General features: G+C 37.2%; 3 protein-coding genes and 1 non-coding gene across 6 annotated transcripts; 1 reads left to right on the forward strand and 3 right to left on the reverse strand.

Moving 5' to 3' along the window:
* Positions 1–26,858: 26,858 nt before the first annotated feature.
* On the reverse strand, positions 26,859–26,965 carry LOC129406202 (U6 spliceosomal RNA). The gene has a single exon (XR_008630865.1). It is a non-coding gene; the product is annotated as a U6 spliceosomal RNA (small nuclear RNA).
* Positions 26,966–55,828: 28,863 nt separating this feature from the next.
* On the reverse strand, positions 55,829–57,877 carry FANCF (FA complementation group F). Its single transcript, XM_004607958.2, has one exon. It carries the CDS (start codon positions 57,833–57,835, stop codon positions 56,738–56,740), a length of 1,098 nt encoding a protein of 365 aa, XP_004608015.2. The 5' UTR covers positions 57,836–57,877; the 3' UTR covers positions 55,829–56,737.
* A 27,061-nt stretch (positions 57,878–84,938) lies between these two features.
* Positions 84,939–216,713, forward strand: GAS2 (growth arrest specific 2). 3 transcript variants are annotated; one of them, XM_055143910.1, is made up of 9 exons: positions 86,519–86,707; positions 89,278–89,464; positions 95,015–95,179; positions 108,905–109,026; positions 137,667–137,808; positions 149,042–149,105; positions 160,826–160,967; positions 168,456–168,563; positions 214,409–216,713. In XM_055143910.1, the coding sequence occupies exons 3-9, from the start codon at positions 95,035–95,037 to the stop codon at positions 214,625–214,627; spliced, it is 942 nt and encodes a 313-aa protein (XP_054999885.1). In that variant the 5' UTR covers positions 86,519–86,707; positions 89,278–89,464; positions 95,015–95,034; the 3' UTR covers positions 214,628–216,713. The 3 variants fall into 3 exon arrangements, with proteins under 3 accessions (XP_004607911.1, XP_054999885.1, XP_054999886.1); XM_004607854.2 differs by lacking the exons at positions 86,519–86,707; positions 89,278–89,464 and adding an exon at positions 84,939–85,185 and having other exon boundaries at positions 214,409–216,711; XM_055143911.1 differs by lacking the exon at positions 89,278–89,464.
* Positions 216,714–220,713: 4,000 nt separating this feature from the next.
* SVIP (small VCP interacting protein) lies at positions 220,714–233,135 on the reverse strand. Its single transcript, XM_055142167.1, has 4 exons — positions 232,932–233,135; positions 230,899–230,949; positions 230,153–230,266; positions 220,714–227,104 (listed from the first exon to the last, which is right to left on the reverse strand). Exons 1-4 carry the CDS (start codon positions 232,983–232,985, stop codon positions 227,090–227,092), a joined length of 234 nt encoding a protein of 77 aa, XP_054998142.1. The 5' UTR covers positions 232,986–233,135; the 3' UTR covers positions 220,714–227,089.
* Positions 233,136–288,218: the final 55,083 nt, after the last annotated feature.

Raw genomic sequence — 288,218 nt, forward strand, 5'->3', positions numbered from 1 at the left:
TTTCATTTTCTTCTCATCACCAAAATCATTTTATTGCAATAGCTCTCCATGGCTTACTCTCCTATAGCCTTGAATAAACATAAGCACATTGGAGATACAACTATCCTAGACCATGGATTTAAAGATTGCATTTGAAACCCATATTAAATGTATTTTTGTCAAGGAAAGGTAAATATAATGTTTATTAGAAAAATTAAATTTTGCCAATAATTGAATGTATTATGTAAAAGTTGATCTATAATGATTGCAATAGAAAATATAGCTTTAGCAAAATATATTTCTCTTGCTATTAAAGGAATTAATCCCATATTTTATTATTTTTTTTCTTTTTTTGGTCACACCCGGTGATGTACAGGGGTTACTCCTGGCTCTTGCACTCAGGAATTACTCCTGGCGGTGCTTGGGGGACCATATGGGATTCTGGGATTAGAACCCGGGTCGTCCGCATGCAAGGCAAACGCCCTACCTGCTGTGCTAGTGCTCCAGCGCCAATTCCATATTTTAGTAGAACATAATGTAAATAAAAAATTTGAAAATGTGAGTACCAATGGCTGAAAGAAAAAGTATTAAATCTCATTTTGCTCATATTTAAAATTCTGCAACCCTACACTTCGCCTTAATTTTCTCCTATTCCTCCTTTTCAAATGGTGCCTTGGATATGTCTTTTACACTTCATATCCAAAGTAATTTATGGTTATCTTGATAAACCATGCTTCTTACTTTGATGAGCCAGACATCACTATTTTCTGCCATAAGTACAGAGTGGTCATGTTTATGTTGCTGCTTGTTTGGAAGGCAGCACAGAAAGTAGTAAAGCTTCAGAAAATGTATCATGTGTAAAAACATTATTGCTTTTGTCAAAATTATAAATTTTGGAGGGTTGGACCATACCTGACAGTGCTCAGGTCTTAATCATAGCTTTGAACTCAAGGATCTCACCTTGCAGGGCTTAATGGGTGTCAGGACTGAACCTAGGTCAGCCACATGCATTGCTAAGGCAAGCACCCCACCCACTCTATCACTCAGGCCCTAAATGCTATTTTAAAAAAGTATATTTACATTATAAATCTTAAAAGATCATTATTAAAGAACTTATAAACAAAATCTCGGTAGCTTGCCATGTTCTCCTACAGGGAGCTACTGAGAGTTTCCTGCCCACATGAGAGAGCCTGGCAAGCTCCCCATGGTGTATTAATATGCCAAAACCAGTAACAATGCGGGGTCTCATTTCCCTGACCCTGAAAGAGCCTCCAATGAGGCACCATTGGAAAGGACGAGTAAAGAGAGGCTTCTAAAATCTCAGGGCTAGGACGAATGGAGACATTACTGAGATAGCTAGAGAAATTCGAGGATCAACAGGATGATGATGATGATAATGATGATGATGATGATGATGATGATGATGATGATGATGATGATAAACAAAATGGATTACATATACATTAATATCCTATACATAAAATATTTAAACATTAATTTAAATACAAAGTTTCAGTGTTCAAGGGGTTTGCAGACTTACATACTTGTTGATGGTATAATTCTGAAGGGTAGTTTTTTCCATAACAGAAACAAGATACACAACGTAGAAGATGTTTGGACTAAAATCAATATAAGTTCAATTCTCAGATCTGTTCCCAGAAACATGTGCTTTAAATTCTCTTGTTTCAACCTCTTTATCTGAGATATGAAGATACTGTAGTAATGATGATAATAAATTTCTCTAATTCCTGTATATTCTTGACATATGACTGGTATTTAATTTATATAACATGGTGAATATAATACTGCAAGGTATTTAGTGAATATTATAGTCACAGTGTGAATAAGTGACAAGGTTTGATTAATATTTAAATATGCAACAAAGCCTAGATCACTTACATTTTAACAACTGTGAATTGGACTTAGATTTCCAAACTTTACTCATATGGATAGTGACCAATAATATTAATGATGAATTAATTTTTAATGTTGTTAGGAGGAGATGGAAAATGGGGGAGGGAAGCCAGTCTCCTGTCACTCTATTGATTCTCAACTTACATTTATCCCCTTCTACAGCTCTCTTACACACATACTCATGGTTGTGATATATGATTAAAAGACTAGAGCACATGTCATGGCAAGTGACTTATTGGTCTTAAAAAGGATAATATTTTCCTTGATCACTGGGAATTTGCATTCCGACTCTATGTTTTTAAGACAGAAGCAACCCCATGGAAAGGATAGCAAGAACAGAAAGTGAGGCCTCTAGGACTAACAGTCAACTAGTCAACTAGGACTAACAAGGGTGGAGGGAGAGCATTGTTGATAAGGGGCTGACCTGGGTTTGATTTGCTACACCACTGAGCCCCCTAACTTATAAACACAATCTTATAAACTTGAGCACAGAGAGAAGAGTAATTCTTGAACATCTATGAATGTGATCCAAAAATAAACCTGAAAAATTCAAACAGAACTAACCTGAAGGCTCTAAATAACCCACATGGGAAATTGACATTTCAATTCTCAAATCTTCAGATTCTGTGGCCCAGATGATATCTCTGCATATAATCTCATTGCAGAGTCTGAGACAGAGCTGACCATCTGTGCTGGTTCTAATTATGACATCCATAGATTTTAGCACTGCGGCACTGTCGTCCTGTTTTCAGCGATTTGCTCGAGCGGGCACCAGTAACGTCTCCATTGTGAGGCTTGTTGTTACTATTTTTGGCATATTGAATACACTACAGGTAGCTTGCCAGGCTCTGCCATGCAGGCGAGATCCTCTCAGTAGCTTGCCGGGCTTTCCGAGAGGGACGGAAGAATTGAACCTAGGTCGGCTGCATGCAAGGCAAACGCCCTACCCACTGTGCTATTGCTCCAGCATTTTATAAGATCAATAAATGTTTATTATTGCACAAAGGCACTTAATGGGGTGATGTGTTATGCCATCATAGAAAACCCAGAAAGACAAGTGATAGTAATCCTAGAGATTAATTCTGTATAGGTCTTCCTTGGCATTTTTCTGAGAAAAAATTTCTCTTTCCTGATGGAATTTTTGCTCATCAAAATTCCTCAGGTATCTTACAATATTTTCTTTTTTGTGCTTTTTTTTTAGCCTTTTGTGACACACCCAGCAATGCTCAGGCGTTAGTCCTGGCTCTGTACTCAGGAATTACTTCTGGCAGTACTTGAGGAACCATATGGGATGTGGGGGATCAAACCCTGGTCAGCTACATGCAAGGAAAGCACTCTATCCACTCTACTATCACTCAATTTCCTCTTACAATGTTTTTAAGTAACACAATCACCAGGTGTTTACTAAATCATGCTATTGGTAACATTTAAGTTACCTTTATACTTGGCTCTGTTCTTTGTTTTAATACCAGTTTCTATAGATAAATTTATTATATATTCTGTTCATAGTCCTTGTACTGCCAGAATTTCTTGAGCCATGTTTGCTTAGGACAAATATCTTGCCAACTAGTCATAATAATAGTTTGTTTTGATTAATGGGCAATAACTGGCAGTGCCCAGGGCTTAATCCTGGTTCTGTGTTCATGAATCATTCCTGGATGGCTCAGGATGACCATATAGAGTTCCTGGAATTGGACTTAAGTTGACTGTATGTAAGTTAAGCTCATTATCCACTAAACTATCTCACCAAGACCTCATAATTACTGTTATAAGTGTATTAAAGTAGACCAAAAAATGTAGTAGATATAATACTCCAAGAATAACTTTCATGTGTTTTATTTGTTTACCTAAATGATTATTCTTCCTTTCTTGCGGTCAGGATTTCTCAAGCATGAGCCAGGAAAACCACTGTGGTTATTAGATTCAATTATTTATTTATTTTTGCTTCATATCATAAAAATAATCTTAGGGCCAGAAAGATAGTACACGTAGAAAGAGGCTTGCGTAAGTAGTGACTGCAGTAGCCTCAACCAGGATTCAAATCCCTGCCACCCTAAATGGTCCTCCGAGCTCTGCTATGGGTCATTCCTGAGCACAGAGCCAGGAATAAGCCCTGAGCACCACCTAATGTAGACTATCTCCCCCACTCCAAAAAAAAATTAATGATATTTTTAAATTGGATTGCACAGATGTTTCCCACATACGCCTTACATGAATAGGATGTTTGAGGGCTGGTAGAGCCTGGAAAGGCCAATTAAGATACCTTGAAAGTAATTTTAATCACTAAGTTTTACTGATTGATTTTAAGTAGTCACTATGGTATGGGAGAAATTATTAAAGTGACTCTCTGCAAGTTGTTTAATGATTCTCAGTTTCAAGTCCTAATCAGTAAAATACTGCCTACCATGCAAGTTTGAAATGAGAATAAGATTTAACTCAACCGAAAATATTCTACAACTGGCAATAATTGTTAAGGAATTTTTCTCCATAAGTCAAACTAGTACACTTTTCCTCTCAATTGCTCTTTTATTTTTTATTTTTTATTTATTTTTTTTTTTTTTATTGAATCACCAAGTGGAGGGTTACAAAGTTCTCAGGATTATGTCAGTTATACAATATTCAAATACCCCTTCCTTCACCAGTGCCCATCTTACATTCCCAACCCCCCCAGTCTATCTGCCGCCCCCTCCCACCTCCCTAGTCCCCACCCTTATACGTGATAGGTTTCACTTCATTTGCGCTTATCTCGATTACATTCCATGTTTCAACACACAACTCACTACCGTTGCTGGGGTTTCCCCCCAAAAAGAAAAAGACAGTCCTATTGCCAATGAGGCATTTGATAATTCTCCATTACTAAGCATATAGAGATATTAAGTCCTGCTGTTTGTTACATAACTTTTCTTTTTCCCCCTTGCCCCGCGCCACCGAGTTCACGCCTGTTTAGTAATCGCCACGCTGTCTGACAAAGGGAAAAAAAAACTGAAGAGGATGGTTATTTCCCGTCATCAGCCGGCGTGGGGCTCTGGCTTAGTTGATAGTCTAGTAGAGTGTCTGGAAGCAGTTTCTGGAACCAAAGCTCTTGCGCTGATATCGGCTCCGGCTCGAGATACCACCAGCGTCCCACTGGTCCATGTACCTAATTTTTCCCCTTATTTCCCATTCCCACGCCACCAGGTCTGTTTGCTTAATGGACATCACACTATGTTTGACACCACGCCACGTTTCTTCCCGAGAAAGAAGGATATTTCTTCTCAGCCAGCGTGGGGATATAGCTTAGTTCAGTCTAGAGAGATGGCTACCATTTTGATTGCCTTCAATATTTCAACAAAATACTTACTATTCTTGTTAGGATCACCCACAAAAGTCCGACCCATTAAGAAGGAACCATTACATACTGCTGATACTAAGATGACATTAAGTCGCGCGGCAGCGGCCGCGCGGTTTTGGGTTTCTGTCTAAAGTCCAGGGAGAAAGTTGAAGGAGAGAGAGAGAGAGATTTCCGCACAGGGGACCTGGCGGAAACTCTCAAGTCACATACTGCAGGTTGCTGGTGGGCTGCCGGTGTCCCAAGCAGCTCCGTCCTCTTCGTCAGTCATTCTGGGGGTGCGGGCGCGGAGAAATGGGAAAGCCCACGTGGCTGCACTCTCTTTAAGTGTCCGATGTGGGCGGAGACCGGTACTTCCCCGCCCTCGATCCCCCGCCAGCCGCGCCGCGCACTTGGGTGCGTCTCTCCATTTTGTGCTCAGAAGTGGGATAGATGCTGTGCTGTGCCCAGAGGTTGAGGGGAAGAGAGATAGATTAAAGAAAAAAAAAAAAAAGAGAAACGCCAGGCCCCCGCTCGGGGGACCTGGCGGAAACTCTCAAGTCACATACTGCAGGTTGCTGGTGGGCTGCCGGTGTCCCAAGCAGCTCCTTCCTCTTCGTCAGTCATTCTGGGGGTGCGGGCGCGGAGAAATGGGGCTCAATTGCTCTTTTAAATACTTTTTATTTTTTAAGAGTAATCCAGGATTTTTTTTAAAGAATATGAAGATGATTGTTTCATACAAATGGTTAAGAATTCCATATAAGGTATTGTTTGTGGTCTCAACTTGAGGTTTATATAAATCACTAAAACTAATTTACAAGTTATTAAACACCTCAAAGGGTCCATAAAACGTTGTAATATAGTCTTCAGCTAAATACTCTCCATTTGTTAAAACCAGTATAGATTTCTAGTTAAGAGCATGTGTTATGGCGTTTGACTTCCAAGTTTCAGTTTACTACTAAGAACCTCATTCCAGGTTATTTAACCTTTCTGAACCTCAGCTACATGAGGAAGGGAGGGAATGACGCTACATGGTGTATGTATGTGTGTGTGTGTGTGTGTGTGTGTGTGTCTAATGCAGGTAATAGCACTTGCTTTGCCAGATGTATTAAAGGAATTAATTATGGCAACGAATAATCAAATACTCAGCATGATTTTTATTTAACTAATAAAGTTTTAAGAAATTTATTTTTAATGAGAAGACAATAGGATCTTGGTATTCCTTTAGCAATTATCTGACTCACTTTTTTCATAACTAAAAAACTATACTGACTTTTTCTTTTCTTGTTAAATACTTCCCAAACAGAACTTGACACACAATGAGAGAGTTTGAGGTTATTTTTATGGTATAATTTAAGAAATGATATTGAGTCTAGTTATAGCTATTAATGAACTAGTTTTAGCTTATGCTGAGCTGTATCTCAAGCCAAAGAAACTTATCACCCTGGTGGACTATTCTTGTAAAGAAACTAACATTACATTAGCTATAATTAACTATGATTTAAGTTCTTTGGAATTTCTTCCCTATTTAAAGATGCGTTCCTATCAAATGTTTTTAAAGAATATAATCACAATGTTTGACATTGTCCTATGGAAATTTCACCTGTCTAGTTGATCCTTGGAGTTTATAATATTTTATAAATTAATAAATGTATTTCAAATCTTCCAGCAATTTTTCCTTTATCAAATTAGTGAGCATTGGAAACTGTCCCTGGATAGTTTATTAAGAGTAGTCACTGTCAGCACAATTTGTTAAACAAACTTTCCTTGCTCCACTTCACAGTTCTTGCTCCCTTATCAAAGATTAGATGATCGAATATCTGGGGGGGGGGGGGTGGAGGTCAGAGTATTTAACCGTGTTCCACTGGACTGCAGCTCTGCCTTTGTTCCAGTGCCACGCTGTTTTAATGACTACCGCTTTGTAGAGTTGGAAGTTGGGGAGGTTGATTCCTCTCATTTTCTTTTTCCCAAGAATTGCTTTAGCTATTTGTGGGGGCTTATTATTCCATATGAATTTCAGGAGCGCTTGCTCCATTTCTTTGAAGAATGTCAAGGGTATCCTTATAGGGATCGCATTGAATTTGCACAATGCTTTGGGGAGTATTGCCAATTTGACAACATTAATTTTTCCAACCCATGAGCAGGGGATGTCTTTCCATTTCCTCGTGTCCTCTTTTATTTCCTGAAGTAGTGTTTTGTTGTTTTCATTATACAAGTCCTTTACCTCCTTAGTTAAACTGATTCTGAGGTACTTGATTTTTTGAGGTACAATTGTGAGTGGGATTGATTTTATCATGTCGCTTTCTTCTCTCTCATTATTTGCGTATAGGAAAGCCATCAGGGTGGAGCGATAGCACAGAGGTTGGGCATTCGCCTTTCACGCGGCCTACCCGAGTTTGATTCTTCCGCCCCTCTCGGAGAGCCTGGCAAGCTACCGAGAGTATCTAGCCTGCGCAACAGAGCCTGGCAAGCTACCCGTGCATATTGGATATGCCAAAAATAGTAACAATAAGTCTCTCAATGAGAGACGTTACTGGTGCCCGCTCAAACAAATCGATGAGCAACATTGGAAAGCTATGGACTTTTGGGTATTGATTTTATAGCCTGCAACTTTACTGTATGAGTCTATTGTTTCTAGGAGTTTCTTGGTAGAGGTTTTAGGGTTCTCTAAGTATATTATCATATCATCTGTGAATAGTGAGAGCTTTATTTCTTCTTTTCCTACCTGAATGCCCTTAATATCTTTTTCTTGCCTAATCGCTATTGCAAGTACTTCCAGTACTATATTGAACAGAAGTGGAGAGAGTAGGCATCCTTGTCGCATCCCTGTTTTTAGAGGGAAGTCTCTTAGTTTTTCCCCATTGAGGATGATGCTTGCCTTAGGCTTGTGATAAATGGCTTTAACTATATTGAGGAAGATCCCTTCCATACCCATTTTGGCGAGAGTTTTCATCATAAACGGGTGCTGGATCTTGTCAAATGCTTTCTCTGCATCTATTGATATGATTATATGACTTTTATCTTTTCTTTTTTTGATATGATGGATTATGTTGATTGATTTCCAGATGTTAAACCATCCTTGCATCCCCGGGATGAATCCCACTTGGTCATGGTGTATGATCTTTTTGATGAGTTGTTGAATTCTATTTGCTAATATTTTGTTGAGAATCTTCACATCTTTGTTCATCAAGAATATTGGCCTGTAGTTTTCTTAGATCTCCACCTATCACCATGTACAAAAGTCAGATAAAAATGGATTAAAGACCTCAACATCAGACCAGAATCCCTAAGGTACATTGAAGACAAGGCAGGCAAAACCCTCCAACACATTGAAGCCAACGGTATCTTCAAAGATAATACGCCACTGGCCAAGCAAGTGAAAACAGAGATAAATAAATGGGACTGTCTCAAACTAAGAAGCTTCTGCACCTCAAAAAAAACAGTGACCAAAATGCAAAGGCAATCTACAGAATGGGAAAGGATATTTATGCAGTACCCATCCGATAAAGGGTTGATATCAAGGATATACAATGCACTGGCTGAACTCCACAAGAAGAAAACTGCCAACCCGATCAAAAAATGGGATGATGAAATGAACAGAAACTTTCCCGAAGAAGAAATCCGAATGGCTGAGAGGCACATGAGAAAATGTGTTCAACATCACTAATCATCAGGGAGATGCAGATCAAAACAAGAATGAGATATCATCTCACACCACAGAGACTGGCCCACATCCCAAAAAACAAAACCAACCGGTGTTGGGGTGGATGTGGAGAGAAAGGGACTCTCCTTCACTGCTGGTGGGAATGCCAACTGGTTCAGCCCTTTTGGAAAACAATATGAACGATTCTCAAAAAATTAGAAATTGAGCTTCCATTTGACTCAGCAATACCACTTCTGGGAATATATCCTGGAGAGGCAAAAAGGTATAGTAGAAATGACATCTGCATTTCTATGTTCATTGCAGCACTGTTTACAATAGCCACAATCTGGAAAAAACCAGAGTGCCCCCAAACAGATGACTGGTTAAAGAAATTCTGGTACATCTACACAATGGAATATTATGCAGCTGTCAGAAAAGATAAAGTCATGAAATTTGCATATAAATGGATCAACCTGGAAAATATCATGTTGAGTGAAATGAGTCAGAAAGAAAGAGACAGACATAGAAAGATTGCATTCATATGTGGAATATAAAGTAGCAGAGAGGTACAAGCTTACAATGATGCAATTTCTGGCAGAAATTTCTCTGGACTTAGTTACTAAAATACAGAAATCCAAAACCGTGCAGTCTCTAGTATGGCCGCTAGACCTCATATCTCTTCATTCTCAGCAATGAAAAACAAATTATCAAATGCTTCCTTTTCAGCAGGTCCGACTTTGGGAGGGAGAAACTCCAAACAATAATAGTGAGTTTTTTATTGAAATATTGAATGTAATCAAAGTAAAGTGAAAGTAAAGTGAAATTTATCAGTTACACAAGCGGGGTGGGGGGCTGAGAAGATGGGGCGTGGGGGGAGGTATACTGTGAATCTTGGTGGTGGAATATGTGCACTGGTGAAGGGATGGGTGTTCGAGCATTGTATAACTGAGACTTAAACTTTAAAGCTTTGTAACTTTCCACATGGTGATTCAATAAAAGAATTTTAAAAAAAAGTAGTCACTGTCACTGAGCCAAATTCCATCAGAGAAGCTTCGGCATGTTCATGCTCAGAATATCCCAAGGTTCATTAGGTGCCCTACATTAAATGCTATTTTTAACACTCACCAGTTCTCTCCTGAAGAATTACAACTTAACTGGCATCTGCAAATTCATGGAAATTAACAGTTGATTATGGCTGTCATGAGTGAACTTGTGATTCCATGATTAACATTGTTTATCTTCAATTTCATAAAGCAAACTTTGTTAAACCAATGAAAAACTGGAGATAGATAATAGGAAAAAATGCTTAATACCTTTAAATACAAAACTTATGATGGGCTCTTATCTGAGACTAGAAGTAATGAGATAAAGAAGAATCACTTTAATAAGATTAATCTATTTTTTCTAATTAAAATTTATTTTATTACCCTGTCACTGTCATTGTCATCCCATTGCTTATCAATTTGCTTGAGCAGGCACCCGTAACGTCTCCATTGTGAGACTTGTTGTTACTGGATTGGCATATTAATACACTATGGGGCCCTTGCTAGGCTCTCCCATGTGTGCAGGAAACTCCCGGTAGTTTGCCAGGTTCTCCCAGAGGAGAAGTAGGCTATAGAATATCGGCCTCGCACTTCCGGGAGCTTACTTTTAAGTCTCTGAATGCTGGCCGTGGATGGGATAGCACGGCGCTGGGGGCAGTCCCTGGGTGTGACCACCTAGCTACTGGGAAATGGAAATCTGGGTGAAGGAGGCCCAGTTTCAATCCAAGCAGGCTTGGAGTTCTCAGCCCTGGGTCCCGCACACCTGGGTTCCTCTGCCGGTACCTTCATGCATGAGGCTCATCCGAATGTGTGGAGAGGGTCCTTGAGCATGGCTGTGGCTAGGCTCCAGAGGTGTTGGGCCTACGGGAGCTCTGCTTGGGGTGGGGAGGGAAGCTGGAGCCCATCCCCTCCGAGGGGCCCTGGGGAAGACAGCCAGGTGCGCAGGCAAGAGACTCTCTGCCTTATTACCCTAGAAATATTAAAAACAAAGAACTCCAGGAGTCTCACTATACACAAAATTCCACAATCCCTGTTGAGATTTATACAATTTTAAAAATATATGCATATCCCATAGCCATGCCACCGGACTCCATGCCAGGCTGTTTTCACTTGGGGCGTCCCAGAGTGGGGATGGGTGAGATCCCTCCCCATCCCAAGAGACCCAGCCCTGGCAGCCAACCTCCACTACCCAACCGTCGCCATCTTCCAGGCCACTTTCCACATGCTCACACATGAGTGAAGTCCCACGGAACCCAGGTAATACAAAACTTTATGACCTTGCATTCTGGGCTCAACGGGACCAGGAAGCAGAGATCCTCTGCTGCTTTCCCCAGTCTCTGGCAACCCAGGGGTCATGCCCGTAAGCCACCTCCTGCCGGCACCAGATAATCTCCTTATGGGCCACCCTCCAGAACTCACGGCTACTTCTCCCAAAAGGGACCGTAAAATGAGGCTCCCATAACCATGCCACCGGACTCCACACCAGGCTGTTTTCACTCAGGGCGCCCCAGAGGGAGGCAGGTGAGAGCCCTCCCCACTCCAAGAGACCCAACTCTGGAGCCGACCTCCACTACCCAACCACCGCCACACGCCAGGCCACTTTTCACAGGCTCAGGCCAAACCTCACACATGAGTGAACATATTCTTGGACCGTACAGCCGCAAAAGCATTAAAAGACACATCATAGGACAGTCCATATCCAATTTCCATAATTACCAGACTATATTTGATGAGGTTCAAACAGTAGGCAACAAACCATAGAGGGATATATATATGTATATATATATACATATATATATATATATATATAGAGAGAGAGAGAGAGAGAGAGAGGCTGCTAAAATCTCAGGGCTGGGACGAATGGAGAAATAACTGGAGCCCGCTCGAGTAAATCAATGAACAATGGCAATAAACAATGGGATGACAGTGATACAGTGATATAGTGACGCATGTCGCTTAGAATTTCTAAGGATATGAATGTATAAATAGCATGTATGTATACAGTCATAATATTCATAATATATACTTTCAGACTATATATGCGCACACATATAATACACACATACATATTCTGATACACATATGTATTATAGTTTCATACATATTTATTTATTTAGGTTTTGGTGCCACATCCAGCTATGCTCAGGGCTTACTCCTGGCTTTGAACAATATCATTTCTTAATTTATACCATAAAAATAACTTCTCCTGGATGTGGCCAGGGAGCTATATGAGGTGCTAGGAATTGAGCTGGGCTTGGGAACACACAAGGCAAGTGCCTTATATGCTGTACTATCTCACCAGTTCTATTTTTTAACATATACGTTTTAAACACATATAAACTCCAAGGGCACTTATTATGTTTGTTTATTTATTTATTCATTCATTCATTTATTTGTTTGTTTGTTTGTTTATTTCTTTATTTATTTTTGCTATAAAGTTTTGTATTACCTGGGTTCCGTGGGACTTCACTCACTTTCTTTGGGTCACACCCAGCAATGCACAGGAGTTACTCCTGGCTTAGCACCACATATCATGTTTAATATGCATGAATTGATTTTATTTTTTAAATTCCAATCAGAAAACCAAGGAGATAAGTGGTAGAGCACACACTTAACATGTGCAAGACTCTGAGTTGAATATTGGTTACTTCATGGCTTCCCCAAAACAGCAAGTTATAGCCCTGTTGGCTCTGAGCATTGGACTACCAGGTTCAAACTTCTGATTGAACATCATTGGAAGTGGCCCAAGGAACTCTGAATATTTTGGTGGCAATTCTCATTTCAAAAAAAATAAATTAAATGGCAAGAGCGAGAAAGAGAGAGAGAGTATAGGAGTTTAATCATATACTTTGAATGAAGCTGACATCAGTTTGATCTCTGGCACCATACAGTCCACCAAGAATTCCTGGGTGTGACCCATGTGGTCCTCAAACACTGCCTGGATGATCTGAGTGATCAATAACTTGGCGTCAAACAGCTCCACATCTTCAAGTCATCACAGAGAATCATTCCTTTGATTAGTGGAGAATCACTTCGAGGAGCACCACATTTGGAAGATTCTTCCCCAAAATTTTAATTTAAATTTAAAACCATTGTGTTCTTTTATTTTAATAATGCTGGTTTGGTGCGTGGTGGGATTGTAGTTTTTGCTTTACATTTTCTAATCAAGGGAGTTTAAAGTGAGCCTAAGAGATTTTTCTGATTCATTTGGTGACTTTTTTTCCTATTCCCATCTACTCATATTTTGAACAAAGTTTATATTCTTTTTATGCTTCTGTCCTACAAATGCAGGCCCTCCATCTCTGAAAATAATACTATTAACACTCATAAATTTTAATATATCTTTACAGAAAAATTAAACATATTTCAGAGAATTTATTTGGAAAGAATCATGTTCTATGTAACATTATATAATTTTACCCCTACTAAATCTTGATGGGGATTTTCCATCACAGCACAGATTAAACTCACTCTATCTTAATGTCATTTGTTTGCTATTTTGTGTAATTCTAAGGCAGTATCAAGGTATATGAAGATACACATTTTTCTTGTTTCATTATTTTAAATAAAAAGCAATGCACTCCAAATTATTTTTTGTATAATTTTAGCTGCTAACCTCATTTGAAAAATCATTAAAAATATAGCAGCTATAAGACAGGATGATTTTTTTTTTTTTGCTTTTTGGGTTACACCTGGCAATGCACAGGGGTCACTCCTGGCTCTGCACTCAGGAATTTCCCCTGGCGGTCTCAGGGGACCATATGGGATGCTGGGAATCGAACCCGGGTCAGCCACGTGCAAGGCAAACGCCCTACCTGCTGTGATATTGCTCCAGCCCCCAGGATGACTTTTAAATGGTTATTATCTACTTACCTGCATCATTACTCTTCTATTCTATTCTAGATAAATATACATGCACCAGTAACATTATCAATGTGCAAGAAAAACACCCCTATCCTAGAAGTTATGTTAAACTTTAGTCCACAAAAATATATTTTTTTCAGTCCAAACATTTAGTTCCTTCAAATATGACTTTATATGGTAATAAAATAATTCTAAATGAAATTTTGGATGTTAGGGTGTATTTTCATTAGTTGTAGGGAGGAGGGCCCACATTTCACTATTATTATTATTACCCTTATTAAAAATATAAATTTGGATAGAAAAATAGAATGGGGTGGGAGAGAGAGAGAGAACCATGTGAATATGGAGCAGAGATTAAAATGATATTTTCATAAGGCAAGGAAGCCCAAATAAACCACCACAGGCTACAGAGAGGCATGAAAGAATTTTTCCTCACAGTTCTGAGAAGGCTGCTGCCTGGATCTAGGACGTTTCATCTTCAGAGTTGAGATTTAATGGGTACGTTTGTTAACAGACACCCTAGAAAACAAAAATGCCAGATAGCACTTTCTAAACCAACAGCCTGTTTTTTCCATTTTCCACCACCCAGAAAATATCCTGCTTTTTAACTTTCTTAATGTCCAAGTAGCTTACACATTTTGAAGGAATCTTGGACACTTTGGCGGTGGTGAATGTACAGTAACTTTGTATACTGAAACTATAAATTTAGTTTACCACTATCTAACCCTGTTATTTAAACTATGATAAAAATTATTTTTAAGAAAATATTTTACTTCCTGTTTTCAGTGGAGAGCATAAATGTAGCCCCTACTGCCTTCAATTGTGCAGTTGTTTCTAACATTTCAGGAAATGATAGGGGTCAGCATATCCTAGTGCAATGAATGTATCGAATCTAAGAACATCACCTTTGTCATCATGCTCTTACCCCGATCAGGGAAGCCTTCAACAACTGGTATATCCTATGGATTTTAAGCATGTTTATCATGCTGCAAGTCAGGCTTAAATGTAAAAGAACAAACAAACCAACAGAAACGGCTTTAGATCTCTCATTTTTCCTTCATTCCTTCACAATAAATTCATTCCTTCACACTAATTTTATCTTTTTCTAATGGTGCTTACCTTCCCATTTAAATATACTATATTATACTATTACTTACTGTTTTCTAAATTTTACCTATCATTATTTTTCATTGACGTACAACTGCTTTATCAAATACATGGTACTGACTTTCCTCATGAATTCAAACATATTAGACAATCTATCTATTTGACTTGGTTTTAAACATTATTCTTTTTAGGCCACTGACTTCCTGATCCAATATAAGTTGGGCAATTCAGAAACAAAACTTCTCTTGCCAATGCAAACATGCTAGGTTGTTCTTTGCCTACCACTTTATCATTATTTATTTATTTCATCTATGAAGTACATCCTCAAATACCATCTTCACTGAAGGCATACAGGGAAAATAAATGTCTTTTAAAAAATTATTATTATTATTATTATTTGCTTTTTGGGTCACACTCGGCGATGCACAAGGATTACTCCTGGCTCTACACTCAGGAATTACTCCTGGCAGTGCTCAGGGGACCATTGGGATGCTGGGAATTGAACCCGGGTCAGCCGCGTGCAAGGCAAATGCCCTACCTTCTGTGCTATCACTCCAGCCCCGAAAATAAATGTCTTGGGTTATCAGGTAAATATTTTGAATATCACTGTAATACCATTGCTCATGGTTATTAACATGGTTGAAGATATTGTAATATTAACAATTGTTGATATTGTAATATTAACAATTCTAAAAATATAATGCTTAAAACAAATCCTTTTTGCCACATGATTTTGTAGGTTAGTAAGCTGAACTGGCATCAGTTGTGTAGTTCTGATCTTAGCCGAAATCTCAGGTACCTTTGGTCAGCTGACTCGTCAGCCAAAGTTTAGCTGGTGGCTAGATGATCTAGATGCCTTTACTCACATTACACAGGTCTTGCTAGGACAGTTGGTACTATTGTTACTTCTCCCATGTGTTTTCTCATTGTCATTCCACAGACTTATTCATGTGATGAGCAGATTCAACCATATCTTCTCTTCTTGTATTACAGTGACTAGCTTTCATTTGGTTCGAGCAAATTTCTAAGCAGAACCTAGAATCAATGTAGAAGTGCCCACAAAGTTGTTTGGCAAAGGAACATGAATTAAAAGAGAAAAATAATATTTATGGTCATTTTCCAAATCATCACATTACTTAGTCATCTACAATGCCTATATTTCTCATTCTTATCTCATTAAAAATCACAATATCCTCCCATTAGGATAATTTAGCTCAAAGTTCAATATTTTATGATCCATATAACATCTAATTTAGTTCCACAGATGGAGTTCTCTTAATGCACAAATCCATAAACTAAATGGATAATTTATCTGATCCCCACTGACTTATGGTGAAGAGGGAAAAAGAAGTTCTCCTTCCTAAAGGAGGCACATGACTGCACTGTTTGATGACAAGTCTGGCATCCTGTAGTACATTGGTTGACAGATTCCCGGGAAAGGGAATAATCCTTGAGTTAGACTCTCATTGAGTGGCTTCCCAGCCCATTGTTGCTTCCAGATTCCTCACAATGGTTCTCTAGCCCTATTTTCCCTTCATACCTCTTCATTCCACACTCTGAACTCTTTCCTTTGGTCATCTTTGAAGTACTTTCTGTTCCACAAGAGATTACATCTTTTTAACCTTCCTCCTGAAACTTGACATTTGAGGGCCCGAAGAACTTTTCTCAATTTAAGCAACTCAGTTTTTTAAATCTAGGATAATGACCATACATCTCTTTCTAAAATGGTATAGTTCTCTGTTTGTGACTATGTGATTGAAGTATGCTCTAAAAGACATATCCATGCTCACTCCTGTAACATGATCTTCATGCTTTGGGCCTGTGAGGAGACCAAAAGACACAATTCTTCAAATAGTCAGAAGTCCTGTCATCTGCATAATGGTAATTGAATATTACTTTAGATGCTTTAGCTATATTGAAAATGTCCTTATAATTACACTCTGCTTTAACTTTGGTTTAATTCCTCATTTCAGTCTGAAAATATTTCGAGTTTGGAATATTGGAAATGAGAAAAAAATTTTCCATCTATCAATTCAATCTTCTCTGAATTCTCTCTTTATTCTAATTAAAAGCTTATTTCAGCTTCCTCTTAAACTTAATGACAAACAGCAAAAATAATCATCTGATATTTCTGAAACTCTGCTTTGGCCAAATCAAAAACATATTAGACACATTTGATGCCTTCAAAAACATCATGGGTATCATAGTTTCAGTCTTTTGTAGCAGATTGTTGCAATAATATCCTCATACATTTCTAGTTCCACTGACAGTTTCATCACTATTTTTCCACAGTAAAATAGTGATGGTATTGTACTTTTGGCTGGTATTGTACTTTTAGTCCTCATTCACTTCCTTATTAAACTAAACTTATCTCAAAGTCATATCTTTACCCTTTTCCATAATAGTATGTTACTTCCACTATCATTTCTGTAACATTTAGATTATTGTGAAATGGACTTCCCCAAAATTAAGTAGTATTAGAAATAAGTATTTCTCAGCCCTAAATTTCATAATTCTGCTATAAAACTCTGGTAACTGAATTATTTGCAGATCTCTACTATATTTTATATGCATATGGATTATTTTTAGCTACTTTTAGATAGGAGTTATGCTTTATATCACTTAAGCTAGTTGAGGCAACATGGAAGATTGCCATAAGAAATAAAATGAGCTGTCTCTTGTGATTGAAGAAATACCTTGAGACCAAAGTCTGCATCTTTGTAATTACCAACTTCTTCATGAAGAGAATATTCTGAAAACAAATTCCAACTAGTAGTTGAAATATGTACAGAAAATAGAACCCTAACCTAATAGCACTTTCACTTTAAGTTCTTCCAAATATTAACACACGTATCTCTTTAATATATAATGAATGCTAATGAGACATTCACAGTATGAATAAGCCCGTAGTTCATATTATCATATGTAGTTTTAGCACCACTCAAACCATACTATTCATCCCTATGTAGTTATCCTCCTTAATTAACTCTCTATTTTTTACATCCCCACCTTAAGACCTAGCCAATGTTACTGTCCCTTGAAAAATATTGCACTCACTCCTCAAGTGTTTGCTTTACTTAAATAAATTTTTCTGGGACAGTAAAGAGATAGTACAGAGAGCCATACTCTTGTCTTGCTAGCAGCTGACCCAGATTCCATCCCCAACACAACATATGGTCTCACCAGTCTCTCCACAAGTTACCTTTGACCAGAAAGCCAGGAATAAAACTGAACACCACTGAGTGTTACCTGAAAACAAAACAAAACAAAACAAAGTAAAAATTCCTCTGCTTTTACCTATATGCAGTATTTTATTAAAATTATTCCTCACTTCGGGACCCTCTGCTCCTAAAGACTATGATCCCAGAGGTCTTCTAACCCATTTTGGCACCCAGACTGGCTTCTTACAGAAATGCATCTAGACTGTGAGCTGTGCTACAATTCCGTGCCACCCGGGGATGGATTTTTCCTCTCCACCCTGTTTTTCTGTGCAAAAAATGGTGGTGGCAGCAATATCCACGTGGCGAGAGCCACCTTCTAAGACTTCCAACCCAGAGGTTTGATTTTTGCAATTTTGTGGCTCATAGGCGATCATGGGAAGCGGGTGTTACCAGCACACTCTCGGCCCAGATAAGATCTGGAGCTGCTGAGCATGAAACAGACCCTCTGCTCCTAAAGACTACGATCCCAGAGGTCTTCTAACCCATTTTGGCACCCAGAGCAGATTCTTACAGAAATGCATCTAGACTGTGAACTGAGTTAAAATATCAGAAATCCAAAACCACGCGGCTGCTGTAGCAGCCGCGCAAGTTCATAGAGTCTTCATTCTCATCAGTGAAAAGAAATTATTAAATGATGCCTTTTCAGCAGGCCTGATTGTTGGGGGAAAATTCCAAACAATAATAGTGAGTTCTCTATTGAAATATTGAATGTATTCAAAGTATAGAGAGAATAAAGTGAATATCATTAGCTACTTAGGTGGGGGCTGGGTGGGAGGGGGGTATTTTGGGGTTCTTGGTGGTGGAACATGTGCTGAAGGGATGGGGGTTCAATCATTATATGACTGAGACTTAAACCTGAAAGCTTTGTAATTTTTTTCACATTGATTCAATAAAATAAAAACTTAAAAAATAAAAAATTAAGTAAATAAAAGTATTCCTCACTTCTAAGACAAAAACCCAACACTAGTGTGGAAGCCATGCTCATATCTCTTTCTCAACCCAAGTTAAATCTTCCCATATAAATTCCACAGTGATCTTGAGACTCAATATAGCAGGAGTTAAGACCCAAATAGCGCAACCAAAATGGACCTAGGTTTGGCCTGAGTGAGGTTATTGCCCACACTGATTTAGAATTCAATCAATTCTCTTGTAAATGGTACCTCTTACACCTAACTTTTCTTGCAGTGTTCTCTTGAACTTCGCATACTGAGAAGTAATGATTTTCTGGGAACAATCATGCAGTAATAGTAGCTGCTTCCTTATTAGCTTGTGCAGGATATAGTTGCAAGAGGTGCAGAGGTACTATGAGGTTTAATGATGAACAGATTCTCCAACTTCCTTAGGGCAGTAGACACAGCAGTACCTTGGTAAATTAGTTTGTAATTTATTCTGGGAATCTCCCAGAGGACCAAGGCTAGAATTTGCTTCCCTAGTCCTTCTAGTGACTTTATTAGCATTTAAAAGTGAATCAGATCTTTCTTTCAGAGAAAAAAAGTAGGGAGAAAATTTTGGTTTGTACTAAAACTAAAGGGAGAGGTTATTATTATTATTATTATTATTTTGCTTTTTGGGTCACACCTGGCGATGCACAAGGGTTACTCCTGGCTCTGCACACAAGAATCACCCCTGGCGGTGCTCAGGGGACCATATGGGATACTGGGAATCGAACCCGGGTCGGCCGCATGCAAGGCAAATGCCCTACCCGCTGTGCTATTGCTCCAGCCCCAGGGAGAGGTTATTTTAAAGTGTATTACCACAAATGAAAACTTATTGTTCCAGAACTCTTTCTCTTTTATTTCTTTCACTTTGTTTACTTATTTACTTTTAAATTTTTTTTTTTTTATTTTGGGGTCATATTCCATGATGTTCATGGCATACTCCTGAATCTGTCCTCAGAAATCACACCTGTTAGGGCACAGGAGACCCTATGGGTGCTGGGGAATCAAACGTGGGTTAACTGACTGCAAGACAAATATCTTATTAACTGTGCAAATATCTTATTAACTGTGCTATCTCTTCAAAAAAAATAAAATAAAATAAATTTTTAAAAAACTGTGCTATCTCTTCAAACCCTATTTTTAAGATATGTTTACTTTTACTATAGATTAAATGACATTGCTGCAACACTGTTGATATGTAAGGGTTTGATATTCAAAGTTACTGCACCTTTACTATCATCACAGTACACAATCCCTCCACCACAGTTCATATGTCACTTTATGCATCTCGTCCTCCTCCCAACCAGACCTCTAGACCTTTTCTCTCCACTGTTTGGTAAAATATAAGGAATTCTTCACAAATATATATCATTCTTTCCCTGGGGCTATGCTAGCTTTATCTGTATTACTCAACATTTAGCGTTTATGCTGGCAAAGTGAATTCTGGAGTATTTAAAAATGGAGACACATTTTATCCTTAAATTATGTTTATGTAAACTGTCATTGTATCACTGTCATCCCGTTGCTCATGGATTTGCTCGAGCCGGCACTGGTAACGTCTCCATTGTGAGACTTGTTGTTACTGTTTTGGGCATATCGGATACACCACTGGTGGCTTGCCAGGCTCTGCCATGCAGGCGAGATACTCTCAGCAGCTTGCCAGGCTCTCCAAGAGGGGGGAGGAATCAAACCCGGGTTGGCCGCATGCAAGGCAAATGCCCTTCCCGCTGTGCTATCACTCCAGCCCAATTTATTTAATAACATAAAATAATAAACATTTTATTAATAACATTATTTTTATTAATAAAACATTTTCTTAAAATGTTTTTATTTAGTAGTGGGAAATAGTACATAAAACTCATGGTTAGCTTCTTTTTTGTATAGATAGAGCAAACACTTTAGATTGAAATGTCCAAATTTCTACTTGGAAAGTGAGGTATAGTTTAGTATAGGAAGTTCATCATTCTCCCGCCTTGCTAGAAAAACTCACTACTCTTCTTTGAAAGAAATCTGGATTAAAGAGCTTGCTCTATTTACTAATTTCAGGCTTGTTTATATGATGCTGTTAAACAGTAAATTGAGTTTTATTTCTTCGGAGCAGATTCAGCTTTCTAGCTCTGCTTCCCATTTATTCTCTACTTACCGCAGTACCGAAATATCTTCTAACTCAGGGGGCTGGAGCAATAGCACAGCGGGTAGGGTGTTTGTTTGCCTTGCACTCGGTCAACCGGTTTGAATCCCAGCATCCCATATGGTCCCCTAGCACCGCCAGGAGTAATTCCTGAGTGCAAAGCCAGAAGTAACCCCTGTGCATCTCCGGGTGTGACCCAAAAATAAAATAAAATAAAATATCTTCTAACTCAAAGACTAACTAGGGCTAAGTTTTAAACTGGACTAAGATGACACTGGAAGCTCTATTTAGATCTCAAATCAGAATTGATTCCTCCTACAAAGCTTTAGCACTATATTATGTGAAATAGCAGGCACTTGACAAGGTTAAAAAAGCAAGATCTATTTTTCTATAATTTTATGAGGAGTTTATTGTGGAACTTTTAATGTCGCAGACAAGGCAATCATCAGTTACTCTTGGCTTCTTGGTGCACATATTCAAAATTATATTTTAAGCCCATACTTAAAAATAGTGAATACTCCTTTAATTATTCTCATAGAAATTCATCAGTTCTATGGACATCTGCTAACCTAGATTTGAACTATAAAATAGAAATAAATATTATTATTGTAACCCTGATAAATATTCACAGTTAACAAGATAATATTTGCATAAATCCTTGACCTACTTTGAGTAAAGATAATTTTTCATGTGTCAGGTATTCTATTTAACCACAAGAGTTAGGAAAAAGCAATTATTGAAATAAGTAGCACTCCACATTTTTTATTATTATTTTTAAATGAATCACCATGAGGTACAGTTACAGACACTGTAACTGTAAAACAGTTATAAAAACTTTTGTGGTTATGTTTCAATAATACAATGACCAAGTACCTACCCTTCCACCAGTGTCCATTCTCTACCACCAATGATCCCAGTATCCTTCCACCACCCCTACTCTTCCCCCCACCCCACTTCAGTGGCAGGGCATTCCCTTTTGCTCTCTCTCTCTCTCTCTCTCTTCTTTTTGGTGTTATTGTTTGCAATATAGATATTGAGTGGCCATTATGTTTGGTCTGTAGTCTACTTTCAACTCACATCTCCTATCTGGAGCGGGCCCACCAAGTACCCTTTACTTGGCGGTTCCTTCTCTATCTGAGATGCCTTTTCCACCAACATGTGAGACCAGCTTCCAAGCCATAGAGCAATCCTCCTGGTACTCATCTCTACTATTCTTAGGTGTAAGTCTCCCATTCTGTTACTTTATATTCCACAAATGAGTGTAATCTTTCTGTCTGTCCCTCTCTTTCTGACTCATTTGACTTAATATGTTACTTTCCATGTTGATCAACTTATACACAAATTTCATGGCATTATCTTTTCTAACAGCTGCATAGCATTCCATTGTGTAGATGTACCAAAGTTTCTTTAACCAGTCATCTGTTCTCAAGCACTCAGGTTTTATCCAGATTCTGGCTATTGTAAACAGTGCTGCAATGAACATACAAGTGCAGATGTCATTTCTACCTCGCGTTTTTGTACCTCTGGGATATATTCCCAGAACTGGTATTGCTAGGTCAAATGAGAGCTCAATTTCTAATTTTTTGAGAAGCGTCCATACTGTTTTCCAAAAGGGCTGAACCAGTTGGCATTTCCACCGGCAGTGAAAGAGAGTCCCTTTCTCCTCACATTCTCACTAACACTGATTCTTTTTGTCCTTTTGGATATGTGCCAGTCTCTGTGGTGTGAGATGATATCTCATTGTTGTTTTGATCTGCATCTCCCTGATGATTAGTGATCAAGAGTATTTTTTCATATGCCTTTCGGCTATTCGAATTTCTTCTATGAGAAACTTTCTGTTCATTTCTAGCACTCTCCTTTTTGAATAAAAAAATTATGTTCTGATAAATACTTATAATTTGTTTTTGCTTTTTGGGTCACACCCAGCGATTCTCAGGGGTTACTCCTGGCTTTGCACTCAGGAATTACTCCTGGCAGTGCTTGGGGGACCATATGGGGTGCCGGGGATCGAACCCAGGTCGGCCGCATGCAAGGCAAACGCCCTACCCGCTGTGCTATCGCTCTGGCCCCAATACTTATAATTTTAAATACTATTCTTTATTTAAAATATACACCAGGGGTTGGAGCGATAGCACAGTGGAGAGGGCATTTGCCTTGCACGCGGCCAACCCGGGATCAATTCCCAGCATCCCATATTGTCCCCTGAGTGCAGAGCCAGGACTAACCCCTGTGCAACGCTGGGTGTGATCAAAAAGGCAAAAAAATAAAATAAAATAAAATAAATAAATAAAAATATACACAAGGTTTTCATTGTAGGTGACAAAATTGATTTTAAAACAAGATCCTCTCCTTTCCCTGATTTGTACATTCCTGATAACTAAACACATTTTATCAATTCTGGAAAATGCTGAAATCCTTTAAAACACCAACCATTTTCATCTGATTCAATGTCATATTATATTCAGTAATTTTTTTGAGCTGGTCATCACATGTGGTTTCCCAGACACTGCCAGGAGTGAGCCCTGAGCACAGGACAAAGCCAGAAGTAAGCCCTGAGAACCACCAGGTGTAGGAAAGTAAGGAAAAGAGAATGGGAGGAAGAGAAGGATGTAGGGAGGGACAGGATAAGGAGGAAAGGGAGAAGGAGGCATAAAAATAATAGATAAATGATAGAAGGTAAGCTAAACTTTAAGTTCATTTTACCAATTTTAATTCCTAAAGCATTTGTAAAATTAGTAGCAAATTCTGGAAATTCAGGACTATGAGGTAGATCTAATCAAGAAAACAATGATGAAAATCAGACTAGACTTTTATTTAGTACAGTTCTCTCAGTGCATGATTATCTCCATGGCATATAATGGTTTGTACACTGATAATCAGCTGTAAACCTTAAATTATTTCAATTATTAACTTTATAGATAAAAACTTAGTTATGTGTGCCTTCAAAGTGAGGATCAGTGCTACCATTTTCATCAACATAAAGCTTGCCCATACCATAATTTCTGTGAAAAAGTAATAAATAAATTAACTATGTGTCAAACTGATTTCCATATGTGGTAAGGAAATCGAGAGTTCAAGCTAAATATTCCTAAATGTTAATACAATTACTTAAAGATTTTGTTAAATGATGCTGTTAAAAATTTAATGTTTAAAACTTTTTAAAAGTTTTAAAAGTTAAATATTTTTGTTAACAGGTGTTGATTCAGGAGTTCTTGGATGGAGATCAAGATTTTGCCCTTTAAACTAGACCCCAAATATTTAATATATAGGGACTGGAGTGATAGCACAGCGGGTAGGGCGTTAGCCTTGCACTCGGCCGACCCAGGTTTGAATCCCAGCATCCCATATGGTCCCCTGAGCACCGACAGGGTTAATTCCTGAGTGCATGAGCCAGGAATGACCCCTGTGCATTGTTGGGTGTGACCCAAAAAGCAAAAAAAAAAAAAAAAAAAATTTAATATACTCTTCCTTGGACCAAGAATTCAGAAACATAGATCTAAATCACTCCTACGTTTCTTTGAAGAATGCCATGGGTATCCCCATAGGGATCGCGTTAAATCTGTATAATGCTTTGGGGAGTATTGCCATTTTGACAATGTTTATTCTCCCTATCCATGAGCAGGGGATATTTTTCCATTTCCTCATGTCCTCTTTTATTTCATGAAGTAGCGTTTTATAGTTTTCTTTGTAGAGGTCCTTTACTTCTTTAGTTAAGCTGATTCCAAGGTATTTGATTTTCTGGGGCACAATTGTGAATGGGATTGCTTTTTTCATGTCCCTTTCCTCTGTCTCGTTGTTTGCATATAGGAAGGCCATGGATTTTTGGGTATTGATTTTATAGCCTGCGACTTTACTGTATAGGTCAATTGTTTCTAAGAGTTTCTTACTAGAGCTTTTAGGTTTCTCTAGGTATAGTATCATATCGTCTGCGAATAGTGAGAGCTTGATTTCTTCCTTTCCAATCTGAATCCCCTTAATATCTTTTTCTTGCCTGATGGCTATTGCTAATACTTCCAGTACTATATTAAAGAGAAGTGGTGAGAGTGGACATCCTTGTCTTGTCCCCGATCTCAGAGGAAAAGCCCTTAGTTTTTCTCCATTGATGATAATGCTCGCCATAGGTTCATGGTAGATGGCTTTGACTATCTTGAGAAAAGTTCCTCCAAAACCCATTTTGGTGAGAGTTTTTATCATGAATGGGTGTTGGATCTTGTCAAATGCTTTTTCTGCATCTATGGATATGATCATATGGTTTTTATCTTTACTTTTGTTGATGTGATGGATTATGTTGATTGATTTCCGAATGTTAAACCAACCTTGCATCCCTGGGATGAATCCCACTTGGTCATGGTGTATGATCTTTTTGATGAGTTGTTGGATTCTATTTGCTAGTATTTTGTTGAGAATCTTCGCATCGGTATTCATCAAGGATATTGGTCTATAGTTTTCTTTGTTAGTGGTGTCTTTGTTTGCTTTTGGTATTAGGGAGATATGTGCCTCATAGAAACTGTTCGGAAGGGTTCCTGTCTTTTCAATTTCCTGAAAAAGCTTAAGGAGAACTGGCAACAAGTCTTCTTTGAATGTTTGGAAGAATTCGCCAGTGAATCCGTCTGGACCTGGGCTTTTGTTTTGGGGGAGACTTTTGATTACCGTTTCGATTTCCTTGATATTTATGGGCCTATTCAGGTATTTCACGTCTTCTTGGCTCAGTCTTGGGAGGTTGTAGGAGTCAAGGAATTCATCCATTTCTTTTAGGTTCTCTTGTTTTGTGGCATACAGACTTTCAAAGTAGTCTCTGATGATCCTTTGAATCTCCTTGGTTTCTCTGTAAGGGAGAAACATGAGCACAAAAATGTATAAATCTGTAACTGTACCCTCACGTTGACTCACTAATTAAAAATAAACTATAAAAAAAAAAAAAAATAAATAAATCACTCCTACGTGTTTTTACCTTGAAAAGTTACCACTGTAGTTAAAACCATGAGTTAAAATCAGAGAAATATGAATTTAAATACTTCTTGAGTAAATATAACAAAATACTTGTCCTCTTTGCATATCAATTTCTTTATTATAAAATTTGATGAGTATGAAATTTAAGTTGTCATATTCAACTATATTAGGTATTTTACAGGTGATCTGTCATATGGCATATACCAATTAGTAATTGGTAGCTGTTTATTTTCTGGATTTTCTACCTGCCTATACTTGAAATTTTATATCACTGTTTGGCATCCAATTGAAGTAGAAATCTCAAACCTAATCTTTCCCTGTCTGATTCCTCCAACACCCTACAGAAATTGATGTAGGTTTCAGTAGGTAAGTAAAACTAATGAAAAATAAAGAGCCATTTAGAGATAACTGAAAGCAATATGGGGTAAATTACTGAAAAAGAAGAGCTTTGATAGTAAGATTTTTTTTAAAATCATACAGAAACCAATCTTCTAGAGAAAACATAAACACACACAAAATATATCCAAAAAAGTTTTTAAATGCATTTACTCTAGTCAGGAACAGGTTTACCACAAGAAAATTCCCAAGAGAAGGATGCCTTGGAATTGTTTAAGAAGAGATACTCTTCAGGAAAACTAGTGAAGAGTATGAGAAGCTGACAAGTAAGAGAAAAACTAAGCAAAGGTGGAGAGAAAGAAGGGTTAATTACAGAGGCAGGCTTGGAGGGGGCTGGAGAAGAGCGGAGGAGAGGAGCAGAGAGTTAGCAGGAGGGAAATTTTGTGGACATATTAATGATCCTTGCGCAGGGGCCATGCTAATCTTCTCTGTATCGTTCCAATTTTAGTATATGTGCTGCCGAAGCGAGCACTTGTGGACATATTAGTGGTGGGAAATGAACACTGGTGAAGGACCTTTTTGTGGAACATTGTATGATTGAAAGTCAGTCATGATCGAGTTTTTAACTGAATATTTCATGGTGAGTCCATAGAAAAATAAATAATTTTTTTCAAAATATAAAGGTTGTAAACCAATTTTTACACTGTACTAGAAAAAAAAAAGTTGGGTTGGCTCTCTGTATTTTTTTCACAGAAGAAAACTATGCTGACCTTCAGGGGCTCCCAGCAGTAAATTCACTTAAAAATTGTTCTCATTGGATAAGATGGAATAGAATTTTTATTTTTTGGTTTCAGGCTACTCTAAAGAAATGGGAAGCAGAGGGCAAAGAATTCCTCACCAGCAAAGTACTGGCAAAGCAGAATAGTGGCTAAGCAAATCTCAGTGCCTGCAAATAAACACTCTTCCAGTAAAGAGCTGCAAATCACAGAAATTTGAGCACACCATGAAGAATAAAAGGAGGAGGCACAAACGTGATAATTACTAGATGCCAGATGACAAAGGATTAACAGGGAAACCTTATTGTTCATATCTTTCCTTGAAATGTATAAACAATGAAAATTATGAATTGTGAGATTGTTTTTTCTAAAGAAGAACTTAGAGCTTCTTAAGTATTTTTTAAAAATGCCATTGCTTCTTACCAGTAAGGATGCTATTACATGATTTCCCTTTGTTTGTTTGCTTGGTTGTTTGTTTTGGAGCCTCAACTGGCTATGCTCTGGACTTAAGTCCTGACTCTACGCTCCTGATGGTATTTTGAGGAGCCACATATAGTGCCATGGATCAAGCCCAAGTTTGGTCAGTCAAGAGCAAGGCAAGTGCCTTACTGTACTGTTTCTCTGGCCCATTTCATTTTTGTTAAACTCACATTTTAGCAAAATAATCAGTGAGAGTAATCAAGAGGATGGAAATGTTAATAGGCACTAGCATGGAGATTGAAAGAGAGAGACACAGAGGCACAGAGAGATACATTTATATCTGTAAGATAAGTTGTCTTGCGGTGCTGGAGCAATAGCACAGCGGGTAGGGCGTTTGCCTTGCACGCGACCAACCCAGTTTCGATTCCCAGCATCCCATATGTTCCCCTGACCACCGCCAGGAGTAATTCCTGAGTGCAGAGCCAGGAGTAAACCCTGCGCATCACCAGATGTGACCCAAAAAGCCAAACAAAGAAAAAAAGATAAGTTGTCTTGCATTATTTTTTGCTAGTAACTTCCTAGTAATCTTGCTATTTTCTATATATATCTATCTTTCTAGTTATCTATCTACACACATATATGTATAAATTATGTAATGGTTAAGTCAGCTGTAGTCAATTTGTTTAAAGTTTAGTGTTGTACTCAAAGAGCAAACTGCCCCCAAATTATATTCTGTAATGAAGCAAATTGTCAGCGTGCAGATCATCACAACATGCCAGTCGACCAAATATTGCATTTGGTAGACTGGGAGCACCTGTAAGGGCAATTAGAGGCCGCCCCAAAAGTCTCCATCCCTCTCGGAGGGCCCAGCAAGCTACCGAGGACATCCCGCCCATATGGCAGAGCCTGGCAAGCTACCCATGGTGTATTCGATATGCCAAAGACAGTAACAATAATGGTCCTCATTGCCCTGACCCTGAAAGAGTCCCAAATATGGCAGCATTGTGAAGGACGAGTAAGGAGAGGCTGATAAAATCTCAGGGTCAAGCTAGACTGCCAAAACAAAGAAGGATTAAAATGACTGTCTGTACTTTCAACGTACGTACTCTGGCAACAGAAGCATCCATTGCAAAACTGATGGTGCGAGCACAGAAGATCAAGTATGACTTTGCTTCATTGGAGTGACCAAGATGAGAAGCATTGATCACATCATGCCATTTCTGACACTGGAGAAGAACTGTTCCTGGGAAAATGCAACAGTAGAGGCATTGGTGGTGTCGGTGTTCTCGTCAACATAAACTTGGCCATAAGCATCAATTTGTTCGAATTCCTAACAACCTGAATCGGACGTTTACATTTGAGTAGATGTGGCAGTTTCAATCTTCGTCATCTACACACCAACATCCAATTACGATGAAGAAGAAATTGAGAAGTTCTACATGGAGCTGGAGAAGTTTTATAAAGAAGATCACATCTTCTTCTTTTTAAAAAAAATTATTGAATCACCGTACCACCCTGAGATAGTTACAGGCTTTCATGTTTGTGTTACAATCTCACAATGATCAAACACCCATCCCTTCACCAGTGCACACTCCCCAACACCAATATCCCGGTATTACCCGCCCCCTTCCCACCCTCCCCTGCCTTCATGGCAGATAATATGCATCATACTGTCTCTCTTCTTTGGGGCATTATGGCTTGCAACACAGACACTAAGAGGTCATCATGTTTGGTCCATTATCTACTTTTGGCAAGAATCTCCCATCCCAAATGGTTCCTCCAGTCAACATTTTCTTTTTTTTTCCTTCAAAAAGTACTTTTATTAACATACAAATCACGAATACATATGAATAGTTTTTTTTTAAGTTTTATTGAATCACCATGTGGAGGGTTACATAGTTCTCAGGATTATGTCAGTTATACAATACTCAACCACCCTTCCCTTCACCAGTGCCCATATTCCATCACCAACCCCCCCCAGTATACCTCCTGCCCCCTCCCGCCCCCCCCCCAGTCCCCGCCCTTGTAACTGATAAGTTTCACTTCATTTACGCTTTATTTTGATTACATTCCATGTTTCAACACATAATTCACTATTGTTGCAGGGGTTTCCCCCAAAAAAGAAAAAGACAGTCCTATTGCCAAGGAAGCATTTGATAGTTCTCCATTGCTGAGAATGTAGAGATATTAAGTCCCACTGTTTGTTGCATAACTTTTCTTTTTTTTCCCCCCTCGTCCCACGCCACCGAGTTCACGCCTGTTTAGTAATCGCCACGCTGCCTGACAAAGGGAAAAAAACCAAAAAAGATGGTTATTTCCTGTCATCAGCCGGTGTGGGGCTCTGGCTTAGTTGATAGTCTAGTAGAATGTCTGCAAGCATTTTCTGGAGCCAAAAGTAGTGCGCTGTTATCGGCTCCAGCTCGAGATTCCACCAGCGTCCCGCTGTTCCATGTACATAATTTTTTCCTTTATATCCCATTCCCATGCCACCAGGTCTGTGTTTGCTTAATGGACATCATACTATGGTTAACGCCACGCCGAGTTTCTTCCCGAGAAAGAAGGATATTTCTTCTCAGCCGGCGTGGGGATATGGCTTAGTTCCGTCTAGAGAGATGGCTACCACTTTGATTGCCTTCAATATTTCAGTAAAAGACTTACTATTCTTGTTAGGATCTCCCCCCAAAGTCCGACCCATTAAAAAGGAACCATTACATATTGCTGATGCTTAGATGACATTAGGTCGTGCGGCCGCAGCAGCGGCCGCGCAGTTTTGGGTTTCTGTATAAAGTCCAGGGAAAGTACAACCAGAAATAACATCACTACAAACTATTACCCTTTTATGGTGCTCATAAGATGGAGGAACCTAGAGAGAGCTGGCTCGGGGTCTCCATTTTGTGCTCAGAAAGCGGTAAATCTGTGCTGTGCTCAGGAGGAAGGGGTTGAGAGAGAGAGGTTAAAAAAATTGGGGAATGCCCGACTTCCACTGTCGCAGCCCGGCGTAGGGTCTCCGTTCCCATGCTGGAATTATTTCAGTGGGCTGCTGGAGTCCAAGGGCACTCTTTTGGGCTCTTCTATCATGCTCGATCGGCAGCCGCGCCAAAAGGGATGCACACGTGGGGCAAGTGGGTTTAAGTATCCACGGTGGGCGGTGGGCGGAGGTCACCGCCCCCCCGCCCCCCTGATGTCTCCTGCGCGTCCTGTTTCAGCTGCCAGCCAACATTTTCTTAGTGATCCCTTCTCTATTCCATCTGCCTTCTCCCCTCCGCTCATGAAGCAGACATCCAGCTATGGGGCAGTTCTCCTAGCCCATGTATCTACTGTCCTTGGGTGTCAGCCTCATGTGATGCTATTCTATACTCCACAAATGAATGCAGACCTTCTATGTCTGTCCCTCTCTTTCTGACTCATTTCACTTAGCATGATGCTCTCCATGTCTATCCATTTAAAAGCAAATTTCATGATTTCATCCCTCCTAACAGCTGAATAGTATTCCATTGTGTGGATGTACCAACGTTTCTTTAACCAGTCATCTCTTTTAGGGTACTTGGGTTGTTTCCAGATTTTGGCTATTGTGAACAGTGCTGCAATGAATATATAGGTACAGATGTCATTTCTACTGTGCTCTTTTGCATCCTCGGGATATATCCACAGTAGTGGTATTGCGGGGTCATATGGAAGCTCAATTTCTAGTTTTTGAAGAACTGTCTATACTATTTTTCAGAAAGGCTGGACCAGTTGGCATTCCCACCAACAGTGAGGGAGCGTCCCTTTTTCCCCACATCCATGCCAGCACTGCTTTCTTTTGTTTTTTTGAATGTGTGCCAGTCTCTGTGGTGTTAGATGATATCTCATTGTTGTTTTGATTTGCATGTCCCTGATGACTAGCGATGTGGAACATTTTTTCATGTGCCTTCTGACCATTTGTATTTCTTTTTGAGGAAATTTCTCTTCATTTATTCTCTCCGTTTTTTGATGGGGTTAGAGGGTTTTTTCTTATACAATTCTACTAGTGTCTTGTATATCCTGGATATTAATCCCTTATCAGATGGGTATTGGGCAAATATTCTTTCCCATAGTCTCTCACTGTGTTTGTTCCATTCTTGGCTGTGGGTCATAGAGTTCTTTGGGTGATCTTGTTGGTCCTATCTTGGCATTAAAATCACAAACAATGCCCTTGTAGAAGGTGTGGTCTTCTAAAAGAAATTTGGAGAGAAAATATTTGGAACATTGATCACATAAAATACCGGTGTCTTGAAGCTGGAGAGATTGTACAGCAGGTTGGGCATTTGCCCTGTACAGAGTCAATCAGGGTTCAATCTCTGGCACCCTGGCCCCACAGATATGCTCCCTGAACACAAAGTTAGGAATAATATTTGAGCATCACCAGCTATGGCCCAGCCCCACTCCCCACCCCACCCCCCAAAAAATCGCAAAAATAAAAAATAAAAACTAACATCTTCAATACATAAGAAGATTTAAAATCTTTAATATGAAAACAAGTGTAAAGGATTTTTTTTGCTTTTTTTTTTTTTGGTCACACCTGGCTCTGCACAGGGGTTACTCCTGGCTCTGCACTCAGGAATTATCCCTGGCGGTGCTCAGGGGACCATGTGGGATGCTGGGAATTGAACCCGGGTCGGCCGCCTGCAAGGCAAACGCCCTACCCGCTGTGCTATCGCTCCAGCCCCGTGTAAAGGATTTTAAAAAAAGAATTTCACTTAAGAGGAAAGAGCATTGATCAAGTACCCTAAATGAAATTTTCTTTCTAATGTCACTGATAGATAAGCAGGAAAATTTTTTTGTAAATAAGAATGTAAGAGTTACTCATACAAAAATTAGTAGGGAAAATAATGTTTTCTGATAGGTAATATGCTTACATGGACCAAAATAAACAAAGTAAAATCATATAATATACAGGATTATAAAAATAAAATTCATGGAATTATGGAAAAGACATCTTTCCATTCAATTTCCTGTCAGTAGTTTGTCTTTTGTAGACAATTAACTTGACTTACATTTTTATGCAGTGCAAAAAGACATGTTATGTATTTATAAGCAAATAGACAATGCTTTTCATTCTAATTTTCACACAGATATTTCTCATCTTTTAGTATTAATTATTTCTTGAACATTTGTAATATAATGTGATACATCATCATTGAGTACAATGTTATAATTAAAATATTATGTATAAAACACAGCACATAAGTGTGACAAGAATTAAGTTGTATTGCTGAATATGATTTAAGATATCTAGTATATATTATTCATTTTATATCTACTATGTCATGTAATAATTGCAAATAATTTATATATCATAGGCAATAAAATATGTATAAATTATGTAATTATGTAAATTTATGTGATACAAATGTAATATGTATAAAAGCACTAATAAAGCATATTGCATTATATATTGCAGATATAGCTTCAGGATAAATTTTTAGGAGTATATTTACTTAACTGATGTTTGTATATTTGTAAATATATATTGTCTTTTGAGGAGGCTATTTGCAGTACCTTTAAAACAAATTATTAAACAGTTATGTCTTGAAACCTAAAAATTACAAAAATACTTAATGTTCATAAAAGAAAACTTTCTGTTTAAACAGAATGCATATTGAAGTATTCTAATATCAAAACTACCAAATACCTAAATGCTCCTATCAAGAGAGAATTATATATATACATATATATAAGTACATACTATCTACATTGTAGACTCATACATATGCAGCTATTATAGGGAAATATCTTCCAAACATATACATACACATATGTATCTAAGTAAAAAATGTGACTGGCAAATGAATGTTTTATAATTTGTTTTTGAAGGAACTCTTTCCCATCTAAAAGAGCATACACCACAATTTTAGAAGTTATTCTCCCTGTAACTTGAGGAGTGATTAAGTACAATTGACAGGACCAGTGTAAAGAGGGATTTCACTACCTTTGCTATATATACGGATTTACATTATATCAGAAAAACAAGTATCAAGTGTACCACCTGCATTGTGAAAGGCAGGTGTTCTTGCTATGAGAAAGGTGAATCTGTGAAATTCCTTGCATGGCTGTACTCTGGGTAGTTAAGGTGAGGACTTCATATTACAGCAGATGAAACTCATGTGTCAACAGGGATGAGAATCAGTCACAGCCAGCACAAGCAGGAAGATTGTCTCTACTGCTATGTATGGAATTCTCATTATAAAAGCGCCTTTTCAGTAGAAGTATTAAACTTCATTTTGAACTGAAAGAGAAAGCAGAGTCACAATCTTTGCATTTTTAGACAATAAAATGTGATGATTTTGGCAAAATACATAAAACATATTTTATATATAACGGAAAATGTGGAACTAATATAAGTAAATCATTTTCATAAGATATTTGCAATCGACTGCTTCATATGGATTTACCATATGAACCACACTTACACCTTATAAACATGAAAAATAACCAAGTCAGCAGGAGGGATTTCTGTCCCTCAATAAAAGAACCATATGCCAGGTAAAACGTGAAGTGAAGTAATCACATGGAACAAAGTTGTTTTGGAAGCTCTGTCTCTGCTCAGTAACAGGCTGTATTACTTACCACATGATCACTTTTCCATAACGATACATAGTAAACCTTGCTCCTGATGTGAATCAGTAAGGCAATTAAACAGAGAAACTTTTCTTTAACTTCATCTGACAGCCTAAATGCAGATATATTCTCAGTGAAAAATTAAGTGCTGCATACTAAAATAAATAAGCCAGTGGCGTACATGCCTCAATTCCCTCATCCAGTGTGGTCAGCATAATCAGAGACCCCAAGTAATCTCAGAGTCTTAAATTCAATAGAGTTGTCTATCAATCAAATACGATTATCACTACTTACTCCAGGTGAAACTCAAAAATCTTCAGTCTCCAAAAGTGTGTGTATGTATATATATGTGTGTGTATATATATATGTATATATATATATATATATATATATATAATGCTCCACACAGCAGAGCCTGGCAAACTACCTGTGGCATATTCGATATCCCAAAATCAGTAACAAGTCTCACAATGGAGACGTTACTGGTGCTCGCTCTAGCAAATTGATGAGCAACGGGATGCCAGTGCTACAGTGCTACATAATAATGCTCATAACTGATGGAGATAGTTGGTTCTGTTGTTGGTTGGACTTTTTTCTCTTTGAGACATTTTATATACATATTTCTTTCAAAATAGTTACTCATTAAATGCTGCTAGTCTGTTTATTTTAAAGTCTCATATTTCCGAGTGAATAAAATTGCTTTTTGTAATTTTTATCAGAAGAGACTCTTTTTGTAGTTTTATCACAAGATACTCTTAAACCATTATGTGTATTTTTTGCTGAGTTTGACTTAATTTAGGTGTAACTTAGGTGCAAGCATAACTTTACCAAATAAATAGGTCATACAATGAAACTATTTATCTTGTGGATTTTCTAATTTCTTAGAAAATTAGGATACTGTAGTTTATGAGGGTCCAGATACAGTATCAGGGATTGAACTAGGTTTGGCTGCATGCAAGGAAAGCACCTTACATCTGTGCTTTCTCTCTGGTCACATATTAGGAATTTTGAATGAAGCGTTGAGTTGAACCAATGAATATTAAGTGCATAAATGACAAATAAAGACGATTTTTTTATATAAATAGATGCTTTGACAGTAGGGCATTTGCATGTGGCTGACAAGCATTCAATTTCTGGCATCCTGTATGGTCCTGGAGCCTGCCAGGAGTGATCACTGAGCACTGCAGAGTGTGGCCTCCCCAAAAAACCCAGATGTTATATACTAATATGGCTATTTATAGTAATTTAGTTTGAAAAATGATTAAGTACATAATTAAATACAGCACTGATTTATAAATTATTTTGTGTATTTATTACAAATGTTTATAATAGTCATGTCTCTTTTTTTTTCTGTGACCAACAGAAATGCTCAGTAGTTAGAAAATTTTAACTGTTTTTTTAATGATAAGGGCGGAGCAATAGCACAGAGGGTAGGGCATTTGCCTTGCACGCTGCCTACCCAGGTTCGATTCCTCTGTCCCTCTCAGAGAGCCCGGCAAGCTACTGAGAGTATCCCACCCAAATGGTAAAGCCTGGAAAGCTACCTGTGGTGTATTCGATATGCCAAAAACAGTAACAAGTCTAGAAATAGAAATGTTACTGGTGCCCACTCGAGCAAATCGGGAAGACAATGCTACAGTGCTACATTAGTGATAAATGTAAGTCATAAAGGTAGTTATAAAAATTATAGTATGTACTAAGTGCATTTCCTTGGTTTGAAATCACATCTTTGATAAATTTAAGGCAGTGGTGAATCTTTCAAAATGGCTTCATGTAATTCAGGAATTAGAATAGTTGTAGAAACTGTCTCTAATATGTAGTACCTCATGCACTCTTTTTAGTCATCTCTTTATTCTAGAAATATGAAGATATAGCCAGAATTACATATAAACAACACTTACACTCAACATTGAATCACAGTGATTAATGACCCGCATGGACTCACCAAAGAGCTGTTAAAATATGAAGACATTTGACAAATAACATACATCACTAGAAATTTGGGACTAAAAGTTTCTTGAATTTTAAGCTCTGTATTACTCATATAGACTCAAATATATTACCTCTCACATAATCATTTTTCTTTTTTGAAAAAAGACAAATTGGCCAGAAAACTGACTCAAACAAAATAGGCATAGAATCAAAAACCAAGTCTTGTTTATTATATCTTTAAAAATCAGATGTCATCCCAATGAGCAATTATTTTGGATATATTTTAATATATTTTTGCATTACTAAAATGGATTTATAATTTTTTCAAATTAACAGGCACATTGAAAATTCACTGCCAATATTTAATAAAATGCTGTGAAAGAAAAATTAAATAAATATCAATTTACAAAAAGGACTCTTATAATATGAAAATTAATATTAAATATTCCATATTTCATTAATAAATATATTAAGGGAATGGCAAATGTGTTATAAAGTTTTTTGTGAATTACCTTCTGGAAATATTATTTTATTTAAATATAATTTAATAATGTATTCATTATAAAGTTTACTGTGTAACATAAATATCAACATATTCCAATAAAATAGTAAAAAAAGTATTATTGTAATTTACTAATGAGTTTAGCAAAATTAGATTATGACAAAAACTAAAAAAAAATACTTTGTCAAAATTCTGAGTTTCTTTACCACAATCATTTCATAAGACCATAAAATAACAAAGTAACCAGATGTAAATCATTGTCTCATGAAAAATGAAATTTTATTTGTTAGTTATCAGTTACCAAATTTAAGTATATTCACCAGCATAGAAACACAGGAGGAAATTCATAATGAAATATGTTCTTAATGATTCTATTCTAAGAAATGCTCTGAGAAAAACTGTCATATTAAGCACAGTGTTTTCAGGACAGAAAGACAATACTTTAGATAAGGCACTTGCCTTTCATGTAGTCAACCAATATTAAATATCTGGCACAACATGGTCCCCCAAGAAATGCTGAGTGTCCCAAGTAATCCCCTACTGTTCAGAGTCCAATTTGCATCAAATTTCAGGATGTCTTCCTGCTTCCCAGAACGATATTTGGGATTCCTTTTGCACCAAAGTAAAAAGCAAATGAGAGAAAGTATTGTGTACTCATGTGATATGAGTAACATCTACATGATAATATATAAGTATTATATACAACTCCCTTTATAATTAATATATCCACACTATGGACTAAAAGATATTCTTTTCACTTGACTATTTGCCTGGGATGGAGGATGAGGGTGGTTGTGGGCCACACGAGGCTATGCTCAGGACTTACTCATGACCCTGTACTGTGCTCAGGACTCACTCCTAGTGGTACACTTGGGGACCATACGCAATGCTAACTATTGATCCAAGGCTGGCCACATGCAAGGCAAGTGCTTTATTCCTGTACTATCTCTCTGGTCCCTTGACAACTTGTATTTATTTACATTTAGTCACAGACTCAATCTTATATACTTGAGATAAAGCATTCTAAATAAATTATTTTGTTATTATAAGTTTATAGCGAAGTTCCACCGCTGAGATGTGATCCTGGGGGCCGCACGCATGTGCGGCCTCTCTGCAGCTGCACGAGTGTGAATCCAGACCCAGCAAAACCTCTTTCGGCATGGGCAACTCCTCTCAGAATGTCTCCAGCTTGAGAACTAAGCCTCGGCCCCGTGCCCGCCCAGGAGGGGAAAGGTATTTCTCTCTCTCTCTCTCTCTCTCTCTCTCTCTCTCTCTCTCTCTCTCTCTCTCTCTCTCTCTCTCTCTCTCTCTCTCTCTCTCTCTCTCTCTCTCTCTCTCTCTCTTTCTCTCTCTCCTCTTTCTCTCCGGGGATGAAGGGCGCGGTGTCCGCCATATTAAGACGACCACAGATGGGATTTATGACAAAAACTGCAGCAAAAGGACACAAGGGTTGTCTTGGGAAGGTGGGAGGCACCGGCCCCTCCCACCGCCGAGAGGTGATCCTGGGGGGCCGCACACATGTGCAGCCTCTCCGCAGCTGCACGAGTGTGAATCCAGACCCAGCAAAACGTCTTTTGGCATGGGCAACTCCTCACAGAATGTCTCCAGCCTGAGAACTAAGCCTCGGCCCCGTGCCCGTCGAGGAGGGGAAAGGTATTTCTCTCTCTCTCTCTCTCTCTCTCTCTCTCTCTCTCTCTCTCTCTCTCTCTCTCTCTCTCTCTCTCTCTCTCTCTCTCACCTCTTTCTCTCCGGGGATGAAGGGCGCGGTGTCCGCCATATTATGACGACCACAGATTGGATTTTCAAGCCTGCAATAATCCAATATCTGGAAGAAATCTCCCTGGACTTAGTTGTTAAAGTTTGGAAATTCAAAACCGTGCGGTCGCTAGACCTCATTTGTCTTCAGTGTAGGTCTGAATCTAGTGGGGTACTCCTAACAACAATAGTGAGATTTGTGTTGAAATATTGAATTTAACCAAAGTAAACAGAAAGTAAAATGAAACTTATCAGTTACAAGGTGGGGGGTGGGGGGGCGGGATGGGAGGTGTACTGTGTGTGTGTGTTTTTTTTTTTTTTTTGGTGGTGGTATATGGGTGCTGGTGAAGGGATGGTTGTTTCAGCATTGTATAACTGAGACCTAAGCCTGAAAGCATTGTAATCTTCCACATGGTGATTTAGTAAAATAAAATTTTTATTTAAAAAATATAAATAAGTTTATAACAAGGTATATAAGGTTATAACAATAATATGCTCTTATATGTTTGTTATTATAACCTACACTTATAATAGCAACAAATATACTTATCTGTACTGATTTAAGTACAAGGAACAACTGACTTGATTATGAAGCAAAATAAATATTGCTTCAATGTTTCATCAGATTCTATTCCATGTAGATATGTCAGTCAAGTTACTAAAGCCTCAAAGATAGAAATAAAAGTACAGATTAAATAAAATTAAAATTTTGGTGGGTTTTTGGACCACATCCCGCAGTTCCAACACTTCGTCCTGGCTCTGTGCTCAGGGGACCACATGCAGTGTTAATGATCAAAACCAAGTCAGCCACACACACGACAATCTCCCTACTGATTGTACTGTCTCTCTGGCAGCAAATTCAAATGCACAAAAATTATCTTTATATCTAAGAAATAATAACAGTTATTTGACTTGCATTAAACATAATAAAGGGACCTAATACGTTTTGTATATGAAGATAAGATACTCTTATCTGCATAATGAATCTCATAAGAAATTATAACTTAGATCCTATCTTGTCTTATTACTCTGAAAATAGTCACTATCACTGTCTCTGTCATCCCATTGCTCATCGATTTGCTCGAGCGAGCACCAGTAACGTCTCCATTTTGAGACTTGTTACTGTTTTGGGCATATCAAATACACCACGGGGAGCTTGCCAGGCTCTGCCATGCGAGCGAGATACTCTCGGTAGCTTGCCAGGCTCTCTGAGAGGAGCAGAGGAATTGAACCTGGGCCAGCCACGTGCAAGGCAAATGCCCTGCCGCTGTGCTATCACTCCATCCCACTCTGAAAATGGTATAATGAACTATTTAAATATTCTCTGCAGATAAAAGTTTCAGCAAATATAAATTCTTCTCTGCTCATATTTTACAGACATAACATAATTCATATACAATTAGTTTATATACAATTAATTTGAACAGGGGTCTATATTTCTGTTCTCTACCAAATATCTTATCAGGATGTGACCATTGAAATTAATCCTTTATTTTTCTGTGCTTTTTGTTATTGTTTTGGTTTGGATCTGGACACCTCCCAAAGTTCCCAGTGTGGCTGGCTGTATACTCAAGCATCACTCCTATCGGTTCTCTGCAAAACTATGAGGTGCTGGGGATTGAGCCTTTGTCAGTCATGTGCAAGGTAATTTTCCTACCCACAGTACTATCCTTCTGATCCTCTATCTACTTATTTTTAATACTTTAAATTTTAAATTTTAAAGCTTATACCCTCTTCCTCATTCCAGTGGATACTTTCAGAATCAAGAAAATCTCAAATGTTATAGCTGCATGGTTTAGTGTATTATCAAGATTTAAAAATATGAATATTCTCTTAATTCCACTTCTCCTAGCTTCCTGATAATTTGCAATGAAATTATTTCCTAAGAATAAACCTCACAATACATATGTATATCCTAGAGCTGTGTCATTAAGTACAGTAATCACTATCTACATCTTAACATTTGAATTTAATTAAAATAATTTTTAGTACAATTAAATTTTAGTGCTGCAGTCACACTGGCATATTTGAACTAGTCAAACAGGCACATATGGCTTCCACATTAGACAGCACAAAATATGAGTGTTAAAATGTTCTTAATCATTATAGGCTGTTTCATCATCAAAGTTTTGTGACTCAGCTTTCATCTAAACAGTTATGAAATGAAATCAGGGACAGTGGTGAAGTGGTGGTGTATAATATACATGATGTAATAGTAACTTTATATATCAATCATTACCACAAACTTTAACACTACTATAACCATGTTACATAAACTATAGCACTATAGACACTGTCCTCCATTGTCATAGATTTGCATCTCCATTGTGAGACTTGTTACTGTTTTTGGCATATCCAATACACCAAGGGTAGCTTGCCAAGCTCTGCACTGCGGGTGGGAAGTATCTACTCTCAGTAGCTTGCCGGGCTTTCTGAGAGGGAGGGAAGAATCGAACCCGGGTCGGCGACATGCAAGGCAATTGCCCTACCCATTGTGCTATCACTCCAGTCCATAAAAATTCTTAGTTATATAGAAATGGGATACAGCCAATAGACTAATTTGTTTACCCAAACTTAGTGTCAAAGAATGAAGCACATTGGAGCAAAACAGAAGAATTTAAAAATTTTGATTCTTACCCAAAGCAGATATTTAGAGGTAGTAGAGTATACTGATGAAGAGTTTGGTTTTGAGCAAAAGTCACACTACATTAATAACAATTTTTTTTGTCATCCCATTGCTCATTGATTTGCTTGAGCAGGCATGAGTAACATCTCCATTGTGAAACTTGTTACTGTTTTTGGCATATGGCTCTCCGAGAGGGGCAGAGGAATCGAACCCGGGTCGGCCGTATGCAAGACAAACGCCCTACCCGTTGTACTATCACTCCAGCCCATTAATAATAATAAAATATTTGAAAGAAATACCAAAAAAATCACTTGGAAGAAGTAGGTTTTTATTTTCTGAAGTCATGTATAAATAACATAAGATTTTCCCATTTAATCTCCTCAATATCTCAATGACAGAGATAGCTAACAGATGATGAGATTTTCTTGCATCTTTCTGTCAGATGTGCCTTGGTTGTAATTATTTTTTGTTTCTTTTGGGCACATCATACTTTCGATTCACTGTTGCGAATTCAATTTTCTATGGCTGAAAGCCTCATTTTCTCAAATTGCTTGCTATAAAGTAATTAACTTTGATCATTACTTGGTAGAAGTTTACCTACCTACACCCATGATAGTCTTCTATTTTGTGAGTTATCTCTTTCCAGATGAATCCTCATAGGGTTATTTCATAACCAGAATAACCCTAACAAAGATATTTCATATGTTCTTTCTTATACCCCTACCTTCTTCACTTACATGAGTAACCTGCATTTTTTAGCTGAAATTCAGAGTCTATAAATTATCTAGTTCTTTTACTTCCAGACCTTTTGTCTGTAAGTCTATTCTCAACCTTCCCTGATATTATAATTTTATATGAAAGTGAACCCTTTTTCCCAAAATATCTTTTATTTCCTTTGAATTCTAATTGCTCTTGTTTTTTTGCCTAAGATCTTAGATCTCTAACTTCTTTATGTGGGACATGATTACATACAAACTGAGGGGATTGTCTCTGGCCAACTTAAAGAAGAGAAAATTTATTGGAAGCATATACATTCTTCACAGTCTTATAAGAATAGTTTTTCCTGTTAGAAAAAAAAAAGCCAGAAAATACAGGAAAGGGCTAGATAGAAGGAGGCTTAAAGTATCCAGACAATGAATGTCAAGTCTGTGAGGATACCAGCATTAAAGTGAACAGATGCCAAAGGATTCCATCCTGCATGTGACTGATTTAATGACAGTAGGGTCTGGAGAAAATGTATTGTAATATTTCTAGCCATGATAAAATTTCCAACCTAGCCAGTTGTTTCTATTCAGTTTTCTATGTTTTTGTTGCATTGAGATACTCTTTCTTCTAAAAAATCTTGTATTCCTCATAAATCCTGAGAAAATACTAATTTCCAGTTTATCAAAAACATGCTTTCTTTTTATCAAAAACATTCTTTTTGCAAAATACAAAGCACTTTCCCTTCCTCTTGACCTTCTATTTCCAGATGACACCAGGGACTGTTCTCCTCTTGAAATACTCCTTTTGATTGTCATGACATCATTCTTTAATCCTTGTCTCATCTTCCCGAATTTCATCTGCAGTTAAGATCTTTCTTCCACCTTTTGTATCATCTCTCCAAGTGCTTTCTTCAGCATATAAGTATTGAAGGCAGAAAAACAAATTTAAGAATAAATCTTCATATTAACATTAACATTTTTAGTCTTGTAATTAGTATTTTTCATCTATACTACATCTATGTACATATCATCTATGTACATAATATACATATTGTATGTATAATATCTCTTTCAACCTATCTCTTTACTGTCTCATTTTACATTTGCAAGTATTAGCCTCTTAAATTTATGCAAATTTGTGTCTTAATTGACTGTCCTTTAAGCATCTCTTTTGCTCTGCTAGAGACTTGAAAACACGAAATCCTGTCAACTACTTAAATTGTTTTTTTTCTGGACCATCAGCTTTGCCTTTAAAAATATGAAATAAAGTTTGCAAAGTCAAATGAATCTTATATTTTCAACAATAACTCTGATTTCCAGGGCTGAATAAGTCTAAACAACAAATTCTGTCCACTTGGCCAACTTCCTTAAAAAATTCTTATTTTGGAGTGTTTAAAGTATTTAGAGTGTTTAACACCCAGATATGCCTTTTAAAATCATCAACACCCACGTACAAACTCATTAAGCTTCATAACTTTCAATCCCTACTAAGAAACTTCCCTATTAGATAGAAGTTATAGATATATAAACATGACTTAACTATTTGACCTTCTATTCCTGTTTTCTTATTTGTAAACTGAGAGATAAACAAAGCCTTATTTTACTTTGCATTGGGGGGAGGGGGAAGACAAAAGAAACTAAATGAGCAGGGAATATCAAATAGTGATAACTGATAATATGAAAAAGAAGTGACATATGCAATAGACCAAAAAGAATGTACAGGGAGTGCTGGAGGAAGGGCTACCTCCCTCATACATTCAGCAAAACCAACCAATAGTCACCAGCTCTTTCCTCTATCTGGTCCATAAAGATAAACATTTAATCAAGAATCTTGTCCAGGGGCTGGAGTGATAGCACAGTGGTAGGGTGTTTGCCTTGTACGCTGCCGACCCGGGATAGATTCCCAGCATCCCATATGGTCCCCTGAGCACCGCCAGGGGTAATTCCTGAGTGCAGATCCAGGAGTGACCCCTGTGCAACGCTGGGTATGACACAAAAAAGCAAAAAAAAAAAAAAGAGAGAATCTTGTCCAAATCAGGATGAATTTTTCCAATGGCATTCCTGAGATTAATTTGATATATTTCAGATAAATAAAATAATGTTTGTTTTCGTGGCTTCTTGGTGAATCTTTGCTGACTTCTATGAATTACTTAGTGCTTTGGTAAGTTCACTTTAAGTCATCTGTTCAATGATGGGTTAGTAAGCTTCTTATATTTATTCTTCTACCTATGTTTATGTCATAGAAAATTCTAGAAAATAACTTATTTTCTATCGAAAGTGAGAAAATAAATTTAGCATTTATATCTAATAACATAAAACATAAATAACTTATTTAAGTTTTATTTATAATGCAATAGTAACACAATTAAAGAACAAAATATTCTTATTTTTCTTAAAATGATTAACAATTCATTTAAGATAAAAACAAAAAGAGTATTGCAATATAGGGGGAGAATTTACAATGGGTTTATTGTACTTAGTTCCAAGTACACTGAAAACAGTAAATTATAGCCAACTAGCAGAGTGAGCAGTGAGTAGATTGGAAGCTAGTGCCAACGCACGACTTTAAACTGGCCCTACATGATTCTGGCTAAAGGCTTGTCCAGAACTTAGATAGCAAAATGGACAAATAATTTTTATCTGATATAAAGAGTAGAATGACTTAACAGAATTCTTTGCTAAAACTAGGCTGAGAAACCAGATACAGGACTGGGCAGGGGTCGTGACTGAGTCTTGGTTGCAAAAAAAGCCTTGGTTTCAAAACCTCAGACTCAAGTTAGGTGTAGGAAAGTATTGACTTGATGCCACCCATTTCACTTGCTCATTTCTCTCTGATATGGTGTTAGTTTGGAAATAAGAGCAAACAAATACACAGTAGAAGAAAATTTGTGGAAATTGTTATCTCAGTATGGGGTCATTAATTGTCTGAGGGTTTACTAAGTTGTTTGTGACCAGCTTAACCTTCCATGTTATTGTTTTTGTTTACTGAGCTTGGTTGGCCTCTATGTCACTTTCCCATCTATTTTGTGTGCCCCTAATGGGAGGTCAGAACTGTGGAATTTGGAGATGTTGCACCATCACACCAGGAACTCCAGAATCTGTAGAACTGGACTGATGAGCTTACATGGCAGCAGTTCATATAGCTCATTTTCAATTAACAGATATAATTCCATACTATGTATGCTTTTTCTCATAAACTTTTAAAAACAGAAAATAACTTCTATCAAAATAAATTGATAAACAAAAGTCAAGACATTTGGTTGTTTATAAAATACATTTTGTTTTCTCATTAGTTAATTGTCTCTTTTCTGGAGCTTCTCTCATCATTTTGTTTTGTGTTATGTTATACAGTGGTAGTCCAAGAAGAAATAAAATACACCATTGCTGCACAATTGCTGTCATAGAAGACTTAATGCAGATCCATAAGATCTTATGCAGTTCAATAATTTTTTAAATTTTAGTTATGATAGCTCATGGTGCCTCATGCATGTGCTTTACTATTTGAATAGCATGCTCCAGATGTCAGATCTACATTCTAAATTAATCAGATCAATACCTTTCTTATGGTTATATAAGTTAATATATTTTTGCAGTGTGTGCCAAATAAATTTAATGGTAACATAAATACAATCTGCAACTAAATTTATAGTTTTCTAGATGTTATGTTCATGTTATTAGATATAAATAATAACATTTATAACTTTTTCCCTTATTATTATGTTTCTATGTTATTAGAGATAAATGCTAAATTTATTTTCTCACTTTCGATAGAAAATTTTAGTGTGTCCCATAAAAAATATTTCTCAGAATCAGAATAGAAAATCATACACCAACAACCATATTACATAAATACTAAAATCTTTTGGCAAGATTTTGGGGAAATATTAGTGTTCCCCCTATATTTACTGTACTTATAAACTTTATTTTATATTGTTGTATATGAAACTCTACATGTTTGTTTAACAAAGCACAACAGTAAAAGTGGAAATAAGACTATTTTATTCTAATATATATACTCAAAAATCCCTTGTTACTCTGTTTATATAACTCTATCTGCCTATCGCATTACAGTATATTTCATATGCAATACATATTTTGATAACCAGTATTCCTACAGTCTCATTTCCTGTCCTTACAATGAATAAAAACCATATATTTCCTTGGGGAAACAAAAGGTAGAATTTAATAATATTAAATGAATCTAAATCTTTTTTTCAACTCTTCACTGTAGCTGTTTCTTTTTTAATTCAGTAAATAAAGCTCTGAATGTCTAAATAAAGCATGCATGTCTGAAGGACTTTGAGACTATAATTAAACAATGTATTACACAAAAAAAGAAAGTTTTAGTCATGATACCACTCTTTTCATATGAAAAAGATAAAAATTATTTTTCTAGAACAAGTATAGGAGTTTGGAGAAGATTTAAATGTCACTGTGCCTGTCTCTAATTTTTTCTCCCCTTTCAGTTTAAAACCTTAAAGAAATCATAGGAATTCCTCCACAAAATTGTCTGGATGAAAAGAGAAGGAACTGAAGAATTTTTACCCGATTTTGCACCTGGAATTCTGGAGAGAATTGCAAAAGTCAAGTTGAATTTACCTATGCTAGTACCTATAATAGGACTCAGAAGACTAAGAGCTTCAGATTTCTCATCTCTTCCTGCATCTTCCTTAACTTCCACTGGGCATTGACAAGGTTTGAAAAATATATATATATATGTATATATATATGTGTGTGTGTGTTTTGTATATATATACATATATGCATACGTATATTATATATATATGTATATGTATGTATATGTATATATATATACACACACATACGGACTGGATTGATAGCACAGCGGGTAGGGCGTTTGCCTTGCATGTGGCAGGCCTGGGTTTGATTCCTTCATCCCTCCCGGAGAGCCTGGCAAGCTACTCGTGGTGTATTTGATATGCCAAAAATAGTAACAACAAGTCTCACAATGGAGACATTACTGGTGCCCGCTTGGGCAAATTGATGAGCAACGGGATGACAGTGATACAGTGATATATACATACATATAAATATATGTATATAGCTGAGAACTGATTGCCTACAGATGGACTAAAGAATTGGTTTGAAATAGGGAACTAGTATCATCTTCAAGCTGAATAGCCCAACCTTCATTCTGGATAGAGGTATGATTCATAGCAATGCTGTCAGTGGCAATCTATGTACAAACCTATTCATGGAAGAATGATCATGAGGCTGTTCACCCACGCCTATGAAACAGACATGTGATGTGGTTGAGATTTAAGCCACATCCCCTCCAATTTTTTTTATCCTAAACTGACAAAATCAAATTTTCTGTGATCAACAGAAATTAAGGTTTGAAAACCAAGTTAAATTTAGTAATGAAGTCAATTATAATTCTAGACATGTGCAGCTGTAAACAGAAATGTCAAAATGGCTGTACTATCAGGAAGCACTGTAGCACTATCATCCCATTGTACATCAATTTGCTCGAGTGGGCACCAGTAACATCTCCATTGGGAGACTTGTTGTTACTGTTTTTGGCATATCAAATACGCCACAGGTAGCTTGCCGGGCTCTGCCATGCGGGCGGGATACTCTCAGTAGCTTGCCGGGCTCTCCGAGAGGGGGCAGAGGAATCGAATCCGGGTCTGCTGCATGCAAAGCAGATGCCTTACCTGCTGTGCTATCACTCCAGTTCCAATATCAGGAAACTTAAGAAAATTTCCTAATTTATTACTTGAAGATTGGAAAATTTTTATACTAGCTCTCCTCAGAGAAGTGTAAATAACAACTGACTACCTTCATATTGAAAAAAGCCCACAAAAAACCCTAAATAAGTACTAGTTAATTTTCTATAAATAACTGGTTCTGTAGGGTGGTTACTTTATGACAGCAAATTAATTAATACACAGGTAATGCACAAAGAATCATGAGCCACCACAATTTTTGTTATTGTTTTATGTATTTGCAAAATTGATAAACATGATCTGACTCATAATCCAGATGATGTAGATATCATATTTTGTACATAATTTCAGTTGCATAAAAATACATCAGGTTCATTACTTGAGCCTCTAAAGGCTGGTGGACCCTAAGCTAAAAAATTCCTAATTTAACAATAATGTTTTTTAAGTCACTTAAACCTTAAGAATCTAGGTTTATTTTCTCACTTTTGAAAGAAAGCATTAATTTGTTCATAAAAACTTTTTTTGGGAATGAAAAAATACCATGTTATCAATACACTAATTACATGAATATTGGAATAACATGGCAAGAATTTGGGGGGAAGGGGAACACTCAGCATTTCTGGAGACTAATGATGTAAATCCACCAAGACTTGGGCAGAGAGATGTAATGTTAGGTATATACGTGGGGGCCTCATATATGGAAAGCATATGGTTCACCACTTAGTTCACACCCCTGGCCCTGACAAGGATGCAAATGTAGTAAGTTATAAATAATTCAGTGATTAATTATTAACACAACTGAAAATATATTTACAGTCTCATTATGTCACTTATATAAAAACATCACGGAGAAACAATGAAAATTTTAGAACTTAAAACTACTATAACAGTACCTCAAGATGATTCACTAATAAAAATTTTTAAAAATTTAAAAAAAAATTTAATTAAAAAAATACAATAGCAAAATAAAACTTCATGGAAAGACACAACAGAATGGAAAAGACAGATGAAAGAGTCAGAGGAAAGAAATCAAAGCAATAGCATTTTTTCAATATGAACAAAAATCTGGGGGAAATACAAATAGAAACTCAGTAAGGTCATGTGCTAAACCAAACTTTTAAATTTTTAGTGAATCACTGTGGGCTGGAGTGATAGCACAGCAGGTAGGGCATTTGCCTTGCACACAGCCAACCCAGGTTCAATTCCTCCATCCCTCTGAGAGAGTCTGGGATTACTGGTGCCCGCTCAAGCAAATCAATGAGCAACAGGACAAAAGTTCAGTGCTATATTGAATCGCTGTGAGATACATTTACGAGCTTTAATGCTTGAGTTACAATCATACAACGATCAAACACCCATCTCTCCACCAGTGCACACCACCAATGTCCCTACCAATGTCTCCACCACCAATGTCCCCAGTATACCACATCTTTCCCACCCTCTCCCTGCTTCCACGACAGGCAATTTTCCCCATACTCTCTCTACTTTTGGGCATTGTGGTTTGCAATACAGATACTGAGAGCTAAACCAAATATTTAATATCAAACTGCATTTTGAGAAAGAGAAAGTATGGCTGAAAAATATTCTAAAATAAAATGGTTTAAATGTTTCCAAATTTAGCAAAAGACATTTTTTCCCACAGATTCAAGGAACTATGAATTTCCAAATGGGATAAACTCAATGAAATTCACATCAAGATAAATTATAATCAAACATCTGAAAAGCGTTAAGAAAGAAACCAATATTTAAGCAGAAAAAGAGAAATGTCATTTTATTGCCAGCAGAACTATTTAAATGAGGCATTTGACTCCATAAATTGTGGTTACCAGAAGAAAGTGGCACATTTTTAAACAATGAAAAAATAAGATATGTCAGCCTCAAATTCTGTACCTATCCAAATTATTTTTCAAAAAAAAAAGAGAATGAAGGCTTTCTCAGATGGAGAAAACTATGAAAATATGTCAACCAAAGACTTGTTCTAAAAGCATGATTAAGAATTCTTAAGTATTCAGGCTTTTAATTGTGTTGGTGAAGGAAGATGCTGCTAAGATTTTCCAAATAATATTGAGAACGTGAAAGTTTAGAGCAATAAAATAATTTATCCAAGGTTGTCCAGAGGTCATGTTATATAATAAAAACTTGTCGTAAATGAGAATTATTGAAAAAGGTTTTTAACATTTTTTCCTTTTTGTCTCCTTCTTAATACTTTCACTCCCCTACAATTAATTTAAAATCTAAAAATTTTCTTTTACTCACCTATGGAACCATAGATGCCTTTTAATTATAACATTGTAGTAGATAGTAAAACATTTCACTCACAGAAATAGACCATAAAAATGGTACAATACCTTTAACAAACTGAGGAAACCATATTCTTTAAATATCATCCCTTAGCCAACATTTATAATGACAGTGAAATCACTTTGAATCTACTGGGGCCAATTTACTGGTGCAATACACAAGGTCCAGTGCTTCCAGCTATAATTAGAAAATGGTACCAGCTCTCGATTAGTCTTAGTTACTAGCTCAATTCCATATGCACCCTGTGCCTGCTACTGACTAGTGAACTAGAACGCGTGTCTTCTGTAAATTGCTCTTGTTAGTCACTTGCAATTTATTTTATGCTTCCAACAACAATTTCAAACTAGCAGTGTCAGGAACACATGTTTTTGCAATTATTGGAAAAACAGACCAGGGAATAGGCACTTTCCAGCCTCATTCCTAAACTTGGGTATTCATATTTATGTAAATACTGAAGACTATCAAAGTTTCAACTTTTTTAAATATAAAAGAGAAACTGTATTCCTTTATGAAAAATATTATAAAATCTTTATTTCTGGAAGAGATTATAACATAGAGATGTATAATTTGCTGCTAAAATGCATTTAATCAATTTTTGATACATTATTTGATCTTAAAAATAGTACACTAAATTTAGTTAGCATTTTTTAATGAATTTTAGGCACTGTGATTTATAATCCAGTTAATGATAGAATTTCATGAATACAGTATTACACCACACCTTCACCAGAGTGTTTTCCACCCCCCACATCCCTGCCAATTCCCTCTCACTTGTTCTTTTTATTCACATTTTACTGATGCTAAATTAATTACTTAGCACTTTTTAAAGTACTTAACATGTCTGAGATTCACTGTGTTACCGTCACTCTCATCCTGTTGATTGTTGATTTGCTTGAGCAGGCCCAGTAATGACTCCATTCATCCTAGCCCTTCTATTTTAGCAGCCTCTCCTTACTTGTCCTTCCCAGTGGTGCCGAATTAGAGGCTCTTTCAGACCCAGGGGAATGACACCCATTTTTGTTACTGTATCAGGCATATGAGTATACCAGGGGGAGCTTGCCAGGCTCTCCCATATGGGCAGGAAAACTCTCGGTAGCTTGCCAGGTTCTTTGAGAGGGGAGAACTAGGCTATAAAATGGCACTTTCAGGAGGTTGGTTTTATAGTCTCTGGATGTTGGCCATTGATGGGATTACACAGCACTGGGGGAAGTTTGTGGGTGTGACTGCCTAGCTACTGGAAAATGGGGGATCTGGGCATAAGAGGCCCAGTCCCAATCCAAGCAGACTTGGAGATCTCAGCCCGGGGTCTCGCACACCTGGGTTCCTCTGCCGGTTCCTTCATTCATGATGCTCATCAAGCATGTGGAGAGTTTCTGAGATTAGCAACAAACAAATATACATTTGTTTCCATAGAAGCATCTATAGTCAATGAAAGTAGTGAACCTGAAATTTTTCCTATTTAATTCTGGCATATTGTCAATATTCATAAATGTATGCATAAGTCTCAATCAAAATACTTTACAAAATAACTACTATAATATGTGATGGCTTTGCTATGGTAAATATTTCAACAACTATTCAATGCACTTTGAACAACTGTGAAGGCAAAACGTGGAATATGGGTTTATACATATATGCATACTTTATATATTGCTTTCCATACATAGTTTGGAAAGGGGCTGGAGCAATAGCACATCGGGTAGGGCGTTTGCCTTGCATTTGGCCGACTCGGGTTCCATTCCCAGCATCCCATACGGTCCCCCGAGCACCGCCAGAAGTAATTTCAGAGTGCATGAGCCAGAAGTAGCCCCTGTGTATCACAGGGTGTGACCCAAAAAGGGAAAAAAAAAGTAAACTAAATAAATTGATTTGAAGAAGATGGACAGAAAATGCAATGTGCAGAGTGCTTCACACAGCTTTTTAATCCCTGGCACCCTATCTAGTACCCCAAGGATCAGGAATGATCCCTGAGCTCAGGAGTAAGTCCTGAGCATGGCCAGATGTGACCCCAAACAAACAAACAAACAAAAATAATAAATAAATAAAACAAACATAAAATTGCAAGTGTATATATAAACCAAGGAGATTTTGCTTTTACTTTAGATACTGTGTTCAAAGTCCATATTTTAAATATAAGTTTCAAATAGATCCCCATTAAAATGAGATTAATGTAAACTTTACTCAGAATGTGATACTACTAAAGTGTTATACATGATATTTAAATTGATAAATCTATAAACTGGTTATACCTCCATGCTTATGCTTCTAAATTAAGGCATAAAGACAATTTTAATCTTTAACTCTTGGTAATTCATGAAATTAAAGAATTAGATTTACAATGGGGTTTTAAAGTGTTAAAAATTCTTCTGAACTCAAACCTTTATTCCAATATTATGAATAATTAACTTCAAAACGTAGTAATATGCAAATTATTGTGTTTATTCAAGCTACTTTCCCGTAGGGTCACTTTATTTTCAAGTCAAAGGTATTCATTGCCCACTAAGACAATTAGCATCTGGTAAATGATGGTTCTGTCACATTTCTAAGACAGTGATTGATCATTTTCAAATGATCCTTAGAGAAATCAATGGTTCCTCCCTGAAGCACTACATTAGCTAACATATGTTAATTTGAATGCCCTATAGGCACAATTTGCTAGGGAAAATGGGTTATTCTCCTTATAACTGGTTACTATTTTAGAACATCAATGTACTTGACATTTTCATTTTTTTAAATTTCTTTTTAATTGAATCACAGTGAAATACACATTTACAAAGTTGTTTACATTGGGTTTCAGTCATATAAATTTCTAACACCAACATCCCCAGTTTCACTCCCACTCCCCAGTACTTGGCTCTCTTGAGCCCTCAAAATTATAAAAGAACTGAATGGACCAAGTAAAACTCAGCAGTCTTATCACAGCAACTAAACTGTGATATAATGAGTATTAATCCAAATCAAATTCAACAAAGAATGTTTGGATGTTTTTAAATTTTGGGGGTATAGGTTTGAAATACTATCCTATTAGGAAATCCTTTTTATCAGTTTGAATTCAGAACTCCCCATTGCCATTACTACATAGTTTATATTTCTTCTAGACAAACCCAAAAGTCTATTATATGTTTATTCCTATTTCTATTTTATATTGTTTATTCCATCTGTATGTTTGTGGACCTTGGCCTTCCAAGCAAACCCTAACCAATCTTGCCCTTATTGTATTTAAAATGCTGGTGAAATAGATATATAGCATTAACATAACAATACTCAATAGGAAAATGGGTAGTGTGACTAAAAATAACAGGATACGATATTTAGATAGAAGCCTTTGGGTGAAATTCAGGATGAAATTTAGCTGAAATATGAAAGACCCGGATGAGGACATTTTTGGCTAAAGGAATAATGTAACAAAGTTTCTTTAAAAGGAAAAGCTCAACCTATTCCAGGAACTAAAATAATTCCCATGCATCTGTGGTATACAATAAAGAAAATGACAAGTGATGAGCCTAATAAAGTAAGTGGATTATGTACTTGAACTTGAAAGGCAAGGGTAAAAACTAACCTTTATTAAAGAGAAATAGAAATCAACTTGAGTATTTAAAGTAGTGGTATTATAGGGGCCGGAGCGATAGCACAGCGGGTAGGGCGTTTGCCTTGCACGCGGCCGACCCGGGTTCGATCCCCGGCATCCCATATGGTCCCCCAAGCACTGCCAGGAGTAATTCCTGAGTGCAAAGCCAGGAGTAACCCCTGAGCATCGCTGGGTGTGACCCAAAAAGCAAAAAAAAAAAAAAAAAAAGTAGTGGTATTATAAAATTGCCTTCATTTATTCATGTATTCATCTAAGCTTTTGGACCATTCACTTTATGTTAAGAACTGGTATCTACTCTTGGGATATATTGTCAAAATAATGAACCCTTTCTTAGAGTTGATTTCCTATAGAAGGGAGGCAAAGAATTAAAGAATAAGTTATTTGGTGCTTGCGATGAAAATCTACATGGAAAATGAAAGAATTAGAATTGTGCAAAAAAGATTATAAATGGGCATACTGGAACAGGGTGATTAAAATATTGCCTTACTAAAGAAGATACTTAGAGTGTTAAAGAAGTATGAGTTAAGCAAATATTTGAAATAAAGGGTTTAACTATGCAGATGGTAGAGAAAAGACTTTATAGAAATAAAGAGCAGTCACAGATAGGTTCAGGCCTAGCATCTTCTAAGGACAGCCCAGTAGGCAATGTGTCTAAGGCAGTGAATGAGTGAATAAAGCAGGATGAAATACGGGTAACTGATGGTTAAGGTGGAGATTCTGTTCATGTAAAAACAAAAAAAAACAAAAAAACTGGAGATCATTTGAAAGATCTCTAAGAATGAGAAGCCAGTTCATAATTTTAAGATCAATGATACAAAGTCTTATATGATTAAAAGACAAACTATGTCTTTTGTGCAATGTGAAATGAAACTAGAATACTGACATTTTAAAATCACTCTAACTGGTAATAAATAGTAGGAGGACTAAGGTAAAGTTAAGACTTGATTAAAAGACTATTGCAGGTATTAAAGGAAAGGATGACAGCAATGGTGTATAGAAAACAAGTGGGCACATCCTGGATATTGTTGGAATATTGAACAATGTCTATCAGTTTTCATATACAGAAAAAGATAAAGAGAGGAATGGATTTTTGACCATGGTACCTAAAATTAGCTGCCCGGAGATATGAAATGTGGCAGATCACGTAGATGTTGTACATGATGAGCTTGAGGATCCGAAAGTGATACTTATTATGTGTTGAATATACAAAACTGGAGTTTAAGAACAGTGACTGAGAAATAAGAGGCAATTGTAGCTAATACTAAAGGCATGGATAATATGAAACATAAACACAAAACTTTATGTAGATAGAAAAATAAAGTGGAACCAGACAGATACTACAGTCGGTAAGGTGTTTGCCTTGCACATGGCTCACCTGGTTTCAATACCTGAATCTCCATATGGTCCTCTAGCTTGCCAGAAATAATCCCTGAGTGCAGAGTCAGGAGTCAGCCCTGAGAACTGCCAATCGTGGCCCCCAATCCAATAAATAAATAGTAAGCTTGGGATATTTTAATGTTAAGAGTTTAAGAGAAAAAAAATGGATATTAAAAGGGACCAGTTTGAGGAAAGGCACACGACTTTATCTTGGAAGCCACATGGAAACACTCTGGAAGAAAGGAATCATAAATTATATCAAATTCAGCTGATGGACTAAGCAAAAACATGACTTGAGGCATTAGCTGACCTTGAGAAAGCATTTTGGATAAGATAGCAAGATCAGTGGCAAAATCCTATTTGGAAGTTTTCAGAGTAAATGGTAGGCTTTCAAAACCCTAAAGTTTACTGGGAAAATAGCACATAGATGAAGAAAGTATTTGTTATGTGAAATGGAGACACAATTTTTTTTGTCTAAGATAGAAGTAGCAGCATTTATGTATTCCGGGGATGTTGCTGAACCAATGATCTGAGTAAGAAGATACGTTAACCCAGGACCATTTGGAAGTGTACTTGCTAGTGGAACCAAAGTTGACTAAGTGGTACTGCAGAATGAAAAATTCTAAAAGGATATACCTTTCCCCCCTAGTTGCACTAGAATTTAAAGTTCTGAATATCAACATGTTCTGAAGAATTTTACTACTGAGTATGGACAAATATATACTGATGTCTGCAAAGTTATATAGTTCTCTAATAAAAATGAATAAATGATTTTTAAATTTTTTTTTTAATTTGGTGGTTGGGAATCATTTTACCAATTGTGGATCACTCTGGTAACTCACAAAATTCAGGTTCCTATGGGCCAGCAACAAAGGGGAAATATGAGGATTTTAGTTCTTTTCATCTAAATACTTGGTTAAAGGGCTGGAGCGATAGCACAGAGGGTAAGGCGTTTGCCTTGCACTCGGCCGACCCGTGTTCGATTCCTCTGCCCCTCTCAGAGAGCCCGGCAAGCTACCCATGGCATATTCGGTAAGCCAAAAACAGTAACAATTCTCACAATGGAGATGTTACCGGTGCCCACTCGCGCAAATCAATAAGCAAGGGATGACAGTGATGCAATGATACTCCTTTAAAAGATGAGTAAAGAACACAAACCAAAAAGTTGTGATTTATTAACTTAAATAATGGCAGACGCAGCAGTCAAATGACTTCTATTGGGCCTGGACAGTACAGCAGGTAAGAGTTTGCCTTGCATGTGGACCCAGGTTCCATACTTTAGAATAGAGTCAGGAGTAAGCCCTCACCACTGCAGGTGTGAGCCCATTCCTACCTCAAAGAAAGAAATAAAATATCTTCGATTTCATAAGTATACTTTGATTAATTTATGATCAACAGCTAAATTAATATCCAAATACATTTTTTACTATGCTTTATGTAAACAATTATTTTCTTGTGCTGAATTTAATGCTAAAAAAATGTTTTTTGGACCTGGAGCATTTGCAGAAATGAGAAACAAACTTTCTGAATAACAGAATTTATGCTAGGCCTGGTTAACTGCTTAGAACACCAGGTTAGCAAGGCCAGGGTTTAAATTCTAAACATGCCAGTTGGCCTTTCAGCCGGCGTTTCTGGCAAAACTTGGTGCTCCTTGAAACTTCACTACTTGGGATACGGGGAAGGAAGAAGCAACAAAACTAAACTATGAGAGAAGAGGGGGTGTCTTGTTACTTGAAAGCTTTGCCATGGAAAAGTGGCTCTTGGGCAGTCTTTGAACTTTGAACTTGGGCAGTATTTTAACTTCTTTAAAAAAAATCCTATCGCTAATTTCAGCATTTTCAGTAGATGACCTACTGTTACCTCCTCTGCAAGCTAGTCACTTTACATTTCTAACTATACAATAATCCACTCACTTATAGCATGAAAAAAAAATTGTATTTTGGATACATGGAAGGGTTTGGTGAGAACACTGTTATTTTATAATTGTAAACACGGTCACAGATGGCTCATAGCAAAGGGGGTGGTGACCCGAGACCCAACACTTGTCTTTTTCTTAAACGCCCGTGTGTGAGGAGCCCCTCCGGAGGGCTGCCAACAGGTCAGTCCAGACGCTGAGCCCAGGAACTTCAAAGTCTCCCTCCTGGGCCTTGCAAGCTTCCAAGGTGGCCTGAACTTCCCGCTGGAGAGAAGGCGACTCCTGCCAGAGACTGTGAAACCGGCCCCGCAGCTCCCCCCAGGACCCCGCGCTGGCCTCGGCTCCCCGCCACGCGCCTTCCCGGAGGTTGTAGTGCAGCTGTCCACCCCACTCGGTCAGCAGAGCCAAGTAGGCCCGGCAGAAGGCGGGGTGGCCACCTGCCACCGAGGCCAACAGTCCGGCTGGCAGCTGGCGGCAAAAGGCGGTCAGGGCATCCGACTCGCCCAGAAGCCACGGGAGGAGCTCTGCCCCCCAGTTCCCGGGGCAGCTGGGGGTGTCGGACTCCTCCGACTCCTCTTGCGGGGGGTCGGGGTGCTGCAGCAGCAGCAGCGCGGTGGCCAGCACCTTCAGGAAGTTGTCCCGGGACACGCGCTCCCACAGGCTGCAGAGCAACGCGCGGGGTCCCTGGGGGCCAGCCTGGCCCACGTCCTGCAGGCGTCCCAGCAGCAGCTGGGCCTGTGTCTTCAGCAGCGGGTCGTCCGGGAGGGCCGGACTCCCTAGCCGGGAGCCGTCCAGGAGCAGCAAGTGGACAGCGGCCCGGCGACGGGCCAGGAGGGCCAAATGGCCTTGCAGAGAGTCCTCGGCCTCGGCCAGGGGGCCGGGGCCCGGGAAGAGCTGCTGGAGCAGGAAGCGATGGGCGGCATCCCCGAGGGACCGGTTCTCCAGCAGGTTCAGCGCTAGAAGGAGCTCGCAGCGCCCCAAGGCCTGGAAGTTCGGTAACCCCGAGCGTGGGGCGGGCCCCGGGTCACCCTCCCGCTTCCACCTGCTTTGCAGACGCTGCTCCAGGGCCTGGCGAATGGCGGCGTGGCGGCCGAAGCGCTCGTGGACTTGGCGCAGGTAGCGCGCCCACTGCAGCGCTCTGCGCACGGTGCCCGCGTCCCAGGTGCTGACGTGACTCGTGCGGGAAACCTGCAGGACCTCGGAGAAGCGGTCCAGATGCTGCAGCAGCGACTCCATAGGCGCGCACGCGGAGCTTTTCACTTCCGCGTTCACCTTGGAAACCAGCGCCGTCTGCGCGTCGATTGGAAGGTTCGCGGTACGACACGCCTCCCCACAACGCTATTGGACAGGCTCTCTGTCAATCTGACTGAGGCTTTCTTCCGGTTACCGGGACTCTGGGGCTTACAGACTGAATGAAACGCCCGGGGTTTTGCTTTGAACCCTGAAGCTAGGGCAGGGCGAATAAAAAGTACTTTATCTTAAAATATCCACAGCGGCATTCCCGATGCTAATAGTCGCGAAAGCCTCCTCGATTCCTTTGGTATCGAAAATAACACCCAGTAGAAATTTTCATTTCCTTTAGTCCCCACTGAATCTGTTTGTGTTTATCATAATTGAATAAAATTGAATAATGCCAGAGACAGACTGTTAGGTATCTATTGAAACTTCAGATTCTCACTTTGGTAAAAAATGTATGGAGCTAAAGTTAATTAGTGCCAGACACTTAGCTAAATCCTAGGCCTTTATAGTTTTGTTTTTTTCTTTTTAATTATTATTGGTGGAAACCCAGACTCAATAAAACAAGAACTTCAACATTAGCTATATATATATATATATGTATGTATATATATATATACATATATATGTACATATATATATACTTAATTTAAGGATTTAATTTATTTTAAATTTCTTTTAGGTTTCACCGATAATTTTGTTTTTGTAATCTTCCTGGAAGAAGGTTGACCTTTATGTCACACAAATAAACAGCTAAATGAGCAAAATAGCATTTTAAGGCATATGAAACATTAATGTTTAAAAATTGTCAGAAGAGAGAGGAAAGAGGAAAAGGTTTCCAATTCTGGATGGCATTTGGGTTATTTACTCATCTCTGTGTTCAACAAATATTTATTTTCCAACTGCTGGAAATGATGTTGTCCAGAACCTCATGGCAATTTCTAACTTGCTGAAGTTGGTGACATAATAATAACTCATTTGGGGGATAACTTATTTGAGCAATCATCAAAGTTGATAAAATAAACAGGTAGAAATGATGTTTTAACAAAATAGTGAAGAAAATAAATTTAAGCAAGAAATGTAATTTTTCACTTACTAAAGTAATTTGGACTGGAGCGATAGCACAGCGGGTAGGGCATTTGCCTTGCACGCGGCCAACCCGGGTTCAGTTCCTCTGTCCCTCTCGGGGAGCCGGGCAAGCTACTGAGAGTATCTAACCCGCACTGCAGAGACTGGCAAGCTCCTGTGGTGTATTCAATATGCCAAAAACAGTAACAACAAGTCTCACAATGGAGACATTATGGTGCCCGCTCGAGCAAATTGATGAGCAACGGGATGACAGTGACAGTGACAGTAACAAAGTAATTCTTAAACTGGTAGATGAGCTTCATCATAATTGGGAAACCTGGGTTTGATCCCTGACATTCATGCCCCCCCCCCAGTACTGCATGGAATAGCCTCTCAAACCAAGTGTGGCCCCCAAAACCAAATAAGTAAAGCATTGGTGCTGATGCTGTTCAGAGATTTTATTATTTACTTTTTCCTTTTTAATTAGTAATCCCAAATTTTTACTTGCCCCTGCAGTATTTAAATTTGATTTTATTCTAAGAATAACATGTACCTTAAATTTTATTATCTCTGATACTACAAATGTGAGAATTTGAGAAACATAAAACCTACCTTTAGCAAATGTACAGTTTTCAAATATCCATTTCCTTATTGTATTACACATTATTTCACATAGTATAAGATACTAGGGGCTCAGTGATTAATAATACATTCAGCCTCTGTCAAGTGGAAGAGTTTACCTCCTAGCATTTAAGAGAGACAACTTTTTTTTTTCTTTTTGGGTCGAACCTGACGATGCACAGGGATTACTCCTGGCTGTGCACTCAGGAACCACCCCTGGAGGTGCTCAGGGGACCATATGGGATCCTGGGATTCAAACCCAGGTCAGCCAAGTGCTAGGCAAACGCCCTACCTGCTGTGCTATCACTCCAGCCCCTAAGAGAGACAACTTTTAAATGTGACAGGAGTATATAATAGAGACACATAAATAGAGCTTCGATGATAGGGAAATACCAAGAAGCTTCCTTTGGGTGGTAGGGAGATAATCAGAGTGCAGAGAGATTGAAGTTCCAGTCCTACAACCATGTGGCAGCCATGGAAGCCACCAAGCACCTCTCAATATCACACTGATAGCACCCAACAGCCTGGGTTTGGGAACACAGACCCAGTGGCCCAAGATAGGGCTTTCTGACACAGATGGTTGAGTATCACTGAGCGTGGCTCCAAGCCCCTGAATACTGCTTAGAGGCATAGCTGTCCCTCCCACCCCCCGCCCCCATCTCCACAGGTGGAGTTTACTTTTCAGGTGACAACTCGAAGGTACAATTCTAAAAATGTATGTATATTCTGAGAATTACAGCTTCGTGAAAAATTTTATTAAAAGTTTTCTTGGGAGTCAAAAATTACCCACATAGTTATTAGACATTTAACATCCTGTGTATATAAGGAAAAACTTCTTTTAGATATAATCTCATTTTTTATAAATGTTGAATGGCTACAAAAATGGGTTTACTTGTTTTGACATTTCTAATACTGATCTTTTTTTTTTTCCAGGATACCCGGCTTTGCTCTGGGTTTACTTTTGGCTCTACAATTAGGAATCACGCCTGGTGGGCTCAGAGGATCATGGGCAGAAGTAGGGGCAGACTCTCATTTGTGGAACCTTGGTCGGCCACATGTAAAGTAGATGCCCTACCTTATGGCTCTGGCCTAAGTGGTGACTTTTTACTTATTTATTTATTTATTTATTTTGCTTTTGGCCCACACCCAGCAATGTTCAAGACTTATTCCTGACTCTGCATTCAGGAATCCCTCCTGGCAGTGCTCAGGGGACCATATGTGATACCGGGACCAAACCCAGGTCGGCTGCATGCCAGGCATGTACCCTTCTGACTGTACTATGTGGTTCCAGGCCCTGAATGGTGGTTCTTAAAAATATAAGAGAATTTTGTTAAGGTCTTGGTCAGAAATCGACTGTTTCAAACCTACATAGAAATCAGTGATAAGCAGTTGGGGAGTCATCAAGTGCTCATGAAAAAACAAACAAACAAATAAACAAAAACAACCAAGCAACATTTGTACCCCATATATTTGTACCCTAAGCACTGGTAGTGTGACACTGGAGGCCCACAAGCACAGCCTACATAGTTATAGTGGTCCCAGACATCACAAGGTCAGAGCAGCTACACATTCTGGCACTCATGTTGAACTGCTTGTTCCATGTGGCTGAATATTGCCTAGAGTAGCCCCTAGGGTCCTTGAGTACTTCTAGAAGTCCCCTACAAACTTAAAAAGTCTATGGAGTGATAGCACAGTGGTAGGGCATTCGGCTTGCACGTGGCTGACCCAGGTTCAATTCCTCCACCCCTCTTGGAGAGCCCGGCAAGCTACCGAGAGTATCATGCCCGTGCGGCAGAGCCTGGCAAGCTACCCGAGGCATATTCGATATGCCAAAAGACAATAACAAGTCTCACAATGAGATGTAACTGGTGCCTGCTTGAGCAAATTGATGAGCAATGAGATGACAGTGACAGTGACAGTGATGCTGAAAATAATCATAGAAGCTTAGACCTCCTTTAAAAGTTCAAGATTTAAAAGCGAGGAATAGTACAGTGGTTGTCCCTAGTGGGCTTAATATCATTCACTGTGTGGCACTGTGGGGTGTAGCCCTGAGGGAATGCCCTAGAATCCAAACAGTGGCCATGATGTTCCCAGTACCACCAGTAGCACTTAGTCCTCCTGTCCTAGCATTAAACCTCTGGTCCCTGGACACTCAGGCCCCCAGAGCATTGCTTTGTAGGCCTTCCTAAGCCCCCTCCACAAAAACCTCTGAGTTTTATTATTGAAAAGTTCATAGAAATTAACAAGTGAGATCATCTGTATACATCTGTCATACTAAAAGAATGTTTTGTTTTTACCAAGTCTTGCGTAGGCCTCCTGAATTCTCAGGTTAAATATCATGTTCCATAATGTGAAAAACTTTAGAAAGCAGCACTGTAACTTAGGATTCTATTGGTATTAGCTAGAAACAAATGGAAGAATACTGAGCTTCAAATCAGTCTTTCTACAAATAGTAATAAGAGAAAGTTAGTTATCTAGTTATATTCCATTTGTTCTTTCCAATCTCTCATCATTTTTCTTTCTTCATTCCAAAACTTTGCCCAAAGGACTGGCCCTGGCCCATCCTGGCTATGCTAACCTCTTCGCTACGCACTCTAGGTCTTGACCCAAGAATGAACAAGCAATCAAAGTGTGGAGAGAGAGAGAGAGAGAGAGAGAGAGAGAGAGAGAGAGAGAGAGAGAGAGAGAGAGAGAGAGAGAGAGAGAGAGAGAGACAGAACAAGATCCCTTGTTCTCTGCTATGGTATCAGAATCCTGTTTCCTTCTTTTAAAAGTTCCCTAAGGCCTCCCTGAGATTCTAATGGCATCTATTACTCCCTGCAGATGACTGCTGTTACTAATTTCCGGATCCCCTGACATACCTATCTGATTCCCTCTACCCTGCCCATACCTCTGTAAATAATGCTCCAAAAAGATAATTTTAGAATCATCTTTAAAATTCTGCTGACTGTGTCAATTTTCCAGCCAAGAATTTGAGTTGTCTGGGTTCTCAGCCATTCTTATAATTATGTCTGTGATTCAGCGGCATGATTGATAGTTGTTTAGGGAGGAAGTTTCTAATGTAGTAATCTGCAGTACATGTCATTGTCATATATTGCTATCAATCAATGAAGGAACTATCTCCATTACAATGATACGTGGAAAACTATGACAAAACAATGTGCTCTCATAAGTGTGATAAATTTAAGGGAGGAAAAAGTACATTTCTTTATAAGACACTGGTGGTATTAAATGGTAATTTGTGGGATTTTTATTAGTAAAGTTTAAAACTATTTTCAATTTCATATGTGATACCTTCTTTATAACACATAGTCTCTGAGTTAGGTTGATATGCAGATGTTACTGGAACATTTAGAGCACAAGAAAAACATCATGATAAACATAATTTGTTATTCATTTGTATCAGATATAAAGATAATACTGTTAATTGAACTCTTGCTTTGCATGCTGCCAATATGTTTTTTGGGGGGTATTTTGTTGTTGTTGTTGTTCTTTGGGTCACATCCACCGATGCATAGGGGTTACTCCTGGCTCACGCACTCAGGAATTACTCCTAGAGGTGCTTGGAGGACCATATGGGATGCTGGGAATCGAACCCGATTCAGCCTCGTGCAAGACAAATGCCCTACCCTCTGTGCTATGACTCCAGCCAATATGGTTTTTTTTTTTATTTTTTTTTTTTATTTTTTATTTTTAATTAGAGAATCACCGTTGAGGGTACAGTTACAGATTTATACACTTTTGTGCTTATACTTCCCTCATACAAAGTTTGGGAACCCATCCCTTCACCAGTGCCCATTCTCCACCACCCGTAAACCCAGTGTCCCTCCCACCCTCCCCAATCCCATCTCCCCCCCACCCCACCCTGCCACTGTGGCAAGGCATTCCTTTCTGTTTTCTCTCTCTAATTAGCTGTTGTGGTTTGCAATAAAGGTGTTGAGTGGCCGCTGTGCTCAGTCTCTAGCCCTCATTCAGCTGCAACTCCCTTCCCCCACATGGCCTTCGACTGCAATGTAGTTGGTGATCGCTTCTCTGAGTTGACCTTTCCCCGGAACGTGAGGCCAGCCTCGAAGCCATGGGGTCAACCTCCTGGTACTTATTTCTACAGTTCTTGGGTGTTAGTCTCCCACTCTGTTATTCTATATACCATAGATGAGTGCAATCTTTCTATGTCTGTCTCTCTCTTTCTGACTCATTTCACTCAGCATGAAACTTTTCATGCCCATCCACTTAACTACAAAATTCTTGACCTCCTTTTTTCTAACAGCTGCATAGTATTCCATTGTATAGATGTACCAAAGTTTCCTCAACCAGTCATCCGTTCTGGGGCATTCGGGTTTTTTCCAGATTCTGGCTATTGTAAACAGTGCTGCGATGAACATACATGTGCAGATGTTGTTTCGATTGTACTTTTTTGCCTCTCTGGGGTATATTCCCAGCAGTGGTATTGCTGGGTCAAATGGGAATTCAATATCTAATTTTTTGAGAGTCGTCCAAATTGTTTTCCAGAAGGGCTGAACCAGTCGGCATTCCCACCAGCAGTGAAGAAGGGTCCCTTTCTCCCCACATCCTCTCCAACAGCGGTTGCTTTTGTTCTTTTGGATGTGTGCTAGTCTCTGTGGTGTGAGGTGGTATCTCATGGTTGTTTTGATCTGCATCTCTCTGATGATTAGTGATGTAGAGCACTTTTTCATGTGCCTTTTCAGCCAATATGGTTTTGACCTCCTTCACTGCATATGGTCCCCCACATCTGCCAGAAGTGATCCCTTAGTGTAGAGCAAGGAGTGAGCCTTGAGCACAGATGAATATGGTTCAACATACATACAAAAGGGAAGGAAGAGGAAGGCAGGAGGAAGGGAGGGAGAAGAGGAGGGATGATGAAGAAAGAAGGAGGGAAATTGTAAGCAATTGAGATACATGGCTGGAGAAGGGCAAGGAGCATCCACTAGAAAAATATTTCAATAGTGGGGAGCACAGAATGACAGTCTCTCTAAGGAAGTTGCCAACATTCCATTAAGGGGAGATAGGGAGAAGGTGGTACTCAGATTTGAAGATTCTTTCTGAAGAAAAGTCAAATAATTTTAATAAAGGGAAAATTTAAATTTCTCTGCATATTCTGGTTTAAATGTTTGGTGAACCCTAGGTTTCAAATGGAATGCATAGATTGGAATTCATTTTGATTAAGGACAGTAATTTGGAAAGTGGGGAGACCAGCACATTCTATAGTATAAGAAAAATCTTATAAAAATTTTAAAATCAAACACAGGACATTGTAATTGCTTACACTGCTTAGGTACTTCTGGATCAGCACAAGTAGAATAGATAGTGAAATCCAGAAGGCATCTTGATTGTGTCTAATTATAGTCATGGATTTTATTATGTGACAGAATTTAAATAAATATTTCTACCCTTTCATCAATAATATCTAGTACAATCCCAGAACTTGAGCATTTAATGTTAATGACTAATATTAAAGAACAACTTAAATTCTTGAATTAATACCACTGAAAAAGGGTATTTTGACTTTTATTTTTTCATTAATACCATTAGTAAAGCAATTACTCCTGGTGAAAAATAATCTGTTAAAGAACACTGGTAAAATTTTTATTAAGATAAATCGATGTTATGAACACTATATTCAGTTTACACATTTTATTTGTATATGTGCATATATATGTCTATATAAGTAGATGAGAGGAGATTCCTAAAATTATGAACTAAAATCTGAACTAAACTTATTTTTAACATTTTAATTTTTTTAACAATTGTTAAGCTTTATATAATGTCCAAACCAGATAGGAAAATATATAAATCAGCCTCTTTGCTTACCTTTGAATTAGAAATTTTATTTTTATGGAGGAGAGCTCTGTAATAATATCTGAATGCCTTTATTTTTATCCCACAGTTATCAGTATATTGCTATATAAGTATTTGCCAGGAAGGGCTTTTTTTCCTGGTTCAATAACTTTTTAAGTGTCTGTTGTTCCCATTTTCAAGTCTCAAGAAACTTTTATGTGAATTCTTTCTGCACATTTTTTTCATTATTTCCAAACCCTCCTTTTTCTCTGGATGGCTGAAGTTTCCAGACATACAACCTGAAATGTCCTAGGAGAATTAATATGTATATAAAAAAATGAAGCTAAGAAAACGGAATGCAAAGAAAAACCCTATGTATGCATCATGCATGCAAATAGATTTGTAACCTAATTTTAAATTATTATAGAAAGGTAAAGATGTATCTATTTTTATTAGTGCTCTCTCATTGAGTAGCAAATATGGTAAAAAAGTTATCAGGGAACTTTCTTGTTTTTAATAACTTCCAGACCTAATTTTAGTTCGTCGATTGGTCTGGTCTGTTAATATCATTAATGTCAAGGAGTGTTTTCCCAAAAGATTCCTAACATTTCAAAATAAACTAGTTGAAATGAATCAAATAAGTGATTAAAATAAAATTCACAATATCATAGGCTTTTATTGGATATGTAAAAAAATCTTTCTGCTAATATTTCAATCAGTTAGTTACTACATTTTAAGTATAAAATGAGGTTTTAAAGGTAATATTCCATCAAATTTGAAAGAAACACTTCAAGGAGAGGGGATTGTTTGTAGCAAAAGTGCCATGGCTAATATTTCTTCATTTTCAACTATTTTAAATATAATAATGAATGCTGTAATTTTCCTAACAGTTTTCATACACTTACTAGATCTATTGGTGAAGTCCCATTTCCTATTATTTTAGAAGACAGTGTATCTTTTCTTATCCCCTTACACAAAGAACTACAGTATCCATTTGTTGTATTGATGATTGACATAGCAGAGGAGATAGACAAGCAAGAAATGTCTCTTTTGCCAGGATTTGAGTAATACCTGTATTAATTTGAATATAGTACAGTATTGGCGTAGCAAATGCAGAGGTCAGAAAATGTCAAGAGTGTAGGACATGACAAAACTACTCAGGGAATTGTAAGGTACAAGGAAAAAAAGTAGTGGTAATAATAAAAACATGATGTTGATTTGAGGGTTGTGTTCAGTGATTTGACTCCATTGGCAAGGAAAATAAAGGTAAGAATAAGCAAATAGTGCTAGCATGAGCTAAAAAACTTTTGCACTACTAAAAAGGTGGGGGCATCATACTAACACCATTTATCTGTCAAAAAGCTAGTATCTAAAATATATAATAAAAAGCAAGTACTCACAAAGCTCAATAAAGAAATAAACTCAAATGGCCTCAACAAAAGATGAAGATGAGAGGTGAATGAACAGTATCTCAAAAGAAGACAAATAGAAAACCAACATTAGCATGAAAAAATTATTCATTCTCACTGATTATCAGAGAATCAGCATGTCAAAAGGACAATGACAAATCACCTCACACCAGTTAGATTGGCCTATACCAAAAAGATGAGATCTCAAAATAAAATGCATTAATTTTTATTTTATTTTGTACTTGTGTCCAGTTATGGCAAAAATCCTGTCTACTATGGTGATTTAATAAACATAAATTTTAAAAAAGAACCCCTCTACCCGAAGGAATTTAAAAAGATGGGAAACAAGTGCTAACAGGGACATGGGGAACAAGAAGTTCTTATTCAGTATTTTTGAGCATTCTGTCTAGTTCAACCTTCATGAAAACCAGTATGGAGGTTTCTCAAAAAATTAAAAATAGAACTTTAGGGCTGAAGCGATAGCACAGCGGGTAGGGGTTTGCCTTGCATGCAGCCGACCTGGGTTCAAGTCCCAGCAATCCATATGGTCCCCTGAGCACCGCAGGAGTAATTCCTGAGTGCAGAGCCAGCAATCAGGAATGTACCTTGTGCCTCACCGGGTGTGACCCAGAAATTAAAAAAAAAATAGAACTTCCATGTGCTCCTAAAATTCTCCTGCTATGTATCTATCCCAAGAAGATTAAAACATTTAAAATCTTGGGGCTGGAGTGATAGCACAGCGGGTAGGGCGTTTGCCTTGCACGCGGCCGACCCAGGTTTGAATCCCAGCATCCCATATGGTCCCCTAGCACCGCCAGGGGTAATTCCTGAGTGCCTGAGCCAGGAATGACCCCTGTGCATTGCCGGGTGTGACCCAAAAAGCAAAAAAATTAAAAAAATAAAACATTTAAAATCAAAACAATTCAAAAATATATAGGACTACTTATGTTTACTGCAGCACTATTTTATGCTTACATAAACATTTATTTATAGCAGCTTTTCTTTGAATTAAAATATTTTTATTATAGTTTCAGTAACATGCTTACAATAATGATGATATTTAGGATTTGGATATCCAATGCAATACCCCTTCACTACCAATCAAGGGCCTGAGACTCTCCACAGCTGTCCCTGTGTCACTTTAAATCACTTTTTCTAAATTTTCAATTACTATTTTTAACATACGTAACATCATGCTACTGTAAACTTTCATGGTTTTCTTGAGATAAGTTAAGGCTCCTTCACCACCACCAAATGCCTCAGACCATCCACCTCTGTCCTTATTCCATCTCTCTTTTCCTTACTTCCCCTGCTCAGTCAAAAGCCTTTTGACTATTTCAGTCAAAAGACAAGGGTTTGTCCTCTTTTGTCTTTGTGTTTTCTTTGTATCCTACAGATGAGTAAGATCATATGGAATTTGTTCTTCTTCTAATTTGTTTTACTTAGTATAATGCTATTGAAGTTGCAGCAAATTGCAAGATTTTGTAGAACTTTGATTGCAGCTGCATAATATTCCATTATGCAAATATATATATACCACAATTCTTTTAAAAAATTTTTTTATTAGTGAATCACCGTGAGTTACAGTTACAGACTTACAAACTTTCATGTTTTAGTTTCAGTCATACAATAATCGAGTACCCATCCCTCCACCAGTGCCCATTTTCCACCATCTATGATCCCAGTATCCCTACCACCCTCTCCCACCCCTCTCCCCCACCCCATTCCCTTCCTATACCCCTCCCCGCCTCTTCAACATACCTTATGGATTGTGGTCTGATGTTGAGGCCTTTAATCCATTTTGATCTGACTTTTGTGCTCATCAATTTGCTTGAGCAGGTACCAGGGCTGGAGTGAGTGATAGCACAGCGGGTAGGGCATTTGCCTTGCACGTGGCCGACCGAGGTTTGATTCCTCTGTCCCTCTCTGAGAGCCCGGCAAGCTACCGAGAGTATCCCGCTCACACGGTAGAGCCTGGCAAGCTACCCATGGCGTATTCGATATGCCAAAAACAGTAACAAGTCTCACAATGAAGACATTACTGGTTAAAAACATATAAAAAATTAATTTGAGTATAATGACACATGCTGAGAAAATTTTCAGACATATATTTCTCTAAAAAGGCCATTAAAGTATTATAAAGTTAGTATTGCAACAAGTATAATTGTAAGCAAATTGTGTCACATTCTATAGTAAAATGTTTAGCTAAAATTATACTTTTTAAATATGCAATCTTTTAAATTTATGTAGTCCAAAAAAATGCCTTCTGTTCCTGTTTGTAAAAACAATGTTCATTTTATTTTATCCATATAATAATGAGGCAATTTGGAGTTTTTATCATATGTCCAAAGAAGAGAATATCATTTAAATCTTCAATTTTGTGAAATGAGAAATTTTTTAGGTGAACACTGTTCTTTCCAAACTCTCCAGTGTGATGATTTTAATTGCTTTGTTTACAGATTTTAGTAAAAAAGGGGGGAAAAGCTGAATTTAATTTTTAATAGGATGACTGAATATCTCTACAGTGTGCTTTAATATCCATTTACCTTTCATTGCAGTCAAGTTACCAAACTCCCCTGGTTCTTTTCTAGGTTTTAGAGCCTACAATACACTCAATCTGGACTCAAGTTCTGTCAGTCCAAATATCACTTAAAATTGTTTTTTGGTTTGTTCACATTAGTATTAAGGGGCTACTCTCAGCTCAGTGCTTTTGGGGATAAAAAAAAAAACAACTGGATTCCTGCATGAAGAGGATGATTTCTTTCTCAGTTCTGGTCCAAATATTTCCAATCTGTCCAGGTGTTCTTAGATTTTATAATCTCATTAGGTATAGGGAAGAGGAATATAAACTATGTTCATTATGCTCATACCCAGATGATAAGAAATTGGAAGTTCTATACAATGTTCAAAGAAATATGCAATTCAGCAGTAAAAACCTTTGTTATATGTACGAAGTTAATACATTATTAAGTGTGGGGTTATTTCGATATAGTAAGTCATAATATGTTAAATGAAAATTTTGATGTAGTTTTTTAGAAGATAAGCTAGAAAACAAAAACCTAATTTATGCACTGTCATGGTAAGTGGCTAGATACATAGTACATACACTGCCAACTTTGCTCTCTAACTTCTTTCTTTCCATCTTTTAGGTTTCTATTCCTCCAGAGTGACTCATTTCTTTCTATATGTGTTCAGAATGACTCACTAACTGTGAAGAATGCAAATATTCATGCATTTAAGCACTCAGAACTAGGAGGCTAATATTATTTTGTGGGCTATAGGAATTCAAATTAAGTCTGAAATATGCAGGCCTTATCTTGTTTTCTAAGATGCATGAAACTTGCCTCTATTTTTTATTTTTAGACTCATTTATATCCCAGAAAATCTTGTTCTTTCCTTTCTCCCCTGCTTCGTGCCTGATGTCTTTTGCACCTGGAAGCCCTGTCTTCCCTTTGGCTCTAAAATGAAATTCTCCCCCATCCATGCAACAGCACCCAGATCAAATCCGACCACTTTTATAAATCTTTCTTGACAACCTCATCTGAAACTAATCTCTTTCACTTCCAGATTCCTACAACACTTGTGGCTGGGCTGTTAATTTGTCACTTACTACTTACTGCCTTTTACTACAAGTTAGGTTCTTTTTATGATTCTAATATTTAATGATATGAACCTACTGGGTCCATCACGAAGCTAGGCATATTTCTACCACATTTAAGGAGCAGAGTTCCTCCTTTCCATAAAGAGCAAGAATCTACAGGCTAATTGCACTTTGAAGTGAAAGTGTATGTTATAATTCAAAGGACTATACACATGTTCTACATGCAATAGTATTGAATTCAACCCTGTCCTGTATGAGCAATCAAGCACCACTGAGTTTGATCCCAGAAAACGATACTAGAAATTTCCCCTATGAACCACCAGAAGCAGTTCAAAAGTAACAAAACAATTGCTATCCTCCCAGAAGTGTTTTCAGCTTCACTCCTGTATACTCTGATATTTGGAGAAAGAACAGCACTTTTTCAAATGATGACTGCCATTTGAAACTGAATGGAAATTGAATGTGATGGAAACTCAATGTGCATATAGCCTGTCTCATCATCAGTATATCAGACCTCTGTGATAAATATTTCTGTCTCACATATGCGGAAAGAAATATTTTCTATGTATGCAAATAGGTATATATGAATAAATATGAACGACAGGAAATAAATTGTTGAATGTGATGTTTGAATATAAATGAAGAGTATACAGAAATTTTAAATATTGCAACCTTGTTAGAATAGTACAAAACATGTCATTACTATGCCAACCTTTGGGCCACGTACTTTGTTGAATCACTTATTTATACACTATTTTATCTATGTATTATGTAATTATTTGAGTACAGAATTATTTCTGAACAGTGGTAATTTTAGTTTTACCTTGGTGCCATATTGTTATTTTTTTTAATTATCACATTGAATATTATTTTTATGATACTGTTTTACAGTTGTATTTTATCAGTTTGATGATGATTCATCTTTCAAAATTTCTATGTTTACATCTTAAGTGGATATTAAGTTTGTTGAAGGCTCTTTTTTACATATAATCATGTGAACATACTATCTGAGATAAATTATATGAACGGATACTTCACATTACTATGCTTGGATTCACTTTTTCTTGATTTATATACAGATTGAATTAGCTTGTTTTGTTTTTGTTTTTGGTTATTTGGGGTTTCTTTTGGATCATACCCAGAAAGGCTCAGGGGTATAGCTCTGCACTCAGGAATTACTCCTGGCAGTACTGGGGAATCATATAAGATACTGGGGTCGAATCCAGGTCAGCCATGTGCAAGGCAAACACCCTATATGCTGTACTATCACGCTGCCTACTTAATTCGTTTTTGTAAGTTTTTTTTAATAATTCAATTCATAGGATGTAATTTTTCCTTGTGTTGTCTGTGATTGGAGGTAGTGGAGGTCGACCAATAAGGTATTTATCTGGCACGGGTAGGGTGGGTTATCTGGGTTGATCCCTGGGCACCAGAGATTGAAGGAGGCAGACAGAGGATCTTGTTTCCAGAGGATCTTGTTTCCAGGTCTCGTTGAGCCTGGAGTCCAAGGTTGCAAAGTTCTGCTTTACCTGGTTCGGTGGGGCTTCACTCATAAGTGAAGTTCGGCCCAAGTGTCTGGAAAGCGGCCTGGAGCATGCGGTGGCTGGGTAGTGGAGGTAATGGAGGTCAGCCAATGAGTTATTTTTCTACCCAGCCACTACCCAGCCATCACCACGCTCCAGGCCGCTATCTGGAAAACTCAGCCAAACCTCACACATGAGTGAAGCCCCACAGAACCAGGTAAAGTAGGACTTTGTGACCTTGGATTCCAGGCTCCAGGAGACCTGGAAATAAGATCCTTTGTCAGCCTCCTCCAAACTCTGGTGTCCCAAGGATCAAACCCAGATGACCCACCCTACCTGTGCCAGATAAATACCTCATGAGCCGAACTCCACTACCTCCACTACCCAGTCACTGCCACGATCCAGGCCACATTCCGGACACGCCATAAGACAATTCCCATTTTCCATAATTTCCTGCACCATATTTGATGGAGTTCGGAAACTCTTGAGCTCATTCACCAACGTGGTTTGGCACGAGCCTCAGGCAATGACAAGCTAATGTCCAAACTCAAAGCTGTGCAGAGAAGTGATAAAGTAAGACCTCAAAGAGAGAAGAGCAACAGTGTTGGTCGCTGCGGCAGAAGCCAGGAGATGTATTCGCAATGCCTGCCTGTCCTTCAACAACTACAAGACCAAAATGCCTATCCTCTGACGTCCTGATGGGTCTATCACATCTTCCAGAAGGGCAATGGAGAGGATTATTCACGACTTCTACAAGGATCTCTTTGACAGCCACGTCCACCTGCCCACATACCAAATTCCGCAGGATGGATATGCCATTCTTAACGTCCTCCCTTCCAAAATTCGACATGACATTTCATCAGTAAAGATGCATACAGCACCTGGTCCAGACAAGGTCAGTCCCAAACACCTGAAGAGTCTGTACCAGTACTCGTCAATACACTGGCTCAGCTCTTAACACGCTACCTGTCCAAATGCAAGGTTCCATCCCAATGGAAAACCAACAGGACTGTTCTGTTGTACAAGATGAGAGACATCCACGACATTGGCAACTATCGGCCAACTGCCTATTGTCCGTTGTCTACAAGTTGTTCACTTGAGTCATTCTGAATAGAATAGGCAGAACACTAGAGGAAGGAGAACCATGTGAGCAAGTCGGGTTCCAAAAAGGATTCAGCATGATCAACCATATCCACACAGTGACAAGCTCATTGAAGTTTTGCAAGAGTTCAAGATGCCGCTCTGTCTAACATTCATCGATTTAAAGAAGGCATTTGATTCTGTTGAGACTGAAGCAGTCATTGAAGCCCTAGTCAAACAGGGCGTTCATACTCAGTACATCAAGATTCTCCTCGAGCTGTATTACGGATTCACCACCAGGATCTCACCATTCTACAAATAAGTGATCATTGACATAAAGAGAGAGGTTCGGCAGGGTGACACCATTTCACTGAAACTCTTTAGTGCCACCTTTGAGAACGTCATGCTATGACTAGAATGGGAAGGAATGGGAGTGAAGATAGATGGTTGGCAACTACACCACCTCTGCTTCGCTGATGATATGGTTTTAATAACACTAAACATTAGCCAAGCGGCTCAAATGCTGGCCAACTTCGACCTCGAGTGTGGAAAGGTTGGACTGCAGCTGAATCTCATCAAAACAATGTTCATGAAAAATGAACTAGTCCCTGACATTCCATTTGCTCTCAATGGAATGAACATCTCCGAATCAGCAGCTATGTGTACCTGGGTCAAGAATTCAACATGAGGAATGACTTGGCACCAGAACTGCGCAGGAGGAAGAGAGTAGCGTGGAATGCCTTCAACGCTCTTGAAGAAGTGTTTAAGAGGACAAAGAACCTCTGACTCTGGGCACATCTCTTTGACTCCACCATTCTTCCTGCACTAACATACGCCTCAGAGACCTGGGCCTTATGAAAACAGGATGAGAATGCTATTAGGGTATCCCAAAGAGGAATCAAAAGAGCTATGCTTGGAATATCACGTTTCACTCATGTGAGAAGGAATCTGGAGTTCCAACCTCCTGTCGACAATCAAGAATCAGGGATGCTGTCTCATTTGCCAAGGCGTCAAAAGTCAGATGGGCTGGACACGAAATGCAATTCAGAGATGACTGCGGGACTAGAGTTGTTACTGACTGGATTCCACGGGACATCAAAAGACCGAGTGGCTGCCCACCTACGAGATGGTCAGACTTCTTTGTCAAAACCCTGAAGGTTGGCTGGAGTGATAACACAGCGGGTAGGGCGTTTGCCTTGCAGGTGGCCAACCCAGGTTCAATTCCCAGCATCCCATATGGTCCCCTGAGCAACGCCAGGAGTAGGTCCTGAGTGCAGAGCCAGGAGTAACCTCTGTGCAATGCCAGGTGTGACCCAAAAAGCAAGAAAAAAAAAAAAACCCTGAACGAACGGCTTGAGGCTCTTCGTGTTCCTGGAGCGAGCAGATACCGTTGGGACAAATGGAGAAATTACTGGCGCCTGCTTGAGAAAATTGAAGATCAACGGCATGACAAGTGACAAGTTGTCTGTGATTTTTTTTTAACTTATTGATTCTATCTTTCTATATTGCTATCAAAACTAGTTAAAAATATCAAAGGTGGGGCTGGAGCAATAGCACAGCGGGTAGGGCTTTTGCCTTGCACGCGGCTGACCCGGGTTCGATTCCCAGCATCCCATATGGTCCCCCAAGCACCGCCAGGAGTAATTCCTGAGTGCATGAGCCAGGAGTAACCCCTGTGTATCGCCAGCTATGACCCAAAAAGCAAAAAAAAAAAAAAAGAAAAATAAAAAGAAAAATCAAAAGGAAAAGAAAAAAGTGCATCTTAGCTCCAACTTAATCTTTGTTAATGCTACTAGTCTGTTTAAATAGTAATTTTAATGCAAACAAAGGTTTCACAAAGACAGGCATAGTACCCTCATTTCCATCCACAAAGAGATGGAGTGGAATGTATATGAACTTTCTACATGACTTTACCTACATTTCTCCATTAGACTTTGACTAAAAGGAGAGTGAAATCATCACAATGTTGATTATTAGCAAGATCACTGATACATAACTAACGTTTAGTCATTTGCTGCTCAACAAACTTGAGATTCATAAAACCTGGGTTAATAAACCTGAATAAATCAGTAAATACTAATTTACTTCAGTTTAACTTTGTTTTCTGAGTCTGTTACCTCATCCATATAGAATAGATAAAAATTTTGTCATAAATTTGGTGTGACAAAGCCTTAGTAAAATTAGGCTTATAAGGTTCCTAACATAGCTATCGGAATATTATAAAGAGATGGCTAATATTAGAGCTATTGTCCTTGTTTTCATTAAGAGAAATTGGTAGACAAAGGAAAGGAAAGTATATTCTAGCTATGAGAACTGAGATGGGTTTGGGAATTAGTCAATCAATTCTTTTTAATCAGTATATCTGTTTTCCTGTGGGTGGGGGTGACCTTCTAAGTATTGCCCCCCACAGGCCTAGGAGCCACTCCCAGCAATTCTGGGCCAGCAGGTGAGAGGATTGGATATGGGGACTACAAGATGAGGTGCTAATCAGATCTGGTAGTGCCACAGATCACCTGGGCCACATCTGGGTACGCTTTTGTGTTTCCTAGGCTCCCTCAAGCAGAGCTAAATGTGGGGCTCATGTAATAGAGATAGAAGTGGGCTCAGGCACACATGTGCCATAATTACACTATCACCTCCACGTCCCCAAACCAATACTTTAAAAATATATGTAATATTGGGGGCTTGGGGACGTCGCCCAAGCTCAGCTTTCTTATCCTTTCAGAGTCATCCCAGTGGGCCCCCAGCTAGAATACCTAGAAACATGCTGATCTCATGAATTTTTCCCTGCTATAGACCAACAATCTACATTGAGCTCTTATTTAGATCTGCATTAGGCTAATTCCTCATATGTTCATTTTCTCCACCAATGGAAAAGTATTTGCGGGAAATATGTGCATGATTTATTTTTGTGTGTACCCAAAGTCTTCATAATAGTATTTAATAAAGATTTTAAAATGTCAATAAAGGAACTAATGTAAGACACTGAAGTAAGTTAGTGATATAGCAAGATGCAGTCCCAAAGCATTAGCAGTTTCCATTTATTCTTTAATCACTAAATTTGGTTGAAGTACTTGTCACTGTCACTGTCATCCTGTTGCTCATCGATTTGCTCGAATGGGCACCAGTAACATCTCCATTGTGAGACTTGTTACAATTTTTGGCATATCGAATATGCCACGGGTAGCTTGCCAGGCTCTGCTGTGTGGGCAAGATACCCTCAAACGCCTTACCCACTGTGCTATCGCTCCAGCCCTGAAGTACTTAAAAAAAAATAAAAATAAAATATTACCAGAATTTGTAAGAATAAATGAAAAGTGATGGAAATTATCAATTTGGTTTGGAAAATATTTACTGTTTTTCTTCATGAAAACATTGGCATAATTTATAATTTGGTTCCAGTTATAAATTACTCAATTTTTAAAAGACATTTTGCAGGTCTCATAAATATTTCTTCAGCTTGTTCTGTAAAAAATTTGTAATAAGTTGTAAGATGTAAATTATATTCTTTCTTATTTATATAAGAAGTATACATATTTATATTTATATACTTGAACCATGGGCTGGAGTGATAACCTAGTGGCTAGGGCCTTTGCCTTGCATGCGGCCGACCTGGGTTCAAGTTCTCCGCCCCTCTCGGAGAGCCCGGCAAGCTACCTAGAGTATCTTGCCCTTATGGCAGAGACTGGCAAGCTACACATAGTGTATTCGATATGCCAAAAACAGTAACAACAGGTCTCACAATAGAGACATTACTGATGCCTGCTCGAGCAAATCTGTGAGCAATGGGATGACCGTGAGAGTGACAGTGATGGTACTGAGTCTAGCTTTATTTTCTCGCCTTTTCTGTGCCTAGAAAAATTACTAAAATAGAATATAATAGTATTATATTATACTATTATATAATAGTATATTACAGTATATTATATAATAGTAATATGCTATTATATTACTATTATATTTTGTTAATTAAATAAAATTAACAAAATTAGTGCTGTATTTACGGCTGAGTATGTAAAACTAAATAAGTGATTTAATAATTTAAAGGAAGAGTTAAATAAATATTCTCCATAATATATTTATAGTTTGTGTTCTTAAAACATATTTTTCCTGCTATTTCATAGAAATTATCTTATTTACTAAAAAAATTTTAATAGTGTCATACAAAATTAAACTGCAGATATAAGTTGTTCATGAATATGAAGCCAAACATGTCAAAATCAAATGAAAAAATTTTAATTACATCTATAATTTCTTCAAACTGTAAATCCAGAGCAAAGACTCCTTGTTGATGTCTGTTCTCAATCTTAGCTTAAACTTTAATGTCTTAAGCTCGGTTATCTTTTCTGAATCCTGAAGTGTTTTAGTGTCCTTATTAGCTGCAGCAACATATGTCACTAATAAAGGAGTTAGGCAATCTCTCTTGCTATTGTTCTTAAGTCAACAAATGACAGATCCTAGCCCCAATTAGAAAGATCTGCCCATGGCAGAGAACACTGAAAATACAGACATCTGAAGCAAAGAGATGTCTTTGTAATTAAAAGCAAAAATAGAACAGACTTGTGTAAAAGATAATTTGAGTCGATGTAAAAAGAATACTTACATTGGTGAAAAAAAGAACGTTATTTAATCCAGGCAAACTGTAAAGAATTCACAGACTATAAAAGAATCTATAAGCAAACAATATAATCTTATAAATACATTATTAAGTGGTAAAATAGCATTAACAAATGAAAATAACTCCATATTTTAATCTTAAACCATAAGCTGTAAGAGATAGAGAAAAAAATCCTGATGGAAATACTCAGACAGTTCAAGTCACAGTTGGCTATCACAGACTCTAGTTTCTATTTTCCCACTGACAGTGTTTGTCATAACTTTTGTGTGTGAGTGTCTTTGTGTATTTGTGTAAATTATAGTACATAGATGTTATTATGGGATGGAGCAATAGCACAGCGGTAGGGCGTTTGCCTTGCAAGCGGCCGACCTGGATTCGATTCCTCCGCCCCTCTTGGAGAGCCTGGCAAGCTACCAAGAGTATCTCGCCTGTGCGGCAGAGCCTGCAAGCTACCCATTGCGTATTTGATATGCCAAAAAGTGTAACAAAAACATCTCACAATAGATGACATGACATGACAGTGACAGATGTTATTATATTCTATGCTAGACATTTTCTTTAATTCTGCAATAAAGTTTTATTTATCTTTTATTTGGGGGGCCACACCTGATGATGCTCAGGGGTAACTCCTGGTTCTGTGCTGAGAAATTACTCCTGGCATTGCTCAGGGTTTCACAGGGATACCAGGGATTAAACCCAGGTCAGCCAAATGCAAGACAAATACCCTACCCACTGGACTATCCCTCCAATAACATTTTAACAGTTCTAGCAATCTATTTTAATTTTTAAAAATTTTACATAGTATTTTGAAACAGATTATTATATCATAGAAATTCATGATTCCTGGAAACGATAATCACTATAATTATAAAGATAGAAGATAGTGGGAAGCAAGGAAATGCAGGAGGATTCTTCTAATCATAGGATTCTAGAATGAAAGAAGGGAAGTAGGATAACAGCAAAGTTCTTCCTTCCTTCAAAGTATTTTTTTTTTTTTTGTGGCTATGTAAGTGAAATGGACTGGAGTGATAGCACAGCCGGTAGGGCATTTGTCTTTCACGCTGTCTACCTGGGTTCAATTCTTCCCTCCCTCTCGGAGAGCCCGACAAGCTACGGAGAGTATTGCGCCTGCAGAGCAGAGCCTGGCAAGCTGCCTGTGGCATATTCGATATGACAAAAACAGTAACAAGTCTCACAATGGAGACGTTACTGGTACCCACTTGAGCAAATCGATGAACAATAGGAAGACAGTGCTAAAAGTGCGACAAATGAAAATATACCAAGATTTTGGGTGAAGACAGCCAGAAATCTTTAAATTAGAAATGAGAGAAGACAAACAAACAAACAAAAGCAATGCAAAAGGTTCTCTATCAGAACTTGGAGTATAGGGTCGGCTTTTGAATACAAAGCAAACTGTGTATATTAGCTGGTTTTCTAGAGCTCCTTAGGGATAAAAATTTTCATTTGAGTAACCTTTGGGTCATCATAATATTAGGGTTCTCATTAGTAGTCTCATATTTGGCTTTAAGACATTAGTGCAGATGGTTGCTGATGCGTTTGTGGCTTGGGGTGTGAGAACTTCATTGCTCTATCAGAAGAACTCACCAGATTCTCACCAGAGCCTCAGATCTAGAGCAAGATATGAAGTAAATTGATCACATTTAAAGATAAATTTATATTCATACCATTTCAAAGATGAAAAATAATGGTATAAATACTCATTTCGCTCTAAAGAAAGTAAAATCAAGGAGGGGGGAAGGAGGGAGGGAGGAAGGAGGGAGGGAGAAAAGGAAGGAGGAAGGAGGAAGGAAGGAAGGAAGGAAGGAAGGAAGGAAGGAAGGAAGGAAGGAAGGAAGGAAGGAAGGAAGGAAGGAAGGAAGGAAGGAAGGGGAGAAAGGGAGAAAGGGAGAAAGGGAGAAAGGAAGGGGAGAAAGGGAGGAAAGAAGGGGAGAAAGGGAGGAAAGGGAGGGAGAAAATGGGAGTGAGCTAAGGGAGACAATGGACTTTTTTGTCTCCAGTATTTAGTGAATCACCAATTCATTCAATTGTTCTGCAACCTGAACCCTTAGATTTTATACTATTCTAAGGATTAATACACAGAGACAGATAACTTAAACCTTGTTCTCTAGGGACCAACAGTTAAAGTATGGGAGATGAATACATAAGAAAATAACTGTGACATCGTTTGAAAGGAGGTTCAAAAAGTAAAACCATTCTCAGAGCACTGAACACAGAGATAGAATATTTCTGCTCTGCCCTGGAGATCAAGGGAATCACACATTTCTTCTTTAGACTGGTCTTAAAACATTGGATCAAGTTTATTCAAAAGAGGGAAGTACAAAGGTAAAAAAAGATATTCTAGAAAGAATGAGCAAAGGGATGGAGGTGAGGGGTGTGTTATGTTTGGTATACTGAGATTTTATTTCCTGTCAAATCTATCAGACACAATATGTACAAACATTTTGTATCTTACCTCATTATAGATTGATTTTCTTTTTGTTTTGTTAGTTTTTTTTCCAGACCATGGGATATGAAGTAAATTTAACAATTTTTCAACAATATTGCTTTTCAGTTGAGTTATGTAGAAAACAATAGAATAAAATCAAATTGAAGCATACCAAAGTGCACTGGCTTAGAAAGGTAAGTACCGTTTTGTAATGCATGTTTAAATTAAGGGTGTTTGGGTATTTTCTATGTGCCTGCTCTACTATAAATATTTCTTATTGTGGGTCATATTAAAAATTTTTTAAACCATCAAAGTACTAATTTTTTTATCACTTTTCATTGCCCTCACATTATATTGGTTATGTTTAAACCTTGAGTCCAAATCAACCTTGGTTTTTAATGAAGTGACAAGTGACACAGGCTGACCTTATTTAGAAGTCTGGCACAGAGGCAAGAGTCTGTTTTACTAAACTCTCATTAAATTTACCAGATGAAATGATTCTAGTTTGGAAATGAAACCATCATTTATAATGTTATTTTAACATTATTTTTATATTTTCAGTTCCAAACTACTAAATTAAGGGCAATATATAAAAAATACAACCAATTAGTAGTAAGTTTCCTGAAATATTGGCTTCTTCCATAATCGTCACTCATTCAATAAGTATTTATTGAGTGCCTAAAATATGCCCAATGATGTTCTATATGCTGGAGTTTACAGTGGTGGAAATAAAAGTCAAGTTATGGTTAGAAATATTTATAAAGTTATTTATATTTAATACTCATTGAATTTCTTGCAATTAGATGGCAAAGATATTTATGAGATTTACTAAAAAAATGCAGAATATTTAATAAGGGAAAACTAAAATACTCAGTTTCAACTTAGACAAGGAAAATCACACATCTCTTTAACTGTATATAGAAAGTGTGAGTTTATATATAGAAGTGTTTGTGTGTGTGTTTGTGTGTGTGTTCACAGGGCATTTAAGACTATGTTATCCATGATTTAGTTTATGAAATGATTTACTTTGTAACTATCTTATGTGTAAAAATTTAGATATGTGCTTATATATAACACATTAAAAATTTTTTGACTCACGATAGAGAAAAATCTTCTTCTAAGTTGTACTTCAAGAATAAAGCAATAAAGTTTTGAAGTCTCATTTCAGAGTAAACATGACTTTTTCACAAGAAACTTCTCTTATTTTTATTGTTTTGTATGTGAGTGGTGATGAAAGTAATAACACTTGTTTTTCATTAATAGCATTTGCAATTACCATGCTGGGACTTTATTTTTTATTTAATTTTAAAAAATGGAATCGCTGCAGATACACAGTTACAAAGTTGTTCATGGTTAGGTTTCAGTCATAGTGTTCCAACATCTTTCCCTTTGCCAGTGTTCATTTCCTACTGGACTTTTAAAAATCCATATTTTTTGTCTTATAACATTTAAATAATTTTGTCTCAACATATATCAATTAAAGGCCTATACTATTGGTCAAGATGCTAGATAAAGAAAGAGAACTGTTTTACATATTGGTAAACTATTTTAAGAAAATACAAAGAAGTTTATTTTCTGCATGACATTGCTACATACTACATATATTTCTCTAGCAACATTGCTTGTCTTCATCTTACGTACGTCCTGTGCCATTATTTCCACCGCGACATTATTCTCACAATAGCTCACAATGCTATCTGTAACTACTCTTTTTGAAACTACTTACAAATATAAGAATGTCTTGGCCACCTTTGAAAATTTTTTAAAAATTTCAACTCATTTTCTATTTGCTTCTTCTGTAGCACAGTAGCACTGTTGTCCCGTTGTTCATCGATTTGCTTGAGTGGGCACCAGTAATGTCTCCATTGTGAGACTTCTTGTTACTGTTTTTGGCATATCAAATACATCACGGGTAGCTTGCCAGGCCCTGTCGTGTAGGCGGGATATTCTTGGTAGCTTGTGGGGCTTGTTGGGCTCTCTGAGAGTTATGGAAGAATCAAATCCGGGTGGGGGGGCTTGCAAGATAAACGCCCTACCCGCTGTGCTATTGTTCCAATCCAAAATGTCTTCGAATCTACATAATCTATTACAGATTTGCCCCTCTTTTCAGACTGAGTATATATCATTACTCTTAGGGAGGGAGCAATATATGAGGGAGCAAGAAGAGAGAGGGGGAGGGAGAGCAGAGCAGAGAGAGAGGGGGAGAAAAGAATACTTTAATTGTTCTTAAATCGCTACATTTTTGAGGAAAGACAGTTGATTTTGGAGACAACATTAAATATTTAGAAGGATGAACACATAGTAACCTATAAACTTTCATGTATTCTCTTACCTTAGAAAGAAGAACTACACCTAAAAAAAAAAACTCTCCTAACCTTTCTTATGCTGTCAAGTTTTACAATATAGCTAGGCATTTTCTCCACCCAGTTATGCAAAGCATTGGCTCCTTTTACCTTCATATCAGAAAGTTCAGACCATTGCATCATGATCTCAGAGGATGTACATATACTTAGATTGAAAGCCAAGAGAGACCATGCTTATCGGATCAAAGTATAAATGACTAATTGGAATTCATAAGTAGAAATTTATGAATAAAACAAAATAAAAATTTGATAAGAATTGTTACAAGGGGCTGAAGCGATAGCTCAGCAGGTAAGTAGGTAGGGCATTTGCCTTGCATGCTGCCGACCCAGGTTCGATTCCCAGCATCCCATATGGTCCCCTGAGCACCGCCAGGAGTAATTTCTGAGAGCAGAGTCAGGAGTAACTCCTGTGTATAGCCAGGTGTGACCCCAAAAGCAAAATAAATAAATAAGTAATAAAAATTGTTAGAAATGCTTCAAAAAATTAAATAAAACTGCACTTTGATACCTCTACAAAAATGATTGCTTCTCTTGGGTCACCAAAGGAATAATCAGTACAACTTTTAAATAAAAAAGAGAAAAAGTATATTTATTTTAGTATTTCCCTCTGGCGCTTACTAAAAGTAACAAAGGACACAACGTAATATATAATTTAAGACTAAAAGTGTCTAACAACAAAAAAGGGGGGCTTGGGAGATGAGAGGGAGCAATTTGGAATATTATACTTCCCTGATATCTCTGAAAAGCTGGTTTTCCCAAATAGGGTTAATCTTTGCTCCAAATCAACATTTTGCCTGCTATTTTGCTTTTTTTAAATTAATATGGAACAATATGATGACAGTAGTTGTATCTTAAGGGGAGTAAGATATAACATTTTCAAAATCCAAGATTTTAAGTTTTCTGAGCTTTTATTGTATACCATGAGTGTGCTTAAATTAACATGTTTTGGCTTTAGATGTTTTGGTCATTAAAATTTATCAGATATATTTGACATTTAACTAAATTGTATAGACTTAGAAACTTAAAATTCTTTGGGGAATTCTAGGAATGCTCAAATCTGTTTGAATTTGAGAAATTTTTGCTATTACATTTCTTATCAAATTCTAGACTCAAGGGGGATGAAGCGATAGCACAGCTGGTAGGGCGTTTGCCTTGCACGCGGCCAACCCGGGTTCTAATCCCAGCATCCCATATGGTCCCCTGAGCACCGCCAGGGGTAATTCCTGAGTGAAGAGCCAGGAGTAACCCCTGTGCATTTCCGGGTGTGACCCAAAAACCAAAAAAAAAAAAAAAATTCTAGACTCAAATTCATCAGTAACTTGCTCTGTATGCTGTAGTATTGTCTACACCTACACAAGCAATAATATTGACTTTTTATCATGCTGTTTCTCTTAAAAATGCAGAATGGCTTTCACCCCTCCTAGAGCATCAAGGATGATTGTGGAGCTGACAGCTACAACACCAAATTAAACTGTAATAAAGGTCTTGAAATTTAATGTTGCCAAAATTTCCATCTGTTTTCTCCCCTTTTTTCATGCTTGTGCAGCTACTACAAGCAACTCGTGCACTTTCTAGATGTTCTAAAGCACATAACCACTTCCAGATGGAAGCAAAAATAAATGCAAAAGGCAAATTTTCAATTATATCTAAACTTACCAGGTCTTTGCTGTTGCATTTTATGTGTGGGTTTTTATTGTGTGTATGTGGTGTGTGTGTGTGTGTGTGTGTGTGTGTGTGTGTGTGTGTGTGTGTGTAGGGGAGAGAAATCAAGAACTAACTCACCATTAAAAAAAGATAGCAATACCCGGGACACTGATTCATAGACATTAGAGAAAGATGTACTTAAAACTGATGAACACAAAACCCAAACCAAAGCAACAGTTAAATCAGCATCTACACTCCATGGAAGTGGTAACTCTTGGTGATTGGTACACTCAGCAAGAGGTCCCATGTTTATCGGAGGTTTTAGCAGACAACTGAACATCTGTCCACTTCATGGGAAGACTTTTCATCTCGGCATACTTGAACTAATAAACAACAGTTGGAGAAAATTGTCTATGACATTCAACATGATGCCTTGAGCTAAGGCTGAGAGAAGGAAGGGGTGGGACTTTTTGTTTCCTTCCCTAAAGTGAAAACAGGGCTGAGTGCAGTCTCCTCTAAAACCTGATATTTAGAGAGAATTTTAAGTAATAAAACTGTTCAATTTGGACCGAAGAGTGGTCGAAGTTACTGGAAAGCTCTTGTCTCTGAGTCTGCAGAAATCACTGGCCAGGAAAGCAAACTTTTCCAACACCCAGTTTTAATATTGTGCTAAAGCCATCGACTCTGTTAAAAAATCCTGGAGTTAAATATGATCCCCCCTCCCCACCCCCAGCCCTTTCTTTCTTAAGTTAGTGTTTGGGGGACACGGAGGGGGCTGGAGCTTGGCCCCAAACTCGGAACTGCTGCCAAGGGCTTGTAATCCAATCTCTCCCCGTTTGAAGGGTAAATCAGTGTCAATTGCGTTTGCTGTCCACCAGAAAAAGTAAGCATTTTACTTCCGCTCGGTCTATGTGGACTGATGAAATGTAGGAAATCTGTTTCTGGCAGGGGGGGAAAAAATCGTTTTCCCAAACAGCACCGAGAGGAGCCATCAGAGAAGTATGAAGAGGGGCAGTGCGGCTGGAGCAGCTGCTGCCGCTGCCGCCGGGCTGGTGGGGTGCGGAGAGAGGCTGCCGCAGGACCTGCGCGGGAAGGGGGCCAGTCCCGAGGCGCTGCGGGAGCCCAGCCGGGAGCCCCGGAGCCCCTGAAAGCCGCCAGCAGCCCAGCTCCGGACGCAGGGGGTGAGCAAGGCCGCCGGGCCCCCGCCGCCAGCCCGCGCCGCCGCCGCCGCGGGGTGCTGCGCTCTGCAGCCCGAGGCTGCCGATTGCCCCAGGCGGATGCTGCCGGGTGGCGGCGGGGGAGGGGGAGGACATGCAAAATAACCTTGGGGACTTGGCTGGGAAAGGGGGGTGGTGCGGGAAGAGCCGCGGGCTGTCGGACCGGCAGGCTCTGGCGCTGAGTGGGTGGTCACTGGCGTGGGTGATTCCCTGGTACCTTGGCAACGATCCTGTGCTCGTCGTCTCTATTGTGGAACAGTCCAAATGACCGTCGCACGTAAAGCCCCGCAGGGGCGGCGCAGCCAACCAGGGAACGAAGTGAGGATTCCTTAGGAGCCCATCCATTGCAAAGGAATGCCCCTGCATTCGTGCCTAGGGGTCTCTACAGGGCGCTCTGGAGGGTCTGGAGGGTCTGTTATCTAGGAGACGGGACTTGGATGGAGGGGGGGGTTGGTCTTCACTGGTCATTTTTCTGGAGGCTCGCGTAGGAGGGGATGGGTACACAGAATGGTTTCTCGTGCGTGTTTTTCTTTGAAGCTAGGATTGGGTGGGTAGAGTGAGTCACACCTGGGGTTTGGGGTGCTGTTGTTTTGCCCGGATGTGAATAAACAAGGGCCAACCTAGGAATCTTATCCCTCTGGGAAAGGTTTTCTTTCTTTCTTTCTTTTTTTTTGCAAGGTATTGTTCTTTAGGTCCCAGGAGCAAGGGTTTGGGGGGCTGAAATTGAGGAGATTGATTATCTGGCAAATTTAACTCTACCAGACAAGTAAAATAAATTGCTCTCAAACGAATGCAAACATTAGAAGTTTCTGTTGTTTTGAATGACAGTCCTGCAAAAGTCATGGTTCACAAGTACTGTTTTTTTTTTTTTTTACATTCCAGTATAATTGGGGGTGGGGTGACCCGTTCAGGATCCAGCCCCCGCCACCTAAACTGGGAATTAAAGCCTCTGTCCTCTCCCACCTTCTTCATTAAAAAAAAAAAAAAAAAGACAAAACCACAACCTCCTCCATCTTTTGCTTCTTAATGACTACTGTTTGCCCACCTTTACTGTCCCACTTACAAACCCTCTCCTTCCTGAGATCTCTCTCACACAAAACGAAATCATTTGTGTTGGAGACCTTAAACTTAAGAAATAAGATCTGCATGTCCACAGGAACACCCATTTGGCCTCCTGGTATTAAAATAAAGGCTCAGACAGGTCGGATGTGCTGGTCTGGCAGAGGAAGTCCACTTTTCCTCCCAACCTATCCCTTGAGATTCACAGCGGTGAAGCTCAGAACAAGCCCTTGTGCTCGTGGCTTTATCCCTCCAACCTCCCAGCCGTGTGGACACTGATTAACTGCAGCTGGGATCTAGTTTATCCAACCTGGCTTTGGAACTGACCAATGAGTTCTTTCTCAAGGAATGCGCCCCGCTAACGGCAGAGGAGGAGGTGGTGGTCCTTTGCAACATGGGTGTCCTGGTTCTGACTGCCTAGGAGAAGGTAAGGGAGAGACGGCTGAGGCTTGGGACAGACTTCCTTTGCAGTGCAACTTAGAACCTTCACTCATGATCTTTGAGTGACTTCTTAGACTGAAATGTAGCTTGGACTGCACCCTACATGGTACTGAGTTTTGGGCCTATTTCTTCACTTTACAACCATACTTTTGTGATGTTGATTGAATGTTATCAGGATATAAATTGACATGAAATTTGTTTAGCCTAGTCCAGAAAAAGATCATGTGATCTCGTTACTGAGTTTGGTAGTAACTTGGTAAGGAAACAATGTGAAGTTAAATTTGTAGGTAGGGTGGAATGTCAGATTCTTATATGGATCCTCAGTAAGTTCTGTGTAGTGTTCGGTTTTTGATTCAAGTCTCTGAGTCAGCCTGAACCTTTTACCTTGGTTGAAATCAAATAATGAAGTTCTAACAGTTTGTTTGCAGAGAGTTTTTGTAAAAACTGCTGCCGAGGGAATTCTATTTTGGCATCTTTGTGGTTTTGATATGGAAGTACAAATAGGATCCTGCTGTTTCTTTTCATTTTTTGCTAAGCAATGATTGAGGTTTTTCCACTGAATATTTTCTGACTAGAGAAAAGAACTGTGAGAAGGTGGAAAGTACTCTTGTCAGATGAGTAGGATGTTTGTGGAACTTTCTGTCCTAAGTATTTTTAAGGTCAAGTTCAATTGATGGTTTTATCTTTTCACCATACATATTATATGTAAGTATATAATGTATATCTCTGTATAACAGAATATTAGACAGCTTTTAATTACTTTATAGTTAAGTAAAACATACGTTGTGATACACACACCACAAATAAAAAATACTTTGTCATGAGCTGTCGTTTATACTCTTAACCTAGGTAAAACTGGGTAAAAATTGTAGTCATTATAATTGGTTCATGACTTGATTCAGATGGCCTTAAGTTAATTTGCTAGGAGTTCAAGTCATGTGCTATATTATTCAGAATAGTTTAATTGAACTAAGATATAACTTGTGAAAATAATCTATAATGCGTTGAAAATGAAGAAATCAGTTCCTACTCAGTTTTGTACTTTGATCATAATTTGAGAAGAAAGGTTGATTAGATTTATACCATTTTTTGGTTCAACATAGTTTGTCACGTGGCTGAAAGATGAGTGCTCAAGAGGAGACTATCGAGAAGGATCAGGAACCTGGAGGTCAAGGGGATCATTTTAATGGCTTTGTGACTAGATAGCTTTGTCATTTTGGGCAAAACATCTTGTTAGGCCTCCAATCCTCTTTGGCAATTGGCAATTGGTAAATTTATGGCACTTTTAAGTTTAAAGGAAATTGGTAAATCTATTTAAGGATTCATTTAAGTTTAAAGATTTTGTTGCACAACTGAAAAAGCAAATAATGAGTTTGTCTTTATTCTATTGCTTTTTAATTTATGAGTAAACTACTCCCATGAGCCAAAAGTGGAGATATGTTTAGAAGATCTGGATATACCTTTCTGATTAAGTTTTGGACTTTTACTTTCTAATTAGACTGAGGTTAATGCTCTTCATCTATGACATTGGTTGGAATATACAGCTTACAAAACAATCAAACAAATTATTTTATTGCTTAGCCAAAATAAATCAGACCAACAGGAATATAGTGCAAAGGAAGCATGGTGTAAAAGAAGAATGGTAAAAGAGGCCTCAAGAACCATCCTTGGTTAGTTTAAAGATGACACATTTTTACTTCTGCATTTTGGAAAGGTATTCAGTTGGTATGTAGCTTAGTTTAGCTTTATTAAAAAAAAATAGTGTTGAGGGTCCCTATCTTTGTTACTTTAGTGAACATAAAAAGAAAACTGCATAGGGAGATGAGGGCAAGGATTGCTCTGGGATTGGGACCTTTGACTGAAATTTCATTAGGTTTTTTTATGTGAGTGTGAAGATGTATGAGTGATATCTACTCACAAGGTACGATATACTTCTGTCTAAATTATATGAGTTTTCAGCTGGCATCAAAATAAGTATTTGTACTTAGTTGTTTTTAATTTTGGTTTAATTTGTTACAGAATTCTGGTTTTTATCTGGTTTTGTTATTTGTTTTATTTTGGGGGTCATATCCAGTGGTGACTGGGGCTGACTCCTGGCTTTGCACTTAAGGATTACTCCTGGTATTGCAGTGCAGGGAATAGAACTGTGGGGATGACCAAATGCAAGGCAAGTACCTTAATGCTTGTCCTATCTTTGTCCCCTGCAATTGTTTTTAAAAGCTAATTGTTAGTTCTCATTTTATTTTTTATTTATTTATTTTTAAAATTTTATTATTTTTAAAATTTTTTGTTTGTAAATGAATCACTGTGAGGTAGAGTTACAGACTTACAAACTTTCGTGCTTACGTTTCAGTCATACAATGATTGAGTACCCATCCCTCCACCAGTGCCCATTATCCACCACCAGTGATCCCAGTATCCCTCCCGCCATGGCCACCTCGTCCCCCACCACCCCATCCCCCCCGACCCCGCCTCTGTGGCAGGGCATTCCCTGTTTCTCTCTCTCTCTCTCTCTCTCTCTCTCTCTTGTTTTGGGTGTTGTGGTTTGCATTATAGGTATTGAGTGGCCTTCACGTTCAGTCTGCAGTCTACTTTGAGCTCGCATCTCCCATCCCGAGCGGGCCTTCCAAGCACCCTTTACTTGGTGGTCCCTTTCCTATCTGAGTTGACGTTTCCCCCGTCATGTGAGGCCGGCTTCCAAGCCACGGAGCAATCCTGGTACACATCTGTACTATTTTTGGGTGTAAGTCTCCCTTTCTGTTACTTTATATTCCACAAATGAGTGCAATCTTTTATGTCTGTCCCTCTCTTTCTGACTCATTTCACTTAGCACGATACTCTCCATGTTGACCCACTTATATGGAAATTTCATGGTTAGTTCTTATTTTAAAACTCAATATTTTGGGGCTGAAGCAATAGCACAGCGGGTAGAGTGTTTGCCTTGTACGCGGCTGACCCGGGTTCGATTCCCAGCACCCCATATGGTCCCCTGAGCACCGCCAGGGGTAATTCCTGAGTGCAGAGCCAGGAGTAACTCCTGAGCATCTCCGGGTGTGACCCAAAAAGAAAAAAAGAACTCAATATTTTTTAATTACCACTGGGGTTACATTTTAATTAGTATGAAGAAAATTTTGCATTTCCTATCACTTATGATATTATTTCATCAATGCTTTGTTTTATTTCTCTTGATTTTCTTGTTCTTTTTTTTTAGTTTTTTAAAGTTTTATATTCATTTTTGTTACAGGATTTTTTTCTTTCTTTATTGGTGACTGGGGAATTAGGCCACATCCATCAGTGCTCAGGGTTTGCTCCTGGCTCTGAGACTCTGGGTCACTCCTGACAGTGCGTAGGGAACTGGGATCAATGCTGATTTGGCTGTGTACAAGGAAAGTTCCTTAACCTCTGTAGTGTCTCTCTAGCTCAGTTTTGCTCTTCTTTTAAAATTTGTTAATACAAATTTTATTTTGACACATTTCCTAGAGTAATGATATAGATTTAGCTAGTTTTTCTTTAAATAGATATATATGTCAAACTCTAGAACAAATGTTTAATATCCACAATTACTTTTGCAGTGTTAGCTTTCATTGTCCTTACTGGAGTACTCAAGTACAAAAATTGATTCATATAACTGGAACAGTTACTAAATTGTTAAATAGTGGTTTAAGTACCTGTCCCTAAGACTTTTGCTTCTAATTCTCTTTGTTTGTTTGTTTTTTTTGGGTCACACCCGGCGATGCACAGGGGTTTTTCCTGGCTCATGCACTCAGGAATTACTCCTGGCAGTGCTCAGGAGACCATATGGGATGCTGGGAATCGAACCCGGATTGGCTGAGTGCAAGGCAAATGCCCTACCCGCTGTGCTATCGCTCCAGCCCCAATTGCTTCTAATTCTTATGTTCTACTTGTTAACCAGACTTCTTAATGAAATATCATAGGAGACAGTGGCAGTATTTTTATCATTGGTTCCTATTGTTCTATCCGTCTAATTTATTTTCTGTGGGCTATTGTAGTACTTTTCTTAATGATGTCTCAGCAATGTCTGAAAATAGAGTGGAAACCATCTTAATCATAATTAAAGCATACTTCTAGTTGATGTCAAGAAGACTTTCTTTTCATAGTCATGCTTACAATGTCTTCAGCTGGAATTCTGGAGCAACAGACTAAACAAAATCTTTAGACATGTGATATTTTACTTATGGAGTCATTAATTTTTTCTTCATCCCTTGGGTTACTTCGCGTCTCATCATATTCATAATGGTTATTCCAGAATCACTCGGACTAGGGCAAGAAACACACTTATATCTTCTTTGAAGAATTCTGTGTTACATTTCACATGGTTTTCCCTTTAAGTTGTGTTTTTCTGAATTTCAAGTATTTAAGATTATTGCCCATTTGTTGTTATTATTTTGTCTTTTTGGCCACACCCAGTGATTCTCTGACTTTGCACTCAGAAATCACTTCTGGTGGTGCTCATGGGACCATATGGGATGCTGGGAACTGAATCCAGGTCAGCTGCATGCATGGCAAGTGCCTTACTGAGGTACTATCTCTCTGGCCCCCATTTTTGAATAGAATCTTAAAGCTTCTAGAGGTCACTGAAGCATTTGAGTCTTTACTCCTCCATACAAAGTGAGGAGAGTTGCTAAGTGCCTACCAAAGTTAATTTTAAAGGTTTGTAAATATTTTAATTATTTCTACTTTAATGATAATGTCTTTCAGTGCATTATGCAAAAAGTTTCTCCCAGTCAGAATTTTTGTTGTAAATCCAGTGACTCATTATTTTATTTTTTATTTGTTACTGCAATTTTTTTTTGGAAGTGGGTGGTGGGTCACCCCTGCTGTACTTGGAGGTCTGGGTAGTGCTTGAGATTGAGCCCAGGGGTTCTTTATGCAAAACATGGACTCCACCCCTTTGAGCCATTGTTTTCTATTTTTCAATGCTACCTCTTGGTGTCTAATCCGGTTTTGAAGAAACTTCAGATGAAATTGATGTATCAGATATTAGTTGTTGGTTATAATTAATTCTTTGTGATCTAATACAACACTCAAGTTGATTAACTATTTGTTGAAAATTTGTAAAAAGGTTGTAGGCTTCTAGTGATTTTTAAAATCTGGTTAATGTAAATTTATTTTATCTTTTCCACCTCAACCTTAGGGGTTTAATTAGAAACTGCTTTGTCATGTTTTTTTTTTCAAATTTCAAAATTTTGATTTTGCCAACCGAATTAATTTTTCTTTTCTATCCATACATCTGTGACATTTACATCTTGGATCTCAGGCTAAATCACAGAGTCATGTTAAGTTTAATGGCTATCTAAAATATGGGAAAAAAAGACCAGGAGAAATTCGGTTAAAATACTATGCCTAACAGAGTAGTCCTCATCTATGACAATGACTTTTGCTATCTATTTATTATGCCCATGTTTAATTTTTTTAAATTCTGTAGTATGCCAATGACCCATTAATCTTATATCCCCCATTTTTGCTTCCTGGCAAAATATGAAATAAAATGTATTATTGTTTATTTTTACCATGTTTAAAATTTGCATTTTAGAATTGCTTCATTAGGCATTGTTTTCATTTAATGATCATCTTTAAATATTAGAAGTCAGTTTGAGTTCCATTTGTGGTAGGACTGACTGCGTAAGAAATAAATGTGCTACTGTCAAGGAAAATAAAAACTTTACTGTTTAAAAGTATTGAGGGGAAGGATTGAGTCCCTCTAGTCATTGAAACTGTTACATGCCATTAGGCTTACTGTAAACTATCCCTTGATGAATTCTTTGCAGGACAATGAGCTTAAGAATCTGAGGTGTCTTCTTGCTTTAACAGAGCAAAATAGGGCTCTGATGCTTAAATGGATGTTGCAGAGCACATAATAGGATGTAGGTAAAGTTACTGAACTACCACATCTCACTTTCAGGAAAGTAGTGGGAGAGATTGTGTCTTGAGAAGAAGGACATTTTAGAGGTAAACCTTTGAAGATTTCAGTTAGTTATTTAAATATATCAATGATGTGCTTAAATGTCTTGTTACTTAAATGTTTCTGAGACAAGTAAGTCTATAGGAATACTAACCAGTACACAGGAACGATCTCATTTTCCTGGGATTCTACTTAGTTTTAAAAGAACTGGACAAGACTATTTCAATGTTCCCAGGGGTCAGAGAAATAAACTATTCATTTAACATTTTAGATGAATTATGGAATGATTAATTTTGATTACAAAAGATGACAGTAATATTCTGGTTTCTGTAATGACAGACAATAACAGATGGCTAAGTGCATTAAAATGTTCCACATTACGGGGTCAAAGAGATAGTGTAGTGGGTAGGGCGTTTGCCTTGCATGCTGCCAACAGGTTCAATCCCTAGCACCCATTATGATTCCCTGAACCCACCAGAAATGACCGTGGAATGCAATGCTAGGAGTAAGCCCAGAGCACCTCTGGGTGTGACCCCAAACCAAAGCAAAACAAAAACAAAAACGTCACCTTGGACTGGGTATGTAGCTTAGCAGCAGTGAACTTGCCTCCCATATGTGAGGTCCTGAGTTCAGTTCTTAACACCACACACACAGTGAGAAATAGTTTGCAGTTGCAGTGACTCACTTTAGGTAACCAAATCTATTGTATAGAGATATACAAAAGGGAGGGTTTTTTTTTTCTGACTTTGTATTTTGTTCTGTTTTGGGCCACATTTAATGGTTTTTTAAAACTTATTATAGGCTCTGTGCTCAGGAATCAATTCTAGTGGTGCTCAGGAGACATATATGTGCCCTAAATGCCATACTGTCTCTCTGGCCCATAAACAAAAAAGTGTTTTCAAAGAAATATACACACGTATATTTATTTGCAAAATTTTCCTTCAGAGCATACTTGCTTTGAAAATGAAATTATCTGTATGTATTTAAACTACATGTGCCTAATGCAGTTAGTAGTTTGTCTATGTTCCCAGATATTTTTGAATACCAAAAAAAAATTGAGAATTGGTTGTATTTTGTATTTTTCTAAACAGTGACTTATTATTTTGCAAACATAATCATTAAGAGGTAAAAATTATTCTATGTTAGAAGAACTATAATTTGAGACTAGCTGGAAAAGAATTTTATGTAAAACTTCAAAGAATAAAATGAACAGAAGCATATACCATTGATCTTTAAAACTTGTCTTTAAATACAGTTAATCAATATTAAAAAAACTTAAAAGTTTTAAAGATAGAATTTCATGATAGCATATAAGCTTTTTTTGCTAGTTTTCACTTTGTCGTAATATATGAGTTTATTTCATACATACTACTAGTTTGCAAAATGGAGCTCCATACATTGATAAACATCAGGTTTTTTTTTGCTTTGGTACTTTAATGTTATTTCTTTGGGCTTAGATTCCATAAATATACATAGTTTGAACATCTTTTCTACATTCATATAGGGGAACCATCTGTATCTAGCTAATAAAATCATCTCATTTTGATATTATATTTCTTTTCCTCTAAACAGTTCTAAACATTAGCTAAATCTGTAAAGTGGGAAGATATAAAATAAGAGAGAAAAAAAATCTTATGATTAAGGACTGTATTTAATACAATTAAGATATCATATTTGGACAGTAAAATGGATTCATCATGAATCTATTTTGTAAAGTGTGCCATTCTGGAAATTGTAATGGCCTTAAAGTATGAAGACCAGCTCAAACCCTACTCTCCCATGAGCTAGTTTGGTTAAATCACTTAAACTCTCTGATTTTTGCTCTTATAATCTCTAATGTGAGAAAAATAGTTTACTCTGTCTTCTATCTAATTCTCTAAATTGTGTGTCCATGAATGTTTTAACCATGTGTAATTTTAATAATAATAATGATCATACAATTAATTGTATGAATACTGTCGTCAACATTTAGTACTGAAATTCCATGGGACTCAGTTGCTTCAAGAATTAACCCAAAGGATGGAAGTTTATAATTTGGATCAGCCAAAATAAACTAAAATATTCAGCAGCCACTTCTTACTGCTTTTAATAAAGTGGAACTTTTGCTGTAGAAGCCATGTTTTTCTTGTTTTCACACAAGTATAGAGTTTACTATATGAATTTTCTATTTGACCTTTGCTTGTTGCTGTTTTCCTACTGAGTGGTTGGTCAAAAGTGGGAGGGTCAGTACAAAGAAAACAATTAGTGTTTTATAGGTTTAATAATTAATCATCTGAATAACAAAAAAAATTACAGATCCAGTTCTTTACTATTTCCTTGGCAGCAAAACCAAAGAAGTAAAAAGCAAATTTTATTTTGTTTCCAAAACAGGTATTACAAGTGGATAAATAATGTGCACTGCTCTGAGCCCAAAGGTACGCAGTGGACCTGGCCTCTCTGATATGCATCAGTATAGCCAGTGGCTGGCCAGCAGACATGAAGCTAATTTGCTCCCGATGAAAGAAGACCTGGCCCTGTGGCTAACCAACCTCTTAGGTAAGGTTATAAGATCTCATCTTGTGAGCAAAGATAACAAGCTGTGCCCTCCATTCACCTTATGTAGTGTTCTTCACCTAAGCATGTGATAGCGCCCTGGAAAGAAAGACTTTCATTATTTGGGGTTTGTATCAGAGAAACCTGAAACATAAAAATTTAAATGCATTTTCAGTGTCTCTCCATGGAATGGTGCTTAGTCACTCCAAAATAACGAATTGCAATAGGGAACGATGTGATGAAATTGCTTATTTCATCTGTCTGCTGATCTGATTCACTTTTTACAGTTTCTTTTCAGACAGCTAATCAGTTGAGTTTATCCTTTTGACATTGCACACAGGTCAGAACTCTGTGAAATCTAACTTCTAAAACTGAATTTTTTTTTTGCCCTAGTTTTATAAGACACCTTCTAAAACTGCTGAATGCCCAAACCTGAGAATAGGATCATCTATCCTTTGTCCAAATGAGCTGACTAGAGTGACCCTATTTTGAATTAATTTTTTCCTTTTCATTTCACTTTTGTATTTAAGCATATCTGAAAACAGATGTGAAGGTTGTATCTCATTCGCGTGTTATTTTTGTTTCTATTGTGATGGCATATTTATAGGATACAATTTCAACCATGTGCTAAATGGAATCCTTCATTTCAAGACATCATAACTATAATGTTATCTCCACCACTTGATTTTCATCGAAAGTAAAAAATATATTAAAGCCTGAGCATTGAACCTTTGTAGAACTTATATGAGACTTGCATATTGAATAAAATTAGAATTGATATGGTTATTTATTGAAGAATGGACTTCACTAATACTTTTTAATTACTTAAAGAATCTTATTTTAATTTAAAGTATCTTATAAGTTATATGGAGTTTCTTCCCTCTTTAGCTAATGAAAGGGAAAATCTAGGGAAGTAGCATTGTTTATGAAATTTTAGTAGGAGTCTGGCAAGGTTTGGCAAGGTTTAAGCATATTTTAGCAAGATTTTCCATTTTTCTTATTGTAGTTGGGGATGTTTGCACTGCTTTTTTATGTTTTAAACCTCTGTCATTCACTTTTTTCCTCATTGTGTGAACACTGTTTTGACATCTATATGTATTCTTAGCAGGCACAACCATATTTGAGTGTATGCAAATTATACCTTTTGGAGGTTATTAAGTCAAAGGGTAAGAGCAGAAATACTGAAGTCACTTCCTAGTAAGACCCCTTACTGCAATTTGGAATTACAGCGGAAGGAAAGATTTACCTCTGACTCTCCTTATTTTAATATTCATTCTTGCAGTGAAGAAGATTTTATCTCTTTACTATGGAGGAATTCAGTTTAACCCAAACAGATGTGTTTCTTTCCTTTCTTTTGTTGTTTGGGGTTTATTACTGATTATTATATTGAGAATCTATTACAAATTTTTGATTATCTTTCTTTAGATATGGAGCATCACAAATCGTTGGTATAAAACAGAAATTAAGAACACAGACTATGTTTGTGTCCAGATCTGATAGCAGTGTAATCTTTGGCTTATGACTTAACTAAACTCTTTCTACCAGTTTCTTCATCTACAAAGTGATGGTGACAGTAGTGTATACTTTTAATTGTTGCTATGAGAGTAAATGACCAAATTGTATATACTACTGAGAACAATGGAATATCACAAGTATGATATCTGTCATTATTATTTATTTATATAATCCAATGATACTGTTAATTTGACTTTGTGGATAAATTCATTTATTCAAGTAGTACTTGAGTATAAACCCACATAATGTAGTTATTTGAGAAGTGGATTTGGAATCGGAATGCATAAATTCAAATCCCAGTTCTACCACTGTACTAACTTTGTGATTTTGAACAGGTATATACCTTAAAGCACTGTGCATCAATTTCATTATCTTTGATGTAAGTATAGTACTGCATAAGCCTCCTACAATGTTGGAGATTTGAGTGAGATCATCACCTTTAGAATACTGTCAGACATAATATAATCACCTATCCTTAATAACAACTGTTGGGATTATTGTATTCGAGACACAGCTAAGAACTAGAGGACAGCCTTGTGATTAAGCCATATTTTAGAGCCTTGGGTGGGTGTAAGATGCAGCATACTAAATAAGTTAATTATTGGATAATTAATTCATTGGGATGGTTATTAAATTTTGAAAGATAGAGTTTCAATATGAATATAAAAACAAAGGGATGAGAGAGGGGCAAAAGATCAAGGGTACAGAACAGAAATTCTCCTTAAGTGGTATTTAAACAGAGAACTGAAGAATCAATAGTAACAAGTCAAAGCGCTGGAGAAGAAGATGGGTGGATTGAACACACTTGCTAAGGCAGGGCAACATCTAGTACATTGGAATAACTGGAAGAATCCTAGTGTTGATGGTGCATATCAAACAGGGGAGAGTTACATGAGATCTGCTAGAGTTGAATCATACTGTCATCCCCATTGCTCATTGGTTTGCTTGAGTGGGCACCAGTAACGTCTCTCATTGTGAGACTTATTGTTACTGCTTTTGGCATATTGAATATGCCACGGGTAGCTTGCCAGGCTCTGTCGTGCGGGCGCAATACTCTTGGGAGTTTACTGGGCTCTCTGAGAGGGGCGGAGGAATCGAACCCGGGTCGGCCACGTGAAAGGCGAACGCCCTACTGCTGTGCTATCGTTCCAAAGTTAAATCATACACTGCTTTGAATACCAGGTTAAAGAATTTGTCATTTATTTTATAATCAAAGAGAATACACTGACATGCCCTTGGGAAGGAGATATTGTGATTAATTTGAGTATATCCCAAGGTCTTAAGACATATCATCAAAACATTTTATTTGGTGAATGTGATCATTTTATTAAGTAGCCTGATCAGCGTGCGTAGGCCAAGGCAGCCTCAAAGAATAGGGAGTCAGTGTGTTTGTAATGGAAAGATCCTTGAACTAAAAGTCAGGAGATCTGGCTCCTAAATGGGAGTCAGGAGATCTGGCTCTTGGTTCTGGCTCCGCCACGGAACAGGAAACTTGCCCAAAGTCACTCAGCTATCTTTCCTGGGCTCAGTGTCCTCCACCATAAAACGAAAGGGGTGGAATGGATGATCTCTAATGTTCTTTCCAGTTCCAAAAGGCGAAGTGTCCAAGAAATCTACCTCTTCAGACCTAGTTTGAGATCATCAATATACCAAGACAGGGAGAAAACTTTGGCATAAATGCATGATATTTCTTTTAAATAATCAAACTAAGTTTTAGAATGCTAACACAAGTGCAACTGATAGCTTGTGAAATTTTACGAGAAAAAGAGTCTTGAAAGAATCTGAAGACATGGTAAATGCCACCTTGAATTGCCTTGAATGCATTATTAGATAGTCAGTAGGCTTCTAGTGTGTATCCTTATAGTAACTTGGAAAATAGACAATAAATTGAAATTATTTAAAGTGGTAAAATATTTGGAGTTAAGAAAATAGATTATTAGAATGGTCATATGTTTTGGAAATTGAGATATTAGAGTAAATTAAAAAGATTTTGCAAGCCATAATGAAATATTCATAAGTTTATATTCTGCAGTGTTCAATTTTTTAAATGTACTTGTAAGTAAGAGATATTTTGAAAGTAGTTTTAGAATTAATCCAGTGTCTATTTATAGTAGCTGAATTTTTTTTTTGTGAGGTGGAAATTAACATACTAAATTAAAGCCATTAGAGTATTTTTACCATTATAAAATAAGTGGACCTTTCCTATGAAAATATTTTCTTCTTTCTTATTATACTTAGCCTAAGTGTAACTCATCCTTCCATATTTAAAAAAATAAATTTTAATGATATTTTAAATTAAAAATATTTCTGGTCTCATACTGAATTTAAATTTAAATTGGGTTAAATATAATTGAAGTTAGACCTCAATTCATTTTCATTTTTTTTTTGGTGGTTAAAATTCTTTTATAAAGAAGAAAATAATTTTATTGGTTCCTAGATAAGTAGATAAGTAGTCACGTTGATACCACATATGAGGATACAGAACTAATTGTCAGGTACTATCTCTAAAAATAATCAGCAAAAATAATAAATACTCAGAGAAGCAATAGGAAAGTTTTAGAAAAACTAAAATCTGTGTATTATGAATACCAGGTCTCTTGTCATTGATTGACTAGTTAAGATGAGTTAATAGCTATATATATATATATATACATATATATATATTTGTTTGTTTGTTTGTTTTTGGGTCATACCTGGCGATGATGCAGATGATGCACAGGGGTTACTCCTGGCTCATGCACTCAGGAATTAGTCCTGGCGGTGCTCGGGGACCGTATGGGATGCTGGGAATCGAACCAGGGTTGGTCGAGTGCAAGGCAAACGCCCTATCCGCTGTGCTATTCCTTCAGCCCCAATAGTTATGTCTTATGTTGGAATTTATTTATAAATTAGAAACCAATCAGATTTACGGGATTATAATCCTGCACTGTTTACTGACAAATGACATGTCTTGGGAATGTGTACTCTTATTGTAGTCCAAATATGTTTTCTAATACCTGGGGCCAAGGAGAAGTTATACGACCAGTGTTCAGAAAGACAGTAAATGAATCTTGAACAGCTCTCTCTTTTTCCTGTAAATATCTCTTTGACCATTGTTTTATTCTGTATTGAATCTACATATTTCATTAGTATTTTATTTATACCAGTATTTATTTAGATTCATAGCTTTCATGAACTAGCTATTACTCATTATTATTTATTTAGGTCCCAATATATACTTAATATATAAATTATTAAGTATATCACTGCATCACTGTCATCCCATTGTTCACCTGTTTACTGGAGTGGGCACCAGTAATGTCTCCATTTGTCCCAGCCCTGAGATTTTAGCAGCCTTTTCTTCCTCGTCTTTCTCAATGATTAAAGGCTTCTTTCACGGTCAGGGGAATGAGACTGTAATTGTTACTGTATTTGGCATATTTAATATGCCACGGGGAGCTTGCCAGGCTCTACCGTGTGGGCGAGATACTCTTGATAGCTTGCTGGGCTATCTAAGAGGCATACACATATTTTCCCTTTATGATGATGTGTCCAGGAATATGTTCACTCATGCGTGAGTATATATTATATATATATATATATATATATATATATATATATATACACACACACACATATGGGCTGGAGTGATAGCAAAGTGGGTAGGGCATTTGCCTTACATGTGGCCGACCCAGGTTCAATTCCTCTGTCCCTCTCAGAGAGCCCAGCAAGCTACTGAGAGTATCTCGCGTGCATGGCAGAGCCTGGCAAGCTACCCGTGTCATATTCAATATGCCAAAATAATAACAACAATAGCAAGTCTCAGATGGAGATGTTACTGGTGCCCACTTGAGCAAATCGATGAGCTATAGGATGACAGTGATACAGTGATATACTGTGTAATATATATTACAACTAATTGTCATTTAAAATAAATAACATACTATTAAGTTTCTGATTACAGCATACACCCATCATTCAAATGTATCAGCCATAGTCTATGAAATTCTGAATTGCTCATGGGTATAGGGTGTTTGCCTTGCATGCTGCCGACCCAGGTTCGATTCTTCCTCCCTTCTCGGAGAGCCCAGCAAGCTACTGAGAGTATCTCGAGTGCACAACAGAGCCTGGCAAGCTACCCTTGGCATATTCGAGATGCCAAAAACAGTAACAAGTCTCACAATGCAGACGTTACAGATGCCTGCTTGAGCAAATCGATGAGCAATGGGATGACAGTGATACAGTTTTACAGTGATTACTGAAACTTTAACTTGAATTAAGTGAATCCAGTGAACTAACATACATGTACGAAAATTGTGCATTTCATTTGTATTTCTTTAGTTACTTGGGAACAACCATCACCTTTATTTTCTGTTAGTCTTTGCTTAATAACTGTGAATCATACAGAAGTTTTTAAGGTGTTTATTTTAGGGGGGAGGCTATTACCAAAAATACTAAGTGTTTACTCCTGGTTTTATGCTAAGAGGTCTCTCTGGAGATGATTAGGGAACCATATGCAGGTTTATGGATCAAACCAGAGGTCAACCCAAAGGCCAAATGCAAGACAAGTGTCTACCTCCTGTGCTATGTTTCTGGCCCCAACATAGTATTTTTTTGAGACATGACTGTGTTTAATAAGAATCAAAGAAATTGGCATTTTTCTATTAAATTATAGATCTTTGTGATGTAGGCATATGTTTTTACATATATGTAGGGACGTTGCACAAGTTATAAGATACGTTACAAGTAAAGATGAGTTGATTGTATTTATGATTAGAAATGAAGTGTTATTCATATTATGATGATTTTCTTTGACATCCTATACATAATAAAGTTTTTATATGCATAATATACTATAAAATGTTTCTACTTTCAGTTATTCACAGATAGCCTCTTCAGAATCCAGAGGTTAATTATCTATTTATTGGAGTTGCTGTTATAAAATACAACTGATATCTGGCAATTAGGAACACCTTTCTTTTATGTCTTTCTTAAAGCCATTATTAGTTATCCTGCAGAGACCTTCTATTTTTGATACAGTTAATATAATTTATTTAAGAAATGTAACGTGTTATGCTAGTCCAAAAGTTTAAATAAGCAATTCTCTATTTCCATGTTGAAATATTTTACATTAGTTACTGTTTAATTTGTTTTGCCCAAAAGACCCAGTTTTGTCCATTATTGAATAAATGTAGGGTTGACACTTTAGAGTCAAGGGTTCATCTAGGTGTTATAGATATAATGACTCTTTTTTTGTGGGGAGTAGTGGGGGACAAGTGATTTGGGTCACAGCTAGTTGCGCTCAGGATTTACTCCTGACTCTGTGATCAGGGGTCACTCCTGGTGGTCCTCACAGGACTACATGAAGTGCTTGGGATAAAGTGAGTTGGCTACATACAAGGCAAATGTGCTATTAATGGTACTATCTTTTTGGACCCTGACCCTTTTCTTATTCCACAATATTCCAAGTTTAATCTCCAAATACTCAGTAATTTTAAAGGAGAGAAATATAACTGAATAAGGAGCTGTAGTGAAGACTAGAGTAGAGTTACATTATGTCTGGATCACTTTTATAATACACTTTGCCACATTTACCCTGCAGTGAATTAGGCTACAAATTAGACTATGCCTGAATAATATCCTCAGCCATTCTGCTACCTATAAGGTGGACTGTTAATCATTTCTCAGCACCTCTCTCTTCAGCCCCAAAATTATTTTCTTAAGGTCTTTCTGTAGATTTTTTTTATAAAGGAAATGACTACATTAAATAGAATACATTCCAAGGGAGAAATACTTATTAGGTCTTTATGAGTTCTTGAAAATATATAAAGCTTAAGTACTTGAGTTTCATCATTTATGAAAGTCATACAAATACCCACTTCACATAGGTAAGATGATTAAGAATGTGAATAAAGTACCTGGCATATAGTAAGATCTTTCTTATGTTAGAGAGCGTTCTTTGAATTTGATATAATTTTAAGAAATTACATTTGGTACTTTAGTGAGAGGAAAGGATATTTTTCCTCAGCAGCACAGAAAGAGGTATGCCCCTCTTCCCAGATGACTCTATTCGGACATTGTTTTTAGGTTAGTACTTTTTTTGAAAATCATGGAAGACACACATTTTCTAGAAGATACACTTCAGTAGTTAAGTCAAAAAATATTTTAGGCAGATTTTTATTCCATACCATTGTGTCCTATTTTTTTTTTTGTCCAAACCAGCAATGCTCAGTAATCTAGCCTTAAGCTCAGAAATTAACTTTTGGTAGTGCTGGGAGACCACATAGGTTGTTGGGCATAGAACGCGTGTCTGCCATGAGCAAGGCAAGCAACCTATTGGCTGTACAATCTCTCCAGTCCCATGTATCCTCATTTTTTAAGAACTGATGAACCACAACCTTTAACCACAATCGTTGATCTTTTTTGTGCTGGTACACTCTAAGCATGACTGAATTGATGCTGTGAAGTTCAAAGTCCAGAATTATGAACTAGGAAGTAAAAAGAAAATGTAGATGATATTACTTTAGATGATCCTTGAAGTCAATTTTTTTTACATTGTTTGGTTCAGTACTGCAAGATGATTAATTATCCTAGTCATTGCACTGTCTTTTCTTATCATACTAACATCATAGGCAGATGGAATTGGGGAAAAAATGATTCTATGGTTGTAGAATGATACTCCATTTAATATTTATTTTCTGATATATCAAATAAAGCATGCAGTTTATATTGCAGAGGAGTTTAGTTTTGTGCAATGTTTACTTGATATTTTATAATTAGTAATTCACAGCCGGAATGAACTAAGACTAGAAGTGACATGAGGACAGTGATGGAGCGTTGCCTGAAATTTAGAGGTGGTGAAGGTGCAGTAACTGTACATCAATCGTAGATGGTAGGTCTGTTTTATCAATGTTACCTAAGTTACAGTAAAACTCTTTAAGATCATTAAACAAAACATAAGCTTTGCAAAAGATTTTTAGAGGAGCCCGATGAAATGACCTATTATTCTATATAAAGGTTACAGTGTATTTCTTATAGTCACACAATACACTTAAACTTATAATTCTTAATCTTTGAATGGAAAATACATTACATATGAAAGATTGAAGAAAAAGAAAACAAACTTCTCCATCTTGCATATTTTCTTCATTTGAGGCAGTACATTTCAGCTATAAAGTACGTAATAGTATCAGTTTTCGCCAAAAAAAATCCCACCTTTTGGAGCTATAAAATATACAGAACTGAAAGCTGACACCTAATATATTTTTCATTAGATACAGATGTCCAAAGTAAAATTCTTTCTTCAAGTATTCATGAAAGGCAGAATAACTGGAAAATTGCAGATATAATACAGAAAAAGTAAAAACCATGCGTTTTTGGTAAATTGCTAATGACTTTTTAATAAAAACCACTTTTGTTCATATAATCTACATGTTCTTTTAAATATATTGTAATCATCTTGTCACTTAAAATTACAAATAGAATCTTTAAATTGCCATGGAACTTAATGAAATAAAATTTATAAAGACCTTTTCCAGATGTAGAAAACCTTACAAGCAATTTCTAAAGGGATAAGTCAACAATTTCAAGTTTTTATTTTGTAGCTTGTATTTAACTAATAATTTTTAGTTAGCAATTTTATTTCTACATTTATAATTTTGTTATAAAAAACTTTCTTATTCTTAGAAAGTATAAGTCCAAATGATGAATGCACAAACAAAAATATTTTAGCGCAGAATTTTTGTATTTTTACTGCAAAGATACAAAACTTGCTTTCGAAGTTGTATGCCACTCAATTTAATTCCTGAATTGAGTGGCATACAACTCTGAAATAATAGTAGCAATGTATCGGATACATTCATGATAAATACTTAGAAATACTAGTGTTTGGGCCATCTGCAAAATTCATTATCCTGTGAACTGAGATATGAACTGTCCAATAGGAAAAAAATAAACACTAAAATATTTCATTTTCTTTATCTGTCCTTTCTCACAAAATTAATAGCTGTAAACTACCTTGCTATTTTGCTTTAAATTAACTACCTTTCACAAAAATAGTATCAGATATTTTGTTTAAAAAGTCTGTTTTTTTTTTTTTTGGATTATACAGATAGTCACTGAACATGTACATTAGGTGCCTGGTATATATTATGCTTCTGTAGAAAACACACACACACACACACACACACACACACACACAAAGATGTATTTTAGAAGTTCATAATGTATTGGGAAGGATAACAACTTTATAAATAACATTTTTCTAGCAACACACATTTGATCAGTACAAACTTAATGCTACTCATACGTACCACTATATAGAAAATATATCAGTGTGCACTAGGAGATACTTCTTAAGTTCATGGTGAAAGAAAACAGACTGTCCAGGAGCATATGACGGTAGGAGTCCATACAGGACCAAAGGCATGACTGTAAGAAACAGGAAATTCTCCTAGAAGAATCACAAAGGCAGATTACAGACTAAGAAGCGGCGCATAAGTATTTTTAGATTAGAAATGTGTGTTCAACAAAAGCAACCGCTGTTGGAGAGGATGTGGGGAGAAAGGGACCCTTCTTCACTGCTGGTGGGAATGCCGACTGGTTCAGCCCTTCTGGAAAACAATTTGGACGACTCTCAAAAAATTAGATATTGAATTCCCATTTGACCCAGCAATACCACTGCTGGGAATATATCCCAGAGAGGCAAAAAAGTACAATCGAAACAACATCTGCACATGTATGTTCATCGCAGCACTGTTTACAATAGCCAGAATCTGGAAAAAACCCGAATGCCCCAGAACGGATGACTGGTTGAGGAAACTTTGTTACATCTATACAATGGAATACTATGCAGCTGTTAGAAAAAAGGAGGTCAAGAATTTTGTAGTCAAGTGGATGGGCATGAAAAGTTTCATGCTGAGTGAAATGAGTCAGAAAGAGAGAGACAGACATAGAAAGATTGCACTCATCTATGGTATATAGAATAACAGAGTGGGAGACTAACACCCAAGAACTGTAGAAATAAGTACCAGGAGGTTGACTCCATGGCTTCGAGGCTGGCCTCACGTTCCGGGGAAAGGTCAACTCAAAGAAGCGATCACCAACTACATTGTAGTCGAAGGCCATGTGGAGGAAGGGAGTTGCGGGCTGAATGAGGGCTAGAGACTGAGCACAGCGGCCACTCAACACCTTTATTGCAAACCACAACAGCTAATTAGAGAGAGAAAACAGAAGGGAATGCCTTGCCACAGTGGCAGGGTGGGGTGGGGGGGAGATGGGATTGGGGAGGGTGGGAGGGACACTGGGTTTACGGGTGGTGGAGAATGGGCACTGGTGAAGGGATGGGTTCCAAACTTTGTATGAGGGAAGTATAAGCACAAAAGTGTATAAATCTGTAACTGTACCCTCACGGTGATTCTCTAATTAAAAATAAATTAAAAAAAAAAAAAGAAATGTGTGTTCAAGATTTGTGAATAGGACTTTGAATACTTGATTTTTATTTATTTTGAATGTATATGATTTTATTTTCTCATAACAGGTGAGGAACTATCCAATTAAGATAAAGAATGACTCAAGGCAATGTTGAGCCGTTTTAATTTTAGTAATGACTGGTATATATGGAAAAGAGAAACCAAAGATACAGGAAATTGTTTTTGATATATATACCATGGCTCTTCTTTTTGCTAGAAGTGTAGGTAACAGAACTTGATAAAATAAGACTGTGATACTAGAAACTGGAGAAACCATTAATGTATAGGACTTGTGACTAAATGGTTAAGGGAACTGAAAATATTTTTAAACTTTGAGAATTATAGAACCAGAAAAAGGAGAGTGCTTTGGAAGATAGAAGTTCTAAGAAATATGTGAAAAAATAAATTAAATATCCTAGGGGTGGAGCAATAGCACAGCGGGTAGGGCGTTTGCCTTGCATGCGGCCGACCCGGGTTCGATTCCCAGCATCCCATCTGGTCCCCTGAGCACCGCCAGGAGTAATTCCTGAGCACAGAGCCAGAAGTAACCCCTGTGCATCGCTGGGTGTGACCCAAAAAGCAAAAAAAAAAAAAATTAATTATCCTATAGGGCTTGAGCAGAAGCTTTTGGTGACAGTGAAAGGTTAATGAGGAGATAGAACATTATAAAATTAATTGTGATGATTGTATAACTATCAATATACTAAAAGTCAATGGATAATAGACTTTAAATGGATGGATTATATATGAATTGATTATACTATAGTAAATGTTATGAATTTTATAGTAGTTTTATTAATTTTAACATAATTAAATTTTACTTTAGGATCATATCATCATCATCATCCTGTTGATCGTCGAATTTCTTGAGTGGTCTCAGTAACGTCTCCACTCGTCCTAGCCTGAGATTTTAGAAGCCTCTCTTTACTCGTCCTTTCCACCGATGCCATATTGGAGGCTCTTTCAGGGTCAGGGGAATGAGACCCAGCATTGTTACTGGTTTTGGCATATTAATACACCATGGGGAGTTTGCGAGGCACTCCCATGTGGGCAGGAAACTCTTAGTAGCTTGCCAGGTTCTCCCAGAGGGAGAACTAGGCTGTAAGATGTCACACGGCTGCTTTGCTACCAAATCATATCAAAAAGAAGAAAAATAACTTTTAACAGGGAACCACTGAAGTGACAGGGAACAATTGTGAATCATGCCCATAGTAGCAGTAATGGAAGCTAGGATAGGTATGAGAAGAGAGAAAGCATCAGAGATCTGAATCTGATAATCCCATTGTTCAAGTGCTGCAATAGTGTGGGGATTAGAGAAGTAGTGTTTGCTTACAGGTAATTTATTATTTAAATGAACTTAACTATTAGCACTGTCTGTAGCACCGTAGTCCTGTTGTTCATTGATTTGCTCAAGCGGGGACCAGTAACGTCTCCATTGTGAGACTTGTTGTTACTGTTTTTGGCATATTGAATACGTTACAGGGAGCTTTCCAGGCTCTGCCTTGTGGGTGGGATACTCTCGCTAGCTTGCTGGGCTCTCTGAGAGGGGTGGAGGAATCAAATCTGGGTTGGCAGTGTGCAAGAATGCAAGAAAAACACCCTGTCATCTATGCTATCTCTCCAGTCCATAAATTCAATAGAGTTTAGATATGTGATTTTATGCATTGGTTATACTATCAGAGCTACCAGAGCAGCTAATTTTGAACCACACCTGGCAGTGCATAGGGCTTACTCCTGACTCTGCACTCAGAGATCACTCCTGGCCTCCTCTGATGACTATATTGGGTGCCAGGGATTAAATCTAGTCAACTACATGCAAGACATATGCCCTGCAGGCTTTACCATCATTGAGGCCCCAAGGTAGCTAATTTTTATTTTTATTATCATTTTGGATTTGGGGGCTACACCAGCAGTGCTTAGGGGCTTACTCATAGCTCTGTGCACAGAGATAACTCCTGGTGCTGCCAGGGATATAAATTGGAGTCAGCTGTATTCAAGTTCTTACCTCCTATATCGTCTCTTTGGCACACAGGTGTTTGATTTTTAATATATTGTGGTTTAATTTCAAACTAAAGAAGAAAGCCATGACATTGATGTGGTCAAAACCATAAACATGACACAAAGTACCAGCTCTGCTCCATACTTTTTTCTGTTGCAGGCCGAAATAATTTAATGGGCCATTATGAGTGTGTGTCACATGAATCTCAGAGACTAAATTGTACTCTGCTGGCAAAACGAGTTCTTTGGGTTTTCTTGATGAGTTGGATTTTATTCCTTCAATTGAATTCTTTCACAGAAGATATAATTTTTTTTCTGTTCTTATTGTATGCAAAAATAGCATTATGCAGTTGAAACTATATAAATATAAAATGTTTATAAAGGAAGAAAAGCAGAAAATTCTAAAGCAATGATTATTTCTTGGGAGTTCCTGTAACAATTATGTAACTCCACAGAATATGTTGATAGTTTGGTGATAAAAAGTGTCTTACAGGTCGCTCATCAAGCCATTGTTCACCCTTGAACATATATCTCACTTGCTTGTCTCTGTGTATCTTTACTTGCCCATTTCCACTCTGGAGAAGCCCTTATTCTCTTTGATTAAACACTTCTCTCTCTTCCCTCCCATCATTCCAAATAAGTTCCAACAAAAACCATCTTGCTTTACCCCCTCCCCCCCAAAAATACTGTACCACACATGTTGGGATGAATGCAACATTTGTGTTGGTGAATTACTATTTTATAATGCTTCTTTTGTTTGATGCAGGGAAGGAAATTACAGCAGAAACTTTTATGGAGAAATTGGATAATGGTGCCTTGCTCTGTCAACTTGCAGAAAGTGTGCAAGAAAAATTCAAAGAGTGCATGGATGCTAACAAGCCCACAAAGGTAAAAGTTCCTAAGGCAAGATCACTGTCAGGTGATGATTACATTTGTAGTCACTCAGGAATTGAATTTAACTTAAGGGTTTTGTTGTCAATAGATTCATTAATTTCTCTATTAATAACACCAACAGAAGACAATTTTTAATTAGGAAACATGTTCTTTCACTCTAGTGAAATAAATTACCTAATAATTTTGATAAATATAATTAAGAGCCATGAGAAGTGATGGCATTAACACAAAGTAAGTACTGTGTATAGACTGGAAGGATCTGATGCATTGATTAAAAATTTAAGAAATAACTTATGTCATCAGGCAATGTACAAATCTATAGGAAATCTTTTGAATAGGTAGAAAACAAAGAGATTATTATGGAAGATTGTTGAGACAAAATATATAAAGTATGCATTTGTTTTGTGTAAGTAGAAGCATTAAAAATAATTTTCCGACTGCTAATATTTGTTTTGTTTTTTATAATCTAAATTTTTTGTTACCAGCACATAATCCATGATATTTGATATATTTTGAATAACACAGATAACTGCCATTTTAAACTTTTTTTTATTATAGAAGTAAAAATAAAAGATAATTGTTAGGGTTGGGGCACAGCGGGTAAAGTGTTTGCTTTGCACGTAGATTTAATCAGCAGAGAACCCATATAGCGCCCAACCCCGCCAGGTGTGAACCCTGATCCCAGAGCCCAGAGTCAGCCCTACGTGCCTCTGGGGATGTCTTAAAAACTTAAAAGAAATTAAAATAATGATTAAAAATAGTTAAAAATTGAACTACTAAACTTTGGCAACTCTGTCAAAGTAATAAAATTGATAGTATGTATACTCTCCTTATCTCGGTAAAATCATAACAATAGTTTAAGCTCCCTAAGCAATGTACTATTTTATAGTTCTATGCTTAGTTTTAAATAATACTTTTATCAATAGATATTGTGTACATATTGCTCTAAGCCCTTCCATGCTTTTTTTTATCCCCAACACATATCTTTGAAGTTGCTAATTAACTCAGTGCATTCCATACTTTGCTACACACTAAACAAGTCACCTGAATATTTTTAAAATAACTGAGACCTAATTCTCCCACTGGACATTCCTATCTAATCCCTATGGCATACTCCCTGCATAATACTATGATGGCTCAAAGCTTCTGTGGGTTATTCTAATTTTCAGCAAAGTTTTGGAATCACTGTTTTAATTTCTATTCCTCCATAAAAGGTATGTTTGGAATATATGAATATTACATCATTATCACTGTCATCCCATTGCTCATCATTTGCTCGAGCGGGCATCAGTAATGTCTTCATTGTGAGACTTGTTGTTACTGATTTTGGCATATTGAATATGCCACGGGGAGCTTGCCAGGCTCTGCTGTGTGGGCGAGATACTCTCGGTAGCTTGCTGGGCTCTCTGAGAGGGGCGGAGGAATCAAACCCGGGTCGGCTGCATGCAAGGCAAACGCCCTACCTGCTGTGCTATCGCTCCAGCCTCTATATATGAATATATCATCCATTAAATATATGCTGAGTGATTTTGTGTGAGGCCACATCCAAATTAAATGACTATGCAGGACAGAATCCTCTGTTAAGCTGTAGTGCTGTCTCATTTGGTTCACAAGCATAAAAATGCTTTGTGCTCTGCAAAGTGATAGAGCTTTAAGATCATTTATTCTTTTTCCATTGTGATGTAATTGGACTTCATGTTACCTATTAGAAAACAATACCTTCTAGGAGAATCAATTTTATGGAAAATTTCTCATAAAATAATTAGCAGAGAGAAAATAATACTTTTATCAATAGATATTGTGTAGATAATTGCACAAGTCCTTCCATGTTTTTCATCTCCAACACACATCTTTGGAGTTGCTAATTAACTCAGTGCATTCCAAACATTGCTACACACTGAACAGTCAACATGAATATTTAGAATAGTTTCAAGAATATTCTAGAAAATGTGTCACACTGATTTTTAGATCCTTGAAATCAGTGTGAAATCAGTATTTGTATTGCACATAGAAGAGAAGTGAACCTGCTGCCTACTCTTAGGGTCTTGAATCCTTGTAGTAACAAAGAATAATACCTTTGTTAAATAGCTAATGTGAGATTGTCTGCTTTCTTTTTTCTATGAACTATGTTTTTTTGTTTTTTTGGCTTTTTGGTTATACCAGCGATGCTCAAGGGTTACTCTAGGCTCTACACTCAGGAATTGCTCCTGGCGGTGCTCAGGGGACAAGATGGGATGCCAGGGTTATTGAATGCAGGTTGGCTGTATGCAAGGCAAACACCCTACCTGCTGTACTGTCGCTCTTTTTTAAAAAGAGAAGCTGAGATCCCCAGGTGGAACTATAATTTTAAAACTTCCAGTGTAAGAACCAGTCTAATGGTGAAAAGCTTGAAGTTGACCACAGTTTGCTTGGGTTATAATTTTGTATTTTATTAATTGGAAAAGCCTGTGACTTAATTTATCTTTATGAGAAGTAGGGCTAATATTTATACATGATTTTCAGAAAGTGTTGATCAGGAAAAGGCTGTAGGTAAATAATATCTCTTTTCTGTATATTAAAGCGTTAAGAAATCTTGAAAATCTTAGCCTTAAAAGAAACCAAGGAGGAAAAAACTTACATTATAAGTGTTGGTCTGAGAATTATTATATGCAAATACACATGCTATGTTTGCCTTAATCTCCATGATTATACATAAGGTAGAATAGATCAAGTTTTTGATAGCTGTCTTTTCACTTGGAAAATATATTTCAATGCACATCAATGCTACTGTAAAACTGTGAAACATAAAAGGAAACAGTGGACTTATTTTTTAAGTGAATAAGCTTGCAGGGTTTAATTAATTTTGAAGTATTTCCTTGATCCTGTTATTTGTTTGATCAAATATAAAGCTCAAGTTTATTCTGATTATGTGAAATATATTTTATTATAATAAAAACTCTACTGTAGTAACTGAACAACTGCAGGCTGAAAAGAGTATATTGTGACTTCACTTCTATGGCTGAGAAAAATCAAATTTAGTCTGAGTTATAAGTTGACACAGTGTTCATAACTGAATTGCCTTCTGTGTCCTTGGCAGAATTTATGTATTTCACAACTGACTTCCAATAACATGCAGCTTAAATAAAGCTGTTACGTTCCTTACTACCTGAAAAATGCATAGAATGCTTTTTATTTTTAATATTGCATGAGAATTTTTTCAAAAATTATAAACCAAAAGCTTAACTTCATTGGTGATTTTCACAATATAATTTCATTAACATTTGTGGTTTTAATCTACCTTTGTCCCCCAAAATATGCATTATATAAGATTCACAGAATTTTATTTGTGTTAAACCTAAATTTCAAAAGCACACTAGCTTCACTAAAACTCAAATAGTTATGCTTGCATTAAATATTTCTTTCTTTTTTTTTTTTTTTTGCTTTTTGGGTCACACCTGGCGATGCACAGGGGTTACTCCTGGCTCTGCACTCAGGAATTACTCCTGGCGGTGCTCAGGGGACCATATGGGATGCTGGGAATCGAACCCGGGTCGGCCGCGTGCAAGGCAAACGCCCTACCCGCTGTGCTATTGCTCCAGCCCCGTATTAAATATTTATTGTAAAACAATAATAGAAGTTTTAAATTAGGTATAAATTACCTGGTTGTGATATTGAATCTGTGTGTGTGTGTGTGCGTGTGTGTGTGTGTTTTGTGCATGTGTATAATACCTTTAAACCCTGGCATTTCAAAATTTCAGAACAATAGTGTTGAATATAAAATATATATTTTTGGCCCCTTTCTCTAAATTAGTGAAACTGTTATGTTTAGGGAATATTAAATCAGAATTAGTTTAGAAAATCAATAACAAATGATCTCCTCTAAATTATGTCACAAGAAGACTTTTGTATTAATCTTCTAGAAGCTTACAAGTTATGTCTTCATTCTCAAAGCAATATTTTTATTTTTCCTGATTGAGAGGTAATTTGGGGGGGATGGAATTTACAGCTGTGTAAGCACATTTGAATGTATAAACTATGCCTGGTATGTGTGAAATATTTCTGTGTTATGGATGATTTAAATGTTGTTAATATTTAAAAATAACTTCTAATACATACATTAGGCAGTGTGCTTTTAATATTTTCATTATAAATCTGACTTACATTCTATTCTGCCTTGATAAAATATTCTGAATAAAATATAAATATGTCATGATTTTTTTCTAGATATCAGTTGTTACTACAAGTAATTTTAGCCTTTGTGTTTTCCTTACTTTGCATACAAAAATGGTAGTGACTTTTACAAAGTTAGACTATTTTGGTAAAAGCATTTGAGGTCATTGTGTAACAACTTACTGTATAAGTTGATTTTAATAGTTTATATCTACCATGATATAATAGATTCACTATGTATTTTTGGAGCTGTGGACTTTCAATAAAAAATATACACCCTCTCCCCAAAAAAGACTGCTTCACTATTACTTTAGCATTAGGAGAAAAACAAAATAAGCAGTAATTTCATGGTTCTGTTTTGTGGCTTTTGACCCATAGTTACTCAATTTAGAGCAAGTACCTTCAATCAAGACCCAGTAATTATTATATTCATATATAATCTTTTCCATCCTATCCCAGACAGAGTTCAACTACTATGTGAATCCCTTTTTACTGTACAGTTACTCTGTTCTTTTTCTACCAATCATAACCTGCTGATTTGTGTCTGAGATATTTTTAACCACTGAGGCATCAACACAGGGCAGTATACTTAGAAAGTCCAACCTTTCATTTCCCCCTAACATTCCTCTTCAGTTGTCTCATTTATCTTGACAGTCACTATCCCAGACATCAGAGTTTCCAGGGGTTCAGAGCTTCCTTTGAATTCAAAGAAGTGACTCTTTAGAACAGGTTTGAAGCTCAAGAAGTGAAAGGAAGGAAAAAAAATAGAAGTTCTATTACCTACTATAATGCTACACTATGCTCTCAGGAAGGGGCTCAACATTCATTACCTAAGTGTAGAATCCAGTCCTTGTTCGTAGGAAAGAGCACCCTATTCAGATATAATGCCTAGAGTAAATTTGCCTATCAAGAGTAACTAGTATTCTGAAGTGCAAAACAACAATACCTCAGGATGTTGTACTATCCAGGAATTAAGTAATACATAAAGATTCGAGATTTCACCTCAAAAATCAATAGCTCATTTTGTTTAGAGAATGTCTTATCAAGATTGAATTCGAAGAGATCCAGGAGTTTATATTTACTGTTGATATCTCAGACAAAACAAGAAAGAACTGATAAAATATTTTATCTGGAAAAAAATCTCAGTTGTGATTATTCTGGTCTTTTTATCTTGCTCCTGACTAAAATGACTGTGCATTCCATAAGAAATTCATATTTAAGAGAAATAATGCTAGGATTAAACAGTGAATCGTGGGTTGGAGGGAATGTGGGTAGAATGATATAGAAGTAATAAGTATTTTTATGGATTGCTTTACTGTCTGGGTTTGAAAAATTAAAAGTGAAACAGTGATTGGGGGCAAAGAGATACTATTGTGTGTAAGACTCTTGCCTTGCATGCAGCCTGCGTTCTATCCTTACCATTCCAGAAGGTCCCCAGGGCCATGCCAGGAGTAAGCCCTGAGCACCATCAGATGTGCTGCCTCCACCCCATAAAAAATGTTAGTGGGGGCTCGAGCGATAGCACAGCGGGTAGGGTGTTTGCCTTGCACGCAGCTGATCCAGGTTTATATTCCCGGTATCCCATGTGGTCCCTTGAGCACCACCAGGGGTAATTCCTGAGTGCAGAGCCAGGAGCAAGCCCTGAGCATTACCGGATGTGACCCCCCAAAAAAAATGTTAGTGAAAAAATACAATTATTTTGGATTAAAAATGTTAATAAAAATATCTCAAGTATATGAATACAAATTACTTCCTGGTATAAAATTAATTTCCCATCACTAGTGATAGTATAGAGGCTAAGGAACTTGCCTTTCATGCAGCCAATCAAAATTTTATCCCAGAACTACATAGGATTCCCTGAGTTTACCAGGAGTGATCCATGAGCCCAGAGCTAGATGTAAGCCTTGGGCATCTCTGAATGTGACAAAAACTAAAATAGAAAAACAAATTAAGCTACTTTGTTACCATTTCTCTAAGTCCATGATCACCTGGCAAATATTTCATCATTAGACAAAAGTAATGAACTGTCTTGCTACGGAATTTTGTTCTGGGTGGGAATGTTTCTTTTCTATACCACTTTAGGATAGTGGTATAGTGATATCAAATGGGCTTTGATTGCCATGCCCTAAGTATGTAAACAAAGGAGCTATACTTTCTTATTTCTCATAGGAGTAAATTAGTCATAAACGTCATGATATGGGCTGAATTTGCAGGATAAAAGAATAAAACCCAGCAGTGTGAAAAAGTAGTCATGATAAGGAGTGAACTGATCTTCAGGCCTAATTGAACTAATCCCACATATGACACTTCTCTGTGACAGAGTTTTGCTGGACACATCTAAAAGTCTGTCCAAGTATAGCGGCAGGCAGTAAATGCATGATGAATGGTTCAAGTTTTGTGGTAACTGGTATTCTGAGATGAAGGCTCAATCTCCATTAGGCTATAATTGTGAGCTAGAGATATTTGCATGTTGTCCCTCACAGAGAAGCAATGTTCCTACAAAGGCCGTACACCTGAACTCTGAAACATTTAGTTGGTAAATCCCCTTTCCTGGTTTCTCATATTATTTTGTTTCTTTTCTGGGATGCAGATATTTTCTTTTCCTTTTTTAAAAAATGTTTTTGGCAGTGGTGGGGGAGAGGGGTAGCTACACCCCATAGAGCACAGGACTTTCTCCTCCTCGATCTTTGTTCAGGGATCACTCTGAGTGGAGCTTGGGGACCATATGTGGTGCCAAGGATCAAACCTGGGCCAACCACCCCACCTGGTGTACTGTCTGGCCCAGGAATGGAAATACTTTCTCATGCCATCCTTTCATTTATGGTTCCTTGTCAGGGTCCTGACCAGTCGACCCCCGGAAACTGGAGTATGATCCCCCAAGCCACCGGACTTACTCCCTATAGGAGAGGGAGTGGGAAGGGGGAGAAGCCTCTGCCCTGCCCCTCTGTGCACCGTGGACTCCCCACTGCCACCGAGAAAGAACCATGCAGAGGGGGGAAAGCTGGAGGTTAAACATTTCTCATTTATTAGCTCTCACACAGGGTATTTATACACGAACTTCAGGAGAGCTTGCATGCATATCGTGCACACCTGGTTATCACATTCGTCATGTACACCTCATCGACTTCATTACAGATGTTAGCCAATCATTTATATTTCCCGCTCTCAAGGCTGGGTGTGTTAGCTCAGACAAGTGATGACTGTCAGGTCTCTCATCCCATTATCTCCTCAACCAGAGCGCCTTTCTGGGTGGAGTGCTGGCACAGGGCCCTGGGCCCCCGTGAATAGAGCCTGCTCCTGTTTCTAGGGGCAGGGGATTTGGACAGGGTCTCAGGCTGGCTGCTGAGACCCCAGTAATTCCTGAGTCTATAAATCAGGAATTGGATCATTAGAAAGATCCTCATAGTTAGTTATTGGTGTTGTGGTTTTTGTTACACAAAACAAGATCATACATTGTCTTCAGTTTATACCAGAAGCCCATATTTAATAAATCACAGTCAGTTCTCCTGTCGAACAGGTTAAGAGATTTGGTTACATTCTCTGTAACCAAATCTCTTTACAGGTTACATACTCTGCATTCTAGCAATCATATCCATTGTGACAAATGGAAATGAAGTCAGATATGGGTTCCGATCACTCTGAGCATCTCTGTTCACAGCCAAATAAAGGAGTTCACATTATCAGAATTCCTATTACTGGAGAGAGAAATCAGAAAACATTTTGTACCTTTTTTCGTTAATTTATTCTTCACTTGCAGTGAAAACTGATATCTCCTATTGAGTGACATAGTCCAAAAAGTATGACTGGGTGAGATTTACATTGTTAATTGCACACGGCATTATTTCTTCAAAGTTTGTCTTCCTTTTCCTATGTCATACTAGTTTCTGGCCTTTTTGTGCCCCCCCCCCATTTTTTTTTTTTTTGTGCAGGCTGACCTGTGCTTGTGTTAGCAAATCTAGCAGATGCTTAGAGGACCATCCCTTTTTTGCATGTCTTCACACTGAATTCTAGTTATTTTGGTTCCTTTTTTTGACAAATCTAAACCACATCTCTGTCTTCAGACTAACACCCTCAAAATTATATTACACAGATAAAAATCATGCCATAAAACATTCTCTGATTTTCAAGATTAAAGTACTCAGGCTATATCACTACTTGGTTAAGAATTCCTGTCTTGGGTCGTATTTGCCTTGCATGTGGCCGGCCTGTGTTCGATCTCCGGCATCCCAGCATCCCAAGCATCCCATATGGTTTCCCCCAGCACCACCAGAAGTAATTCCTGAGTGCTGAGTGCAGAGCCAGGAGTAACCCCTGAGTATTGCTGGGTGTGACCCAAAAAGAAAAAAAAAATCCATCTTGGCCAGGAGCCTTACTATGAGAAAGATCTAAGTACGTCTTAAGCCAGTCTCCAGTATTTTGATGCCTGGTTGGGGTGATCTGCTCTATTCTAAATTTAGCTCCTTATTCTATGGCTAGCCAAGATTTTAAGGACTGTGTAACAGTGCCAGATCTAATGAATACATTTTCCTTAGTCTGGCTCAGGAGAACACCAGAGAGAAGGTATTTCCCATCCACCTTACATATTTCCTCAAAGGTAATTATTGCTGCTTCATTTCAGAGCCCATGCTTCTTTTTCATGTCTCTGTGCCTCCCTCAAGACAAAAATTTTAACTTTTCCCGATGTAAGAATAGGAACTTTTTAGGAAATAGGAGCAAATATCAACTGCAAATCATATTATTGAAAGTTATTAATCATAGCTACTTTGGAGAAGTTTCCTGTAACAAAAAGCTCACCTCTGTAAGAAACTTGATCAATTTTTCCAAATTTGATAAATTTTGAATAGATTTTTTAGATTTCTATTTTTTTTTTTTTGGTTTTTGGGTCACACCTGGCGATGCACAGGAGTTATTCCTGGCTCTTCACTCAGGAATTACCCCTGGCGGTGCTCAGGGGACCATATGGGATGCTGGGATTAGAACCCGGGTCGGCCGAGTGCAAGGCAAACGCCCTACCCGCTGTGCTATCGCTCCAGCCCCTAGATTTCTATTTTATAGATTTCAAAATGTATGATACTGATAATAAATTTGGATGTTGAAAAAAATTTCTTCCAGACCTGTGAAAATTGTGTTCTGAATAACTATGCTAAAAAAAGATAATGTTATCTTTCCATTCCTGCTCTGAAAATATTTCTGTCATTGTTTATAAAGGTCAGAAGTATAAAAGCTGTCAAAAATTATAAGGCCAAATCTATACCAAAAGATAAAATAGGGTTCTGTCAGATAGCAAATTAATGAAACATTGTTACTTTTTTGTACTCTGTGGTGACTATTATTTTCCTTCTTACAAAGTTTACTAATGTGTGGTGCATTTTTAAATTATTCTAAATAAATACTTAATTTCACACCTATTTTGTCTTCATAATACTGCATTTCATCACAAAAGAATACCAAAATAGAGAGTAAATTTACAACCCCACAAAATGTTTCTCCTTCAGTTCCTTCATAAAACTATGGGCTGCTCCTTTTCCTTTCAACTTTTCTTCCAATTATAAGCTTAGTACCAATTTTGAACACTCAATATTTTTTTGAGACCTCATACCTGAACTTTACTCTCTGCTGCTACATAATAGACACCAAAAGCTGAGAAATTTTACTAGTTCCAAAAGTTATATAGCACAGTTCCACAGACAGTCACATCAGAGTATCACTATCAGATTAAGGTGGTGTTTTTTTTTTTTTTAAGTTTAGGAAGCTAAAGAGAAATAAATTAGTGTGATAAATTATCCACGAGACTTTTTTGGATTAAATCACACCTCTAACATAAATTCCCTTGAAAAGGCTAACTTCACCTTTCTGTGGTGTAATTTCTTCATTCTTAACAAGTAGATATTATTAGCACCGATCTTACTGTACTGTTATAAAAATGAAATGAATATACCTAAGGACTTAGTATTTGTCCATATTGGTGAACATAGGTATTTAACTATTACATTTATTTTTGCATCTCTATCAGGAATGAAATATTAGCAAAAGAAAGAATCTGGTTAGTCTCTGATGAACAGCAGATTCTTTGTGTTGGTCCTTACCTTGATTTACATTTGCTCAAAATAAATAGACAGTGGGCTTGTTTCTCAAAAGAAAGGAACTAAATTCTAGATAAGAACATATACGTTTATGATCTTTACACTTTGTAGATAGCTCTGGCCTTCATATTCATGGTTTCCCCATCTGTCAAAACACCTTATCCTTATTGGGTTGTTTTCGGGTATTTATCATTTACCATAATATTTGATGATAGGGATTATACTTTATTCACATATAGGTGCTCAGTTAGATAAGTTTTGTCATTTGAGTAAATAAATAAGTAAATTAATGCCCTAACATTGACATTTACTTGTACATATAAAGTGTTATTATTAAAGATCTTTAGCAATTATTGGTCTTTAATCCTAAAGACTTTTGCTATCAGAAAGTAGGGTATTTCTCTTATCTAGCTTGAAAATCTTTTATCCTCTAAGTTATACATAAACAAGGTGGACTTTTTTAGGGATGGAAGAAAAGAATTAAAGAATTTTATTATGGATCAGGAAAAAAGGATGAGAGGAAATTTATTAATACTGACAAAAAATTGGCTGAAGTAAGTGACTTTTGGAGGAGTTTAGTATATCATATGCATGTAATATGTATGTTCCATATTAACTTATTATACATGATATATATAGCTATAGTGTGTTATTATTGTAGTTCAAAGCACAATATAAAGGTAAGAAAGTGATGTCAAAATGAGCGAGCCTTCTGATGGAAAAATTTTTCTTTTAGTTTGAGGATATTTCTCATGGCCTGTTTAGACTGTTTGCTATGGTTCCAACAAAATAAAGATTGATAACTCACGGTTGTAGAAATCACTAAATTTTCTCACTGTTGAGAATTAGGAAAAAAAAGAGTAATTGAAGGCACTTGCATGAATGGAATCTTAAGAGATATTTTTATGTAAATAAGATATTGCTTCAGTAATTAAGGGTTGTGTCTTTCAATTACTAAAGGAATCATAAATAGTAAGTTGGTTTCTGTGTGTGTGTGTGTGTGTGCAGGTACATATACACACAGACTTCATTTTCTCTGCCTCTTTTGTTCAGTAAATTAGTTGTGAGGGAAATATGAGTCATTGTTTCTTCTCAGAACCCTTAATTAGCAATCATAGCATCATTTAACAACCGAGGTAAAAATACAGTTTCTGTAAAACTGGGGGAGGACTTAGAGTTTCATTTCTGAGAACAGTGAGCAGCAGATGCAGCTATTGTCTGTGTTTTTACTTAAGGGCTGGGGAAAGAATCTAAGGGTTAGGGTGCTTGCTTTGCACAGAGCTCGTTCTGATTTGATCTCAACAATGACATATGGTACCCCAAACACAGCCAGGAATAATCCCTGAACAGAGAGACAACAGTAAGCCCTGGGCTCTGGGTGTGACCAGCTCCCCACAAATGTTCTGTTTTATTAACCAAATGTTCTTTTAAATTTATTATCACAAGCTACAAATATTTTATAACTGAGTCAAATTTATATATATTAATTAAAAATTTTATGGTGTTTGTATTTTAGGAAAAAGAGATGGTGGTGTTTTTTATTTGCAATATTTGTTTAATATGTGTTGGTGATGAGACACATTATGATGCAGTCAGTTAAGGAATTTACTTTGAGTCTATTTAGCTCTTGAAATCAAGCTTACAAAATTAGTTGAAAAATTTTATTCTGAACAGTAAAGTTTAAATAAGGACATGTTCTATTATGTGACTGCATTTAGGATAAAGCTGAAGACACAATGTGGGCGAGAGAGATAGTACAGCAGAGACTGGCCTTTCACATGGTCGACCCGGGGTTCGATTCCCAGCACACCATTAGGTTCCTTGTGTCTTGCTAGAAGTAATCCCTGAGCACAGAGTGATGAATAAGCCCTTAGCACACATCTGGGTGTAGCCTAAAAACTAAAAACCAACCAGACAAAAAGAAACTGCAATAAAGTCTACCAATATGGGGCTGGAGCAATAGCACAGTGGGTAGGGTGTTTGCCTTACACTCAGCCAACCTGGGTTCGATTCCCAGCATCCCATATGGTCCCACGAGCACTGCCAGAAGTAATTCCTGAGTGTATGAGCCAGGAGTAACCCCTGTGCATTACCGGGTATGAACCAAAAAGCAAAAAAAAAAAAAAGTACACCAATAAATTTTATACACAGTTTTGTCTTTTAATGCATGTAATTTGCTCTCATTTGATGTTCCTCAAAAAAATCAAAATTGCCACTCACCATTTTATTATATAATTCTTTTGGTGGGTGGCAGAGAAAGCCAGTGTTGAAGAAAGTTGATTGAAGTTTCTTTAGGAAGATAATTTTAAACAGTGTAAAGCGTGTTGAAGTGATGGATGGAACTACACCATGTTTTACCTACAGTTGTTTAGATAAATGTAGACATCATAGGGAAGTGGAACTAAACCATCCACAAAATATGGGATTGATGCTGTGGCAAGGACTTATATTCGAGAATGACTTTTATCTTTATATTTGAGAATGACTTTTATCTTTATATTCAAAGAACCAGTGACAAAATTCCAAGTTAGCTTAGAATTTCTCTAATCTATGGGAGTAAAATATACTATAATCATGTCTGCTCTTTTCTTTTATGTTACAGAATACTACTTGGCAGCCTTTTTACAGGGAAAGGCATTGCCCCTCTCCTGCCCATTCTAGTGGTCTCTTCATGTTGGAGTTTGCTTCTGATGAGTGCTATGAGATGTGAGAAAGGGTATTTGTAGTTGTTTTGCTGACAACCTTCACATTCTGGATTGCAGGGGAATGAAGGAGGAAAAGGTGGTAGCAGTACTAATGTAAAAATGTCACATAATTGTAGTGTCTACACATTGTTGATGGGCTGGAGCGATAACACAGCTGGTAGCCGCCCTTCTCGAAAAACCCAGCAAGCTACCGAGAGTATCTCCTGGCAAGCTGTCCGTGGCATATTCCATATGCCAAAAACAGTAACAAGAAGTCTCATAATGGAGACATTACTGGTGCCTGCTCGAGCAAATCGATGAGCAACGGAGTGACAGTGACGCATTGTTGATAAAGGAAACTTCTTCAAAACTGTTTAGAAGTGCTTTCCAAAAACTCATACGATAAATTGTTGTTTGGTAGCATAAACAATGGATCCATTCAAGGCATATGAATATCAAGTAAATATAAAACACAGAATTTAAATTCAAGGGATCATGAAAAAATAAAATGAATTCTAGAGTAGACAAGGAGAGGTAAATTCCCCTTTCTCTCTCTCACACACACTTTTCATCCTTATAATTCCGTAATTCCACAGCACCAGTAGACCCTTGCTGCCTCCTGCAGCATTAAAGTAAACCTGGTTGAATTTTTCCATGATGGCATCATCTTTCCCACTTATATGCTCATATCCTGCATTTAACTGAGTGCAGGCACATGAGCAGGCAAGACTGTAAAAGAAGTATAGTTGAGAAAGTTTTTTCATGACATTTGATAGCGTTAATTGTGGTCACTGCTATTTCAGAACACTGTGGATTCAGAGTACTATGTCAAGAAAAGTCACTCTTGCTAAATTAATTATCTTAAAATGAGCCATTACGAAATGCCTTGGCGAAATTTAGGTCACTTAAACAATCAATAATGAGTATGCATGCCATTTCTTAAAGGAGAACAGTCACGGATTTTAAAACAAGAGCCTTTTTAAGGGACTTAACTATTAAGGGAAAAGATTTTATGTGTGTGTGGTCCAAGGTATGCGATACTAGTACATTATAGGGTAATGGCATAATGTTTTTCAGATGAGGTAATTGAGTTTATAATATATGGACCACTTCAACTGTATCTTAAGGTTTTAGAGGCCGGTTACATGAATACCTTCTATTGTTTCACTTAGCAATTTGAAAATGCATTACATATCATGCATGAAGCTGTCTAGATATATTTTGTGTTTTTATTACTTTGCTTGTCATGTCTAATTTCACACCGGCATTGATTGTGTGTTTAATGTATGCCTTGTTATTTCATGTCAGAAATTAATAATGTAGCAGTTCATATGCATTGAAGGCAAAAGCAATAATAGCAATAAATTATAAGCCTAGCTCAATAAGCAACCTCTATAAAGAATTAACCTCGGGATAAAAAAAAGCTTAAAATGAGTGAACCAACAAATTCATGAATAAGCTCAAGGTAATCTCTTGAGAGTCTATTTTGTACTAACTATTATGAAAAGTATGAGGGCAAGTAAGTCAGACTCATTCTTATGGATCAAGAATACTTGCTTGCATAGCATACTCCCCTTAGCAATTATGTACCTGTGAATCCTCTCTAATAATGTTTCAAAATGCAGAAAACTTACTGAATTCTAAACATAAAATATGGGGAATCAGTTGTATTCAAACATAGTTTTTATAATATTGAAATAGTAAATAGCACATTAAGAAGTAGTTCTCTTATTTTTATTAGGTCATTGCTCTAATAAATACTTTAATGAAGTACTTTCAATAGTACTTCAGAGGTCTGGGGGTCATCTCACAATTCCTGGCCAAGTGGGGATAGTATCCTAAGAATGTGGTATGGCTGGAGTAGTTATTCTTCAGGGCAGTGGAAGGCTGTCACTCCAGTGATACTCAGGAATCTCGTGCATGTCATCTAGCTCCAGCTATGCTCAGGATACCAGAGGTGCGAGGGATGGCAGTGTGTGAGCCCATAAAAGACATACACTTTAATTCTTCTCCTGTTGGTCTCAGTACTCTAGTTTTAAGGTACAGGAAAGGGGAAACCCAGTATTTTCAGGTTGTCTATCACATCTGTAAAGTAAAAGTACCGATTTTATCTAATGTTGAGTAAATGATTACTTTTTACTACCTCAATAATAGAACAAATACAAAATTTAAAAACATTGCAGAGTAAAAATTAAAAAAATATCTTTTGCTCATCTGCAATTAATGTTCTAACCAATCAAACACCCTTGTTTAATACTGTCCACTGGAATACAGCACTGGAGTCAGGATCACACGCAGAACTTAAGTTTGAACTCTGACGACATACACTTCGCCAGCACCTCAAGGTGTTACTCTGGAAACCCCCAAGCCCGAGTGATCCTGGTGGTCAGGTGCCACAGGGCCTAGGCAGATCCTCATTTTTAGGCCTCACATTGAACAGTCTAGTTTGCTTGGATGAGGAACAATTGGCCCCTAGGCGCCTGAGCATTAGTCTTAGTATGTTTACTTTTAAATGTGTATAAATATATATAACATCGATAAGCATATATGCACTTTTATAAGTTTAAAATAAGGGCCCAAACCACATCTTGTTCTAGTTGTAATATTTGCTATACTTAAGCATTGCCGAAAGATTGAAAAGTAAATATCAGATCTTTTCCCTTGACTTAACGAATGCCATGGGATATGATAATAAAGCAGCCTGTTACTGAGAACTCACCCTTGGGCGGAATAAGCTTTTTATATGGATTAAATCATTAAATAATTTAAAACATAAGTCAGATCTTTTGTCTTACTAGCATAAAATCCTCCAAAGACAGCTTTGCTTTCTTGGAGTAAAAACCCAGATCTTTCCAGCAGTTTCTATGGCTCTGACTGCATGGTCTATTCCCCTGAAACCTATTATAGAATTTCTTAAGATTTCTCCCTCCACTTTGCCACTGCTATACAGAGTTTCTTCTGTTTTTTTGAATTCATGAAATGTATGCCACCCACCATAGGGCCCTTACACTAACTTTTCTATCTGAGAAAAACATCTGCTCAGATTTCTATATATATATAAAACTGGCCCTTTAACTCAGGTTCTTTGTTTAATGTTGTGTTTAGCCAACCACATTATCTATGTAAATTCGCTTTCAAAAAAGATCTCGATTTTCAGCTGAGCATTTGCTGAGTGATGTGTTCAGAATGCTAACAAATAAAATATAAAACATTCTGTCTCCTCACAAAGTGCTTATAGTCTGAGTAAATAAAATATGAGCATATAGAGTACAGGCATGAATGGTAAGTGCTGAATAAATGATAAATACCAAAATCTATAGTTTGTATCACCACAGGATATATTACACTGATCACATTCTACTGATTATTTGACAAATGTTTGCCATGCAGCTATAGTGTGCAAGGCGGGGTACCTTGCACATTATAGATGCATGGAGTAGCAAAGAGAGGAGAATAACTTTATGCTAACAATTAGCAAACTTACTTATAGTTGTGAGACTTGTTGTTACTGGTGCCCACTTGAGAAAATTAATGAACAATGGGACGACAGTGCTACAGTGCTATACTTGTATTGTGTATGGGTATGAAGAAGTCTAACTACATGAGATATTGGAAGGATACTGGAACTTAGTCTTATAGAAAAGCAGAGAGAGAATTTAGTGTTACAAATACAGAAAGTGACCCAGGCTAAATTCTCAAGTGTGGAGGTGTATGATGACTGTGGCAGTGAAGAAAAGTGTTTTTGGATATTAGTTTATTATTTTAAATCACTGAGACGTGAGATCTTTTTTTTATTATTGATTTTTTATTTTTATTTTTTATTTTTTTTATTTTATTACCATGTGGAAAGTTACAAAGTTCTCAGGTTTATGTCTCAGTTATACCGTATTCAAACACCATCCCTTCACCAGTGCCCATATTCCACCACCAAAATCTCCAGTATACCCCCCACTCCTCACCCCAACTGTATAACTGATGAATTTCACTTCGAGACATGAGATCTTAACTCAGTCTTGCTGGTTGTCATTGTCATGAGAACAAGTAACACTGTAGCTACTGAAATAACTTAAACAGAAACAGGATAAAAATCTTTGACAATGGTGTTAGCAGTGTGGTGAATGGATTGGCAAGGAATGGTGAAACTGGACTGATAAATACATGCAAGAGGCTCTTGCCCAGTGAGATGAGAGATGGTGACCATTTTGCTTAGGCTGGTAGTAGTGGTACACTGAAAGGAAGTAAATAGATTTGATGTATATTGAGACTGGTGGGAATGGCTAGATTTGGTGATGAATTGGATAGACAGGGCACAGAAGATTGGTAAGCTTTTGCCTTTGAAGACTGCATAATATGCATGAATAATAGTACTCTATTATTCGATTTGAAATACAGGGGGAAAAGTAGGCTTTAGACAAGATCAGGGCTTCCAGTGTAAGTGTACATTATATTTCCATTGGAATCAAAGGATTATGGACTTTTTGTCATACCAGCCCTTTATTTCTACTCAAGAGACAAGTTAATAAGGGGACACTCTTGAAATAAATTTTGGTATTAATTTTAGTTTAGGTACAGAATGATTCTTGAAGTTAGTAAGCATAAACTGTTATATGATTGAGAATGGAAGCTAGATTTTCAGTAGTAATCACCATGAATAATACATACGTAGATATTAGGTAATAATGCTATATCAGAAACATTTATAATGCTATTAGATTATTTTTGCTCAGTAAATCTTTTCAGTGTAAAATATCTAAAGACTTTAATCAATTGAAAAAAATCATTGTATAACCGCCTCTATTTACAATAGGTTCAATACAGATTCAGAATTGACTTGTAAAACAGGAAGTTTATATGAGAGCAGTAGAATTTGAATTACCCAGATCTGATACAAATACTTGGGCAGGAGTAAAAGAAAGTGTTTTATATATATATGCACATATATACACATATATTTGTAGTTAATTAAACTGCATATGTGTATATATACTTGTAGTTAATTAAACAAATTTTGACATTGGAAAAATACTAGCATATTCTATGAATAGTGAATGGATCAGTATGGTTGATAATGAGTGCATAGAATGTACTTTCAGTACATGTTCCAGTAAAGTTAATGAGCCTCACAGCTACACAGTTTAAGCATTTGAACTTTTTTTTGAGGGCAGTGAATTAGACACTGAGGTCATTAACTTTAAATTAATATGATGCTGTATAGATTGGGTTGGAAAGATCCGTAGCTAAACGTAGGAGAATATTTTTTTAAATTTAGTCTCTGAAATTAGTTATTTATGATTAGTTTCAGGCACACATAATTTCAACACTAGATCCCTTCACCAGTGTCCACTTCCCTCCACCAGTCCCGACACCTATGCCCCACTTCGTATTTGCTTTCCACAAACCAATCTGCTTCCAAAAGAGAAGTTATTTTTTTAAAATAAGTTTTTGCACTGTGATTTATAGTACTGTTGTTGATAGACCCTTTCAGGACTTAATGCTTAGCTCTACTATTGGTGGAGGGTTGTGATTTCATAACAATTTGTTGAACTGAGTCAGATTAGATTTCTATTTAATATTTATGATAGTCTACCAAAGGACTGAATTTTAAACTACACTACTAGACTTTTGGTATTTTTAAAAAGCAAATCACTGTCTAGTCATATGTAAGCAATTAGTTTTGGAAGAACAGAAGCTTTTCATAGTAGCATAGCATTTAGTTAATGTGTCCCATATGGATGGAAAATTAGACACAATGCATATAAAAAATGAAAGGAATGTACTTGTTGAAGTTTCTGGATTCCTTTGTGAAGCATTTGGTGCTACTATGGATGGCAACTATTTTTTAATAGACAATCATTTTTATTTTTAGTTTTAATTCAGGAGAAAATGTTACAGGATGATAGTATCTATTATATCAGTGATCTTGACAGGGACAATCTTTATCATTCCAATCCATAGATACTTTGGAATTCATTATTAGCTTGTATACTCTATGGAGGTTGGCTAAAAGTGGGGTAAGTAATGTCTACCACTTAAATGTTACATGAAATATGGGGCTGGAAAGATAGTAAAGCAGGTACGGTGTTAGCCTTACATGCGGCCAACCTGGGTTTGATATCCAGCATCCTCTATGGTCTGCCAGGCACCACCAGAAGTAGTTCCTGTGTGCAAATACAGGTGTATTCCCTAAGCATCACCAGCTGTGCCCCCCAAATTAAACAATCAAATAGATAAATAAATAAATGTTACATGAAAGAGATACATAGATCCCCTCACCACAATTCTTTGTAATGAGTCTGTGATGAATCACCTGCCTCTCCCTGCGTCTTTCTACTTGCTGATCATTTTATTGTTTATGGGAAGTAGTTTTAACTTTTCCAAAATGTCATGCGGTTAGATTCATACAGTTTGTGAAATTGTAAAATTCATACAATTTTAGATTGGCTTTTTTCACTTATACAAGTGTAAATTTCTATCAGGTTTTCTGTAGCTTGATAGCTCATTTCTTTTTTGCAGCTGAATAATGTTCCACTTTTTGGTATCCGCTCACCTGCTAAAGGTCATCTGAATTTTGTTCAAGTTTGATTATGAATAAAGCTGCTGCAGGGCTTGAGAGCTAGTACAGGAGCTAAGGCAGTGTTTACCTTGCAGTTGGCACCTGGCTCCATACCCTGCACTATATATGATTCTCTCAGCACCCAGGAGTGACCTTTAATCAGAGAGAAAAGAGGAACCCTTGAGTTCTACTGGCTATGAACCCCTACTCCCAAAATCTGATGTTAACATCCTTATGTATGTATTTTTATATGTATCATCATAAGTTTTGAACTTGTTTACATTATAACATTTTGCTTTCTCATCATTGAAGCCTGATGTTTGAGAACTAAGCTCATCAACTTAATTTTATAATATAAATAATTTCAGATAATTCAAAATACTTATATTAGCCATATTATTTAGGTTTTTCCTCATCATTTTACAGGGAAAAGGATGTACAAAATTGCTACCATGAGATGACTTTTTTTCATATATATTTACTTTTTTTTACTTATAGCACAGCGGGTAGGGCATTTTCCTTGCACACAGCCAACCCAGGTTCGATTCCTCTGTCTCTCTCAGAGAGCCTGGCAAGCTATCAAGAGTATCCCACCTGCATGGCAGAGACTGGCAAGCTACCTGTGGTGTGGCGTAGTCGATAGACAAAAACAGTAACAACAAGTCTCACAATGGAGACGTTACTGGTGCCCACTGGAGCAAATCGATGAACAATGGGAGGACAGTGCGAAAGTGTTACTTATATGAATACTACTTTGGCATTGCAGCAGGAGGATTGAATCAGACATAGGTATAACTTGGCAAAGGACTGTACCGAATCATTTTATTCTGTCTGAGGCATGAAGCTGTCCTCTTCCAGAATCCACAGAAGAGGTGCAGTAACAAAGATTGCTTCCTCTATTTTGAATTTCCAAAATTTTAATTCTGGAGAATATGTTTCATCCTTTCCAAAGTGACTTGATAGCTATATGTGCCAAGTGTATTTATTTATACACCTCGATATAATTAATGTTCAATAAAATAATTCTTTTGAGAGACTTACTTTTTCAATATAGGATATAGCAAAACTAGAAGTAGCAAAGGGAAACAAGTGGGAACATTAATGACTTCCTGGAAAGAATAACTTTATAACCAGCATACTTGAATAATATATTCTGTATGCCCATTGGAAAGGAAAAATATTAGTTCTTGTCAATTTCCTTGTTTTTTAATATCTCTACTGTTTTGTGTATGAAATGTCTGCTTTATGTAATCAACGGGGAGTAGGTTGTCTCAAACATTTGTGAAGAATGAATTATTAAACTGCTAATATTAAGTTTCCAGTTCACTCCACATTGAGAAGTAAGAATGTCATTTTCTCTACTTTTGTCTAATCTAAGTAGAAGAAAGAGAATACATTGCTCCTTTTTTTGTTTTTTTTTTTTGCTTTTTGGGTCACACCCTGCATAGGAGTTACTCCTGGCTCTGCACTCAGGAATTACTCCTGGAGGTGCATGGGGGACCATATGGAATGCTGGGAATCAAACTCGGGTCTACCGCGTGCAAGGCAAACGCCCTACCTGCTGTGCTATTACTCCATCCCTGAATACATAACTCTTTAATGTTACCTGACCAAAATTTGAAGAATAAATTAAAGGGTAACATATTTTTAATTCTAGGCATTGCTGAGCTCTCCAGTACAGTTGAAGTATATGAATATAGCACTGTAGCACTGTCTTCCCATTGTTCATCGATTTGCTCAAGCGCCTACCAGTAATGTGTCCATTGTGAGACTTGTTATTACTGGTTTTGGCATATCGAATATGCCATGGGTAGCTTGCCAGGCTCTGCCGTGCAGGCCAGATACTCTCAGTAGCTTGCCGGGCTCTCCGAGAGGGACGGAGGAATCAAACCCAGGTCAGCCGCGTGCAAGGCAAACGCCCTACCCTCTGTGCTGTGGCTCCAGTCCAATATATGAATATAAGATGAAATAATTAAAGACAGGCACATGAGTGCAAAATTAAAGTGAAAATAGAATTAAACTGCTTTACGAAAGCTTTCTGTAAGTTATTATAGCCATATTAGAAATGTTTGGTAATGTTTGCAAGAAAATGTGAAAGGAAATCCAGGAGATTCATTATATTTTTCACTTGCATCAGGGATAAAAATTATAAGTAATCTTTATTATACACTTCTACACTTGAATTATATAATTTCATTCATACACACATAGGCAAGGCTTATATGAAGTACAATGATTTCTATGTACATTGAAAAAGAGACTGTTATGTAGCATTGAGTATGGCATTCAGTCACGGTGCTTATGGTTACTCTCCACTATATTAAGGAAGATATATTTACTCTGTGTTGCTAAGGGATTTCATATATGTTCAGTATTGAACTAATATATATCATTTATATTGAATGCGCACGTGTCATTAGTCTTTAATATTACCTGTTCTAGGATAAAACAATTTGCACTTTTTAAACCTATTAATATTTTCCCCTCTAAGGTTTAAAAAAATTTGGGCCACACCTTTCTGTGCACAGGCTTACTTCTGGCTTTGCATTCAGGGATCTCTCCTGGCTGGGCTGGAGAGTTGGGGTGGGTAGGGACCATATGGCATGTTGAAGATTGAACCCAGGTCCACCACATGCAAGACACGTGCTCTACCGGCTCTACTATTTCTACAGCTCCCTTAAATTTTCTTAATTGTCACTATAACTACGTTTTACAGCTTGGTGAAGAATTAATAGTTTTATTAGTGACAGGGAAGATAGAGTTATCACTATAATGAGACCCAAGTTAAAATAAAAGTTATTCCAATATCTTTTAAGTACCGGAATTGAAAATGTATCTATGTAAATGAGAGTAGACATTATATTACATTGAATTAAATTATTGATTTTTTTTACATAAGTTAATATCCTACAGGAATCAGTCATCACAAGTTTATTTTTCTTGATTTTTTTTAATAATTCTATTTTCATTCCTTTATGTTTATTACTTTTTGGAGAAAGTAATATGAAATCATTGCCTTTGTGCCTGCTTAACGGGGCAGGTTGGATGATTAGCTGAGGAACTGGGGACCTTAGTGGACGGACAGTCACAATGGTGGAATTAACGTGGTTGTATGCCTAAAACAATTGTACTACTAGTAACTTTGTAGATTACAGTGGTTTTTTTTTTATAAACATAAATTCTTTTTAAAGGAGGCTGATTTAAAGATACAGCTATAATTTTCCCAAAATATCTAGCAAGAAGGCAATAGTTAAATTTGAACCAGATAATTTATCTCCAAAGTCTAGCAAGTGATTAACTAAGAGATCAATGAATTCAATTAAATTTAGAGTAAAATTGAAGTTTTCTTTTTGTTGTTTCAATCTAGTTTGGTGGTTGTCTTAGGGAAGAGGAAGGACACTTTTGGAACTCATATTCTCTTGAATGGTAATTATTCTGAAAAGTTAATCTATAATTATGGGTGACAAACACATACTTTGTGTTAATACTGCTGAGATAAAATAATAACATTAGACTAGATGTTAGAAAAGTTAATTTGTATTCTATTGACTATTTGCCCTTGATTCTGGTGACTCATTGAACACAAAATAGTGAATCCCACATCATGAAGCCATGTGTAGTTGCTTGGCTCATTCTACCCAATCTCAGCTCGGCCTTGTGTCTCTCCTTTAATAGTTTAAAACTTTCACTTAAAAATTTCAGTTGTTGGGGCTGGAGCGATAGCACAGCGGGTAGGGCATTTGCCTTGCACACAACCGACCCGGGTTCAATTCCCTGCATCCCATATGGTCCCCTGAGCACCGCCAGGTGTGACTCCTGAGTGCAGAGCTAGGAGTATCCCGTGAGAATTGCCAGGTGTGACCCCAAAAGCAAAAAAAAAATTTTTTTTCAGTTGTTCTTTTATTACTTTATAAGAGCATTTTAGGTAAAGTTATGGTATAAATTTAGTGGGCTTTGAAGATACTGGAGCATTTATCTTTGGAAATTTTGTTGAGATCTTTAGAGTGTTTGCTTCTGCCTTCTTATTGATTATGACCTCACTTGTGGGGTTCTCTCACCAGTTATTTATGCATTTATCAATATATATTTTAAGGTATAATAGATAGTTGCATTGTATAGAAACCTACATTTGGAAATAATTTTAAATGGTCTGTGATTTAAATCCTGTAGTTCTTCAGAGAGTTCAATAGTAACAAGAAAGTAAATATGTAAGATATAGCCAAGTAAGTTGTGTGTGGAGGTTATCTTTTGAATCATCATTTTAGTATAATTTTTGGAGGCAGGTTTAGGTCACAACCAGTGGTCTCAGAGCTTACTCCTGGCTCTGTGCTCTGGGATGGGGATCAAACTGGGTCAGCTACACCAAAGCTTGTACTATTGCTTCAGACCCTGAACCACCATTTTTTAGATAAGTTTTTTCTCTCTGTTCGATTCTTCTGTCCCTCTCGGAGAACCTGGCAAGCAACCAGGTTCTCTGAGAGGGACAGAAGTATCCTCCCCGCATGACAGATCCTGGCAAGCTACCCGCCTATTCGATATGTCAAAATCAGTAACAACAAGTCTCACAATGGAGAAGTGACTGGTGCCTGCTCAAGAAATCGATGAACAGTGGGATGACAGTGCTATAGTGCTACAGTGTTTATGACTAACTTTTTAAATTTAATTTTTTTATACAGACTTATAAATTGTTGTGATTACGTTATGATCAAACAATGTTCAAGTACCCATCTCTCCACCAGTGCCCATTCTCTATCACCAAGGTTCCCAGTGTTCCTTCCACCACCTCCACCCCTTCCCACCTCTGTGGCAGACACATTCCCTCTTACTCTCTCTTTCCTTTTGGGTGTTATGGTATGCAATACATGCACTAAACAGTCATCATATTTGGTCAATAGTCTACTTTCAGCACACACCTGCCATCCCAGGCAAACCCTCCAACCATCATTTACCCAGTGGTCTCTTCTCCATTCCACCTGCCTTTTCCCCCAGCACATGACATTGGCTTGCAAGCTGTGGGGCGATCCTCCTCGCTTTTATCTCTACTATCCTTAGGTGTTATTCTTCTGTGTTACTTTATATTCCACAGATGGGTGCAGTCGTTCTGTGTCTCTCCTGCTCTTTCTGACTCATTTCCCTTAGCATGATACTCTCCATGTTGATCCACTTACATGCAAATTTCATGGTTTCATCTTTTCTAACAACTGCATAGTATTCCATTGTGTAGATAGACCAGTGTTTTTTTAACCAGTCATCTGTTCTTGGGCACTTGGATTTTTTCCAGATTCTGGCTATTGCCTTTGTGCTACAATCTACATAGTGCTGCAGTATTATAGTGCGACAATACTATAGTATATATACTATATACTAGAGTGTTGCAATACTATAGCTATAGTGCTGTAATACTATAAGTATGCTATATACTATATAGTATATGCTATATATATAGTGCTGCAATAAACATGCAAGTGCAGATGTCATTTCTACCATACTTTTTCGCATCTCCGGGATATATTCCCAGAAGTGGTATTGCTGGATCAAATGGGAGCTCAATTTCTAGATTTTTGAGAAACGTCTATATTGTTTTCCAAAAGGGCTGAACCAGTCAACATTCCCACCAGCAGTGAAGGAGAATCCCTTTCTCCTCACATCCATGCCAACACCAATTGCTTTTGTTCTTTGGATGTGGGCCTGTCTCTGTGGTGTGAGATGGTATCTCATTGTTGTTTTGATCTGCATTTCCCTGATGATTAGTGATGAGGAGCAGTTTTTCATGTGCCTTTTGGGCATTTGGATTTCTTCTTTGTATGACTAACTTTTAACTGTTTAAATATACAAGTCTGCAGTTTCTCAAGGAATTTCTCTGTCCTAAACCTCATCTTCATGATTCCCATGTTAATATGAAGCATTGCTTTATTCAATACATAATTTTGTCATTATTTTCCATTATATGGCTAAAGAAAAGACTCAGATTTGACTTTCCCCAAGGTTTTAAAACAATATGTAGAAACTTGCACCTTTTATAGAAGATAAGAAATTGTGAAATATGTTAATTGCTAAGGATTTCAGAAATTTATGCATTGTATTATAACTAATATGCCAAAATATTTTTATATTCAGAAGGTATTGAATGCTGCTATTACTGACTAATTTGTTTTCTAATGCACACAAATTCAGATTTCTGCACTAATATTCTTAATTGTAAATGTCATAAAAACTGTCAGTAGACCCTAGAGCTTTTGGAATTTGGTTGATGTACTGCTTGGAAGAATATTGGATCCCACCCACTTTGTGTTACTGTTATCAGCAAATAAAAAGAGATTTTTCAGTGCATCTAATATTATGAAATTTAGAGAAACTTTGTGTGAGAATGTTTTAATCATGTTCACCTAATATGGACTTAAAATTTTTACCAAAGAAAGTATCTGGATAAAAGCATTTGATCTGGATTTGAAGATTGCATTATTATTGTTTATCCTTTTCTGTTTAGCTAACATGGAAGTAATGAGTGTAAACTCACCAGAACAGAACAAATAAGCCACTTAAATACGAAGTGTTAGATCAGTATAAGGCTGAAGTCCTCAATATTCCTTTTCCAAGTTATGAAGTATCAATAGCAAATACTCATTTTATTTGTCTAAACTAGTTTTTGTATCTTCCAATATAGATGAATGTTAAAGACTTTTATTCTGGTGTGATATATAGATGTCTTTGAAAAGATTTCTTTTTAAGGACTACAGCCTTATAGAAGTAAATGGTTATTTATATTTATCTAGGCCATGATTGTTCAAGAAGTGATTTTTGAGAATTTGTTATTTATGGGTATTATTTCAAATTATGTCCTTGTCAACTAAATATCAAATTAATTGTAGCTTCTTGAATGTAATTTGAATGTTTTATGTAAGTATATAGTATAAAATATAAAATATTTTCCTTTATGACATGCAAACACTTCACCTCGTTTTATAAAATTTCCTCAGTTCTGTTATACTTTATAGTTCCTAGGTTAGAATCTCAGTATATATACTCTTTCCTCAGTCCCAACTGATTTCACAAGGTTTTAAATTGTTCTTCCCCAACTAGGCTATGAAATTGGAGATAATAAAGTGACTCGGTGAATCTGTTTATATTCTTTTCCTCTTACTCATCTGTGTTGTGGATAGAGACAAGGCAAGAGAACAGACAGTATTGAATGATAAGGGAGACCTTGGCCTTTGGTTATAAAACTCAGACTGCCAAGGAGTGGGGGACTGGCTGGGGAGAATGAAGAGGTGGACTAGTGATGATATAGGGCTGGTGGTGGAAACCTTGGACATTGTGGTGGTGGTGAGGGACAGTATGATATGTATGTCATTCTCATAAATGTTCACACTGTTAACCAGGCTACTGAATCAATCATATCAACTATTTAAAAAAATATATCCCTTCCTTTTTGTTGTTGTCATCGTAATATCTAGGACAGGAGCCACACACTTTGTTGTGTTCACATATACTTGTGGCAGCCCAGAGTTGCCAGTGGTAGTGTTGGGGCTCTCACTAACTCGAAAGAATGTGAGAAGGTCCCAAGGATCAAACTTAGATTCATATATGTATCACGTTGGCTTCCTGTTTCTGAGTCATAGTCCTTTAACCATCTGTACTTAACTGATATGTAATATAGTCTCATTGTAAATAAGCCATACAGTTATACAGTTACCACTTAAATTTTTTTTTTTTTTTTGCTTTTTGGGTCACACCCGGCGATGTACAAGGGTCACTCCTGGCTCATGCACTCAGGAATCACCCCTGGCAGTGCTCAGGGGACCATATGGGATACTGGGATTCGAACCTGGGTCGGCCGCGTGCAAGGCAAACTCCCTACCCGCTGTGCTATCGCTCCAGCCCCACCACTTAAAATTTTTTTCAGCAAATTTTCAGTATCTAATCTTTTGGCTGACATAATTTATCTCTGTTAATATTGTATTCTGAAAATATTGATCAATATAAAAATCATTCAAAATACTACCAAGTATTTGGGGATTTTTGTTTTGTTTTGTTTGGCAAGCCACACCAACTCCTGGCTCTACACTAAGGCCTTACTCCTAGTGATCTTGGGAGACCTTATGTGTTGCTGGGGATCAAACTTGGATCTGCAGTGCTTAAGGCAAGTGCTTTACCTGCTACACAAACACTTTGGTCCCATATTTTGGAATTATGTAAACAAAAAAAAGAAATAAAATATTCTATATGATTTACCGAACAGAAACTTTAATATAATTATCAATTTTATACATTTCCTTCTTGAGTTTTATAAATATGCCGTATACAAAGTGCAATATATTTATATGCAATTTGGCTTTACATATAGTCATATGTTATATATGTACATGTACATATGTTTGTACATATACATATGAAAATGATTGCTATATGATGTGTATATACTTAACATCTGTATAGTTAAAAACACATAAATATACATATTCTCTTTTGAGAGTTGTGTGAATTTTTCATTGTATTTCTGTAGTATCATCCCCCAAGTCCTTTGGGAATATTTTTGCTTCTGTTTCCTCCTCCCTGCAACTCAATCAACTGGTTGGTAAACACATTTTTTGGATCATGAAGAAACAATGGCACATGAGGAAGATGTTAAGCACAGTTCTTCATACGGTTTCCCTAGAGTATTCCACTTAACCCTTAATCATTGAAATTATCTCTGGTAATAGCTTGCTTCCTGAAACTTTTTAACTCAAAAAATTTTAGATAAAATTGTGGGGGTAGGTTGAAAACATTTTTTGAGTATTTGAGGTCTTAATTGCCTTTAGCTTAAAATAACCCACATGCCAAAGTGGCATATTTTGGAATCTTATGTTTTCCTGCCTCTAAATATTTAGATGAAAGAGAAGGCCAACAATAATAAAAAGAAAGAGGCAGTGTGAGCTAATGAAGTGAGTTACGTATATGTACTAATAGGTACTGAAATGGTGTTGCTTTGTTTATGGATGCAGATTTTCACAGCTCTTTAATGCCATTTTGTTTAAGTTTTACTTGCTTTTCTATGATTCTTGATGAACCAGTTACTGATATGAGGTCACTCTAAAGCAATTATTTTGAAAAATGTATATTTACTGTGTAACTATGATGACTTTGCCTATTTTGTACACTAGTAAGATTTTTTTGTTCTTTCAGAATCTGCCCTTGAAGAAAATCCCATGCAAAGCCAGTGCACCCTCAGGCTCCTTTTTTGCCCGAGACAATACAGCAAATTTCTTATCCTGGTGCCGAGATTTAGGGGTAGATGAAACATGTCTATTTGAATCGGAAGGTTTGGGTATGTATTTCTTTTAGAATTCTAGCTGATAAAATGCTTGACATTTGTCAGAATGACTATCAAAACTTTTGATATGTGATTTCAGTTCATAGATTGACAAATTTAAAAAGGCATAGTGTGTTATAAAGTTGAAGGATTGTTGTAAAGATGAGTGTCTTTGAAGGAAGAAGAATGTATATCCTCTGATTGTATGTATTCCCTTTGTGATGAAAGAATGTGTTCCCTTTGTGATGAAAAAATAGAAATGTAGGTCACGCAATTGCTTCTAGGATAAAATTAAGTACATATAGTGCAAAATCAGTTTTGTTTTATTTGTGACTAAATTTTATGAGTCTACTTTCAGGCCATAGAGTGAATTTAGTATTTCCTTGGAAGATGGCATACATCATGTCACTTAGTCTTTTGACAATGCTAAATACCTTAATGATTCAAACCAGGCTTTACCCCAGTATAAATCTAATATTAAGAAAATTAGATTTAAAGTTTCATTCTAGTAAAATGCAACTGAGTTAAAAAAAAAAGGATACACAGGAGTAAGACCACATTAGTTCTTTTGCCTAAAGCTTAAAAAATAGATATTTGCAATTTTATATTCTAAATAACCGCATTTAAGTAAGCTAAGCATTCTTTAGAGAGAACAAGTATACAAATTTTCTTCCAAAACAACTAGAATATCCTTTGCTTCAGAAACACAAAATAATATTCCCCTGTGAATCTAGGAAATTGATGGTAATGGCTAAAGTCTTGTTCTATTGGCTTACATAAATTTGTATTTGTAATAGCAGTGTGATATGAGAAATGCCTTCAAATGTTTGAGAAATCTCTCAACAGAGGTAAGAATAACATGAATTTATATAAGGAGAACATTTTCTAACTGAAGGAAAGCAGAGTAATTGCACAATTGTATACTCTTGTATACAATTTGTGGATAGTCATTATATTTTATGGACACTCATATAAATGGGTTTGAGTATTATTAACCATTTTCTTGCATTAAAATAAAACAAATTTGGTAGATCTTATGCGAATATGTTTATGCTTTCCCCCTACCCTATTGGTAATTTTATAACCAGACTTTAATTCATATTTATAGGAAACTGTGTGAGTCAAGGGTTATATAAACGGGAGTGTGGTAGAATAATCTGTAAATACAAAAAAATAAAGATCGAGTAAATCTCTCTCTCTCTCTTTTTCTCTCGATCAAATCTCATCACTTGTAGTGCTCTCCCTATATGTCACTGTCATTGTCACTGTCATCCCGTTGTTCATCAATTTGCTCAAGTGGGCACCAGTAACTTCTCCATGTGAGACTTGTTGTTACTATTTTTGGCATATCGAATACGCCACCGGTAGCTTGCCAGACTCTGCCTTGCAGGTGAGATACTCTCAGTAGCTTGCTGGGCTCTCTGAGAGGTTAGGAGGAATCAACCCAGGTTGGCCTCGTGCAAGGCAAACGCCCTACCCGCTGTGCTACCGCTCTAGCCTTTCCCTATATGTAGGCAAAATGATAATTTAAAATTCTGCATTTCTCCTGCATTTTCTTAGGATTACAATGTAGGTAAACTGCTTTTTTTCCCCTTAATTTTCTTATTGTACCAGTTTTTACTAATGAATCATCCCCCCCCAGTTTTATCCTAGATTTCAATGAGCTATGGACATAGACATGATCTTATCTCAATATTTCCACTGTCCTTGAGTTTCATTATTTGACCACTAAAACATTTCTCTGAAATTGAAAAAGGGTTCTCTCTCAAGTAAATTTTATAACTCAAAGTCTTAATGGCCATTAAATACATATTTTCCACTTTGATGGATTTTAAACCCCTATTTAGAATATCAATAAAACCCTAATTACCTTCATAATAATGTTTGTATATAAATGCACATTTTGTAGAATATATACATTATGTCAAGAAGAATTTTGAGGTGGCCTAGTTCATCACTAGCTTTAAAAAAATAGCTTATTTTATTTGAAAAATCCAAGATAATATATGTATGACTATCAAAAATTTTGTAAAGCCTTTGATTTTTATTACATTCTACAATAACATTATGTTCATTAAAAAATTATTTGCAACAAAAGAAATGGTCAAAGGCAACAGGACCTAAGGACCAATCTACAGATTTGGGGGTTATGGGAGTTATTGGAAGGGGACCTGAGACAATGATGGGGAAGATGGAACATTGTATGCTTAAAACAATTCATTACCAGAATTGTAATTTACAGTGCTTCAAATAAAAGATAACAATAGGGCTAGAGAGATAGTACAGCACATACCTACTATGTATTATATATTATTTGTACATATGTATAAATATGTATAAAATAGTAATACAGCTAGAGAGATAATATAGCATTGGCCTAATATGTGGTTGACCCAGGTTTGATCTTGAACAGCATTATATGGTTGCCTGAGAACTTCCAGGAATTATCATTGAACACAGAGGGTAAGTCCTGAACACCTCTAAGTGTGGCCCCAAAACAAAATGAAACAAAATTTAAAAATGATTTTACAATAAATAAAATACATATACTTATCCAAGAAAGTTTAATAAGACTTACTTTTGAAGACTAGTTTTTATATAAATTTAGTACTAAACTAAATCAAATAAACTTAATAACTTTTTCTCAATGAAAATAATTTGTAAGTGTCTGCTGTGATGCAGAATAAACCTCATGAAGATGAGGGGAAGAAGGGGCCCACATTATGGCATTGATTTTACTATTATTCAAAAATGAAACAACTGTACCCTTCTCTATTGCTGATAATAAATTAAGAGGACAATGAGAAATTCTATTTCCCCAAGTGGAAACCTTTTTTCCTTCTATTTTCTTATTATTCTCCTTGGGGAGGAAGCAATGCAGCCACTGCTGATGGCCTTGGATTCTGTACTTGCAGAATTGACTTTCTTACAACAATAACTCTGTGTACTCTGCTTGATGTCTTTTAACACTTTACTATTGAAAGAGAATTTAGGGCAAGGTTTTTTCTTTTTTTTTCCTGCCTCAAGATTTTATTTCAGTCGAATACAAGATGAAGAGCATCCTTTGTGTCTTTGTGTTCTGAACAGCAAATACAATGAAAAGATGCTCTGATGAAGGGGAAAATCTGTTTGAATGAATGATAAAGTAGATCACTGTGCTGTCTGTGTATCAAGAGAGGCTTCTGTCTTTTGCTGTTCAAAGGTCTTTGCCTACATAAAACATTCTTATCTTTATCTTTGTGACAACCGATATGCTACCCTCTGTTGCCGTGTGCTTTTTTATTTTGTGCAGTTATTTGTGAGAGGATCTTGATTCACAACTCACTCAACATGTTCTCTTTCCACAGCAGCTAATGACAAGAAATCTCATTGGCTGGGGTGGAAAGGTGTTGCAGGGAGGAACTAAAAACTATGCATCGCTATTGATTCCATAAGCTTCATTCATTTATTCTTGAATTTTTCTAATCTTGGCAGGTAATGTTCTGTGCCACATGATACAGCAACAAAGTCTGCAGCTTCGTTTCTATTAATTTCTCAAGAAATCCTTTTTTTCTGTTAATGTCATTCTTAGATCATGTATTTACTAGTATCCCAAATAGTGTTTCAAAAAATGAGCCAAAGTAGACAAAAGTAGACAAAGGTCATCAACAATGTTTTCATCCAAGACAACAAAAATCCAATAAAAATATTAAAATGCTGGCTGTCATAGTAACAAGGTAAATGTAAATTAAACTATAACATAAGCAAAGTCATAAGATTTTGTGTAAAGAATAAGCATATAGTATTTCTTGTTCACTGTTGGAGAAATTTAAAAAAATTATGTGTTTTGAAATTAGAAAATTGGCATTCTATGTCAGAAGTCTCAGAAATACTTACTCTTTTGTCAAGTTTTGTTTTTCAAAACTTGTCCAAACAAAGAAAATAAGAAGAGATGGGTACTAAAGGCTGCTGTAATATTTTATGGTGGTAAAACTATGGAAAGTGAACTAAATCTATAATATTTGGTGGAAACTTATGCAAATTATAATCATCCATAGATACCAACCCAAAATATTAATAATATTCTTCTAACTTTTTAAGTTAATGGGAAAATTATGATACACTATGATGTCAAGCATTTTTATGTTTAAAAATATTCGAATTTAAAAGAAAAAAGATAATAATGCTATGACTAATAAGATTTTCTTTCTTTAATCATCTATTCATAAACATTAGCTGGTAACCTAGGTATGTATGTAACCCAAAACATAAACTGCTGTATTCCTCATTAGATTCTATATGAAGATATTTCCATAAAATGTTAAGTTATAACTTTTATGCATTGGTGTATTAAATGGTATTTTTATTTTGTTGAGTAAAATATGCCATAATTACTTATATAGTATTATGGAATTATAGCAATTGTGGAATTTAGACTTCTGTAGGAATAGGTAATATACTCTTTCGTGGGCTCCAGGGTCTATTTTAACCTTAAAGTTATACATTTAATTCTCACTCATCATCCCTTATGTTCAAACTATAGTGATAATTCAGTAACCAAAAAAACGTATTTTATGTATCTCTTATTTATTAATTATAATAAGTAGTTCTTATATCCTTAAACATACTTAAGATTATTTTGCAGGTTGAAAAATGAACATGACTGTTTTCTTAGGTTTAATAGTATGTAATTGATTAGTCTTAAAACATTCCTTCAACAACTATTTTTATTAGGGCTGGCAAGATACTACAGAGTAGGGCTCTTGCCTTGCGCATGACAGACCCAAGTTTGATCCCCAGCATCCCATATGGTCCCACTGCTAGGAGTAATTCCTGATCATAGATAGAGCTAGGAGTAACCCCTGAGTATCACCAGGTATGACTCCCAAACTAAATAACACAAAACCCAATGAAATTTGCCAGAAATTTGAAATGAAATTTGCCAGAAATTTGGCCTTAATTTTAAATTTTAATTTATGAGCTCTAAAACTAATGTATTTATATTCATTTGTTCTAATATTTTAAAAGAAGCTGTTCCTTTAAATAACTGATATTTTGGTATAGGGGGATTATTGTTTGTAATTTATTTTATCACTTTTTTATAAATTGTTCAAGTTAATTTTTTCTGAATCTTATTATTTTGCTTTGTTTATGTACATTCTGGTGATCTAGAAGATGATTTTTGAAAGTATGGGGGAATAATATTAAAGTGCACACTTTTTGCTTGCTGTAATTGTGTCAATATCATTATATTATTGGATGATTATAGGATTTGGGATCCAGTGACTATTCTTCACCTATTTCTCTGAAAAAGAATCTACTCAGCAAGAAAAGGGTTTGCTATCTGCTGTGCTAGCATGCAAATGTGTGTGATTTATTTTTATTTTCTGTGTTTTTGTTTGCTGTGTGGCACTGTTTTATTTTTATGCATGTCTCTGATAAACAGATTTACAAAATTATTTTCTTTATTCGACACTGCTCAAGCATTAATCTACTTGTAATGTTTTTAATGTTGTTGCACAAAAAGTAAAAGAATTGTGTGTGGAATTGTAAATGTTGTTTCCATTTAATACATTAAGGTCATCTGTTGCATTATAAAAAAATCTATGCTTGCATTTCAATATTAGATAAATCATTCTTTTTGTCTTGTTGTCTATAATTAAAACTGTAAGAGTATTTTATGAAAGAAAACATTTTACTTTCATTAGTATTAACGTCGAATAACAACTTCAAGTTTCTATTTTAGATCTAGGTTATTAATGTTCTCTTTATTTCTTCTCCAAGAACAATTATTTTTTACTTTGAATTTTGTAATGTTTAATTTTTAAAGCACTGATTTTATCAGCATCTGAATTTATTTTACTCTCAGTTCTTTACCATATACTAAAGAATCTGTCAGAAAGTTCATTATGGAATCTGATTTAGAGAACTAAACATCTCCAGAGAATGACATATATATCAAAAACTGACAAAGTCCTTAGACAAAGGACACACTAATAAAGTGGTTATTTCTGGAATTTTCTTAGATCAAATTTTACTTAATGTTTTCAGTAAATAATGGCTCACTCTTATTAATGCTAGCTAGGCAGGGAAAATATGCACTATACCTACAATCCCAACAATCAGCTTTTTACAAATGTAATTTTCAGATGTAAAGAATTAAATAACTTGCTCAAATTTGTACTATTTCTCTATGTCTTTGCTAGGATTTGAAGTGTTAATTATCTCCAAAGTTAGTGCCTCCATGTTATATGAAATGTTATGTGAGTTCACTTTTGATGTTCATATAATTACTTCAAGTACACAGAAAATGAAAATAGTATAAATATAAATGCAAATTAAAAATATTCATTCTCTTAACTGTATTTCTGATTGGTACTGATTTAATCCATTACTTTAATGTAAATTGATACCAATATTTAATATTTTAACAAAACAGACATGGGAATGGTGACTGGCATTTATGTAATAATCACAACACTGATTAATGGAGTACTTCTAAAACTTTCATGCAGTGTCATCACTTCCAGAACTTGCTTAGACATAGATTCTGATCCATAGGATCAAATTATCTAGATTTTTCTCAAACTCCCAGGTGATGCCAAAACTGCTTGTTTGTGCTCAACTCTTAAGAAGCAAGTTGTACTTACTGAGCGTTTACCATATACCAAGCTTGCCATAAAATTGCCTTGTAAGGTAGAAAGTACAAAAGACAACTGTTAGAGAAATGAGAAAATTATGCAGGTTGGTAGGCGATACAGTAAGATGGAATCCATTTCTGACTTCTAGTTTACTGTATCTCCTAAAATACCTCCATTCCTGCGCATTAGAGTCTGCTACTTACTTTTGAAAGGTAAGCAGCCACTCATTTATGATTTTTTGCAGTTAAACAGTATTCCACTACAAAAGCCTTTCCTCATATTATTGTAAAAATCAATTTTCTTCAAAACCAGCACAGATATCATAATTTCTAATGTAGGAAAACTCAATGGAAAACCCCTGTTTCAAGCTTTCTTTATTTTTTTTAAATATTTTTGTCCATCTGTTAAAATTTAATATACTTAGTCAAAATATACATTTATGGTCTAATGTATTTTATCCTTGCAGATTCTGTGACATTGGAACTCTATCCCTTGCTTTTTTAGTGGAAGATCTCATTTTCTATTCCTGGCACTAGCAGCATTCCATTTGACATTTGATGCCCAGGAGATTTTAATAGAATCTAGGTTATAAGATTGAGTCTCTTGCCACATATTTTTGAACAGGGATCTGTGTTACTTTTCCCAGAGGTTTTCTGCATTAGACGTTTTTCTTTGGATGATTTTGATTACTTAAAAAGAGAGCTACCATGATAAAACCTTTTTTGTATAACAATTGCCATTGACTAGAAGGTTTTTATGTTTGTTTTAAAGGACACTTCTTCAGAGGACCGAAGGCAATAATCTCCTGAGCTTTCCTAACTTAAAGCAAACCACCATATTGTTGTTACAATGCCAGAATTCAGAAAAAGAAATATTTTCTATAATAAATATTATAAGTAGGAGATGCCTTATATTTTTAAAAAGATAAAACAGTCCATACCTTTGAAATAAATAGTACACTAATTTAATACAAATCAATGTACTTTAGTTCAGATATGTTATGCTACAAATTGCCTTGGTAGTCTTGACAAATGCATGCATTTATTCTTATAAAAATACATCATCAACTTAGATGCTTTGGTGAAAATGAAATCACAATTTTTTTTCTGATGCAGAGGAAATTTATAAAAAGATGTGGTATTCCATGAAATGATACTGGCTGAAGTAATTTGATTCTTAGATTTATATTTGCCAAATTCATAATGGTAGTATGTATCTGCTTTAAATTTGCCTTTATAAACTAAATGGATTTATTTAGCGGTTAACTGATATAATATATATGATAGAATATTCATAATGCACTTACTATAAATAGGAACACAGTAAATCATACATATATAGAACAATTTTATTTTTCAAAAGTACTCTTACTATTTAATATAGTGAATGACACATAATATATAGATGTACTAAAAGTACTTTAGAAAAAGTGAATCAATGTTGAGTAATGGAAATAAAATTATTGTTACAGAAGAATTTTATTTTATTTTATTTTATTTTTTGGGGGAGGGGAGATGGGTTATACCCAGTGGTGCTCAGGGTTCACTTCAGGCTCTGCACTCCGGAATCACTCATGGTGGGCTCAGAGCCCCATATAGACTCCTGGGATCAATCCTGGGTCAGCTGTGTGCAAAGCAGAAGCCCTTATGTGCTCTATCCTCACCCAAATAATTTATACCAACAGCAACCAAGCACAACCATAATAAAAGAAACATTAGGCTAGTCTTTTCTAGGCACCTGTATTGTGCTAATAATAATAAATATCATGTTAGTCTTCACAGAAATGCATTGTGAATTCTGCACTGTTGTTTTCTCTCAGAAAATAGAAATTTTAATTTTTTATTTTATCTTCTTTCCAAACAATAGCAATGATCATTAGAGAGGATATTCCACACCGGATCATTGTGCCTCAAATCCCCTGGCCAGTATACTCTTTACATCTGTTAACTTCAGCTTTTGGCTTGCCATAGTGCAAAATCCAAAGACCTCTTAGGTATACTAGAGATGCCATTTCAAGTCCTGGGAGTTAAATTTTATAGGTATAAATATCCTCTCATAGTAAGTAAACATTTTTCATAATTTAAATTCTTACCATGTCTAAACATAATAGGTATGATTTTAGTCTTTTGTTTGTTGTCACACCCACTCATCAACACATAATTACCATTATTAGAAAGTTTACTTCATAGTATCTAGGCATTATACTGTATTAGCTACTTCTAAGGATTTCTCTCATTCATTGATTAATTGTTGCTAGACTGATTTATTTTCTGTCTGCTATGGGTCAAGAAGGCGAAAGAAAGAAGGGGAGAAAGAGGGATGGAAGAAGAAAAGAAGGAAGGAAGGAAAGAAGGAAGAAAGGAATCACAGATATAGGCATGAAAGAAAATAATAGGCATATCTGAAGCAATTTTAATGATTAGTAAAAGATAATGCTTTAGAGAAAACTGGGAGGTAGAGATACTTTTATATTGGCAATTTTGAAAAACTATACGTCAAGGAAAATTTTATTTTTAAATTTCAGATAGGTTGGTTCTCTTTAGACATAAAATGGAGAACATACAATAACTTCTCAGTTTTTCAAATTGGTTTTCTAAGCCTGTGATAAATATGACACAAGTTTTGTTATGCAAGAACTCTTTTAAATGAATAAGCCAGTCAAGGAAGCAAAGATATGCATACAAAGAAAGATATACATGTATAGTGGCAGTGCATCTATGCATCATAGTATATTTCCTTTAAAAATTATATTTTTCTTTAGATAGGATTATGCTTTTCATAAAATGTATCTTTTTCCATTGCTCATTATAATCCAAAAATATGTCAGAAAACTTATGATAGAGTCATTGTTGTTTTCAGGTACTATACTTGATAGCCAGTTTTTTACTGTGTATTGAAAAAATTGTTAGTTCACTACTGATTTTCATATTTTCATACAATTTTATTGAGAAATGCATAATAATATCTCAGAGACTTCGAGAACTTTAACTTCTTGATTCACATTGCTTTTACCAAGATGAGGATGTTAACAAGACTTTAAAAGTCTTTATCATTTTGACTTTCATGTATTTCCTTTTATCTCTTAAAATTCCTCTTTGTAGAGCTGGAGAGATCGCATAAGGGGTAAGATGCTTGCTATGCATATGACTGACCTCTGTTCAATCCCCCAAATCACATATGTTCCCCTGAACTCTCCCAGGAGTGATCCCTGCACACCCCTTGACATGAAAGCAAAGCAAAGCAAACATACAAACAAAAATCCCTTTGTTATTTTGTAGCATAGACAGGAATACATTCACTTGTTTTCTTCTATTTTGTGTTGTCAGTTTTTGTTGGAATTGGTACCTGTGAGATATCATAATCCACTCATTATGAAAATGATAAATTTTTACTATTGTAGCCAAAGGCAACTAGTGGTGGATTTAAAATTGGATGTAGAGACAATCTTTATAGTAAGCCACGTTAATTAGAAGTAATTTTAGGCTTCCCCAAATAGAGTTTAATGATAATTTATAATTGGACTGCTAAAAATTAACTTTGTGTTACTGTAATTGTGTTATTCATATTTTTTACAATTACATTTTGATTAAAAATATTTCTGATAGGATTATAAATTATTTTAAAAGCTGAAAGATGATATACAAAAGAAAATAAATTTCTGTTTGTTTAAAGACAGTGAAATTATATGTATATATATTTACATTTCAAGTAAATGTATTTTTCTGCCCTAAATGTATCTTTCTCTTTACAATACACTCCTTGGGGCTGGAGTGATAGTACAGTGGGTAGGGCATTTGCTTTGCATGTGGCCAACCCGGGTTCGATTTCCAACATCCCATATTGTCTCCTGAGCACTGCCAGGAATAATTCCTGATTGCAAAGCCAGGAGTAACCCCTGAGCATTGCTGGGTGTGTCTCAAAAAAATACACCCCTTATTAATTCCAATCTGGTGTCAGTGAATCAAATATTGGCACTATTATAATCTATGGTGATCAATTATATTAAGGTAATAGAATAATACTGATAAAATGCTAAATTTAAGAATGAAAAAAATTTGGTATTTCAAAAGATTTCTTATTTTCAGTGTTTTCCGTTGGTTTAAAATAGTCACTGTTTGGGGCTGGAGTGATAGCACAGGGTAGAGCGTTTGCCTTGCATGATATCTTGGTAGGATAACGAAGACTAGTGGATAATTTTTATTCTTATTTGTTGTAATTTTTATGCTAAAATCATTGATGAGTGTAGAGTAAAATTTCCTATTTTATTTATTTATTTTAAACTCCAATTTTAGCTCTAAGTTTTCTGTATATTCATATTAAAGTTAGATTGCATTTAAAAATTTTTTTCTCATTGATCTAAACTAATTGCCGAAGATAATTATAGGTTGAGATTACTGAGGGTGGTAAGAGTTCTTGAGAAGGATATTAGGCAGAGTCCTGAAACTGCTTTAATACTTCAGTAGATTTCAAAATAGCAAAACCGAAGGGTGTCTGCTAAAGTCAGCGTGAAGACTAGCTTATATACCAGGAGCCTTAGGATGAGGCATCGTGGTTTCAAGTCTGTTCATATTGAGGGGGTCTACAGTCCTTTCAGTTATAAAGGTGCCCACTTTTGCCTTGTCTTTCAGTTCTCCACAAGCAACCTAGAGAAGTGTGTCTCTGTTTGCTAGAGCTTGGCCGAATTGCAGCCAGGTAAGTCTGTCAAGTACTGTCACTGTGTCACATCTGACTATCCAAGCAACTAACTGACTTTTCATAGTAGACATAACTGGGGCATTGAGAGCATCTGATAGTGTTGTGAATTTGAAAGAATTCAAAATAAAGATATAAATGCTGAAGAAGTCCTGATTGAAGTCCAGAATTAAAATTCAGGATTATATTTTTTTCCACATCAAGATCTATGTATATTTTTTGGAGTTGAGATCATATTAACCAGAAATATGTGAGAGATAACTGTAGATAAAAATGAATAAAGAGCACACAGAAGGAGAATTGAGGATAAGAAGCTTTCTTTACATGTGACTTAACCTAGTTTGACCCCCAGCACTATTTATGGTTCCCCTAAACAGCCTGAGTGATCCCTGAACAGTTAGGCATGAGCCCTGAGTGTAGTAATGTGTGATCCCCACCTAGAAACTTCTCCAAGAGAAGTTAATTTGAATTATATTAATTCTAAGAAAGATTCAAATTAATCAAAGAAAGTATATGTAAATAGAAAGTATACATATCAATGAATTAGGCGAACTGGTACAAAATGTGCTGCTATTGAATAGACCTTTTATATTGTTTAATCAGTAGTAACCCAGAGACCTTTAAACTACCACAGCCAGCATAGTCTTAACAAACTACACGAATCACGAATCACGAAATCCCCATTAATCATCGATTTCTCGAGCAGGCTCAGTAACCTCTCAATTCATCCTTTCCCTGAGATTTTAGAAGTCTCTCTCAGCTCGGCCCTCTCAAGGATGTCACACTGGAGGCTCTTTCAGGGTCAAGGGAATGAGATCCAGCTTGTTACTGGATTTAGCATATGAATACACCATGAGAAGCTTGCAAGGTTGTCCCATGTGGGCAGGAAACTCTCTGAAGCTTGCCAGTTCTCCCAGAGGGAGTAGTATCGCTTCTGGGAGCTTGCTTTTAAGTCTCTGGATGTTGGCCATTGATGGAATTACACACACCTGGGTTCCTCTGCCGGTACCTTCATGCGTGAGGCCTATCCGAACGTGTGGAGAGGGGCCTTGAGTGTGGCTGTAGCTAGGTTCCAGTGGTCTTCGGCTGCCGGGAGCTCTGTTCGGGGTGGGGAGGGAAGCTGGAGCCCATCCCCTCAGAGGGGCCCTAGGGAAGACAGCCAGGCATGCGGGCAAGAGACTCTGGCTAGTCCGAAAGTAGTGAGTGGTCGAAAGGTCAACCTAAAGTCAACCTGCAGCAAACAAACTACAATAGTCATAAATTCAGCTTCACAACAGTAATTGTGTACAAGAAAAATTGGGATAATTAAAAGATGTCAAATTACATATGACTGACTCTACTCAACAAGGCATAGAAAAATGTGTGACCATTGGAGATTTCTCTCCCACAGCATTCTCGGATATTGTATGAAGGTCTCTTAAAGGGAACACCTGAGTCTAATCCATGTGATCTGTACTACAGAGGCACAGTTCACACAGTTAGCTTCACCCCTCTTCAGCGCTGCACCTTTTTGGTGTTCTGTGTGGAAGAAAGACCGAGGAACCTGTTGATTCTAGGATTCTGCCAAGCCGTTCTCTCCCTCTCCCTTTTATCCCTGAGTATTGGGACTGCTGGTCTGCAGGATAGCCTTGAATTAAAGGAATGCCCGGGATTCGACCACTATTCCAGTTAAAAATGTAGGGGTTGGGGGAGTACACAAAATAAGATCTCAGCACAGGAGCTGCTGCTAGGGTAAAATTTTGAGACATAGATCGTCAAACATGGTTTCCAGCTTCTGGTTCACGAACCAGTGCCCATCCATAGACATTTCCTGATGGCCCTTTAAAAAAGTTAGATGACTGGGCACATATGCTGCCAGAGCCAGTGTGCTGCTTGTGCCCACGTGGCCGAGCACATGTGGCACCTGAGCACACGTGTCGCCCGCATCTCCCCTCTTGAGATGTGTACTTTCATGCTTTCATGTCTAGTGCTAGGATGTGTGTAGAGGCTCTCTCCGCCCCTGGAGAAGCCCGTGTTCTCTCTTGAGTGCATTTCTCTCTCACTCTCTCTCTCTTACTCTCTCCCCCTCCACACCTTAAAAAACCTCCAAATAAAATCTATTTACTCAAAAAAAAAAGTTAGATGACTGGTTAAAGAAACTTTGGTACATCTACACAGTGGAATACTATGCAGCTGTTAGGAGAGATGAAGTAATGAAATTTGCTTACAAGTAGAATATATGGAGAGTATCATGCTAAGTGAAATAAGTCAGAAAGAGAGGGATAGACATAGAAGGACTGCACTCATTTGTGGAGTATAAAATAACATAATATGAGACTGACACCCAAGGACAGTAGACACAAGGGCCAGGAAGATTGTTCCATATAGTTGGAAGCCTGTTTCATGAGAGGTGGGGGAGAAGGCATCTGGAATAGAAAAGGGATCACTAAGAAAATGACTGTTGGAGGGTTTGGTCCGGATGGGTGATGTGTGCTGAAAGTAGATAAAGGACCAAACGTGATGGCCTCTCAGTATCTGTATTGCAAACCATAATGTCCAAAAGTAGAGAATATGGGGAAAATTGTCTGCCAGGGAGGCATGGAGAAGGTAGAAAAGGGGGGGGGGTAAACTGGGGAGATTGGTTGTGGGGAATGTACACTGATGGATGGATGGTTGCTTGAACATTGTATGATTGTAACTCTAACATGAAAGCTTCTTCACTGTATCTCACGGTGATTCAATTAAAAAAAAAAGTTATTACCACTAAATAAATGTTATATCTGGATCATGTAGCAATAAGATTATAAGTATTGATGTAAAAGTACTAATTCTAGATCTACATAAATCTAAGTGGTTTTTGTTTCATACTAGTCTGAAGAACTATTCTATATTCTCTGATCCATGCGTGTAAAAGGGTTGGAAGCTACTGTTTTTGAGTTTTTGCTTAACAGAAGTTTTGGCAAAAAACATTTTTTTGTTGTTTGTCTTAATTATATTAGTACAATATTCTAATAATCAGGTTTTATTTTATTGCTTAAATAATATGTTTGCAAACCAGATAAGCAACATGATCCTTAAATATGTGATAGAAAATAAAAATAAATTGCACTCTTTCCACAACAGGGTAGGTTGTTATTTTCCTCTTATTTAGTTGATTGTTCTGTTTCTGAACTTCTTGTTTGTAATTTTACTTTTTAAGTTCCTGAATACTCCAATTAAGAATCTCATTGCACTGAACATATTGATTGACTGAATGTATCAAAGGAGAATTTATGCTATATAATAACAATATCCCTTTAATAATCATTTTTCATTCATATCTCCATCTGGCATAAATTGTTCCTTGTCAGAGTGTATTTGGTTTGTTAAAGTCTTGGCTAGTGAAAGGAAATTTAATAGCTTTATCAGATTTAAGACTACACTTCATAGGAAGAGTATTTTTCAAAACATTTAAAAATTGTGATTATTTCACTTTTAATAAACCACTTTATTGAGATGTGATTGATATGCTTGATATATAAGTTGCAGGCAGCAACTTGGTGAACTAGGATATAAATATATATATGCTAATATTATGTCGTATGTCATAAACACATTCATTATCTCCAAAAGTTATCTCTGATCTTATCATCTTCCTTATCAACATTAATAAGAATAAATTATACACTTCTGATCACACTTATGACCCCATGAGCTGCTACTGATTCACATTATCAAAAAATTTGTTCCATAAATATGGAAATGTTAAATGAAAACTTAGATTGCAGTTTCCAATTTAAAAATTTTGGTCTTTATTTCCTTTGTCTACGTGAGTAGTTGAAATATGTACACTAACAGGGAAAAAAAAAGAATATCCTCAGATTATTACCATATTTGTATATCATTCTTGTATGAAGTATAAAGTTAAATCATCAAATAGCAGCTGGATAGATCAAACATTTCAATATGTGTCTGTTTATTTTTAAACTTAATGGAAGTTTAATTATGCTTATTAACAAGAAACACAACAAATCTAAGTAAACCTAATGTTAAACACCTTAGCCCTGTGGTAAGCATATTCTCTTAGGAAAATAGGAGGTTATTAATTTCTTCATTTAATAACTGAAACCTGATCACAAATAGCTATGTCATTGTGTATTTCATGGTGATTCAATTAAAAAATTTAATTTTACTCTTTGTTTAGATATGCTAAACTCATATCTAGATTCTTATATTTGTGCTTGCTCCTTTCCTCTTCCTTCTGAGAGGATTGCATAGAATATTGGGTTGCATTAGCCAACATTAAGCTATTAGGGGTCGGGTGGACGAGAGAGATAGTACAGAGAGTTAGGTGCTTGCTTTGCACACAACTGGGTTTGGTCCCCAATCCCCAGCAGCCCTAAATCTACCAGGAGTGATCCCTTAGAGCAGAGCCAGGAGTAAGCGCTGGGCACTGCCAGGTGTGGCCCAAAAAGCCCCAACCCAAACTAAGACCAAAGCAAACAACAACAAACTAAGCTGTTTGGGAGCAGCACTTAGGAAACCACCACATCAATTCGCATATACACAGGTACGTTTTGAAGGTCACTAGAGTCCCAATTGAGTTTTGTGGGTTTTTAAAAATCACTGAGATATAGTGCTTTTCAAAGTTGATTATAAACCATTCTCAGAATCACATAAACGTCATCTTACAAGTGTCAGCATCACTTTGGAAATGACCCGTAAAATGTTTCTGATGCTCCGCCACGTTTCCTGCCTGTGACCACTCGGAAGTGCTCCTCTGAGAACTGTGGGCTGCTCTGAGTTCCGAGATGGGAGAGGGAGAACACTTACGTTTGTTCACATGGGTATAATTTCCCTTTATTTTCAACTAATAGAGCTATCATCACCGGAGAGTGAAATCTCTCTGTAAATATTACAGAGACTTGTCAGTTTCTCAGCCTAAAATATGCAACTTTCCATCCTGAAATGTAATGCACCCAGAAAAAGCAAGTCCTATAAAAACCTCAAAGATCTTTTCAGTGGCAGTGCTTTGATACTTATTGCTAAAATAATATCATTAATTAAGTTATAGACAGACTGCAGGTTTAAGATTGTCTTAAATATAACAATAAGTAGCTTTCTGTATTTCAGTTATCAGACTCAATAATCAACAGAACAATGGAATTTTTTTAAATTTTGTTTTGAGCAGCTCTTATTTTGAGATTTTGACTATTTTTTGTTAGTATTTTACTTTAATCCATGCCACAGTAAAATATGCTTATTCTTGGATTATTAGTTAACTCATTCTATTTTTGAGCACTTGGATCTGTTACTTAAGAGTGTTATGTGTTTTCATATGGGAAAATTGTCTTTCCAAATAGAAATAGGAGTTGATTAGGTAGTCTAGAAGGCAAGGCATTTGCCTTACATGCAGCTGCGACCCTGTTTCAAATACCTGGCACCACATACAGGACCGTAAGCATTGCCAGATGTCAGTCCTGAATTCTCTAGCCAGATGGTCCCTGGCCCCTTTGGGATATGCTCCCCTCCCCCAAAGAAAGCCAAGCCAATCAAACTATATTTTCAAATGTATTAATTTGTGGCTAGCATCACTCTCAAGCAATATTCAAGGCATGGGACGGTCACTGCCAACCATGGTTGATCCTGCTGTGCCTGCCAGTTTCATGCTCAATTAAGCTATATTCTTATATGTATAACTACTGTCACCACTGTCATCCCATTGCTCATCAATTTGCTCTAGCAGGCACCAGTAACGTCTCCATTGTGGGACTTGTTACTGTTTTTGGCATACCGAATATGCTATGGGTAGCTTGCCAGGCTCTGACATGCGGGCAAAATACTGTTGGTAGCTTGCTGGCTCTCCTAGAGGGATGGAGGAATCGAACCCGTGTTGGACGCATGCAAGGCAAACACCCTTCCTGCTATGCTACAATATATAGTATTATATAATATATAATTCATGTTCTATGCCCTAACAGCTATATAGTTCTCCTAGGGCAGAATGGTGCTGGAGGACACCTGGACCATCCCATGGCATTTAGGGTCATCAGGCTCACAACCAGCAGTGCTAGAAGGAAGACATGTGATGCCAGGGATCAAATTTGGACCGTAACGCATTCCAGGCATGCACTCTATCTCTCTCTGGTTAGCTTCCAAACCCCTTTTAGTGATTCTAAAATAGAATGTAAATGGGACAAAAATCATTCTCAAGAATTTACAACTATCTGATACATACCTTTAAAAATGGAAGGCATTCTAAAATATGTTCCTCTAACTCAAGTAAAATAGGTCCCAGATGTCTCTGATTTAAAAATTGTGGTCTACTAAATAGTTTGAATAAATTTTTAATTCAGAGCTCAGTTGGGGATCAGTTACATAGTCTAACCAATCTAAAAAAAATTGTATCAAGTGCCAGAAAAATGAGAAATCCATTCCTTGAATCTCATCATAAAATCATTAAATAGAAGACCCTTTCTCTAGCAGTTTGTTTTTTATTTAATGAGATCAGAAGCAAATGCCACCTCTTTAGTGAAGATTTGAGTTTAGTTTATTCAGCCTTCTTGCTACCCTTAGCCTGACCCTTATTCACTTTAAGAGTAACAGGTGTTCCATCTCCTCAGAACGTCATTATCTTCTTGGGAAGGAGTAGAAAACAGTATCAACTTGTGGAAACCTTATAAACAACACAGAAATGTGCATTGGTATAGATTCAATAATGCAAATCACAATAAAGCAGTCTTTGAGAAGCAGAAAAAAAGACCTATTTGGTGACTAAATTGGCTTGCATGTGCAGGCTCCCAGTCCAAGTGGAATTTTGTGATTTATAACTTGTTGACATCTCCAGACAGACAGGAAGCCAATGAATTGTATTTAAGTGTGCATTTCACGACTGGCTGGCTGTACTGTATGCATTTTGGAGTATTCAAAAGCCAACATAAGCAAATTTGGAGCTTACTGTTGATTTTCTCTGTTTAGTGGAATAGCTGATTTTCAGCATTCCCAGGTAAAGAATCCAGGGTAAAGTATTCCATATGATTTTGTTTTTCCAATTTCTCTCAAATTTTGTCTACTTAGTATATCACATATAGATGCTAATTGTTATTATATTTTTATCATTAGATAAAAATTTCACTTTGTAGGAAAAATAAAACTAGTTTATGCCACATGTTCCTGAAAGGTAAGGGAGATCTGCTTACTGTTAGAAATAATAGTTTGTATTTGACCTGAATTAATATTTTAAATATCTTTTCACTTATTGAATTTATTTTTTTTTCTTTTTGGGTCACACCTGCTGATTCACAGGGGTTACTCCTGGCTCTGCACTCAGGAATTACTCCTAGAGGTGCTTGGGAGACCATATGGGATGCTGGGAATCAAACCCGGGTCGGCTGCGTGCAAGGCAAACACCATACCCGCTGTGCTATCACTTCAGCCCCTCACTTACTGACTTTTAATGGACTATGACTTTTAGCTCACTACGGTTCTCTAGCCTCACTGTGCCACTTAGGTTATTTTCTTAATAACTATAAAAATGGTTTGTATGTTGATTGAACTAAGAATATAAAGAAGTCTGGCATGATTGAAACGGTTGCCTAATAGAGTGCAAGAGACAAGTTAGTAGCAACATGGAATTTAGAATTTGTTCTGCTAATATTTAGCTTTAATTTGTAAGATTCTAACTGACAGGCATAGGTAGTAATTGAAATTCAGAAGTTAGCCAATTAATTCCTATTCATAAACAAAGACCAATCAGTGTAAGTTCTTTTGAAGTTCTTCCTGTGGGTAGTAGAGTCAAGTTAGTCGTGTACAAGCAGTTTATTTTCAAATTTAGCAGTTTGACAAAGTTTTTGATGTTAATGGTGAGGGATGAGTACTGAAGGAGAGAAGGCAGGAACTGACCACCTACGTATTTCTTATAAGAACAAAACACCAAGAGTGTGGAAAGTTCTTCCCTCTAGACATATGCACTGGGAACATACTTGGTGATGTCAGGAAGCTTTTAATTTTTTTTCATTTTTGGGTCAAACCCTTCAATGCTCAAAGGTTACTCCTGGCTCTGCACTCAGGAATTACTCCTGGCAGTGCTTGGAGAACCATATGGGATGCCAGGGATGGAACCCGGGTCGGCCACGTAAAAGGCAAGTGCCCTACCTGCTTTACATTTAATGTGTTAATATGCTACTGACTCTATATTGTTAGCATATTTATCATCTACATATATCTTGTCATATATTATCACGATCCTAATTTTTAAATCATCAGATGACAATTCCCTGAAGCCAAAATACCTTCATTTGCATTTTTGTCCTGTTCCTAGCTTATTCTGTATTCCTCTGTTTGTATTTTTAAAATCAGTTACTTAATTTTTGGTTTTGGAACCACACCCGGAAATGATCAGAGGCTGTGCCTGGTGGTTATCAGGAGACCATGTGGAATGCTGGAGATTGAATTTGGGTCAGCCTCATGCAAGACAAACACCCTATCTGCTGTACTATCTCTTAGGCCCCTGGGTTTGTATTCTTGTCTTTGAAAATGAACATGTATAAATAGATGATCCTTAAGTTCCTGCCCACTCTTTTTTTTTTTTTTTTTTGCTTTTTGGGTCACAACCCAGCGATGCTCAGGGGTTACTCCTGGCTTTACACTCAGGAATTACTCCTGGCGGTGCTTGGGGGACCATATGGGATGCTGGGGATCAAACCCGGGTCGGCCGCGTGCAAGGCAAACGCCCTACCCGCTGTGCTATCGCTCCGGCCCCCCTGCCCACTCTTAAATTCTGGAATTATCTTCAGTTTTTGTTAATCTAGGTACAATTGATATGTACATAGACATTCAAAAGAACATTAAATTTAACCTAAAACAATATAATATAGGTAATAAAAATGCTGAAACAATATATGTCTTTCTTTGAACTTTTATGGGATTTAAAATCTGCAGCACAGTTTCAATGTTTTTATTCTAAACCAACTGATTTCTATGTTTATTTTTCTTCAATAGCAATAGATATGCTTTTATGATATTCGAAAGAGCATATAATATAGCATAGACTTCAATCCACTATAAACCATTGTATATTGTTTTGGGCCATTAGGTGGTATATAATTAACAGTGAACTGTTTCCTTTGTTAAGTCATTTAAGAATTTTATTTTGGGTGATTGATAGCACTGTAGCACTGTTGTCCCGTTGTTCATTGATCTGCTTGAGTGGGTACCAGTAACATCTCCATTGTGAGACTTGTTACTGTTTTTTGGCATATTGAATGTGCCAGGGATTGTTTGCCAGGCTCTGCTGTGTGGGTGGGATACTTTCAGTAGCTTCCCGGGCTCTCGGAGAGGGACGGAGGAATCAAATCTGGTCGGCCACGTGCAACGCAAACGCCCTACCTGCTGCGCTATTGCTCCAGTCCTATTTTTAAAAAAAGTGTTTTTTCTTTTATTAAATCACCGTGAGATAAGCGGTTGCAAAGTTGACCATGATTGACTTTCAGTCATACAATGTTCCAACACCCAAACCTTCACCAGTGTACATATTCCACCACCAATGTACCCAGTTTCTCTCCTTCCCTGTACCCGAACCCTAGAACCCTAGTCTGCATTTAAGGCAGCCTCTTTTTTTTTTTTTTTTTTTTTTTTTTTTTGCTTTTTGGGTTAAAAAGGGTGCTGGGGCGGGAGGACTGTATGGGATTCTGGGAATCGAACCTGGGTTGGCTGTGTGCAAGGCAAATGCCCCACCCGCTGTGCTATCCCTCCAGCTCCCAGACACGATTTTTTCTCTCTCACCCCTCCCCCAACCTCCCTTGCCTTTCCTTTTAGTCATTTCAGTTTGTGGTACACATACGGTAAGGTTACCATGTATATCCCTTTACCTACTTTTACATCACAATTCTTGTTCAGAGTGATCATTCCCAACTGTCATTCTCATAGTGGTCCCTTCTCTATCCTAACTACATTCTTCTCCATCCTCCAACTGTGGACCAATACTCCTGGTCCTCATTTCTTTTGTCTGTGGGTAATAGTCTCCTACTGTGCTTTTTATAGTTGCGTGATTGATTTTTAACTTTAACTTTAATTTTATTTCCAAGTATTTTTTTATTCAACAAAATTATGTTCAGAATAGTAATCAAATATAAATGCCACTTAAGCTACTAAATCTTGGAAATTGACAACTAAATTTATTGTATTTTTTTTAAAATATGGGGGAGGTGACCTCCAATATAGTACTTAGGAGGTCAGGAGTTCCTCCCGTTCTTGGCCAACAAGACCTGTGATTCAGTGCGAGGGTCTGAGGATGCAGTGCACCCTGGGATTTGTTGTACCAAGGTTTATTTGTGCCACTCTGACTTCCAGTCATGAAGTCAGGGCTGCACCCAGTGATGCTGGGGATCAAGTGGTCCAGGGATTGAACCAGGATGGGCTTGCCTGCAAGATATACATCTTAGGGTACGGTCTCTCCAACACCAAGACTAAATTGTCTATGTTTATTTGTGTTATTGCAATATATTTTATTTAACTTACCATGTTATTATGTGTTTTTATGTGTCCTTTTACATATGTGTAGGATAATATAGCCTCAGGTAGTTTAGGTTTATTGGGTTACTCCCATCACAGTGCTCTCATTCCTCTGTGTTTATTTGTAGCTTCTTTCTTAGTTTTCTGTTGACTTGTAAATACTGTTTTTCTCTTCTCCTTGAGTTCTTTGCATAGTTTATTCAGAGCAATGTCCTTTTTGTATGGACACAGGAAGACTTAGCTATATTATGCTTTTGTAACTTGGGACTTAATTGGCTTCGAATATTATTCATTCCTGGGCATCTGCAATCTCCACTTAAGCCTCAATTGCCCTCAGTTCCTAGCATCCCAAAAGCAGGGTCCCGACAAGGGACGGGACGGATCCAGGGCAAGCGGTGAGTTATGTGCTACCCTGGCATCGAGATGGGCCTGGCCAAAGTGCCTAATTCTTAACTATAAGTTAAGAGCTTGATTATAGACAAATTCTGTCATGAAACAAAAATAATGACGAGACTAGGACCCTGCTAGGAATAGGAAAGACTAATCTGGCCTGAGCACTGTAGTCTGAGATCGAGATGGCCCCAGGAGAGCAATTCTATAAGCTTAATGCATTTCTTATTGTGTCTATACAAAATGATTAATATTATGAATGCTTATATGTTTGCTGGATGAGGAGAGGAGAAACACACTCATGGGACTCCGTCCTTGGGTGGATCCTCCTGCTGAAAAAGAATCAGTCCTAGGAGAAGCATCCCTTGAGGGAAAGGAACCTTAATCTTACCCCTATTGATTGTGACCACACCTATTTGTATGCCCCAACCCTCTCATGCTGGGGGGATTTAACTAGGCTGGAAGAGTGGGTTGGGGGTCAAGATCCAGAGAGAGATCCAGAGCTGGGAGAGAAGCAGAGAGAGAGAATGAAATAAACTGATCGAGCAACCAGTTTGGCCTTCTTCCTTCCATCGACTGCCCTTGACCAACAGCCACACACAGCAGTTCCAGAGCACCGAACGTGGGCGGTGAGACAGAGCTGCCCGGAGAGCCCACGAGTGCACATGCCCCTCGGCGTGCTTTAGTTTTTTATACATATGTGTGTACATCTATCCGGTAGATACATGGATTTCCTTTTGTTTGAATGGATGATAATGGAGAATTTTATATATTTTTAAGAAGGTGAAATTTGCACTTCTGATGTTTATTATCATATAGAACAGATGATAAATATACTGTATTGATATATCTTCTAACAGGTATGGTGTGGAGCCTCCGGGTTTGATAAAGTTGGAAAAAGAGATTGAACAAGAAGAAACCCTTTCTGCCCCTTCTCCTTCACCTTCACCTTCATCAAAATCACCTGGAAAAAAGAGTACAGGAAATTTACTGGATGATGCTGTGAGTAAATTGGTCATTTTTCTATTGTTATTTTTAAGATCACTTTTAGTTCACTTTGAACTTCTAAACTCGTCCTGCCAAATCTTTTAGCAGTCTAACCTTAACCTTTTCCACTTTAATGAAATTCATTTAAAATGCTATGAAAAAATTGTTGTCCTGTGAGTCATTTTGAAATTCTTTACTGATTCAGTTATTTAAAATAAAGTATCACTTAACTCTACTAAAGAGTATCTAAACAATTAGGATAAAATGTCAACTCCCTGAAAACTGACTTTGAAAACATTTAAGCCTTGTTGTCATTAGTCAGTGGTTCCTTATTTCAAAGATAAGAAGGCTGAGTCAGGAGTTTTTTGAGAATCCTAAGAGAAGGGAAAACAAATATACCACAAAGAGAACTGTCCTTTACTGCCTACCTGCTCTCTGCCAGGTCTATCATGGTTTTTCAGGTACTGTTATCTGTAGGTAGGTTTTGAGAAGATGGCAGCTTAGACACTTGAATTACCTGTCTCAGGAAAGGAGCTTAGATTCCAAGCCAGTTTGGCTTAAACTATTCTGAAGTTCTAGTCCCTCCTCTTATGTATGACCTTTGTGTCATACATAATCTTGGGCATAATACCAAAATACAAAAAAGAAATATATATATGCATAATCACATAAAACATTCTTGATGTAACAAGAAGCAAGATGAACTAAACTTTTAAACCTCTGCATCAGTTGGTTCTTGTCTATGCATAGTGTGTTTGATTATAAATATGTATTCACCTCCTACCACAGACAGTTCATTTAAATATTAAAAAAAAGTTCATGTGTTTATAGAAAATAGTAGTGCCAAAGACATCAGACTGGAAAATGTCACAGTTGTCTGGTGAGAGTTCTTAGTAACTAACCCCAACCCATAAAGCCAATTATATATTATAAGTAAGATTGAAAATATCCATATTTTATATATCTCCTTGCTAGGTTTAGAGCTCAAAAGAGCTAGGAAAATGGTTAATTGGACACATAAAATGCAAAAAGAGATTTCTCCATCTATAGCTTCCTATTATGTGATATCATAGCATACACTACATATTTAGATTGACAGAAATAAAAATGTAATTTGAAAGATTGAGTATTTACTTATCTGTAAAGGGCAGAAACATTAAATTTTGCCTTATAATGTATATTAGCCAGTATTAATTTAATATTATTTTCTTTTGTTCATTCATCCAGCAATTAAATAGTTACCTGGATATTTTAATATACTAATACCTAATAGCATTAACCCATAAGACTATGGATTAATCAAATGCTGATTTTTTATAGTATTTCAAAGAAGTCACTATATCAGAAGAATATTTATTCTTCAGTGTTTACCAAAGTTTTGGAACTTAACCATCTCTAAGTTAAGGGTTTTTAACTGATGTAGGAAAAGTGTTAAATAGTTATTCCTGTACAGTTACCTGCTAGAGTACTATTCTGGCTTTATTTAAGACATTATTTCTCAAAGAATATTTAACCAAGCAATAACATTGGCAGAGGTCCCATCGGGAAAAGAATTCATGGCTAGGCTAGTTTGATCAATGCAGCTTTTTGCATAGTCCGTACCTAGAATTTGGCAGTGCACTTTGGCATACCAAAGGTACTAATGAGTTACATAAGGTCTTATTTAACTTGGAATTTTCAAAGTTCTTTGACCAAAAAGTCTCCTAATTTCCATTCTTCTAAGTTGGGAAAAGTAATTTGAAATCTTTGCATTCGGGTTAGATAATAGTTTATACTGAAGTGTTTTGTTTCAGGGATGGATGAGCAGAGGGAAAAAAAGTAATTTGAGCTTCTAATGGTTTAAATCAGACCTTCATATGTCAAATATGAAAAGGAAATAGTTCCTATAGCAACTGCTTCACTGAATCTGAGACATGGATTACTACTGGGAATTTAAAAGTTTTGTACTTTAACATGTGCTTTAAATAGGGATATAATATAGATATTGTTTGAAAACCTCCTGTGCTTATACAATGTGTCTATTTTTATTCTGGAAAAGTTACTCTCTGTACCCAATAAAGAAAAGTAAAAAGGATGGAGTAAAATATGACAATGATGGAAAAAAGAAAAAAAAACAAGACAAGACCTGTATTAAAATATCATATTCCAATGAATAGTTTTAGCAATCACTGCCAGATATGAAGCTTTCAATATTTCCTCATATTTCCTTGTTCGATACCTAAGGGAATGATGAAAATTGAAAAAAATAGGTGAATAGGACATCCGACCTACTTTAATCAAGATATCTTAAAAGTCACACAGTGGAGTTTGTTCAGATTAATTTATTCTGCAGATGTCCCAGTGGAGTGATTCAGCTGTGATAAAACAGTGGGCTCAGGTTCAGTTCTTTTCTTTGGATTCCCTAGTGTTGAACTGTTCCCAAACAATGAGTTGAATACAGTTCTAAGAAACCGTTCTTACTTTCTTCCTCTTCTCCATCAACTTCCTCAGTCTGGGGATGAGAGATAGTGTAATTCTGAGTAATCAGGCTCCTCTAGAAATCCCATTTCAGCAGAAAAGTGTCTGAGTTCCTAGCCAAAAGACAGAACACCTGGCAGACAAACTCACCCCAAGGTAATGTAAGAAGCAGAGATGTCATCAGTCTGTGTTTCCTTAACAATTTATTTCCACTCTTCGTAACCTGGCCTTGTCTCTTGTATGTCTGCCTCCACCTATTACACAACTACAAAACAGCCCTTGATTTTTAAAACCAGCCCATCTTTAGAGCCAGGAAAGCATTAGAGAAGAGCAAGCCATTTGAGAAAATGATTTTGTGTTTTATTTCACTTGATATCAACAGTTTTTGTTCTGCTTTAAGAACACTTCAAGATGGAAGGACACTCCACACAGGCATGTCATTCCCATTTCTTAGCAGAGAACCACTTGAATAGCGGTTTATTGTTTGCTGAACTTCTACATGGCAGTAAAATCATGCCATGCATAGTTTAAAAATACAGCTTAAAGTTATTTTATGAGGCTCACTGTCTGGTCTTCTTCGGGATGTTCAGAGAACTTCTGCTGTCTCCCCTCCTTTCCTTCCTATCTCCTTTTCTCAAGGAACTTTTAAAAATTTTTTTGCCTTTTGGGGTCACACTTTACGATGCCCAGGGGTTACTCCTGGCTCTGCATTCAGGAACCACTCCTGGCAGTGCTCAGGGATCCATATGAAATGCTGGGAATCGAACCCAGGTCGGCCGCGTGCAAGGCAAGAGCCCTACCCACTGTGCTAACACTCCAGCCCCTCTCAAGGAACTTCTTAATGAATTAATAAATAAATCATTACTTCTAGCAATGGCATAAACATTAGTGTAGATAGATATATTTTAATATATATTTTAAATACCTTCTAAATCATGGACAGAAAGAGAATTCCAAAGGAATATAAAAGGGATGCTGAAAATAGGACTTACAAACCAGAGTGCCCAAAAACAGATGACTGGTTAAAGAAACTTTAGTACATCTACACAGTGGAATACTATGAGGCTGTCAGAAAAGATGAAGTCATGAAATTTGCATATAAGATCAACATAGAAAGTATCATGTTGAGTGAAATGAGCCAGAAAGAAAGAGACAGACAGAAAGATTGCACACATATGTGGAATATAAAGTAGCAGAGAGGTACAAGTTTGCAGTGATGCAATTTCTGGCAGAAATTTCTCTGGACTTAGTTACTAAAATACTAAAATACAGGAATCCAAAACTGTGCGGGTGCTATTGTGGCCTCTCGACCTCATATCTTTTCATTCTCAGCAATGGAAAACAAATTACCAAATGCTTCCTTTCAGCAGGTCTGACTTTGCGGAGGGCAAACAATAATAGCGAGTTTTTTGTTGAAATATTGAATGTAATCAAAGTAAAGTAAAAGGAAAGTGAAATTTATCAGTTACACAGGCGGGGTGGGGGTCTGGGGAGGTGAGGGGTTGCGGGGGAGGTATACAGTGATTCTTGGTGGTAGAATATGTGCACTGGTGAAGGGATGGGTGTTCGAGCATTGCATAACTGAGACTTAAACCTGAAATCTTTGTAACTTTCCACATGGTGATTCAATAAAAAAAAAATTAAAAAAAAAGAAAATAGAACTTACGTTAATTGTCTTTCTAATTCAGGCCTCATTCCAGAATGAGGTTCACTATTACAGAAATAAAATGACAGCACCATTATCTAATTTCATACCTCTTATAATCAGAAATATATTTTTAAATCCTTAGGGAAAGAATACTGTTAATCTTGAATGAGTGGGTGGACATATCTATGAACTAAGAATAATGTTTTGGAAATAGTTCTGAACACAAAAGGATGATTCTAATTATTAACTAAATTAGGCAATTTTAGGCATTTTCTCATTTTTCAATGAAAATCAGTTTTGAGATTCTTCAAAAACAGTTGTATTCTTCTTTTTCTTTTTCTTTTTTATTTTTTTAAAAGAAAAGACAGTTGTGTACTAGTTTCCCCATAGTCTTTTAGATATCTTTTATTATTTAGCCATTCATTTATTTTCAATGTGCATTTATTGGACATCTGTGCAATTAAGGTCTTTTGCTTCATAATTAGGAATTTATGATTTTGATAAGGGGCCAGAGAGATAACACAGCATTTAAGACTCTTGCCTTACATGTAACTTACCTGGGTTTAATACTTGGCATTTCCTATGACCCCCTCAAGCCCCACCAGGAAGTATTCCTCATTACAGAGTCAGGAATACGCATAGTGAACCAACAGATATCCCTCCTCCCCCTACTCCTTACTCCCCTCCTACCACCAAAAAGAAATGAAGTTTTAAGCCTTAAGTAACCTACAATCTAGCAAAGACTAAAGACTATCAAAGTTAACTAATAACCAATAACAATTTACCAAGATAGGGGCTGGAGCAATAGTACAGCGGGTAGGGCATTTGCCTTGCACGAGGCTGACCCGAGTTTGGTTCCCAGCATCCCATATAGTCCCCTGAGCACCACCAGGAGTGATTCCTGAGTGCAGAGCCAGGAGTCAGTCCTGAGCATCACCAAGTGTGACCCAAAACGGCAAAAAGCCAAAAAAAAAAAAAAAAACAACTTACCATGATAAAAATAACTAGGTGTATATATTGGCAGGAAAAAATAATGGCAATAGTTTTGCTGAAGTTGGTTTTTTTGTTATTTTCCCAAAGTCAAAGCCCTGTTTTGTTTTTAATGTAAGTATCTTTGCTGAGGCACAATTATATAATTCTTAATTTTATTTCAGAACTCTTCCACCTCTTCTAGATTTGCCAAAAATGTTTTATATTCCATTATTTCTGGAACACCTCTTATTCTAGAGATAGTAATGATAAATCCCCTTAAATCCTTTACACCCATCTCCATCTTTCACATAGATAGGCTTCTATGTTTCACTTCACATTGATTTTTTTTCTCTGATTGAAATCAGACATGGAATTAAATTGTTTTCTTTAATTAAAAAAATCTCTGGGAACCATAAAATCATTATGGAAGAGTTTGGATGAGGGATATCCAAACAATTTTTTTTATATTCTTAAATTATTTTACTCATTTCAGATTCTCAAAGCAGGTATTTTGATTTGTCTTATTTTTTTTTTCATGAAAATTTGGCACAAAACATGGGAAGTTATTGCTTGGGTTGTTTGGTTGGTTAGTTTAAAAGAGAGGACAGTTATGACACACTGCATGAAAGATCCCAAGTTAGGGAAAAGAGAAATAAAATTTATTCTTAAATTCACGGATTATAAATTGTCTTCAAATAGTCAAAACTATTTATAAACAAGCGTGCTTAGAATTTAGATCATACGTTTCTGTTTTGTTTTTGAACCACACCTGGCTGTGCACAGGGTTTACTCTGGATCTGAGCTCAGGGCTTACTCCAGGTATGGCTTAGGGGGCATGAATAATGTGGGATGCCTATGCCATATATATATATATACATATATATATGTACATATATGTGTGTACATATATGTGTACACATATATTGCCATATATATGTATATATGTAGGCATATATACATATATATATGGCAAATACTTTACCTAGTGTACTATCATTCACCCCTATAATCATGCACCATTTTAAAGAGTATGGAGTAGGTAAATATATATATGTATATATATGTGTGTGTGTATATATATATGTATTGTCATATATGGGCTGGAGCGGTAGCACAGAGGGTAGGGCATTTGCCTTGCATGTGGCTGACCTTCGTTCGATTCCTCCGACCCTCTCTTGTTTTTTAGAAAACAACGTGGCTCAGTGTTAGAGGACATATATTATGTGTATAAAGTCTCCAAAATGATTTTGCTTACTAGCCATTCTGTTTCCATCTTACCATCTTATTCTTCAGGAACATGGATGTGTCTTAGATTGTTTCTCTTGAACTTATCTGATAGTTCGCTGGAGTACTGTTAATTTCTTTTCAAAGTTTTTCCCATCTTCTGTCGTTTTCTTGAGATTTCCTGAAATTTATCATGAAATTCACTACTCTTTTCCTATGCTCTTCTCACCATGCTGCTTAGGTTCTTCTATTGTGAGTTTTATTTCATCTACCATACTCTTCAGGCCTTTCACTTCTGAAGTTAGTTTTCTCATTTCCACTCTCATACTTTCTTGGATGTCTGCATTACCGTTTCCTTGATCTCATTACACATCTGCATCATTTTGTCTTTCAATGAATTATTTGATTGTTTCCAGATCTGGTTGGTTGGTCGTGGGATAATCTATGGGGCTACTATATTCACTGCTAAGCTTAGTGGACTTTTATGCTGTTTCCTCCTTGTGTTTTTTATGCTCTGGGTGACTCTGTCGTTCACTCTGGTGGTTGCTTTCTGAAGGAACTAGTTTCTAGAGGAAGTTAGGGGTACCCCAAGATTGTCGGCTTCCACTGGAGAGATTGGCGTCTACAGTGTGAGGTTCGAGAAATAGTGGTTTAGTGCTCTGACAGTGGAGGGCAGAGTTAAGTGCTGAGAATCTCTGGGATGTGTGAGGGTGGACAGGCAAAAAGATGGCCTGGAGGACTAACATGCAGTGGTCTGGCATCAGAGAGCTTGAAGTAACAGGTGCATGCAGGTCCACTGAGGCTCTCTTCGGAACTCAGAAAGCAAGGTTGCTGGTGGGGGATGCATGACCTGAGGTGCTGACCTGGAGGGGCCCAGAGTCAGAAATGGCCCCAAACAAAACTGAGAATTCCAGCTTGTCATCCCTACCTATCAGTATTTTTTCCTCTTCATTTTCCTCCAGAATCATTGTCGTTTCCCCCATTCAGCTTATGCCTTAGTGCACTGATTGACCTTTAGAAAATTCATTTAGGGTCTGACTTTTACTCAATTAGGATTTAATGTGGCGTTCTGTGCGCACCTCATACTAGAGTAATACAGAATACATTTAAAGACATTAATGGCATAAGGTCCTTTGAACCCATACGCCAAATTAATCAAAATGAGTTCCCGTTAAGAGTGAACTTGTCTGCTCTTTTTTCAGGTGAAACGTATTTCTGAAGATCCTCCTTGCAAATGCCCAACCAAGTTCTGTGTGGAAAGGCTTTCTCAAGGACGATACCGAGTGGGAGAAAAAATCCTCTTCATTAGGGTAATGTTTTACATTTCAATTCATTTCTTTTTTGTTTTGAGAATATTCAGAATGTGAGTTGGGTGTTGCAGGGTAAATACGAAAATATGACCAGTAACTAAGAAATATTTCTTGGCGTACTTCAAGTTGGATTTGAAAACATGAGGTGAGATTTTTCTAAGGGATCAAATGCAGTTATTACCAAGAGACAAATAAATGGAACTGTTTCTTTTCACCTACACACATACACTAAATGAATGAAATACATTAGATGAAAAAACCCATATTTTTAATTTATACATTTATTTAAGTTATTATATTCATTTCTTTTTAAATTAACTAAATCCTTCTCTCATCTCTACTCTCCCACCCCTCAGTAGGAATTTAAAAACTGGATTCTCCCCTTGTTTCTCAAGGTTCAGCTTTTAGAAATGATCTCATGACTGATCCTGGATAACTTTAAAATTATTTGATAACAACTTGAACCAGAGTGAAGATAATGAAAGCTCATTAAAGTAACACTAAATGCTGGCTACCATTTCTTGCTTAGTTTTCTGCGTTTGAGTAAATGAATGTGGTTCTATAACAATGAATGATTTGGTAGTCTCTGAACTTTGCACTTTTACTCATCTCTGTTTTATAACCATTATAATTCAAGTCCTAAGAAGATTTCATTAACAGTTTTAGTAATTTCCGGTTCAACATTCAGAGTTTTTGCTTGTGGGGTTTATAGTCAAGATAACAGATGAACCAGTAGTAAATAGCTGTGATATAAATTATCCAAGAAAGATATTGGGCAAGTGTAAAAGATGTTTTGGAACAGCATTTTAACAATGTGTTTAAAGTTTACCCACTTAAAAAACTTATCTTTTTAAATGAGAACTTTCTAATGCTGCCTGAATTGGAAACTAAAGCCTATACCCAAAGAAGGAAATAGCCATTTATGAATGTTCATTGGAATTCCAGTCTTTTAACTTGCTATATGCCGTCTCCAGTCTAAGGGGTAGAGTGATTCTTAGAAGCCTCCTTTTTATGTTTCTGCTTATACAGGGATGCGTTTTACCTCTTCTGTGAGTGCAGGAGTTGTAATCTTCCAGGTGGGCCATATGCTCCTGTCATTGCATATTTTCTTCCTCTTTCTTCCTCTGCACTGAACGGATAAACTAAAATGTCTCATTGATGTCAATAAACTTGGGCAGATACTTTTTCATTTATAAGAGTAATAAACTTTTCATTGATTGTCATTCTACACTAAGTCATTATAAGGAGTTGATGATTAGAATTAAAAAATCTCAGAGGTATTAAATTGATTTTCAAATGACCTTATGATCACTGTTGCTAATATCTTAAGTGTTATTGAACAATCAAATTGTTATCAGTCTCTGTAATCAAATTCTCAGATTCACTAGATAAATGTCCACTTTATCGCTTCTGTAGTAAATATCTATGCTTTGAATTTTTAACATTGAAACACCTTAATCTTTATCCATCATTTTTGAGGCTGCCAATTACGATCATGTTTACTATGCAATAAATACATAAGTAGAGGCATTTAGTAGTTATATTATCCATTTATATATATAATGAATATATATATTCATTATTTTTAGCATGATTTTTAGCATTTATTTCCAAGTTTTCTGGTAATTCTGATAGCATCTGTGTTTTTATGTGTTCATAATGAACCTGTCTATATAGAGAGATATTTAGGGTAAGATAATTGAAGTGGCTCTTACTTAAGATTAAATAATTATCAAATCACTGATTCAGAAATAACTATTTCTCACAAAGCCATAAACACAAGATTTTTTTTAGTGAGTCTGTATCTACCACTACTCTAGATTTTATTCTTTTCAACATAACAAACATTTTATTGGTAACAAAATTCTAAGAATTGTTGAATTGCTTATAATTTTATGATTATTATGTGTATTAATATTGCTTCTCTTTCTATATTCAAATAGATATAATATAACAGATAGCAATTAAAACTGTAAGCATATATGCAAACCACAAAGAGGCCAGAGACAATTTTTGCAAATGGTAACTTTGCCAACTATATACATATTTATGTCTTATTGAGTTTTTAAGACCAGTGTATGAATAGATACATTTCATATATAATTCATATATGCTTTTGTCAATTCCTCTCTATTCTAACCTATGCATTTTTGTTAATATATGTATGTTGCACTTATTGGTAAGAAATTAGTTTCTTCCCAGGAATGAAGTATTCTTTAGTTCAAAGGAATATCTGAGATTTTTGACTATGGCTTTTAGGGAAACTTTCTAATGATTTCCCACCATAGTGGGTTTTTCTTTTTCCCAGTTTATCAAAAACAATTTCCCAAAGACAGATTATTTCCCTGTAGTTTCTAATTAGCAACTTTATTTTGAAGTGCTCCTTGGATGAGTGAGTCAAATGCACTTTTTATCTGTGTAATACAGATGCATGCTTATTCTCTTCTAAGATATAAACATGCTACTTAATTTTCAGTGATTTGATTTTGGACAATAAGGATAAAACCTTCTTGCTGAGAACAGAGAAGCAACATAAATTTGGATAGTGCTGTTTAGCCATGCTGTGCCTCTGTGCATCTTTGAGATATAAGTAAGTCTCTGGTCAAATGTTATGATTTGGTGAGGAGAAAAAGTGATAATTTTCTTTGATTTATTTTTGTTTATACAGCTAATTATTGTATACTAAAGCTTCTAGTACACACGCACAGACACACACACAAGCACACACAGATATACACACAAACATATAAATTGGCCATATAAATCTGTATAAGCAAATAGGAAAGAGTTTTTAGAAATATATCTTCGATGCTATAAAAATGTTTGTATTGTTTGTCAACACCAATTTGACAATGATAATATTCTATGTAAGAACAAATACTTATTTTGCATTTATTTTATTTTGTAACAATGTTCACAGGGTTCAGGGGTATTCCTGGCATTATCTGCCAAATGGGACAGCCACTTCAATTACTCAGGCAAGAAATTGTAATGATTGTTGATGCAGTTGAGCTGGGAGACACTGGGGTCATACCTGGAAGTGTTAGGGAAACTGAAGTTCCAAGAATCAAATCCAGGGCTCAAGCATGTAGATCATGTGCTCTTGAGTTATGTCCCTGACTCTTTTTTTTTTAAATGTTATTGTATCACCATGAGATAGTTACAAGCTTTCATGTTTGGGTTACAATCACACAATGATCAAACACCCATTCCTCCACCAGTGCACATTCCCCACCACCAATATCCCGGGTATAACCCCCCTTTCCCACCTTCCCCCTGCTTCTATGGCAGACAATATTCCCCATACTCTCTCTCTACTTTTGGGCATTATGGCTTGCAACACAGACACTGAGAGGTCATCATGTTTGGTCCATTATCTACTTTCAGCATGGTAGACATGGAGATTATCATGTTAAGTGAAATGAGTCAGAAAGAGAGGGACAGACATAGAAAGACTGCATTCATTTATGGAGTATAGAATAACATCACATGAGGCTGACACCCAAGCACAGTAGATACAAGGGCCAGGAGGATTGCCACATAGCTGGAAGACTCTTCTTTTTTCCTTTTTTTTCTTTTTAAAGTTTTATTGATCTGCCATTGGTATAAAAAGCTATAAAAGTTTGGGAGTATAGAAATTTTTAAAATAATACCTGAATGAATGTGTAGCATAAGCATGATCTGTAAACTTTTGAGCTCTATAAATTCTTTGTCCTCACCCAGACCTCCTTAGTTACAACTATGAGAATGGTGCTCAGCCAATTTATATTGCATCAAGGCTTCTAGATGATTCTGCTGTGATAAGAAGTTTTTAATCCACAACTAAAAATGAAACTATCTGAGGAATGGCAACTATTATAAAACATGTGTGTAGCTTGTGTATCTGATCATGAGAGAATCTCATCATCCGGGAACTGAAAATTATTATTTGAAGGCCTCAGTGTATAGTATGCTAAAAGGAAAGATAGTATGCTAAAAGGAAAACCTTGAAATTGTATTTACATATAAAAATGTTTATGTGAAAATATAACGTGTGACTATGATTAAAGAACAGAAATAATTGAAAATATTTTTTGTTAAAATTTTTAAATAAGTAACTTTCAATTATGCATTTATTTCTGATATTAAAAAATTAAAAATTCTTTGAGATAAATCAGCAATTTGAGATAGTTATGAATTTGGGAACAATTAAAAGACCTTATAAGAGGTTGACATTATTTTCTGACTACTTTATCTTTTCTTATGGTTTTTTGACTAAGCTCCCTACCTTTTGGAGAAAGTGCAGGGGTTTGTGGAATCATGGAAACTTTTAGGCCAGAAAGAATTTTGTATTTTGTTGTAAACTGTAGCATACTTTTCCCTTGGATGAAACATACTTTTGCCTATCTTCCTCTATTACTTGATCTGTCCATTTTAAAAGCTCATTGTTTAGATTTAACACTAGCAAGCATTTATACATTCATCTACTCCCTAAGTAATGACCATTTTTAATAGGATTATCAAGGAGCTAAACTGTGTTTTCTCTCTATTTGGTGGTTAAAGCTTTAATCATTTGATATCTTGTTATTTAAGGTTCAGTTTTTAGTGACTAAAACTAACCTAATGTGATACATTTATCTGTTCTAATGCAAAAACATGGATGTAAACGACTTTATAAAGTATCCCCAGGACAATATTTTTACATTTGAACATTATTGTTCTAAAATCCTGGTTTTGGGACACTGAGTGCAGTAGTTGGCCAAGGAAGCCAGAAGTCGCTGACATTTTGTGAGGTCAGGAGCCTTATAAAATGTCAGCACATTTTGTGCTATTTGCTTTGGGTACTGATGCGAAAAACACTTTTTGCCAGTTAATTATAATCTGTCTCTATCCTAATGTTATATGTTAATGCCGTTCAGAGAACACTGTTTTCTGAACGGCATTAACATTGGACATTCTGTTATCCAAGGAATGATTATTCCAGAAGATATTCAAAGCTATTCTGTAAAGAAGAGTAAATGTGGGCAGGATATTTTAAAGATTTCTTCCACCAGTTCCTAGCTATTGCAGTTTAGCTGTCTCTGTTGGAGCACATGATAAACTTTGCGCTCTCATCCTGAGTGTGAATCAACAACAAATTTTTGTTGACATTCCCCTTTTACAGAACAGAAAAGCTGGACTATGGAACTTGAATGTTTTCCAAAATGTATAAACTACTGAGCATTGAAAGCAGGATTCAGCGATTTGATTTTTAATTTTTTTAATTGTTGGATACATCCAATAGTGTTCAGGGTTTAAGCCTGGCTCTGCATTTAAGGACCACTCCTGGAGGGCTTAGAGGACCAAATGGAGTACGGGTGATCAAACCCAGATTGGCCAAGTCTAAGGCAAACACCCTACCCACCATACTAATTCTCTGGCACCGTGATTGCTTAATTTATGCTTTTTACCACTAAGCAATACTGAGTCTTTACATTTGATTCTCTGATTTCTTGAAGTGTTCAGTCTACGAGAGTGATCTACTTATCAACAGAATGAGATGCATGCAGGAAAGATTTTCAAAAGTAACACTATAGCACTGTCCACTGTCGTCCAGTTGTTTATCGATTTGCTCGCGCGGGCACCAGTAATGTCTCCATTGTGAGACTTGTTACTGTTTTTGGTATATCGAATATGCCACAGGGAGCTTGCCAGGCTCTTCCATGCGGGCGGGATACTCTTGGTAGCTTGCCTGGCTTTTCTAGAATATGGAAGAATTGAACCGAGGTTGGCCTCGTGCAAGGCAAACGCTGTACCTGCTGTGCTATCGCTCCAGTCCTTTCAGAAGAATTGGACGGGAAAAATTTTCCCTCTTCCACTTTTTTCCTACTTCCTTATCCAGGGTTAGTAAGTTGTGAAAGCATACTTTGGCAAAGACAGTATACACTGAAGCAATTTTTGAAAAACACAGTTGTCTGTATCTTTTCAGAGTTAAATCCCACAAACTTTAACAAACAACTGAAAAACACTATACTGAATTTTTTATTTATTTTTTACTTTGAAGTTGCATTTGGAAATCTTTATTCAGGAAAAAGAACTAGAAATATTTCTAAGAACAAGCAAAGAAAAATCAATAAGAATTATTTTTATCAGTCCTATAACCATATATATGACAACATATACATGTACATGTACATATCGCTGTCTTCCCTCACACATTGTACTCAAATATACCTCCTTTTGAGAAAGATAGTAATTACACATATTGTGTTCCCAAGATTAATCCTCTAGACAGGTTCTGCAACTTTTGTATTTAAGATTCATTTGTAAAATATCTTTTTTGTTTTACAAATATTCAAAATTCAAAGAATAATACAGTTGTATAATAGTTATTACTGTAAAGGTGTAATTTTCTTAATAGCTAAAAATACAGTATTTTTAAAAATAAAATAATTACTAAGTATTTACTGGTGCCAGATACTGTTTAAAATAATTTATGTAGCTCATCTCATTTAATAGGCAAAACTAATTGAACTATATATAGGATGTGTTATGTTTAATCTGTCTTTATATCTTTTTAATAGAAGTCAGAAGATGTATTATATGAATAATGTATTATAACAATATATTTTTATAGCAGATCTTCATAATTGGGCAAGGCTATATGAAGTTCCATGCTAGCATTCTAATTGCTAAGGGTATTGTTTTTTCACATTGGAAAAAATGTGTCTTCTTAAAGAGTCTAAGGGAAAAACAATAAATAATTTAATTGGAAAACAGCAAAGGGATTTGAAATGCTATGGAGTCATCGGTTCTTATACTACTTTTGAATTAAATCATCTCAGATCAATGTAAAGGTCAGACACATTGTTATTGAGTCTTTGTAATTTCTTCTTTACCATAAAAATTCTTCAGGGTTATACCTGTGTGGTGAAAAGCAACTCTCTAACAAACCAAAGCACAAGAGGCACTAGAGCTCTGTTGCTATAGCAACAGAACCAGGGAATGTCTTCTGGGACATGCTCTAAGGGAAGGTCCAATGATAGGAAGTGATATTACTTTCTTTTCTGCTCTTATGACACATATTGATTTACTGTGAGTAAAAAGAACCCTGGTTCAAATTGCATACCTTCCCTGGTAATGAAAAATGAGCTGTTGTGTAAAAATGCAAAGGAGATTTAAAGAAAGAGCATGGAGATTAAAAGTTCCATTTATCTTAGTGAACATTTGAAAAAGCAGCTATTACTCAGCAGCTGAATGTTAAAAATTATTAAAAAAATATATAGATATAAGCCCCACATTTAATCTAGCAATGCATGTAAACAGTGATTATTATTTCAAAACTATGTAATATTGTATATACATCTGTAGAAAAAAAGTGGTCATTTGTATCATATTTTCAAAAATCTCATACAATATTTATAGTGCTATGGTATAAAAAATATGACTGTTATTATTACATGAAGATTAATAGACTGGATGATGTTTTGTTCTTGTTGCCTCAAACAGAACACTAATTCAGAAAATGCAAGCAATAGCATATTAAATATATTCAAATTCTGGTGGTGGAGTTAGTGTTGCAACAGTGTATGCCTAGAACAGTTTTACTGTGAACAGCTTTGTAAATCATGGTGTTTAAAAAAATTAAGCAAAAAAATAAATAAAATTAAATGATGCATTCAAATTCTTTCATTTCAGATAAACAATTTAAAATAATATTTTGTCTTCATTAAAGTCACTTCTATTTAGTTTAATTTATTCAATTTCAGTGAGGTTGGACTAACAACATGAATATAATTTACACTTTGGTGACATAATTCTCAAAGGACTTTACAAATGCTAATAATCCTCCTGACCTCTTCTCTCTAAGGAAGACCTGTCTCTTGGATGAATACAAAATAAAAAATAACGATTAACCATCACTGGAATGGATTGAGATGTTGGAGTTTTTTCTTTCTGAGGTTTATCCTTAAAGTTGAAAAGCTTTTTTAAAGAAAAATTTAAATGAATTTTTGTTCAAGATTTCACCTAGTTTAGTTTTGGACACAATTACTGAAAGCAAGAGAAATTTTGCTATTCGATCTCTCTTATAAGAATGGAAAGATTAAGTAAAATAACTGGGCAGTACTCTGTTTCTTTAAGGTAGACTGTTAAGCTCTTCCTCTAAATTGTTGAGGTATATAAAATGTTGAATACATAAGAGCTCAAAACCAAAGATTTCTTTTCTCAAATAATTTTCTATTATTGTCTACCTAGCAGTTAGTAAATGTTAAAAATGGTCTTTTTTCTGAGCCAAAAAGCATTTTTACTACTTTTCAACTGTATCAGCAAATTTTGCCATACTTGGCTTTCTGCATTGCATTTATGACTCTTTACCTCTGATAATTTTATTTTGCTATTGTGTTATCTGTAGAATATGCACAGTCTTTTCACTAGCAATAAATCAGAATTGTTTAAATGGAAAGTATTGGAAAACTAAATGACTTCATTGAGGAAATGCGCAAGCATTATGATCTGCATACCTACTCATCTTTATTGCTGTAGATTTCCTGACATTATGATAAAGTTGCTGCACGTATATATGTTTTATTGTGCTATGTGTATGTATACATATTGTCAATATACACATGTACAGAGAAAAGATATTAGAATAAATATTAGGACAATAGATGAAACAATCTATTTTAAATAGCAAAAATTTGGCATTCTGATTTTAAAAGCTTTCAAATTGAGTTTTCTCTGCCAACATTTAAATACCTAGTCAAAAAAAAACTTATGAGAAAAATGAACATTTAATTTTCTCACTTATTAAAGATATACTATTTACTGCTAATAATCACCTGTGGCAGGTGATCTTCTATGTACTTTCCTTGACTGGTAGGTATTTAGCCCTCCCAAGTATTTGAGATGAATATTGCTATTGTTATTAAAGATTATCTTGATTTATCTAAAATTGCTGTCTTGAGTTTAGCAATAAGTAAACAGCTTTAAGCTTAAGGAGTTAATTACTTGCCAAATATGGCACAACTCTAAGAAATAAAACCATTCGTAGAGGACCAGTGATAGAAATGTAATTATGGCTGACCTGGATTCATCCCCAGCACCACAAATGGTCCTCCAAGTTTCTCCAGGAGTGACCTTTGAGCCCAGAGCCAGGTATGAACCAGAAAACAAAACAAAACCAAAAAAGTAAACTAAATTATTTAACTTCAGCAGATCTGGTTTAGTTGTGATGTTATCTGTTCTATTTCAGATGAGTCCTTTTTCATGTTGTATTAATGCTCAATTTCTGGCATTTATTGGTAATCAACCTATACTTAGTATGAAGCTCTTAATTTATTTATTTTGCCTAAGTACATTGGGAAAAATTTAAAATGTAATAGCCAGTTCTTATTGAAGAATATGAAGAAAGTATCCAAGTAACCAAGTGTCTTACAAAATAGTCAACAAACCACATTTATAGAAAAAGCAAACAAAAATGTTTCTCACATTCTGCAATATGTTTATTGATTGTTTTTCAATATTGTTTTTGTTTGGGGGATACGCCCAGTGGTGCTCAGGGGCAACCCGAGTTTAGTGTCTGGAGGTCACTCCCAGTATTGCCCAGGGGGATTATGTGATTCCAAGGATCTGAACTGGGGCCTCCTGCATGCAAAGCTTGTCTTCAGACCATCTCTCTGGCCCCCATATTGACTAGGATTACATAGTCTTCCAGAAGAAAACACTTGCTCTATAAATTAAGATCACTGTAGCACTGTATCACTGTCATCCCGTTGCTCATTGATTTGCTTGAGCGGGCACCAATAATCTCTCCATTGTGAGACTTCTTGTCACTGTTTTTGGCATATCGAATACACCACGTGGAGCTTGCCAGACTGCTGTGCATGCGAGATACTCTGGGTAGCTTGCCGGGCTCCTTGAGAGGGATGGACGAATCGAACCCAGGTCGGCCTCGTGCAAGGCAAACTCCCTACCCTACCCGCTGTGCTATTGCTCCAGCCCATAAATCAAGATACAAGAAAATTTCCTTAATTAGTTGCAATGATAATTTCAATTTTCAGTTTGGCAGGAGGAGGCTTTTGAGCAGTGCTCAGGAGACCTGGAGGCCCATCCAAGATCCCTGGCCTGAGGATACAGTGCAGGTCAGACCCTGCAGCACCAAGCATTATTAGGGCCACCACTACAGTGCATACTGGCTTCTGCAGCTGCACCCAGCATTGCTTGGGAGTCTCACAGGTGCAGGGATTAAATCAGTATTGGCACCCAATGTAGGCATTAATTTTAATTCCTGTTCTATCTTTCTAACCCTTTCAACATGCTTTTATGCAGTCAGAATAAAACATATCTAATTTGATTATCTTAATATTAAATGATATTGTGAGTATATTATTGTGGCATTAGGAGATGAAATAGACTTTTTTACATGTTTTACTTTTAAGAGTCAAAGTAAGATTTGATACAAAGAACATAGTGAAAAAATTTTTTGTTTTAAGTACTGATTTTGAAATGTTTCCTAAAAATTAGCTTCCTAAACATTAATTTTTATTTTTAAGGAAAAATATAATCAAAATGTTGCCATAAATTTTAAAGTATATTTAAAAGAAAATTTTATCCTTTTAATTAATTGTGAGAAATTTTATGTTACTTTCAATGGTTTTTATTTTATTTATTTAAATTATTAACTTTTGTCTGGTGCCAGGGCTTAACCCACTACTCTTTCCACTGAACCACATTTCTGGCACTTCGAGTACTTTTTAAATTACAGGCACTTAGACGTAATTTCATTTATTTTTTATGATCACTGTATCACTGTCATTGTCATCCTGTTGCTCATCAATTTGCTCAAGTGGGCACCAGTAATGTCTCCATTGTGAGACTTGTTGTTACTGTTTTTGGCATATCAAACATGCCATGGGGAGTTTGCCAGGCTCTGCCAAGCAGGCAAGATACTCTCACTAGCTTGCCAGGATCTCTGAGAGGGATAGAGAAATCGAACCTGGGTCGGCCGCATGCACGGCAAACGCCCTACTCTCTGTGCTATGATAATTGATAAAATTCAGTATGATAATCCACAATATCTTACTAACCTGAGAGCTGAAGATAACAGAGAATTAGAAACTTTTCTAAGGGAAACCAGCTTGTAAGAGATTGATCCTGAGGGCGTTTGCCGTGCACGCGGCCGACCCGGGTTCAATTTCTCTATCCCTCTCAGAGATCCCGGCAAGCTAGTGAGAGTATCTTGCCTGCTTGGCAGAGCCTGGCAAGCTCCTCATGGCATGTTTGATATGCCAAAAACAGTAACAACAAGTCTCACAATAGAGACATTACTAATGGTTAATAATGGTGCCTCCTCGAGCAAGTCCATGAGCAACGGGATGACAGTGACAGTGATCCAGTGATTGATAATCTTCTCAACAAAAACATTTCACTATGTCAAGATGGAGCATTTTTACGTGCTCCATTCTGATGAAAATGTGAATAATTTTTAATCATGAAAATGTGAATGATCTTTTGCAAAGAGAAATTAATGAAGCAATTATGCATAATGTATTCTTGAATTATTGATGATTCTTCTAGCAAACAAAAAGTAACCTGTGAAATATTTGTCACTACAAAATGTATATATAAATCTCTCATGGGCGCAAATTGCATAAACAGGATGCCAGATTCATCTCAAAAGGTGTTTTGCAGATGTGGCTGTCTTGAGTTTGCATTCAGTGTAATCGGTGTGGTGGAAATTTTGTCATTATAACCTTGACTGCAATAAATGAGGACTCATTTAATTAGTGACATATTTTCCCAAAATGAGTGAGTTAATTTTCTATGTGGCATGGTCATTTCAGACCTTGTCTTGCAGTTTCAAACTTGACAGTGAATTTCTGTTTCTGTTAAAACAAAGAGTCTTGGTTCTCAGACCAGATGCCTCTTTCACTTAAACTGCTAAGCCTTTTGTTGCACGATCTTACCTGTTCACATCAAAATTTTAACTATTTGGAATAGTATGTTCCAGTTTTACTGGTGCAAAGTTTTTATGTGAAGTTTGGTTGTATGTTGTTTTAATTCTGCCATTTCCTGCCATCTTGTTTGAAGCTTTCTTAAGCCTTGAGGAAGTCTTTAAGTAGATTTAGAAAGGAACAGGTATAAAGATTCAGTATGCATATTTGTCTCAGGATTAGGACTCAATTTGCTATATGCTGCAAATCCTGATGTTACTAGAAAATCCTAACCGACTCTTCAATATTTGTACTGTTTCTCTAAAGGGAGGATACTTATCCATTATCACATCATTATTCTTCTACTGCATCTTTCTCTTTGTTTTCTCTTACTAGATTCACACTTTGTTTTGCTAATGTTCTTGGCTATTATGGAGAAATGGAGTTTGCTCCCCAACTCAAGAGTTCTTATAATCTAGTTCTTGTTGTAGACAAACTGCAGTGGACTGCAATTTCATAGAGGAAAATAAATATAATTGCTCAGGAAATCACTGTGTAAGAGCACTTTTTTCCTATCTTTTGAAAAACACTTTCCCAGAAACTGACGCTTTGGTTGACAGTTTCTGACTTTCACTATGAACGTGATTGTCATATTTTCTTGAAATCTAGCCTCACAAAATATTTGGGGAGTTATAATTGGGTAGCCTTTGTCGGGCCTTTTTTGAAGACGAGGGAAGTACAGACCTTTAAAAACATCTATCTTGGCATCAAGTCTGAGATTTTAAACTATGTCATTGTAATACTGCAGTCTTCAGACAAATATAACACATTCATTTGTCATCTTCTGTCGACGTGCTATTGAGGAAAACATTGTCAAATTCTGGATCCATTTTTCTTATAATATTGGTCTTCATAAGTTCTGAGTTGATAAAAATATTATTCAAACTGAGGCATTTTATGAATGTTTCACTCCCTACCTACCTAGGCTTATGTGAAATTCACCCTTACGCAAAGAGATATTTTGGAACACTCTTGGTATGTCATAAAATTTGTATTTCATGGTTACTTTTGCAAACCACCTTTCTGTTCCCTATTTCCTTAAAACTCTATAGTGAGGGGCTGGAGCAATAGCACATCGGGTAGGGCGTTTGCCTTGCACTCGGCTGACCCGGGTTCGATTTCCAGCATCCCATATGGTCCCCTGAACACCACCAGGAGAGATTCCTGAGTGCAGAGCCATGAGTAACCTCTGTGCATTGCCGGGTGTGACCCAAAAAGCAAAAAAACAAAAAAACAAAAAAACACCTCTGTAGTGAGCATGACAAGAAACTAGAAGTGTTTGCAGAACTAAAGCAATGAGTGGCTCATAAGCAAGGTTAGAGAATTTAGCTATCCTTTATCCTTTATCTTTTTACTCAGCATCCTATATCAAAAATAAATTCTCCAGTGGCCGTTGAGAGAATCCTAGAGAAACCCAAATTTTAATTGACATTTGGGTATCAAAGAATGAATACAATTTTTCCTCATGTAGTATAGTATCCATGGATCTGTTGGCAAACATATTTGTATATATAAATTAGAAGAAATGTAAAGATGAAATATTTTGAAATTTAAAGGGAAGTTGGTTTGGAGTAATAGATAAAGAAGTTAAAACCATAATAGTATCTAAGTATGTAAAGGAAAATAAATGTTTCCCAAAGGTGCCTTTAATTTGAAACTTTGAAGTTTAGACACAGAATCTGGAACATCATCAAATCTAACTGAACACCTCTCAGTGTGTCACATTTCAAATAAGTGTAACGCTTCTATGTATAGGACTATTGAGATATGAGCTAAGGAAGCTGCATAAGTATAGTTTCAATCATAACATAAGGAACATAGTAGAGTTCATTGTTATCCATACTTTTTGGCAAGTAAATATGATGGTAGAACCTTGAATTAAAGCAATAAACCACCATGAGTGAGCTAAATAGGTAGAAATAAGAACAAGATGGCAGGATATCATTACCAAATAAAAAGTTCCATACAGAAAATAAAAAATGTCATTTACTTAATTTTTTCTTGGACTTCATTAAATATTCTTCAGAGGCTCTTTTTTTGGACTTATAGAATCAAGATATATTCATCATACACCTTTTCAGCTTTTTTTTTTCTTGAAAGTGTCTTTTATGATAAAAGCCCTGAGCAAGGTACAAGTAACCAAAGGACAAACAAAAAATAGGTAGTTCCATTTATGTTTTAAAATGGTGAACCAGAGAGATACTATAGATGGAAAAGTGCTTACCTACATGCAACTGACCTGGGTTCGATCCTGACACCACCTATGGTCCACTTGAGAATGATCCCTGAGCTCAGAGCCAGGAGTAAGCCCTGAGCCAATAAATAAACAAACTAAAATAGTAAGATGTCAGTGACTAATACAGGCTATGATTCTCAAACTAAATGCTTCAGTTGTCACTTAGATAACTTTGATTTTATATAACAACATTTTTTCATTAGAACTTATGAAGAAATATAATAGTGATGACTCTCATTTGAACTTGAAAGAATATATTTGGTTTGGTTTTGTTACAAAAGACCTCAGTTTGCATTTTCAGGTAATGTTCCTGTGTCTTTCTTCAATGGAGATGGAGAACACTTTATGAACGTCATATCTTCTTGTTTCAGTAGGGTCTTCATGGTTGTGACTATGTCTCCACAGCCAAAGCAAAACAGAAATCTAAGGTAATTACTTAGATAAGTAAGGGGACAATCTCTCCACTTTGCTTTTACTGTGGGGTTTGGCCTCCGTCAGATAAGTGTAGTTAAGTAACCTAAGCTCCAAGTTAATAATTTACCTGTTTTGTATTAGTGAGGTATTTCAAATGTTGTCTCCTCTGAAGTTACCATGTAGACTCCGTGAAAAATAAATGACAATCTGGAATTTATTGTGGATGGAGGGCAGGTAGTATTTGGTAATTCTATTATTTTTGTATTCAAATTCTATTTTCCAGTATGTTTCTTAATTGGGCTTATGTTCAAAATTATTAAAATACATAAGCCTGTGTTTAACACTCATGTATTAGATCATCCTCATTGTTAATATAAAATACATTAATACACAAAGAAAATGTATCATAGAATCTCAGAATATTTCAACTCTATTCCAATTACACCAGTTGCCCACTATGATTTAAATGCATATAGAATGTCATGAATCTCTGTCAAATCTCTATTCATGATACTATACTCTACCTCCCACATATATTAGTGACACATTTCTAACTGTGTGTATTGTTTTACACAGTAAAAATGAAAGAGAATCGGAGTGATTATTGACATAAATTTGAGCATCTTTTTTTGTTTTCTTTTTCTGTGTTAATAGTTAAAATCTAGGAATAACGGTTTACTTGAATAGGTTTTGAGTTTTGTTTTTTATATAAAAATCATTAGAAAGGATCCATCTGTAAATTCTTCTCAAACAGGATAATTGTATCTTGAACACACTGTAAAAATTTAACTTCATTTACATTTTTACAGTATTATTTACTGCGTTTACTGACCCATAATGTATTTCTTTATTCTTTTATGAATACATGAGTGAGTATCTTGTGCAAAGGATAGATTAGGAAATAGATTGTTGTTTTGTAAAATACATGCTTTTCAATATGTTATTGGTTATGTACTATGAATGATTCATAGAATTGATGTGATAGGTTACTAATTTCAATAGTTGGCAAGTTAGCAAAAGAGGTTAAGTTCCCTTAAAGTCACTTCTAAAACTTGATAATGGTCTACAGCATCAAAGTACATGATGAGTTGGGGAGCAGAAATACCAGACAACATTCCTCGGACCTGTTGAAAGACAATGCATAAAGGTGTCCAAAGCAAGTTAATATTAAATGAAGGTAAAACCCCAGGCTACGCCCAATCTGACAGACTTCACCCCCACTTATTATAGAAGGTAATAGAACCCCTCTTGTTGGCTGTTTGTGACATTTCCCTTTTCAATAGTTAGGTGATGGTTGGTTAAATAGGATGGTATTAACTAATAGGTTCTTTTTGTTTAAAGAATGATTGTTTTTATAGCTTCTTAAATTGTTATACTGCTCCTATAAAAGTTACTTTAAAGTTCTCTTTGTCTTTCAGTTGGAAAGACTGAACTAAAAAGTCAGGAATGCAGTTTTCTGATAAGCCTAGTGATGGCTTTTCACATGGCTTTTTGTGATTTTGGTGAGTGTTAGATTAAGTCTCTGATGCCTCTGGAGCATCTTGGATTGTATAGGACGTGTAATGGAGCCAATCTTCTAGTACTTTGGGGACTATTAACATTTCCTTTGGGGGCAAATGCTAAAAACCATACACGACTCTTTTATCTTCTTTTCCCACCATTCTTTCCGCAGAGAAGAGAAATAATAAACTGCTACATACTTTGCATAATTTTCACTTCCTCATTTATCAATTTGTATAAAGACAGAATGACAATAGAGTCGTTATCCCAACTGAAATGAAACATGCTAAATGAAGAGCAGAACTTGTTTCTTATGAGCATTTCTCCTAAAATCCTAAAATAGCACTGTCGTCCTATTGTTCATCTATTTGCTCAGAGTGCATCAGTAACATCTCCATTGTGAGGCTTGTTGTTACTGTTTTTGGCACATCAATACGCCACAGGTAGCTTGCCAGGCTCTGCCATGTGGGCAGGATACTCTCAGTAGCTTGCCTGGCTCTCCGAGAGAGACAGAGGAATTGAATCCAGGTGGGCCGCGTGCAAGCCCTACCCTCTGTGCTATCGCTCCAGTCCTAAAATATCCAGAAAAAACGTAAGAGTTGAGCTTCTCATTCTTTCTTTTTTTTCTTTTTTTTTTCCTTTTTGGGTCACACCCGGCGATGCACAGGAGTTACTCCTGGCTCTGCTCTCAGGAATTACCCCTGGAAGTGCTCAGGGGACCATATGGGATGCCGGGGATCGAACCTGGGTCGGCCGAGTGCAAGGCAAACGCACTACCTGCTGTGCTATCACTCCGGCCCCGCTTCTCATTCTTGTAGAAAATCAGAAGGACTTTCAGAGGAGTTTAGGCCTTCCATACTCATCATTTCTTTTTTCCTCCTCTTCCTTCTCCTCCTTTCTCTCCTCTTCCTCCTGTTTCTCCTCCTCCTCCTCCTCCATCTGTTCCTCCTTCTCCTCCTCCTCCTTCTTCTTTCCCTTCCCTTTCCTATTCCCTTCCTCTTTCCCTTTCCCTTCTTCTACTTCCCCTCTCCCCCCCTCCTCGTCCTCTTCCTCCTCCTCCTCCTTCTCCTCCTTCTCCTCCTCCTCCTCCTCCTCGTGAAAAAGTACCAAGAATTTCCTAGACAGTGTCAGGCCTGATTTCAAGAATGCTGCACCTGGACACGAATGCCTCCACCAAGTATTTGCTGGCCAGACATTCCCCAGTTAAATACATCAAAGCTCCATTTTCATTTTATGTACAATTTCATAGTTAATGATCTCCAAGCCTATTTACTCGGTTTCTAATATTTCTGTATAACCACAGATGCTATCTTACTAGAAGTTGGAACTACACAAGTGGCTTACCTTCCATCATTTCTATGTGATTTCCTTAAAGAGAGGGAATTTCAAATTAATATATATCTTTAGTTAAAAAATAGTCACGGTGTTGTTTTAAATAGAATACTTTCACCTACTTTTTAAAAACTAGCTTTTATTAACAAAATATTTGAATGTTTATTTTAGAGACTCCCTTTGAAATATATCCGAGTCATTAAAGCTATACTTGCGATACCAAATTTGGTAGATAGCAAAGTCAATATAGACTGACATTATCCTTTTATTTATTTATTTGATTTATTTCATTGTGCTGCACTTCACATTGGAATTCCTTATTTTGTCTATCACAGGATTTTTATACTTATCTGGACATCAGAATTCAAGGGAGACTATCAGGAGAAAGAGAATTCTAAAGATGAGATTCAGGAAATAAACAGATGTTAGTCAGACAGTAGAAGGACAAGTGTTTTGAGTAAAGTAAGAAAGAACATGGCATACACAGAGACCCCAAAGCCCCAGTGAAGGCAATGAAAGGAGGACAGATCTATTAAAATCTATCTATGAGAGCTGCAGGGTCAGAGAAACATTACAGAGTGTATGATCCCTTGCATGTGGCCAACCCCAGTTTAAATCCACAGCACCACGTAAGGTCCCCCAAGTCCAAACAGGGGACTCTCCTGAGCACAGAAGCAGGAATAGCCCTGGGCACTGCCAGGGTGCTTCTCCTTCCATCTGGCAAACACGCACAATTTAAGAGGTGCTGTCATCAAAGAGGGTCACAATCGATCATGAAATCCCGCTAATCACCGATTTCTCGGGCGGACTCAGTAACATCTCATTTCCTCCTTTCCCTGAGATCTTAGAAGTCCATCTTAACTCGGCCCTCCCAACGATGTTGCCCTGGGGGCTCTTCAGGGTCAGGGGAATGAGATCCAGCTTGTTACTGGATTTTGCATATGAATACGCCATCGGAAGCTTGCAAGGTTGTCCCATGTGGGCAGGAAACTCTCAGAAGACTGCCAGTTTCTCCCAGAGGGAGAAGCAGGCTAAAGATATCTTCTGAGAGCTTGCTTTTAAGTCTCTCTCTGGATGTTGGCCATTGATGGGATTACACACACCTGGGTTCCTCTGCCCGTACCTTCATGCATGAGGCCTGTCCAAACGTGTGGAGAGGGGCCTCCAGCATGGCTGTAGGTCGGTTCCAGTGGTCTTCGGCCTCCAGGAGCTCTGCTCAGGCTGGGGAGGGAAGCTGGAGCCCATCCCCTCCGAGGGGCCTCGGGGAAGACAGCCAGGCGTGCGGTCAAGAGACTCTCTGCCCATCAAGGAGGGTAAGAGGGAGAAAGAGCATGTGGGAAAGGGAACATGTTGCTCCCTAGGTACACAGAAACCAGAGAAAAACACTTCTATTCTGAAACATTGGGCCAGTCCCAGAAAGCAACTTCATGATTTTGAAGGTTTGCTTGAAGAGGAGGGATGGTATAAATTGAATTTTAAATTGCTGGGGTTTAGGGTGGAGAATGAATTGAAAGGTTGTAAATATGGAGAGATCGAATCCTGCTTGTGGTACAAGTTTTGAGAGTGATAACATAGAATGAAGACTTTTTAAACAAAAATTATAATATATAAGACACATAAATTATTTACTAAGTTACCTATCTACCTTGGTATTTAGGTTATTTAAGCTTAAAACACTGGTATGTTTCTATTTGCTTCATAAACAGAATAACTGAAAATCAACTTGCTGATTTTGGCTTGTTTTGGCAGAATCTTCCTGGCAGAAAGGAACTGGCTGGGTTTCAGTAGGTTAGAATTTCCACTTATTAACTAGCTTCTCTAGTGAGAATTTTGCATAGCATAAAATGATAAGGTACTTATTAAATTGAAGAATAATAAATGAAAGTAGTCTGGGGGTTGTAGCATTAAACAAAGAAACTCTGGGTAATATCAATTGACAGTAGTCAAACAATTTAATATAGAAAGGTATAAACTGGTATTCCTCTCAAGAAATTTTTAGAAATTCGTTGCACCAAGTTCCTATTTGCCAGATGTTTCCCAGATTCTGCATTCCCGGCCTGCCTGGTGATTTAGTATGTGTTTCGTTTAGCATAGCAGAGCTATAAAAAATAATCTTTTGCCTCCAGTAAGTCCGTCAGTGAGACCAAGGCAATTTCTATGAAAACTGATCCTTGGGCCAAAAGTCCTCTCTTGAGTATTCTTTGGCCATTTGCAATTTTATTTGTATGATTTCTGTACATATATATCCAGAAAGCAATGATTCCAGATGTGTGTCTGGGTATGTGCTAACCATTCAGACCAACAACAGATATTTAGCCCTTTTATGTCCTTGGCATTGATATCATGTTAGATCAGTGAACAAAGTAGTCTTTTATTCACACTCTTGGAGATTGGAGGGAGAGACAATAAACACGTAAGCCAACAGTCCAATAGGAAAAGGTCAAAAATAAATATTTAAATTATGTGGACCATGCACTTTCATAAAATTTACCATTCTATTGTTATTTGCTGAAAAGTATCCTTGGACAAAATGGAACCAACAGGTATGGTTGTGTTCCAATAAAATTTTATATATTGGGGTCTGGAGTGGTAGCACAGCGGGCAGGGCATTTGCCTTGCATGTGGTCAACCCGGGTCTGAATCCCAGCATGCCATATGGTCCCCTGAGCACCACCAGGAGTGGTTCCTGAGTGCAGAGCCACGACTAACCCCTGTGCATTGCCAGACCCAAAAGGCAAAAACAAAAAAAAAAAGTATAAAATAGGATGAGAGTTAGATTTGCCCATGGGCCTTATTTTGTTGATACCTAACATAGATCCATAAACAACTTCTCCATGGTCAGAACAAGAAAATATGAGGGAGAGGTACCAGATGTGCTCCTTTGTCTACAGTGGTAAGAGAATATTTATTTGTGCTTAGGTTAAATTATTGTCCAAATTGAGTTGTTGTAGCATTAGCCTGTGAAGAGATGTATAGCTTAGTTCCCATGTCTCAAATGCTTGACACACTGAGATGTAAACCATCAGCTGTGCCCAGAATACTGTGTGCCTCACTATCATTCAGATCTGTTGCTCAGTTCCTTGAAGTGGACCCGCCACTTTCTCCTCTGGATTGGCTTGAAGTTTATATACAGCTCACTCCCTTCTTATGATAAACTCAGAAAATTTTATATACAATTCATCACTTAACAACTGAATACACAACTCCCATTCACCAACTTCCTACAATTGAAACTTCTCACCGGAGCAGCCTAGGGACATTCAATAAGAAATCCCCAAAACTGTACTAAGGAGCTGTCGCTCTTTGGAGGACTCCACAGTGTTGTTCTGACCAGTGTGACCCCTCCCCCCAATACAACTGCAACAAAAATAAAAAATCAACAAATGTACTTTGCTCTCCTTGAAACCAAATTTGTTCTTTTGACAGATTATTTTAAATCAGGTCACTGCTCAGGGTTGAGTTCTACTCTCTGCCCAAAGACTTAAAAAGCAAGCTGTCAGTATTATTCATCTTCTTCTTAAACATACATGTGATGTCAATAATTTTAACTTATAGCTGACAAGTTTCTAGAAAATACACATTTATAACAAAGGCTGACATGTACGAAAACACAAAACAGGTTGCACTAATGTTGTGTGTGTGTGAAACAAAATGGCTTTTATTGAAACTTATTTAGAAAGATATAGGGGAGGGGGCTAAGGGAGAAGTTTGTGTTCAAAAGACAACACAGACTTCTTCAGAGTAAAAACTGTCAAGTAAAGACAAGCAAGTGAGATATGTGTTCCAAGAGAACCCTGACTATTCTTGAAAAGAATTTCAGGTAACCTATCCTGGCAATGACGTAGCCACTCCTGAGTCATCCTTCCAAGGTATTTATTAAAACAGTATTCACTTAACATTGAGAAAAGTAAACTTGCTTAATAGATACTTAGTATACATAGCCCTAAAGATATGGAGAGTTTATTTGAATCCTTAAAAGTGAATGAAATATGCTGCGGGAGAGTATACATGGAGGAAGATAGGGTAGCGATAGCAGAAGAATAGAAAATGATCAAGAGATTTAGTGACGGGGTCAGTTTATGTAGAGAGGAAGTAGAGATCTTATAGGAAAGTTTTTTGAGAAAGATAGATTTAAGGCAATTGTGGAGGATCTTGCATACATAGCCAAAATTTGTATATTAACCTGAAGGCACTAGAGACATTAAATGTGAGTAGCAATATTATAATAAAATTGGTTTCATAGAGCTTCATATAGATTGGAATAGGCAGGAACTAAAGACAATACAAGTCATTAAGAAACTGTGTTGGTTGTTCACAAGGATATGAGTATTAATTAGAACAGTGGCCAAGAGAGAACAGTTGGGGAAAAAAAGCTTGGTGATACAAAGGAAGGCTTCATTGGGCACTAATGGAAGTAGAGAAGAGGTAAAAGTAGAAGGTAGATTTCTCAAAATGATCATTTGCTCAAGATAAATTCTTCCCCACCCCCATTTAAAAAAAAAGTTTTATGTGAAAGAAGAAAAGTTTCAGAAAGTCTCTAAGGTTATGTGTCCCTACCTTAGGACTTGCTGTGTAACCTTGAGCAAGTTCTTATAAAATCTCTGAGTCATCTGTATTATGAATTTTAATTCAAATTCTTTTCTAGTTCCAGAGAAAAGTCCTGAATGAGGGAAGGTCATTGCCTTTCAGTTTTCTTTCTAAGTGAGCTACTCTATTCTTCAGGGGGTGGGCTGGCCCCCCTCAGGCGGTTGAGCTACACCCAGGGGTGCCCACTGGCGGGGCCATTTCTGGCTCTGCTAAGGAGTAAATCCCTGCCAGTGCTCAGGAGACCATCTGTAATGCCAGAGATTGAACTGGAGTTGGTAGCACACAAGGACCTTCCTGCTGTACTAACTCTCCAACCTCATAGACATTATTTTAAATTCGCAGGACTGGAGCAATAGCGCAGTGGGTAGGGTGTTTGCCTTGCACTCGGCCGACTGGGTTTGATTCCTCCGTCCCTCACAGAGAGCCCGGAAAGCTACCGAGAGTATCCCGCCCGCACGGCAGAGCCTGGCAAGCTCCTTGTGGCGTATTCGATATGCCAAAAACAGTGACAAGTCTCACAATGAAGACGTTACTTGTGCCCGCTTGAGCAAATCGATGAGCAATGGGATGACAGTGCTACAGACCTTATGCAAATATATAAGGGAAGTTGGGGCTCTGGTAAATGTTGGGAAACATTTGATGCAAAAATAGAGAAATGGGTGCAGGAAGGTTTTTCGGTCACAGCTCTAAGGGATGGCCTCTCTGAGCAGTACTGTGGGCATTGGGACCTAGGCTGTGAGGAGGAACCGTGCTGAAGGATTGAGAACAGAGTAGAAGGGTGACAGGAAGAACAAGGGAAATGCAGGATTTAATTGAGGAGCAGTGGAACAGCATTTTCACTTCGACTCGGACTATTCTGGCAGGCAGGACCCATTTAGACACCCACATCTGCCATAGTGGAGATGGATTGTCAAACTGGGGTGGAAATTACAGCAAATTGAAAAGTGACACCTGCCCTCTAGTGTCCTCAGTGCGATATTTACGCCTTAAATGAGGCTTTTCCCAGAAGGTGTTAAAAGTGTCATGTGTCCAGTGCAATGTCTTTATATTCCCTGATGAGGAAAAAAAAAAAAAAAACTTCTGAGAAGCCAGTATTTTTTCAAAGGAGCAGATTCTCTTCATTTATTTATTTTTGTAAATGAGAAGAATTGGAGACAGGAACAATAAGTGCACTGTTGAGAAGGATGACTTGCATATTTTAGTCTGGTCTGTTCATTCTTATATAAACTAGGGCAAAACAATGATGCCATTAAGTGTTATCTTTGCACTTCAGTGTTTTTCCTTCATAGGGGAAAAAAAGGAAGAATTAGGAATACTTTTTATTCTGTGGTGTGGGTTTAAATTCTCCTCGCCCACAAGAAAATTCTGAGGGGGAATGGGTTCTAGAATTTTCTTCTTCATGAACTCGGTCAACTCTCTCTCTCATTATTTTTTTTTTGTACATGACCCAGTTCAGAAGGCAGTGGGGAGATCATGAAAACTAGAATTAGACGTTTATTAGTTTACTTTCCTCAACACCTGTATCTGCTGTTTCTTTAGCTCTCTTGTCTTTGTTCATAAGTCTGTGCTGTTTCCTATTTGAAAACTCTGTTCTCTTTCTGAAATGTACTTCCTGTCCATGCCCATGACATAATATCTCATTCTTTTCGTTGTCACTCCTAATTTTCTATCCTTAACCAATTACCCCCCCATCCCCACCTTACTACAGTGAGACCCCTGTTACATTAGATTCACCTGTAAAAGGCGACTCAGCAACCCCTCACCCTATGCTGCTTCTCTTTTCTTATTTAGTGTCTTGCAGGTACAACTCGGATTTGGCTCTCTAGTTTCCGTCCTTAAAAGTACTCTTCCACATTGACTCCCATATGGTAGTTCTTAATAAATATTTGCAAATGTATTGCACCAAAATAAACAGATACTGTTGAAGCACATTGCAGAATATTTCAAAGTCACAGGGTAATGAAAGCCAGACAAAAAAAAAAAAAGCAGTTCTGTTCTTTGGCTGTAATAGGAACAAAACAGCAGTGACTTGAAGAAGGTGCAGGTTTTTTTCTCCTTCAGGAAACCCCAGAGCTGCTTTGATGACACTGCTCTTGATAGTCCTCAGAGTCTGTTTTTTTCCAGTGCAGTACTCTGTTATGGCTAGTACTGTATCTCTCCCTGGGTTCAAGGTGGCTGTGTCTCCCAGGAATATAAAGATGGAGCAGCTAATAGAGAAGGAATGAATGGTCTGTGCCACTGAAAATGGGCACTGGAATTTTCTGTTTCAATCTCATAGGTAATAATTTAAACTGATGGCCACATCTAGCCTTTACTCTGGGCAGCTTTGTGCCTCACTAAAATTTGGCTACTCTGGAGGAAAATAAGTACTCATATCTGTTAAATCTTTCCCAAGAGATCAGGGTCAATATAAGAGAGATCAGGCATCAGCATGTGGCTACTTGGCAGGGCCTTGCACTTTAATTGTAGGCTTAGATTTAAGGCTCTGATTCTACAATTTCTAATAAAAATAAAAGCTGCAAAATCAGTGCTAAAAATAATGCCGCGCACTCTATTGAGTAGAACATTTTTGGTTTTATTTTGCTTGGATGGTCATATACATTGAGGACAATTAGAGGTCAAGGCTGTTCAATGAGGGATAACCAAGTAAGCATGGTTTACAAGCTAAGAAAAATAGAGTCATAGCACCTAATCTTCTTCAGTGATTAGCTGTTTACAGAATACTTCGAACTGAAGGCACTTGGACTCACAAGAGCTTTCGGTGCTACATATTTTTACAGATGAGAACCGGGTAAATTAACACACCTTCCAGAGTCAGATAGCTTGAGTGTGATGGAGTCAGGCTTGAGCCATGTTCATGTCAATTTAAGTCCAGTTTATTCCTTCTGTTCTGAATTCGTATCAAAGTCTGATGAGAGAACATGTGAAGGTGTGGATGAGGGAATAAACATCTCCTAAATGCTTTTTCCCCCCCTTTTGTTTTGTTTAGTTTTAGACCACACACCCTGTGTTGCTCAGGGGCCAGCACTGCGTCTGTGCTCAGGCATGAAGCCTGGCCATGCATGGGGACAATATGTGGTAGGGGAGGTGGGTGTAAAATTGGGGTATTCGACATGCAAGACAAGCATTCGAATCCCCTACCATCTCTCCGGACCTCCTATATGCACTTCTAGTAAATTAAGCAGTATAGGTAGATCATACAGGAGCACACATAAAATAATTATATGAATTGCTGGATTTCTTTAACGGTAGTTCTTAGTGGCAGGACATAATGGGGTATGTCCATAATTTCTATAATCGGGTACTTCAGTGATAGAACTACTGCAGCCAGAGCAGCCCTGTGGAGTAATGGTATGCACATTTTACTCTTAAAAAAATGTAGCACCATTATTTTATTTCTTTTGGAAAAATTATGAAGGCACTATAATTTACTATATTTTACTAATTTGTTCATAATTTAGGCAGACAGTATTCCTACAACAAGCCTCTCACCTGTGTGAATGAACTTCCTGCTAAGGTCCCTCTCACACCCCTCCTGCCTCCTTGTAAGGCACATTTTTAAGATTTGGTTATCACAGTTTCGGCCTCCTGCTCTACAGAGTTGTTGGCTCACTGGCTTAGATATAAGCATATACCAAACCTCTATACCAGCCCTGTGTCAAAGACACCTGTCCCTTGCCCCTGTCAACTCCTTCACCACCCCTTCTTACTCCCACACTTTCTTTCTTCACTTCTCTGTCCATCTCACGTCTATACCTAAAACTCCAGGGTAATCTCCACACTCCCTCATGGAAAACTTGAATTCCCTATTTCCTTATTCTGTATGCCAGAGATAAGGGAAATCATCAATATTTGTCCTTCTTCTAACTTAATTTTATTATTATTATTATTATTATTTTTACAAACAAAGGACAGAAAACAAATACTGAATAGAGGCGGCAGTGGTCTACACTCTGGGGTCACTAAGCAACCGAGAGCAGACTGCTTTGTATTCTGAGTTATTCTCTGAGCTAGGTCGGGGATTCTCAGAAAAGGCTTTTCAGAGCTGGACCTGGTGGAGAGCTTGATTAAATGAAATTCAGGATTTTATGACTGTCCTCCCAGGATATCGACGTGACACATGTTCCCGCCTCTGCTGCTGCAGCAGGCCATGGATAAATGTAGCTACCACTCAGCCTGATTCAGAATTTTTCACTCCCAGGTTTAATTAGAATTTCTAGCAAGCACCATCAATCATTTCTCCTTTGCAACTTTTTTTTCTCTCAGAGAAAAAAAAATTTCAGAGTTCATTACCTCCTGTGTGTCTTATAGTTCCTTTGTTTTGATAGGAAAAAATGAGTAATCCCTTTAACGACTCATAGTTTTTGTTGCGAGTCCTAATGGAAAGTAAATCACAATTGTTGATGGGTCTTTTAGCCAAAAAATGTGATAAATTACTTGAGGTTTATTATTGAACTCAAAAGATATTATCAGCTGGAATTGCTTTGAAAAAATCATATAATAGACTCTTTTTCACCTTGCGATATCTAGTTCACAGGTTTATGCATGTAGAAATGCAGGTTCATAGGGTAATTTCAGTATTTCGGAAAGCAAAGTGGAACTTAGAATTTTAATGAATGTCCACAGTTCATGGTCTTACCAAGTCATGAGTTGTTAGGTCAAATTAGCATAGTAATTATTTTTATTGGGGTTTTAGTAAACCCATGTGTTAGATTAATCCAAAGGCACTGCCCTTCCCAAGACTCCACTCACCAGCCCAGCCATATGAGAAAGTGCTGTCTGCTAAGACACTGTTCCTCTGTAAACCTAAGTTTCCTGCTGATAAATTAGATGTAGAAATAGTGCCTCACAGATTACTGTGCAGGAACAGCCTGGTATAGTATAGAAATGGCTGAAGTTCCAGGAGATAACATGTCCAGGGGTTCAACAAAGCAAAAACATACTTTGCTTGTGAGGGTCTTAGATCCCATCCCTGATACCACATACGCCCACCCCCGCTGGGTGTAGTCCTGGAGGCCTCCAAACACTGCCAGAGTGACTCTGGTGTCCTCTTACTGACACACTGGAAGCCTCCACGACTTCCCAAATGTCTCAGGTGGCCACTGGCAACATAGGACCTTGGGAATCTCACATCAGTAGGCCCAAAACACCGAGCTCTTTAGCCCTGTTGACCAGATACACCAAGAATAGGACCCCTAACCAATACTTGTTGGTTAAAAAAAAAAACGTTGAAAACTCTGAGTGGTAGCTGATCCTTGAAATAAATTTATTCTCCTTTCCCATGTTTGAAACATGTTCTAACCATCCCATGTTCTCTCCATCCTGCTACCTTCTGGGATGTGTTGTTCCAGGTCGCCTGTGTTCTTCCTCTGTGGGGCCTGTCAAGCCCAGTCCTACACAGGCATTCATACAAGGTGGTCTGGATTCTCGGCAAGTACAGCTAAAGTTTGGTTTTGAGCTGTCATACTTTCTTTCTGGCTTTTTCTCAGCTACCTGTTGCCGATAATGAAGTCTTGGCCATGGGTTCCATGCATTTACCAGCCACCTGCATTTTCAGGCATGACCACCAAAAGCACTCTGAAACTTGACAAAGGTTTCAAAAGCCATCATTTATCATTAGGGTTCAGAGACATCCTCAGCCTTTGAGAACAAAGGGGGAAAAACTTGGTGAAAAATTCAAGTTCTTGCCTTACACTTTAAACGCTCCAGTTCCAGGAATTCTGAATGCCAAGGACAGCTTGTTTGGGCTTTGTGAATTGTGGTTGTTTTGTTACCTAAGCCCAACCTACTCACTCAATCACAGACTCATACTTTTTACAGCATGGTTGCTGATGAAGGAAAACAAGAAAGCCCAACAACCCACAGCTCTCAGAAAGTACATTCTTGAGCCTTCAATGGCACCGGCATTTGGTGCCCTTCCACCCCCTCCCTCTTTCTGTTCCTCGTGGGGGTGGACCTTCTGGCCTCTCTGGCTCTCTCACCTAGAATATCTGATTCAGTCTGGCACATTTTCCACTTTGCAAACAATTTTCCAGTACTCCTGACACATCCGTACTGTATCAAAGCTGTGCTTTCACAGGAAGTGCCAGATGGCACTGAATCACTAGTTGCTTAATATTCAACAACAGCGTTTAGATGGAACAGAATGATGTGTGTACTGCTTAAAGGACTTTCCTGGGAATCAGGAAATACCCAGCCATCTATGTGGCTGTGTCATCATCAGTTTTCATGGATCGTGGGCTTATTTGCTAACCATGTTTTCGTCTTTACTTTTATCACTGTCTCTGTGGTCACAGATTTTTGGCCCTTAATTTTTTCCAAATTCAAAGCTGTTTTATTTATTTATTTTTTTGCTTTTTGGGTCACACCCAGCAACGCACGGGGGCTACTCCTGGCTCTGCACTCAGAAATTACTCTTGGCGGTGCACAGGGGACCATGTGGAATACTGGGAATTGAACCTGCGCCGGCCGCATGCAAGGCAAATGCCCTACCGGCTGTGCTGTCGCTCCAGCCCCTCAAAGCTGTTTTAATTGACAAGGTTCTTAGAGAAGCTCCTCATTAGCCCTCTTCAGGATGATGAATCTATAGGAATAAGCACTTCCACACACGTGTGCACTTGCATAAGGCAAACCTGTTTATGAAGATGATATTCCATCTGTAGGTGAATTGGCATTGTAATTCTGGGATAGCCAATGTGTTAGTATGCCCAGGTATAACTTGATTGGTAATCTGATGTGTTAGCACTGTAGCACTGTCTTCCTGTTTTTTATAGATTTGCTCGAGAGGGCACCAGTAACGTCTCCATTGTGAGACTTACTGTCACTGTTTTTGGCATATTGAATACATCATGGGTAGCTTACCAGGCTCTGCTTTGCAGGTGGGATACTCTCGGTAGCCTGCCAGGCTCTCTGAGAGGGATGGAGGAATTGAACCCGGGTCGGCTGCATGCAAGGCAAAGACCCTACCTGCTGTGCTATTGCTCCAGTCCAATCTTATGAGTTATATGTGGTAATTTGAATTGATACTTAGCAGAATGCGTACAGTGTATACAAGGTCAACATTTAGGGATGGGCTAAGTCCTTTAACAAAACTTAGTTTTCCATAGGGAGTATTGGTTAAATTCACCAAAGCAAACTAAACCAAATTAAGAAAACAACAAACAGCAACAAAAATATTCACTCTCACTATATCTTCGCATACCAAACCCTCACTATTTGCCATCTTAAAATGTTCCTAGTAATACATCATAGTAAGTTAAAGCAATCATAAATCCTGTGAAGACTTTGATTTCTAGAAATAAGTTCACATTTACTTTAGTTAGAGTTTTAAAAATTGTGAAAAGGAATTTTATCTGAGCTATAAACACTCATTTTTAAAGTTGCTGAAACAACTTGTCGGATATAAATACTGGGAGGTAAGGATGCCTTGAAATGAGTCTAAAAGTTAACCAGTCAGCTCTTTAATTAAAAAAAAAAGTCTTATACATTTATCTACTTATTCATGGAGCAAATAGTTACCCTTTGCTGTTTGTGTGCACGGATCTGTGTTGAACAAAATGCCTTAGGGGTTAATTTCAACTCTTCCTGTGGACATTTTGCTGAGGTTTTACAATCAAATCAGTACTATAGGACAGAACTGACTCTATAGCTACAGCTAACTGCTCTGAATGTCAGCTTGGCACAAAAATGCAATTTTTGGGAAAAACAGAAAAAGGTTCCTGGGGGACTGGGAGGATAGTATAGCAGAGAAGACACCGGGGGCTCTCGATGGATGCAGCCACGGAGGCCCCAAAGCACTATAGAGTGTGACCCTGAAGAACTCCTGGATTTCCTTGACACTTCAAGGCCCTCACAGTATCACAGCCTGTGCTGAATCCAGCAGTGAAACCTCTAGTGGATTCTGAGAGTCTTCTGAGCAGTGCTTGGGAGTTCTTTCATCCCCTCCCTCTCTCCCCCCACTATCATTGCTTGCTCTTATTATGGAAGCACAAACTTGATCACAATAGAAATAGAAGATAAATGGGTGGAAAATCATCAGGATCGGTGAGTTCCCACGTTGTATCTCCATCAGTACTCACCCTCCTTCTCAGAGCTCTTTGGTGTTTTCTGCTTTATCTTTGAGGACAGAAAGAACTGAACACAGTCTCCTACAACTTGTCCAGAGTTTGCTGTTGGAGTAATCTAGAAATTCTCAGCAATGTCTTCATATGAGAACTAAAGGGAGAACTTAAGGACCATGTTCTTCATATGATTTAGTTTTGGGTGGGATCTTTTAATCCTTGTTTTAACAAATCAGATGCATCTCACTAGTCAACTTTATTTCCCCACAAGAATTCTGTTCCTTTAACACCATAATTTTTTTTAATAATTTATTTATTTTTATTTAGTAAATCACCGTGAAGTGGTACAGTTACAGATTTATACATTTTTGTGCTCATGTTTCCCTCATACAAAGTTTGAGAACCCATCCCTTCACCAGTGCCCATTCTCCACCACAAATAAACCCAGCATCCCTCCCACCCTCCCCAATCCCATCTCCCCCCATCCCACCCTGCCACTGTGGCGGGGTATTCCCTTTTGTTCTCTCTCTCTAATTAGGTAACACCATAATGTTGGTACCAGTATTCTTACCACTGTTATAATACATTTGTTCTGTACTCACCTACCTTTGCTTAGGGAGAATAGAAATTGAGAAAATAAAGAAGTTCACAGTTTTAGAGCAATCTGAAATTCCAGAGACACATTTAACAAAAGATTAGTTCTGTATCTTATTGCACCTTCAGGTCCTTGTAAAAGGAATCCTTGACAAGTTAAACCGAGGAGTTTAATTTGGTAATTGGTAATATTTATGAAAAAAATTCGTAAATGAGATAAAGGTTAGAGTTAACAGAGAATGACTAATATTAATTTTTATTTTTTATATAATGGGCATAATATATACACGTACATAACATAATTACACTCAAATTTTACATATATATCACATAATTATATGTATATCTATTCTTAAATGTGTACTGTATATATGTATATAATTGATGTGTATATAAATGTGTTCACTAGACATTTAATATGCTCACCCAGATATTCTAGATTAAAAAGTAGATTTATTCTAAATATTTTCGGGAAAAAACTCAATAATTTTAGTTCTTTAAAATAAATGCAAGGTAATGATGAATATATATATATATATATATTTGCTTTTCGGGTCACACCCACGATGCACAGGGGTTACTCCTGGCTCTCTACTCAGGAATTACTCCTGGCGGTGCTGGGGGACCATATGGGATGCTGGGAATCAAACCCGGGTCAGCCGCGTGCAAGGCAAATGCCCTACCTGCTGTGCTATCACTCCAGCCCCATGATGAGAAATATTAAGGGAAACATCTTTATTTCTTTTGTTCTAGTAGAATTCAAACAACAAATTTTTATTCTGGTTGAACTCAGGCATTTATGTGCTGCTGCCACCTAGTGCCTGGATTTAGTAATTTCAGTGTTTCTCAATCTGCTTGACAGCTTCTCACTGCGGAGATAAATAGCTTTGTAGCTTGTTTGTCATTTACAAACAGATGTTATGTAATGCTGAGATGTGTTTGTGGGAAGCTACAAGTACTCCTTCCCTTTTTAATTTTGTGGTGGTTTAATTTCTAGTTGACTCAAGCAGGGTGAAGTGCTTGCTTCTTTCGGGCAACATGACTCGTTTGTCTTAAAGGTAGCAGAGTGCATATGGAAAGGTGGTCATTTTCTCTTCGAGTCAGCATTTCAGGAGAGTGCTTGGGCTTTATAAGAAAATGAAAAATAATGACCCAGTGTAGGTTATTGTTGGTCTCATTTCTTTTTCATTTTTTTTTCTTCTTGGGTCACACCCAGCAATGCACAGGGGTTACTCCTGGCTATGCACTCAGGAATTACTCCTGGCGGTGCCCGGGGGACCATATGGGGTGCTGGGAAAGGAACCCGGGTTGGCCATGTGCAAGGCAAACTCCCTACCCGGTGTGCTATCACTCGCCCCCAAGTTGGTCTCATTTCGGTTTTTTTTTTTTTTTGCTTTCTCTTGCTTCTTTTTTTTTTAATTTTATTTTTTATTGAATCACTGAGATACAGTTACAAAGTTTTCATATTTGATCCACCACCAAACCCCTGCATACCCCCCTCCCACACCTCCTCTGCCTGTGTGGCAGACAATTTTCACTTTACTCTTTCCTTACTTTGATTGCATTCAATTTTCAACAGGGATCTCACTATCATTATTTGGAGGTTTTCCTCCAGCAGGCAGACATGTTGGATGGCAATAAAAGATGGTATGTTTTCATTTTTTTAGAAAAGGTCGCGCAGCCGCATTAGTGGCCTCGCGGTTTGGAGCTGTCCCAGTCCCACATCCCGGAGCCGTGTTAGTTGCTGCTCATTGTCGCCGGGGCTCCATCTGGAGAAGGTGTACCGGCTGTACCTCCCCCGTCTGGATTCCCGGTGTTGCTGGCCCGTTCTCAGGTCCGGAGCATTCTCCGGCCGCGTTGCTCACCAGAACGCCCGGCTTCTTCTCACTGGTCTCATTTCTTTTGTGAGATTTTCTGGGTGTTATATTTCTTGGGAGTTAAAGCAGTACAACAAGAAAAGCGTGTGTAAGAAGAGGAACAAAAACATTATAGGTGAGAATGAGAAAATGGTTTCTAATGAGTTGGTTTAAGTGCAATTTTACTTTGAATAAACAGTTATAAGACATAGCACCGGGCTTCTGAGATGTGGTTTCGATGACATTAGAGCAGAAGACTTCTTGCTTTTGCTTTGGATTGGGGACCTTCAGGTCCTGCCCAGGGCTTACTCCTGGTTCTGCACTGAGGTATCACTCCTGGCTACACTCAGGAAACCCAGAGATTGAACCCACACTTGCAAGGCAACTATTTCTCCTGCCCAGGATGATCCCTTATTGTTAGGGGCTGTCCTGTCAGTTATAGAATATTTAGTGGCACCTATTGAATCTACTCACTATATGCTTTTACCATTATGCCTCCAAGATGTGAGAACCAAAACTGTCTCCAGAAGTAGCCAAATGCCCTCTAAATTGAGAATCACTCATGTAAAAGTATGCTGCGGTCATTATAACACTGACAAGTAATGTTTCTACTTTTAACTTAAATTATTTATTGCTGTTGTTTTGTATTTGAGAGAGCATCTGGATTTCAATTAAATAAATTATTTATCTGAGTTCCACTTTTCTCCATGTATAATTTGCAGATACATATTATGCCTACTTTATTATGTTGGTGTGAGTATTGAACTAGATGCTAGATTTTAAGGCCTTAAAACAGTGGCTACCAATTTGTTATGACTTCATTGATTTTGGTTGATGTTTAGTAGAAAATTTTATTAACTGCCATACACCAAAGACTATGCCAGGTAATAAGAAGTAATACTAGATAATCAGAGATTGGTCTAAAGTGGACTAGACTTGTAATGGAGCAAGAAATTCAATGTATACATAATTATTTTGATAACTACTGTGATTATGGAAGGAGGTACACCACCCTCTCAGGTATCGTTTTCATTTGTGATTGACACTTAGATGTGTTTAGAGATTCAACGAATGCTATTTCTTCTGTGGAAGTAGACAAAATTTGAGTTTCTAGAGCTATAGGCAGGTTCCTAGATTAAAAAATATGTCATTTTATGCCAAAAACAGTAACAATAAGTCTCACCATGAGAGATGTTACTGGTGCCCGCTCTAACAAATCGATGAACAACAGGATGACAGTGACAGTGACACTGACAGTCTTCAAAATATACTTTAATCTTCAGTAAGATTACAAATATTTATACCACTCTAATGATACCTGAGTTTTAGTTAGTGTCATTTCAAAGTGAAGGTGGATTGTAACAAAGATCTTTGGCATCATATAAAAGAATGAATACTGAAAATTTTCTGGAATTTAAATGATGAAGTGTTTAGAATGGTGGTTTGACTTCTGTGTCATATTCTTATCCTCTGCCAAATGGAGAATGGAGTATGTATGCCCATATCTCACTCTACTTCCTGGTTGTAGTGTCAGGATTCCTTCCGTGAATCACTGTGGCACCATCTCATTGATTACTGGCATCATATTACTGATTCCTCCCTGTGAATCACTGCGGCATAGCAAGAGGAAATAACATGATTCCTGGGGAAAAGGGGGAATAGAAAGCTGAATGAGGTCATTAGAAAACCCTGAAAATATTCTTACAGTCATACACCTCAGCTGACTTCGCAACTGTGTTCAGCCTGGACTATAGCCATATAGCATCCAGAGACTCTCTACTTTCTCTACTCTCGTTTCCTATCTGATCATCACAGTGCAGCTAGAATAAGTTACTACAATACGTAAACACACCATTTTCCTTCTCAGGGCTCTTAAAGGGTTTTGCACGTAATGTAGAGACCAAGATCTTAAGTGACTGTACAGGGCTCCTCTCTACTGTGCAGATGGTATAATGTGGCTGACTCTACCCTCTTGTCTTATTGTGTGGGAGAACAGCTTTCCAAGCAGTACTTTGTCCACCCCAGACCATTCATGACAATTCTGAGCCAACCAGACTAGACAGATGGTTGAATACTAGGATTCAGAATGTTGAACTACTTTGGCCCTGCAATACTGGTGAGCGCAAGGATCACGAGTGCTTAGGCATCCATGTGATGCAGGAGTTTTAATTCCATTCTGGGGCAGGCAAAGCATACAGCTCTGACTTCTGAGCTCTCTCCCTGGCCCTACTCCCCTTGTGTTTTCACCATCATCAGCACATCCTCTTCTGTAGAGTCTTGCATGAGTGGACAGTATTCCCACAATGGACCTTCATTTGATTCCTGTGGTTGGAATCTCATTGAAATGGTGGGATCCTCAACTTTCTTTGACAGATTAATGAATATATCTGTCAGGGCCCCACGCAAAATGTTCATCTTCTAGAGAGTTCTTTGGATCAGGCCTACACTGTCCATTGACCTTGGGATTCCTTTGGATTGGTTTGGTTGCATGTACCAAAACTATGTGGCTGTTGGTTTCAATTTCATATATCTTAAAGTCCAGAAATATGATACTGCCCTTTCTGGTGAGGCCTCTGTTCCTCTGTTTATCCAGAAAAAAAATTTTTTTATTGGAGAGAAAATTTCCTCTTTGGAGGATGTGAGAGGGTGGTGTCTCTGAAGGATTCTGGAGGTTCAGGATATCTGGAAGTCTTTCCTAGTGCTTCATGGTCAGTTAGGCCTGAGTGTTGGTTATATTCAGGCTCTGAGGGTGAGGGATCACCAGGACCATTCAGGTAGTGCTTGAAGGTTTCCAGGGCTCCATCCAGTGATGTTCAGGAGGCCATGTGATGATATAGATCAGAGTGGGATGAGTTAATGCAAGGCAAGGATCTTAACCTCTGTACTCTTTCTCTGTGCCCAAGACTCAGATTATTTCTTTTAAGAAATATGCATAAAAATTTGTCCTCAAAGAACAGTTTTCAGAATGTTTTTATAGCATCCTTTACAAACTTTTATTAGAGCAAGTGCAATAGAGATATGTGGAAGATGAATCAAATCATGTTAGAGTGAAAAAGAATAAAATGCTATACGTGCAGCGAAGATCTGTGTCTGCTTCAGAGTATCAAAGAAAATTGGAAATGATACACCCCATAAAGCTAGCAGGGGATGAGAAAAATATCAAGGGGAACATAGATAATAACAAGTTTCCTATAGTGGGAAAGAAATTCTAACAGAAATAGCTGCTATCAAATATCTAAAAGTTCAAAATAGAAAGAAAGATCAGGTAAGACTGAATAACCTTTCTGAAGACCCCCTAGTATATCAGAGAGATATCAGAGACCCTGAGAAGAAAAGGTAATTTTGACACTTAAGAACTCCAGTCCAAGGTCTTAAGTTCTTAAGTGTCAAAATTACCTTTTCTCCTCAGTGTGATAGTGCTACAGAACTTGAGAAGGGGCTGGGGTGATAGCACAGCGGGTAGGGTGTTTGCCTTGCATGAGGCCGACCTGGGTTCCATTCCCAACATCACACGTGGTGCCCTGAGCATTGCCAGGAGTAATTCCTGAGTACATGAGCCAGGAGTAACCCCTGTGCATTGCTGGGTGTGATGGAAAAAAAAAAAAGAACTTAAGAAGATGAGGGGCCAAAGCCATAGTACAACTGATAGGGCATTTGCCTTGCATGTGGTCAACCTAGATTGAATCTCTGTTATCCCATGTGGTCCCCTGAGCATTGCCAGGAGCAATTACTAAGTGAGGAAGCAAGAATAGCCCCTGAGTTTTGCCAGGAGTGGCCTAAAATAAACAAACAAAAGAACTTAAGAAAGGTTCTTGCTTAGCATGCATCTAAGATTGCGACACTGGTTTGAATCCCATCACCACATATGGTCTGAGAGCACTTGCAGAAGCCAGGTGTGGCACCTCAGGACAAAGCCAGGTACAGCTTCTGAGCACCTTCTGGGAAGTGAAGGAATTTAGGTGCTAGGCCACATCTCAGAGACCTCTGCCAGGTTGTTGTGAGTGAAGAGTGTGTTCCAGCCAATAGACTGCAGGGATAAAGTCCTCAAGACTCACAGATGCTTGTATCAACATCAGAAGCCATATATGGGGTATATGTGACGTATCCATCTCCATTAATAACTGTCATGAATCATACAATAGAAAAGAGGAAGAGCTTAGAATTTGGAGGTCAGAATCTAAAGTCACTAATACACATTCAACATCGATCACAAAAATTCTGTTATGATCTTACCTGCCTAAGCTGGTTACATGTCAGAAGTATGGATCACAAAATAAGGAAAACAGGCCTTACAATATATTAGAACTACTATGCCTGAAGCAATAGCACAGCAGGCAGGGTGTTTGCCTTGCACGCGGCCGACCCGGGTTCGATTCCCAGCATCCCATATGGTCCCCTGAGCCCCAGGAGTAATTCCTGAGTTCAAAGCCAGGAGGTAAACCCTGTGCATTGTGGGGTGTGACCCAAAAAGCAATATATATACATATATATACATATGTATGTATGGATATATATGTGTATGTATGTATATATATACATATATATATATGAACTACTAAGTGAGGATGTTTAGGATAAAACAAGGAGGACAGCACAAGAGTGAGTGATGGCACTGCCAATGTTACCTGCCTAGGTGGTACAGATCAGTGATGTTTTCATGCTGTTACTAGTGAGGATATTTTTATTAGCTAGTTGGAGAATTTATTAGCTAATATGTATTTGAGGCCCTTATAAATAAGGAAATTGTTAAAGACTTAGTTGAATTAGAATCAGAATTTTAAGAAATAGAGACTAGACTTATTGTTGATTTTGAAAAGAAAGTTCCTGGAAGAGAAACACTGAGCTATCTAATTGTTTATGATTCATGATTATGGAAAGGTGAAAGATAAGACAATGTAGGGGAAAATATTAAGTTACTGGGTTCACATCAGTTTATCTCAGAAGATATTATAGTTCTGATATTTGGGAAAATTCAAGCGTATGTAACATGAAATAATGTTAAATGTAACAGAGGGTAAAATAAAATAAAATGTTGTTAGGAATTCACAAACTCAGATACTATTAAAATGTTCAGAAATGCATATAGATTGATTAGATAGTAAGTAGGTTGAATCTAATGTTTGATGCTTTTTCATTATCAGCAATTTCTATAGTTTATGTTGGAGGCAAAAATATCAGATTTTTAGATAAAATGACACTGATTTATAAAGCCATTTTAGAGTTCATTAGTTGATTTGCAAATGAATAGTAAGGTTTTCATAATTATAAAATACTTCACTGGATGATAAAGTTTATCATTCCATTAGTGTTTCAGGGATTGATTTTCTTTTCTGATTTTTCCTTAAGTAGAAAATTCCGGTGTTTTAAATATTTTAAAAATATGTTTCAAATATAATTTTAATTTTTAGAAAGAAATTCTTGTATATAGTCAATAAACTGATTTCCTTTTTGAATAAACAAAGTCCTGATTACACTATTGAAAAAGCGCTTAGAGGCATGGGTAGAAATTGGAAAAAAACGTTCAAAGTTTACTTCGCTCATTCAGCTAAGAAATTTGAATATTGGAGATAACATTGCAGATGACAGGAATGAATAAAAGTTGGGATACATTTTTCCTTGAAAATTTTATTAGAAAAAATGTCAAGCATTTAGAATATCCATACAACTGCCATGGGTTCTGTAATGAACACCACCACGCTTTGCTTTAGCTAGTCCGTTGTATGCCTTTACCAACCCCTAGTCTGAAGTATCTCTGTTTCTGCAGCTAATATACCGTCAGTCTTCTGAAGTGACCTTGCAGTTTCCAGCAGGTTAATGGAAGCAATAGAACATCTAGAGTATAATTCATTGTTTGGGGAGTTTAACTGATCCTTAAAATAGCTTTCAATCCACCCACCTCTAACCCTCATCAGCTCAGAGTACATCAGAAAAAGTACTCATGTACTTTTTCACCTGATGGAAGTACTTGGTCATTTTCAAACCTAGATGTCCTCTAAGTTTCAAGATGTAATTTGGCTGGATTCTTTTTCAGTAGCTGTCACACTTCAGCACTGCCTTCCTTAGCTGGTGAGGACCCATCCATCTTCTTTGTTTTCATCTTCTAAAAACTGTATTGACATTTTCTTCTTGTTATTATTTCTTCTCATGTCCCTTCTGTTCTTGAAGCTTTGGAACTTTTTTTTATGCCTTGCCTTTCTTTTGAATGGGCTTTGAGAGGAAGGAGACACCTATTTAAAGTGTTTTTTTGTAGATGGAAGATCTGGATGAATTTAGTGATTCTTTGTTTCCAGTTTAGTGGATCTAAGGATATACTCAAAAAGGCGTTGAAAAAAAAGTGATAGTTTTTTCCATTGTCTGAATTGCAAACAAGGGCATTGCTCTCTGGAGCTACTAGAGGACACCCAGTTGGAAGCCATTGTTGTGCCTCTTTGGCATAGAATGTTGAACTTTGACCTTCTCAGTACTGACTTCAACCTCTTTGTTTGCTTTTGCTATTAGAGTTTAGAAGTGTGAATGAAGCTCAGATTAGGTCAGACAAACATAACCCCTTTTGATTAAGGGAAGAGAGTGATATTTTATTGTCACTTGGAGTCCAAAGGATGATTGCTTTTGGAAAGTAGATTACTTCCAGTTTCAATCCTGTATTTTTCAAGTGCAAACTCTTCATCAAGGCAGTCCTTTTTTTTAATCTTTTTTACTTTGGGCCTCACCCAGCAATTCTCAGGAATTATTCTGAGTATTCCTGGTTATTCCTGGTTCTGTGCACTAGTAGGCCTAGGGGGTCTGTTTGAGGTGTCAGGTTTGAAACCATGACAGTCACGGGCAAGGCAAGTGGCTTACTCACTGTACTATCTCTCTGACCCCAAGGGAACCCTTATTTGTCCAGCACCCAGACCTTCTACTGATTGCTTTCCTTATGCTGAGAGATTAATCAAATATTTATCACAATTTTGCCTTCCCTGTCTAAAATGGTGCCATAGACTGATAATTATAGTATTGCTAAGGTTTTTCAATTTCATTTGGCTCAGAGCTGGGAAGATGGAGATTTTACATAAGTAATTTGATGAGCTACCACTTTATCATTTATAAGTGTTTATGACACTGCACACACTGACACCAAGAATTGAGCAAAATAAATAAACTAATAGAAAAATCTACAGTAAGCCTGTCATCACAGCATTATCCTTTTAATAATAATATAGCAGTAGGCTACATTTTAAGTATCAAATGCCTGACACTATGACTGCGTGATTACACATGTCAAGGCACAGGACATTGATAAGTGCCTCTGGAGAATTGGGCACTTTTGAAGGAAGTTCATGAAGAAAGGAACAAACCACTGAAATAAGTGTCTTAGTGTAGGCCAGCTTTCAGAGGTCACCTGTCTAGCTAGGGTGGGAAAAAAATAATAAGTAGTAGCTTCTGCTCAGGTTACTTCTATCCATGTCTCTAAAACTTTTTCTAAGTAAAGGATGTGACAAACTAAAGAACTGTTAGAAAGACAAAAATAAAAGAGTAAATATATAAATAAACAAAAGCACTTAACTAAAGTGATCATTCCAGAAGCTTGGTTCCTGGGGGAAAACATTTAACCACTGATAATTTAAAATTGTGAGAAAGGCCATAATACCCTTTGTCAAAGAAGTCTTGATGTGTCATTTTTGGATAAGAGAATTTCAGTTGTCCTGGTGTGGAGTGAGCTTATGATGTATCTGGAAAGTTTGGCTATCAGGCTTTCCTTGTGGCTTACTAGTGATCGAACACCTGTCATCTTACTCCTCCACGTGGCAGGAACCTCAGGCAGATAGCTGAATTCCCAGTCGCCCAATTTTGAGCATATGCTATTTCAGTATATTAGCTGATGGCAGAGTCTGCTGTCCTATAAATTAACTTAACACTCTTTCTCAGGAGAGCAGATGACTGCTCTCTAAAAACATTATTTTTACTCCAGTTATGATGGCTTGTAAAAACACAGTGAACGGGGTTGACAAGGAGATATTCAGAAACATATGGCATCCCTGGAGACTGATCTGATCTAAATGGAGGTGGGTTTTCTACTTCTGGACTGTCATCATCATAAATGGTTGCGTTTAAAAAGAGGGGTTCAGTGGAGAGATGGGGCAGAATAGGAACCTTTGTGTTAGTGGTGAAGGGCTTTCTGAATTGTATTCAGTGACCCAAAATACTTAAGTATAAGGAGGCAAAAAGGGACAGAGGAACAAATGTTGTATTAAGTAGTTTGTTAATAGACAACTTTTGTTTTAAGTGCTTTCTAAAAATAATGAGTACTATCAAAGAAAATCACGAAGAGAATACGTGCTTCATTATGAGTCTCATTCTGACAACTTCCTTCTTCTCTCCTCTCCCCTTCTTTATTTTCTTTGTTTTACCCACTACACTATTGATTTTGGCCCAATCTTCCATTCTTTTTTGATTCCAGTAATAGCTTCAGTATTTGACCTCAACTCTCTCACTTGTCAAAGGAATTCTTCAAGTATAGGTTAATTTGCATTATGAATTAACTTTTGGTATTTTCAGATTCTTCCTTATAAAGACACAAATCCTTTATCTTATATTTCCAAAAGAAATATATTTTATATATTACATACTTCAATTGTTGTTAGGTATATAAATTGGCCTCCTTTAGAGAGATCACTGGAAGTTAGAGAAAGGTGGAAACTGAACTAAAACTAAAACCAAAAAAATTATAGGTAATTTATTTGAGGTCTTTGGAAGAAAATCTTGAGTTAACATTATTCATTCATTTAATAAACATTTATTTATTCATTAATAAACCTATACCAGCTGTTGTACTGGTACTGCACTAAGTCTCTAGGTTTTTTAAAATGAAATTTAACAATGAGCAAACTTCTTTTGCAATCAACCAGTTTTTTTTGAATGGCCACAGAAAGAGAATGACTTGATTTCTTTACCTAGTGAATGTGTGATGATTCTCTACTCAGCAAAAAGGCATGAAATCTTCAGGGGATTCTAAGGAGGAGGTATTTTTGTACCTTGGGTATGGGTCCAATAAAGTAGCACTGTAGCACTGTAGCACTGTCATCCCGTTGTTCATTGATTTGCTCGAGCAGGCACCAGTAGCGTCTTCATTGTGAGACTTGTTGTTACTGTTTTTGGCATATGGAATACACCACGGGTAGCTTTTCAGGCTCTGCCATGCAGGTGGGATACTCTCAGTAGCTTGCTGGGCAATCCAAAAGTGACAGAAGAATTGAACCCGGGTTGGCTGTGTGCAAGGCAAACACCCTATCTGCTGTGCTATCGCTCCAGTCCAATAAAGTGAGGCTATAGTATACTTCTGTAATAGTTTAAATCTATTATTTTGTACCTACATAAATATCCAGGGTGTCTTTTCCTTTATTTTTGGAGGGCTACCCCCACCTATGCTCTGCATTTACTCTTGGCTTTTCATATAGGAGTTAATCCTGCCAGTGCTTGAGGTTCCTATGGTATATTGGGGATCAAAACCAGATAGGCTGGGGCTGGAGCGATAGCACAGAGGGTAGGACGTTTACCTTGCACTTGGCTGACCTGGTTCGATTCCCAGCATCCCATATGGTCCCATTACCCACCAGAGTGCAGAGCCAGGAGTGACCCCTGTGTATCACCAGGTGTGACCCAAAAAGCAAAAAAAAAAAAAAAAACAAAAACAAAAAACCAGATAGGCTGCTTGCAAGGCAAGCGCTATTTGCTGCTATAGTACTACTGAACTATTGCTCTAGGCCCCAGAATATTGTTTCTTATCAATGAAAAATGATTTGGCATTTTTTTCCCTAAATATTAATGAAAAACTCCCTATACTTTCTTTTTTCAAATTCAAAACTAAACATGATGGCATCAATTCTTATCCTTTTCTCCACGCCTTAATTAAAGAAGCAAAGAAAATAAAAATAATTCTCCTTTCTGAAATCCTGGTATCACAGAAAGTAAGAGCCAGATTATTGGAGTGCGTGATACCACAGTGAGCTCAAGAATGACAGGTAGCTGTTGATTAATCATTTCTACTTTTGAACTTTCTGTTATGTTCTCAGTTTATGTGGAAGAATTCACTTTTCCCCCCTTAATCATCTTTTTCTTTTGAACTAAGAGTTTTATTTAGAGAAATACATGGGGAGAGAGAGGGAGAGAGATAAGTACTTCTCTAAGAGTGGAGAGAATTCTACTTTTTTCTGTGAATTAAACATTTGTATAAGCCACAAAACTTATTGCCGTGTCACTTAAAAAAATAAGATTGAAAGGTGGAATTAGAAATACAGAATTAGGTTAAAGAATTGTAGCTGACAAAAATATGTGCTGAATTCAACAACATAAAGTTAATATTAGTATGACATGCTATATACTACTGATGTGTCACCATATTAAGTAACTCTCCCAGCTTAAGATATGGTATTCATCTTTAGAAAAAATAGTAGCATGATTTTTTCAATTGTAAGACTGTGTATTCAGTTGGGATTAATAGAGGGAGTGTTTCCTAGGCACCAGGAGAGCACTTGTGACATTTCTCTGTCTATTTTACATCTCTAAATTACAGGATTTCCAGTAACTCCTACATTTATTTTTTATTATTTTGACTTCAATGAGGCATGTTTTTAGATTTTTAGATTAGCAGGTACTTAGTAGGTATTCTAAGATTGGAAAATTCCGTGGTCACCTATAGAAAAGGTCTTCCTATGGATACATATGAAGAAAATATCACATCATCATAAGCTAAAGGCACGAAACAGAACATCATTAATAGGAACAGAAGTACTCTTCCTCTTACTGAAACAAATAAGTGGAAAATAAAAACATAGCGCTAAGACATACTGATCCTTTTCTCTGGGCAAGAAATATGTGTGAATCATAGACATCAAAAATGTTTGCAGGGGCCATATCATCTGGTATATTTCATTAAGAACACTGGAGAAATGCTGACATATTATTTTTGTTATGATTTTGTTTTATTCTTTTGGGTTTTTTAAATCCCTTCAGCATCAAGAAATGATTGTCAGTACAAATTTTATTTTCTTTGATAGAATCAGCGGCACAGTGAGAGCTGTGTTGGCAAGAAATAGTATTAGGAAGTTAAGAACCTTGCAGCATGACTTACTGAAGAATTTAGTGGCAATTTTAACGTATTTTCCTGGGCTAATCATGCAAAAGCTCTGAGGATTCAGTGTCTTCATTTGAAAAACAAAAATAATATTCTTAGCAGGACCAGGGCAGGCAAATGTAGCAAGCTGAGACTTGATTCCTTCAATCTGTTTTAATTGTCAAGGTTCCCCACTGAGATTTTCTTTAATCAATAGACTCTGGTGCTAATCAGTTTAAAGTCTACTAACTAAATGTGTTTTGGAAGGTCCTTTATGTTCAAAATTCTTTTCTTTGTTTATTTGTTTTGGTTTTGGGTCCATACACTGCAGGCTCAGAGTTTACTTAATCCTGAGCTTACTACCCAATGAGAAGTCACACCTGGTGGTGCTCAAGGGAGCATTTGGGGTGCTGGAGGTCTAACCTGAGTCGACTGTATGCAATGCAAGGAACCTACCCACTATCCTATTGATTTTGCCCTATATTTCAAAATTCTCAAATTTCAAATGAAAATAACCAATAGAATCTTAATTTAATTCCCAGAAACCTAATATTTTTATTATTTATATTCAGTACAGCTGTAAAATTGTATTGTTTTCCAGTGTCATAGTACTTGACTCTGAAAACTATTTCATAACAGTCATAGAAAACTAAGAAGAAGGAATTCTTTTTTAAAAAAATTTTATTGAATCACCATGAGATGGTTACAAGCTTTCATGTTTGGGTTACAATCTCACAATGATCAAATACCCATCCCTTCACCAGTGCATATTCCCCACCATCAATATCCTGGGTCTATCCCCCTTTTCCCACTCTTACCCTGCCTCCATGGCAGAAAATATTCCCCATATTCTCTCTCTACCTTTAGGCATTATGGCTTGCAACACAGAAGTCATCATGTTTGTTCTATTATCTACTTTTGGCATACATCTCCCATCCCAACTGGTTCCTTTAGCCATCATTTTCTTAGTGATCCCTTCTCTATTCCACCTGCCTTCTCCCCTCCACTTATGAAGCAGGTTTCCAGCTATGGGGCAATCCCCCTGGCCCTTGTATCTACTGTCCTTGGGTGTCGGCCTCATGTGATGTTATTCTATACTCCACAAATGAGTGCAGTCAGAAGAAGGAATTCTTAATGAGAATATACATGAGAGCCTGTGAATCCTCAAAACAACTAAAATTTCATGAGTAAGGTCATTCAGAAAATGAGCTTAAAACTTATTTTATATCTCAAAAGCCTAGTGAAAGGACAAGATGTGCACTTCAGAGCTTAGGGAGTCCAGATTTCAAGAAATTATGGAGTGAGATTAAGTCACATAGATTTTTATACACTCTACTGCAATGAAAATAACTTCCCAAATCCCTCCCACTGAGACCGCCCCTTCCTGGTATGAGGTTGCCAGAATGTATTCATAACGTTGGTGATGCGGGAGAGAGGGTCAGCCGGGATTTTTGTGCTCATGCAACACTCACCCTAAGCCTTACATTTTCTGATATTTGAAAATCAGAATATCACAAGATATCTGCCTAGATCCTAAATCAGTGTCTTTGACTCTCTTTGACACACCTCCACAGCTCATGCTTTTACTAGATAGAATCAGTCATTCTTCACGTTGTCTATCTCTAGTCTTATTATAGAGGAGTTTACAGATGGTCCGTGTTTCTGAAGGTAAGTTATTTTTAAAAGATAAGTTCTAAAATCAGGAAGTACAGAAACAAAGGAAAGCAGAAATATTTGGCCATTGAGGTAACACCTAGCTTCGAAGAACACAGAAATAAGACTAAGGAAAAAAATTTTTTACTGAAGGCATTGTTTTCAATTTTACCTTGCAATATTATTGTTATTAACATATTGTTTAATAGAAGATGTTTACATGGTTTAGTATGTCCTGGATCAGATAGAAATGACCATGGGAAGAATGGAACATTTCCTTCAAAGGAGCAGGAAATGAGGGCAGGGATGCGTCTATGATGAACATCAGGCATCAGAGAAGCCTCCAGACACAGGAGTTAGCCCATGTTGTACTACTTAAGAGGGTCAAAAAGCCTCTCCAATAAACCATATATTAAATCACTGAATACCAGCCAGAGAAACAACAAAGCATAAAAATAAGGCAAAAGACACAGTAATAACACTAGGACTGGAAGCTGATTTGACATACTGGAAGAATTTTCAGATTGTAATCCTTTTCTTTTTTTTTTTTGTTTTTGTTTTTAATTTCAGATGCTGCATAACAAGCATGTGATGGTTCGTGTGGGCGGAGGATGGGAAACCTTTGCAGGGTATTTGTTGAAACATGATCCCTGCCGGATGCTGCAGATCTCCCGTGTGGATGGCAAAACATCCCCCATCCAGAGCAAGTCTCCAACCCTTAAGGACATGAATCCAGACAGTTACCTGGTTGTCTCTGCCAACTATAAGGCTAAGAAGGAGATTAAATGAAGCTAGTTGGTTGCTGCAAGGGGACTATCATAATGGCCTGTATCCACTTATCCAGTGTAGTCATTTTAGTTCATATGCTCTGAAAAGTACTTGGGAAAAAAAAGATGCAGCAGACAGAAAACATCACAGCATATTGAAGAAGGTTCAGAGAGTAGCACTATTTATTTGTAATGCTTCTGTAGAGGATGACAAAGAAATCTTAAATTCAGATTTAAAAACTGTAGGCAAATTATTTTTTTCTTAACTGTGAATATGGTATTTAGCTTACAATATTAGAAACCCTATTCGAAATTCTATTTAGAGATGAAATCTGGAGTTACAGTAAACTATTTGGAATTTACAGATAAGTCAACAGAAAGTGCCTGCTTTATGTCTACAGAGTAAAAGCACCCCAGACATTTTATAATTGTGATTCCAAGGTATTTTATAAAAAGCGATAATTGGTGTGATATTGTGCTACTAAAACTATCCAACAACACTATAAATAAGTACCAAGTATTAACTCACAATAGCAATACTTTACTGGAAAGGCCACTCAGAAAAGTTTACATTTATTTGGAAGGTTGCCTTAAAGTTTATTCTTTATCTATGACCAAATATCTGGGGTACTTTGGGATGTCTTGAGCATACCCTTTAGGGAATCTCATCGAAATGGTTTCTCACAGTCCTAAGTACATGACTGTGTTCAGACTGACTTAGTGTAATTCACACACATGAGCTGACATTCCTTTATATTTTGACAGATGAAATTGTACAGTCAAAATGCTCACTTGGCATCAAGGTATTTTAATGCATTTTCTTATTAAGATATATCTTTAGTTAATCCTACTTTGCTATACTGTCTAGTAAAGTGAATTCACTGTAGCCGATGATGTTACAGATTCTGTATACCCTTGTATACTAGGACAGGCTGTTTTGTATCAATAAACAGCTAAGTAGTGTCCTTCCTGATTCAAGAATTAAAAAGATACATTTTTCAAAATTAAATGTCTCTTTATCAGTACTTCATTCTTTAATAAACTCAGATTCAAGTGGGACGTTTCCCTAAGAGTTACACGAAGAGTCCAATGATGTTTACCCTACTATCTCTTCAGTGTGGCAGCTGAGTGAATAGTGGTGGTGTCTGTTCTTTTCTCTAGTATCCAAATTGTTTCACAAATAGTCCTTAAGTTGTTATCTTAAATATAAAGACTATAAACAGTGTTAATTAGTTAGTTTCTCACTTTCTAACTACCATGACATTTATCTTACTTTGGAAAATTAACGAGGATGGATTTCAGTTTTCAAAGTAACTCCTTGGCAAAACACAAATTCAGGATGATCCCACTCACTGATGGTATACAGAGAAATAAATAAAGATATGGACAATATCAATCTATAAGAAACCTATACTGGAATATAGACCTGAAAGTTACAAGCTGATGGTGAAGAGAGGTCTAGGGAATTGCTAGGTTGACTGAAGGTAACCTTGAAACATAGGTGGAGAGTGGAACACCTGAGTGGTAGTCAGGAGAGGTAATAGTATGCAGTAAAATCATAAGCTGTCAGTTAAAAAATAATTGGATGGGTGTGTGGGGGGGGGGAGTCAAACCAGAGCTAGCATTAGAGACAAGGGGGAAGGGTTATGGGTACTTCAGTGGCAATGGTGTATAGTAACTTTGTACATCAATGCTGTTGTAACTGAATTTCACTTAACCAACCACACTGAGACAGAGTCTAGTGGCAGGAGAACAAGGAGGTTTATATACATCAACCACGTAAAGCACCTGAAACTATCAGTGCCTGATCAAGGGTCAAAGAGCATATATAGGATATTCGTGCAAGCCTCATCATTCTTCCATATTCATCTGGCGTTCATCAGCAAAGTGGGGGAAGAAAGTTACAGCATGGAATCTTATCTCACCATGCAACAAGCAATACAGCTCACAGCAAAGGAAGGGAGTTTCCTGGAACAAGGGATCTTGTGGTTCACAAAAATTTCAAGTTATGGCATTTCTCAAAGCTAAAATTTTTCCACCCATAGTCATAAGTTCAAAGAATATGTCATGAAATAAAAAATACATAGCATAAAACTACATTATTATACTTTACACAAACAGTACCATAAACTTGAACTATAATCTATCACTGTCACTGTCATCTCATTGTTCATCGATTTGCTCGAGCGGGCTCCAGTAATGTCTCCATTGTGAGACTTGTTGTTACTGTTTTTGGCATATTGAATAGGCCACGGGTAGCTTGCCAGGCTCTGCCATGTGGGCGGGATATTCTCAGTAGCTTGCCAGGCTCTCTGAGAGGGACGGAGAAATCAAACCAGGGTCTGCCACATGCAAAGCAAACATCCTACCCTCTGGCTATTGCTCCAGTCTAAACTATAATATATAATAAAATTATGTATATATTATTATATATATTAAAATAAATATAATTTTAAATAAAATAAAAATAATTTAAAGTAAATTAAAAATAACTACATTATTCTTACACAACACAATACCATAAACTCAAACTATAAAATATAATAAAAATAAATACATTTATATTTCCCCCAAAATGTACTGATATCTAGGAAAAAGTCATGAATAAAACCTAAAATTTTGTAGAATATGAATTCTCCACAGAAAGTGAATAATATTTATATCTTTAAAACTACAGGTTTGTGCTTCAAGCATGTGTTCGTCCTTGAACTTGAGTGTTTGTCTTTTTCCTTGCTTTTTTATTTCAAGCCCTTGAACACATATTTCTTCTCCTTCTCTCCCCTCAAATCTTTCTAAATAAGGGTTGTCCAATAAAATCTTGCTTCAAATACACAAAAATACATTGAAATTATAGTTTGTTGCTGAACTAATACTCTGTATAATCACTGTACCACTGTCACTGTCATCCCATTGTTCGTTGATTTACTCAAGCGGGCACCAGTAACATCTCTATCCTCCCAGTCCTCAGATTTTAGCAGCCTCTCCTTACTCGTCTTTCCCAGTGATTGGAGGCTCTTCAGGGTCAGGGGAATGAGACCTATCGTTACTGTTTTTGGCATATTGACTATGCCACAGGTAGCTTGCAAGGCTCTGCCCGTGCGGGCAGGATACTCTCGGTAGCTTGTCGGGCTCTCCGAGAGGTTATTACTCTCTATGATTTGTTGCCTACTGTCTGAACTCCATTAAATATGGTGTGGTAATTATGAAAAATGGGTAGGAAGTGTCATAATGTGTCTGGAAAGCGGCCGAGAGCATGGCAGTGGTTGGAGGTAGGCTGCTGGGGCTGGGTCCCTTGGGGTGCGGAGGGTTCTCACCCCCCCCCTCTGGGGTGCCCTGAGTGAAAACAGCCTGGTGTGGATACTATATAATAATCAGTAATAATATTTTGATCAAAAGCTTATGCTGTTTATGTATTTTTATATCTTTAGTAACGTTAATTTCATTAGTTTGATTAATAATATTCTCAGGAACTTAATGGTTTAACCAAAACTGTTTTTTCAATGGGTTAATCTCAGTGTCTTACACATGAGGCATAAAATACATTTGTTTGGGGATCATGAATGTAACTTTTGGTTGTTTTAACTGGGGGCTCAAATAAAAATGTCAACAGGCCTGCCAACCAAAGAATTAAGGCGAGGATCTAAAGGGTCTTTTTGGATTTTTTTCTTGGTTTTATTTTTTTGGCACGTTGAGTCTTCTAACTGTTGCTTGATTTCTTGATTCATGTCTTCTGTGTTCAGAGTCAGCGAGACTATTTCAACAATGCATTGCTGCCTTAAAATTTTTTTTTTTAAATTAAGACAGTGATTTACAAAGCTGTTTATAATAGAATCGTTCCAGGCATAGTATGTTGCAACACCAATTCCACCACCAGAGCTCCCAGGGTCCCTGCCACCCTCCAGCCTGCTCCCATGGGAGGCATGTAACAAACTTTTTTTTCATATTGTCTGCTCCAACAAAAGTTAAAGTCAAATGGAATGTTCAGAAGATCAATAAAAGTCAATTTGCAATGTTTAATTGCTATATGACTTAACCTATATAATTACATAATTCAGTTGTCAACTTGGACATCTAAAATATATTCCATTAAATTTTACTATGTCTTTGAACCTGTTGCACTAACCATCATATATCTCCTTTCATAAACGAGGTTTCTCTTTTTTCTTGCTCCCTTGGCAGGCATATAACAAATTTATTTTATAGTACTTCATCCAAAAAACTTCAAAGAATGGCAAATAGAATGATTAGAAAATAAATCAATGAGCCAAATCTTGGTGATTAATTGCTATATTTTTTTAACCTTTCTTAATGTAGTAGAGGACAACCATATACAACATTAGTGAGTGTCATATTCACTACCACACAATGAGAAGTTTCTCCTATTCTTTAAAGGATCTCTTTTAACCCTTCTTGTTCCGTGGCTATGAATTCCCTGAGCTCTTGCCTGTCCATGAAGTTCTATATAATTCAAATCTGAATGATAATCTAGCTATTTTCCTAATTGAATCTACTTAACGTGGACCCTTAGGGCCTCTTGGATCTTCATACCTGTAATCCTCCACACGCTGCTGCTTTTTTCTTTTTGGTGCTTTTTTCTTTGCACCTCAGCAAAGGCTGGAAAGGATTCATGTGATCAGATTGGGTCTATCTAGATAAAACTATTTCAAAATAATTAACTTAATCACGTCTATAAAATTCCTTTTTTCCTTATGTATGCCAACATTCACAATTCCTAGACACTGGAATAGGAATATCTTTGAAAAAGGATGTTCTCCTTTCCTTAAAGCATAAATGGTTCTTCCTATGCTTACATCTAGTATAGTCTTATCACTAAGAAAACATGATGACAACTGACACCTCGTCACTTGATGAATGATTGGCTCTGAACTAGGATAAAGGAAGAGGAAGATGAAAGTATTTTCAGAAAGAAATGGCCAAATGTATATGACTCTTACTGATTGACTCTGTAATAAGAATTGTCCAGCCCGTAGTCTGGAATGGGTCATCATCTTATTTTCAGCTAAATATAAGTCCATGGAAAAATAACGAAGTAGGAATTTTATTACTGAATGAAGTTCTATGTCTAGAAATTTGCGTGAGAGCAGAGACTACCCTGATACAGAAGTCCAGAAGATAAATAAAACACATTTTTTTTAATTTTTATAACAGAGGGGTTGAAATTGCCATTAGAATGTAGACCTCACACACTGCATGAAACTGACCTGTTTGATCCCAGCACAACACTGACCCCTGAACATTATAGGGTTAATCCTAGAGCTTCTCCAAAATGCCAGTTTGGCCCTGGTGGTCCGTGGCACTGCAAAGCCTCAGCAGTTCTGTATCTTTAGACCCTAACACTGAATCATTTTGGGTCTAGACCCTCAGAGTGTTTTCCAGGCACCCTGAATGCTACTTGGGAGGCCAAAAAAAAAAATTGGAGAGAGAAAACAGAAATTAAAATACTGGCATAAGAGTTTGACTACTAGAACAGAACAGAGTGTTTTAAAACATACCGATGGGTTGAAAGGGGGTGGAGAACAGGCCTATGAATATCATGGACCTTGTCTATTGTCATACCAAAGCCAATAAAATAAGATTAAGTGAGCAGCAAATGGTGTTGAGAAAACTGGCTCATTTGCTACATAAAGAAAGTTTTATATCTATGTCAGATACAAAATTAAAGCTGGATGACTGGATTAAAAAGTTAATGTGAAGAATAAAATATAAAACATAAAGAGATATTTTTGGTCACCCCCAAATTAAAGATTTTTTTAAATGGTTAAACACAAAATTAGTGGAGGGGAGGGGATACCAGCACACAAAACACATTGCTTGTCTCTTGAGAGCTCTTGAGAAGCCCAGGGGTGGACCACATGTGCTAACAAACAGCCAAATCTAAATGAGAATGAAACACAGCAGATATTTAGAAATGAAAAAAAAACAAACACCTTCCCCCCACCCCTGAAACACACACACACACACACACACACACACACACACACACACAGAATAACAGTGAAACTGTGCAGCTCTAATAACCTCAGAGAAGTTAACTTTTAGTTCCTAGCTGCTTCCTTCAAGGTCTCCAAACACAATTCAAGTCATGGATTTGTTACTGCAACATTCTTGAATTTTATTTTTTACATCAAGAGAAATCCATTCACTATACAACATATTTTATTCACTATACAACATATTTTAGAAACGTTTACAATTGAACAGTCATCACTTCTGTGGTTTAAAATTTTATTTCCCTGTTAGTTATGAACATCTTTCATATGCCTATTGTAATCAGTATGTATTCTTTGGAGAAAACATTCGGCTCTTCTGAATGAGATGTTTAACACGAGTGAGAATGGCAACTATCAAAAATGCCGGAAATAACCAGTGCTGGAAAGGATATGGTGAAAATATCACTATTGGTGGGAATGTTGTCTGGTTCAGCTTCTTTTTGGCCTCTAGCCCCCAAACAGAAAGATATTCATTTTAAAAGATACATGCATTCATGTTTGTCATGTTTGTTGCCGTGCATAGTACAATAGCCAGGATAAGAAAACAATGCAAATATCTAATGACGCATGAACAGAAAGCTGGTGTGTATGTGTGTGTGTGTGTGTGTGTGTGTGTGTGTGTGTGTGTATTCCATATATATGTGGAATACTACGCATTCATTAAGATGAAATCATGCAATTCACTGTACTTGCAGGGTTTCATGTTAAGCAAAATTAAGAGAAGGGAAAATACCAGATGCTCTCACTTACCTGGTGTATGGAGTGACAAAACAAGGAAATAGATGGTATCAAATGATAACAAACCTTGGCCCTGGATTACAGAACTAAAGAATACCAAACACAAACTCAGGTGAGGGAGTGACAATGAGAAGGCAGACTGGAAGGGATATTGGTAGAGGGTAAAATTGATGGAAGGTCTTAAACATTTTGGTGGTAGTGAAGGATGGTAATTCTGTACATAAAAACCATGAGGGGCTGGAGTACAGTGGGTAGGTCATTTTCCTTGCACACAGCCATCCCAGGGTTGATCCCAGACTCCCCATATGGTCCTCAAGTGTTCCAGGGGTAATCCCTGAGCACTGTGCCAGAAGTGAGCCAGAAGTACATTCAGTTGTGGACCCAAAACCAAAAACAAACAAACATTAACAGTAATGTAAACATGTGACCAAAATTTTAATTAAAAAATTAATAATGAAATCTAGAATGTGGAAAACCACTTCATACATTTTTTAGATTATTGAATCTTCAGGAATGATGTCAGTATTCCAAATATTTGAAAATATTTTTACCCATTATTATTACTAGAGGAGATCACCTTTATTTTTAGAGTGAAATATTATCAAATATATCTCCACAATAGGCTTAAAAAGCTTCATTTAATTGATTTCTTTCTAATATGTGATAAATCATTCATAGCATCTCAATTTATATCATAGGATTTCAAAATCATTATTGAATCACATGATTCCATAACAGCTTTTGAAAAACACAAGTGGACTATATTATAGGATTATATTATAGGAACCTGAATTTTATGTAATGTACATACTCTATTTAACACTGCTGGAGAAAGTATTATACTAAATCCTCTGGTGTAAAATTGAAAATAATCTAGGAAAGAGTAATAAATGGTAATCATGGCTACTACATATGATATTACTATATATATAACTACATATGATATTACTATATATATAGTATCATAGCTACTATAGTTTGGGGGCCACATCCAGTAGTCCTCAGGGGTTACTACTGGCTCTGCACTCCTGGCAGTGCTCTGGGGACCAAATGGGATGCTGGGAGTCAAACCCAGATCAGTTGCATGCAAAACAAGTATGGTACCTGCTGTATGATCACTCTGACCTAATGAAATATTTAATATCCATCATGTCTATAAGCATAGCGCATTTCTATACATCTTAATAAAATGGTCATTATAAATTATACTTTAAAAGTGCATTAAAATAAAATTAGACTTATAATTACAAAAAAGTAGAATGGGAAAAGGGCATCTAGAAATGAGTAAGAAGCTTAAGATAATATTCAACTTCTTCCTTGTGTGTTAAAATAGATTTCAGAGAAATAGTCTTAGAACAAGAGGATTAGTTGGGATAAGTATGAAGTAATTGTTGTAAATAATGGCTCAAATCTGCTTTTAAGATAGAGACTATTAACTGGAACCTCAACACAAGTACGGTGCTATGAACATTAAATGGCAATGAAAGGAGTTAAGAAATGGAATTAGCAGCAAGCACCTTAATAACTATAGGTACGGACTGTTGAGTATGCAAATTATCCTATCAAGCACATTCTAATTTTTTTGCTTCGTCTCCCATACACCCTCAGAAGGAAAGCAGAGTGCAGTGGGTATAAAAGTAATTCTATGAGCCAAAAGGTAAGGACTGGGGGTAATTATGAGACTCCCCTAGTCAGGAGCTTCTCTTTCAGATAGATGAGACTGGTCTCCGGGACTGCAAGAAAGCATAACTCAGGCCCTAACAAAGCATACCCATGTGACTATTCTGCTGCCCAGCAGAGCGTATCATGCCCTGTGGATCAACACTGGTTTCCCTGTTCTTCGTTTACGTAAGCTGCTTTTTGAGACAGCAGAATTGAGAAAGTTGTCCAGAGCACAAAGAGTCCACCATCTTTCAATCTGCCATTTGGTTGTTAATAAAACACTTTTCCAACCTGTCATCCTGTCAGTTGGCTGACTCCAGGAAGCAGCCACAGAACCAGAAATTCCAGGTTACAAAAGTAAATACTGAAATTGCGGATATAATACAAAGTATTACATCCAGATAAGACAACTAATGAATATTCACTTTCTTGATCATAATGATTGCATTTAAAAGCAGTATTTGTAAGATGATACATACCTCAAAGAAGATCAGGGTAATGAAAAATCTTGTCATAAGAAATTGAAATATTTTAGTTAATGAGGACACATACATTTCTGCACCAAGCTACACTTTTGTTCAAGTATATTTCCTTTATTCACTTAAAATACCTGTTCATGCTTTTCATGTTCAGTGGTTACAGTGCCACATTTGAATCGACTTAACACATCAAGTAGTCACTGCTTGAAGATATTAAAATTGATTTTAAATCTCAGTACAGGTATGCCCATCTAAGTACTGCTTACTAGCCATGCAGGAACTCTTACGAAATCTAAAATGACAGTACTTTTTCTTCTGAGATCAGAGTATAATTCTTACCTAAGAGTTGAGGGCCCAGAGCAATAGTAAAAAGGGGTAGGGCATTTGCCTTGCATGTGGCTGACTTGGATTTGATCCCCAGCACCCGTATGGTATGCAGAGTCTCCAGGAGTGACCCCTAAGCACGGGGCCAGAAGTAACCCCTGAGGACAGTCAGATGTGGCCCCCAAATAAAATAAAACAAACAAAACAAAGAAATAAAGCAAACAAGTTGAACCACTATAGGAACAAAGAAAAATTTAATGATTATGTGAATTATTTCTGTGTATGAAGAATGATAGCTAGAACCTTTATTATATTTATAGAAAACAGTAGACTAATGTCATTTCACCTTTAAATTACAGGAAAATAAACAAACCTATGTATAAACTCAGAGATGTATGAATACAACAAATAGCTTTTAGTCCATTAGTCCAGTGAGATGAAGGCATCACTAAGCTTTTCCTAGTTATCCCAAATCAAGGTATTAAAGATGCAGTGAATATGAAATTGTTAGATATTTATATATATGTATAGATTTATATTCTTTTCAGACATTGCAAAATTTATAACAAAATGTCTTGTGGGGATACTATTAAATTCCAGATACAATCAGTGAAATGTTAGGTTCCCATACAGATGTTTAAGAAATATTTTGCAAGTCAATAAGTGGGCTTTGTGATAATTTCCACCTTTGGGGATGTTTATGCTCAGGGCGTCCTCCTGGCTCTGATCTCAGGGATCACATCTGGTTGTAGAGGGCCATAAGTAGTGCCAGGGATGACCAGGAATCAGAGTCAGCCATGTGCAAGACAAGTGCCTTGATGTCTGTACTATCACTTTGGTCTAGATAATATTCAAAATTTTGTTACCAGGCAGAATTAGTTTTATGACAAGAACCAGTAATAGGAGTACTTTATGCTTTAACATGTTAATTACACTTAAGTTTTGTACTATTTCAGCTGCATTTTAGTAATGTTTGGAATGGTGGTTATGTGGCATCTTAAGCATTAAAAGATTTTTCTCTTAAAATTATGAATTAGGGGAAACTGACTCTAAGTTACAAGTTTTTAGCAATAACTAGTTTTATAAGGGATGTATGTACGAATGTATGTATATTTATTTTTGTATTTTATTTACTACTCACTGACTTCCATTGGTATCTGATATTTCCTTTTTCTTTCTTTTTAGTACTGTCTCTAACATTTGTATATCACTAGTGTACACAACTTATTTTTGTTTTTTTGTTGTTTTTTTTTAAAGTTGATCATGCCCATGAAGGCAAGCCAGAATAGACTGAACAGCATATCCCAATGTTCTCAGAAAGCAATATGCCATTGTGTCAATTATGGCTCACTGACAAAAAATGCATGTTATTCATATATAAATTGCTCATTATATCCAGTCACATTAAACCTCTGTTCACACATATCAAAACAGTTAATTCTTTAAGAAATAATATAAATTGCTCATTCCATATTAAAACAAAGATTTTCACAGTTCAAGGATCACATACTCTGGTTCTATATCCATCCAACAATTAATAATCTTTTCACCATTCTGACTTGGAAAAAATAATATTTATAAAGTCAAAGTGTTGCTTCTGAAATACGATATTTTTTCTATCCTTTGTTGCCAAAAATACTACAAATCCTCTACAAGATGAAAAAATTGCTCAACTCTCTTACTTAGATATTCAAACTACATTAAATTCCATAAGAAAATTAAATTTTTTAATGAGAAGAAAGAGCATCTACAACACAAATCCTAAAATTGACATACATAATATTTTACATTGCAATGCATATCTTATGGGAGACATGAGTGAGATTGTGGCTCAGTTTCTTTTCATAAATTAAATTATCTATTTAATTTGCAGTACCCAGACTGGAGAGATAGCACAGCAGATAGGGCATTTGCCTTGCATGTGGCCAACCAGGGTTTGATTCCTCCTTCCCTCTCAGAGAGCCTGGCAAGCTACAGATAGTATCCTGCCTACACGGCAGAGTCTGGCAAGCTACCCGTGGCATATTCAATATGCCAAAAAAAAGTAAAGCAAGTCTCACAATAGAGATGTTACTGACGACCAATCGAGCAAATTCATGAACAACGGACTGACAGTGCTGCTACAATTTGCAGTACCCATTGGCACTTAACTACAGATATTAATTTAGAGCTCGGTTTATGGTCATGCTCAAAAATTAGCAATCATATTCTAATCTATAATTAAAGAGTAAATTTTCTACATTTGCTTGCCTTTTTTAGAAAGAAAATCTAAAAATACTTAAATGCTAGAAAATTAGTGTCAACAAAACAAAAATCTAATTTGGTGTCACTGAAGTATACCAAATCACCTCATAATATTTTTAAGGTAAACCTTGTTCAATACAGTACCTACATATTTCTTTTAAACACACTCAAACCTACCAATTTCACATGTAAGAAATGATTACACACAAAAAAAGGATGATACTTATGAATATTGAACAAATATGTTACCAATCATATAATCCAATCAGGTGTCTTAGTTTAACTTATTTGATTGTTAAAAATATCTTTATGGAGCTGAAGAATCTGATATTACACAATAGAACTTTTCTTCCCTCCGACCACTATTATATTATATTGAATACAGCAGGCAGAAAAAAAAAGTTTCACTTTATGTAAAATATACTATATAGATTTTATAAGCTATATAAATAGAAAATAAACTTGGAGAAATTCATTGTTTACTACAAACATCCAAATCTTGGTAAATTACAAAAATTAGAATTCTTTCATATAAGCCCTTCAAATGATATTTTAAGATTTTCCCTGATGATCAGTTTAAAGGCACCAAATCCATAAATTTAAACCAGTCATATACAATGAAATAAATGTTCTATATGGCTAAGCAATGCAACTATAAATTATTTTATATAAAAGAAGGAAAATACAATTTTAAACCTTAATATATGAGATGCGTGCATAATTTTTATATGCAATATTTATATGGTTGTGTTTTGGCTATTAAAAAATGGCAAATCAACTCTTTACCTGCAGAACAGCAAATGTAGGAAAATAAGTATTCAATGAAAGGTCTGACCACTTCTATCTTTGAAATCAAATGCATTTTCAATATTTCATTATTTCAAAAGCAATGCATTCAAAGGACAGTCTTAAATAAAATTACATAGATCTGAATGTTCATTTATTCAGAGAAGATACTAAATTGAAGATGCCCACTTGATTGCAGATATTTGTTATTAGCATGAGACTCTTCAATTCTGTTATGCTTCATGAAACTGTCCACTAGGAAAGATAAAAATATGCAGAGAAAATAAATTTCGTTTAAAGTTATGTAAAAATGTTCAATAAACAAAAGGTAAGAAAATACTAAATATATGTAGACAAAACTGTTTTGTATAACAATTAGTAAGTGTTTACAAAATAGTCAAAGTCTGAAATATGATATATGATGGAATTAAAATTTTAAGTGAAATAAGAAATATCTGCGTCTAATAGGTAGATATACCTAAAAATAGCTAATAAGTGACGAAGAAAAAAATACCACAAAACAAAAACTGCAAAAGAACTGAATTAAGAAATAGATTTTCTTAAATGAAAGAAAAGAAATAATATTTTTCAGTGGTATAACAAAGTCTTTTCCTTGCTTGGTAAGAGAAACCTCCATTTGTGGTTCTGTTTAATCAAGTCTATTAAACCTACAACATCAGGGGGGTGGAGAGCTAGTACAGGAAGTAGAGTTCTTGCCTTGCATGCTGCTGCACCGTACCAGGAACAGTGATGCCCCAGTGCAGAGCAAGGAGTAAACCCTGAGCACCACTGGGTGTGGCCCCAAACCAAAAATTTTTTTTAAAACAATTTGCAATGACAAGTTCTGGAAACACAACTGCTAAAGGCCTAGAGAAATTTAGCAATATTGATTAATGTTTTCCAGTACTCTCAATAAATACTGAGGGAACATATATATTTATATATATATATATATATATACACACACACACACACATATATATAAATATGTGTGTGTGTGTGTGTGTATTTTAACTTGTTTTGAAAAGGTCAATCCAAGTAAATTTGCTTTTATTCAAGATTTCTTAAAGAGTTAGAAAGTTCCTTTATTATTTTTGCCGTTTTATTCTTTTATGGTTTGTTTTAAGACCATATCCAGGGGTGCTCATTACTCATTACTCCTGGGTCTTATCTCAGGAATCATTCCTGGCAATGCTGGGGATTGAACCATGCTTTAACCTTTAACTTCATACTAACTCTAACTCTCTGGACCTTTAAGTATACAAATACAGGGGCTGGAGCAATAGTACAGCAGGTAGGACGTTTGCTTTGCACGCGGCCGACCCGGGTTCGATTTCCAGCATCCCATATGGTCCCCCGAGCACTGCCAGGACTAATTCCTGAGTGCATGAACCAAGAGTAATCCCTAAGCATTGCCAGTGTGACTCAAAAAGCAATATATATATATATATATATATGTGTGTGTGTGTACATATGAACATATATTTATAAAAGTATATGTAATATACATATAATTATAGAACTATATATAACACATATATCTATATAAGCTTATATAAGTAATATAATTAAATAATAAATATATAATAATAAAATAGAAATAACACTTATTTAGAATACATAACATAATATATTATCTATCATGTAATCATATGTAATTATATCATATAATATACTGCAACCATATAATAAATATACATATATGATTATGATATATAATATTGCATATAATATATATCCTGTAGCACTGTAGCACTGTCATCCCTTTGTTTATCGATTTGCTCAAGCAGGTAACGTCTCCATTGTGAGACTTGTCTCTGTTTTTGGCATATTGAATATGCCACGGGTAGCTTGCCAGGCTCTGCCATGCGAGTGGGATTCTCTCAGTAGCTTGCTGGGCTCTCCCAGAGAGATGGAGGAATTGAACCAGGGTCAGCCGCATGCAAGGCAAATGCCCTGCCTGCTGTGCTATTGCTCCAGTCCAATATATATCATATACTATAATATATAACATGCATATTATGTTATTTATTATATTATATATTACAATATATAAATATATAAACAATACTTACATAAATATACTTAATATAAAACAAATATATAGAGATGTATTTGTAGTTTATTGTGAAATCCCTGAAAAGAGACATAGTATACTTTCATAGGATTTTAAAAATTTTATTTGTTTAATCATAGCACTCTAACTTCCACAATATGCCTTTCAGGGCTAGAATTAAAAATACTATAGTGATGATTCTCAATCTGTTCTGTTTATATAGTTAGGCGAAAATACAGAAGTAACATACACACACAAATAAGGCTTGTCTCTGTGATATTCCTGAACCTTACCACCTCTGTCAAGGTGTTCACAATCTGCCCAATTGGAAAATTAGGGGTATACATATATATGTAGGTTATTATAAACAGTTTTGAGAGCAAAACTCACAAATAGCTAAAAACGAGTATTCAGAAAAATCACTGAGGTTAAATACAAATGAATAAAATGAATGACATTATTTTTCACTAATATGACATTGTAATTTCACAGTTTAGATATTTTCCTTTAAAAAATGACCAAAGAATAAATTCTTTTTTTTTTCCTTTTTGGGTCACACCTGACGATGCACATGGGTTACTCCTGGCTCTGCACTCAGGAATTACTCCTGGTGGTGCTCAGGGGACCATATGGGATGCTGGGAATCGAACTTGGGTCGGCCACATGCAAGGCAAATGCCTTACCCGCTGTGCTATCACTCCAGCCCCAGAATAAATTCTTAATTGATTATTATTTTCCTTATAAAATAAAGTTTCTGTGTATGTACCAAATTATAAAGATCCCCACGTCAGGAACCTTCTTTAATTTGCCACCATTAAATTTTGACTGCTTCAAAATTCAATTGCTACCCTGAGAGGTATATGTGTTGCTTCCACTCCTCTATACATCCTATTGTTCAAATCAACATATGCATAAAGCAGAAAGCTCAAAAAAATCTCAAGATATTCAGAGAATAGTAAAGATTGCAAAACTAGAACTTATATAGTGAGATGTAGTAAGACCAATGGACAGGTTACATAAGTATAAAACACTGAGTTATAGGGTTATACACAAGATAAACATTTGGGAAAAAATCTATTCAAACATCAGTTAAATAACTGATCAGTTTTCCAGACTATATTACTTATCCTTATACATTAATTCCAAAAAGTTTAATATTCATTCTCAAAAGAAGATTCCTGACAAGAATGCCACTTAAGTTTTTAAAGATTTACATTAATAAAATCTTAAGTTCATTTAATACTTACTCTTAGTCCACCTTCTGATGGAGGACCAGCTGTAGCCATTTGTTTTTCTAGTTTTTCTCTTTTTCTTTTCCTCTCTTCTACAGAGTGAACATCCTGGATGCCCCGAGATGCGGCCTTTAAAGAATATGTTAATGGGTAAAGAAAAACATCAAAATCAGTATCCAGTTACCAAAAGGGGAGATTATTCACTGAAACAAATAATTAACACATATAAACAGCATTAGATACAATATATAAAAATAATATAAAATGTAATCTCTATTTTGGGTAACTTGCAACTTCGTCAATATACCCCCAAAACTTATTTCACACCGCCTTATAAGGCAGGGCCATGTTATGTCAAGTTTAAAAAGGCATGTCACATATAGAAGGCATCTGTATGACAATATTTTTACACATTAAATGATAAAAATGCTTTAAATAATTTTGAAAAACGGGTACCTTTAAAGATAAAATTACAGGATATCAGATAGCATTAGCACTAGACAATTTTAGAAATTGAAATCTATTAAAAATAAAGAAGCTAGATAGTGCAGCGGGTAAGGCACTTGCCTTTGGCCCACCAGGATTTGGTCCTCAGCATCACATAGGGTCCCCTGAGCCCATCATGAGTGACCCTTGAGTGCAGAGCCAGAAGTAAACCCTCAGCACCTCTAGATGTAGCCCAATACTCAATACATACATCCACACATCCATAAGTTTAACGTTAATTATCTACTGAGGTAGAATATTATTTTTGCTCTGACCTCCTTCTGTCTTCTCTCTGCAGCCTCTGCAAGTTTTGCTCTTTTCTCTTCCTGAGGGAAATGTGTAAAAAAATAACACACATGATTACAAATAATATAATTTTACAATATATCATTGCAAATAACTTAGACCTTTGTGCACGTGATAATGTATACAAAATATTTGGAAACGGCCCACATCATATCACTAAGAATGTCACTCTTTCTAATATGTAAAATTCTCAATTTTTCTGCATTTCATTCTTACAATCATTATTGGGTGATTTTCCAATTAATTCAATGTTATCAACACGATTATTAATAATGACTTGAAACAAGCACACACTGAAATATATCTTCTACATCTTCTACAAATATACATAAAATGTGAAGTTTGGCCTAGTAAGTAAATCTATGGTTTGACATTGTCAGTTACAAAAGAAATGAAGTACCCTGTAGTTTTAAGATAATGTTGAGAAAGTGATTCTCAGTGTGTAGGAAAGAAAGAATTTGGGGAATTTTACAAGAGGTAGTTCCAGTTTTGGAAACTACATATTACATTTTGATACCAAGTATTACTTAATTATAGAATATTTACATAACAAGGCAATAGTAATATTGTTTTGGGGAACTGCGTGATCGCTTTGTTTTTCATCTCCCAAATGTGCAAGCATAAGAGAGAGCCTTATCATGTCTCACAACTGTTGTAGTTGCTGGGCATGGGGCAGGGAAAACAAAAACGGTAAATTCTACCCACATGCATCTTATTTCTGTTCTAAGATGGGGACACAGTTAATCATAAACAAGCATATACAGAGTTCAGATAGAAGGAAAAGTTGTGTGGGGAGAGTGTAGTGGATAAAATGGGCGGGGATTATAGTGTGGGTTGTATTTTATGTAGGACTGTCGAGTCTCCCTGATAAAGAGGCATTCATGCGGCGAGCTTGGTAGTTATCTGAGGGCGCAAGGGACAGCGCTGGGATGGGGGAGGGGGTGGGCTTAACAAATGCTGGTGTTTTGATACACCCCAAGTAAACAAATCAGCAACATTTGAAAGAAGCAGTAGCAAGACAAGATAAACTTTCTCATGAACTCCCACATCACTTTTTTCATACCTAAAAATCAAACGGCAGAAAACTTCAGAGCACTTTCCTAAAAAACTCATTTCCTCCAACGAAATTTAGGTAAATAGGAGAAAGTCCAAAATTCTGCTTTCAACAGACCGTAAAGATTCAGTTAAAACCAGGAAGCTCCAAGTGTAAACGGACCGAATCCCAAGCCATCTAATCTAGTTAAATTTAAATTTCCCCAGACAATTTTTTAAATATAAGTATTTCCTTAATTTCGATGAGCTAATTTATCTTTGGAATAGATTTCTCCTTTATCTGAAAGTGCAAACAAAGCCGAGCACCCTGTATTTTTATTATTGCTAAAGATGACAGGACATGTTACATAACATTACACATTGTACTGCAGCCTGTACACAATATATAATATTTCTTAAGGAAGGAAGACCTTAGATGTTTAGCAAACCTCACACTAAAATAAAAAAGTCATTCATACAGTGCCATATCGTACGATAAAGTGCAAGAATCCGGGACTTGGTGGAGCACCTTCTTTGAACAGCTCGTACAGACACAAGAAAAGGCACATCTTCTAAGGCAGTAAACACTTCAGAACAAGAACCCGGAATCTCTCTCTTTTGCACCCGAGCTCCGTCTCCTGCTTCGCCAACAATCGCACCGTTTGCGTCCACCTGTGTCCTACCAACAGTCAAATCAGCCAGATGTTCAAGTCAGCCAGATGTTCAAGACCCCAGCGACACCTCCGGCCCACACTCGAGCTCAGCAAAGTGAACAGCCCGGCACGGGAACCCCCAGAGTCTCCGCTGCGGGTCCACAGGAGACCCCAGTCCCTCACGCCACCAGCTAGTTTTCGGGCCCGTGCCCCCGAGTTCAACGGTCCGGCGGCCTGGACCCCGCTGCTCGGGGCCTCCCCGGCGCGCCCCGCTGGGGAACAGGTGCACGGGGACGCGGGGATGCGGCCTTACTCACCAGGCTCGGAGAGGGGGGCTTAGACTCCCCGGGGCAGGGAAAACACATCCCCATCGGAAGAGCAACTGGAGGTGGGGGTGAGGGGGGTCCCCACTCCCGGCCCGCCCCGGAGCAGGCGGCGCAAACTGCGCGGTCAGATCGCGGTCCCAGGTCGTCGGCGCTCGCCGCGGGGCCCCTACACCGGTCGGGCCGCTGAGCCCTGCCCCGCCCCGCCCCGCCCCGGCCCCGCCCCTTCCCGGAGGCCACGCCCCATCCCTCTGCAATTTCGCCCCACCCCCACACACAGAGGCTCCGCCCGCCCTGACCTTCCCTGGCGGCTAGTCCCGCACCCCTGCAGCTCCCCGTCCCGCAGGAGGCAGCTCCCCAGCCCCCACACCCACCCCCCCTGCCTCAAGCTGATCCTGTGCAGCCTGCCCAGCTCCGCTCTGGCAGTGCCAGCGGGCAAACTGGGCCTCGGTGCCAGTCAATGCCTGCTGCGCCTGGCTTTCGCCGGAGGGATGAAAAGACTTGGCCCTGGTCTCTCAGAAAAGCTCTTTGTGGCTGTCCTCGCTTGTCGTTTGCGGGACACAACTCTACAGTAGACGCGACCTGCTTTGTGAGCTGGGACTCTGCCTCCAGGAAATGAAGTGCAAATTGCAACCTGACTGCAGTGCCCCTTTTCTGCCCGCTAAGGGGCTAAGGGATGGTGCTCAGCCGCCTGAAGGTTATGCCATGCAGTGCCTGCCTCCGTGCAGAACCTCAGGAGTTTCTGCTGTTAGGTCTCAACTATCCCTTGAAGAATTAAGTTTTTAAAAACTTAAAAAAAGACTTTTTTTTTTGGTCTTTTCCCGAGGGGCGGGTGTGGGGAACACAGCAAGTGATGCTCAGGAGTTACTCCTGGCTCTGCACTCAGAAACTACTGTCCATGGCCACAAGTGACCTTCTGGATATGATACCAGGGACCTAACCCAGACTGGCCACCAGCAAGGCAAGAGCATTACCTGCTGTTCTATCTTGCTGGCCCCAAGAATGAAGTTTGATCTCTAGAAAAGTTTTCAGTGTCTCTTGAATGAATATGTAATAATCGCCTCGACATCTAAAATGCATCAGCTAATTTTAGGGAAGGACCTGAAATTCATTTCTAATTAGTTCCCAAGTAAAGCTGAAACTACTAAACTAATAAAATTTAAAATAATGTTTTTTTCTTACATTAGTTTTCCTTGCTTAATGAAAAAATCTTCAAACTTAAAAAATTCAATATGATGAGTTAGCACTTCAGAAATCTGTAGTCAACATTTTGATTTGCTCTTTCCCAGGCTGTTTTTTTTTTAACAGCTGCATGTTACTTTTATTATGTTATAAATTATTATGTTCTCATTCTAATTGTACAATTCAGAGAGTTTGAACAAAGGTAGACATTCATGTTGTCTAAGATATGCAGTATTTTCTTTCTTTTGAGGGGGGAGAGAGTCTTGAAGTGGGGGCCACACCCAGGTGTGCTGGGATTTTGTTTCTGGCTCTGTGCTCAGGGATCATCCTGGTAGTACTGGTCAGACCAGGTGCTGTCCCGGGGATCAATGGCAGAGTGGCTTCATGCATATTTTCATTAACAATGAAATATTAATGAATTAATATTAATGCAAGTTCCCTGGTTCTCATTCTGAGGCCATCCTCTTTGGTCAGGCCTGGCTCTAACAACTTCTCTTCCTGTGACTTGGACTCTGCACTTCTAGCATTGCTCACCAGTAACAGAATCTTGCAAAATTCGTTGAACCAGAATCCTCCCCCTCAATACCCACCCTCCCAGCATCTGATCTGTTTCCTCACTCTCCATGACCCCACTTCCCTCTCTGGGTGGTATTTGCTTAAGCCTGCTCAGGACTGCCTCTAGCAAGAACTCTCTTAGGTCAGTTGAGCCACAATTCCCCTCCTAACTCCCCATTCATTTCCTTTGAGTAATTTTCTGTTCTGAAACTCACTCTGCTCCTTGGTTTTAAATTCCCACACTTCAGTATCATTCAAAAAAGAACTCCATCTTTTCCTTTATTCTAAAATTCCATGCTAGCATTTTCCCTTGCATAAAGTCTTCCATTTTAACAAGTTAAATTACGATTATTCTCTCCTCATCTCATTGCCCACTAGTTGTTTTTTTTTTTTCTTAAATCTAATCGCTGTGAGATAGACATTACAAATCTGTTCATGATTTGGGTTTCAGTCATACAGTATTTCAACACCCATTCCTCCACCCGTGTACGTTTCCCAGTACAAGTATCTTCAGGTTCCCTCCTGTCACCCCCCTTCCATCCCTCTGTCTGCCTCTATGGCAGATGCTTTTCTTCTCTCTCTCTCTCTCTCTCTCTCTCTCTCTCTCTCTCTCTCTCTCTCTCTCTCATTGGGCATTGGCCCACTTTAAACTGATTCAGTCTTTTGTTCACAAACTTCTGCCAGCATAGTGGCACCACCTGCACTGTTAAGTGAGGCATACCTGGCCCCCTGGCCTCAGGTGCCCAATTAGGCATGTCCAGACCAGGAAGCCTGTGCTGTTTCAGAGACAGGGTGTTCTTATTTCCTGCCAGAATGAGGAAACTACTGGATTGGATGCATGATTTCATATCCCACCCACAAGACTTTCAAACCGCTCTCCTAGCCCTAGATCTCCTTTATCTGTAGAGGCAGGTGAGATAAGATTTCACAGAGGACTGACTCCCTGTGCCTAGGTACAAGTCCTCTTCCTCATTTATTCCCCTTTTAATTTACCAAGGCAGCTTCTTCAACAGAACACTATAGTTTTGGGTTTTTTTTTTATTTGTTTGCTTTGTGTGATTTTAGTTTTGTTTTTTTGAACCTCCCCAACCCTATTCGGGAAGCCCAGGGAACGGGACAGCAATTCTTGGCCATCCCTGCAGAGGTTCAATGCAAAAAGCAGAGGCTTGGGCATGGCTCCAGCCCTGCCTTGCTGGGGACTAGGGGCCTCCAGAGCCATGGCATATGAGAGTGCTCACCAACATCTTCTTTTTCTATCTCATTGTGATCTGGATTTGATTCCCCTAAAATAAATAATGATGGACATCTTTATTCATGGACCTGTTTTCTTTGGAGAAGTTTCTTCAAATTCTGACCATCTTTGAATTGATTTGTTCAGTTTTGGGGGCCACCCCTGGAGGTGCTCAGTGCTTACTCCTGGCTCTGTGCTCAGAGATTCTTCCTGGTGGTCTCTAGGTGGATCAAAACCGGTCATTGAATGTAAGGCAAGTGCTTACCAGCTACACTATTTTTCTGACCCCGCAATTGGTTTGTTTGATATCTAGTTGTGTGAGTTAAATATGTTATATATCTATCCCTTTTGTTTTTTATCTTATTTTATTTTGCTTTTTGGGTCACACCTGGCGATGCTCAGGGGTTACACCTGGCTCTGCATTCAGAAATAACTCCTGGCAGTGCTTGTGGGACCATATGGGATGCCAGGAATTGAGCCCAAGTCGGATGTGTGCAAGGCAAATGCCCTACCTGCTGTACTATCATTCCAGCCCCTATCTATCCTTTGAAAGCATCATTTGCTAATTTGTTCTTCTTCACTTTATTTGTTTTGATGAGTTTCTTTCCCTGTGAAGGAATTTTTTGGTCTAATGTTATTCCTGTTTATATAATTTTACTCCCCTCCCCCCACAACACACACTTTCACTTTAGGTGATAATCCATGAAGACATTGCTGTTACTTTTTCAAAAAAGTAGTTTTAACAATAGAACCATTATTATTTTCTGCATCATTCAGAGTATTGCTATTTTCTGTTTGTTTGTTTATTTTAGGGTCATGGTCCGCTGTGCTCAGGGCTTACTCCTGGTTCTCCACTCTGGGATCACTTCTGGTCAGACTCAGGCATCCTTATGGGGTGCTGGGAATTGAACCCAGGTAGGCCTTGTGCAAAGCAAGCGCCCTACCTACTATACTATCACTCCTGCCCCCATAAGTATTGCTATGTGTGTTAAATGCAGTTACATCAAATCCACCACCAGAGTGCCTGAATCCCTCTACCTTTGGCCTAGGATTCCTTCTCCACCTGCTTTAGATCTTAATTCAAAGTTATCAGAGCAGTTTACCATTGAAAATTGTCTACTCCATTATGTTGCTTTTTTATTACCAGCAAAATGAGTAAGACCATTTTGTGTTTAACTTTTTCTTACTTCAGTTTGCTTCCTCAACTCCATCCAAATTACACCTAATTGTGTAATTTTTATCTGATAGTTGAGTAATTATCCGTTGTGTATATACGACGCAATTTCCTTAACACTTCATCTGTTTGAGAGGCTCCTGGCTTGTTTTCAGTTTTTGGTTATTGTAAGTATTGATGCGATGAACATAAGTGGGTAGACATCCTTTCAGATTAGTGCTTTTGTGATTTAAAGGTAGATGACTTCAAGTGGGATTGCAAGGTAAAAGATAAATCCTATTTTTTTTCTAGTTCCATATCTTCTTCTGACTTTTTTTATTCTTTTTTATTGAATCACTGTGAGATACAGTTACAAAGTTTTCATATTTGATCCATCACCAAAAACACCCGCATACCCCCCTCCCACTCCCCCTCTGTCTGTGTGGCAGACAATTTTCACTTTACTCTTTCCTTACTTGGATTACATTCACTTTTCAACAGGAGTCTCACTATCATTATTTGGAGGTTTTCCTCCAACAGTCAGACATGTTGGATGGCATCATTAGATTGTATGTTTTTATTTTTCAGGAAAGGTCGCACGGCCGAGTAAGCGGCCTCGAGGTTTGGAGATGTCCCAAAACATCCCGGAGCCATGTTAGCGGAAGCTCAGTGTCACCGGGGCTCCATCTAGAGAAGGCGGGCTGGCTGTACCTGCTCCGTCCAGCTCCCCGGTGTTGCTGGCCCGGTCTGGGGTCCGGAGCATTCTCCGACCTGCGTTGCTTACCGGAACGCCTGGATTCTTTTCTGTTGAATGTGGTAAGATGGTGCCGAGGGTGGGTCGAGGGAGTGAAGATAAGTCCTATTTTTTAAGTTTTTGGAGAAGTCTCAAATTTTCATAGGCTAACCCAAGACACTCGTCCACCAACAGTGAATGCTATTCCTTTGTTCCTGATCCCTGCCATCACTTGTTGTTTCCATATTTTTGATATATCACCAGACAATTCTCCCTGGTGAGAAGTGATATCTCATTGTCATTTTGATTTACATTTTCCTGATAATCTGTGATAATAAAGATTTTTTTGTTCATATATGTGTTAGTTATCTTTGAGAAGTTGTTCATTTCATTTTCCCATTGCATGTGATATGTATGGAGGGATGTATTTGGCCACAGCCCACAGTGCTCAATGCTAACTCCTGGCCTTGGGCTCAGGAGGTTCTGCATGGTGCTGGTGTCAGACCCAGTGTCAGCTGTATGCAAGGCAAGTGCTTACCTTTTGTACTGTCTTTCTAGCTCCTCCCTATTTTTTAAGGGAGTTTGTTATTGAGCCTTGAGAATGTTTTATATACCTTGGATATTGACTCCTTGTCTGATGTGTGTCAAGTGAATATTTTCTCACAATCAATTATAAAATTGTCAATTTTATAAAATTAAATTTTAATTTAGTATTCAAGATTTAACTTTATGACACTTTAAATTATGCTCTAGCTTATGTGCGATACCAGTACATATGTCATTGGCTTTAGTTATATTTGATGTTTTAAAATATTTAAAATATTTTGTATAAATTCAAGTAATTATATATACATACAACAGAGGAAACCTGCTTTCCCATATTAAAGCAGAAGTAATCACTGTATCACTGTCATGCCGTTGTTCATCGATTTACTAGAGCGGGCACCAGTAACATCTCTATTACACTCAGCCCTGAGATTTTAGCAGCCTCTCCTTACTTATCTTTCCCAACGATTGGAGGCTTTTTCAGGGTCAGGGGAATGAGACATATTGTTACTGTTATTGGTATATCGAAAGTAGTAAAAGCATAAGTAAAATCACTAAAATATTACTTACAAATAAAATACATAAATATGCATTATTATTTGTTGAAAAGGAGAAAATTTTAAATTAATCCCAGATGAAAAGTAATAGTAAGATTGTGTGAGATTTAAGTGTGAAATTTAATAAAATTTTAGAGTCTTAGTCTTGGATATTAAATGACTGCACAGTTTATTTTGTTGAAATAAAGCATTGCCTTTGTATTTCAAATAAAGTCAAATCATGAAATACCACTTCAAGTAAGAAATCATCATATTTTGATTGGCACATGATTTCTTCTATTCAGACTACAGCTTCAAGATCACTAGAAGAAATGAAAATGTAAGAAAAGTTGTTCAATTAAGATGTTTATAAGAAACTTATTCAAACTATAACTTATTTAAAAGATCTTATGCAGAGAATACTTTATTATTAAAAATATTATATGGAGATCTAGATATGCTATTATAAAATAAATAGAGCCATATTCAGATAGAAACCAGATATGAAAATCTCTATTATCAAGTAAATACAATTTTTTTCTGAGTTAAGCAACAGACACTATAAGCAGGAATTTATAGAAGCCATAAACGATAATTTGGGAGAAATTCAATTCCGAAGTGATGGGTATGACAAAGATGTCAAGTATTCCTTTCCAAGGCCATAGTCTATGATTGTTTAAGAAAGTGTATTATACAAATTTGTTCAAAGAGTATTAAATCTTGAAATGATACAGAGTGAAATGAAAGAAAGTGAAAATAAGAAAAACAGGAAAATTATGAATACTAGTATTAACGTGGTTTTAAGATTAAACTATTTTGGTATAATTTCAATAGCTGTGGATACAGATAGAGATACAAAAAATACTTTTCAGACAGATGAATATAAAACTATTTTTTCAAACTTTTGCAGTCGTGTGCTCAAGCTTCATCATGCATCTACAATGTATTTGTTAATGTAGTACTTATACTTCAGACCCACGCCTACTGTTTTTTTTTTTAACCAAACCACTTATATAAAAGATGAGAAAAGAAAATGCAATAAAAATGATATGGAGAATTAAATATGCTATTAGCGGTAGGGCATTCGTCTTTCACGAGGCTGACCTGTGTTCAATTCCTCTGCCCCTTTTGGAGAGCCCGGCAAACTACCAAAAGTATCGCATCCCGCACAGCAGAGCCTGGCAAGCTGGGATGACAGTGACAGTGATAGTGATTATAAATTAAATAAGGTCATGTTCAGATAGATGCCAGATATAAAAAAAAAAGAACATCAAATAAAAATATATTTCTTCTGAGAAAATTAACAGGAAACTTTAATTTGTGTGACCTAGTTTTGAGGCTTATCAGTTTCATTCATTATTACATCACTATAAAAATAGTAATGAAGGATCAGAGAGAAAACATAGGGGGAAAGTACATTCCCTGCATGTAGTGGACCTGAGTTTCATCAGTTTCATTAGGTCCTAGTCAGTCATACCTAATCATGTCTTTATTCCAGTAGAATAAGGTTTAGAGATGAAAGATCATAGTTGAAAATGAAACAGCAGCAATCTTGCCCTAACTCAGCTGCAGTTTTCAACTAAATGTCTTTGATTTTGTTTTGGGGTTTTTATTTGTTTTTTTTTGTTTGTTTGTTTGTTTTAATGTTGCTATTGTTTGGGCGCCACATCTGCGCATTACTTGAAAGTACACTCAGACCTGGAGCAATAGTGCAGCGGATTGGGTGTTCGCCTTGCATGAGGTCGACCTGGGTTTGATTCCTCTGCCCCTCTCGAAGAGCCCGGCAAGCTACCAAGAGTATATGGCCCCCACAGCAGAGCCTGGCAAGCTTCCCGTGGTGTATTTGATATGCCAAAAACAGTAACAACAAGTAACAAGTCTCACAATGGAGACATTACTGGTGCCCGCTCGAGCAAATCGATGAGCAACGGGATGACAGTGGTACAGTGATACAGTGATACAGTCAGATCAATGTTCAGTGCTGCTGAAGGTGCCTTGTGCTTCGTGAGGTGCTAGGTATGGAACTGTGGCCTTCTATGTTAAAGCCACACACTCATTTCATTGATCGGTTTTCTTCTGACCCAAATCATAGGCATTTGTGAGTAGTTTAAAGTTTCCCCACTATCCAGGTTGATTGCCTGTAAAATCAGTCAATGTCCTGCATGGGACATAAATCTCAATATGTGACACAATCAGAATTAAAGAGTCAAGACAATTAGCTCCCCAAATCTGGATAGCATATTTGTATTAAATTGGTTTTGCAAAATGCAAATACGATTCAACTGTGAAATAAATAATAAAAATCTCAGAATACTAAATGTAACCATAGTCAATATTATCGTTTCTTCATGTTTCATTTACAGTGCAATTTTCAAAGTGAAGTCCAGAAAATGCTACCATTTATGAATGCTTAATTTTGTGTGAAAATATTTAACAAGCCAACCTTCTTCCTCACCTAAAGATATGTTCAAATTCAAACAAAATTTATTAAATAAAATTTGGATGAATTAGTTATTTTACTTTAGACATTCTAGGGTAAACATGTTATTTTTACTTGAGAACTATGCAGAAATTGATATACACTAAAGAAGTTGTGAATTTTCACATCGGTATAGATTATACAGTGTCTCTTATCTGTGGGATCCCCCTTTTTTTAAAATTTATTTTATTGAATCACCAAGTGGAAAGTTACAAAGTTCTCAGGCTTATATCTCAGTTACACAATGCTCAAACACCCATCCCTTCACCAGTGCCCATATTCCACCACCAATAAAAACAAAAACAAAAGCAAAAACAAAACAAACAAACAAAAACAAACAAACAAACAGTATACATCCCACCCCTCACCCCCCAACCCACCCCGTACGTGAGTGATAATTTCACTTCCTTTTCTCTTTACCTTGATTACATTCCAGATTTCAACACATAACTCACTATTGTTGTTAGAGTTTCAAAACAGACTCACTATTTTTGTTGGAATTTATCCCCTAAGATTACAGCTCTATTAACAGGGAAATATTTGATAATAAGTTTTCCCCTGATGAGAATGAAGAGATAAAATGTCTCGTGGCCGAGGTAGCGGCCGCGCGGTTTACAATTTCTGTATTATAGTAATTAAGTCCGCGAAGATTTAAGTTTGAAAATGAATCATTTCCCTTCCTGGAACAGCATGTAGCCAAAGTTAGTTCACAGTCTCCATACACGGGTGCAAGCACTTGCTGGAACCCCAATTCCTAAAGCTGTCTCTGGTTCCCGCTCGTTCCACATCCACCAGCTCTGCAGAGGCATGGGCACCCGGGCCGAAAACCCGGCCGGCCGGAGCCGAGCACCGGCCCCAGCTGGGGCTGGCCCTGTATCCCGCGGCTGTTTCAAGTTCAAAGCACCTGTGGGATCCCTTTTGAATAAATCATCTATAATCTTTTTACTCAAGAGTAATTTTAGAATAAAAGATAGTTGTTTGTGAATAAGTAAATATTATTTTTTATTAATATAACTACAATTTTCTATGTCAGCAAATCTGAATATCAACATTTAAATCAAAATTTTTCCAAATTCTATTATTTGGAAAAAAACTCTATTTGCTTCATTTTCTTTGGAAGTAATAATTACTGATTTTTGTCTTCTATCTTAAATGACTTACCTTAAATTGTATCTTAAATTTGCCTTGCACAGGGCCGAACCGGGTTCAATTCTTCAGTCCCTCTCGGAGAGCCTGGCAAGCTACTGAGAGTATCCCGCCCACAGGGCAGTGCCTGGCAAGCTACCCGTGGCATATTCAATATGCCAAAAACAGTAACAAGTCTCACAATGGAGACGTTACTGGTGTCCACTCGAGCAAACTGATGGACAATGGGACTATAGTGCTACAGTTCTACATCTGAAATGGCTATTTGATAATGCAGATGAGATTAGTTTATTAGGGTGCAGCTGGTATTTTTAGTTTCTTTCTTGGGGTACTAATTAAGTATAATGAAATTATGTAGATTTAAATCAATAAAGGTTATATGCTATCTTGTAAATCAGGGTTAAACTTATCAAATTGATATATACAAAATTTTCAGTAGTTTAAGATAAAGTATTTTCTTTCTCTCTTCTGTAAAATAAATCAGTTGAGGTTTTTACAGTTCCAAAAAGAATCATAAAATTGTAAAATACATGTATACTTATTCATAGGTCTTCTGTTTTATTTGTTTTCTGGGCTTCTAAATGCCATGAAGTTTATTTGGGACTTTATAAAAAATTTGCTTTTTTACTTTGCTTTCATTATATCTCTCTATTTAAAATTACTTTTCAAAATAAATCAAATAATTTTAAATGACATATATTTAGGATTTTCTTGTGTCTTTATTTTACTCAAAGTTTGAAGGGAGAAAATATTCCTTAGATCCTAAAAATAGGTACTCTCTGGACTTTGCACTCTCCCTTGTGATACTCGCAATTTGGTCGTGGTATTTTCAAGGGGTCACACACTTTGATCGTGCTTACCAAGTCTGAACACTTGCAGTGCTGACAGGAGATGACTTTCTTGGTTGTGTACTTGCGCCCTGGTGTGCCAGAATTTGTGCTTTGGACACTGGGGATAACAGTGCCAGAGATCAGAACTGCAGTCCTTCTGATTGTTCAAATATACTGGACAGAGTGGCCAAATTCAAGGATTATTTGGGTAAGGTAGAAGCTCTTCCACTTAACTACTTCTCAGACTACCAAAACTCTTCCCTTTTTTTCTTTTTGGGTCACACCTGGCGATGCACAAGGGTTACTCCTGGCTCTGCACTCAGGAATTACTCCTGGCGATGCTCAGGGGACCATAGAGGATGCTGGAAATCGAACCCAGGTCAGCAGCGTGCAAGGCAAACGCCCTACCCACTGTGCTATCACTCCAGCCCAAAACTCTTACCTTTGAAGCAAGTGGCTCTGCATTTACATTCATCCCTGGGCCATGCAAGTAGTTTAAGTGGTCTTGAACCTTTCCTCCAAAGTTTGTGAAAGACTCTCTCTCTTTAAAACATGGTTTAATAATATTTAATGTAATTTTTTATTATTATTGCCTTATAAGTTTATGGAATTCTTTTTCTTTTTCTATGTGCAATCGATTGTGATATCAATGTCAAAAATTTTAATTTGTCTAGACTCTCATATGTTTTAACATTCAACTTCTTATTCCATCCTACTAAGCACCAGTTTAATTCGTTACTGTAGCACAGTGCCTTTATGTCAACCAGTGACTAGATCAGCATGTGATGTCATCATTTAAACTTTGATGAAAACTTTGCTCAAAACAGTCTTGAGAAGAATGCTCAGTAGCACAGCACAGAACGCTGTACTGCAGACTTACCCACCTGCTTTGGAGTCTCTGGATGCACAGCTAAAGTCCAAATATAAAGTATAAACAAAAGTTACAATGTGATTGTGAAAGAATTACCTACATTGAGCATGCATTTACAGTAATACACAGGAACATGAAGCAAGAATTTTAAAAGTACGTATCTGAAGCATTGAGATGGAAATAAAAATAAATATGTTTACACTCTGCTCAAAATATGACCTTAGTAGCATTAAGAGAATAATATTGAAACTGCACGAGAAGGGTTGAAAAAAACTGATGATGAAATGTGGGAATAAATATAAGCAATATTTCTAAACTAATACACCATTTACATAATGCTGTTTTAATTATGAGTATGAAAAATAATTGTTCAGTATTATAAATCACCATGTGTCTATTTTAGCAACATCTCAAAAAGCTTAGTTAACAACAACAGCAAAATGAGATTATTCTCTCTCCAAAATGATTTTTCTCTTTCAGTTGAAAATTAAAATGTTTGAAAACGACTAAAAATAATTCCTTCCATAAAGAACCCAGATTTAGTATGGGCTCATCATGCATGTCTCTCAGAATCCAAACAACAATCCAAATGATGAAGTTAAGAGATCAACTGAAGCATGTTAACATATTTAATTAATAATTTAACTGACTAAAATTTGATTAAAATAGGGTCATATCAAATCAGAAGTGGTTAGGCATGTTCTGTGGAAGGAACCCAGGGAAAAGGCAAATAGAGGAACTGCAGTCACAAATAAATCATCTGATCAGTTATAATTTAAAATATAATTGAATATGATTGCCAGTTCATGGGTCTTAATTGAATAACCTGGAGACTTTACAGGCTAATATTTTGATTTGCTTATGTATATCTCCACTTTAAAGTCACCTTAATCTAATGAAACGTTCTGTTTAATTACTTTAGCAGAGTAAGACATTTTGTTTTTATAACTTCAAATTTCTGTCCCACCTTACCTTCCAGGTGGACAGCCCAAATAAAAGTTTAGATTTCTGCTTTTCTGGATTTCTCATTTATATTCTTACAGATGGAAGTTTAAATGACAGGACCCTTGGTTCTTGCTCTATACTAAAAGTCATAGAACATAAGAGTAGATCTTCAGACTTTTCAGAGCAAAGGGTTAATACACACAAAAGAGACATGTTTTATCTATAAAGGCCAATTTTCATTAAAATGGAAACTTAAATATTCCCTTCTTAGTGAGTTTGACATTAAAAGAGTGATGGAACTCCCCTTCCTTTTGTCTATCAAGAGCAGTCTTCCTGGAGAATGGAGTGATGGGTACAGTGGGAAGGACATATGCCTCATACATGACTGACCAAGGTTATATCAGCATCTCACAAGGTGCCTGCCAGGAGTAATGCCTGAGCACAGAGCCAGAAGTAAGCCTGATCACTGCTGGGTGTGACTCAGAAACCCTCCAAACCCCCTACTCTCCCCCTAAAAAGAAACAGAAACTAGGAAAGATCTTCCCCAAAGTGTCAATACTTTTATATTTCCCTTGAAAGTGACGTGAATGAGAGATTAACTATTAGTGGATTATGTAGTTGGAATGACAATAAATTCCCTATTGGAAAGAACAAGGTTAAATTTCAGAATCTAAAACTGATTTTGTGCAACCATTAAAGCAAAGGTGAAATGAATGATATGTTGTCCACATTTTATAATTGTTAAGTACTTAACCTTTTAGATTGAGTCTGCTTAGAGGGCTCGGTTTTAAATGTGTCTTCATTAGAGAGTATGCATTTCTATAATTACATAAGACCTGTGTCAATGATCAGGCTCTTAACTTATAGTTAAGAATTAGGCACTTTGGCCAGGCCCATCTCGATGCCAGGGTAGCACATAACTCACCGATCGCCTTGGATCCATGCTGTCTCTCGTCGGGACCCTGCTTTTGGGGTGCTAGGAACTGAGGGCAACTGAGGCTTAAGTGGAGAAAGCAGATGCCTGGGAATGAATAATATTCAAAGCCAATTAAGTCCCAAGTTACAAAAGCATAATACTGTCTTCTTGTGTCTATACAAAAAGGACATTGCTTTAAAGTAAATTATTCAAAAGGCATAAAGAGAGGAGAAAGGCAATATTATAATATTCAGTGTCCTAAGAAGGTCTGACCTTACAAATTAGCAGAGTCAGATTAAGGGAAAGGGGATTAACTGTTTTGGGGAAGAGAGCATAGAGAAGTGATTACAGCTAAATAAAGGGATGGGAGTGACTCGGGAACACCATTGATGGGTGTGACTGGGGTAAGCCTAAACTCCTGAAAAACCGGGATGAGCTCCTTGAGGCAAGTGGGAGAAAGGACAAAGTAATGTCATCCTACAATTTATCAGTGATCATTAAACTGATATTTCAACTTAATCAGTTTATTTTAACAGCATCAAGTGATTTTTTGATTTGTCTTTTGGGGGCACAACTAGGGGTGCTCAGGGGCTATGTTCTGGATCTGTGCTTGGGAATCACTTCTAGCTGTGCTCAGTATCCATATAGGGACCAAATGGGATCAGCTGGATGCAAAAAGTTCTTTAAACTCTGTACTGTCTCTGCAGTCCCTAGGGTCATAATTGTACTGTAGCACTGTTGTCCCGTTGTTCATTGATTTGCTCAAGTGGGACATAATATTGATTAAATATCAAAACCCCTATTCCTATCTTTGTGTTAGAACAAACACGTTGAGACCATTAAATTTTATTGAACATATATTGTAGGATGACATTGCTGTGTCCTTTTCTCCTTGCCATAAGGAGCTTAGGTTTATCCTGGTCACACCCATCAAGGTGCTCCCGAGTCACTCCCATTCCTTTGTTTATCTGTAACTACTTCTCTATGCTCTCTTCCCCAAACAGATAATCAGCTTTTCCCCCTAATCAGACTCTTAATTTGTAAGGTCATATCTTTCTAGGACACTGAACTTATATTGTAAGTTAGTATTGCCTTTCTCCTCTCCTTATGTCCTTTGAATGGTTTACTTTAAAGAAATGTCCTTTCTGTATAGACACAAGAAGACAAAATTATGGTTTTGTAACTTGGGATTTAATTGGATTCGAATATTATTCATTCCCAGACATCTGCTTTCTCCACTTAAGCCTCAGTTGCCTTCAGTTTCTAGCACCCCCAAAAGCAGGGTCCTGACGAGGGACCAGATGGACCAAGGGCAAGCGGTGAGTTATGTGTTACCCTGGCATCAATATGGGCCTGGCCAAAGTGCCTAATTCTTAACTATAAGTTAAGAGCCTGATCATAGACAAAGGTTATCATGATCCTAAGGTAATGATGAGACTAGGACCCTGCTAGGGATAGGAAAGACTGATCTGGCCTGAGCACTGTAGTCTGAGATTGAGATGGCCCCAGGAGAGCAATTCTATAAGCTTTAATGCATCTCTTTTTGTGATGCAAAAAGATATATAATATAATCATATAATACAAAATGATTAATATTATGAATGCTTATATGTTTGCTGGATGAGAAGAGTAAACACACTCATGGGACTCCGCCCTTGGGTGGATCCTCCTGCTGAAAGAAAATTAAGTCCTAGGAGAAGCATCCCCTAAGGAAAAGGAACCTCAACCCTATTGATGGTGACCACACCTATGTGTACGCCCCAAACCCCCCATGCTGGGGGTATTTAACTAGGCTGTAAGAGTGGGTTGTGGGGCTAGATCCAGAGATCCAGAGAGATCCAGAGCCTGGAGAGAAGCAGAGAGAGAGAATGAAATAAAGTGATTGAGCAAGCAGTTTGGCCTTCTTCCTTCCGTCGCCTGCCCTTGACCGACAGCCATACACAGTGGTTCCAGAGCACTGAACTCGGGCAGTGAGACAGAGTCGCCCAGAGAGCCCACGAGTGCACATGCCCCTCAGCGTGCTTAGGTTTTTACAGTGTGCAATATGAATGAAACCTCTTTGTTTTTGTGGGTTTTTTTAAAAAAAATTTTTTAGATAAAGAACACTAAGCGAATGGGAAAGATGCTAGGGAGAGTCAATGGCTTGCCACTCACTTCCCACCAGATCCTTTGATCCATGAGAGCCTTTGGAATGGAGAGGAGCTAGTAAGTACTGCAACAAGTCAGAGCTGTTGTCATGAGAAACGTGAGTCTGTCAACTGCCACTTTCCACACACTGGGGCCGAGCATCACACGTGAGTTAACATATTCCTGGACACATCATTATAGAAGGAAATAAATATATATGCCTCTTGGAGAGTCCAGCAAGCTACCGAGAGTATCCCGCTCGCATGGCAGAGCCTGGCAAGCTCCCAATGGCATATCCAATATGCCAAAAACAGTAACAATAACAGGTCTTATTCCCCTGACCCTGAAAGAAGCCTCCAATTGTTGGGAAAGATGAGTCAGGAGAGGCTGCTAAAATCTCAAGGCTGGGACGAATGGAGACGTTACTGGTGCCTACTTGAGTAAACTGATGAAAAATGGGATGACAGTGATACGGTGATATAGTTCTTAGAAAAGCATTAAAACCAATTCACGCACGCTTATTTTAGGAAAATATTTCAATTGTTGACTGACATCAAAGAGGAGAGCCTCCAAGTTCTGTCACCAGGTCAAGTCTTCGTATATTTTCTGCTATTGCTAAGTTTGAAAGCCGACTGCATTCTTCTTATTCTGAATTTTGCTTGAATAGAAGTTTTGCCACAACATGGAAGCAACCGACGTTGTTTTGACTGAATCCAACACATCACCTTGGAGCTATAGATTTGCTTTGTTAAATTGATTAAAGAAGACTGTCAGATAAGTTCTTCAATTTTTAGAGTCAATCAAGTTGACTCATAAAATATCATCTTTATTTTCTTGGAACTCTTAGTACTGAGTCAATGAGTTTTTTTTTTAACCTAACACCTTTTGAAAAGCAAGCAAGTGAATTCATCCTTTTCAATACAAGTTTGTCCAAACAGTAAATTGCTTCTGACTTTGTTGATCATTTCCATGATATATTAGAGGCCTAGACATAATGACCCATGTAGGCATTCACTCAGATTTTTGGCAACTGAATGTTTACGATGAATGATAGTGTAGAGCAAATACATTTGGAAACACTTTCTGAAAACATGAAAGAAAACCCTTTTAGCGCCCTATCATCTCTGCCATGCCATCAGTAGCAACTGACAAAATGGTACTCAGGGGGATTTCTTTATCTTAAAAACCTTCTGATGCATGAAACCTTCTGATTCACCATTAATATCAGTTTGTAAATTTGTAGCAAGTAATAGTTCATAGCACTTTTTTTCTTTCATGAATCACATGTATTTAAAAGGCATCATTTACTGGCAAAGTTGACTCATTAAACTACGTCAAGAAGTATGATTTTTATTTTGGGGAGGTGGGAAGAGAGGAGGCACTGTGGTCATCCAACTGTGCTCAGGGTACACCATTGGCTCTGCTCAGAACTTACTCCTGGCTCTGTACTCAGAGATCAGACATGACAGAGTTTGAGGGAACCACATGTAGAGCCAGAAATCAATCCCCAGAGAGCCTGTGCAAGGCAAGCACCCCTGCCCACCCTACTGTACTATTGCACTGGATCCACAGATGTGATTTTTAAAAAATATATTCACAGAGAGTCTCTTGCAAGCATGCCTGGCTGTCTTCCCTGGGGCCCCTCAGAGGGGATGGGCTCCAGCTTCAGCCACAGCCATGCTCAAGGCCCCTCTTGCATGAAGGTACCAGCAGAGGAACCCAAGTGTGTGGGACCTGGGGCAGAGACCTCCAATCCTGCTCGGATCAGGACTGGGCCTCTTCTACCGAGATTTCCCATTTTATAGTAGCTAGGCAGTCACACTGAGGGACTGCCCCCGGCACCATGTAATCCCACCAACGGCCCACACCCAGAGACTTAAAACCAAGCTCCTGGCCTCGAGACATCTTATGGCCTAGTTCTCCCTCTGGGAGAACCTGGTAAGCTACCGAGCGAGTTTTCTGCCCACATGGGAGAGCCTCAAAAACTCCCCATGGTGTATTCATATGCCAAAACGAGTAACAATGTTGGGTCTCATTCCCCTGACCCTGAAAGAACCTCCAATGCAGCATCGTTGGGAAGAACGAGTAAAGAGAGGCTTCTAAAATCTCAGGGCTAGGACAAATGGAGACGTTACTGAGACTGCTCGAGAAATTCGACAATCAACGGGATGATGATGATGATGATGATGATGATGATGATGATGATGATGATGATGATGAAGAAGATGATGATGATATTCACAATATGAGCTTTTGACATCCTGAGTCATTTTATCAATTTTTTTTTGCACTGTATTATTACTCACAACACTTTTTTCTGGTAATTTCAGATGCTGGCTTGCACACCATAGTGTGCATTATCTCACTTATATCAATTAGAATTATTTTTTCACTAATTATATGTAATTTTCCCAATTTGACAATCAGTTAGGAGCGTGTAATCTATCGCTATTTGCTATTGAAAAGAATTTTGCCAATGTCAGCTGTCTCAAAATTTTTTTCTAAAGTGCTAGAAAATAAGATAAATCCTTATCTTTCTTATCAGCATGAACTGTTGCCAAATGTTATTGTACTATTGAAGACTTCATTTCCCAAAACGTTTTGGCAAATCAAATACATTGACAATGCATAGTTTATTAGCTGAATATGTTCAGTACGACACCTTCCACATTTTCCCCTTAGGTTCAAGCTATATTATCTTTAAAATAAAACTTAGGTGTTTATCATAATAAGAATATAAAATTACCATAAGATGTGAATTTTATATATTAAAAAGATGAAATTACTTCTGCTGGAACCAAAATCTTTTTGAAATTATCTTTTTAAAATAGCAGTTAGGACATTAGTCATACTGTGGGTTTTTTGTACAAGAAGGCAGAAGACAAACTAAAAATATTAATGAATAAATTGGCATTGGTCTGTGCTCAGCGTTAGATATGTGTATTTGATATTAATTTGTCAAATATAAAAAATTATCAAGAAATAATTAAAAATGCACCACTATGCAATTACACTTAGTAGTCCTAGTTCGATCTTATTTAAATTTAAATGCTCTTTATTAGCATATGCCTTAATCATCAATTAACATAGATAATTTAATAAGTATGAATTACTGTAGTGTTTTTTAGCTTGAATTAATATTTTAATTAATATATGACTTATTAACTATACACCTCAAACAGTATCACACTAACCCAAGCATCCTATGATTTTATTAGTAAGCACGGAAGACACAGATACATAGAGTAGTTATGAAAGAAAAATGTATAAAAATTTTCACATATAAACTGTTGCTTTATTGAATCAGGGGCAATACAATTTTGTATGTGACCCAAAATCTGTGAGCATAGAATTTTTTTAGAACATAGTTTTCAAGTATGAATTAAATCTCAAAATACTTATTGCAACTGCATTATTGTTAGCTGCTGGTCACACAATTCAGAAACAATATAAATTAGATTCTTTCTATGCATACTGTCATGTATGTATAGCTGTGTAAGTTATCACATATTTATCCTGCCTATGTAATGCAGTACTTCCCAGCATGTGCCATATGATCACATAGTCACACTTAAGACCACTACTCAGACTTGAACCCTGTCTTGTATGATTACTTACATTTTGTGTTTTTATTTGGAAAATGAAGTAATCACCAGGGTTCTGGGTTACACAACATGCAAAATATCTACTAATGTTTTCTTACATTTTTTCTTCACTTCCTTTTTGCTTTCACTGGCTCTTTATTTTCTCTTTTGTTTTCGTATCTGTATGTGTGTGTGTGTGTGTGTGTGTGTGTGTGTATGTGTGTGTGTTGCTACAACAACGGAGCTCAGGGCTTACTGCTAACTCTGCGCTCAAGGATCACACCTGGTAGGCCTCACGGGACTTCACTCAGTGGCTGTTGGGATTGAAGCCAAGTGGGACTTGTGCAAGGCAAGTCCCCTACCTGCGGTATTAATCCTCCATCCATGCACTGTCCCCTTACTACTTTTCAACACACGCCAATTGCATACAAGGCTACTATTACCCTTCCACCTTATTCAATCCAGCATCCAGGGAGGTATCGCTCATTTTGGCGTTCCTTAGTTTACATGTAAAGAGCAAAGAAGAAAATAAATTTATCATTCATTTTGCAAGCATACTATTTTTTTAAAAAAATATTTACATTATATATGAATAAGTTAGTACACTTCATAGAATCAGGCGGTGCAACTACTTTGTTAATGTCCTCCCTTCCCCGCTAGAGTGATTAGGAACCATGCCATGAAGGTGTAATCTAATTCTCAGTAAGGACACTTTAGAGTATATGTGAGGTTCTTGTTGGGAGAAAAAAAATCCAGCAGGTGGAGCCACAATCACAGTACTTACATTAGTAACAATTTTTAGTGGTGGAAAAAAAATATATATATATGGCCAGAAGATGGCGCTAGGTGACTAAACTTTAAACACCAATGCTTGCAATGTGGAACAGGCAAGCTGTAACTTTCAATTACAATAAATTACAGAATTTATAATTAGAGTTTAGTAAAATCACTGAAATTCCTCAATATTGCTTCTGGCTTTCAATTTTACATTTATTACTTTTATAATAAAAGAACTCTGGTCAAAAATAAAAACGAATACTTTTGTAGCCTGCTTTTTAACATAGCCCTCGGAAAGATAACATTATTTTTATTTTTTAGTTCTGCTGTTTTTCTGCTTTTGTATACTTCAAGAGTACATGAGTACACTTTAAAAATGTACACACATATTATTCATCTCTAATTCTTCTGTTCCTTTTCTCTTACTCTATGATTTTCTTAGGAAGATGAAATATTTTAATAGAAAGTCTGTAAACTTTCTGACAGAAGCAAATTAGGAAAATTTTGTATAAAATTTCTTTGTGGATCTCTATAAAATATTATTTAATTTTAACTGATATGCTGTTGTTGTGTTCAAATTTTAACTACCTTACAATAAAAGGAAATGAAATTTAAACTGTTTTCTAATTTAAGGGCTGGAGCGATAGCACAGCCGTAGGGTGTTCGCCTTTCACGCAGCCGACCCATGTTCGATTCCTCCGCCCCTCTTGGAGACCCCGGCAAGCTACTGAGAGTATCATGCCCACCCGGCAGAGCCTGGCAAGCTACCCTTACCGTATTGGATATGCCAAAAACTGTAACAATAGGTCTCACAATGAGAGATGTTATTGGTGCTCGCTAGATCAAATCGATGAACAACGGGATGACAGTGACAGTTTCTAATTTAAAGAAAACAAGCCTTATTTTCTAAAAAATTGCTGATTGGTGCTAGTGTAGTTGAAATACTAAGTACCTGCCTATTGACACACTTTCTACTTTTTATGGACTGGAGCTATAGCACAGCGGGTAGGGCATTTTCCTTGCACGCGGCTGACCCAGATTCGATTTTCCATCCCTCTTAGAGAGCCCAGCAAGCTAAAGAGAATATCTCACCTGCATGGCAAGCTACCCATGGCATATTCGATATGCCCAAAACAGTGACAACAAGTCTCACAATGGAGACGTTATTGGTGCCCGCTCGAGGAAATAGATGAAGACTGGAGGACAGTGCTACAGTGCAGTGCCGTAGCATATCTTAGATCCTTCTAGATGTTGTGAAGGTAAAAAGTAAGTAGAAAGCAATACACTCAGGAGCATGGGTTTCTGGTTGTTTCTTCCTGCAAGAATTGTAGCATATGTACTGCTTCTGCAAAACAGTCACTGCAAAGCTGAGTGTGAAAGGATTATTTTTGTGTGATTCAATTTATCAATGTCGGGTAACCTTGTCCCTCTAGGGCTGTGTTTCCAACAGCATCTCTCAATTGTTAGTTCTCATGTTACCTGAACAACCTTTTATCAGCCTTTCACCCCATCTCCTCTTGTGTATCTCCCAGGACAAAATTAATCTCATCCTTGTGACTTTTCCTTCTGTACCACTTCTTCTTATCCAATATTTTTACATGGCCTGCAGTAAATTGCTTTTTATGTGAAGCCCAAATAACCTACTAATCAGTTTATTAGCTTCTGCCCATCACAGAACACACACAGGGTGCTTGATGTGATTGTGTGATCTTGAGAAAGTGGGTATTTGCTGCAGTGCTATGGGAATTTAAATTTCACCCATAACAGCCATCAGAAAGGAAACTGAGGCCCTGGGGATAGTAAGGTTGGGGCACAGGCTTTAGATGGGAGAGATACCAAGCACCATGCACCCAGCGTTGCTGTGCCCGGGCATTGAACAGCCCCATCCATGGGCTGAATATGGCAGCAAGTAGCACCTGGGCTCCCTGAGTACTGCTAGGCAGGGACCCTCCCCTCTTCCCCACCGAAGCCGAAACTGAAATGGAATCAGCAACTCGAAAAGAACCCAGATTCACAAAGCCATTATTACATGAGCATCAATGTATCCATGCAATCAATGACATATATAACACAATTAATTAATCTAGCTATTTGGGAATAGGATTCTGTATGTTTTGTTTGTTTTTGTTTTGTTTTGTTTGGGACTCAGTGCTTATCCCCGGCTCTGTTCTCAGGGCTCACTCTTGGTGGGGGCGGTGAGTGGGGGCAAGGGGAGCTCGAGGACCATATGGGTTGCCAGGGGTTGAAGCTACGTGGTCTGTGTGCAAGGCAAATGCACTACCCACGGTGCTATCTCTCCAGACCCCTGGAATTCTGTATCTCAGGTAATTGCTGAACCTTCCTCCTTGTGGCTTGTTGTCTTGTTCCACATATTTAACATGGAGAACCTTAAATGATTAAATGTTCCAAGGACATCTTTCCAACCCACCAGTGACCCGGGTTTTTCAGCTGGAAGTGCTCAGGGGCGGGAGACTCTAGGTAGCTTGCCATACTCTCCAAGAGGGATGAAGGAATTGAACCTGGGTCGGCCGTGTGTAAGACAAACGGCAGAGCCTGGCAAGCTACCTATGGCCCTATTTGATATGCCAAAAACAGTAACAACAAGAAGTCCTACAAGGGAGACGTTACTGGTGCCCTCTTGAGCAAATCGATGAACAACAGGATGACGGTGCTGCAGTGCTATTGTACACTATTAAGTATATTGGCTTTATAAATGCTTAAGTTTGAAGAGAAGTTTCATTAACAATCAGTTGCATACTACTAGAAAAATCACATGGAATCTCTGTTCAAGTAAGTGTAAAATAGGATTTTTACAACCTCAGATACAATGCATAAAAGTGAATCATTTAACACATAAGGCTGAAAGAGGAGGCTTCAGTGTCCCTTTGCCAACAGGAGGGGAGGCTACAATTTCCCCTCACCAGCAGCTCCATTTTTCCCATTGACCTACCACACTTCATCTTGGAAGGCCCCATCTTCAACATTCCTGGAGTTCCCCATTCTTCTGTCCCAGAACTAGGAGTCACAAGACTAACATAATGAACAATACCAGAATCAGATGACCAGAAAGAAAAACCAGCCCAACCACCCCTGTAGGTTCCCTGCGTTCTCTGTAATACTTGTCCATTAAGAAGAAATGCAAAGGGCCTATAAAAAAGCCTACATAAACCCTTACTTTTAACTTAGCCCTATGCTAAGTTCCTCCCCACTTGGGGCACAGCTTTTCTTCATTCTTCTACATTCCGATATACTCTTCTACTTTCCAACTCTGAATCTGAGCCTCTTTATCGTTCAATATTTTTATTCTTGAAAATAGGGGCTGGAGCAATAGCACAGTGGGTAGGGCGTTTACCTTGCACGTGGCAGACCCAGGTTTGATTCCCAGCATCCCATATGGTCCCCTGAGCACCGCCAGGGATAATTCCTGAGTGCAGAGCCAGGAGTAACCCCTGTGCATGGTCAGGTGTGACCCAAAATGCAAAAAAAAGGAAAAAAAAGAAAAAGACAATAATGAAGAACTGGGAATTTTGAACAGACACAGTGACCCGTTGCCGCCGCTTCTGCCTCACCTGCATCAAGACTGTACTATTCAAAAAACAAATTATCAATATTGGCCAATTTATATTATCTAATGGATAAAACTTTAGTTACAGTTTTTTCCAGTTTGTTACTACAGAATTCTAGTACCATCATAATCTATCTTTAAACAGCAGTTTTATTAGAGTACTGTGCCCTATTTTTCTGTAAAACATTTAAAAATTTTACTTACTTTAGATTATATAAAACTGATGACTCAGGTTCAAGACTGATTTCTAGAACAGGCAACACGAAGAAAGTAAAAATTCACACGGAAGTTTCTACAGTGTAGGGATTATTTCAGTAGAATCTAATTTCATTCACACTGGCAATTGGAAAGAGTGTTCTGTGGGTACGAGTATTGATTGAGGACTCCTTCAACTATGATAAATTCTGTTTTAGATGTCTGTTCTAATGCATTTCTATTTGAGCAGATATCCCAGCAAGTCAGCCACATTTTCTGTGGTGCAGTCAGAATAGTTTTCAGCTGAATTCCTCTTTCTTCTTTAACATTTATCACCAGGGGCTCCTTGGGGCTACACAGACCATATAAAACAAACCTCCCATCTGCCTTTGACTCCTTTCTCTCCACATGCTGCATTCAGCCCATAATGTGCTACACCGCAGGATCTTGTAGGAAAAAAAAAGCACTGGTGTGATTCATCTCCTTCCTGTAGATGTCCCAGATCGGGACTGTCATGTCTCCCTTATGTTGCTGAGCAAATACGATGAAAGGAGACAAGAGCAAAGATACTGGCAATGGTACCTAGCAATGGCTTCTCATGGGATGGCAAGCAAGGGTTTCCCCTATCAAGTTGGAAGATCTTAACATTAGACTGTTTACTACATTTAACACAGGTAGCAATACTGAATATCCCCTTCTGAATAAGACCCCCAAATTCTATTTCCAAACTGACTTTCTGGGATTTTTTTTTTTTTTTTTGTAGAAAGGGGAGGGGAGCTGGAGTGATAGCACAGTGGGTAGGGTTTTTGCCTTGCATGAGGCTGACCTGGGTTTGATTCCTCCGTCCTCTCAGAGAGCCCAGCAAGCTACGGAGAGTATCCCGCCCACATGGCAGAGCCTGGCAAGTTCCCCGTGGCGTATTCAATATGCCAAAAACAGTAACAACAAATCTCACAATAGACATGTTACTGGTGCCCGCCTGAGCAAATCGATGAACAATGGGACGACAGTGCAACAGTGCAGTGTAGAAAGGAATGGGAAGAACATAGTTAACCAATGTACCACCTGGCTGGTCACCACTGCTCAGTGATGGGGTGTCTGATATTTTGGTTGCACATTCAAATCTAACTCATCCTTTCTTCTTCCCCCACCCTGAATTATATATTATTAAAGCACCCTGAGTTACAAAGTTATTCGTAGTTGAGTTGTTGACATACAATGTTCCATCACGGATCCTGTCACCAGTGTTTTCCCCCACCAGTGTTCTCAGGTTCCCTCTTGTCACTCCCTGTAAAAAACTAAGGCTCGCCGAGGGGCGAGTGCACTCGCGGGCTCTCCGGGCGGCTCTGTCTCACCACCTGCGTTCGGTGCTCTGGAACCGCAGTGTGTGGACTGGATCGGGACGGCCGGTGGTCAAGGACAGGCGAAGGAAGAACGAGGACCAAGCTGGTTGCTGATTAGTTACCGTTTATTCAATCTTCAAACTTTCTCATCTCCCGCACTCCCAGCTCCGGCCTCTCTCTGGATCTACTGCTCAACTGCTGCCTCTCTATGGCTTCTCTCTCTGCCCCTACTTGTCTCTTCCACCTTGCCCTCTAGGCTACAACCAGCCAGGTAGCCAAATCAACATAAGAAAGCCCTTCCTGAGGGCAGGGCACTCCAAAGCCCTTCCTCACTCTTAAGGTTTTTTTCTTTTTCTTAGTCCAGGAACTTATTAACATCTTAATACTAGTTATTTTTGTATGGACATAGCAAGGGATACATTGAGGCTTGCAAGGCAGCTCTCCTGGCAACATCTTGCCACAGGCTCAGACCACAGCACTCAGGCCAGATTAATCATTCCTCACCCTAGCAGGGTCAAAATCTAGTATCACTGTTTGGATCATGACAGCATTTGTCCATGATCAAGTTCTTAACTTATAGTTAAGCATTAGGCACTTTGGCCAGGCCCATCTCGATGCCAGGGTAGCACACAACTCACTGCTTGCCCTGGGTCCTTCTTGTCCCACGTCGGGACCGTGCTTTGGGGGTGCTAGGAAGTAAGGGCAGCTGAGGCTTACATCAAGAGAACAGATGCCCTGGAGGAAAATATCATGTAGAGTCAAATGACTCCCAGGTTACAAAAGCATAACATTTGTTAAGTCTTCCTGTGTCCATACAAAAAGGACTTGCTCTGAATAAACTATGCAAAGGACTCAAGGAGAAGAGAAAAACATTATTTACAAGTCAACAGAACACTAAGAAAGAAGCTACAAATAAACAAAGAGGAATAGGAGCACTGTAACGGGAGTAACCCAATAAACATAAACTACTGAGGCTATGTTATCCTACAACTCCCTACCCACCCCCCAGTCTCAGGCTGCCATATTGACAGGCACCTTTCATGTTTTGTTATTGAAGTTTGGTCTCTTAATTTCAGTATTGTTGGCTCTGTGATTTGGATAATTAGCTCTATCATTCCCAAACACCAAGAATGTACCTGAGTCCCCTTGACCTCTACCCCCCATTTCTTCCCACCTATTTCTTCTTCCCTTCCCAATTCACTCTATTTCCTTCACCTCTCTCTACTCTAGGGCCGAGTGATCTAGGTATTTCCCCTTTAAACCATTGCATTTCCTCATCCATTTACTCTAAATACCACATACATATGATAGTAGCTCTTGTTTGTACTTCCCATTCTGGCTTACTTCATTTAACATGATATCTTCCAGTTGCATCTATGCTGTAGCAAATTGCGTGATTTCATCATTCCTCACAGTTGTGTAGTGTTCCATTATGTATGTATACCACATCTTCATGATCCACTGATCTATTGTTGGACATCTGGATTGATTCCAAATCTTAGCTCTTTTACTTAGTGCTACAATGATTAATAATGTGCATATGCCCTTTTGAAAAAATGTTTTTTCTGTCCTGAGGGTAAATAGTCCAAAGTGGAATTGCTGGGCCATATGGTAGTTTAATTTTAAGTTTACTGCAAATCTCTATAGTGTTTTATAGAGATTTGCAGTAAACTTAAATCCCACACTCACATGTTTGTTTTTTTTTTAGTTCTGTTGCCATTGCCAGTGGCATTGCATTATTGAAGATGCCTTTGAGGTTCAGATCTTGAAGCATCCTACCTCAATGTATTCTATACATTTTCCTAATTGTATTTGATAGATTCTGGTCTGATTTTAAGGTCTTAGATCCACGTTGAATTGACTTTTGTGTAAGGTGTGAAAAAGAGATCAATGAATCTATCCCATTCAAAAAGTGTCCAAGAACATCAAGAATCAACTTAATAAAAGAAGCGGGAGATCTATACCATGAAAACTTCAAAACACTTGAGAAAGAAATAGAAGACATTAGGAAATGGAAAAATGTTCCATGCTCTTGGTTGGAAGAATCAATATTGTCAAAGTGGCTATCCTACCTGAACTACTTATAGATTCAATGCAGTACCTTTTCAAATTCATATAACATTCTTTAGTGATTTAGAACATCCATAATAAAATTTGTATGGAATCATACAAAAGACAAAAAGACGCTGGAGCCCAACAAGCTACGGAGAGTATCCCACCCACACGGCAGAGCCTGACAAGCTACCCATGGCATACTTAATATGCCAAAACCGGTAACAACGATCCTCATTCCCTTGTTCCTGAAAGAACTCCCAATAGGCCATCGGGCTACACTAGCACACGACAAGAATGAATGGAGACATTACTGGCGCCCACATGAGCAAACTGATGAACAATGGGATGACAGTGATACAGTGATATAGAGATATATGTGTGTATATATAATATGTATATAAATATAAAGTGCAATAGCGTGGTATTGGAATAAGGAGAGACTCTGATCCTCTAATGGGTTGGAATAAAATATCCAGGACAACCCACCACACATATAGTCAGCTAATTTTTGACAAAAGTGCTAGGAGCATAAAATGAAGTAAAGAGAACCTCTCCAACAAATGGTGCTGGAAAAAAATGGATAACCACTTGTAAAAAATTCAAAATGGATCCATCTCTTTCTTTCTTCTTAATAGAATTCCAAATAGGTACAAGTGGTAGGGTGACCAGCCTCATGATCTAGAGTTAGAGAGAAACTAGAGATAAGGCAAATTTGAGAACAATATCCTGATAATAATTTTTCATTCTTGTAAAAAAAGAATCCTATCAGTATAAAGGCATTTGTTATGCTTCCTTTGTTACCCAGTTGTAGTACAATTGTGCCTCCATTTGTGATAACTACTTTAAAGATTAAATGCCAGCACAGTGGTGGGAGAGGGAAAAACCTTGGGATAAGTCTAGTTCTTTGATAACAGTACTGGAAGACTGTTCTGGTACTGGCTGCTTTTAACTACATATTTGATCTGCTAACTTCTCATGTGGTTAGAACTAAATTTACTTAGAGATTCTGTTTTTTTTTCAGGGACAGATTTTATCACTGATCAACATAATATATGATGCCTGAACATTTGATTCTTTTAGTGCATTAGGCATCTCTTTGGTAGACTTGTGTCAATATGAAACAAGACTGAACAGGGTCAGGGAGGTATGGCCAACTGAAGCATTCAAAATGAGAAAAAAGATTTCCCATTAGTGCCAGTTAATTTCCAGGAAATTTTGAGACCAAAAATTAAAGAAAATTGTAATGTCTGTGTATGCCTGAGTCTGCAACTGAAAGATAAGGCACATGAGATGAGAAGTCCCTGGATAAAGAGTTGAAGCAAGAGTTGATCAAGTGAGTGAATTAAGTATATTTTTGTAAAACGGGAAGGTGTCTACAACTGCAAGTTATTGGATGCCTTCCTACCCTCTGAGGAGTGTATGATCCTGGCTTAAAATTATAACTTCAGAGAGATGAATGGGCCTTTTTGCTAGCATCCTAGCATTTTTTTTCAATTCTCCTTCACTAAATTCTGAGCCAAAGAAGGCATCTTGTGGTAAGAAGTGGATTTGTAGGTACTTGAATAAAAAGTTCTGCTGTGCTGTTTCTACAAAACAGTTTCTATTCTAAAACTACCGGTAAAAAACATTCTGTTGAGAAAGTGGCAAAAAATAATTTGTAAATGTTCATATACTGTACTTTATAGTCAAATTAAGAAGCTTTTCTTAAGAGCGTTTTATAAACTTGGCACTAAACCAGTTACTGTCTTTTAGGAATAATGGTGCCTTATTTTACAGAAACCTGACAAAACTCATGCAAAATATACAAATCTACTTAATTTTTATCAAGCTAAGTTTCTCTAAAACAAATTTTGATTTGCCAGAATAAATAGAATTTAAAAAATAATCATAAAATACCCTGATGTTTTTCTTTCAACATGTCCATCTCAATAAATGATCAGTTGTTGAAGCTCACTGAAATATTTTAATTTATGCATTAACTATTAAACCTGACTAAGTTTCTAAATGCAAACATCATCCATAATTACAATTTTATCAAAAATTTGTTAAAATATTTTCAGGCAGCTCTTAGGATAGAAAGGATGTAGCCAAGAGCAGCTACTTAACACATGACACTGAAAACAGACCTGGTTTAGACACCACTGCATTCCTCTAATCAATCTTCACAGTACACTTTGCAAATACCACCAAATCTGGACCATCATACTATCTGTGAATATCAATAAGACTTAATAACAAGGCATAGCCTTGTTATTGATTCCATTTTATCAGACTAGAGTCTACTAATTGATAAAATTTGAGTTACTAATACATTACTTAAAATTTAGGATAGATGCATGCCATTGGAGAAAACTAGATTTCATCTATAAGCTTAAATGTCATGAAAAACCAGGAAAAAGAAAATTAAAGTTTTTTTTTATTTGTAGAAGAAATTATATTTGTTTCATTGGTGGAGATTCCCTCATTCAGTGTTTTTTGTTAAGGAAAGTTTTTAGTCTTATCTGTAGACTATTTCTTGTTTGAATTTTGAGTTTTATACCTTAACAAGAGGATTTTGGGGATAGAGTGTTGGCTACTGACATGTAGTAGGTTTTGGCTAGGGATACTGATAAATATTATACAATGCCCTCATTACTTAATATCAGTAAAGAGTTATTTGATAAAAAATGTCAGTAGTGCCAATGTCTAGAAACTGTCCTTTAAAAAGTCTTAAAACATATATTGCCAAACTGAATGACATTTATAAGTAGATAGATGATTTTTATTCCTTTTTTGCAATTTTTATTCTTTGTATATATTTATGCTTTTCTGATGTTTGTGAGAAAAAATGTATATAAAATATGCAGAGGGATAAATGGAAAAAAGAAAACATGCTCTGGGAATAACAATTTGCCCCTTAATATTAAAGATAGTAAAAAAAAATCGTGACTGAAATTAACCAGAGATTTCAAAAAGCAATGTCTTTCCTTTTCATTGAGGTTTTTTCCTATTGTCTTCTAAGATCTCAGACAACATGTTCAGGATATTACAGTTATGATTGTGTGGAAAGACTTTTTATAGTCCACAACTAATTAGGAATAAGTCTAAAATCACTAACATCATCTGGAAAGCTGCTGATTTGATAGTGTAGTAAAATGGCACTCTCCTTCTTCACATCACGTGGGGATCTGTGGGCCAGCTTTCAGCACAGAAGCCACGTGGAACTGTGACTGATACATTTGAACTAAAGATGAAGTTCTTTGTTTACTTCTAAAACCAGGGTCCAGAAAGGGAAGAATGTTAAAAGAGTCATGGTATTCCTAAATGGGATTATTGTAGGAATGTTATTCTACATCTTTCTATCCCATCATTTTGCTCTATTTTGTACCTCAAGGCAGAACTCTTCTTCTTAGCACAGAGCAGGGTTAGGGAATGTTTCTCCCTTGTTCCAGAGAGATTCACTGCTACTTGGGCTAAGTATCTGCATCATGCAACTGTCAGGTTCAGAGCAGTGACCTTGGATCTAATCACACACTTGAGGCATAGTGAACAGTAAAGCAGCGAAACCCTTTCAATAGCCTCAAGTGTCTTATTTGTTGATCAGCTTATAACCTTGACTTAAGCGAGAATTTCCACACAGCAGAGGGTATTATTTTGGAAAAAAGTCTCTAGTGACAGAAGCAATTTTTAGATTCCTACTGACTTTAGGAGTGTATCTGAGCTCTGGATCCAGCAATGTGGAAAGAGTATATACCCTTTGGTGAAAAAGAAGCACCAAGATTTCAGGTCATCTGGAGGGAAGATATCAGTAGGCTATAAATGCTGGACTTTTTAATAAACCAAGAATGTATAGGTGTAAATATTGTTTTTCACAAGATTCATTGGGATAATTTACATCCTAATTTATATAGCAGGTTATTTTAAGTCTTGTGATAATACATTTAATTATTGATGAATCTTATGACAAAGTTACTGTACTATTATAAAGATTTCTACTTTAAAGGAGACATGGCTGAGTATTGGACATGTTAAGTAACTTGACATTAAAGTTTTCCTCTGCTGTTCAAATATAGAGCTTTTCTTTTCTATTCCATTCGAAATGACACCAAAGCAAAGAAGCAACTACCATTAATTTACTTGAAAATATATATTGCGTGAAAACTCTCCAAATAACCAAAAATTCATACTAAAATCTCTGCTTTTGATAAAAGTAGGAAAATAAATAGACATAAAGTAGTTTCAAAGTATGGGACTGGAGTTGACATTTTTGTGGCTTGCCATAATGTTGCTTCTGGTTTTTAACTTTTGTTGTAAAAGCAAAAATTCTCCTTGAATTTCTCCTGGTTAACAAAAAGCAGGTTTGGATGAAGACCTTTACTAAAATAAAAGTGGTGTAAGTGAAGTGGTGTAACAAAACTTTCAAAAAGTAGAGAACCTACATACAGTTGATATGTAGCCAGGTTCCTATATTTTTAAGCTTTGGGCTGTTTACCATGGTATTTATGTTGACAGTTTATCTTTTCACTCAGGTGAAAGTATCACCAAGTTGTTCATTTTGTATTTTTTCTTTGCCATCCTATATTTGCACTTTTGAAATGATTTTTTTTTCTTTTTGGGTCACACCTGGCGATGCTCAGGGGTTACTCCTGGCTCTGCACTCAGGAATCACTACTGGCGGTGCTCAGGGGACCATATGGGATGCTGGGAATCGAACCCGGGTCGGCCGCGTGCAAACACTTTTGAAATGATTAATAGTGTGGACTTCATAGCTTTTGCCTTAGACAACCAACTATGAGAGGATCCCCTGAGCAGTGAAAGAGAACCTGGTAAAATTGATAGAAATGACAAAAACCCTGTCTCCTTGTCCCTGACCTACATTTTCACAAATTTCAGTGATTTTTTAAAAGTGAGGATTATGACACTTTAAAGAATCTTAGATTCAGTTTATGATCTATAATAAACCATAAAAACAGAGATGCCTGAAACACAAGATATGAAAATTCATCACAACAAGGATGGGTAATATCATGCGAAAATATATTCAATTTTTCAGTGACAAGTGTGGATGAGTGCAAATGTAAACTATGGGCCATGTGTGCAGAAAACAAAAAGCAAAAAAAAGAAAAAACCAAAACACCAAACCCAAACCAAAACACTTGGTGACTTGTAATCTCCAGTATCCACCTGTAATTGACTGGTTTATTGTCTACTATTCTAGAATAACACACAACACCATGGCAATATCTGAACTAAGGATGGAAGTGCAGAGAATAAGTTTTGTCATTAATTGCAGTAGTGCAAAATTACAGAGGTATTTAAAAAATAATAACTCTGTGTTCCTTCTCTTTCTCTTTCTCTTTTCTCTCTCTCTCTCTCTCTCTCTCTCACACACACACACACACACACACACACACACACATTCCTTCTTTTGCAGATCTTCCAGTCATCTGTCAGCAGTCTTTTAGGACTTAGAGAAAGGGTAAGGGTAGACAACTCAAGGAACTTAATATTTATCTACATCTACAGTGTGACATTACTTTCATTACTCAATAGTCATATTATGTCGAGTAGGATGAATAAAACTACCTGACCTTTTTTTTTTGGGGGGGGGGTGGCGTCACATCCAGCAATGCTCAGGGGCTACTCCTGGCTCTGCACTCAGGAATTACTCCTGGCAGTGCTGGGGGACCATATGGGATGCTGGGGATCAAACCGGCCAGCCACATTCAAGCAAACACCCTACTCTCTAAACTATTGCTCCAGCCCCAAAATTGCCTTACTTTTTAAATGACAGCCAAAGCTCCTTTGGTAACATTTATTTAGTGGGTTCTCATAATTTATTTATTTGTGATGATCCCTAAAGTCTGAAAACAAGAAACCCAACCTCCTTTTTCATAGTGGTTAGGTGATTACAAGAAGAGAAGAGAGGTTGTTACATAGGAACAATTGAAGTAATTTCCCTAGATTTGGCAGTGAAAACTACTCCTTTTGTCTTAACCATGAGTGCTCTAAATAATGTTAAGTAAAATGCAGAGACCAACTTTGAAAAATTTCCATTTTCCTTGAAAATAACCAGTGTAATTGCTCAAGCAAAGTTAATTTGACTTATTTTTTTAAAGAGTAATGAGATAGTTAATGCTTTTAGAAAGCATAAACAAACAAACTTTTTTCAGGATTGATTTAAGACAGTCACTGAACTAAATACTCTATCCTTTAAGAAAATTACAAGATTATAGTCAATCACTGTGAAGGATAATCACTTCCTTCTCATTATATAAGCAGTATTTCAACAATATTATCTCTGAACCTTATCCCATGTTTTGGTTTGAGCATTCACAGTTTGTAAGCTGTTATTTTGGTGTGTGCACAACAAACTTTTGATAATTTCTATATCAGTATGTCCTTGATTTAATTTCACTTCTTTTGGACTTTTAACAATGTGATCTCAGAGGAGTGCTTAGTTCTGAGGTAGTTTCCAGAGAATGGGTATAAGGATAAGAGTAAAGGCTATTTCTTCGGGTACAGTCTTATGTACCAACCCCATAGTCATTGCCTCTCATTGCTCTAGAATTTGCCAAGCGTGTAGTATCTTTCCAATTAATCCATAAGTCCTTATACTAGAGAAAAATTGAGTTTATATCCATTGTGAACTAACATAAAAATCTTAACAATAGATCTAAATATAGAAACAGCAATCCTAACATAGAAATTACAGTTTCTCTATCAGCCCTGGAATTTAACTAGGTCAGCCTGACCTAAAAGTTTGTGAAGGTATAATTAGTTGCATTTTGTATGTAAAAAACTCTTGGAAATTGGGTTTGGCTTCCATTTTTTTTAAGGATCTTTCTTTCCCTGGATAGTTATCTTTTCTGGTTCTTTATTATCTGTGCATATTGTTTTAAGCAACCAAATGAATTATTTTCTTCAAAGCACTAAGTGGAAGGTGATACTTGGAGATTGCAGAGTAAGAGTAATACACTTAAAAAGGCAGACAACAGGAGTCACTAAAGGTGTGGGCTTTTGCTAAAATGTCTACTTGCAAGACTTGGCTCTTATAGATTTGACCGAGTTACCTGACTTCTCTTTGTCTCATTTGACTCTTTATAAAGTGATAGTGATTTTTCCTATCATGAGTGTCTGTAAAAATTAAATTAATTGATGCAAAGATAGGTCTCCAAGTACTTCATGGCATGCAGTAAATATTTAAAGAACGTTAGTTGGGGCTGGAGCGATAGCACAACAGTAGGGCGTTTGCCTTGCACGCGGCCAACCTGGGTTTGATTCCCAGCATCCCATATTGTCCTCTGAGCACCACCAGGAGTAATTCCTGAGTGCAGAGCCAGGAGTAACCCCTATGCATTGCCTTGTATGACCCAAAAAGCAACAAATAAGTAAATAAATAAATAAATAAATAAGTAAATAAATAAATAAAAATAAAGAACGTTAGTGATTATTTCCATTAAGTATTGTTTTTTATTTTATGTTTTTCTTTTGACTTTTGAGCTACACAACTCTAAGGCTTCCAAGCTTACTACTGGCTCTGCACTCCTTGTGATGCTGGAGGACCACATGTGGTGCCAGGGATGGAACTTATTCTTGTCAAGTACAAGGCAGACACCGTACCCCTACATTTCTTTTTGGCCCCTTACGTACTGATGTTTCAAATATTTATTTTCCTTTTAGATAATGAAAACCGCTCTTTAAATTGAATCTTGCCTGGAAGTCCAAATGCTGGTAAACTACTCTGAGAGGTAGGATGGGGGTCCTGAGTGTCACATAGTTGGTCTTAGCCCTTCTTCTAAGACACCTGCAATAGAGGTAATAGAACTTAATCAACTTTTATCTGTACATGAAGATGTTCTAAGTTTTCCTTGGTTTTATTGTGATCAGTATAATAACTCTGCAGGGTAGGTATCACCATCTATATATATACATATATACATATACATATATATATAGTTGAGAACTTACAAATGTTGCTAACTTGCCAAGTAACAACTAGACAATATCGAAGTCCATTGTGGGACTAAATCTGTCTTTCTGTCCCTAACTTAATACTCTAATCATTCTTTCAATTATACTGCTTAACATCAAGCTCAGGTGCCTTGTTTAAAAATAAACTAATTTAGATGAATTGAGTGATTTTAATTGTTATAATGATGAAGATTTAACAAAAAAAGGATTGAGTTTTCCCCAGGTGTTAATTTGGAGAACAAATGTTTAAATGTTTAGGAATCTCTGTAGTATTAAATTATGTAACATATGAGTCTAAATAAGCTAGGGTGAGTACAAACACTAGATATAGGATCCAAACAAATATAATGCATGATTATAAAAGAAAGTTAGGTTCAAAGAAACAACTTTATACTTAGTTTAGAGGAATAAGTAATTATTGACTGTTTACCATCTTTGAATCATTCAGCATCACAGTAACGACTGGAAACTACTGGAAATACATGTAGGAAAATTTTTACTGAGATTTGTTACTGGAAAAAATTTGTTCAGAGTAGATATTATATGGCTGTCCCTGTCCCCTTGAGGATTCATGTTCTTTCTAAAGTAAATCTTTTAGTAGAAAGTAACTCTCTCCTTTTCCCATTTTCTGCTCTGTTATATTCATTTTCCTACTGACCAGTGGAAACTCTTTCATGGGAAGACACTATTTATGACTTCTTCCTACAGCTACATAGGTGGCGAGAAAATAAACTTCCAGACTTCAGAAAGTTTGTAGTTTCCAAAATCTATGACTATCCCCCATCTTCTTGACCCAGATAGATTTAAACCTGGGTCAAGAAGAGTTCATTACTGCCTCTTATAACCAGTCACATAAGATGTTCATATTGATAATGTGAAAGTTTTAAAAGAGGCAGAAAGTGGAAGCAATGTTACATTCTTATTTTCTGCTCATTTTGAACATCTTTTAGGGCAAATGCAAGTAGCATATATATGGCACTTAAAACTGTTGAGATAGTATTGACAAGTTAGTTTCTGCAGGCAGGGATCAAGTAAGAAATGTATGGAGATCAAAACAACAATGAGATATCATCTCACACCACAGAGACTGGTCCACATCCCCAAAAACAAAACCAACCAGTGTTGGCGTGGATGTGGGGAGAAAGGGACTCTCCTTCACTGTTGGTGGGAATGCCGACTGGTTCAGCCCTTATGGAAAACAATATGGACACTTCCCCAAAAATTAGAAACTGAGCTTCCATTTGACCCAGCAATACCACTCCTGAGAATATATTCTAGAGAGGCAAAAAGGCATAGTAGAGATGACATCTGTATTTCTATGTTCATTCCAACACTGTTTACAATAGTCACAATCTGGAAAAAACCAGAGTGCCCCCAAACAGATGACTGGTTAAAGAAACTCTGGTACATCTACACAATGGAATACTATGTAGCTGTCAGAAAACATGAAGTCATGAAATTTGCATATAAGTGGATCAACATGGAAAGTATCATGTTGAGTGAAATGAATCAGAAAGAAAGAGACAGACATAGAAAGATTTCACTCATATGTGGAATATAAAATTGCTGAGAAGTACAAGTTGGCAATGATGCAATTTCTGGCAGATATTTCTCTGGACTTAGTTACTAAAATACTAAAATACAGAAGTCCAAAACCGTTTGGCCGCTAGTGCGGCCACTTGACATCATATATCTTCATTCTCAGCAATGGAAAAAAAATTATCAAATACTTCCTTTTCAGCAGGTAGGTCCGACTTTAGGCGGGAGAAACTCCAAACAATAATAGTGAGTTTTGTGTTGAAATATTGAATGTAATCAAAGTAAAGTGAAAGAAAAATGAAATTTATCAGTTACACAGGCGGGGTGGAGTTCTGGGGAGGTGGGGGGGTGGGGTGGAGTTATACTGTGATTCTTGGTGGTGGAATATGTGCACTGGTGAAGGGATGGGTGTTTGAGCATTGTATAACTGAGACTTAAACCTGAAAACTTTGTAACTTTCCACATAGTGATTCAATAAAAGAAAATAAATAAATGAAGAAAAAATAATAAATGTATGGAGAGTGAACTTGATAAAGAAATGCAACCTGTTTACTGTTGATATTAGTCACACACAGAGAGAAAAACAGTTTTAGAGAAATTGTTTCATAAAAGTCATTAGTACAAAATTAACTCTGGCTGCAATAAAGAAATTAAAATTTTTTAAATATATCTGATCAGGATGAAAAAACTTCTTTTAATAAAATTTTAGACTGAGAGAGAAGAAGCCAGGCAGGCTGGTGAGCAACGCAGCCGGAGAAATGCTCCGGACCGGAATCCGGGCCAACAACACCAGGGATCCAGATGGAGGAGGTGCAGCTGGGACGCCTTCTCCAAATGGAACCCTGGAGACACTGAGCAGCAACTAACACGGCTCCGAGTTGCGGGACTGGAACACATCCGAGCCGCAGGGGGGCACTGGAGTGGGGCAGCGGGGCAGCGTGACCTTTTCTAAAAACTGAAAACATACAATCTTTTAATGGAAAACCAATTATCAAATGCTTCCTTAGTAAGGCTGTCTTTCTTGGGGGGAAACTCCAACAACAATAGTGAGTTTTGTTTTGCAATATGGAACGTAATCAAGGTAAAGAGAAAATGAAGTGAAATTCATCAGTTATACAGTGGGGGGTGGGGGGCGGGGGGTATACTGGGGATTCTGGTGGTGGAATATGGGCACTGGTGAAGGGATGGTGTTTGAATATTTAGAACTGAGACATAAACCTGAAAACTGTGTATCTTTCCACATGGTGATATAATAAAAATAAAAAAAATAAAAAAATAATAAAATTTTAGACTGATTGCAATATGCTATAGGTCTAAATCTACAGGAAAATTGAAAAGCAATTTGATTTACTTCTAGAAGTTTGTAAACAATCATGTGACATAATATTGCAGAACTAAATTTCTGGTTGTCTCCTAGGAAAGCTTGTGGTAGTTATATCATTAGAGCTGGCACTGAAGGGGAAAGTTGGTAGAACAAATTATCAGGAATATAATATTCCTTTTATTCTTCTCCACAATGCCTTTAAGAGTCACCATACCTTTCATATGATTTGGGTAGATTTCTATTCTGCACATTAATTTTGGTGATTACAATAAAACTAACTGTTCAGTGAACCATTTAATAGTTTTCAGAAAGAACAATTGGGATAATTTAAAAGTACCTCCAAACACATAATTCTTAAGCCTAGAAAAGGGTTCCTGTAAAAAACTAAAGCTCCCCGAGGGGGCGCGCGCACTCTCGGACTCTCTGGGCGGCTCTGTCTCACCGCCCACGTTCGGTACCCCGGAACCACTGTGTGTGCCATCGGTCAAGGGCAGGCGATGGAAGGAAGAAGGCCAAACTGGTTGCTCGATCTGTTTATTTCATGTCCATCTCCATTCTCCTCTGATTCTCCTCCTGCTTCTTTCTCCCCCATCCTACTTCATTCTCTCTCTCTCTCTCTGACTCTCTCCCGGCTCTCGGTCTCTCTCTCGATCTGTGGATCTGGCCCCCGTGGATCTGGCCCCCAACCCACTCTTACAGCCTAGTTAAATCTCCACTGCATGAGGGGGTTGGGGAATACCCATAGGTGTGGTCAGCAATAGGGTAAGGTTCCTTTCCCTCAGGGGATGCTTCTCCTAGGACTTAATTCTCTTTCAGCAGGAGAATCCACCCAAGGGCAGAGTCCCATGAACGTGTTTCTCTTCTCCTCAGTCAGCAAACATATAAGAATTAATAATATTAATTATTTTGTATGGACACAATAAGAGATGCATTAAAGCTTATAGAATTGCTCTCCTGGGGCCATCTCAATCTCAGACTACAGTGCTCAGGCCAGGTCAGTCTTTCCTATCCCTGGCAGGGTCCCAGTCTCATAATTACTATTGGATCATGACAGCATTTGTCTATGATCAAGCTCTTAACTTATAGTTAAGAATTAGGCACTTTGGCCAGGCCCATCTCGATGCCAGGGTAGCACATAACTCACCGCTTGCCCTGGATCCTTCCTGTCCCACGTCGGGGACCCTACTTTGGGGTGCTAGGAGCTGAGGGCAACTGAGGCTGAAGTGGAGAAAGCAGATGCCCAGGAGGGAATATCGAGGCCAATTAAGTCTTAAGTTATAAAAACATAATATTGTCTTCTTGTGTCTATACAAAAAAGACATAGCTTTAAAGTAAATTATTCAAAAGGCATAAAGAGGAGAGAAAGGCAATGTTATAATATTCAGTGTCCTAGGAAGTTCTGACCTTACCAATTAACAGAGTTTGATTAGAGGAAGAGCAGATAAACTGGTAGAAGTGGTTACAGATAAAGAAAGGAATGGGAGTGACTCGGGAGCACTTTGATGGGTGTGACTGATAAACCTAAGCTCCTAGTGGCAAGGGGAGAAAGGACAAACCAATGATATCCAATAGGTTCTTTGGTTATACCACAACAGGTATATTTCAGAATAAATTTTCAAAGTTTTTACTAAATTTCAGCAAATACAGAATTAATTCCAGTGAATCTGACTTTTTTTACTCTCCATGAAAGTTAAAAATATTATAGTTTTAAATGGTCATTAACAGATGTGCAAGTGCTTTATGTCGTAGGTTATGACGGAAGTAAAATAACAGGTATTGCTCACTTTGAGATGTGTAGACCACTTGGCATCTTGTTTGGTTGAGCTGATGATAATGTAGACCATTGGCTTTCCTGAACTATGTTTTGAGGAACACTTGGAGTAAAGTGCACCATGAAGAGATTAGAAGCTGATGATCAAAATACTGGCTGAGTCAGTGTCTGCAGAGAAGGAGAAAAAGTAAAAATAGAGGTTTCTTCAGTGCTCTTGGAACCACCTGATCAGAGATGAAAGTTCCCTTTCCTCAAGATTTAGTACTGTTGACCCTTCTTAGTACTGTTGCTACTGTACTATCTGGAAGTTTGGAGACAAGATAATAAAGAAATAAACCCTAAGCAAGGGATTCTTTCCTTATTGCTAATCATTAAGAAACCTACTTCCAGCTCCTAGAGTTTGAGCGAATTTGCTTGCAGAGCTCTCAGCAGCCAGATATTCTTAGTCCAGATATATGTTTAGGATTATGTTAATTAGCCTCTAGGGAATAAAGCCCAAGTCGTGGTTTAAAATGAAAGAAATTTTAGTATGCACACTTGCTTAGGGGTAAACCACATACTAATCTTTAATATTCATGTTGCTATTAACTTTTCAGTCTTTGAATAGTCATGCATTTAGATATGTCATGTATTTACGACATTTTTCATAGTTACCATCAGTTTGAGAAATATAATGGAGTGTGCTCTTGTTATTTGAAAAAGAACATTTATGTTATCTAAGTAATTTGGATGTAAATATTCTTTCTGAAAGAGCTGTTTGCAATAAGCTATCTAGTTGAATGAATATCTTTCAGATGAAGTGTTGTGGGCTCTTTCTTGCAGAAAATAAAATTCTGTGTGGTACTCGCTTTTATTCACTTTGAGGTAATTCCAGCATGCTTAGAAACTGTAACAACATTTCCTACAGAGAGATTTAAGACTGAAAAATTAAGTTAAAGAGTCTCCTTTGCATACATTGGTGCTTGATTAATAGCTTATGAATCTCTAGCTACACGAAGGATGGCAAACATTTCAACTAATGTTCTACTCAGCTCACCTTGTTGTGACTACCTAGAATATGCATCTAAGAACTGAAAGGGCCCCACCTCACTAAGCAGGAAGAAAAGCTGTAATGAAGTAGTTTGTCATTGTTTCCACTGGGAAGTGAGGGCATATGCATCCCACATTTCTGTCTTCCTGGAGACTTTATATAGACAACGTACACATCGGTAGAGCTTCTTGTGAAACAGTAATTCTATTGAATGTTATTGTAGTGTCTTATTTGAATGAATCAGATATCAAAATCATTGTCCTTTGTAATCCCATCGATGATGAAGTTTTGCTTTATCTGAGTGAAGAATATCATAACACTAACCAGAGATATTGCCTGTGTTGTTTAAAAGGATTGACAAAACTTTTTGCAATTCTTAAACTTGTAAGGCAAATGCTGTGTCCCAGCAACTATATGTAAGTGAAGCTAAAGATTTAAATAACTTTTAATTCTAAGTTGATTCATTTTTGATCTGTGGTTTTGGTTTATATATTTACCCAAATATTAGATATACTGCTGTCACTGGATAGTTAGGACTTAGAAATTTTAGAAATTCAGTTAGGTGAAGTGTATCCTTATATAAAAATAAAAAAAACATATTTATGCCCATCTGTATTCTAATACTTCATGCAAGAAAATTTATAGACACTCTTAGATTGACACAAATGTCATACACATTTAATCCTTTCTCAGCCTAAGGAAAATGTTTTTGTATATCATTTACCTTATGTCCTTGAAATAAGAAATAGCATTCATGCTGTGAATATACAGCCTGTACCCCTGCAGATGGTAAAAACACAGTTTTGGTGGGCAAGGATGATTTAAGGTACAGAAATGCTTGCTTAACAGAAATCACTGTATCACTGTCATCCCATTGCTCATCGATTTGTTCGAGTGGGCACCAGTAACATCTCCATGTTGATACTGTTTTTGGCATATCGAATACGCCACAGAAAGCTTGCCAGACTCTACTGTGTAGTAGTTACTCCTGGTAACTGCTGGGCTCTCCGAGAGGTGCGGAGGAATCAAACCTGGGTTGGCTTCGTGAAAGGCAAACGCCCTACCCGTTGTGCTATTGCTCCAGTCAGCCACTTATGAGAAAAGACAAATTAATTTATCTGTCAAGTTATTTGAGAATGCATGAACGCAAGTGATTCTTGCATAGCAAGTACACTATCACAATTGTGCTTGATGTCCTTTATGCAGTTCTTCTTTGTTTTCTAATCTATAATACTCGAAACATAGTACAATATTTGTTGCCATTGTACATGGTAACTAGGGAAAGACTTACACTACTAAAGTTTACATTATTTATAAATTTGCATAAAATTAGATGAAGAACATGCATGCAGTCACATTTATTTATTCTTTATATTGGCAACAGGACAAACTACACATGCTAAATTATCAATAGTTTTGTTTCAAAATAATTTAGCAAGAATTACTTTTAATGAAAAAAGAGACAACTGTATCATTACTCAGAAAATTTTGATGTTACTGACCATAATTATGATATTAATTCTAATAGTCTGAATACCTAAAAACATCCTTAAGATTTGCTATTCACATAATTTTCTCCTAAATTACTGACATTTAAAATAATCAGTAAGATTTAAAAATATTAAAAATGGAGTACTTATTTATTAAATTTGTAAGTAGTTTTTGCAACATACATACTATATGAATGTGAAATTTATATATTGTATTTGTACTTTTACGTGTAGCATATCTTATATAAAATATTTTATAGTTATAAAATAGAGGAAATATAAATTCTATCATACATTTTATTCTATTATTACTGAAAGCACAAAATTCTACCTATCACTTTTTTATAGTTATTTGGAATTATGCAGTTTATTAATTTTTTTGTGTTATTTTGTTTTGGGGTCCCACCCCAAACAAAACATGCTCAAAGGCTGACTCCTGGCTCTGCACTCAGGAATCCCTCCTGATGAACTGAAGAGATCACAGGATACTGGGGAATCAAACTTGGGTTTACCAAGTGCAAGACAATTTCCCTGCTTATAGTACTCTGGCCCATGTAGTCTGTTTTTTAAAGATTAAATTAATTTTTTTCTTAGAAAAATATCAAAATGGTATTTTTTCTACATCTTTCCATTCCCAGTTTCATATTATTAAAATATTTATGTTCACTGTTTAGATTTATCTTACTGCTTTTATTTTAAGCAGCAGTATATTTTGGATTGGGTGAATAAAATAAAATCTTATTGTCATTTAATTATCTGATTATGTATATATGACACTTTATTTTATGAAATAGGCAGCATGTATATAGAGGAAATATGGCAAGTGAATGTGAAGCACCAATTAAAGTATTATATTGACCTAATCTACCTGCCCTATATTTGGAGTCTAACTGCAGAACTGAGAATTCTTAGTGATCCAAATAAATTTGGATTTTTCAACTCCCACAATAAATTGAGGACACTGTCCTGATTACTTTGAGAAGTTATTTTCGACTTGAGCAATACTACAAGAGTCAAGGTGCTTGCCTTGCATGTGGCAGATTCCAAGTCAACCCCTGTTACTGCATCTGGGGCCTAAGTGCATCTGGAAGTGATTCTTGTGCACAGAGCCAGGAGTAACCCCAAGGACTTCTGAGTGTAGCACATTCTCCAAAATCATCATAATTTTAAAGCACAACATCACTGTATCACTGTCATCCTGTTGAGCGGGTCCAGTAATGTCTCCATTCGTCCTAGCCCTGAGATTTTAGCAGCCTCTCTTTACTCGTTCTTCCCAGCAGTGTCCTATTGGAGGCTCTTTCAGGGTAAGGGGAATGAGACCCATCATTGTTACCGTATTTGGCATATCAAATATGCCATGGAGAGCTAGCCAGGCTCTGCCGTGCCGGCAGGATGCTCTCAGTACCTTGCCAGCTTCTCCGAGAGGGAGAAGTAGGCTATAACTAGGCATTTGAGGCTCCGCACTTCCTGGAGCATTGTTTTATAGCCTCTGGATATTGGCCATTGATGGGATTACACCGAACCAGGGGTAGTTTTTGGGTGTGGCTGCCAAGCTACTGGAAAATGTGGGGTCTGGGTGGAGAGGGCCCAGTTCCGATCCAAGCAGGCTTGGCGATCTCAGCCCCGGGTCCCGCACACCTGGGTTCCTCTGCCAGTTCCTTCAAGCGTGAGGCTCATCTGAACTTGTGGAGAGGGGCCTTGAGCATGACTGTAACTAGGTTCTGGAGGTCTTTGGCTGCCAGGGCGGAGTGAAAATTTATTAAAGACAAAAAGTGCCAACCATTGTTAAAAATCGAGAATTAAAATTGATGAGACAATTTGCAATATCAATAGATGTAGAAAATAAGTTTATGTGAATATTGTTATATTTTGTTGCAGGGTTTTTAAGACTCTCAAAGAATTTTTGAAGCTGTTTGTTGTTTTGAGAGGTTTTACTTATTTATATTTAGTTTTTGTTTAGTCACCTGACTTCTATAGCCAAGATTCATTATTTACAAGTTAATATACACATGAAGTCCAAATGCCGAGATACTGCTATACCCAAAGCCCAGTTGATAATCAGCAAGTACCTTTCCCTTAGAGTACTGATGTCACTGGAAGCTTGTAACATGCTACCTGGATTATTTGCTTTTTGGCTGCACTCCTACAGTCCCCTAACACTCCTGGTCCAAACAAAACTTATCTTCCCTAGGGGCACTCCTCTGAACTTGGGGATAGTTATTTAGGGATCGACTCATGCAGTGTGCATTTCGTGATGTCTAAAAGGCTTGAGGTATGCAAAAGCCTTCCCACACTTAGAAACATAAGATTTCTTTCCAGTATACATTTTCATACGGCTCGTAAGGGTTACGGGTTGAGTGAAGGCTTTGCACATTCCTTACATATATAAGACTTGTCTCCACTATGACTTTTCAAATGCATAGTAAGGCTAGAGGGCAGAGTGAAGGTTTTCTCACATGTCAATCATTTATGTGGTTTCCAGAATGTTTTGTGTGTGTGTGTGTGTGTGTGTGTGTGTGTGTGTGTGTGTGTGTGTGTGTGTGTGCTTAGTAAGACACCGAGTTTGAGTGAAGGCCTACCTTCTTACAAACGTAGAGTCTGTCCCCAGGATCAATTTTCCTGTGATTCTAAGGCTTGAGGGCATAATGTGGGCTTTCTGCCATTGTTTACATATACTTATGCTTTCTTTCCACTATGGATATTACTATGTGTAGGAATAAGTGAATGTGTTCCCACGGTCCTTACAAATATAAGGGCAGTCCAATTCATCTCAAAATAGGTAAAAATGACTCGACCCTGAGTTCCTTTGCTCCAACTCCCTGGAACGGGCGCAAGCCCAGAACTGCACACACAGCATGGAGTGAACATGAGACTATGTGACTGAGCAGGCGAGGCTCTCAGAGTGGGAAGGACAAAATAGGGCAAATGAGGCCTGAGACATTTGTAGCCATCAGTGTATACACATAAAGAGCACGCTTGGGGTCCCTGGATGCCTGTCAGGGATGAATCTGGAGCAGAGAGCAAAGAGGAAGCCCTGAGAACCACCTCTGTGTCACAAAAATAAACATGAAAGGATACAAAGCAGCAGGATGGAGCACAACATATGGAATAGAATAATGCATTTTATTTTTATTCTCCTTCCCTAAAAAAGGTGAAATTCATTCACCAAAATGATTAAGATATTTTGTTAATTTTTTAGATTATTTTGATTATCTAGTTAATCACTTACTGTTTGAACCCCAGGCTGTTCTTAATACTTGTTTAAAATCTGTTTACTTATTTTTGGTGAATCAAGATAATTTTTGTTGAGAATTATTTAGGGAGATGAGAGGAAAGAGAGAGAGAGAAGAAAGAGAGAACAAGGGCTGCTCCAAGAATCATAAGGACAAGCAAGTAAGATGTGTATTTAAGGGAGAATACGGGCTTGAAGAACAAGCCTTAAGATTGATTTCATTTATTTATTGATCTATTTATTTACTTATTTTTTCAGTGGGTCACTTCTGGTGGTACTAAAAGGAGCATACATCTTCTGGAGATCAAACTGAGGTCATTCTGATGCAGGGTATGCACTTGACCCCTGTACTATCTTTTCCCCCCAAGATTTCTTTTAAGAAGGTAAACTATCTGCCCTGCAGCAGAGGCAGGGTGGGATGGTGGGGGATGGGGTGGGGGTGGTGAGAGGGATACTGGGATCATTGGTGGAGGTGAATGGGCACTGGTGGAGATGAGTAAATGATCACTGTATGAGTGAAATGCAAACGCAAAAGTTCTTAAGTTTGTAACTGTACATCACAGTGATTCTCTAATAAAAAAATTTAAATAAATAAATAAATAAATAAAATCTACAACTATGAAAGTAAAAAAGAAGGTAAACTATCTTTTTAAATTTTATTGGCCAGGAGGTTTAAGTTTCTTCCACTGTGAAAATTGGTGGCTATCACAGAAGCATTTTTCTATGTGCATAGCACTGAGATTTTCTTCAGTTCCTTATCTGAACTGTAATATATGTTTTATGATTAGCCTTACTGTGTGGTATCAGTTTGTGACATCATTGACAAAGTTTTAAAAATTAATCACAATTTTGACTTTCTCAGAAATTTAACAGTTTTTATTGGAAAAAATTGAATTGCTCTGATTAAAATTAATAATGGTCTTATTTTTCACAATATTGTCAAAAATAACCATTTCAATTAACATAATAACCTTCAGTTCCATCCAGTTTCAAATTGCAGCGAACTTATGCGTTCATCTTTTTTGGGTTTTGATTTTGCTTTGTAGTCACACCCAGCAGTGCTCAAGGATTACTCTTTTCTCTGATTTCTGGAGCAAGTTCTGGTTGTGGTCAGGGAACAAAATTAGATGCCAGGGACTGAACTTGGGTTGATAACCCCCCTGCCTGCTTTAGTCTGTCTCTGGTCCTGATTTCATCTCTTTTTACAACTGCATAATATTCCAGGGCATATATACGACACAACCTTCTATTCATTCATATTCCTAGCCAAAATATGTCAGAGGGAGAAGGACAAAAATATGATTATCATACTTATCTGTGCAAACAAAATAAGGAAATAGACAGCAAATAACAATACAGATCCTTAAGTGGTAAGTGAACTAGCAATAACATAAGGACATACATGAAAGACATTGGACACTTTGGTGGTGTAGTGGATTCTTAACCATACATCTGCATCGTACATGTTAAAACTATTATAAAAAATGTGCATCTTAACCAAAGAAAGAATAAAAACTACTTTTTAAAAAGAAAGGGACATGTTTAAACACAATGATATAAATATGTTTGACTAGACTATGCTCCCTCAGACATCTCTAGAGTATAATGAAATAGCCAGATCACACACTTAACTACTTTTCTAAAATTATAAAAGATTTGAATAAATTATCATAAATTATCTATCCTCAGGATTTTAGATAAGAAGTTATTAATTTTAAAAACAATATTTTTTATTTTTACATTAGATTACATTTATCACTTAAAAGAGAGCCATTGAACTACTTATTAACTATACATTTTACTATATAACTATTTTAAGGAAACCAGTCATCTACGATTATTTTAAGTGATACCATTACTCACTAAAAACATAGTACAGTCAGAAGCATTATAATAAGAACAAAAAGATGAGAAACTGGGATGATAGTGCAGTGGATTGGTCATTTGCCCTGCCTGCTACTTATCTGAATTTGATCCCTGGCATTCCATATGGTCCCCTGAGATACCTGCCATAAACAAACTCTGAGTGCAGAGCCAGGATTGCACCCTGAGCACTGCCAGGTATGGACCCCTCAAAACAAATTAAACAAAAAAGAACAAAGATTATTTATTAGTTATTATAATCCTATTTACATGATTTTGCTTTTTAACTTCTTAATGATTGGTTAGAAACACTTACTTTGGAAATACATATTTTGCCTTATAACTTTTTACCTGATTGGTTAGAAACACTTACTTTGGAAATACATGTTTTTATTTTACGTATAATATATATTTTTCAGTGCTGGGGATTAAACCAAGGACTTTAGTCATGCAAGACAAGTGCTTTTCTGCCCAGCAATATCCCTAGTTACTTTGGATATATTTGTTTATCCTACAAATTATTTTAAAATGGTCTAGAATCCAGTGCTGATACAGAAATAACTATTGAAAGTTAAAAATCAATCATCTGACAACTGGATAGTGTACATACCTCATCAAATTTTTATAATGTTTTAAAGGAGTTAAAATATTTAAATAATGTCTGGTACATAACAAACTTTACCTGAATGTTGACTGGTATCATGAATTGCAACTATGTAGGTGATTTGTGACATTAAGAAATAAATATGCATTCAAGTTTAGAAAAACTAATCAGGGAGATAAATTTCAGGATGCTTTTGGATTGCAAGAACTTAACTGAAAAACTAAATAAGCATGGTTTACTTTGTATTTCTGGATCTCGATGTCAGTTAAAGATAGCTTTAAAATGTATAATATCTACAATATTGGGTACCATAATTAAGCTGTGTGTTTAAGAAAGATGGTTTTTTGAAATCAGCATATCCAGATCTGCTGATCACTTTCAACCTCAATATCCTCACCTGAACTACCCTTTGGTGTAAAGATGTGCAATAATCCCTTGTTGCAAAGATATAGACTATGGAAGAGAATTTATGCATATTTATGCAGCTGTCTCTAACAAGATACTTAAACTGGACCAGGAAATTGCATGTGGCAAGAAAACAGACTTAGAGGAAAGAAGAAGTTGACCTAGTTTGACCTTTCCCTATATGATATGGAACATTTTGAAAGAACTATATATTTACTTCCATTTAACTTTCATAAAGTTAATATCTTTCAATAGAAAAGCTATTAAAAATGATCACATAACAAACTTTTTAATAGAATATTTGAAGTTTCTGAACATTTTTAATAAGTGTTTTTCTTTCTCAAAGTGTATGACTTTAATTTAGTGGTGTGGCTATGAGTGTTATTTTTACTCAAGTGTGACTAGGTCTTTCAAAGCCCATTTTTCAAATAGAGGTATAATAATATAACAGAAAAGTTGATTTATTTAATATTGGGAATTCTATCTCTAATCGTAAAGTTGGACTTCTATTATTGTATTTTCTTCTATATTCTTTATGACTAAGCTTAGTATGTTGGACTTTTTGCTATATTCTTGCTAAACTCTGAGTTAATATAGTATCGATTTTTCTCAGAGGTCAGTTATTTTGTAAATTAAAAGTATTTTCTAGATAAAATGATATTTCTTTAATATTACTACAAATTTTGAGGCATGAATCAGATTGATGGTTAACATTATGGAATATCCAGGAAAATTTTGATGCCATTCATGAAAGCATAGCATAGGTATTTGTAGGAAGGACTTGTGAGTTGCCAAAATTTCATAAATAATACTTTGTGAAACAATATGGAAGAGAAGAAGAATAGTATATGTATTAGAAAAAATGTTTATTGGAATTACAGGTCTGCACCTAACATTGGTGTTTCCCAGACAAAAGTTTAAATGGAAATCATATATCTAAGTAGGTAAATGGTACAAGATCAAGAAATAGATAAAAGTTAGTTCTATCTTTATACCTTTATAAATATACTTAATTTTAAGAAAGTAATTTTGTTTTAAGTTGTCTTTTGTTTTTGTTTCTAAGTTTTAAAAATTTATGGACTCACCATGAAGATCAAAGTGACAAAGTTTTTCATGATTTTTCAGTAATGCAGTGTTTGAACACCCATCCCTTTACCAATGTCCACTTTTTTCCACCAATGTGCCCAGTTTTCTTCAGCCTATCACTTTTCTTTTTTCTTTTTTCCTTTTTGGCACTGTGGTTGTAATACTGTTACTGAAAATATATCATGTTAATCACTTTATCTCCTTTCTGCACCAGTTCATCCAGAATGATCATTTCCCACTATCATTGTCATAGTGTTTTTTTTTTTAGCCTTTTGGGTCACATCTGGCGATGCTCAGGGGTTACCTCTGGCTCTGCACTCAGGAATTACTACTTGCAGTGCTTGGAGGACCATATGGGATGCTGGGAATCAAACCTGGGTTGGCTGTGTGCAAGGCAAATGCCCTACCCGCTGTACTATCACTCCAGGCCCTCATAGGGGTTCTTTTCTTAATTTTTTTTTTATTTTTAGTTTTTCATTAGTGAATCACTGTGAGGCACAGTTACAGACTTACAAACTTTCGTGCTTGCGTTTCAGTTATACAATGATCGAATACCCATCCCTCCATCAGTGCCCATTTTCCACCACCAATGGTCCCAGTTTCCTTCCCACCACCCCCACCCCCTCCCTTCCATCCCACCCTACCTCTGTGGCAGGGCATTCCTTTTTGCTCTCTCTCTCTCTCCTTTTGGGTGTTGTGGTTTTCAGTAGAGGTATTAAGTGACCATCATGTTCGGTCTATAGTCTATTTTCAGCCTGCATCTCTCATCCTGAGTGGGCCCTCCTAGCACCCTTTACTTGATGGTCCTTTCTCTATTTGAGCTACCTCTTCCCCCAGCCTCCAAGGCTAAGCTGTGGTGAATTTCTAACCCATAACTGAAACACAAGGAAGTTCCAGAATTCTGATGTCTCCCAACTTTTGTCAACACTAATAATCCCTTCCAGAGTCTTTGTTGGGGGAAAAAAGTGACAACAACAACATTCCTGCTCTACTAGTTACATACTAGTTATATGACCTTTTGTGACATTATTAAGTTTTTTGCCTCTCTGTCTTCTCATCTGGAAATCGTGTATAATCATAGTTCTTCGGATAATCATAGTCTCTATCTCAGAGGGTAATTACAATGGTTAAGTAAAGTACTTTCTAAATTACTTGGTTTGCTTTCTAGCACTAATAAGCACTGCCTTTTGTTGAGAAAAAGTAAAATAGCTTCCTCATTTGAAAAAAAATTGCGAGAATAATAGTGTTTCCCACATGGAACTTCTTCAATGATTAAATAAATTAAAGACTGCAAAGTACTTATTTAGAATCTGGTACCTGCTAGTATTATCTGTATCAGAGTCTTAAATAATAAGAACAAGTAATGAGATTTGAACAAATGAACACCAGCAGACCAAAATAAAATCTAGACAGGTATAAAATTCTTCCCCAAATTTTACTGTAAGCATAAAATACAAAGGTATGAAACTGAAAAGATGAAAGAGAGGAAATCTTAGACAACCTTCAGTATAACAATGACTTTATACACAAAACACCAAAGGCATGATCCAAGAAAGAAGTAAGTTGGACTTAATTAAAATTTAAAAACTTATGTGAAAAGCAATTCCAAGAAAATGAGAAAATTAAGTCACAGACCAGATAAAAATATTTGCAAGACTTGCATGTAATATAGGTCTATTTCCCCAAACAAAGAATTCTTAAAATTGATATCTACACAAATATCTCACAAAGATATTTATAATGGTTTTATTCATACTTGCATAAACTTTAAGGCAAAAAAGACTCACTTCAATGTAAGTTCATAGAAAAGCGAGCTATGATATATACTGACAATGAAATAGTATTTACTACTAAAAGGAATCTATCCATTCATGAAAAGATGTGGGTGACTCTTAAATGTATATCATGACTAAGTGAAATAATGCCCAAAGATTCATACCATGATTTTAAATTTATGACATTCTGGGAAACTCTGGAGACAGTAAAAATATCACTGGTCAACTGGAGAGATAACTTAAAGGGTGAGTGCATGTTTTATTTTTGAGAGACCTAGGTTTATTGGTAAGCATTTCATCAACCCCTACATGCTACGGGGGACAAGTACAGACTACAATGACTTGGGAAAATTGCTGAGCGTTACTGGGTGTGGCTCACAAATAAATAAGAACACAAATAATCATACAAATATCAGTGATTTCTAAAGGTCAGTGAGGAGGAGGGATAAAGAGATGGAGCACAGAGGATTTTTAGAATTGTGAAGCAATTCCATATAATACTATAATTGTGAAATATTGTCATTATGCATTTATCTAGATCAATCAATGTATACTATGGTATAGCGTAATGTATACTGGCAACATAAAATTTTTAAAGGTATCACTCTGGGATGTTAATAAAAGAGAAGGTTTGTATCTGGGTCAGGCTTATAGGGGAAAACTCTACTTTCAACTCCACAGTGCGGTGAACCTAAGACAATACTGCTGTGAATCTATGGAGGCTAGTCCTGGAGACATAGTACAGCAGTGGTCACTAATTTTTCTTGCATGGAGCTGACCAGGGTTGGATACCCCACACTGCAAGGATGGATCCCTGGAAACATCCAGAAGTAAGCCCTGAGCACCACTAAGAGTGTTCCAAAACCCAGTGAGCAAATAAACATATAAATAATTCAGTTAATCGAAATGAGTGGGCTGGAGCCATAGCACAGTGCTTGGGCATTCTCATTTCATGCGGCTGACCCGAGTTTGATTCCTCCACCCCTCTCGGAGAGCCTGGCAAGCTACCGAGAGTATCAAGCCCGCGCAGCCGAGCCTGGCAAGCTACCTGTACCGATTGGATGTGCCAAAAACAGTAACAATAAGTCTCTCAATGAGAGATGTTACCAGTGCCTGCTTGAACAAATCGATGAGCAATGGGATGACAGTGACAGTGACAATCGAAATGAGTAAGAATACAGGTGGAAAAAGAAAAATTCACATATTAAAATAGACTATGTATTGCATACTTATGTATGTCTTACATATACCTTCTTCTAAAGCATAACGCTGGGCAAGTTAGGTTTTTAGTTTAAAATATGATTTATCTTTTAAAACATACATGATTTTTCATCATGCTAGAATCTCCTTGATCTTAGATTATAGGAATGAGAAGGTCAAGAAAAGAAAGTGTTGGGTCCCTCTCTGGTGCTGTTCCCCAAACATTTGGACAAAGCTGCCCTATTGATTATACATCTGGGGGTTCTCTTGGAAGCCAGAGAGAGATTTGGAAACATTATCTCAGAGGCAAAGGATAGTGCCAAAAGGGGCACTGGTTCCCCATAATTTGTAATCAGTGCTCCTCTATTATAAGTCTGTTTCTCTTCCTAAGAGTTTATGTTAATTGATTGGCATAATTGGCAGGTTATGGTACCTGCCAGCTTTGTTTCACCCATTGTGGTGCTGCCGTGGCTCTCTGACTTCCCACGGCTACTCACAATTCCCCCTGCCCATGTCAAACTTCTTTGTGCTACAATTCCCCTGCATTGTCTCCCAGCCTATCACTGCCTCCCCCACCCCCCAATTCTCTAGCGGTTGCTCTCCTCTATATCTAGTCTATTGAATTGGAAATAAGGGTTGTTGATTATTATCTGGTGATCTGTCTGCAACCCATTCCTCACCTATCAGTCGGGCATCTTTTATTAGCCAATCAATGCATTGTACCAAGTGACACTATTCTCCATCCGCCCCCCCCCCGACACATTTTCCTCACAGAAAGAGATAAAAAGAATATATAAGAAGCATATGGGAAGTAATGTGGTTAGGGGTCAAAAGTAGCATGTGGGTAGTGTCGAGGTGTTGTGCATGTATAGGTCTGAATCACAGTGCTACCAACACTGAAAGCATAAAATCCAAACAACAACCAAAGTTTAAAAATGTGCCTGTCAAGAAGGCAGGCTCAGGGCTGGAGCAATAGCACAGCAGGTAGGGGGTTTGCCTTGCACATGGCCGACCCAGGTTTGATTCCCAGCATCCCATATGGTCCCCTGAGCACCGCCAGGGGAGATTCCTGAGTGCAGAGCCAGGAGTAACCCCTGTGCATCACCAGGTGTGACCCAAAAAGAAAAAAATAAAAGAAGGCCGGCTGTGGGGAAGGAATGAGAGTGCAAGTAGGAACTTGGGGACTTGGTGGTGGGATTGATTGGTGGGTGTTGGAACACTGTAAGCTCAAAAGTCAATGATAAAAAGCTTCTTAAACCACAATGTATTAATAAAAATTATTTTATTAAAAGCTTTCCCAAGACAAGAAAGAAAATAACATTTATCTTCTAAGATATACATAAGTATTCATCAACAATCTTAAACCAGGTACCTTAATACCCGTAAAGCCTCATTTATTTTTGCTATTGAGAACTAATAAACCCATTAATTTCGTGAACACTTTCTACTTTGCTCAGCCTGTAAAGAAAACATGGGGGATATTTCTATAAGTCTAGTAGGATAACACTAGTGAAATAATTGAGCCCACATTATTTCTCTTTAGAGATGTCTTTAGTCAGATAGATAAAATGTCCATGCTAGTATTCTGGAAGTTATTTTATAGAACTAGAGAATGGATCACTTTCTTGTCTCCACCCTTGGTTTTTTTTCTTATAAAAATTAGGGAACTACAAGATAACTTCCAAAAATGGCAGATAGTTTTCTGGTTTTAGATCATGGAAATTGCTCATTAGTCTTTCCAAAAATGCTAACATTGGCAATACCATCAAATATGCAACATACATATAATACCTCACAAAGCCGAATGGATTCGAAAAATGCTATTCTATTGTGACATGTTTAGATTAAAAGAACAAAATCAAAATGGCTTCTCTATTGTTCCCAGAGTCTGTTGTGGCTGTGGTGCACTTTATTATTTATTTACCTATTTAGTTTTCTCCATATATTATAAAAAAGAAGATAAAAAAGATTGTATCTTATATTTCTATATTATTACCAGATATTATTCTAAGGAAAGGGAATATAGTAGCTGCTCAAGAATACATTGTTATATTTTCTCAATTTTTAAAAACAGGAATTATTTTAAGGAATATATATTGTGTTGTTGCCGGTGAAAGTTTGTGAATGTCTGCTAAGTATCAAAGACAGATCTTTAGAAGACAGATGTTGCCATTTCTCTGTTATCTCCCTTTCCATTAACTAGCACATTTGGATCTACAAACAGATGTTCACTGAACAAAACAGCTACTTGCATGTACAATTACTAATTTTGTATGCACCAATGGAGGCTCCAACTTTAGAAAAAGTTGGCAAAATATGTTTGCTTTCACTAAATTATATTTCCTTAAGGGACTGGAAGTCTTGATTTTGCTAGCATGTATTAAACAGATAAAGTGCTTTTCATTAATCTCTTGGTTTGGCCTGCAGCTGTAACCTATTTGCTGAAACGGGCATAGATCTGCTACAGACACTTGGACGGGTTGCACTGCCTCTCGTAAAGCTAAACACACCAAATTTTCTAAGAAAGGGCACAGTTTCAGCCAGGAATAATAATGATTTTTTTTTGCGTGAATGTCAAATTATGGTATTTTCCTCAAGGAAGAGAGTTTTAAGACAGCAGAGGTCAGAAGTTGGAAGCAAAATTTTTATGAATCTATCCTGAGTCTGCTAAGCTAGTCAGGATTCACGAGAAGACTTTCAGGCTTCGGCAGTATTCTCACAAAACTTGTGTAAAATCTCATTTTCATATGAGTTATACTTTGGCAGGGGTTATTTTGGGGGAAGGGGTTTAACCTGGTGATACTCAATGTTTGGCCTGATGCTCCTAGTGCTCCAGCAGTGCTCAGTGGACCACATAGTGCCTGAGCTCAAACCTACTGCCTGCAAAGCACGTGCTCTAGTCCATCGACTTCTCTACAGTTTCTAGGTTATAATTTTTAATAACATCTACAAAATTTTGTGTTTCAACCCTTGAGAGAAAAATATAGCTCTAACTGTATTTGGAGACTTTCAAAAAGAAATTGACTAAGAGAATATTTTTAAATTGGACTCCTATGTATTGAGGTTAATTAGCTTATGTTAAATAAAACATTTAAGTCATTTTACAAAACAGTTCATTTCTGCAAAGCTGACCAAGGGTAGGTAGACACAAGAGAAACTTTTTTTTTGTTTTGCTTTTTGGGTCACACCCAGTGATGCACAGGAATTACTCCTGACAGTGCTCAGGGGACCATATGGGAT

Source organism: Sorex araneus, chromosome 6, assembly GCF_027595985.1.
Source record: "Sorex araneus isolate mSorAra2 chromosome 6, mSorAra2.pri, whole genome shotgun sequence".
Taxonomy (NCBI): domain Eukaryota; kingdom Metazoa; phylum Chordata; class Mammalia; order Eulipotyphla; family Soricidae; genus Sorex; species Sorex araneus.

Excerpts from the sequence above, each read along its gene's own strand:
- FANCF (XM_004607958.2), bottom strand. The coding sequence starts at position 57,835 with ATGGAGTCGCTGCTGCAGCATCTGGACCGCTTCTCCGAGGTCCTGCAG.
- GAS2 (XM_004607854.2), top strand. The coding sequence starts at position 95,035 with ATGTGCACTGCTCTGAGCCCAAAGGTACGCAGTGGACCTGGCCTCTCT. Across the intron at positions 95,180-108,904 it reads GTGGCTAACCAACCTCTTAG|GGAAGGAAATTACAGCAGAA; the intron begins GTAAGGTTATAA and ends TGTTTGATGCAG. Across the intron at positions 149,106-160,825 it reads CTTGGCCGAATTGCAGCCAG|GTATGGTGTGGAGCCTCCGG; the intron begins GTAAGTCTGTCA and ends ATCTTCTAACAG.
- SVIP (XM_055142167.1), bottom strand. The coding sequence starts at position 232,985 with ATGGGGATGTGTTTTCCCTGCCCCGGGGAGTCTAAGCCCCCCTCTCCG. Across the intron at positions 230,950-232,931 it reads AGCCCCCCTCTCCGAGCCTG|GAAGAGAAAAGAGCAAAACT; the intron begins GTGAGTAAGGCC and ends CATTTCCCTCAG. Across the intron at positions 230,267-230,898 it reads CAGAGAGAAGACAGAAGGAG|GCCGCATCTCGGGGCATCCA; the intron begins GTCAGAGCAAAA and ends TATTCTTTAAAG.